The following is a 288,358-nucleotide window of genomic DNA, read 5'->3' as shown; positions in this document are numbered from 1 at the left end:
AGGGGAAAAAAAAAGAAAGGGGAGGGGTTGGAGCAATAGCACAGCGGGGTAGGGAGTTTGCCTTGCACTTGGCCAACCCGGGGTTCAATTCCCAGCATTCCACATGGTCCCCTGAGCACCATTAAGAGTAGTTCCCGAGTGCAGAACCAGGTGTAACCTCTGAGCATTGCTGGGTGTGACCCAAAAAGCCAAAAAAAAAAAAAAAGCAGGGGGGGGGGACTGTGAGTGGGAAAGATAGACTCCTAACAGATGAGTGGGAAGGGAGAATTCCATCCAAACTACACGGTATGTTTGCTCGGGAACGTCAGGAAGACCCCACCAAAGCCAGATGCAGTACGAAAGGAACAGGCCCTGAACCATGGCAACCTATAGAAGGTTTCAAAGATAAGGTTCAGGAAATTTATCAGAACAGGCCAGGAAAAAGAACAGAGTCTAATGAAACTGGTTGTTCCGTCCTATCAGTTAAATGTCCAAATAAGGGGTCAAAGGAATAACTCAGTGACTGGAACACATGCTTTGCACCCAGGAGACCCAAGTTCAAGTTCCAGTACTAGATGGTCTCGTAGAACTGACCCCAGCACCAAGCCAGAAATAGTCCTTGAGTACCTCTGGGCATGACCAAAACAAAGAACAATGGACAAAAGAACTCAGTTCATTCCAATAATGAAAGAGTTGCAACAAAAGACCCGAAAAAAAAAAAAATGTTTGATGATTCTTGTGCACAGAGCCTGGAATAGTCCCTAAGTACCACCACATGAGAACCCTCATCTCCTCAAAAAGTACATAGGGGTTTAAAGAGACAGTACAGCTTGTAGTACTTGCCTCCCACTTGGCTCAACAAGGTTTGACCCCCAGCACCCCATATTCCCTGTCCCCCATCGGGAGTGATCCTTGAGCAGAGAACCAGGAGCAAGCCCTAAGCGCGGACCAGCATGGCCCAAAAACCAAAAGGCGGGGGGGAGACAAATAGGTAGCCAAAAAATGAATTAATTAATTTAAATAAATAAATAAAATGGGCTGGAGCGATGATAGCACAGTGGGTAGGTTGTTTGCCTTGCACTTGCCGACCTGGGTTCGATTCCTCCGCCCCTCTCGGAGAGCCCAGCAAGCTACCGAGAGTATCCCGCCAGCACAGCAGAGCCTGGCAAGCTCCCCTTGGTGTATTGGATATGCCAAAAACAGTAACAACAAGTCTCACAATGGAGACGTTACTGGTGCCTGCTCGAGCAAGTTGATGACCAACTGGAGGACAGTGCTACAGTGCTAAATAAATAAAATAGATGTTTGAGGGAGCTAGTGGTGATGAGTCAAACCCTTTCCTGTCACCATCTCTGAGCCGCAGCCCACCCTGTCCCCAACCCCAGTGACCCAAGGGAAGAGGCGGGTGGGGTTGCAGGGAAAGCCAAGTGAAGGATGTGTCTGCAGGCCCTTTTCTGAACGGGAGGGGGAGGAAGATAGAGGACTCCCTGGTGTCGCCTGTGCCCCACCCCACACACCAGCAGCTGTGACTGATGCCTGTGGCCACGGGGGCGAGACAGCTGCACGGGTGCCTGGACACCTGCAGGGCCTTTCCTCCCGCAAGCCTCCTAGGCCTGGTGCAAGGCGCTGTGCAAGGGAGAGCTGATCATCGGGCGCTCCGGGTGTGCAGGGGGACCATTGTGTGTACGTGTGTACGTGAGGGGAACAGTGTGGATGTGGGGGTGACTGTGTGGATGTGGGGGTGACTATGTGGTTGTGGGGGTGACTGTGTGGATGTGGGGGTGACTATGTGGTTGTGGATATGACTATGTGGGTATGTGAGGGTGACTGTATATGTGGGGGTGACTGTGTATGTATGCGGAGGTGACTGTATGTGCATATGTGGGGGTGACTGTGTATATGGAGGTGACCCTGTGGGATGACTCTATGTGGAGGTGAAAGTGACTGTGTGTATGTAGGAGTACTCTGTATGTGAGGGTGACTGTGTGTGTGGAAGTGGCTGTATATGTGTATGTGGGGGTGACTATATATGCATATGTGGGGGCCTATATGTGCATGTGGGGGTGACTGTATGTATGTGGGAGTGATTCTTTATGTGGGGTGACTGTGTAAGTGGGGGTTACTATATATGCATATGAGGGAGCGACTGTATGTGGGGTGACTGTATATACATATGTGGGGTGATTCTATGTTGGGGTGATTCTGTGGGGGGTGACTGTGTATGGGGGTGACTGTGTATGGGGGTGACTGTGTATGTGAGGTGACTGTGTATGTGGGGGTAAATGTGTATATATGGGGATAACTATGTGGACGGCCACTGTGTGTGTATGTGTGGGAGTAACTGGGTCCAGGTGTGTGACGGGGTGTGACTATGTGCGCATGTATACAAGTACATGCTACATGTGAGCGTGTGGTTCTGTGAGTGGAGTCGCGGGTGATAACTGTATGCACATGGGGGCCACTCTCACTGGGATGCAGGTAGGGGGGCACCTATAAGTGTGTATATATCGGGGCTGTCATTGTGTGTGTATGCATGTGTGGTGCCTGTGAGTGTGTATGGAAGTGCCCAGATGTGTGTTACCCATGATGGGGGGAGGCTGTCACTGTGTGTGTATGTGTGTTGTGTGTGTGTGATACCTGGAAGGGGTGGGCACTCACTGTGTGTGTGTGTGTGTGTGTGTGATACCTAGAAGGGGCGGACAGTCACTGTGTGTGTGTGTGTGTATGTATGTGTGATACCTGAAATGGGTGAGCAGTCACTGTGTGTGTGTGTCTGTAAGAGAGAGAGAGAGAGAGAGAGAGAGAGAGAGAGATAAGTGGAAGGGATGGGCAATCACTCTGTATGTGTATATGGTGATACCTGAAAGGGGTAGGCAGTTGTGTGGGGGGGGGGGGTACCTGTGGTGGGTGTATTGTCACTGTGGGGGAGGGGCTGTGAGTGTGTGTGGTACATGTCTACACGTTATCTGTGTGGGCACAGTATGTATATGTGAATAGCAGTGGGAGCGAGAGGGGTGTGGTGTTTTGTGTCTGCATGTCTGTACACACCAGGCATCTCCGAAGCAGGTGGCTCTTTGTGTGGGGGGGTTGAGCACAGATGGGGTTCACACTGGGTCTAAAATGGAAAAGGCAGTGCAGGAAGAACTGAATTTAGGGTGGGGCTCCCCCTCCATGTACATTCAAATTCAGAGAACAGTGGATGGCGGGGGGGGGGGGGGGGGGCGCTGGGAAGTCCACGCTGACCCCTGCCCTGTGAGGCAGCAACACCTTGTACTTGTCAGGCCAAGGACAAATGTCTCCTGTGTCAGAATCTACCAGAGTTTTTATGATACAATCCCATAGACTGTTTGCATCATTCACACCATTCTATAAAGGTTTCTGTGGCTTGGCCGGGCCTGTGGGCTCAGTGGTGGAGCCCAGGCCTTGCATGCGCAAGTCCCTGTGATTCATCCCTGGGCCCACAAGACAGAGGGGGTGAAAGAGGAAATACAGGGGTTATTAAGACTCTTGCCTTGTCTGCAGATGGTTCCCCAAAGCCATCCTGAGCACAGAGACAGGAGTACTGCAGGGTGTGGGCCCCTCTTCAAAATAATTGGGGCGGGGGAGCGAGCTATAGTCCCTTATGTTTCAGGTCTATGGTGGTACATATTTAATTGTATAAAACTACATGAATGGGACTTGAGGCAATGATGCTAAGTGAAGTATGTCAGAAAGTGAAAAACAATTACAGGTTGACTTCACATATACAGAGAATATGATTAACAAAAGTGAATGAACTGAAAAAACAAGAAAAAGTAAAACTAGCTCTAAGACTTGATGAAATCTTGGGGTTACTGACTGACAGGAAAGTTTGGGGTGGGGAATGGGCAGAGGGAGCTCTGGGTGTGGAGTGCCATGAGAATTTTGGCGCTGGGGCAGACAACCATGACAAACACACACAGAGACATGAAGCTAAAACCCCGAAATTCCCTTCATGCTGTAAATGGGTGAGATTTTAAAAAGAAAAACAGTCTCATCACATGCATTTCCTCATAAATACAAGGGCTTGGTTGGTGTCATTTTTTTTTTAATGCAGTATTCCAGATTGCAGATGTCGTGAGATTGGCCTGATCATCCTTGTGAGGCATTTTTCAGTGACACCGAGATTTTTCAAGTTAGAAGTGATGTGAAGAACTTTGGGCATATACATCTCTGTCCTCCTTTCAGATTATTTCTTCAGAAGAATTCCCAGAACCGAAGCTGCTTGGTCAAGTGGTATAAACATTTTTAAGATGAAATGAATCTTGTTTTAGACAGATTGTGAAATAGTTTGATAATGAATCATGAGAGTGTTCGGGATGTATAAACCAACAAGTGTATCCCCATGGTCCATGAACTACTCCCAGCTCTGTTCTCTGAGGTCACTCCTGACAGTGCCAGGGATTGATCCCGGGCCTCCCACATGCAAAGCATGTGCTCAGCCAACAGTAAGGAAGGAAGGGAGGGAGGAAGGAAGGAAGGAAGGAAGGAAGGAAGGAAGGAAGGAAGGAAGGAAGGAAGAGGACCCAGCCTTGACCACAGTCACAGGAATACTTAGCGATCAAAGGAGAAATTTGACCCAAGGGCCCCTTCAGCTTGTGTGCCGCTCTGCCCACTCTCTCTGGACCAGTGTGCGGGTGCGAGAGCCTGTGGGACACAGCAGAGGGTCAGACCGCTGGGACAACCTGAGAGCAGATTCTCTTCTGACCTCGCGATGTTCTGATGTCGAAGGCCATTCGACAGCTCTGAAGCTCTGGAGCTCACACCTTCCTCACGACAACCCCTGGAGAGCAGGGTTCCCACGAGGCTGCTCCTGATGGCGTCCTGGAGGTTGGTGGCAGGGAGCCCCCATGATCCAGTACAGTCCTTCCTTGGTTCCTTGGCACCAAGGTCCACAACATGGTCTCAGTCAGTTCCTAAAGCCTGGAATATTAGGGAGGAGGAGTCTGGTGTCCACTCTCACCATCCACTACCTAACCTTTACCCTGGTATCTTCCACATCTTCTCTAAGACTCTTTGGGGTTTGGGAACAGAAAGAAAGGGAAAATTGAGCCACCCCTGACAGTACTTGGGGAGTGTTCCTGGCTCTGTGTTCAGGGATCATTCCCAGCGATGCTTTAAAGACCATGTGGTACTGGGTATCAAACCAGGGTCCAGTATGTACAAGCAACCTAGTCCCCTGTCCTGTCTCTCTGGTCCCTCCTTTTTCAGTTGTCCTTGGGGGTGTGCCTGCTCTCTGTCACTCTGTGTCATAGCAGACAGTCTCCCTCCTCCCCCGTAGTGCTCCATGGCTCCCGTCAGAGGCAGCAACTTGCTCTTCTCCCCGTATTCAGCTTCCTTCTGATCCCCACCAGGGCTCACGCTTTCTTGGAAGGATTTTATCTGGGATTTGTATTCTGAGCAGAATGTTGCTTTTCCCCTGCTTTGTGTGCATGTGTGCCTGTAATTAGCGTGTGTGTTTATTCCTCTGTTGTTTGCAACACCTCCCAGTTGGGGATCATTTGTAAATTCAGCTAATGAGCATTTAGCACGTTCCCTTTGATGAAGCTGTTCAATCTGGCCCCGCTAGCAGACGTCTCCCACACTGTCGTCTTTCCCGGCTCTGAACCACCCATTAGGGTTTCTTGCGTGTGTGTTGGCACACTGGCAGCTCCTCTTTATTCCCCTCTGAAACAGAAGTGGCGTTTCCTGAGAGATAATACAGCAAGTAAGGCATTGTGTGCGGCCAAGCCTGGTTTGATCCCTGGTAACACAGATGGTTTCTTGTCAGGAGTGCTCCCTGAGCACAGAGGCAAAAGTAAGCCCTGAGCACTGCCAGATATGCAGATATGCGTCTCCCACACACACAAATAAGTTAATAAATAAATGAAAGAAAGTAGGTTTTCCATTTTGTAAGAAAAGGTATAAATCTGCACTGCAGCTTTCACTCTATGGGTAGGCCTTCCGCTTTTCTGAGCCGGAAAGAAGAGTCCATTTGAGGGGCTGGAGCAATAGTAGGGCATTTGTCTTGAACATGGCCAACCCGGGTTCGATTCCCAGCATCCCAGATGGTCCCCTGAGCACCGCCCCCCAGAAGTAATTCCTGAGTGCAGAGCCAGGAGTAACCCCTGTGCATCCTCGCAAGCTCTTGCCTTAGGCTTATGCATGAACAAACACCCAGCTCAAAACCTGGGGACTCCAGTTACTGGTGCGTTTTCCCTGATTTCATTAGAACTTGATCTCTGAAGAGGACTTGGTGTGTCAACGTGCTTTTCAATCACTTAGAAAAGGCACCAGAAGAGGCAGAGCAGGCCTGGGATTGTCTGGGATCGCAGCCCTCAGCTCTGTCCCCATAAGAGGGGGAGCTTGCTCTCATCTGACACCATGGCAGAAGCACGGGCTCCAAAGGACTTCAACAGCTTTAGCACAGGGAAATTGCAAAGCCTATGTGTTAGACATACACATACATATATGTACATAATACGTACATATATATGTATATAATATATACATATTAAATATGGGCTGGAGTGTTAGCACAGCGTGTAGGGCATTTGCCTTGCATGTGGCCGACCTAGGTTCAATTCCTCCATCCCTCTCAGAGAGCATGGGCAGCTACTGAAAGTATCCCGCCTGCACGGCAGAGCCTGGCAAGCTCCCCATAGCATATTCAATATACCAAAAATAGTAACAACAAATCTCACAATGGAGACGTTACTGGCACACCCTCGAGCAAATCAATGAACTACGGGATCACAGTGCTACATATAAAAGATATAGTATGTAGGCATGCATGTACACACACATATATGTATATATACATATATATTATGTATACACACACACACACTATGCCCCTGCCTTTTACGGCCAGAAAGATGGATAAGACACTTGCCTAGCAGGTGGCAGACCTCAGTTTGATCCCTGGCTCACATATGGTCCCCAGAGCACTGGCAGAAGGTCACCCCTAAGCACAGAGTAGAGCAACAGGACAGCAGATAAGATGCTTGACTTGTGCACCCAACTAACACAGCAGTAGGGCGTTTGCCTTGTGCACAGCCAGCCCGGCCAAGCTGGGTTCAATTCCTCTGCCCCTCTTGGAGAGCCCGGCAAGCTACTGAGAGTATCTCGCCCACGCAGCAAAGCCTGGCAAGCTATTCATGATGCATTCAATGTGCCAAACACAGTAACAACAAGTCTCAAAATGGAGACGTTACTGGGCCCACTCGAGCAAATCGATGAACAACGGGAGGACAGTGACAGTGATATATACATATATATATATATATATATTTGTGAAAGTCATTCATTGACAAGTGAAATCATGGGAATATTTATATATATATTTTACTATATATATATATTTTACTATATATATATTAGGAGAAAAGAACTGGAGACATAGTGTGGGTGTAAGATATGTGCCTTGCACATGTGTGCCTTGCACATGGCCCAACACTTTTTGATCCCTGGCATCATGTATAGTTCCCAAACATAGCTAGGAGTGATCCCTGAGCACAAAGCCAGGAGTCAGTCCTGAGCACTGCCTGGTATGGCCCCAAAATAAAAACAAACAAACAAACAAAAAACTATGGGGAGGAATCAAACTATCCTTTCAACTTTTCATGATGAAGGAAGAGAATTGGGTCAGCTGGGAGGGTGTTTGCCTTGCACCCAACCTGCCCAAGTTAGATCCCCCTGCATTGCATATAGTTCAAACCTGCCAGGAGTCCCAGAGCACAGAGCCAGGAGTGAGCTCTGAGCACCACCAGCTGTGGTCCCTAAAACAAACAAAACCCCAAGATTCACCTACCTGATTCATCCAAAATAACTGAATATAGGAAAAGTGCTTTCTACTGGGATAGATTTAAAAGGGACGAAGGAGGGAACTGCATTGTTGACCCAGGGAGGGAGAAACACGCCTCTAGACGCCTCTAGCGCAAACATGGCATTGGGTCCCTTCACGTGACCCTGCCTGATCCTTCCTCAATTCACAGCCTCTGAGCCCCAGCCCTGAGCCTCCATCCTCCTTCTTGTAGTCGTGTTCCTTTCTTGCCAGCTGCAGGGTGAAGGGTAAAGAAATGTTGCGTGCATCAGCAAGTGTCTCCAGATCTTTGTCTGCTCGGGGGCATCCTGAAGTTTATCACTGTCAAGAATAGAGAAGTAGAGGCCAGCAGATAAGATGCTTGTCTTGCACCCACTCAGGTTCACTCCTGGGCCCCATATAGGGTCTCCCAAACCCCATCAGATAGTCAGAAGCAAACCCTGAGCACAGCTGGGAGTCACAAAACCAAAACAAAATAAGCACAAAGACCATTATTGTGACCTTCAGGTTACTGTTTTTGTTTTTTTGTTTTGTTTTGTTTTTTTGGTTTGTTTTTTTTTTTAAGAAAAAGCAAACCCTGGCTGGAGCCATAACACAGCTGATCGGGTGTTTCCCTTGCACACTGCCGACCTAGGTTCAATTCCCAGCATCCCATATGGTCCCCTGAGCACTGCCTGGAGTGATTCCTGAGTGCAGAGCCAGGAGCAACCCCTGTGCATCACCAGGTGTGACCCAAAAAACAAACAAAAAAAAAGTTATTTACAAAGTTGTTTATTATACAGTTATTTCAAGCTTTTAGTGTTCCAGTGCCACCAGTGGGACTCTCCCTCACCAATATTCCAGTTTCCTTCCCAATCCCAGTCTACCACCTTTGGCACAGAATAAATTTACTTTATATTGCTTATTCCATTCATGTTACTGTTTTTGTTTTGGGGTGGGTTTTGTTGTTGTTGTTGCTATTGTTTTTGGTGGAGAGGGGTTGTTTGTTTTGTTTTGTTTTGCATGGAACAGGGAAACAAACACCTTCTGGGGAGTATTGTTGCTTTTTCTTGGTGTTTCAGGCTTCCATTTCATCCATGCCCATGGTCTTCCCATGATTTCACTTGTCAATGAATGACTTTCACAAAATACCTGTGACTGAGGCCACTTTCCTGGCTGTCACATACTGGCTGGTGTGGGGAAATCTTCAGGCTATCTTTAAGGGGAGCTGTTAGTTTGTGTGGGCAAGCCCAGGGGCCAAATCACCAAAAGGAACAGACTCCTAAACTCTCCTTTGTTCACTGCAAATGCAAGGAGTACTCGGAAAGGAGACTGCCTGGGAGCTGCAGGTGGCTTTTTTCAGTGTGGTTGGCCTGGGGGATTTTTCATTTGTCTTCCAGCTATTGGGCCCCACCCAGCTGTGCTCAGGGCTTACTCTTAGCTCTGTGCTCAAGGGTCACTCCGGTAGGACTTGGGAGACCCTTTGTGGCGCCAGGGATGCACCAGCAGGCACCTTAGTGCCTGTGCTATCTCTCTCTAGCCCTTCATGCCTTTTTCAAACATGGAATGAACCTGAATTTCTGCCACGAAAGAGCCCCCAAAGGCAACCAAACCTTGAGCTATTCAGTTTCTGGAATAAAGTTCAGGATAGTTTAAGTCATATTTAGCAAAACACAGATTACATCAGAAAAGGGGGAAGGGGGGAATGTTTAACTTTCTTGAGAAAGGCCAAGGCTCTTGATATGGCCGTGAGCCAGTGAATTTCTCCTGTGGAATGTTCTATCACACATTTTTCTCACTCCCTTGCTTGACTTACGAACTAACTGCAGTCTGGAACTACTGAGACTTCTCCAGAAACTTGAGACTCCGGACAGGTAGCTCAATAGGTTGACACATATGCTTTACATGCAAGAGGCTGAGTGGGGTTCAGTCCCCAACTCTGGATAACTCCCTGAACACTGAGTCAGGAGTCGCCCCTGAGTACCACAACCAGGTGTGTCCGCAAAACTAGGAAGAAGAACGAGTAAAAAAATACAGGAAGCAATATAGAAAATTCTCATTCAAAAAACTAAGACTTTAAAAAGCAGAGATCACATGCTTCACTTATAAGAGGCCCTGAATTTAATGCCTGGAATCAAAAAAAAATTAAACCCAAAAACTCAGGACTGGAGAAATAGCTCAGTAGGCTGAGCAAATGCTTCGCATGCAACTCAGTTCAATCCCCAGTACTGCATGGTGCCCTCAGTACCGCCGGAAGAGATCCCCAAGCACAGAGCCAAGAACAGCCCTGGAGCACAAGTGGGTGAGGCCCCAAAACGTTGATAAATAAAGAGATCATAGTAAAGGCACGTTATGTGGCCAATTGCATTCAACCAACTGGGCAGACATTGAAATGTTTGGCCTTGGCCTTGGCTGTTCTGTAGCTCTCAGTCTCCTAGATGTCTTCTTTTCTTCCTCTTCTCTGACATCCTCTGTTCCTGCTTGTTTTACTTCCCTTTTTATGTCAAGATCAAATATGATATATTTTCACCTTTTGGCTGGAGCTATAGCACAGCAGGTAGGGCGTTTGCCTTGCACGCAGCCAACCCGGGTTCAATTCCTCTGCCCCTCTCGGAGAGCCGGGCGAGATACTCTCAGTAGCTACTGAGAGTATCTCGCCCGCATGGCAAAGCCTGGCAAGCTACCCGTGATGTATTGGATATGCCAAAAACAGTAACAGCAAGTCTCACAATTTGTTGTGAAACGTTACTGGTGCCCGCTCAAGCAAATAGATGGACAACGGGAGGACTGTGCTACTACTGTGATGAAACCCATCCATACCTCAGTATTGTCTTTACCGGGGCTTTTGCACTTAAGTCTCTTCTCACTATTTCTAGGAAAATGGGTTGTCAATGATTCAAGAAAAATTTCGAATAGCCAGGCTGGAGAGTTAGTTCAACAAGCTAAGTGCACAAGCATGCACTTAAGAGACCTGGTCTTCATCCCTTGACCTGTGTGGTTCCCAGAGTTCTGCCAGCAGTAAATAACTCCCAAGCTGGGAGTAATTCCCCAGCATCACCCAGCATCACCAGGTGGGGACCCCAAAACAAAACCAAGCAAACTTATAGAACAATGAAAATTTTGCTCCATTTAAGCTATTTTGTTTGTTTGTTTTCTTTGGGGGACACACCGAGTGTTGCTGGAGTTCAGTACAGGGGGTTGAACTTGGACCCTCCAGCATGCCAAGAATGTATACCCCAATCCTGTGAGCTACCCCAGCCTCATTCTAACGTCTCAATAGACCTGCTCCAGCAGTAAAGTGGGTCCTCTGGACCGTGTCCACATTCATTTCTCCTGCTTACCTTCACCCTAAGACTTCATCTCTGAACCAGCTTGGCAGGGTATGAGATAGACCTCAGAGACCAGTTTATTCAGATGCTCTCTGCTCTCTGATCAGCTAGAGGGGACATCTGTCATTGCCAGTGCTCAGCTCAATTATTCCTCTTCTGCTAACAGTGTTTAGTTTGGCTCTAGCACCAGAATTGTCCACTATCAAGCAGCCTAGTATGGGGGTACCAGACCCCCTCCTCCAGCTCTCCTCTAAGATCTGGCCATTCACTGGAACCTTCCATTGCCATGGCCTGTCTGCTGAGTCCAGCAAAGGGTCTGGGAAACCAGAGCTGATTTCTGGAATTCTGCAAGGCCTCTTGCCAATGAGGTTCTTTCTTCTGCAATTTCCAACAAGGCTGATTGAAGCCTCAAGCAGCTGATGGCTGTCACCCTGCCATGCACAGAGGCCCGCCTCCCACAAAATGAGTGCAAGAAAAGACTGTGCTTGGGTAAAGACAGACCTTGGGCAAGAGAGTGAGCACAGGAGGGAAGGCCTTGTGTGGGGCTGTGGCAGCCGTGACCCTAGTTCAGTTCCCTGTCACTACCTGTGATCCCCTGAGCACTGTGGAGTTCACTCCTGAGCACAGAGCCAGGAACTTACCTTGAGCAGTGCCAGGTGTGGTGGCCCAAACCCTTCCCCTCCCCAAAGAGATCCTCAGAGATTTCCCAAGACTTATGACAGTTCCCCACTATTTTAGTTATGAGGCCCCCATATATTCTCAGTACATTTACGAGGCCCATACAACCTGTCAGAGAGGGTTGCAGAAAGAGAGCTCTTACGCCCCACCTCCCTCCTCCAACAGCTGGGTTCCCTCGCCAACCAGACCACACCCATCCTCTTCCAGCCCAGCCATGAGTCACCTGCAGCCTCCAGCATATGGAACATCCCAGGATGGAGAAAAGCAGTCTGGTCTTGGCAGCAGCAGAAGGAGCTCTCCGGGGTGGGTCTGGGAGGAAACCAGCAGGCTGGGAGGTGCAAGGGACACACACACCACCCAAGAAGCAGCTGTCCCAGGCCAGATTTTTGAGATGAGGGAAGACAAAAACACTGCCTGTAAAGGAGAAGGGCCCAAGACCTACACCTGTGCAGGTCTGTATATGAGACAATGCTCGTGGCAATGATAGTGGTGCTGATGGCGGTGATCATGGTGATGATGGTGATGGTGGAGATAAGGACCAACCATGGTGTTGGAGATGATGATGGGGATGATGGTGGAGATAAGGACCATAGTGTTGGAGATGCTGAAGGGGATAATGATGGTGGAGATAAGGACCATGGTGTTGGAGATGCTGATGGGAGTGATGAAGGTGGAGATGATGACCATGGTATTGGAGATGCTGATAGGGGTGATCATGATGGAGATGAAGACCATGGTTTTGGAGATGATGATAGAGATGATGGTGACAGTGACCATAGCAGACAGAACCAGGCCTGCAGAGTTCTCTGAGTCCTTTCTAGATCTAACGACACAAAATGTGATCTGAGAAAACCTAAAAATTTGACTTGTCTGTTTGCAGTCAAACCAATTACAGTCATTTATGTGGAATGCTGCCTATTTAGGCCTAATTACCTTGAGACATAATAATGATTTTGTACTTCATTATGGATGTGTCGGATTAATTTAATTTCTTAGATCTTATTTGATGGCATCTATAAACACTCTCCATTTGGGCTCTGGTTTCCCTGTTAGTTTATAACACATACAAATTGGTCATCTGCCTCCAACTTAGAAAACAAAGAGCGCTGGTGCCCAGGAATAGCTCAGTGGTAACCAGCATCAGCCCTGCGAGAGAGAGTGTGGCTGCGCTCTGATGCCCAGCACCTCCTGCCACTCCCTACACATGCTGAGCAAGATCCCACTGCCAGTGGAGATCCCGGGATCCCGGGTGTCACAGCAACATGTGGGATTCCTGTGACCCCTCCAGCCATTAAAATGAAAAAAAAAACCATAAAATGGGGGGAGGAAGGAGAAATAAGTGAAAAAGAAAAGAGCAAAGAGGGCAGAGAGATAGGAGAGCGGGTAAGACACTAGCCTTAGAAACAACCAGATACAGGTCAATCCCTGGCACCATGTATGGTCCCCCAAGGCATGACACCCCCCCAAAAATAAACATAGAGGGGGGAAGTAAATATACAACAGGAAGGAACTACCTTTGTAGCATGTTCTTGTTTGTTTTACACCAGGCAGTGCTCAGGAGTTACTCCTCGTTCTACACTCAGAAATTACTCCTGGCCGTGCTCAGGGGACCATAAAGGATTCCAGGGATCTAACCTGGGTCATCCACATGCAAGGCAAGTGCCCTAGATACAGGACTATTGCTCTGATCCATGTAGCATGTTCTTTTTGGTGTTTTTTTTTTGGGGGGGGGGGGGTCACACCCAGCGATGCACAGGGGCTACTCCTGGATCTGAACTCATAAATCATTCCTGGCAGTGTTCAGGGGATCATATGGGATTCTGGGAATCGAACCTGGGTCGGCCGTGTGCAAAGTAAATGCCCTACCCGCTGTGGTGTCGCTCCAACCCCCCTGTAGCATGTTCTTAATGAAGAGTTACTTAAGTGTTACTTGAGATAAAATGGCAGACAGAGCAACCAGGCAACTGAGAGAGCAAGTCTGGCTTCCCGCCTCCTCCAGAAGCTGCCTAACTGTGCTACCTCATTTGGGTGGTTCCCCATTTCATCCTTTTCACAGGTTTGAAACCATAATCTACCCTGAGCTCTGGGGTGGTTGCCCATCACTCACCCTGGCAGAGGGTGACCCTGTCAGGCTCCCAGACTCTACCCAGCTTCATCCTGGATATTGAATTCCAAAACCACTCTGGGTACTCTTGGGGCTGTAGATATGATGACTGCTCTGAACCACACTCCGTCCTCCATAACTGACTGCACTGTAACATACAAGCTCTCTGAGTCAGCGGTAGCCTCTAGAAGTCTCAGCCCCTAGAAAAGCCTAGAGAGAGGGCTATAAAGACACCAGGCACAATTGTTGGGTCTTGTGGGAACATAGTCACTCAGGATATAGCTAGAAAAGCTCAGCTTTGGCAGCTCCTTCCTTGGTCCAGCAAATTAGCATGGGGCAGAACAACAGAGAAAATGAGAGGGTGGTCCATCAGAGCAAAAGATAGGGGATCCACCTGTTCACTCAGCTATGATAGGTTCTGTGCCATAGTTCAAAGAGTCTGCTCCAATCTCTACATCCCTAAGAGGTCAGTTCAATTTGCTAGGAACTATCAGAATCAGGACCTGGCCCCCACAGACTGGCCACAGAGCACCAACTAGGCAACCCTATCTGATCTGACAGGAGGTCAGCGGCACACGTTACCTTTGCTGTGCTCAGAATCAGACAGCCCTGGGATTTGGGACACAGAGGTTGCCCTTTGTCCTTTGTCTGGCCCCCACACCCCATCACACACACACACACATGTGCACAACACACGCACACATACACATGCACACACACATATACATGCACATACATGTACATATGCACACACATACACGCACATGCACACACGCATGCATACACAAGGCACACATGTACATGCACACATGTATGCGTGTGTGCACACATACACACGCGCACACACAATCACATGCACACACATATACACACGCACACGCATGCACACATACACACACATGCACACACGCACTGGGCATGGGTTTTCGTGTAATAAAAGATCTATAACCAATGAGAGGTCCCAGGTGAGTTTATGATTCTGTCTGCTCAATGTCTAGTTGGAACAACTGGCCTTGAACTGTGTTTTCCTTCCCTTTAGAGTAGAAGCAAGGGTTTGTCTGGTACGGGTGTCAGAGAAGACTTGGTACTCTGTCTGCTGAGACACTGGGTGGCACTGTGACTAGGGGCTTTTGGCACCCCTGCCCATCTGGCAGCTGCTCCATCCTCGACAGACAGAACCCTGCATCCCAGTCTGAGAGCTAGTCCTGGAGAGGGAGGCGGGGAGCTGGAGCACTCTGAGTCAATCCATTGATACTTGGACCTCAGTTTCCTCCCATCTGCCTCTTAGTACCCTGCTGCCTGCCTGTTCCCAAAGCACAGTGAGTTGGGACCCTGAAGAAAACCCTAAAACCCTGTGCCCTGCCCTATTCTATCCTCTGCCAGATATGCTCTCAATTAGTTCTTCTGGTTTGGTTTTGTTTTTTGAACTTTTTGGTCCCGCATCCAGTGTTCCAACCCCACCAGAGTTTCTGTTTCAGTCCCCAGTATCCTAATGACCCCTCCCTTCTATCAGCTCCTTTAGGGAACCTCGATTCTGTAGACCAAGTCTCCAGGTCTCCTGCCTTGGGTCATGTATTGTTTCCTTCCTTTGCTTTTTTTTTCTTTTTGGGTCACACCCAGTGATACTCAGGGGTTACTGCTGGCTCTGCATTCAGAAATTAGTCCTGGCGGTGCTTAGGGAACCATATGAGTTGCCAGAGATTGAACTCTGCTCAGTCACCTGCAAGGCAAACACCCTACCTGTTGTACTATCGCTCCAAACCACCCCCCCCCCCCCGTTGCTTTTTTATATCCTACATATGAGAGAGGTCATTATGTATCTGTCCCTTTCCTTCTGACCTTACTCAGCATGATGCTCTCCAATTCCATCCTTGTCATAGCAAATTCCATGATTTTTCTTTTCTCATAGTTGAGTAGTATTCCATTGTGTTTAGGTACCATAGTTTCTTTGGCCTTTCATGTGTTCCTGGATACTTGGGTTGTTTCCAGACCTTGGCTATTGTGAATAGTGCTGCAATGAACACAGGAGCTCAGATGGCTTTTCTGAATATTTTGAACCCTTGGGGTAGATGCCGAGTTATGGAATTACTAGGTCATATGGAAGCTTGGTTTTTAGTTTTTAAAGAAGAGTCGATATTTTTTTCAAATCAATTGAACTAGTCAACATTTCCACAAGCAGTCAGGGATAACTTTCCTCTCATATCTACACCAATACAGGTTGTATTTGTCTTTATTATGTGTGTCAGTCTCACTGGTGTGAGGTGAGATCTCCTTTTAACTCTGATTCACACTTCCCTAATACTAAATGATGGAGAACATTGTTTCATGTACCGAATGATCTTCTGTATAACACTCTGGTGGGGAGTGTGATGTTGGAATGTTGCGTTGCACAAAACCCTATCATTAAGAGTACTATGAACCGTGGTATCACTGTATCACTGTCTTCCCATTGTTCATCAATTTACTCGAGCGGGCACCAGTAACATCTCCATTAGTCCCAGCCCTGATATTTTAGCAGCCTCTCCTTACTCATCTTTCCCAATGATTGGAGGCTCTTTCAGGGTCAGGATAATGAGACCTGTTATTGTTACTGTTTTCGGCATATCGAATATGCCACAGGTAGCTTGCCGTCAGCCGTGCGGGCAGGACACTCTTGGTAGCTTTCTGGGCTCTCCTAGAGGGATATATATATATATATATATATATATGGTAATTATGGAAAATGAGTAGGGAGTGTCTTATGATCTATCCAGGAATATGTTCACTCATGTGTGAGACTCGGTCTGAACGTCCAGAAAGCGGCCTGGAGCTTGGTTGGGTAGCGGCCTGGAGCATGGTTAGGTAGTGGAGGTCAGCTGCCAGGGTTGGGTCCCCTGGGGAGGGAAGGGCTCTCACCTGCCCCCCTCTGGGGCACCCGGAGTGAAAACAGCCTGGCAGGGAGTCCGGTGGCATGGTTATGAGGGCCTCATTTTATACTTCCTTCCCGAAGCAGCAGCCATGAGTTTTGGAGGGTGGCCAATGAGATTATCTGGTGCCAGCAGCACGGTACCTGGAACATTTAAATTTTTTTTAATTTAAAAATGTCTAGGGGGTGGACAGATATTGTAGCAGGTAGGTTACTTGCTTTGCATGTGGCTCCCCAGGTTCTGTCCCCTTATGCCACATATGATCCCCTGGAATACCACCAGCACTGATCCCTGAAGACCGAGCCAGGAATTAGCCCCGAAACCAAAATAAATTAATATAGGAAATTAAAAAGAAGACATAGAGATGACCAATAGGTGTATAAAAAATGTTCTCACATAATCCCTACCTTATGCAACCATGCCAGTTTGCCAGCGGGGAGGAAGAAGATCTGTTTTATTTTCTTATCAGAACTTAGGAAATATTTGCCATGCTTTTAATTGTTTTATTTTGTTTGCAGTGCCAGGGATCAAACCCAGGTCTCATGCATGCTCCACTGTTGAACCACGTCCCCAACCCAATATTTGCTATTCTTAAACACTCAGAGAACATTAAGATTTATCTGGGAACAAAAGAAAGCCAAGAAATAGCCGTTGGCCTAATTAGAATGGTTTGGTTGTTTCATGGGAAGCCCTGTGAATTGTGATTGAGCCCTTGGTAAGATTCAGGGCAGGCCAAGGCGAGTCCATTTCTCGAAAAAACAATGCTGGACTGCCTGTGTTACAGGCACCTGCTCTTCTGCAGACTGATGCAGTTAGATTTTGCACAGAGCAATTCTGTTCCATGGCCATGAATCCCTTTGCAGATGTGTGACTGGCTGTACATGCAGGAAGACAAGATTACAAATGAGGTAGCCCAGCCAGAAGATTGTCAAAGAACTAGTGATCAGATGGGGACAGAGTTCAGGAGTGATGGAAAAGCTGGAAATTCAGGAGTAGTATTGTAACCGATCATGGATACTTCCCAGAGACCCTGGACAGATGATCCAATCTTTCTGGAAGCCCAGGTAATGGAGTGGAATCGCATTTGCAATTGGAATGGTTGTATCAGGTCTCTTCTCACCAGAGTGTAGGAAAATTTCACAACAATTGGCAAAGACTTTCTTTGAGCCTTTGCTAAAACATCCCATATAATTGATTATATGGTTGCAACTGTTATTTTGATATTATTCTTCTCACACAGAAAGGATTGCTTTCTCTGTTTTGGGAGCTCAGGGCTTATTCCTGGCTCTGTACTTCAGCATTCAATCCTGGCAGTGCCCTGGGGACCTTACCCATGTGGGAAAAGAATGTAATGGAAAAAAAATAAACTTAAAAATGCTGAAGGTCCATCTACCAACCTTAGTAGGTGGGCCTGGGAAAAGTTCTTTTTGTTTCGTTTTGTTTCATTTTGTTTTGTAAAATGGTTCCAGATTCAGTAGACTAGCTTCTAGCTAGCTTCCACTGTCAGTTTTCTATCCAACATATTCCAGTGGGAATTTCATGAACCTGCTTAGCTTACGGTGAATTCTGGGCCATTCTTCCTGTTTCAGTAGCATAAAGAGAGCCTTCTAGATGTGGAAAGAACTGAGGTGGGTCTAACCCAATGACTGAAGCAGAAAGAAGAGCAAAGGCAGGTCCAGGACAATAAAATCAATGAGTGTTGGCACCCCTGAATGCCCTCTGCAAAGACAGCTGGCATGCAGGTTTGGGGCAAAGGAGCTACTTTTGATGGACAGTCGGTGGGCAGGCCCATTTCTGAGCATTTCAAACCTCAGGAAAAAAGCTTTCCATGCTCTTCTCCTTTTCTCCCTCTAGCCCTCCCTCCCACCCACCCCCTCTCCTCTCTCTCTGTCTCCCGCTCACTCTCTCTCTCACTCTCACTCACTCTCTCTCTCTCCCAATTTTGCTTTGTCTCCAAAATTCTGATACTCTCCTCCACAGAAGGAACTGAAGTAAACAAATCAACAGTCAGGCATTTGGGGGAGCAGAATAGATCCATTATTCTTAGGGTGGGCGGATTCCAGATTTCAGATTCTGATTTCTGGTCTTAACTCAGTTTCTTCTCTCTTGGAGAGAGGGAAATGGAGAGAAAACGTAAACAATATTAGGAATAAGGACTCCTTCAACTTGAGCTTGAGTGATGATGAATCCCCAAAGCCCGAGCACATTTTCTCTCCAGGACTTGAGGAACATTTAGGTCAAGTTCATGGTCAAGTAGAAGTACAGCTGCCCGACTTGAAGATCTGCTGTAGAGAGGAGCTTGGGGTTCGAGAGATAAGTAGGGTAGATAGGGCACTTGCCTTTCACGTGGCTGACCCGGGTTCAATCCCTGTCATCCCATATGGTCCCCTGAGGACCACCACGAGTAATTCCTGAATACAGAACCAGAAATTAAGTACCAGGAATTATGTAAGCCCCAAGCATCACTAAGTGTGGTCCAGACTCCCCTGTCTCCATCCCCAAAATTGTTCCCAGTATGTCTTGCTCTCTCTACACCCAGTCTTGGCCACAGAGGCTCTACCAGATGGGTGCAGGTGAGTGCTATGTCACCCAGACCTGCAGCCTTGTGAGGCTGCTGGGTACTGTCATTCTCTGTTCCATGTCTACACTACTCCAAGGCTGTCGACAAGAGCTCTGAGGCAGAGAAGAGTTCTTGGAATCTCCTAAAAGTGTTGAGAAGCCAACCACCTAGAGTTCTTTGAAAATTTTCCAAAATAAAATACAAAGGTCATGACTATTCCAATACAGCTAAGATAGTGGCTGCTTCTAGTCACTATTAAAACCCGTTGAGGAAGCTGGTATAGAGAAGGGATCACTAAGTCAATGATGGTTGGAGGAATAGCTCGGGATGGGAGATGTGTGCTGAAAGTAGATAAAGGATCAAACATGATAGCCTCTCAGTTATCTGTATTGCAAACCATAATGCCCAAAAGTAGAGAGACAGTATGGGGGAAATTGTCTGCCATGGAGGCAGAGGGAGGGGTGGGGTATGGAGGGGGATACTGGGGACATTGGTGGTAGAAAATGTGCACTGGTTGAGGGATGGGTGTGTGATCATTGTATGTATGACTGAAACTCAAACATGAAAGCTTTGTAACTGTATCTGACGGTGATTGAAAAGAAAGAAAAGAAAAACACTGGGGATATAAGTACTTAGAAGAACATGTGTTTTGAATGTGCGGATGCCCTAGGTTCTAAAACTGAAGCATCAAAAATTCTTGGGTTTTGAGTTTTTATGTTTGTTTGTTTGGGCCACACTTGTTGATGCTCAGAGCTTACTTCTTGACTCTTTGCTCAGGAATAACTCCTGGCAGTGCTTGTGAGACGATACACAGTGTCAGAGATGAGTCTGGGTCACTGAATGCAATGCAAGTGCCTTAACCTCTGCACTATCCCTCCAAATGCACTCTCCCTCCCTAAATGAGAGTACTTGTTGGAAAGCAAATGGGGCGCTCCATTCTTCAGGGGGTTTCATCTGCATTATGGGATTCTCTTTCTTCTCTCATCTCTTATATGTCCTACATAAAGTTCCTTTACTTCGAAAATGCAAACTGCGAAGTTGGGGGGAGAGAGGTAAATGGGACAAAGAAGACAACTGAGGGTTGTTTTTTGAAGAGCCATACCCAGAGTAGCTAGAGGCTGTTGCTCGCTCTGTGCTAAGAGGTCACTCCCAGTGGAACTGGGGGATCGTGCAGATTGAACGGGGATCAGCCACAGACAGGCAAGAGAGGAACACTGACCCCTGTCTCTCTCCAGCCTTACAAAGAAGACAATTGTGTGATGATGGATAAAACTGGACTCTTGGATGTGACCTTAAATGCAGTCTGCATGTGTACATGCTGATTTTCAGTGGTGCACAGCTGAAACTCATGTTCTACTGCATGGAATATTATACTTCAGGGCCAGAGTGATAGTACAGTGAGTAGGCTATTTCTCTTGCCCATGGGCGACCCAGTTCAATCCCCAGCATCCCATAAGGTCCTTCAAGTGAGCTAGGAGCAAGCTCTGAGCACAGCTGGGTGTGGCCCCCCCAAAATGATTTTTACTAAAAAAGACATTCAGTAAAAATACAAAAGAGTGGACTGGAAAGATAGTACAGATCACAAGATGTTTGCTAAATGCCATGCTCCTGGTTCAACTCTACAACAAAACACATGATTGCCCCAAGCACTGCCAGGCATGGACTCTGAGCAAAGAGGTAGGAATGAGCCCTGAGAAATTCCAGGTGGTTCTCCCCACAATCCCCCAAAAAGCAAGAGGGCTGTAAGTCATGTGCTCAGTGATAGAGCACATGACTTACGTGTATGAGACCATGGGTTCATTCCATTCAGTGCAAAAACAAGTAAATAAAACTTGGAAACTCTAAAAATATAAGCAGTGTGGAAGCAGCCCCCTCTATAATATTGATTCTGAATAAGGATATTTCAAATGAACAACATTGCTTTCCTAGGATAAGATTTAAAGACACCCCCCTTCCAGAAGGAGCCAATCTTCACAGATATTTCCAGTTTCCTGAATATAGTTTTATGTCAGTACTATTAACGTTTACCATGTTCCAGATTGTTTCCCACCAACATCTCTTGGCATCTATGGCATTCCTTTTCTAAAGGAGAAAATCCAGGTTCAGGGACGGGAGTGATAGTACAGTGGGCAGGGCGTTTGCCTTGCACACGGCTGTCCCAGGTTTGATCCCTGGCATCCCATATGGTCCCCCAAGCCCTTCTAGGAATAACTCCTGAGTGCAGAGCCAGGAGCAACCCCTGGGCATCGCTGGGTGTGGCAAGAAAAGAAAAGAAAAGAAAAGAAAAGAAAAGAAAAAGAAAAGAAAAGAAAAGAAAAGAAAAGAAAAGAAAAGAAAAGAAAAGAAAAGAAAAAGAAGAGAAAAGAAAACCCATGCTCCAAAATTTGAGCATGGACTCTTCGCCTGGGCCTTTCCCCACCACACACACACTATTCAGGGCCTTTCCTGGGCAGCTGGAAGGGAGAGAAGAGAGTAGGAGAGCACAGACTGTTAGGAAGAGGAGATTTGCAGGGGGTCAGATTCCTAAACAGTTCCCTGCTTTGCCCCTGGAGTCAAGGATTGTAGGAATCCAGCAACACAGGGAAGGGAAGCGGTTCCCTACACAGGAGGGCAAAAGGTCCAAGGGCAAAGGTCAGCAGCTGCTGTGAGGCGCTTTACCTCTATGTGGGGTTAACCTGAGGGAAGCAAGTCTTTGGGGAAGAAAATGTCTTTGTTGCTTGCATTCCTCGAATTTCTAGCATTTCCACATGGTCACGGCGGCGGCTGCCCTGGCAGAGGTGGGAAGAAAGTTCTGGAAGAATATACACAGATCAGGAGCTGCAGTGGGCTTCACAGACCCGTCAGCGGAGAGTGGAAGCAGCGGGTGGGGGAGCCCTAGCTGGGGGAGCCCCTGACCTTGCAAGGCTACAAAGGAGGAGGTCACAGCTGTGGGGCAGGAAGCCCCTTTCTTCCTCAGCTTGTTTATTTTCCTGAGGAAAGACAATGGTAAACAGCATAGTCGAAAGACTTTGTGTTTGAAGACAGTCAGTCAGGGGTTTGTGTATTGAGCGAACTGGATTTGATCGGGAAGACACTTTTAGATGAGAACAATGATACTTACTTTGAAACTTGGATTGTCAAATTTAGAAGGGGAAGATGTGCAGGATGTCCGGTGAGATGTGCATTCCAGATAGAGGATGAGGACATTTTTAGTATTCCTCTGTCCCGTGCAAGGTGTGTGTGAGCCTAGACGCTAAAGCTCCAACTTTGTGGTTTATCCAGCAGCCACAGTGCAGAGTCGAAATAACAGCAGCATGTTCTCGCGTAAAGATCAGTATGCAGGGCATGGTGAGATAGTACGAGCGGGGTGCTTGCCTGGTTCGTGCCCACCAGGGTTCGATCCTCAGCATTCCATATGGTTCCCAAAAGGCTGCCTGGAGTGATCCCTGAATGCAGAGCCAGGGGAAAGCCCTGAGCCCTTCCAAGTGTGGCTCAAAAAATAAATATATCAGTGCATGGATTGCTATACTTAACTATACCATATTGCATGTTTGAAAGTTGTCAAGAATGAAAATCCCGGGGCTGGAGCAATACCACAGCGGGTAGGGTGTTTGCCTTGCACGCAGCCAACATAGCCGACACAGGTTCGATTCCCAGCATCCCATATGGTCCCCCGAGCACCGCCAGGAGTGATTCCTGAGTGCATGAGCCAGGAGTAACCCCTGAGCATCGCCGGGTGTGACCCAAAAAGAAAAAAAAAGAAAAGAAAATCCCATATTGCATGTTTGAAAGTTGTCAAGAATGAAAATCCTCATCACAAGATGTAGCACTGTACCACTGTCCTCCTGTTGTTCATCGAGTTGCTTGAGCAGGCACAGTAACGTCTCTGAGACTTGTTACTGTGTCTGGCATATCGAATATGCCACAGGTAGCTTGCCAGGCTTTGCCATGCAGGCAAGATACTCTAAGTAGCTCACCAGGCTCTCCGAGAGGAGCAGAGGAACCAAACTTGGGTCGTCTGAGCCGGCCATGCAAGGCAAACGCCCTATCCACTGGGCTATCGCTTCTCAGCCTTTTGGCTAAGATCAAGTATAGTATCACAAGATAAAAGGAAAAAAAATCATTCCCAGGACTGGAGAAAGCTCAATGGACCGTGTGCATAGTTGGCATAAAGGGGTCTCAGCTTCAATTCCTGGTACCACAGGATCCCCTGAGCACCACCAGGAATGATCCCTGACCAGAGAGCCAGGACTAAGCCCTGGACACCACCAGGCACAGCCCCAAACCAAAATGAATTAAGAAGACCCAGCAAGGTGACATCAATTCACCATGTTCTCTTCAGTTATACTATTAACCTAAAAATGAGAGTAAATTTCCAAGGGGTCCTGTTTCTCCTGTCCCCCACATTTTTGGTGGAGGCTTCTAAATGCAGAAAACCTCATCCAGATGTTGGGGGAAGAAATGAAACTTGAAGCTCCTAAGTAAGTCCCAGTTCCATTGATGCAGGGCTATCAGCATAGCAACACATTGTCATTCTTATGCTACACTTGAGAGGTAGTAAATTGCTTTTGGGTAGAAACGAATTAACTCTTTCCTATGACTACATTACCATAACATGCTATCAGCAATGATGTAGTAAACTGAATATGGAAAGCTAAAAGTCCTGAGAGACAAGGACTCAATTCATTCATGTGTCCTCTTTCCATTAGTCTGATGTGTTTCACAAGGTGGTTTTATGCTAATACTTTTTTTTTAAGAGCCTCAATTGTCTAACAGCAAAATCAAGGAGAGACTTTCAAAAGTCAGCTAATGTGACCTTCCTGCATCCCAAGGGTGCTTGTTGTCCTCTAAACAAGCCTCAGCAACTGATCGAACACGTTTAGGTGCCCTCCAATAACTTTTAGGAGGTCTGATTAAAAAAAAAAAGTTTGGGGGCTGGAGCAATAGCACAGCGGGCAAGGCGTTTGCCTTGAACATGACCGAGCAGAGTTCAATTCCCAGCATCCCATCTGGTCCCCCAAGCACCGCCAGGAGGAATTCCTGAGCACAGAGCCAGGAGTAAACCCTGAGCATCACCAGGTGTGACCCAAAAAGAAATAAAAAAGTTTGTTCCCTAGAAATAAAACATATTGGGGGCAAAAGTTACTACAGCTCTCACTTTCACATACCAACCTAAGTTTAATCCTCAGCACCATTTATGGTTCCCCAAGTCGCTTCAGAAGTGATCCCTGAGTGCTAAAACTAACCCCTGAGCACATCTGGACGTGACCCCAAAAATCAATCAAGAATTAATATCTAATTGAGTAATAGCCAATACATCAAAGAAGAAATCACTAAGAAAATTATAGGGAATGGGGAGATGACTCGGTTCTGAAGTGCCTATCCTACATGCAAGAGACTCGGTGGGTTTGATCTCCAGCACTGCAAAATAAATAAATGAAAAAATGTGTAAAATATTATGATAAGAAAACAAAAGGAGTCAGAGCAATTATACAGTGGGGAAGGTGTTTCCCTTCCTTACCTGCAGCCAACCAGGGTTAAATCCCCAACATAAAATGTGGTCCCCCCAGGGGCTGGAGAGATAGCATAGTGGGTAGGGCGTTTGCCTTGCACGTGGCTGACCCGGGTTCGATTCCCAGCATCCCATATTGTCCCCTGAGCACCACCAGGAGTAACTCCTGAGTGCAGAGCCAGGAGTAACCCCTGTGCATCGCCAGGTGTGACCCAAAAAGCAAAAAAAAAAAAAAATATATATATATATATAGTCCCCCCAGGTACCACCAGGAATAATTCCTGAACCAAGGGTAACCCCTGAGCATTGCCAGATTTGGTCCAGAAAGCAAATTAATAAATGAATAAAGAAATAAAACAAGTGTGAGGCATGCCAAAATATATGGAATGCAGGCAAAACGGTGCTTTCACTGCATCACTCTCATCCTGTCGTTCATCAATTTGCTCAGGCAGGTGCCAGTAATGTCTCCATCCATCCCAGTCCTGAGATTTTAGCAGCCTCTCCTTACTCGTCCTTCCCAATGGTGCCTTATTGGAGGCAATTTCAGGGTCAGGGGAATGACACCCAAAATTGTCACTGTTTTAGGCATATCGAATACACCACAGGGAGCTTGCCAGGCTCTGCCTTACTGGCGGGATACCCTCGGTAGCTTGCCAGGCTCTCCAAGAGGGATGGAGAATGTATATAAGAGAATACAAGCAAGTATGTTAAAACCAAACACACGTGTGCTGTTTTAGGTACATCAGTGGGCTAGACTGACTATAAGAGATATTGGCGGCCGTGTGCTTCTAGGAGCTTTGTTTTATAGTCTCTGGATCTTGGCTGTTGATGGGATTACATGGCGCTGGGGGCAATTTGTGGGTGTCATTGCCAAGCTACTGGAAAATGGGGGATCTTGGTGGAGAAGGCCCAGTCCTGATCCAAGCAGGCTTGGAGATCTCAGCCCTGGGTCCCACATACCTAGGTTCCTCTGCTGGTTCTTTCATGCATGAGGCTTATCTGAGCATGTGGAGAGTGACCCCGAGCATGGCTGTTCCTGGGTTCTGGAGGTTTTTGGCTGCTGGGGTTCCACTTGGGGCAGGGAGGGAAATTCAACCTGCCCCCGTCCGCGGGGCCACAGTGAAGACAGCCTGGGGTGGTGGCAGAAAATTCTGCATCCTTTAAGGGTAATTAATAGCTGTAAACAACTATATTACTAAAAGAAAATCTTAAGCCTATGACCAAATCTTCACCTTAAGAACTAGAGGAAGGACTGGAGAGATAGTACAGGGGGCAAGACTCATGTCTTGCATTCACCCAAACCTGGTTCAATCCCTGACACCTCATATGGTCCCCCCAAACACCTCTGAGCAGAGCCAGGGACAGCCCTTGACTACTGTGAAGTGTAGCACTGTAGCACTGTAATCCTGTTGTTCATCAATTTGCTCGAGCGGGCCCACTGTGAAGTGTGACCCTCAAAAAAATAAATGAATAAAATAAAATGAATACTTGAACAAAGTAGAGAGGCCAGAAGAGATGCTTTCACTGGGAGCTGGGCATGGTGTGGGTGCCCAGAAACTGCTCTGGTTCTGGGCTTGAAGTTTGTTCTCAGTCGGGATCTAGGATGTTGAGGGACCAGGGATCAAACAGGACTCGGCTGCAGGTAAATTAAGCACCATAACTCTTGTACTATCTCTCTGACTATCTACAAAGTATTTAGGGGCTGGAGTGATAGTACAGTGGGGAGGGCATTTGCCTTACACGCGATCAACCCGGGTTCGATACCCAACATCCCATATGGCCCCCTGAGCACCACCAGAAATGATTCCTGAGTGCAGAGCCAGGAGAAATCCCCGACCACCACCAGATGTGACCCAAAAGTAAAAAAAAAAAAAAAGTATTTATTTAATTTGGGCTTGGGGGTGGCCACTCCAGGTGACGCCGATGGGATATTCCTAGCTCATGCTCAGAACTGACCCCTCTTGGGGCCGGAGCGATAGTACAGCGAGTAAGGCGTTTGCCTTGCACACAGCTGACCTGAATTCGATCCCAGGAATCTCATATGGTCCCCCAAGCACTGCCAGGAGTAATTTCTGAGCTCAGAGCCAGGAGTAACCGCTGAGCATCACTGGGTGTGACCCAAAAAGAAAAAAAAACTGACCCCTCAGTGCTCCAGAGACAATATTGGTATTGGTACTGAGGATCGACAATATGCCAACTTAGTGTCCTAATCCCTATATTACCTCTCTGGCTCCCTCTCTAAAGAATTTTTAGGGGCTGGAGCAATAGCACAGCAGGTAGGGCGTTTGCCTTGCACACAGCCGACCCGGGTTCAATTCCCAGCATCCCATATGGTCCCCTGAGCACTGCCAGGGATGATTCCTGAGTGCAGAACCAGGAGTAACCCCTGTGCATCGCCTCTGTGCAAAGCAAATAAATAAATAAATAAATAAGAACTGTGTGATAGCACAGCGGCTAGGGCGTTCGCCTTACAAGCGGCCAACATGGCCAACCCGAGTTTGATTCCTCCGCCCCTCTCGGAGAGCCCGGCAAGCTACCGAGAGTATTCGATATGCCAGACACAGTAAAGTCTCCAATGGAGACATTACTGGGCCCGCTCGAGCAAATCGACGATCAATGGGAGGGCCTTTTAAAGAAAAATTAATATTAACCCTTCACAAACTCTTTAAGACAGGGTCTGGAGAGATAGTACAATACATCTTGCATGCAGCTCACCTGTCTTTGAACCCAGCATCCCATATGGTCCCCCAAGCTCCTCCAGGAGTGATCCCTGAGCATAGGGTCAGGAATAAGCCCTGACCACCATCAGGTATGGCTTCCAATCCCCCAAAAAGGAAAACAAAGAACAGTTTCCAACTCACACAAGACTCATTTCATAAGGGTAGTATTACTCTGATTATTAAAACCAGGATAAAAATGGCAAGAAATGAAACTGACAGACCCAAACACCTTATAATCTTATTTGACAGTGTATACACATCATATTCACAGCTTCTATGGAAACAGACATTAAAATACTCAGCAAAATACCAGCAAAGGGAATGCAGAAACATATTAAAATGTTTCTAATGCCATGAGCAAGTGGGAGTGATCTCAGGAATGCAATAGAGAAATAAAGTGTCGATGCAGGTTAGGGCATGTATCAAAGGCCAATCCTTGAAAACATTTAGCTAAGTGAAAGAAGTCGATCAGTGCGCTGCAGAGTGGAAGGTTTGTTTCTATGGAATATCCTCAAGAGACCTAATTCGAGAGATTTAAAGTTGTTTGGTGATGCTTAAGAATTAAGGTGAGGCATGAAAGAGGAGAAATGGATTCTCTGCTCAGTGGTGCACAGGCTCCTTTCAGAATCATGAAAATGTTCCAAAATTAGGCTTTGGTGAAGTTTTATAGGCTCATGAATGTGCTCAAATACATTACATTTACATTTACAGTGAATGAAGTACATCTTTAATGTATTTCTTGTGAGCTGTATCTCTTCAAAAAAAAAAACAGCTCTTTTAAAAGAACTTTTACTTTACTTAAAAGAACATGATGGGGTCAGAGTGATAGTATAGCCTTGCACATGGCCAACCCGGGTTCTATCTCTGGCATCCCATATGGTCCCATATGGTCCCCCGAGCATAGCCAGGAATAATTCCTACATGCAGAGCCAGGAGTAAGCCCTGTGCATCGCCAGATGTTACCAAAAAAGCAAAAAAAAAAGAAAAAAGAAAAAAAGAACATGATTGGGGATGGAGAAATTGTACAGGGGTTAAGCACTTACGTTCTGTGTGGAAGGTCAAGGTTCAGTCCCCAGGAGCCCATATGGGTTCCCCCCCTTCCCATCAGCACTGTGGGTCACTCTGGCACAGAGCCAGCAGTAAACCGTAAGCACTACTGGGTGTGGCCCCTAAAACAAAACATAAAAAGAATAAAAAGAATATAGCCTCATGTTCTCTTGGTTCTTTCCTAAGCCAATCATACACAAACTAGGCTTCATATCTTTTCTATGACTTTTTCTATCACTCTTCAATTTAGTTGGAAAATTTCGCAATTCCTAGAAATTTTTTTTCTTTTGAAAGGTCACACCCTGTGCTGCTTACTCCTGGGTCTCTGCTCATGGATCATTCTCAGCAGTGCTCAGGCCCCCATATGTTATGGCAGGGATCGAATCCAGATAAACCACATGCAAGGCAAGTGCCTTCTCCATTGTACTATCTCCAGTCCTAGAAAATTTTCTTAAAATCATTTATCTGGAGCTGGAGCAATAGCACAGTGAGTAGATCATTGGCCTTGCACACAGCTGACCCGGGTTTGATTCCCAGCATCCCATATGGTCCCCTGAGCACCTCCAGGAGTATTTCCTGGGTCCAGAGCCAGGAGTAACCCCTGTGCATTGCCAGGTGTGCCCCTAAAAGAAAAAGAAATCATTTATCTGGGTGAGGTAGAGTTAGTACAGTGAGTAGGGCCCTTGCCTTATATGCAGCTATCCAGGTTTGATCTCGGGCACCCCAGATGGCCTCCTGAGCCCTCCAGGGGTGCACTCTCTGAGTGCAGAGAGCCAGGAGTAAACTCTCAGCACCTCTGGGGGTGGCCCTGAAATCGAAGAGAACGAAAGAAAAAGAAGGAAATGGATGAAAGTCCCTGCCGCTGGGGCTGAGTTACCTTTCTCTGAGCCTAGGGCTTGGAGGAGTATGGGACGGCTGGCCCATAGCATGAGGGAAGCAGGGAGGATATTCTGCCCTTCCTCTATCTCTCCCCAAGCCCTCCTCGGCCCCTGCATTCTTCCAGCCAGCAGGAAGCCAGACAAACCGCAAGTCAGGCCACTGTCATTAGACACCAGCCTCCAGGCCCATGAGTCGGACATGGGGCCATTGGAGCGAGACCAGCACACGCCCCTCCTGCAAGGGTCACTGACCTCAGTCAGTGCCCCAGTTCCAGCCTCCAGATGGGTACCAGGAAGCCTCGCCCAGATGGCCAAGGCTTGTCACCACAGCCACTTCTCTGTCGCTGCTCTTAAGATCGGAATGTCTTGTGACCTTTCCCAAAAGCAGCTGCTGTGGCCTCCAGGGAGTCTTGGATCCTGCTGACGTAGGAACGCTGTCCCTTCCTATGTGTTTGAAGTCCTTCATTTAGTTGACCAATGTGGCTTTTTCGAGGGTTGGAGAGATAGTACAACGGGTAGGGCTCTAGTCTGGCATGCAGTCAAGCCAAGTTCACTTCCTGGTACCCCGTAGGGTCCCCTGAGCCAGCCAGGAGTGACCCCTGAATGTAGAGCCAGGAGTAAGCAGGAGTACAACCAGGTGTGGTCAAAAGAAAAGAAAAGGTAGGAGAATTCTTTAGAAGGGGCAGCCCTATTGAACAGAGCCTTTGTCTGACACTAACCACGGCCCTGCCCTCTTGTTTTTATTTTAATGACCAAAAAGAGGGTCACATGGGCTGGGCTGAGTTCACTCGGTGGCAACAAGAGGCATCAGCATTCAACTCAGTCACCAGCTGTACCCTGCCATGGACCGAGCACTTGGTTAGGACCTCAGGGCACTCTCTGCAGCGTGCTCAGGCAGGCACAGGCCAAATGAGCAGACCTGGGTATTTCTAAACAAAGGTGCTCTCGGTGTCTCTGGGCCGTCCTTGGGTGCCCCCGAGAACTGGCCACCAGCCATATCCTCAGTGCAAACCTCCTAGCAACTGGGGAGGAAACTGGGAACCCCACCCTGAAAGAGCTTATAGTATAATGAGCTGCCAAACCCATTAAATAATGGCATCTTCCCGGAAGAAGGTATTTATAAACCAGCTTCTAAGGCTGCCCCAAAGCTTCGTGCATTTTGTTGTCTTTGTCGCACTGTTACCGCCTCTGCCTGGTCCCTGGCTGGTCACAGGCTTCAAAGGAGGGTGGGGGTTTGCCTCTGTGGATCCAGCCCTACCAGAAGGACCTGCCATCTCACCCCCCCGCTGCCAAATGGGCAGCTGGCTTTTGAATAAGTTTGTTAATTTTTTTTTTCCTCAGCTGGTTGGTAAACTTGATTTTCTTTTGGTGGAATCCAAATCACTTCCCTGGCAGAATTGTGTTTGCTTGGTCAGTGAGCCCTGGGTTTGGTCATGTTCTCCTTTAATGTTTACTTAACAAATGTACTTTATTCTCCCAAAATAACCTAGCTTAATTGAAATGCTTAAAAAGTGTAGAGATGGGGTCGGGGCGATAGTACCCTGAGGAGGGTGCTTGTTTTGCATGGGGCCGACCTGGGTTTGATTCCTGGAATCCCATAGGTCCCCCTCAGCTGGCCAGGAGTGATTCCTGAGCACAGAGCCAGGAGTAAGCCCTGAGCATCGCCAAGTGTGACCCAAGACCTAAAAAAAAAAAAAATTTAGAAAAAAATTAAAATAGGGGCTGGAGAAATAGCACAGCAGGGAGGGCGTTTGCCTTGCATGCAGCCCACCCGGCTTCAATTTCCAATATCCCATATGGTTCCCTGAGCACCGCCAGGGGTAATTCCTGTATGCAGAGCCAGGAGTAACCCCTTGCATCTCCGGGTGTGACCCAAAAAGCAAAGAAAAAAATTAAAAATAAAAAGCATAAACTGTTCAATGAGATTGCAGGGGATTGGAACCCAGTCTTTGCATGCAGGAGCCCAGGGTTGAGTTCCAAATACCTCATAATTCCCCAAGCACTGCTGGGAGCAACATAGGCACAGAGCCACTGAGCACCACTGGATATGGCCCCTAAACCAAGTAAATCATCATCATAACAATAGTCATGGGGCCAGGAACCACATGGTCTGCTGGTTCCGAGCATACAGAAGTCTTGGGTTTGAGACCCAGAATCACGTGGTCCCCAGAGCACATAGGGCACAGACCTGGTAGCCCCCAGCTGGGCGTAAGTAAAACAGAGGCAAGTATTTCCAGGGGTAGCCCCAAAGTTCCTGAGTTTGGCGTATTCCCCATCCTCAAAAAAAATAAAAAATAAAAACAAAGATACAATTCAATGGTAGAGCACATTCAGTGGTCTTGTGTGTGAGGCCCTGGGCTCAATCCACAGCACTGCACTAATAATAATAATTGTAATTATAATGTTATTTTACCCCTATAAAAATATGGGGGAAAGAAAGTGTATAGCTGCGAACAGTATGGTATTTCTTGTCATAACTAGAAAATAGAATTCATTGTCTTTTTTTTTTCCCGGACTATGAGGTTTTCTTTCTCCAAGTAGCCCCATCAAAAATAGACTGGTAGGCTGGAGCACTAGTACAGCAGGTAAGCCTTGACCCAGGTTTGATTACCGCCTCACCCCCACCCCCACATCCCATACCATCCCCCCCCCCAAGCAGTCAAGAGTGATTCCTCAGCATCACTGGATGTGACCCAAGAAACCAAAACAAACAAAAAGAAATAGACTGGTGCTTTTAGTTATGATTACTTAGAAGAGAAACCAAATGGAATATTGGATGGGAACCCAAGGTCATTACACTCAGACACATAGGACAGTGCAAAAGAGCTATATTCTCTAAGATGTGCACATTGCAAAACCCTTTTTGGTGGCCAAGGCTACGCAACAGTTTCCTGGACTTGCCTACTTGTGATGCAGAGAGGCCTTCCCTTACAAATCCAGAGAACTGAAGGTCAAAGCACTTGCCCACACTTGCTTCATCTCCCAGACCTCAGGAAATCAGTTATGCTATAGTCTTCCATATTTCATGCTTCCACCCCTAGTTCTGGGCCCAAATTACTCCTGATCATATCCTACTAGCATGAGCAGATTAGCAAAGGATTATTCCTCTGGAGAGCCACAGCTGGTACTTCCAGTCAGAATAAATGCCATATCCTCATGCCATTGGTAGATTAAGACTGTGTTGGTATAAAGAAAAGGCCAACTCCTCTACCCTTGGATTAAATGGCTTAGTGTATGGAGCCAATTGTAACTAATGGATAGATGACCTTTGCCTACCTCCTGGAGTCATCAGTGCTCTAGCACTCAGGTCCCTTCTACAAGGATCTATTTCTTTCTTGGGCAAGGGACAAAAAGGATGGGTCAGTTTTGAGTGATTGATTTTCCACTCTCCATTTAAACAGCAAGTTCGGACATATTTTGGTTTGTGTTTTGGGTCACATCCTGTGATGCTCAGGGGTTACTCCTGACTCTGAGCTCAAAAATTTACTTCTAGTAGTGCTTTTAGGGCTGGAGCGATAGCACAGCAGTAGGGCATTTGCCTTGCATGTGGCCAGCCTGGCTGACCTGGGTTCGATTCCTCTGCCCCTCTTGGAGAGCCCGGCAAGCTACTGAGAGTATCTCACCCGCACGGCAAAGCCTGGCAAGCTACCTGTAATATATTCATTATGCCAAACACAGTAACGACAAGTCTTACAATGGAGCCGTTACTGGGCCTGCTGGAGCAAATCGATGAACAACGGGGGGTCAGTGCTACAGTGCTTTTGGGGACCAGTGGAGTGCAGTGTATTGAACCCAGGTCAGTCGTGTACTAGGCAAGCTCCCTCCCCACTGTACTGAATCTCTGGCTCAAGTCCAGACATATTTTTAGTGAGCATGTGCTACCCCACCCCCTAAATAAAACATCTTTCTTATTTTGAATTTTCCTTCAATATGGTTCTAACTCAGAGGGCATCGTGTTACAATGAAGTAAGTCAGAAGGGATGACCTTTCTTATGTGTGAAACACAAAGAAACCATATAAGAGGGCAGATAACTTGTGATGAAAACAAAACTCTTAGACTCCAACAGCAGAACCAAGGTTACCAAGAGGGGACAGAAGGGAAGCGAGGAAGGGACATGAACAGGGACCTAGGGATACTGGTGATGGGAATTTGGCACTTCGGTGGTGGGTGTGGTGCAGTAAACTTATTTGCCTAAAGCACCAGCAAGAACCCTATTGTAAACTGTGTATCACAGTAATAATATACGGTAATGATAGTTAAAACTCCAGAGGCCGGAGCTTTAGTACAGCAGGTAGGGCATTTGCCTTGCATGCAGCTGACCCATGTTCAATCCCCGGCATCCTATATAGTCCCTGAGCACTGCCAGGAGTGATTCCTGAGTGCAGAGCCACATGTAACCCCTGAGCATCACTGGGTGTGACCCAAAAAGCAAAAAAAATAATAATAATTTATAAGTAAATAAAAATTAAAACTCCAGGGGCTAGAGACAGCACAGCAGGTTAACTGTTTGTCTTGCATGCACTTGACCCTGGTTCAATCCTCAGCACCCCATATGATCCCCCAAGTTCACCAAGAGTGATCCTTGAAAGGAGTAGACCCTGAGCATAGCCAGGGGTGGCCAAAAAAAAAAAAAAAAAAGAGAGAGAGAAAAAAAATAGAAAGAAAGAAAGAAAAAAAATTTAAGGGGGCTGGAGTGAGTGATAGCAGAGCGGGTAGGGCATTTGCCCTTGCACACAGCTGACCCAGGTTCAATTCCCAGCATCCCATATGGTCCCCTGAGCACTGCCTGGAGTAATTCCTGAGTACAAAGCCAAGAGTAACCCCTGTGCATCGTCAGGTGTGACCCAAAAAGCAAAATAATAATAATAATAATTTTAAAAGAAAAAAATAAATAAAAACTGGTCTGGAGCAATAACACAATGAGTAGGCATTTGCCTTGCATGCGGCCGACCCCCGTACGATTCCTAGCATCCCATATGGCCCCCTGAGCACCGCCAGGAGTAATTTCTCAGTGCAGAGCCAGGAGTAACCCCTGTGCATTGTCAGGTGTGACTCCCCCCTCCCAAAAAAAAAAAAAAAAAACCTTTATCCAGGTCATAAAAAATACCCACAAAACTATGCCCTGAGTCCCAGGGAGGCCTTGGTAAGAAATAAACATGTTTGGCTAAAACCTTTTAGCGTATCTTTCTTCCCATATACATTTCAGTCCCTTAGAATCCTTTCTGAGAAAATCCATCTTTCACTCAAACTTAAAATCTCTTAGCTGAAGTTTCTCCTTAGGCCCTTGCGAACACCTTTGAGGAAGGTTCCAAAGGACTTCAAGTTGCTTTCTTTACTATTTGAGGTGCATATTTTCCAATGCCCTGTGCTTCCAGGGGCAGGGGATTAAAATAGAGCAAAGATGCCTCTGGGTGTGAAATACCTCTGTGGAAGGGAAGGAGGTGGGGGAGGGAGTTCTGGAATCCAAGGGCTCCTTGTTTGCATGCACATACAAAGCTGTGTGGAGACTCCTACAGCCAGCCCTGACGCAGGTAGCACAGGTCCAGGGATGTTTGTAGAGCAGATGGGGCATCCCTGGAAGATGTCAAATTGACAGGGTCTGGGTGGCTGTACCCTGGTACCGGTACACACCCCCACCCCCCTTCCAGGGCATCAGAGACAGCTACCTGCTCCGTCTGGCAGAGCCAGGGGCCGGTAATTATGTCAACTGGCTCAAGCCCGTTGACTCAGAATCAAAGACCTTATTTTGCCATTTTATTTCCCTTCACTTGCCAATTCTTCCCGCCCCCTGGCGTTGCTCTGAATTTTGGGCAGTTTGAACAAGGAAACTCTGTTCCTCTGGAAATTACCTTTCGCATAAGTTCAGTGTTTTCCTGTCCAGATATTTCATAAGAAATTCAGGCAGCATTAACCGGACACCAAGAAACACACTTGGGATTCTCAGAAACGTTTCTTGGAGGAAGGAGAGAAGACACTGTCCAGTATTCTAGTCAGAACCAAACAATACAGAGCAGGAAGTCCAGGCCCTGAACAGACAGAAGTTTTGCCCTTCTCGTTTTTTAAGCCATTTGGTGACTCAAGGTACCCCACTTCCTCTTGTGCTCTCAGTCCCCCCACCCCTAGAATGCCAGTTACAGGCCCTGTTCAGGGCCTAGAATACTTTCTGTTTAGGCAGAACAATGCCCTCCACACGACTGACTCCATCCATTGAGAAATGCTCTTTTAAATGGTATTGGGTCCCCTTCAATCAACTTCTTGGGAGAAAACAAACCCCAATTATTCATCATATCCTATTAGGTCAGACTTGAAAGCAATTTATATGGTAATGAGGAATTTACTGGGTTTGCTGACTGTATTCTTTGTGGCTGAGTCTAGCCTAGGGGTTATTTGTTTGGTTAGTTTAGGGACCACACCCAGCAGTGCTCAAGGGCTACTCCAGGCTCTGTGCTCAAAGGCTGCTCTCAGCGATGCTGGCTGACCATGCAGGGCCAGGAATCGAACCAAGGACTCTTGCATGCAAAGTTTGCACTCAGCCCCTTGAGTTGTCTCTTGGGCACAAATGGAAGGATTATTTCTCTTTTTTTTTTTTCCACTTTATTCAAACGCCATGGTTTACAAAGTTGTTCATGATGACATGCAGTCAGTATACCAATACCAATCCCACCATCATTGTCACCTTCCCTCCTGTATTGTCTCCATCTTTCCAACCATCCTTGAAGTCTGCCCCCAGAGCAGGTCCACATTCATTTATTTTATACTATTTGTTACCACTAAATGATCAAAATCTACTTTCATAGAAAAAAATTTGTGAAAGTCGTTGTATCCCACCGAGGGGACATTAAGTCTTTGTCTGAGGCTTTGTTGTTGCAAATTAAGCCTTCTGTGTTCATGTTTTAGTTGAGATTGGTTGGTTTCTACATGACATCCCATCCAACCTGGTGTGCTTCTAGTGGGATGTCAGCATTGTGGAGTTTAGAGATGTCACACAGCCACTCGCTCCAGAAAATCCAGAATATTTAACTAGACAGTCCAGCCGGAGGCATGGTGGTGACTTTGGGGAGTGGGCGTGGCTTCTGGGACTTTGTCCGGGTGAGAGTTGGCCAGCCCTCTCCAAAATCTCCCCAGAGGTCTCAGCTGCAACAGTGTCTGAGATATTTTGCAGCTATTTGATCTCTTTCGAGATTTAACTATGAGTCTCTGGAACAAGGATGGTAGATGAGCTTACATGGCAGTGGGATGTGGGCGTGGCTTCCAGGGCTTCCAGAGTATGGGGAGTTGGGGAAAAGGTCACCTTTTCCGACTCCCAGAGGCCTGGAGTTTTCAGCTAAAAAAAATACCAGGTATTGTGGCTGGAGCGATAGCACAGCATGTAGGGCGTTTGCCTAGCACGTGGCTGACCCGGGTTTGATTCCCAGCATCTCACATGGTCCCCTGAGCACTGCCAGGAGTAATTCCTGAGTGCATGAGCCAGGAGTAACCCCTGTGCATTGTCAGATGTGACCCAAAAACTCAAAAAAAAATAATACCAGGTATCTAAAATTTTTGGCAGATTGGGTTCTCTGTGGAGCTCAGTCCTGAGGCAGGGGAGTTCCACAGGAGGCGTGGCAAAGGCTTTGGGATGTGGGAGTGGCTGCAGAGGTTTTGTTAGGCTTTGTGGCAACACCCAGGGAGCCAGTCGCCTCCTCCAAATGGAGGGATTATTTCTAAGACTGTCGTGGTCATGTTCCTCTAATCAAGGGCAAACAAGGGGAGCCCTCAGAGTTTGGAAATTGACGTCCTCCCATTGACTCCTTTTTTCTCCCTGACATAGTTTCACAGTGTCCTTAGCTTAATCAAAGGAGCAGCAGAGAGAGGACAGATGTAGAACTTCCTGTACTCCTGTGAGCCTCAAGAATACTAATGAAAGGGTTGGGTTGGGTTTTGATCAGAGCCACACCCACCAGGGCTCAGACTTGGCCTTGGTCACCAAGGCCACATCTGTTGTCCCTAGGTGTGGGCTGCGCCACATCAGGAGGTGCGACACCACTTTGGGCCTTGTGCACCGTTGGTATATGCCCCTCCCCCAGAAGCCATCTCCCTGCCTTACTGAAAAATCAAAGATTATCTTTTAAGACAGTTATGTGAATATTTCTTTGCGATGGAGCAATAGCACAGCGGGTAGAGCGTTTGCTTTGCATGTGGCCAACCCGGGCTCGATTCCTCTGTCCCTCTCGAAGAGCCTGGCATGCTATTGAGAGTATCCTGCCCACATGGCAGAGCCTGGCAAGCTACCTGTGGCGTATTCGATATGCCAAACACAGTAACAACAAGTCTCACTTTGTGCTCCTGGAGCGAGCAGATGCCACTGGGCTACACTAGCATGTGACAGGGATGAATGGAGACGTTACTGGTGCTCGCCTGAGCAAATCAATGAACAATGGGACAACAGTGCTACAGTGCTATATGAATATTTCTTTATTTTTCTTTTTTTGTTTTTGGACCACACCCAGCAGTGCTCAGGGCTGACTCCTGGCTCTCTGCTTAGGGATCACTTCCGGTGGGGCTCAGGGGACCTTATGTGGTGCCAGGAATCAAACAAGAATCAACTGTGTGCAAAGTATCACTGTATCACTGTCATCCTGTTCATCGATTTACTTGAGCAGTAATGTCTCCACTCGTCCCAGCCCTGCGATATTACCAGCCTCTACTTACTCATCTTTCCCAATACAGTACGGCAGCGTTGGGAAGGACAAGTTGTGTGCAGAGTAAGTGCTTTAATCCCTGTACTATCTTGCTAGCCCCAGTTAAAAGAATTTTTTAGATATTTTTATGGTAATCAATAATTGGGAAAAGCAGAGAGATAGTACAGCAGATAGGGCCCTTGTCTTTCATGGGACCTACTCAGGTTCAATCCCAAACACCCATCTGGGCCCCTAAGCCCCACCAAGAGTGATCCCTGAGCACAAAGCCAGGAATAAAACCTGAGAATCACCAGTGTGGTAAAAAAAAAAAAGTAATTAATAATAATATCTGTAAATTTTTTTAATGGCTTTTGGGCAACACACAGCAGTGTTGAAGTGGGTCTACTACAGCTCTGTGATTGGAGGTTCCTTTTGGCAGTGCTCAAAGAACCTTGTGATACTGGGAATAAAACCTGGTTCTCCTGTATGCAGGCATGGACTCAAATCCTTCAGCCATCTCTCTCCAGCCTTATAATAATCTTCTGAATCTTAAGGTGAAGACATTAAGTGAATTAGCCTACTTTCCATCCACATTAAATAAAATTGAAATGAAAATCATGATAATCACTATAATCCTCTATTCTGTGATTTTTGGGGGGGGGGGGTAGGCATCACACTTGGCCATGCTCAGGGCTTACTCCTGGCTCTGCACTCAAGGATTACTCCTGGTGGGCTCAGGCAACCATACGGGATGCCGGGAATGGAACCTAGGTTGTCTACATGAAAGGCAAATGCACTACCCTCTATATTATCTCTCCAGCCCTCTGTGTTCCCTTTCGTTGGATAGATATCAGGATTGACTTTCCACATTGTCATGATAAAAATGACCAACATATTTTTCCCGACTCTGTATTGTGTCCTATTCGTAGTGTTAAGTTCTCTGCAAGCTCTCCAATTTGCTCTTCTCACCAAGAGTACTATGTCATGGGTTGGGAGTAGAACTCAGTGGTAAATCACTTGCCTTGCAAGTGTAAGGTTCAGAGTTTGACTCCAACACTACAAATAAAATAAAAGTAAATACAATAATAATAGTACATGCTTTGGAAACTATTAAATTCATTTTTTAAATTTTTTTAAAAAAAGCTAAGGCTTGCACACTCTAGAGGTAAAGGCAGCTCAGATAGAGAAGGGAGCACCAAATAAAGGGTGCTGGGAAGATCCGCCCAGGATGGGAGATGCATGCTGAAAGTAGTCTATAGACCGAACATGATTGCCACCCAATGTCTTTTCTGCAGACCACAGCACCCAAAAAGGAGAGATAGAACAAAAGGGAGTGCCCTGGTTCAGAGGCACGGTGGGATGGGGGATGGGGAGGTGGGAGGGGCACTGGGATTGTTGGGGGTGGAGAATGGGCACTGGTGGTGGGATGGGTACTCGATCATTATATAACTGAAACCCAAGCACAACAACTTGTAAGTCTACAACTGTACCTCATAGTGTTTCACTAATAAAACAAAACAAAACAAAAAAAGAGCTAAAAATAAAAAATAAACTTAAAAAAAACTAAGGTTTAAAGAAAACTTATTGAGAATTCAACTTATTATGTCAGAAGCCAAAGTTCACATGTTCAGCCATTATTTGGACCATTAAACAAAGCCTAAAATGATCACTACAGTCTCATGTGATGTCAGTCAACATGGGGCTACATTCTGAGAGAAGCATCCTTAGGCAAGTTCACTGTTCACTGTCACCTAGATGGTATTACCTGCTGCATTCACAGGCCCTGGACAGGGAGACTGTCCCATATATGGTAGAAAGGCATTACACAGCATGTGACTGCTGCTTTTTTTTTTCTTTTTGGGTCACACCTGGTGATGCTCAGGGTTTACTCCTGGCTTTGCACTCAGGAATTACTCCTGGCGGTGCTCAGGGGACCACATGAGATGCTGGGAATCGAACCCGGGTTGGCCGCGTGCAAGGCAAATGCCCTATCCACTGTGCTATCACTCCAGCCCCTTTCAGGGACCAGTCTTGACTGTCTTTAGGAGTCGGTCCAGGAGGTGCTTGGGGCCCATGCAGTACCAGATACGGAACCAGGCTCTGCAGCATGCAAGGCCCTGTATGTTAAGCTCTGTACTCTCTCCCCATCCCCCGAAAAGATTTTCTGACCTTGGTTTTAGGAGATTTCTTGGTCTATCAAAATGTCAGGCCCAGGAAGAGCCTGCCCCCCTCGGTATAGAATATGTCTGCTTTCACAAAATCGAATCCTGGTGCTATGAGCAGTGAAGTCTAACCCTCACGGCCCTGAGGACACAGACATCCTTCTGTTCATTGCTTCTCTGACACACCCGTGTTTTCAAAGTAGAATCAATACGGTGGCCGAACAAGACTTCCGCCTAGCTTGCCTTTGAAACTCACTTTCTTTCTTTCTTTCTTTCTTTCTTTCTTTCTTTCTTTCTTTCTTTCTTTCCTTTCCTTTCCTTTCCTTTCCTTTCCTTTCTTTTCTTTTCTTTCCCTCTATCTATTTTTCTTTCATTTTTTTTTTGTTTTAGTGTTGTTTTGGGGGCCACACCTGGCAATGCTCTGAGTCTACTCCTTGCTCTGTACTCAGGAATTACTTCTGCTGGGCTCTGGGACCATTTGAGATGCTAGAGATTCTAACCTGGATCAGTTGCGTGCAAGGCAGCCCTCTACTAACTCTCTGGCCCCTGAAGCTCTTTTCCCCCAGTTACTTAAGCCATGTTACTGGAGTCAGATCTCTGTGCCTATTATGGAATGTCAACTGTGACTCTTATCTAGCTTTTTCCAGTGGGAAACAGCTGCCAGTTTTCCTTCTGTTTCCTCCTTTTTGAGATGGGAGAATGAAAACCCACCAGAACCCCTGGCGAAGGCCGTGTGGGGCTTGACCAGCCTCTTTATTTTGAATCCACTGAAGATGAAGGGAACCGCTCAGTAGCTGTTTTCAGTCTAGACAGGATATGATGATAATAGCACAAATAAAAGTTCATGTACTCTAGCCAGGGACAAATTAAGTGGGTACCAGGCACAGATATATGTCATGCTGCTATTAACATCGAACAGCGCACAGCCCACTCCAGGGCATGGTGCCCAGATTAATTGGCGTGTCCAGAATGCATCTATGCTTAGAAGAAAGTTCTCTGGAAATTCTGGGCAGTGTTTATTTGGACTCTCAATTTTTCTTCTGGTGGGCATTGAAAACTCAGACATTTTATTTTATAGACCACAAGAGTGAGTGCTGTTTGGCGCCGTGGGTTTATGAAATGTTTGCCCAGTTGTCTTTCGTAGTCCTAGAAGATACCAACCACCCAATGCTGAGATGAGTACGGTTGTATTTAGTGCTTTTCAGAGGTTCTTGTGGTGAGGGATTATAAAATTATGGGAAAAGGCGGATGCATACAGGTATGCTTGAAAGATTCAAGCATTCAAGCTCTTCACATCACACGAGCAAAGAGCTAGACCCCCTGAGATTGCTTCGCTTAAAATATTGTCATTTTTTGCCTCCGGGGGCCTAATGGTGATCAGACACCACACCTGGCTTACTTTGAACTTTATTCTGAGTCAGCAGGAGAGGGAGGGAATTGGGAGAAATAGCCAACGGCATGGAACCACTTCAAAAATAGTTTCTCTCGCTGGAAAAGCTCAAGATGAATAGTCAGGAAGGTAAACTCTGTATCCAAGAAAAATCAAGGGTGAAATTGCTTGTGCTATTGACCAAAGGGCTAAATACTTCTCTTGGATTCAGACAAGCAATCCCAGTGACTGGCCCAGAACCGGGGCATGAATGAGCCTTTGGTGAAATCAGACCCAATGAAGTGTCTTGTCCATCTGTGACTCTATGTTTGCCTTCAAATCCCCAAAGTCAGGGGAGTTCAACACGACAGGGTGAACCAAAATACATGGTTGCTGAGCATTTGTTACTATTAATGAAGTTTGAGGAAATATTTGAGAAAATCATTTTTTTCTATTCTTTGTGGGGAGGAGAAAGATGGTTTTATTTATTTGTTTGTTTGTTTGTTTATTCATTTAATGAAACTCCCAATACCCCAGCTTGCCTTTATTGGCTGCTAAACCCCTTCTATTCCTTAAAAACTCACCACAGTACATTCCTGTTCATTTCTGGGAAGGCTATAATATGTAAACAGTTTGTGGCACATTCCATCATTCAAGAGCAAGACATTCAAGAATTACCTGAAGTCATGTCAAAGGGTATGCTTTCTGGAACCAGGTTTTGAGAAGAACTCTTCTTTTGTCTCAGCTTCTGGAACTCAATCCTGGCACTTCTTAAAACTGTTCACGTAGGGGCTGGAGCGATAGCACAGCGGCCAGGGCATTTGTCTTGCACGCAGCCGACCCGGGTTCTATTCCCAGCATCCTATATGGTCCCTGAGCACCACCAGGAAAAATTCCTGAGTGCAGAGTCAGGAGTAACCCCTGTGCATTGCTGGGTGTCACCCAAAAAGAAAAAAAAAACTGTTCACGTACAGAATCCAGAAGTCTAGGACCATGAGTGAGTACTGAAAATTTCTACTCATGCATCCATCAAATTCTGTGGCTTCAGGCACAAATATGAGCTTCAGCCTCTGCAGTCCTCAGCCATTGAGCTATTCATTCATTCATTCATTCATTCACTCACTCATTCATTTCCCAGACTGACTCTTAGAACATATTTGTGTCTAACTGGCATTGAATTTGGTTCCATGAAGCAGAAACATAGAAGCATGTTTTAGAAGATGATGAAGAGGGAGCATTATAACATAGAATAGATGGGGTAGTGTCTACATGTAGTTAATCATGTTAGCCAGTTTATTAAATTAAACTGTGCTTATTAAACAGTGTCATTAAACAATGTATTCTCAATATAGAACAAGCTTCTCAAAGATGATTAAAGTAAAATTTCTACCATGGTGGGTGAGACAATATATTTGCTTTGCACGTGACCAACCCAGGTTTAATCCCCAGAATCATATGTGGTCCCTTAAACCCCACCAAGAGTGATCTAAAAGTGCAAAGACAGGTATAAGTCCTAAACATTGTCTGGTGTGACACCCTCAACCCCAAACAAAACAAAAAAAGATAGCAATGTGAAGCCCTGGGTTTGATTGTGGGTAACACACACACAAACACACACACACAGAAATGGAAGAAAGGTTTAATATAGAAAGCATCTTCCTTCCTATCATCTTATTCTTTATAGTAGTTACAATTCAGCAATTTATTCAGTAAATTCATCCTTTCAATAAAAAGGTAAAGGTAAAGACCCTCCCATTGATCATCGATTTGCTCGAGCAGGCCCAGTAACATCTCCATTGGAGACTTTGTTGTTACTGTTTGGCATATCGAATACATCACAGGGAGCTTGCCAGGCTCTGCCGTGCAGGCGAGATATCATTACTTATTTGCCTATTCTCTTGTGATATATGAAGTCTTTTTACATCTTTGTAATATTGATTTTTAAGGTGTGGAGGGGAAGAGAGTGAGAGAGAAAGAGAGAGAGAGAGTAATGCACTCAAGAGAGAGCACGGGCTTCTCCAAGGGCAGAGAGAGCCCCTACACACATCCTAGCATGAAAGTACACAGCTCAGGAGAGGAGATGCAGGAGCCACATGTGCTCAGGCACCACATGTGCTCGGCCACGTGGGCACAAGCAGCACATGGGCTCAGGCAGTATATGTTTTGTAATATTATTGAAAAAATTCTTTATAAGATGGGACTGGAGCAACAGTACAACCATTAGGTCATTGCATGTGGTCTTGATCCTCGGCACCACATATGGTCCTCCAAGCCATGCCGAGAATGATCCCTGAGCACAGAGCCAGAAGTAAGTTCTGAGCACTGCCAGGTGTAACCCCTGCGGGTGGAAGTGCAGTATAGGAGTGGAAATGTAGTTCAGTGGGAGAGAGCTGGACTTGCATGCATGTATGAGGCTTGATCTTTGTATCACTAGAGACATCTCTGAACATAGATTTTTCTGGTTTCTTTTTTATTTTTTTTTTGTTTTGTTTGTTTTTATAAGAAAAGCTGCTTCTTATATGGATTTTGGGTTTTGTTTCTGTTTGAGGGGGTAACCACACCCGGCTGTGCTTACACCTGGCTCTGTGCTCAGGGATCACTCCTGGCAGTGTTCAGGGAACCGTATGCAGTGTCAGGGATGATAACCTCCTGCAAGGCCAGTGTGCTAGCTCTCCAACCCCTTTGGGTTTTCATCCAGATGGTTTAACATGTCCATGTAGAACAGACTTCCACTGGTAGGAAAAGCATTTTCCTGCTCCCCAGTCTTTCAGTATCCCCTCTTCCTTGTTCCCTGTTCCCTAAGTCAGTTGTTCTATGAAAACACCCACTTGACAGAAAGTTATAAATGAAAGAAACCTCATATATACTGCACCTAGATTGGAGAGATAGGACAGCAAGTGAAGAGCTTGCCTGCACTCAGGTGACCTGGGTTCAATCCCCGACATCACGTATGATCCCCAAAGCACTGCCAGGACTCATCCCTGAATGCAGAGCCAGGAGTAAACTCTGAACACCAGCAAGTGTAGCCCCCACCATAAAACAAAGGTAAAAGGTAAGGTAAAGGCCCTCCCGTTGATCGTCGATTTGCTCGAGCGGGCCCAGTAACGTCTCCATTGGAGACTTTGTTGTTACTGTGTCTGGCATATCCAATACTCTCGGTAGCTTGCCAGGCTCTCCGAGAGGGGCGGAGGAATCGAACTCGGGTCGGCCATGTTGGCCGCTTGTAAGGCAAACGCCCTACCCGCTATGCCCTGCCTATTCAAAAAAAAAATTAAACCAAAAATCTCCTACCAGCTTCCTCGGATAGGGGAGGGAGAGTCAGGGAGATCTGAATCAGCCCAGTTCAGATCAGGGTTGGAAGGGAGTTGGGATAAGATCCTCTTCCGGTAACTGATTGGCACTACAATAGAAAACTGTCAAGAGGGGTGGCACATATACTAAGATTGGAAAAGGAAATAAAAAACTCAGCATGGCCTTTGGGCAGGTTGGACCCACATGCTCAGCCTTTGTGAAGGTTTTGGGTGTGAGAGCCGCCCTCCCTTTTTTGCCCATGGCTTCTCCGTGAACTCTGTGATCATGGCCGTGGGGCTCCTTGCCCAGCCCAGGGATGGTTAACTGTGCAGAGCCACTTGGAAAGCAAATGAAGGTAACCCTCCCAGAAAGGAAATGAGGGAGCAGGGAAATACTAAGGCTGAGGTTGACTCTTCCCAAGCATTAAGACTGATCTCTGCTCCAGGGATGTAGCTTGACATGTGTGAGGTCCCAGGTTCCTTCTCTGAGTCTACAGGGAAAAAAGAAAAAATCAATGTCCTTGAGGTCATGTAAGGCAAGTGCCTTAACCCACACACTTTCTCTGTTCTACTAATAACACTCTTCTACGAGTTTCCCCTGGACACTGCTTGTTTTGTTTAATGGCCACACCTGGTGGTGCTCAGGGTTTACTCCTGGCTCTACTGTCAGGGATCACTCCTGGTGGTGCTCAGGGTCCCATAGGGGGTGCTGGGGATCGAACCTATATTGGCCTATATGTATCATGCCTGCTGTATTATCTCTCTGGCCCTCCCTTTGAGACTTCTGCTGACTTTCCTTACTGGTGGAGCATGTCCTCCTCCTGGAATTCTTGCATTCCCTGGCATTGGGCTATGGAAGCTCACCTACCTCAGGGAATGTTCTTGTTCCACTGTGTCAGTTCTCATGGCGCTCCTTTCCTTCCAACCCAGCCTAATCACTGCGGCTCCTTCCAACATTAGTTAGTGGAGAAAAAGTAATCCTGTGTGCTATTGGTGGGTCGAGGAATTGATGCAAACACTATGGAAAACAGTTGGGTAGTTCCTTGAAAACTGAAAAATAGAGTTCCCGTAGGAGCCTTTCACCCCTCCTTTGGGGGTACATAGCCGAAGGGGATAAAAGCAGCACAGCCGAGTGACAGCTCACCCCTATGGTGGTATCACACACAGTCCCAAGATTGGAAACCACCAAGGTCCCTGCCAGCAGGCAGCTGGGTGATGAAAATGGCATAACTGCACTGCACATCGCATAAGGTTACTGTGCCATGAGGAAGGAGAAATCCTGCCATCTGTGACCACATGACGAGCCTTGAGTTGTTCTGTTCAGTGAGATCAGTCGAGCTGAGGAAGTGAGTATCGGTGCACCCCTTCTTGAAGCAGTCTGTCCCCTCTACTGCAGGGGTGCTCCCTCTTCCCTTCTGTTACACTCACTATAGGATGGCCAGTGTGTCAACAACTTGGAGTGTGCAATTCCTTTCTTTGTTGTTTGTTTGTTTGGGAACCACACCAGGGTGTGCTTAAAGTTTGATCCTGGCTCTGTGCTCAGGGATCTCTCCTGGGGTGTGGGGGCCGGATGTGGTGTTAAAGATTCAACCTGAATAGGTTGCATGCAAGGCAAATGCCCTATCTGCTACTGTCTCTCCAACCTATATGATTCCTTTCTTTGACTTTTATTTGTGGGTGAAGTGGCATCCCTCTCCACCTGCTTGGGACTATTTGGGGACAGATTCAGACCAGGGTCTCTTGTAGGCAATGTATGTACTCCAAGCTATTGAGCTGTCTCTCCAACCCTCTATAGTTTAGGGGGTTCTCTCTTCACTCTTTCTGCTCTTTAGATTTTTCTAAATAAAGCCTGTTTATGCAGAAAAAAAAGAAAGATAAGCATTATTATATATAATAGCGGGCTGGAGCGATAGCACAGCGGGTAGGGCGTCTGCCTTGCACGCAGCCAACATGGCCTACCCTAGTTCGATTCCTCCGCCCCTCTCGGAGAGCCCGGCAAGCTACCGAGAGTATTCGATATGCCAGACACAGTAACACCAAAGTCTCCAATGGAGATGTTACTGGGCCCGCTCGAGCAAATCAATGATCAACGGGAGGGCCTTTACTTTACTTTTATATATAATAGCACTTACAGTAGAATCCAATTCTTTCACCCCTCTTGGAGAGCCTGGCAAGCTACCAGAGTATCTCACCCACACGGCAAAGGCTGGCAAGCTACCCATGATGTATTTGATATGCCAAAAACAATAACAACAAGTCTCACAATTTGTTGTGAGATGTTACTGGCTCCCGCTTGACAAAATCGATGAACAACAGGACAGTGCTACGGTGCTACAGTGGAATCCAAAAACATTTCATAGAAACCAAGTAGAATTGGGGGCTGGAGAGATAGGATAGTAAGTAGGGTGCTTGCCTTGCATGTGGCTGACCTGGATTCTATCCCCAGTATCCCATATGAGCTCCAGAACATTGCCAGGAGAAAATTTGAGTAATTCTTTCTTTCTTTTCATTTCCGGGTCTCATCTGGTGATGTTTAGAGCCAGTAGTAAGCCCTGACATCATCAGGTGTGACCCAAAAATGGAAAGAAAGGAAGGAAGGAAGGAAGGAAGGAAGGAAGGAAGGAAGGAGGAAAGAAAGAAAGAAAGAAAGAAAGAAAGAAAGAAAGAAAGAAAGAAAGAAAGAAGGGGCTGGAGTGATAGCAGTGGGTAGGGCGTTTGACTTGCATGCGGGCCACCCAGGTTCGATTCCCAGCATCCCACATGGTCCCCTGAGCACTGCCAGGAGACATTCCTGAGTGCAGAGCCAGGAGTAACCCCTGTGCATTGCCGGGTGTGACCCAAAAAGCAAAGAAAGAAAGAAAGAAAGAAAGAAAGAAAGAAAGAAAGAAAGAAAGAAAGAAAGAGGAAGGAAGGAAGGAAGGAAGGAAGGAAGGAAGGAAGGAAGGAAGGAAAGCAGGCAGGCTAGTAGTAGCCAAGGATTGAGGATGGGAGTGGGGGAAATGGGGAGAGGTTTGTTAAAGGGTACAAACTCTAAGTTAGGAGATGAATAAGGCCCGGGGAACTAAAGGACAGGGGGCAATTATAGTTAATAACATTGTATTATACAGTTGAACATTACTAACAGAGTAGGTCTTTTGTGGTTTTTACCACAAAAAAGAAAAGGCAATTATATGACATGTTGGAGGTGTTAGCAAGTGCTAGGGTGGGAGTCATTTTGTAATATAAAAATGTGTGTCATATCAACAAGCTATATACCTTAAAATCATACAACGTTGCATATCTGGATTTAAAAATATATATGTATGGAGCATTTCCAGCAGTGCTCAGGTGCTAATCCTGAGTGACCATGTCCAGAAGCTACTCCTGGCAGTGCTCAGGGCACCATTCTGTGCCTGGGATTACAACCCAGCTTCCTGAGCACAAAGCATATGCACTGGCCCATTTATTTATTTATTTATTTATTTTTAATTTTTTATTAGTGAGACACCATGAGGTACAGTTGTAGACTTACAAATTTTTGTGCTTGGGTTTCAATTATACAATGATCAAATATCCATCCCTCCACCAGTGCCCATTTCCTACCACCACAAATCCCAGTATCCCTCCCACCCCCTATCCCCCCCATCCCATCCTACCTCTGTGGCAGGGCATTCCCTTTTGTTCTCTCTCTCCTTTTGGGTGCTGTGGTTTTCAAAAGAGGCATTGAGTGGCAATCATGTTTGGTCTATAGTCTCCTTTCAGCATGCTTCTCCCATCCTGGGAGGATCCTCCCAACATCCTTTATTTGGTGCTCCCTTCTCTAGCTGAGCTGCCTTTTCCCCTAGCATGTGTGGTTGGCCTCCACTGGTCCTTTTAGTTATGTCCCTGGCCCCATGATATTATTTGTCAGTTAGAGTTCAATAGAGCCAAGCCAGATAGAACGGGTATTTCAGAGTAAATAAGGAGAAAGAACAAAGCAGAAAATAGGAAGCATGGAGAAGGTAGGGAGAAGCAGACGAGAGCTTCCCAGAGAAACTCTATACTGGATGAGAGAAAACCAGGCTGGATGAGCCTGGGATCAGGCAGGATCCAACATGCAGGTGCTAAAGGGCCCCATTATTCACTCATCTCTGTAACCTCTGTGCCAAGTGTAGGAGGAAGAATAATCATCGTAAGAGCTAATGTGCAGGGAACCGTTTTATATATGTGGTCATTGTGTAAGTGCTTATACGAATTAGCCGATTTGCTCTTCACAGCAGCCCTATGAAGGGGTGCTATTAGCACCCACATTTTGTAGTTAAAGAGAAGGCGGCAAAGCGCCAATCTTAAACGAGCCCAAATTGACAGATCCAGGGCCGGAGAGAGAACTCAAAGGACTGAGCACTGGTACTGGATGCAGGAGGCCCCTGTCCGAAGCCCCAGCACCACCAGATCCCCAAGCACAGAGCCAAGAGTACACGTGAGTCCCATCAGGGATGGTCCCAAGGCAAACAAACACAGTGGCAGGTCTAGCCAGGAGCAGAATGGTATTAAGGATGCTTAAGCCCAGTCTGCACACTTTATCAAGACTATGCAAGTAGGCCAAAGAGACAGGACAGCAGGTAGGACACTTACCCTTCATTTTGCCCACATGTGATCCGTCCCTGGCACCCCATATATGGCCCCCAAAGTCCTGCCAGGTCTGATCCCTGAGTGCAGAGCTAAGCGTTAGTCCCAACTACTACCAGGTGTGGTCCAAAAAAACGAAACAAACAACAGCAAACAAAAAGACCGCATACAGGTAACTAACTGGAAGAGGGACCCAGTAAGAAATGTAAAAAGAATCGCAGTATGCAATATAATCAGCAAAACAGAGAAGTGGATTTGAGTGAAAGTGTTTTTATTCATTGCGTGGATGTGGTATCTCAACTTTCTGTTGAGGCTGCTGCCCTTGTGTCTTGTTTTGGGGTTCCTCCATTTCAGAATCTCAGTCTAGGTAGTTCTCATGCATTAGAGTCAAATTTCCAGGCTGCTGAGATGACAAGGCAGGTGATTTTAGCCACCCCTTCTTCCCTCACCAAAACCAGAAAAAATCGCATCATATATTATTTGATGGACTCATACACAGTAATTTTTCCCCCTCTTTGGGTCACACCTGGTGGTGCTTAGGGATCACTCCTGGTGGGGCTCAGGGACCATAGGAGTTGTTGGAGATCAAACCTGGGTCAGCATGTGCAACACAAGTGTCTGACCCGCTGCTTCTCTCCAGCTCAGAGTGACTTAGAGCTCTAGGCGGGGCCTGGGTGCCTGTGTTTGGGAGAAGCGCTACAGTGGGGGCCGCGAGATAATGTTACAGTGCACTCAGGTGCTTCAAGCAGTCATGATTGGAAGCAGGAGACGATGGTTGAGTTCAGAAAGTTTTAAGAGACTAGAAAGAAGAGGTAAGATGCAGGAAGCTTCCCATGGTATGGGAGGATTCTCCTAAGTGGAATTCGAGAGAAAGGTAGAAACCCTTCTCTATTTATAGCTTCTTAACTAGGGGCGTAGCTAAGCACTTTTCTTTTTCTTTTTTCTTTTTACAATTCCTTTTTTTTTTTCTGCTTTTTGCGTCACACCTGGAGATGCTCAAGGGTTACTCCTGGCTCAGCACTCAGGAATTACTCCTGGCAGTGCTTGGGGCACCATATAGGATGCTGGGAATCGAACCCAGGTTGGCCGCATGCAAGGCAAACACCCTACCCACTTGTACTATTGCTCCAGCCCTGGCTGAGCACTTTTCACTGGGTTTAATGTCGATAATAGAGCGCAGAGAGACACAGCGGGTTAAGGTGCTTGCCGTACATGAGGCAACCCCAGTTCGAATCCCCAATACCATGTATGTTTCCCTAAGCATCACCAAGGCTCACTCCCAAACACTGAAACAGAAATAGCCTCTGAGCACCAGATGTGGCCCAATACACCCACCCCCAAATTATCATCAAGATGGGGGTGGGGATAAGCAGGATTAAGGATCTGCTGCTGGGATTCACGCGGAAGTTGCTTGATGGTCTTTTCATGTTCTTATCAAGACCTTTAGTTTCCCTTGAAACTTCTTCTTTTCTGAGGGGATCCGCCCTTCTCTGGGTGGTGTCTCAGTTTCTCCAAAGATCTCAGGATTTGCATCTCAAGAGAAGTAGATTCATGTCCTTGGACTCCTTGGGTGGGGGTGGACTTGACTAGGCATCTTCTGGGAAAAGATCATTATCAGGGCCTCCTCCACTACCTGCCTCCTCTTACCCCAACTCAGTCCCCAGCACCATATGGTCCTCACCCCCCAGCACCACCAGGACTGACCCATGAGCACAAAGCCAGAAATAATATTCCCTGAATATTGCTGAGTGGGCCCAAATACACTGCCCAACTCGCCCAACTTCTTTTTAAAAAAATCTTTTTATTAAGGCACTGTGATTTGCAAAGCTATTCATCATTGAGTTTCAGGCATATAGTTCCAGTCCTAACCAGTGTGAACTTCCCTATGCCAGTATCTCCTGGTTCCTTCCCACCCCCACCCCCACCCCCCACTCCCCCAGCCTGCCTCCTCCACAGGCATGTTCTTAAATTTGATTACTGTAGTTTGAATCTCATGCTTTCAGTATTGTTGACTCCCAACAATTTTTTAAAGAAAACTTCTGCATCAGGTTGAGTAGCAATTAAGGGAGTCTTCAAAGTGAGGAAGGCATCCTTTTGGTTCTTCCCTCCACAGAACTTGCAGTTAAACTGGAACACAAGCCAGTGAGCAATTACAGTGAGGGAAGGAGAACCGTTGCGGTTGGACTGGATGAAAATCAGGCGAGGTGATGGCAGTTGAAAGGAATGGGTATCCAGATCTTTGTGACTCATAGTATGAGGGTAACTTTGCAAGAGAGAGCTTCACCAGTCAGAAAATGAGTCAGTTCTGAGAGAGACCATTCAAAGAGCGGAGCACAGGCTGGGTTTGCAAGAGGCCAGGTTCCATCTCTGGCACTGCATGGTGCCCTGAGCACTGCTGAGTGACCCCTGAGCGCAGAGCCAGGAATAGCTCTGAATGCACACCCAGGTATGATTCAAAAGCCAACAAATAAGTGAAAAAAAAGACTAGAAAGATGAATAAGCATCCAGAAAATGAGTAAGGACCCAGCTCTATGAACGAAGTCCATGCTTTGCAGACTGGAGGGCTGGGTTGGGTCCCTTTCACCACATGGTCCCCTGAGCACTGCCAGGAGCAATCCCCAAGCACAGAGAGGGAACAGTCCTGAGCATCACTGGGTGTGACTCAAAAGCACAAAAGGAAAAGAGCACATCCTGTGTCTGGGGAGAGTGGGAAATGAACTGGGGGAAACAGGAAATAAAGAATGGGTTGGAAATCATTTCATGATTCTGCTATAGACATGATATGTCCGGCCCAAATTGCTCTCCTGAGTTCTAAATCATCCATAAACCCTGAAGGAGGTTATTCTGCAAGCAATTAAATTCTACACAAATCAAACTGAACTGGAAATGTGCCCTCTTCCTCCCCTTTCCCTACCTCCCTGCACTGCAATGCTATCCACCAGCACAGTCAGAAATCTGGAATACAGGGCTGAGTGATAGGGGTAAGGCGCTTGTCTTGCACATGGCTGACCAGGATTTGATCCTCAGCATCACATATGGTCTTCCAAGCACTGCCAGGAGGGATTCCTGAGCATAGAGCATTGAGCACTGCCAGGGGTGGTCCTAAAACCAAAAAAAAAAAAAAAGGGAAATCTGGAGTAAAGGTGGAAGCGATAGTACAGTGGGTAGGCCTTTGCCTTGCAAGTGGCCAACTCAGGGTCAATCCCCAGAGCCCCATATGATCCCCTGAACAGTGCCGGCAATGATCTCATACCAACACCAAGTATGCCCCCCAAACAAAAACAAACAAAAGTCTGAAATAGGAGGTAGAGAGTCCCTGAGCGCTGCAAATGGGGACGTCACTTGCTTTGCATGTGACTGACCTTGGTTCCATCTCTGGCAGCACATATGATCCCCTGAGTACTATCAGGGGTTACTTCAGATCACAGAGGCAGAAATAGCGCTTTGTTGAGCACCACCAGGTGTGATGCAAAAATCCTGCCCCCACAAAAAAGAAAGGAGGAAAGGAAGGAGGGAAGGAAGGAAGGAAGGAAGGAAGGAAGGAAGGAAGGAAGGAAGGAAGGAAGGAAGGAGGAAAGGAAGGAGGAAAGGAAGGAAGGACGGAAGGAAGGAAGGAAGGAAGGAAGGAAGGAAGGAAGGAAGGAAGGAAGGAAGGAAAAGAAATCTAGATCTGGAAATATATTTTAATTTTTCCCCCATCTCCTGAGCAAATCAGTTCCCCAAATGTCCTCAAATTCTCCCCTATTCTATTCCACATAGCTATACCTTCATCATGGCAGTCTTCACCCCAAGCTCATATTCTGAGCGAGGCCATTCATTGAGACGTACAGATTCCTCAGAATGTTTTGGAGACTGAAGAAACAGACTCTGGGCTGACCTTACAGACAGCAAATTTATTGTGTTCCTAATCGTCCCTTTTTGCCTGAGTATAAAAGGGTGGGCAGGATGTGGGTTTTTAGTGCCAAAACCACGATAGCCCTGGGAAAACCAAGCTGGCAAATCCTCCTAAATCTGCAAACCACACCCAGAAGGACTGAGTTGCTTTTACCATCATCAGGCAGCCCTGAGAATCAGGGGACTGTGGGAATATGCACAGCCCTGGCAGAATAGGGTGCATGGTCTCTTTGAGGTCAGCCCTGATTTGATCCCTGGCACCACATCGTCCCCCAAACACCTCCCCACAGCAAGCTTCAAGAGCAGCCACTTGTTCTTAAACCTTACTGGTGAGAATTACTGGGAAGCGTCTCAAGCCTCCTGAGCACTGCTTGGAACACACACACACACATACCCACACACACACACACACACACACACACACACACACACACACATCCATGCAAACACAAAAACGAAACTATTTGGATGCAAAGGAGAACATTCAGGATCTCTGGATTTTTCAGAGACTGGACAAGTTAACAAGCATGAGATTATAAGAGAAAATAAAGAGGTTTATTAATAACATGTATACACATGAGAGAAACCCAGCAATGCTGGAAATCACTCATGCAGAGGCAGGATTCAGAAGTCAGTCTTTTTTTTTTTTTTTTTTTTTTGTGGGGAAACAAGGGCAGGACTTCCAGGAACCCAGGGCCTTGCATGAGCTCAGCAAGTGCTGTACAGCTCAGCTCCATTCCGGGTCCTCAGAAGCCATCTTAAAGCAGTGTAGCTAAGCAGAGGGCATTGGGAAGGAGAAAGGTGAGGTCATTTGGGGCATTTATCAGGGACCCTCCAGGAAACAGAAGTATGCAGATTTAGGTTCTGCTTCTCCTCTAACAGATAAGGAGATTAGGTCTTCCTGGCTATAGTGCAAAACAACAGTCACAGAGAAAAACAGTATTGGGAAGAAGATAGTACATCAAGGAGGGTGTTTGCCTTTTACATGGGCGACCCAATTTTGATCCCTGGTTCGCATCTATATGGCCCCCCAAGCCCACCAGGGGTGACTTCTGAGTGCAGAGCCAGGTGTAACCCCTGAGCATCGCTGGATGTGGTCCTAAGAACAAAACAGAAAAACAAGTACATACAAATAGAGTTTCAGGTAGGCCAGCCATACTATACTGCCTTTGGATTCAGGATTCCTTCCCTGAAATCAACATTTTACCGAAGATAGGCAGATTTGGGGGCACAGGGACATCCACACACACAGGTATTCAGGGGCTACTCCCAGCTCAGTGCTCAAGGGTCCCATACATTGCCTAGGATGGAACCAGGGCCTCCTGCTACCAAAGCACACACTCCCCCTATTGACTGCTCTTTCAACTGGGGGGGAAGGTATTTTTGCTCTTACTGCCAAACCATAGGGCTGGAGCGATAGCACAGCGGTAGGGTGTTTGCCTTGCACGCAGCCAACATGGCCGACCCGAGTTCGATTCCTCCGCCCCTCTCGCAGAGCCTGGCAAGCTCCCCGTGACGTATTCAATATGCCAAACACAGCAACAACAAAGTCTCCAATGGAGATGTTACTGGGCCTGCTCAAGCAAATCGACGAACAACGGGAGGGCCTTTATTTTTATTATTTTACTACCAAACCATGCTGCATAGTCCTACTCTCACCTACATACTGAGCAGTGCATTGAGGCCCAAACCGCCTCTACTTAAAGCCACATGCATGGCCTGAGAGAATACAGTGGGGGGTAGGGCGCTTGCATTACAATGCAACCAACCTGGGTTTGATTCCTGGCATCCCATATGCTCCCTTCAAGCACCACCAGGAGTGATCCCTGAGAAGAAAGCTAGGATAAGCCCTGAGCACTCCTGGTGATGCCCCCCCCCCCCCCCAACAACAAGGCCTTATGCAAAATGTATTAAATGGGTAGAGTCTGAATTACATCCTTCACCAGAGTGGCAAAGGACTCCTGAGAAATGTCCCTTTCCGCTTCCCAGCTCCTGCAAGATAGGAAGGAAGAGGACTGGGAATCTGGGTAGAGCAAATCCAAGATAATTGCCACAATGCGCTAGAACCTCTTGCCTGGGCCAGTAGCTCCAGGTTTTTTTTTTTTTTAATTTTTTTATTAGTGAAACACCATGAGGTACAGTTATAGACTTACAAATGTTGTGCTTGGGTTTCAGTTATACAATGATCAAGTACCCATCCCTCCACCAGTGCCCATCCTCCACCACCACGGGTCCCAGCATCCCCCCCACCCCCCAACCCCCTCGTCCCACCCTGCCTCTGTGGCAGGGTATTCCCCCTTGTTCTCTCTCTCTTCTTTTGGGTACTGTGTTTTGCAAGAGAGGCATTGAGTGGCAATCATGTTTGGTCTATAGACTACTTTTAGCATGTTTCTCCCACCCTGGGAGGGTCCTCACAACACCCTTTATTTGGTGCTCTCTTCTCTATCTGAGCTTCCTTTTCACCTAGCACGTGTGGCTGGCCTTCAAGTCATGGATAGCTCCAGGTTTAACTAAAAGTGGCCTTGTCACAAATTTCACCCTCTTCTATGATTATTGCTATTGATCATTAAATGAGCACTGGACGGGAAACATTTTCCTGCTTAAAATTTCTAGTAGGGGGCTGGAGAGATAGTACAACTGGTAGGGCGTTTGCCTTGCACGTACCCAACCCGGGTTCGATTTCCAGCATCCCATATGGTCCCCTGAGCACCCACCAGGGGTGACTCCTGAGTGTAGAGCCAGGAGTAACCCCTGTGTGTCACTGGGTGTGACCCAAAAAGCAAAAAAAAAAAAAAAAAAAATCTAGTGGGGCTAGAGTGATAGTACAGCGGGTACAGTGTTTGTCTTGCATGTGGCTGACCTGGGTTCGATTCCCAGCATCCCATATGGTGCCTGAGCACTGCCAGGAGTAATTTCTAAGTGCAAAGCCAGGAGTACCCTCTGTGCGTTGCCGAGTGTGACCCAAAGAAACAAAACAAAACAAAAAAACCTTCTAGTCGCTCCACGTGGCTTATATCACAGGTGAGACATAATCAAAACAGATCACAAACCTGCATTTTGACTCTGCTTGGATTGAAGAGCAAGCAAAGTTCGTCACCAGAAGAGGCTGCATAATAATACAAGCCCTGCTCTTCGCCTGGCATTTAAGGCCTTCGATCTCTTCTTATTGCTGTCTGCCTCCAACATCCATGGGAGGACTTGACACTGTTTAAATTCTTCAGGCTTTTTCTTCAACAAGGAAAGGAATAGCTTTCCTTTCACTTTCTTGACTGACTGCTGAATTGTATAGTCTTGTATAGTCTTCAACCGTCAATAGGATTCACCTCCTTTGTGAATTCTCGCTCTCCACCAGATTGCCTGTTCTCTCCTCTGAGCACTGTCTTTGTTGTGAATCTATAACGACTAATTACTTTTCGATCTCTTACTAGATTAGATGGTCCTGAAAACCAGTACTGTCTCTTGTTGCTACCTACCAAACACAAATGTCAAACATAATGGAAATTCAATATTTGCTATACGCTGAAAGAATGAATGAATCATGAGCACAATAAAATCTTTCTCCTTTCAATCAGAAGAAGAAAATGAGTGAAATTTATGTAATATTCTCACAGAGTACCAAGAAAGTATAAATTGTGTGGCTTAGTACATTTTTAAACAAACTGTTTTATGGCACCTTCGACCAACTTTTAAAAGATGACAGAACGTTTGAGTAACATTTAAGTTTTGTCGTTTTTATTTTTGGAGGGGGGATCCACCCTTGGAAGATCATATGTGCAGGCAATCATACGTGGGTTGGCTTTCTGTAAGGCAAAAAGCACCTTACCTGCTGTACTATCTCTCTGGCCTGTAGCCAGTTTCAAAAAAATTCTCTTCCTTTTTTTTTTTTTTTTTAAATTTTTATTAGTGAAACACCATGGGGTACAGTTGTAGATTTACAAATTTTTGCTTGGGTTTCAATTATACAATGATCAAACACCCATCCCTCCACCAGTGCCCATTTTCCACCACCACAGGTACCAGTATCCCTCCCACCCCCATCCCCCCATCCCACCCTGCCTCTTTTTTTTTAAGGAGTGGGAGGAGATCACACCTTGACAGTGCTCTGAGGACCATGCAGTGCTGGGGATCGAACCTGGGACTTAGAATGTAAAGAATGTGCTCTAGCCCTCTGAGCCCCCTTCAGTGCTCTAAAACATTAAAGACTCTGTCTGTCTGTCTCTCCCCCCTCCCCACCCCACTTGGTTCCTTCTTTCCTTCCTTCCTTCCTTCCTTCCTTCCTTCCTTCCTTCCTTCCTTCCTTCCTTTTCTTTCTCATGCCTCTATGTTCAAGGATCACTCCTGGAGGTGCTGGGGGGACCAAATGGGCTGCCAGGGATTGAACTCAGCTTGCATGTTACCCACTATAAAATCTAGCAGGCCCCTAAAGTAGATAAATTTTTGGTTTGACTTGTGAATCATGAAGTTATCTCTTGGCTAACATTTAGTGTTGACTTTTTAATATTTGGGGGCTGAGTTGGGTCACACCTGGTGATACTCAGGGATTCGTCCTGGCTCTGCACTCAGGAATACTCCTGGCTGTGCTCAGGATCTGGGATGCTGGGGATCAAACCCGGGTCAGTCACATGCAAGGCAAGCGCCCTACCCACTATACTACTGTTCCAGCCCAGCCCAACAACAAAATTGTAAACAAGGAAGGAAAATAAGAAAAGCAGAAACATTCAGTGCTGGTCTAGGGTTGGAGAGATAGTGGAGGGGTGAAGGTGCTTGCTTGGCTTGTGCTTTCTTAGGTCCCTAGGACTGCCCCCCTAGCCCAGGGTGTAGTGCAAACAAACAAATAAAAACACACATTTTGCTTTTCAGGCATTTCCTCTTACCGACTTGGTTTGATCACGAATGAGTACTTCCGTCTAAAGAATTTTTACCATGTAGGCTACTCTTGAAGAAGTCTTCCACGAATGCAGCTTCGAATTCTCCATATTCTTTTTCTTTCGTGTGTATTCTGTTGAGACCAGGAAATTGACATTTTCACTCAGAAGACTCAGGCCAGATGTTAGTCCACTGGCTGAAAGATGGATTTCCTGCCCCAATAGGTGACCCCTGAAAGCAAAATAGGCTTGTTCTTAATGGATAGACTATCCAAATGACCTCATTTCTAGAACAAGGACCCTTTGTTCAGTGTCTCTTTACTATTGGAATCAACACCATCTGATTTTTGAAAACATTCATTAAATAAAGAGTAGCTAGCACCTAGCTGTTTCATTTATAAGGCATGGGGGGGAAACTATGCTTTGATAATTCATTTTTTTTCTGTCTTTGAAGAATGCTTGTGCTCATTTGAGAGGGAAATGGTGCAGAAAATCTGATGTCTGCTTACCCGTATTAATAATTCTTTTAGACTTCAAACTACATTCAGGCCAGCACTAACTACAGAAACAGAGCGGGTTATGTGCATCTCTAAACAGGGAATTGTTTCAGCAAGCTTGACCAAGACATTAGTTAAAGAAGCAACATTGACCCCCAACGTCCTACCACTCAAAGCTTCTATCTTCCTATGTAAGAAGCTCATTGAGACATTCCCATGGCCCCCCCTCTTTAGAGGAGCTCTTCACTGGGTGAGTTTATTTATATCTTTAATTGTATAAGGCAGCTCAGAAAAGCGAAGATAACCAATTCTTTGTGTCGTGTGTGCGCACGCGTGCACGTTTGAGCGCACCTGTGTCTCTATGTATGTCACAGGAAATGCAATTTGAAAGAAAAGTACCCAAGAGAGGAAAATGGCCTTGAAAGGCTGGAGGAGATTGTCAGACTTACTATACAGGAAAAGGAGGAGGTAGATTGCATGCAAAGGAAGATGGATGTTTCTAAGATTCTAAAGAGATAGAATCTTATAGCTGAAAGGAAAGCTTCCTTCCCTTCCTTCCTTCCTTCCTTCCTTCCTTCCTTCCTTCCTTCCTTCCTTCCTTCCTTCCTTTGTTCCCTTTTCTTCCCTGGTTTTGCGCCACATCCGGCTGTGCTCAGGGGACCATATGGGATGCTGTGGATCAAACCTGGGTCAGCCATGTGCAAGACAAGCAACCTACCCACTGTCCCATCTCTCGGGCCCCAGGAATATCTCTTCTCAATAGCTGGCAGACAAATCTAACTATAAAAAAATGTTCTTTCTTGGGGACAGGAGAGATAGTACAGCGGGCAAGGTACTTGCCTTGCACACAGATGACCAAGGTTCATTTCCCAGCATCCCATTGAGTATAACGCAATATCCCCTCTTTTTTATTTTCGAGTGTTAGGCAAATATCATTCATTATGAGTTAAAATCAAAACATTATTTGTTATTGTTCCACCAAAGTATTCTGTATCATTTTCTGAATAAGTTTGCAATCATCTTCCATGGTTACTGGGATTTGTTGAGTGCTACTCTTGTGTCCTAGGTTCATAATAGAATGGCAAACCAACAGTTCTCATTGGAGCTTTTCAACTTAATGGGGGAGGGGGGAATTCACAAGTATCATTAAACCATAGACAGAGCCAAGGAGGCACTCTGGTGGGGTCAAGTTTACAAAATCACCAAGATGGATGGAGGCTTGGGATCAGTGGATACTTTCCAGCTGTGCTTTTTAAACCTCTCCTTGCATAATTTGGAAACAGCTAACATCATCTCTGGCCTCTGATTAACACACCCCCTTATGATTATTGTTATTATTCCTGACACCCTTCTACACTAAAGGTAAAGGTAAAGGCCCTCCCGTTGATCGTCGATTTGCTCGAGCGGGCCCAGTAACGTCTCCATTGGAGACTTTGTTGTTACTGTGTCTGGCATATCGAATACTCTCGGTAGCTTGCCGGGCTCTCCGAGAGGGGCGGAGGAATCGAACTCGGGTCGGCCATGTTGGCCGCTTGTAAGGCGAACGCCCTACCCGCTGTGCTATCGCTCCAGTCCTGAAGAGATAAATAGCTGGGGATTGGGTTCCAAGGACTATGCGATCTCCCTTCTGCCTTGTCCTCCTCTTGAATGCCACTTTGCTTTCACAGACTCTCCCAGCTGTCCAGGGCAAAGACGATGTTCCTCTTAAGCCTCTTAAGCCAGAAGGAACTTCATGGTGTGTCTTTGGGCCCTTTCCTTTAAGTACTGTGAATTCTATGTTGGCAGCTCATCCAGAAGTTTCTGCTTCTTGTCTATACTGTGTTATCACCGAATAGTTCTGAATCCTTCCACTTCAGAACTACCCATGGCTTTAGAAATGATGCAGTTTGACCTTCCGATATATAAAATGTTGCATGGGTCGAAGTGCTATTCTGGATGATGGAACCGTTCCCAGACCTAGCCTCGGTGTTTATACAGCATCCACACAGATGACCTTCTTATCAGAATGGTAGAGAGATATCAGAGAAAACTATTTCTAGCCCTGCACCTCCACTTTGCCTGTTTACCTTCTCTCCATAGCCTGTTCCGGCTGTCTTCGCTGTCATTTCTCTTTAGTTTGCTCTTCACTCTGCTCATCTCTTACCCAATCCTCCAGAATGAAGAGGTTTTTAAAACAGGGAATGTTTGGAGTTGGCTCACATTAAAGAATCAGGGCCTGTCCAGTGGGAAGTGCTGTTAGCATTTCAGCCTGTCTTTGAAGTGAGTTTCCTGAAGCGCTGTGGGGTGGCCCCACACTGATTGCCAGGGAGCGGGCCAAAGGCAAATGAACTTATCAATTTTCATTGCTCAAGTGCAGAAGTCAGTGGGGTAAAAAAAAGAAATGGGATTATTTATAATCTCTGCTTAATCTCACTTCTTTTTTTTTGGTAGGGAAAACGTGTTTGGGAAGCCCAAACAGAGCACTTTGTGCTGGAGTGCACGTGGACGCTTGGGTTCAAACCTCAGCACTACCTGGTTCCCCAATCAGATGGCCAAGAATACAAAGTGTGATCTAAAGGCCAAAAAAAAAAAATGCTGTCACTTAAGAAATAGCTAATGGGGGTGCAGTGCGGGGGGGCTGGAGCAATAGCACAGCAGGTAGGGCGTTTTCCTTGCACGCAGCCAACTCCGGTTCGATTCCCAGCATCCCATATGGTTCCCTGAGCACTGCCAGGGGTGATTCCTGAGTGCAGAGTCAGGAGTAACCCCTGTGCATTGCCGGGTGTGACCCAAAAACCAAAAAAAAAAAAAAGCCCAAAAAACTAATGGGGGCTGGAGCAATAGCACAGTGATAGGGCGTTTGCCTTGCATGTGGCTGACCCGGGTTCAATTCCCAGCATTCCATATGGTCCCCTGAGAACTGCTAGGAGTAATTTCTGAGTGCATGAGCCAGGAGTAACCCTTGTGCATCATCGGGTGTGACCCCAAAAAAGCAGAATAAAAAAACAAACAAACAAACAAAAACAAACCTAATGGGGTGGAAAGATAGTACTTGCATATGGTAGGGCATTTGCTGTATATGGTCTCCCTGAGCACAGAGCCAGGAGGAAGTCCTGAGAACAACCAGGTGTGCCCCCCCCCAACAAAACAAAAACCAAAATTTTTTTGTTGTTTGGTTTGGTTTTTAGGACACACCCAGCCATGCTCAGGGCCTCCTTCTGGCTCCGTGCTCAGGCATCACTCTCAGCAGGGCTTGGACACCATATGGAAGACTGGGGATCAAACCCAAGTTCCACACTTGCAAGGCAAGTGCCCTACCCACTGTACCATTACTCCAGCCACCCCCACCCCCGCCCATCAAGTATTTAAATGAAGCTGTTTCTACCACCTGTGCTACTCTTAAACACATATTTTAATTTCCTTATTTAATTGCTCGAGCTCAAGCGGGCCCAGTAACGTCTCCATTGGAGACTTGGTTGTTACTGTGTCTGGCATATCGAATACTCTCGGTAGCTTGCCGGGCTCTCCGAGAGGGGCGGAGGAATCGAACTCGGGTCGGCCATGTTGGCCGCTTGTAAGGCGAATGCCCTACCCGCTGTGCTATCGCTCCAGCCCATTTACCTGTCCTTTGTTTTGGGTTTGTGTTCTATTTTATATTTTGGGCTATGCCCCTTTGTACCCAGGGCTGACTCCTGGCTCTGTGCTCAGGTATGACTCATGGTGGTGCTCAGAGGATCATATACAGTGCCAGGAATTGATCCCAGGCTGGTCACCTGCAATGCAATTGCCTTATCTGCTATATTATCTCTCTGTCTCAGCAGTGAATTTGTTTTGTTTTGTTTTTTGGGCTACACCTGGTGGTGCTTAGGAGGTCACATGAAGTATAAAAAAATTGAACCTGGGTTGTTCGCATGCAAGGCAAGGGCCCAAGGCAAGTCAACTATCTCTCTGGCCCTCGGCAATGAATTATTTTAAAATAGTGTAATGATATATTTTTTCACCATTTTTTCCTTTTTTTTTTTTTATAATTTTATTTATTGAATCACCGTGAGAGCAGATACAAAGCTTTCGGGTTTAAGTCTCGGTCATACAATGAAACACACGTACCTTCACCAATGCCCATTTTCACCATATTTTAAATTTCCCATTTTCTTTGCTTTTTGTTTCCTTTTTTTTCTTTGTGTGTGTGTGTGTGTGTGTATGTGTGTATGTGTGTGTGTGTGTGTGTGTGTGTGTGTGTGTGTGTGTGTGCACATACCTGGCTGTACTTAAGGCTTCCTCCTGGCTCTGCACCCAGGGATCATTCCTTGTGATGCTAGGAGACTATGTGTAACTCTGGGAATTGAACTGGAGTTAGTAACATACAAGGCAAGTGCCTTAACCACTGCACTATCTCTCTGGCCCTCATTTTATTTGGGGGGAGGGTTGGTAATACCTAACAGTGCTCAGGGACGACTCCTCGCTCTATGCTTCAGAATTACTCCTTTTGGTGGTAGAGGATCATATGGTGTCAGGGATGGAACCAGGTTCCCCCATGTGAAGCATGAGTTCCACCCACTGAGCCACCTCTCTGGTTCTTTTCTAGGTAATGTTTTCCCTACAGTATGGGACCCACACATAGTTCACAGAGGTTCTGTGTGAGAGCAGATATACTCACTTGGCAGGTTGCTTACAAAACTGCTGGTCCCACCTTCAGAGTATTAGTCTATGTGGGACAGGGCTTCAACATTTGCCTTTCTAGCAAGTTCCAAGTCATGATGAAGCATGCGTCCTTGGGTCCACACTGTCCACACTTAAAAGTTCTGATCTAGAGGCAACACGCACTATGGACAAAGGCAATGACAGTGGGAATGGCAAGAAGGGAGTGATTTTGACATCTTCTTAGAAACTAGAATCAATGATTGTATGTTTGAGATGGGAATGAAGGCAAGGGAGGGAAAGGACTCAAGCCTGTTCCAGAGCTGGGTGGCTGGACAAAGGGACTCAGAGAAAAGAGTTACTGTCACTGTCACTGTCCTCCCATTGTTCATCGATTTGCTCGAGCGGGCCCAGTAACGTCTCCATTTTTTCAGACTTGTTGTTACCGTGTTTGGCATATCGAATACATCATGGGGAGCTTGCCAAGCTTTGCTGTGCAGGCGAGATACTCTTGGTAGCTTGCTGTACTCTCCGAGAGGGGCGGAGGAATTGAACCCGGCTCGGCCAGGCTAACTGTGCACAAGGCAAATGCCCTATTACTGTGCTATCGCTCCAGTCCATATTATTATTACTGTTAAAGAAATGAGTATATAAACATTATTAGCCTTGTCAGGCTGGGGAGAAGGCTCAAACTACACGAGTGTAATAACATTGTATAAGCTGATACTCCCCCCAAACAACCCAAGAAGCCATCTTTCCACAAGCTTTCAGCCTGTCTGCCACTGTCCACTGGAAAGATGCATCCAGGCACTATAGCTAAGAAAATTAGTTCATCCTCCTCTAGCTCCGTCCTGAATGGCATACTGCCAGGAGTCCCTTCATATCCACTCTCTTTTTACAGTGGGGCATGTTGATTGGGTTGAAGCCTCGCTTGCAGCTGGGTCTGGTCTGCTGTAGCTGCTGATTCACTGGAAATCAGATTTCCCAGTGAAATGACTGCAGAGATGGCTCAATGGGCCGAGCACAGGCTTTACAAAAAACAAACAAAAGTCCAGGGCTAGGGCACTTGCCTCGCATGCAGTAGACCTGGGTTTGATCCCGAGCCCCACCAGGAGTAATTCTGCAGTGCAGAGCCAGGAATGATCCCCAAGCATCTCTTGGGTGTGGTGCAAAAAAAACAAAAACCAAAGCAAAACCCAAAAACAAACAAAAGAAGTTCCAGTCTGGGGCAGAGCATGCACCCACCCCGACCCCAGTGAAAGTTTAAGAGTACATGTTCAAGAAAGGAACGATGTTATTATTACTGTAGTTACTACCTTTATTATCCAAACAGAAGAGTTTTCGTTGCCCCACCCTGCCAGAAGAAACCTACCTTGTCTGTGACTCAACAGCCACATTCCAGGCTAGGAGTGACTTCATTGTGTAACAGGAACTTAACCTCCTTCTAGAGCTCAGAGTCAGGCATGAGTGGGGAGGAGGGAGGACGAGCCTAGGGACAGGAGAGGGGAAAGGTCACAGTAACCTTCCAACAACCGCAGGAAATCTGTGGAAAGATTCTATTTTACAGAACAGATAAGTAACTTGCTCAATGTCTTAAAGAAACTTGAGTGAAAGTTCAACCCTTAGGGTTGTTCTGATCCCATTCTTGTGCTTTCCTCCTTCTCCTGCCAAGGATTGAAGTGGTAACTGTTTTTTTGTTTTGTTTTGTTTTTGTTTTGGGGGGGGCATACCCAGCAGTGCTCAGGACCTATTCTTGAATCTGTGCCCAGGGGTCACTCCAGGTGGGGCTTGAGGGACCATATTGGTGTTATGGATCGAATCTGGGTTGACCGTGTGCAAGGCAGGCACCCTACCCACTGCACTATCCCTCCATCCCCAGTTACCTTTCTTCCATCATAATGATAACCCAAATAGATCTTAAGCAGCATCCTGCAACGTCTAGACTAGTGGCTTTTAAAAAAAATTTTTTTTGGGTCACACCCAGCGATGCTCAGGGGTTACTCCTGGCTCATGCACTCAGGAATTACTCCTGGCAGTGCTCAGGGGACCATATGGGATGCTGGGAACAAACCCAGGTCAGCCACATGCAAGGCAAACGCCCTACCCGCTGTGCTATCACTCAAGCCCCCTAGACTAGTGGCTTTTACAACTTAATCATAGGGCTGGAGAGACCCCAATTCCATCCCAGCCATCACATGGTTTCCTGAGCACCCCCAGGGGTGACTGCTGAGCACAATGCCGCAAGTAGCCCCTGAGCATGGCTGCATATGATATGACCCCTAAACAAAAAGCAACAGAAAAAGAAGTTGTACTTCTAACAGTTTGAATGCACTAGAGGGGAGCCCAGTGGAAAGGAAGAAGGGAAGAGAAGGGTCTGTGAGGGGCAGCTCCAGCTGCCTACAGTTAACTACCTGTTAGAGCCTCACCAAAAGATGTGAAAAAACTCTCAAAGTAATCAAATCATCTGACTTTGTTCCTGTCCCAAGGAGGGGAGCTCCCTAAGACTGATCATTCAAGTTCTTGGGAATGATTTCCTCGCCTGTAAAATAAAGGCAATCCCAAATTACTTCCCAGGCCCTTTCCTATTCTCAGGATAAATTTCTGTTATAAAAAAGTTCTTTGTAGAGGCTGGAGTGATAGCTCAGCGGGCAGGGCGTTTGCCTTGCACGCGGCCGACCCGGGTTCAATTCCCAGAATCCCATATGGTCCCCTGAGCACCGCCAGGAGTAATTTCTGAGTGCAAGGTCAGGACTAACACCTGTGCATCGCCAGGTGTGACCCAAAAAGAATAAAAAAACATTAAAAATGTTCTTTGTAGAAGGTAGGAGATATAGTACAGCGGTTGAGGGGTCTTGTTCACACACACAGCTGACCTGGCATCAATCTCTGGCACCTTCTATGGCCCACCAAGGTCACCAGGAGTGTCTCCTGAGCACAGAGATCCCAGGAACCAGCCCTGAGTACTGCCAGGTCTGGTCCCAAACCCAAAACATAATAAAACTAAATAAAGTTCTTAGTTTGGGGGCTGGAGAGATAGTAGAGTGGGTAGGGTGTTTGTTTTGTAGTTGGCTGACCTGGGTTTGATCCCCGGCACCACATACGGTCCCCCAGACCCCCCAGGAGTGATCCCAGAGTGCAGAGCCAGGAGTGAACCACTGGGTAAAGCCCCCCAAAGAAAAAGCTTTTTGCTATTGGGCCTCTGAAATATGATGAGGGCGACGATGGTGATGATTATTATTCATTTGTATTTTGTTTAAAATCTGAGGAAGAGTTTAAAAGAGATGACTTAGCAGGCTGAGAACGTGCTTTGCATGCAAAAGTTCTGGTTCCCATCTTAGCACCAAACACACTGCCCGGATCGACCCCTGAGCACAGAGCCCGGAGCGTCACTGGCTATGGTCCCCAAACCGGGCAAAACAAAAAGCCCCTGAGAAAAGTTTGGAAATAGGTGGCTGGAGCAATACACAGTGAGTAGGGCATTGGCCTTGCATGCGGCAGACCCGGGTTCAATCCCCGGCATCCCATATGGTCCTCTGAGCACTGGCAGGAATAATTCCTGAGTGCAGAGCCAGGAGTAACCTCTGTGCATTGCCGGGTGGGACCCAAAAAGCAAAAAAAAAGAAAAAAAAGTTTGGAAATAACAATGGATATTAATGATTGGAGAAATGACTTACATTTAGGAGAGGTCATCAGCGCACTTTGAGTAAATGCATCCATTATGAAGTTGACAGTAAAGATGTTCAGTTTTAGGGCTGGAGTGACAGTCCAGCGGGTAGGGTGTTTTCCTTGCATATGACTGACCCAGGTTTGATCCCCAGCACCCCACATGTCCCCTGAGCACTGCCAGGAGTGCAGGTACATGAGGAAGTGCTGAGCACTGCAGTGTAACCTAAAAACTAAACAAATACTCCCCTCCCCCAACAAGATGTTCAATTTCATTTATAAACCAGTCCACAAGATTATTTAAATTCTACAAGTAGTATGCTTAAATATTTTCTACTTCCATAAAGAAAACACAACCAAAAGCATCTGCGTGTCTGGAATAAGTATATTTTTCATCTCATTTCTCTGTTCCCGTATAAGGAGCACCAAGAAAAGGGAGTTTGAATGTCTAGGGAAGACCAATTTTTATAAATGCCAAAATGCTGGCAAGGTTTAATGACAGTGATATATGTGTATGTATCCTTACCTCTCTTCTGCTGACCTGAAAACCTTAGAGGAGGTGGGTGGCAATTAGTGTGGCTTTGCCTCCTCCTGGCTAGGGAAACTGCCATCAGGGCCAATGCTTTGTCTCTAGCTTCTCTGGTGAGTCAATCATAAAAATTATGATCGGCATCAGGAGTTGGGGCCCCTCACCTAGACCTCACTGTCCTATTTCTAGACTTAGCATTCACTCACTTACTAGAAAGTATTTATGCAGGGCCAGAGAAATGATGCAGTGGGTAAGGTGACTTTTGCCTTGCTAAAGTCAATCTGGGTTTGATCCCTGGCATCATATACCACACCCCAAGTACCACTAGGGGTGATCTTTGAGCACAGAGCCAGGAGTAAGCTCTGAGCACTGCTGGGTGAGGTCAGAAGAAAGAAAGAAAGAAAGAAAGAAAGAAAGAAAGAAAGAAAGAAAGAAAGATGTTTATGTAGAGAACAAGTTGCCCCATAGAATCAGCATCACTATTACTATCACTATCACGCCATTGTTCATCGATTTGCTCGAGTGGGTGCCAGTAACGCCTCCATTCGTCCCTGTTACGTGCTAGTGTAGCCCTATGGCATATTGGGGGCTCTTTCAGGGTCAGGGGAATGAGGACCATCATTGCTACTATTTTTGGCTTATTGAGTACGCCACGTGTAGCTTGCCAGACTCTGCTGTGCGGGCGGGATACTCTCATATAAGAATCAGCATAGTTCTTTTTATTGTTAGTTTCGGGTCTACCCCGTGTTGCCAGGGGGTCACTACTAACAGAGCTGGGACCATGTGCTGCCAGAGAAGGTGGAGGGGGGTCTCCCATGTGCAAAGCATGTGCTCTAGCCCTTTGAGTCAGTTCCCAGACCCATATTTTTTTTGTTTTGCTGTTTCTGAGCCACATCCTGCAGCGCTCAGTGTTTATATCCAAAGCTAATATTATAGTTATAGTCATAACTAATAATAATAACAATGATGATAAACAACCTACCATTGATTGGCCTGAGTTGCTGTGGGATTCCCTGTATCTTAGAACAGCCTCTGGCCTAATCCAGCAGCACCAGCTAAGTACCAGGCTTGCCCACATGAATTCACTTTCTAATACGCTTCCCAGGCAACATAATGCCACTTTACTAGTGAGGAAAATTTGTGCATTTTCTCTTTCTTTCTTTCTTTCTTTCTTTCTTTCTTTCTTTCCTTTTTTTCTTTCTTGTTTGCTTGCTTGCCTTCTTTCTCTTAATTGTGCATTTTCTCTACTTCTAGAAATACTGTCATCAGGAATCATGCTTCTACCTTTAATTTCTTTTGAAAAGGTGTTTTTCGGTTTTGGGGTCACACCCAGCTGTGCTGAGTTTGCTCCTAGCTCTGAACTCAGGGGTCATACCTGGTGGGCTTTAGGGGACTATATGGGCTTCTGGGATCAACCCAGGTCAGTTGCATGCCAAGGCTGGAGTTCTATCTACTGTTACTATCCTGGCCCAGGAAAGATGTCTTTTTTGTTTGTTTGTGTTTAAGTTTGAACTTTTCCTCTGGAGTCTATTTCCCTTGGTAGGTGCTCCCAGAAATGAATTAGGGAGATTACATCTATCGCTCCTATTCTTTTTTCATGTGGGTTCCAAAGGCAAAAAACAACAAAAGAGGCCGCTAAAACAGAGCAGTTTCTCCGGGGGACAGCTCACCTGATTTCCCTCAGCCCTGGAACACCAGCGCAAATTCTCTGAGGTCTCCTTACCCTGTGACCAATCACTGCATCCCAGGGCACACTCTGAGTGGTTTTCTTAAAGACTCACAAAAAAGAGAAAACCTCTTCAGGACTATTTCCCTCCCCAAACAAGATCCGTCAAGGTTCTTGCCCTTGAAAAATACACATCACGGGCTTGGAGAGATGACACAGCTGGTCAGCCACTTGCTCTGCACGCGGCCGACCCAGGTTCAATCTCAGGCATCCCATTAGGGTCTCTCCGAGCACCGAGCACCGTCAGGAGTGATCTCTGAAGGCAGCCAGAAGTAACCCCTGAGCTTCACCAGGTATAGCCTAAAAAAACCAAATAAACAAAAACAAAAAAAGAAAAAAAGAAAAATAAAACCCTCCCTGCCCCAAACCCCCCAGCCGTGCGCCTGGGAGAGATGGCTACCACCCCATCCTGAGTTCTGAAAATGAAATTGCCCACCGTCCTTCATGCAAAATAAAAACAAAATAAAACACAAGCAGAAAATCCCAGAGCACATTTTCCCAATTAGCTGAAACTTCTAAGCAATGCCCAGCGCTGCGGGCACCCAGAAACCCAGATGTCCGGCCTCCCGGACACACAAAAGCGGGAGTACAGCCCTGGTCACTTGGTCACCCACCCTCAGGTCTCCCCCGCCCCGCCCCCGCGTCCAGGCCGACGGGAGACCAAGCAAGATTTCCTGCGATCGCCCGGCTCCCCGGGGGCCGAGGTGAGCGCGCCCTGCAGGACCGACCGACCTCGGCCCTCCCCGGGGGCAGGAGTCGCTTAAAGATTAACTTTCTGGGGCTGGCGGTGCCCAAGTGCGTCTCGAAGATTGGAAACTTGCGCGGGCGGGAGGCTACGGCGCGGCTGCTCTTTCAACAGGCGATTTGTTCTCCTGTCTGGGGCTCATTTCCATGCAAAGCGCCTGACATCAGAGCACCTTTTGTTGCTAAACGCTTTCTGTAGCATCGAGGGGAGGGAGTCCGGGGCAGCTGGAAGAGCTCATTTTGCAAGAAAGGGGGTCCGGGGAGGGCCTTGGCGGTTTCCGAGGCACCGCGGTCACGCCCGCTTGGCCCTGCCCAGACTTGCCAGGAGCAAAAAGAAAAAAAAAAGAGTCGCGTGCCTGCGTGAGTTGGTTCCCGTCCCGGGGAGGAACGCCTTGGCAGTGTGTTTGTCGGAGACTCGGCGGCCAGCGTTCCCCGCCGTCAAGCCGGGTGGTGCGAACTCTGCCTTCTCCCCCCACTCCAGAAAGGCCCGGACGCAGCCGTGCCGGGCCGGGCCGGACCGGGCAAAAGTTTCTGGAGTTGTCAGTTCGCACAGTCACCTAAGAGCCTCGGAGCCGCGAGCGCCGGCAGCGGCAGGGGTGGGGGATGCGGCGCGGGGGCGCGGCTCGCTGACGCGGCGGGCGGGGACCGGGGCCGGGGGGCCGGGCGCGCGCGCTCCTGCGGGCACCGGGGCGCCGCGGGGAGCCGGACGCACGGCCCGCGCCGGGATCGGCCATGGAAGAGGACGCGGGAGCGGCTGGCCCGGGGCCCGAAGCGGAGCCCGAGCCCCAGCCCGTGGCCGAGGAGCCCGAGACGGCCACTGGCATGTCCGAGGGCTTTTCCCGGCTCTGGACCGACGTGATGGGCATCCTGGTGAGTTACCTGCACGCTGCGGGCGCGCGGGGCGCACGCCGACTCGTTCTGCCGCTCGGCCCTGGGGGTCGCCGGGTTCTTGGGGTGGGGTGTGTGTGTGTGTGTGTGTGTGTGTGTGTGTGTGTGTGTGTGTGTTCAGGACACGTGTTGTAGGATTTCTAACTCTGATTAATAAGTAGTAAGCCACAGGTCTGGTCCAAGATATAGTATATACATTGTATTACATTGTTTTACATTGTATTAGATTCAAACAATCAGGTGTGAAATCTGGACTTGTTTTAGCCGGGACACCTGCTGAGAAATCGGCGTGGGGGGGGGGGCGGGGGCAAGGCTAACGAAGTCCCTTCCAAGCGTCGATGTAAATAAACAGGGGTTGGCCGAGGTCCCTGTCGCCGCTGTTGGATTTGAGAAGACGTTGGTGGCTTCTCCGTTTGGTGCTCGGGCGGGGAGAGGGAAAAACGCGCAGGTTCCCCGTAACCGGAAATACCCCCAAGTTGGTTGTCTGGACTCAGTTGGCCGGTTTTGCATTTGTAGGTTTACAGGCTGTTTGTTGTCCTATGTTTGGGACGGGGAACAATAGGGCCGATTCTGTGAAATCTGTGCTGTCATGTGTTTGGAAAGGGCCACTCACGTTTTCAACCCGCCCCGTGGAGTTGGCACCGTTTCTGAACCAAGTTCTTGAGCGAGGAGGATGGAGCGCAGTGGGTTCCAGTGCCTTGGGGGCAGGATTCGGTTTGATTTGGTGGAGCCGAAGGTTTGGCAGGTAGACGGGAATCAGATGGCCGGGGGGTTTATTCTAGGCAGGCATCTTAATCCACCCATAAAATGTCCATTTTTGCTTAAAGGTCTGGGATTGGCACTTGTTGGGAACTCCTTGGAGAGAGGACTCCAGAATTCCAGCAAGGGACATTTGACTTTCCTAATAGGACATGCATTATTTCAAAAGAAACTTCTTTTTGGGAAGTGTTGAAGAATGCAATTCCCTCCCCTACTCCCGCCCCCCCCCCCTTTTTTTTTCCTAACGCAAAATAAATCAGCTTATTGGGCTTTGGACTGAGTTCTGGTCACTTCCCAGCTCTCACTGACCGTGACTCGGGAGATGACACTGATTCTCAGAGGTCCAGCTAAAATGATGTATATGTAACTGGCTTGTAATAGGTGCTCAATAAATGGAGAGTCTGCTCTTTGTTTTTTTCTACAAGCAGCCTTGACTCATCTTTCCAAACTTCCAAGTGGAAGTTGGAAAGTTTTTCAGTTTTCAGGTGTCATTTATTTTTGGTCACTCCCATGGGTGTCAGAAGATTTCTATTTGTTCTGCGCACTCTCCGATTTTTTGTTGTTGTTGTTGTTGCTGTTGTTTTTGGGCCACATCTGGCAGTGCTCAGGGCTTAGTTCTGGCTTTGCACTCAGATCACTCCTGGCTGGGGTCCGAGACTGTATGGGGTGGAACTCGGATGGGTCATGGACAATGCAAATGCCCTACCTGCTGTACAGTCCTTCCTCTTTAATCTTAAGGGGCTGGAGCGATAGCACAGCGGGTAGGGCGTTTGCCTTGCACGCGGCCGACCCGGGTTCAATTCCCAGCATCCCATATGGTCCCCTGAGCACTTCCAGGAGTAATTCCTGAGTGCAGAGCCAGGAGTAACCCCTATGCATTCGCTGGGTGTGACTCAAAAAGCAAAAAAAAAAAAAAGTAGTATTATAACAGCATATAGATTTATTTACACAGTCGTGAAGTCACAGATATTTCATTAACCCCACTGCCCCTCCCCCACGTGTTTGCCTTTCATGAGCTGTACTCAGACGATGAGTCCCTTTCAGTGAAATTCCAGAACATTTGGAAGTTGTGCCTGCAGACTGTTTAACTTTGCCCGAGCAGGAAGTTGATGGTGTTATTTCTTGCTTAGATCTCACTCTGTGATTTTTCAGTCACTGAGAAAATGGGGTTGACAACATCACATGGCATCCTTCCCCGGGGCATGGGCTGGAGACGGAGGGGCACCGGGCTTGTTTTGGAGGCGAGTGTTGGCAGGTGGCATGACCGGAGACTTTGCTTTTCCCTTCCTTAGCAGATTCCAGTATGGCTGGGTCAGTTGCTGCAGAGTGCTTTGGCGGAGTTGCACGAAGGGGTGAGGCTCCAGACATGCAAACCTGTTATTCAAAGGGCAGATGCAGGAGTAAAGAAAATAGGTATTTTTCTTACAAAGCTAATATTTCCATGCGAGACTGGAAAGACTTGAAGGATTGCCTTGCACAAGTTCTATCCACTCTTAGTTCCCCATCTTTTAATTTTTCTTGGAATTAAGAGTAGGATATCAGGAACGATCCTTGGTGAAATCCGGAGGAAGACAGGGCTTACCTCGCCTTTGTTCTGTGTGCATTGGAAAATCACCAGATTAGGAGCCAGGCTCCTTGCTTTCTGCTGCTGTTAGAAAGCTCTCACCCAGTGCTTGTCAGAAATGGTATCTTTGGGGGCTGGAGCGATAGCACAACGGGTAGGGCGTTTGCCTTGCACACTACCCACCTGGGTTTGATTCCCAGCATCTCATATGGTTCCCTGAGCACCGCCAGGAGTAATTCCTGAGTGCCTGAGCCAGGAGTAACCCTTGTGCATCGCCGGGTGTGACCTAAAAAAAGCTGAAAAAAAAAAAAGTATCTTTGAGGAAACATCAAGACTGAGGGGCCAGAAGAAAGAGTATAGAGGTTAGATAGCACAGAGGTAAAAACGCTGCTGGTCTTGTAATGTAGCTGTTCCGGCTAGGGTGGTTCAAATCCCTGCACTACCAGCTATGAACCCTGAGCCTTGCCGGGTCGGGTGGCCCACCAAGGGAAGATGGTCATGTTTCTCTGCTCTGACCGAAATGAAACACACATTTCCCTTATTTTGTATTTAAAATATTTTGCAATCAGCCTAGACCTGTGAAATGATTTGACCAGTGCCATATGCATTTGTTAGTGACGACTGTTCCTCTCACCTTCATGCCCTGTACTTGATGCTTAACTAGCCCAGATCCACTTAATAAAAATGTTCTTACGTCAGAATGCTTCACAGGCCAGGAATCAAACCCTGGGCCTCACGCAAGGCCTGCACGCTGCTCTGTACCACTGAGCTACGTGTGTGTGTGTGTGTGTGTGTGTGTGTGTGTGTAAGCGAGTGTGCAGGATTTTAGGGACATGCGATGTAACAGATTCTTCCACTACTGAAACTTAGGAGAGGAATAGAAGTTCGGAGGGGAATTTCTCATCCAGTCATAACTGTAAACAAACTTCAAAGTCTGTTAGTTTCAAACATTTCTTTTAGGAGAATGAATACACTTTCTGTGTTTTGAATGATGCTGGGCATTTGCCACAGGGCATTTTGCTATTTCTAACCCAGGAAGGGGTGTTGCTTAAGAAACAGATTTTTTTTCAGGGGCTGGAGCCATAGTACATAGAGCAGGTAGGGTGCTGGCCTTGCATGTATCCAACCTGTGTCCAATCCCCAGCATCCCACATATATGGTCCCCTGGAGTACCACCAGGAGTAATACCTAAGTGCAGAGCCAGGAGTAATCCCCGAGCAGTGCCAGGTGTTGCCTAAAAATCCAAAAAGCAAAAAGAAAAAAGAAAGAAAGAAAAAAAAAAAAACAACCCTAGAAACCTCAGTCTCAGTCAGTCCAGGATGGTTCTTCGATTTCTTTGGGACACTGTAAATTAATTCACTCCTTGAAATCTTGAAAGGAGTCAGGAGAGGGATGGACGTAGGATGATTGGACTCATTTGTGGCATATGAAAAATATATATATATGAGACCAATATCCAAGGATTTTAGAAACAAGGACCAGGAAGGAGGACTGTTCCATGGTTGGAAGCCTATATTAGATGCTGGGGGGAGAAGGCAGAAGGGACCACTGTGGCATTCTGGATAAGAATTGCATGCTGAAATTAGGTAAAAGGACAAACATGATAACCTGTCAGTACCTGTATTGCAAATCATAATACCCTGAAGGAGGCAGGGAGAGAAGGAGGGGGGATAACAGGTAGTTTGCCGGGCTCTCTAGGGCCAGAGGAACTGAACCTGGGTCGACCACGTGCAAGACAAACGCCCTACCCGCTGTGCTATCATTCCAGCCCAGTACAATGGGTAAAGGGGTAAAAGGGGTAAAGGCCCTCCCGTTGATCGTCGATTTGCTCGAGCGGGCCCAGTAACGTCTCCATTGGAGACTTTGTTGTTACTGTGTCTGGCATATCGAATACTCTCGGTAGCTTGCCGGGCTCTCCGAGAGGGGCGGGGAATCGAACTCGGGTCGGCCTTGTTGGCCGCGTGTAAGGCGAACGCCCTACCCGCTGTGCTATCACTCCAGCCCAGTGCAATGGGTAAGATGCAAAAATAAAAACAAATTGATTCACTGCCACACTGTTCAGTATCATTCCATAGCTGCTTTTCTGTAACTGGTAACAGCATGTTTATTTACAGAAATATATTCTAATGTTTGGCATGAAAATGTTTGAGGTTGACAAGAGTGATGCATACTAATAACTGTATGTAAATAGGTGTAGGATTAAGAGAAAATGAGTTTACAAATATTCTACGACTTGTGAGTGCCTGTGGGACAGGGTTAGTGTTTTTCTTGTTATTTTTAATCATCAGTGCCTGGGACTTACTGGGTCCTGAGAACATGGTTTGACTAAATTAAAAACAAACAAACAAAAACCCAACAATGCTGCCTCTCAAGTGCAGGAACCACATCAAAATACAGCTCTGTAAAAACTCATGTCCTGCTTTAGTGGGGTGCACTTATGAAGACAAGAATAAGTTAAGTCCATGCACCAGCTCCCATTTCGCTGGTTATATCATCATGCAAAGGAAATTCCTGGCACTTCCAAGTGGTTATGATAATGGCAAATTGCAACATGTTTGTAAACCCCGAGCAATTAAACCATAGCCTTCTTGTGAAATCCCCGGCCTTCTGTTTGAAAACTGCTGCAGCGAGCCTGGGCTGTGGGTAAGGCTGGGTTTTCAAAGCACATCACCTTTCACAAGGACATGCTTACTTTTGGCCCCAAAGTGCAAATGAGTTAGAATCCTGTGCGATCACTTTCCTCTTGAGGCCATACTGTAGACACATACTCCTTTTCCATTCTGTTTTCCTTATTTAATCTTTTGGTGTGTGTGGGGAGGGCAGTTGTTTTTCAGAACAGAAATTGCTCAGGTTATTAGATAAGGTAGATCATTTTCTCCCCTGCTCATTGATTACCCATTTGGTGTAATACTTTATGATCATTCTTAAAGTTTTCCCTTAAGTCCCTCTTGAGACCTAAGCCGGGTCTTTTTAAAAACTGAATTGGGAAAGGAGAGGATGGGAGTTGTTAAGTGCCCATTGTTTGCAAGATCCTGAAAGATGCACCTCCCCCAACCCTTAAATTTCCTCTGTTGGCGCTCTGTTCCTCCTGTCTACACCCATTTCCTAGCTCTGCTTAGAAAATGCAGTTTGTATGGCTGGAGGGTGACTCCAAACCTTCTGCTTTTCTAGCTCCTAAGAAAGCAACAAAAAAGCATCTTAGTGGTAGCCTTCAACCCACGGAACTATTGGCCATTGGCTGTGATGGTTTCTTCCCTTTCTTTTAAAAGACCCTCCTTTGCTTTGTATTTTTAGGGAAAGTGTGGGGGAGGGGAGAGCCTTTCAAAGGGAGAGTGCTTTGAGCCTCTACTTCTGTCCATTCCTGGATGCCTGAGGCAGCTCAAGACTAAATCATCAGTCTTGGAGTTGGAGAGTCAAATTTTGCATCTTTTTTTTTTCTTTTGCTTTTTTCGGTTACAACCGTGATGCTCAGGGGTTAAGTCCTGGCTCTGCAGTCAGGAATTACTCCTAGCATTGCTCATGGGACCATATGGGATGCCGGGGATCGAACTTGGGTTGGCTGCATGCAAGGCAAATGCCCTACTCGATGTACTATCACTCTGGCCCAATTTTTGCATCTTGGAATGTGAGAATCAGCCCCAGTTTGACATTTTTCTGACTTCGTACCTACTATACTGACTTCGTACCTACTATACTACTATATTGCTCTGGTTCCTCATTTATAAGTTTTATTTTCAATGTACTTACTTTTGGTTTGGGGACTGCATCCTGTATCACTCAGGGGCTGTTTGTGGCTCCATGCTCAGAAGGGACCCTGGCAGTGCTCTGGGGACCATATGTGTTCAAGTACACCTTAGCTCATGTTCTGTCGCTCTGACTCTTGCCATTGAGACTCAGTAAGGAAAATTAGAGGGGAGAGAGTGCAGATAGTAGAGCAGGTAGGGCAATTGCCTTGCATGCAGCTGGCCTGATTTCAGTCCCTGGCACTGATATGGTACCCCAAGCTCTACCAGGACTGATTCCTGGGTGCAGAACCAGGAGTAACCCCAGGGCATTGCCAGGTACAGCTCAAAAAGAAAGAAAGAAAGAAAGAAAGAAAGAAAGAAAGAGGAAGGAAGGAGAGAGAGAGAGAGAGAGAGGGAAGAAGGGAGGGAGGGAGGGAAGGAAGGAAGGAAAAGGAAAGGAGGAAAAGAAGGGAGGGAAGAAGGGAAGATGGGAGGGAGAAGAAGGGAAAGATAGGAGGAAGGGAGATGAACCTTTTGGACAGAGCAGAGAAGGAATAAAGGGAGAGCCGAGATCTTTGGGTCAGTGCCTGGGTCTCCAGGCGAAGGCTGCGGAATCATTCTGTAGAACTAGCAAAGGGTTTTCAGCTTACACGTGACCTACTCGCGGTTCTGTTTTAGGGGGAGGCCCTAGCGACCAGACCCAGCCAACGCACAGCGCATGCTCTACCACCGAGCTGCACCCCTGGGCCTAGAAAGTCACTTTTGCGGGCTATGAGTTTGGAAGGAGACAAGAGAAGAGTGCTGGAACTGTTGATGAAACATCAGTTGTCTGTTGTCTTCCGCTTTCTGTTAGGCCTAGTACTTTTTCTTTCTTTATTCATTTATTAAGCAGCGTACGGCAGCTCTCAGGAGCCATCCTGGATGCCTGTTTAGCGATCACTCCCAGAGATGCTGGGAATTGAACCTGGCTTGCTTACAGCAAACCATGTCTTCATCTCTTTGAACTATCTTCATCCAATCTCTAAGCTCAGTATATTTTTTGAGGGGGAGCATCCCCAACAGTGCTCAGGGCTTACCCCTGACTCAGTGTCCAGGGATCGCTCCTGGCTGAGCTCCGGGGACCCTCAAGGGATGCTGGGGATGGAATCATAGTTGCCATGTGCCAAGCAAATGCCCAACCCACTCTACTATGACTCTGGCCCTACATCACGCTTAATTTTGAGGTCAGGTGTAAGTTTCTGGCCATATGCATTTGGCCTTTTTCAGATGGCATTCGCGTTTATTTATTAATTTACTTCTGGTAATAAGACCCGAAAATGGGGGGGGGGGCATTCCTCCTGACGTGTGCTCCAAGCCAGTTGTTTGGTGTCCCCATTTCTTTGGTTCCATAATGCTTCAGCATTCATTCTTTATGAGGCGAGGCGTCTCCCAGTGATAACCCCGTGGCTGGTACCTTTTCTTGTTTGTCAACCCAGGGAACCCAGATGACTGCTCCTAGACGCGGCCTCCTCAGGCATATGGTGTCTGAGACTCAGGACAAAAGCTTACTAATGGGATCATTTTTCCCCTCTGTAATCTGTAGTTTTTTCTTTGCTCAGGGGTCTCTCCCGCTGTCTTTTTCCTTTTCTACAATGATTGCTGAAAACAGGAGCAAGTTGATATTTAGGATGAGCGCCCTGGACCAGGCTGTGATTCCTCTCCTGATGGGGAAGCCCTGTCGTTTTTTTTCCTGGGGAGGCGCTGACTCATTTCCCTCGGCCAATTTGGGTGTTTGATTTCATTGGCTGTTACTTCGACCTCGAGAGCCAGTAGCAAGTGGTCAGTCTCTGAGATTGTGGCTTTCTTCTCCCACCTCACAGGCAGAGTGGGTTTAGAAGTGACTTACCATCGTAAGTTTTCCTAAATGTGCCACTGAGAAGGAAAATTAAAAAGTGGCAGTGTTTACTGAGTCTTAGTGACTTTAATGATTTATCCTAGTTGATTTTTGTTGCCTTTAGTTTATTTTGCCTAAGACTTACTTTTGGCCACGTTCTCCCCCAAGTTAAAAATATTACTTTGGGTTCTTTTTAAAAATAGTATTTTATCTAAGGATAGTAGAGATAAGGGCCAGGAGGATCGCTCCACGGCTTGGAAGCTGATCTCTTGTGCTGGGGGAAAAGGCAGCTGGGAGAGAGAAAGTACCACTAAGTAAATGATGGTTGGAGGGATTGCTCGGAATGGGAGATGCGTGCTGAAAGTAGACTATGGACCAACATGATGGCCGCTTAGTACCTGTATTGCAAACCATAACATCCAAAAGGAGAGAGAGAGAGAGAGAGAGAGAGAGAGAGAGAGAGAGAGAGAGAGAGAAAGAGAGAGAGAGAGAGAGAGAGAGAGAGAATGTGCTTACCACGGAGGTAATATTGGAAATATTGGTGGTGGGGTATGGGCAGGGGTGGAGGAATGGGTATTATGGTATACGTACCCGAACATTGTATGACTGAAACGTCATCATGCAAGTTTGTAAATCTGTAATTGTATCTCACAACGATTTATTAAAGTAAAAAAAAATAGTGTTTCAGGCTGGGAAGAAAGCTCAATAGATTTGAGTGTGTACTTGAATGCAGGAAGCTGGGGTTTGATTCCTTGCCCTGAATGTGCCCCATCTCCACTCCCCAACTTTGCCAGGGGCCACCTCAGAGCCAGGAGTGACCCCTGAGCACTGCTGGTGTGGCCTTTAGAAACCAAAACAACAACAAAATACTAGTAAAAATAAAAATACTAGTAAAAATCAGTGTCTCAAAAATGCCAAGCTTGAGTCTAGGAGGTAGTTAGTATAATGGTAGGTGCATGTCTTGCATGCGACAGAACTACTTTTGAGTTCCCAAAGGGTTGTCCAGGTCCCTCCAGGAGTGATATCTGAGCAGCAGTTTAATTCCCAAACATTTTTTTTTAAGACCTTGAGGTTATAAAAGAGTTGACTTATTTGAAGAAGGAGTATCCTAACTTAAATAAGTATTTTTGCTATCAATCTATGTTTTCAGAGGACTTTAAAGATTTTGCTTAACTATCAAAAAAACTTGGCGTAGGACCTGCCAGCATGAAGGGACCTGGGGCCTGGGTTTGAACCTGGGCTCCACGTGGTCGCCTGAGCACCATCAAGAGCTAATTTTCTTTCAGTTTCCAGGCCACACCTGACAATGTTCAGGTTTACTCCTGGCTTTGTACTCAGGAATTAGTCCATATTGGACCATGTGGAATGCCAGGCATCGAACCCAGATCAACCCATGTGTAGGGCAGATGCCCTTCCGGCTGTACTGTCGCTCCAGAGTAAGAGATAATTCTGAGTACATAGCTGGCTGTGGCCCTCAAGCAAACACTGCACCTCCCTTCCCCCTACCCCGCCACAGAACACACACACAATACCCCCCCCCCACACACACACTCACATGTATACACACACACACATACAGTCAACAACTTGATAATTTCCTTGTTTGAAAATGCATATATTTGGGCTGGAGCGATAGCACAGTGGAGAGGACGTTGGCTTTGCACACAGACAACCAAGTTTTGATCCCCAGCATCCCATATGGTCCCCTGAGCACCACAAGGAGTCATTCCTGGGTGCAGAGCCAGGAGTAATCCCTGAGCATGGTTGGATGTGACCCTATAAGCCAAAAAAAAAAAAAAAGGAAAAAGGAAAAAGAAAATGCCTATATTTGAAAAAATTTTTGATGTTTGTTGTTTGGACCATACCTGGTAGTGCTTAGGGCCTACCTTCCATCACCTTGGTATTTGGTATTTGGAGGGCACTTCCAGTGATGCTCGGGGACCACACGATGCCAGGGATGGAAGCCAGACTGCATGCAAATCATGTGCTCTGGCTCTTTGTGATGTTCTCTGTCTAGCCCCCAGTTTTTTTTTTTTTCCCCAGTGAAAATATCAATTCAGATTTGCTTCTACATCTAAAAAAGTGACCAGACTTATGGGATATGGAGGATAGCTCCATGATTTAGAGCTAGGGTGTTAGAAGCATTTGGCTGTGAATTTGATCCCCATTACAACGTCAGTGGTACGGTCTCAGTGGCTCTGTCCCAGAGCCACAAGCAACTGGAGCACATCAGGGTGTGTGTGTGTGTGTGTGTGTGTGTGTGTGTGTGTGTGTGTGTGTGTGACTCCTAGGTATCACAGCAATAATAAAAGGAAGGAAGGGGGAAAACGTGACTAGTAGACAAGACTTAGATGCCGGAGAGATAGAACAGTGGGTACCACACCCTGCCCATTCCGATTCCATCCCTGGTACCACGTATGGTCCCCTGAGCACTACCAGGGATCTCTCCTGAGCTCAGAGCTGGAAATAGCCCCTGAGCACAGCCAAGTGTGGCCTAAACATGCCTCCTCCCAGTTGTATAAGGACCATAGTTAGGTGTTTGTGCAACCCCATTAAAAATGGCGAGAGTGGGACTGAAGTGATATTCCTCTGGATCGGTCACTTACCTCGTACCAGCAGACCTGAGTTCAATCCCTGGAACCCTAGATGGTTCCCCAAGCCCACCAGGTGTGATGACTTATTAGGAACATATGACATGTTGGAAGTAGTAACAAATTATTTACTTTTATTTGATTTATTTAGGTATTGTGCTTACACCCAACAGTGCTCAGGGCTCATACCTGGCTCAGTGCTCAGGAGTGATCCTTGGCAGTGCTCAGGGAACCAAGTGTGGTGCCAAGGGATTGGAATCAGGGTCAGTCACATGCAAGACCAGTGCCTTAACACTCCCGTACTCTCAGCCTGATTCTATTTTTTGGATTCATACAAAGCATTAAATTTGTTTTCATTATATTAATTTTGCTGCAACCTTTTCCAGGGTTTTATTGAATTAACTACTGTTTCAGGATCACCAGTAATTCCTTTTGGCTCTTGATGTCTGTCTGTAGCCTCCAGACAAGATCTTATTAGAGCATCTCATGGTCGTTAGACAAGATTTTATAAAAGCATACTATGGTCATGGTGGTCCCCCACCAGAATACCCCCCACCTACTACCTGCAAACACCTTTTCAGTATGATTCTGGCAAAAAATGGGATATCTTTGAGGCTAACTTTACGATGCTCCTACAGAAAATCTGAAGAAATTTAATATCTTTGAGACAGTGAAGATCCATGCACCATCTGGGGCTGGAGAGACAGTAGAGACGGGAAAGTGCTCGCTTTGCACATGTCTGACCCCCTTTCAGTCCCCGACACCACATGACTCCTGAGCCCAGAGCCAGGAGTAAACCCTGAGCCCTCCCGGATGTGGCCTCTAAACATTGTCCTCCCATTGTGCATCGATTTGCTCGAGCTGGCCCAGTAACGTCTCCATTGTAAGACTTATTGTTACTGTGTTTGGCATATTGAATACTCTCAGTAGCTTGCCAGGCTCTCCAAGAGGGGCGGAGGAATCGAACCAGGCTTGGCGGGGCTGGCTGTGTGCAAGGAAAGCGCCCTACCACTGTGCTATCGCTCCAGCCCCTAAACATAGATAAGAAAAGCTCATGCTCTGTTGGAAGGATCAGAATGTTTCATCTGAAAACCAGATTTAATGGTGAATTTGTTTTGTGGGCGATTTCCCAGGAAAGCTTGGGCCGGCCAGGTTATAGCTGCTGTCCAGGGCTGGCCTCGCTGACCTTCCCCACATGTGGCGCCCAGGTGTGACTTCCGGAAAGCCCGGAAAGCCCATGGTAACTCTGGTGCAGTGGTTGGCCTTGATTAGGATGTTATGAAATGGAAGCTCTATGCTGAGCATTATTAGAGTAAATAGGTGTCAAATGATTCATAGATGACGGGCCATGAAAGATACAGTAAAATCCGGGTGATGTAACGCAGTGTTGGCCAAGAATTATGTGTGTTTCGACAGAACCCTGGGTCGGGGAGCGGCCCCCGCGTCCTCTATCAAAGAACTCATCAGCCTGTCCCTTCGCTGTAGGGCTCGGCATTCCTGGGCCCAGGCAGGGTTACCCTAGAAACCAGGAGCCCAGAGCCCAGCGGAGCTGAGAGTGTAAGCTGCTCCGTGGCTGGGCTGCAAGGAGTCTTGTGCAGAAATTACGTGCATGTTACCAAAAACTTTTACACTTGCCCCATGCCTTGTTCTCTCTGCCCTGCCTAGTGTCTTTACCTGCGTGGATGCACTGATGACTGTCCTTGCTGGGATCCACCGTGCTTTGCCCTAACTAAGTCACTTAGGCCTTTTCCATCATGTTCACTTTTCCATCATACCTGCGTGCGTTTCATTGACCCCCCCTTCCTCTTTCTCTCCTCCCCTTTCTTTCTTTCTTTCTTTCTTTCTTTCTTTCTTTCTTTCTTTCTTTCTTTCTTTCTTTCCTTCTTTGCTTTTTGGGTCACACCCAGCAATGCACAGGGGTTACTCCTGGCTCTGCATTCAGGAATGACTCCTGGCGGTGCTCGGGGGGACCATATGGGATGCTGGGAATCGAACCCAGGTCAGCCGCATTCTAGGCAAATGCCCTACCAGTTGTGCTATTGCTCCAGCCTCTCTCCTCCCCTTTCTGCCCTTACCTCCTCCCGTCCCCTCCCCTCCCCTCCCTTCCCTTCCCCTCCCCTCCCCTCCCCTCTCCTCTCTTCTCTTCCTCCAGTTCCCTCTCTTCCTTTTTCCCCCTCTTCCCCTCCCTTCCTCCTTGTGCTTTAGGCTCATATTTGGCAGTCCGTGGGGGCTGCTTCCAGCTTTGTGCATGTGGGTCTCTCCTAGCCATGCTTAGGAACCATGTGGTACCAGGGATGGGACCCGGGCCTCCATGCACTTAGCCTGCAGACCTATCTCCATTGCCTATCTTCTAGCACTTCTAATCGTCAGCTATTTCTTTTGTTTTCCTGTGGAATAGGTAAAGATCCTCATGAGGTTCTCTCTCTGCCAACTTTTGCAAATAAGCCTCCAAGATAGACCAGACCCAAGTGGTTATGGGTTCTGTTAGTCTTTAGGCAACTCTCAGGGGTTACTCTGGCTCTGCCTGCACTCAAGAATCACTCCTGGCGTCGCTTGTGGGACCATATGAGATGCAGGGGCTCGAACCCGGGTTGGCCACGTTTAAGGCAAATGCCCTGCCCACTGTACTATCACTGCGCCCCCCCCCCCCCCCATTTTGCTAGTCTCGGAACAGGATTTGGGGTAAAACCTGAAAGTGGCAGACGGTGTTGTTGCATCTGTTCCTCTGGCTGCCTGGACCATGGGGTCTTGGATGCTGTGTGGGTTTGGGGGTCACCCAGCTAAACACTCGTCCTTGAAGGCCCACTGATTCCAGAAGACAGAGCGAAGCCAGGCCTCCGGGTCTCTGACTGGCACGCTGTGAGCTTGTCTAGAACAGCATAATTGCAGGTCCCATGATCTCTAGTTTGTTCTCCTATTATAGAGAACAGGAAGGGCCCCACTTCCACAAGACTGGGAAAGGCGAACTCTATCCCATTTTCGCCTAAGGGTTTTCAAGTGACCAGGCAGTTCTTTTTTTTTTTTTTTTTTTGAAAAATAATATTAGCTTTTGTTTTATTTATTTATTTTGGCATGGGGGCCACACCTGGCAGTGCTCAGAGGTTTGTTCCCGACTGTGCTCAGGAGTGTCAGGGATTGGGAAATCAAGAGTACAGTCACATGCAAGGAATATGCACTTACCTCCCAAGCCATCTCTTCAACCTAGGTTTTTTTGTTTTATTTTGTTTTTAGGCCACATCCATCGATGCTCAGGGCTTATGCCCAGGACAACAGAATCTGCACTTTGGAATTACTCCTAGTGGTGCTCTGGGGACCATATGGGGTACCAGGGATCAGACCCAGCTCAGCTGCATGCAGGGTAAACACTTAACTCATCTGGCCCTTAGCCTAATTTTGATATAAAGAAAAAAAGTCAAAGTTGGATGTAAAGCAACAAAGTCAAGGTCGGGATATGGCATGCTGCCTTACCATGCATGAAGCTCCTGGGTTTGAGCTCCAGCACCACAGGGAAAACAATAATAAAAAAAAAAGAGATTTTTTTTAAGGTACAGAAACCTATTGTTTGCGTACCTACAGATTCACTTGCAGACAAGTTCAAGAATGTTTGGTTTCAAGTCCTTACATATAAAAAAGAAAATCCAGGGCAAGAGTTCCTTAAGGGCACCAGGTTACAGATGGTTCCAGAAGATCAGCCAAAGACCAAGCGAACAAGCCAAAGCAAGATTGGTTTGAGTGATTTGCTAGTCGGGTCAAGATCAGTAAGCACGGAATTATGCAATGCAGTCTGGCAGTCCCCAGAGATGAGGTTCTGAAAGTTGTTTTGGTTGAGAAATGACTTAGCGGAATGACTGGGGTGGGAGTAGGGGGTACTGTCTTCTGTTGTCCCAGGAAGCTCCCAATCAAAACAGGCTTTATTCATGCTGAGAATCGTGTCCTGAGGTTGCAGCCGCATCTCGGCTGAGACTGAGGCTGTGACTGACGCTCAGTGTTGTATAACTGGGGAGATGGCCAAGCTCGGAAATGGTTTTTACAGCTGAGGGCGCTCACATTTTTTGTCTTTGAATTTCAGTCAGTCCTCCTTCAACCATGAGCAGCTTATTGGCTCTCTGGCTTCCGATTTTCTTTTGTCCTTTTTTAGAACAGACACAAAAAAGGACGCGAGAATATGAAAGAGTATCAGCACATATCATGGTCATAGAGAAGGGTGCAGGGGTATGGAGGTAGGATCACTCTTCTTTGCTGTATAGCCAAGGGGACTGAGAAACTGATTCCTTCCCAGTTCTGTGTTCTGCCCTCCTGATGCTCAGAACTCACTGGATAAAGCAGAACATTCTGGAATATACCCCCTAGTCAACCACTGTAATCATTTCATTCCCCAAAGAGATTTGAGTGGAGGTTATTTGTGTGTGTGTGTGTGTGTGTGTGTGTGTGTGTGGTAGTTGGTGCCTTCTTTGAAATTGCCGAAAGGCTTGGTGGAGAGTCCTTTGTGATGACCATGTTATGGGACAGGAAGAGTGGAGGACCCAATAACAGAAATTTATTTTTTTAAAGTAATGTGATTTACAAGTTGTTATCAGTGTGGTTTCACACATAGAAATTCCAGCACCACAAACCCTACATGCCCCAGCACTGTCCCTCCCCCCACCCCCCACCCCATCCCCTGTCCTCTCCTAGAGTGGATTCCTTCTGGAAACCAGTTCTCACTTTCTGTTTGCTTTTTTTTTTTTTTTTTTTTTTTTTTTGCTTTTTGGGTCACACCCGGCGATGCTCAGGGGTTACTCCTGGCTCATGCCCTCAGGAATTCCTCCTGGTGGTACTCAGGGGACCATATGGCATGCTGGGAATCGAACCTGTGTCGGCCATGTTGGCTGCGTGCAAGGCAAACACCCTACCCGCTGTGCTATCGCTCCAGCCCATGTTTGCTTTTTTTTTTTTTTTTTGGCTTTTTGCATCACACCCAGCATCAGTTCCCCCGTGTGCAAGACAAACGCCCTACCTACTGTACTATTGCTCTAACCCACTTTCTGTTTTCTTTGGGCATTTTTATTTCTCTATCTTGGTCCTTTTTTTTGGGGGGGGTCACACCCGGCGATGCGCAGGGGTTACTCCTGGTGTTGCACTCAGGACTTACTCTTGGAAGTGCTGGGGGGACCATATGGGATGCTGGGGATCAAACCCGGGTCAGCCACATGCAAAACAAATGCCCTACCTGCTGCGCTATCGCTCCAGCCCCAGCTACCTTGGTTCTTTATATCCCACACAGGAGAGAGTTCATTTTATGTGTCTGTCCCTCTCCTTGGACTAATTTCATCCAGCACTAACTACAGATACATCCCTGTAGGGGCAAATTGCACAATTTCATCTTTTTTTTTTCTTTTGGATGAGGGCTCACAGCCAACAATGCATAGGGGTGATTCCTGACTCTGCACTCGGGATTTACTCCTGGTCAGGGCTCAGGGGACCCTATGGTATGCTGGGGATTGAACCTGGGTCTGCCACATGCAAGGCAAATGCCCTACCTGCTGTACTATTGCTCCAGCCCCTGCACTCAGGAATTACTCTCAGCGGGGATATTGTATGCTGGGGATCGGACTTGGGTATGGTGCTTGTAACACCAGTGACTTACCCACTGTATTATTTCTCCAGCCCTAGTTCATCATTCATCTTTTCTCATAGCTGAGTCCTATTCCATTGTGTAGATGTGCCATAGTTTCTTTATCCAGTCATCCATTCTTGGACACTAGGGTTGTTTCCAGATTTGGGCTATTGTGAATAGTGCTGCAAGGAGCATAGGGGTGCAGGTGTTTTTTTCTGAATAGAGTTTTTGAGCTCTTCAGGTAGATGCCAAGAAGTGAAATTGCTGGTTCATATGGAAGGAAGTTCAGTTTCTTGGTTTTCACTTGTTTGGTTTTAGTTTTGGTTTTTGGGCCACATCTAGTGATGCTGAGGGGTTATTCCTTACTCAGTGCTTAGGAATTATTCCTGTGCTCAGGAGGTCATTTGGGATGCCGGGGATTGATCCCAAGTCTGCTGCATGCAAGGCAAGTGCCCTACCCACTGTTTTATTGCTCAGTTCCTTGCTTTTTAAAGAAATGTCCATATTGTTTCCCCAAAAGGTTGGACAATTAAACATTTGCACCAGCAGCAGTGAATCAGAGTGACCAACACTGGTTATTTTTGTTCTTTTTGATGTGTGCCAGTTTCTCTGTATGAGGTGATACTCATTGTTTTTAATTTGCATTTCCCTGATGGCAAGTGATTCAGAGCACTTTTTCATCTTACAGCCATCTGTATGCCTTCCCGGAGGACATTTCTGTTCTTCTCTCCCATATATATATATATATATATATATATTTTTTTTTTTTTCTTATTGTGTCAAATCCCGCAGTGCTCAGGGCTCTGACTCTGCACTCAGGAGTTACTCCTGGCGGTGCTTGGGGGCACCATATGGGATGCTGGGAATCGAACCTGGGTCAACCGCATGCAAATCAAATGCCCTACCTGCTGTACTGTCGCTCCAGCCCTCCTCCCCATATTTTGATTTTTTTTTAAAGTTCTGCCAGTGCTTTATATATCTTGGATATTAACACCACCCCCCCACCACCACCCCAATGTGTGAGGTGTTTGCTCTGTGTGCAGCTGCTTCTGTTGTAACTGAGGTTCGATTTCTGGCACTGTATGTAGTTTCCTGAGCACTGCTAGGGGTTGCTCCTGAGCACAAAGCCAGGAGTAGTCCCTGAGCACTGCCGAGGGTGTGAAAAAGTACCATTCACCCCAAAAATTAGTACTAAGAAGGGTAGAGTCTCTGGATCTTGGAGGTAATCTCAACTTGAGACTACCTGATATGACAGCCCTCCCCCAGCCCCACACACACAATTCTCAGAGACTGTGGGGGATGTGGAGAAGGGAATTGATTCTTTACTGGGTCGCTGAGCATGAGAGGATAGGGACGAGAATGGAAATAGGTTTAAGTGCTTTGCATTTTATTCTCTAGATCTTTTTATCGGACATCTCAATGACTCTCTTATGGGACATTTAATCTCTTATGGGACATTCAGGTTCAGTTCCCCCGAATATACTTTAATTCTCACCAGTGGTTCAGAATACACACATTCAGAGGAATGCCAGTATCGTGGCCTCTAAAGGTATTCCAGAATAGTGAGGGAAAAAATGAAACTTTCTAGGTCACACGTTGCTCTTCCTTTTGGAAAAGCCCCCCGCAGTGGGTTACTGGTGATTGCTTCTTCCAACTCTGAGTCAATGATTTAAGCCTAAACCCTTGTCACTTCCCTTAGGAGACTGTTACACAGCCCAGTACACGTCCTATTAAGAAACTTCTGGTTTGCAGAGGAAAAGGAAAGTTGTCAAGTTGAAAAGGAGGAGGAAGGAAATTGATGAAAAAGGCCCGGGAGTTTCCTGTGATGACCTGAACCCTCCACTCTTCTTTGGGTACAGACTACCACAGTGAGCCCTGGGCATCCAGGCATCCAGAGCACAGCCACTCGAGGCTGTCCCTTCAGAACCACACTGAGTCTGTCACTTGGCATCTAGCAGGGCAGTGGGCAGAGAACGGGTGGAGACCCATAATGATTGGGGTGTGGGAGGCAGAAATGCAGAAGTTTGAAGGTCCTGAGCACTTAGCGCTTATGATTCAGTTTCCCAGGAGGATGTAAGGTTAGAAATGGCTCTAGCAAAGGCAGGAAGTGACTCGAGTCCGAAGGGAAGCTCATGTGAGGTCTGGGTGAGGGAATGTTCTGGCTGGTGGTGCTGCCTCAGCTCAGCCACTGTCCTGGGGGAGCCCTGCAGGAGACCCCACGAGAGAGGGAGCATCCTTGCCCAGTGTTCTCCCTGCCAGAACCAGCCTGCAGCCACAGTGAGACAGGAAGCAAGAAGTGAGGAAAACAACAAGTTTTGATGTTGCAAAATGAAGGATAATTCCCCCCATGAGCAGAAACCTTTTCTCAGGGTTATTTTACTCTTTTCCGTAGTGACCAGGTCAGTTCCTGGCTGTCACACTTCACTGGCTACAACTCACAGTTCTGCTGGGCCCACTCGGCATGGTACCACACTTCTCTTCTCTTGCTCTTGGTCACCTCTGCTTGTGGCGTCCATCCCACATTGCTGTGCTGTAGAAGGCACCATTGCTTTCCAGTCTTCTTTTAGGTTTTGGGGTGACACCTGGCACTGCTGAAGGCTTCCTCCTGACTCTGCTCAGGGATCATTCTTGGCAGAATTCAAACCCAGGTCAGCTGCGTGCAAGTCAAGCGTCCTACCTGTTGGTCTTAACCTGATGGGTGTCTGAGACCTACTCCTGGCCCTGTGCTCAGGGATCACTTCTGTTTTTGTTTTGTTTTGTTTTGTTTTGGGGCCATACCCAGCTATGCTCAGGGATTACTCCTGACTCTGAACTCAGGAATCACTCATGGTGTGCTCGGGGGACCATATGAAGCGCTGGGAATCGAACTAGGGTCAGCTGCGTGCTACTAGGGTCAGCTGCGTGCTAGGCAAGTGCCATACCCACTGTCCTACCTCTGCAGCTCAGGGGTCACTTAAGGAGGTGCTCATTTGTAGTGCAGGAGATGCAACTGAGGTGGGCTGCATGCAAGACAATACTCTCTCTCTCTCTCTGGCCCCAAGACTGCAATTTCTCCCGGGGAATCCAAATGCTGTGATATCTTTCCTAAAGTCCATTTTCCGATGCATAGTTCTTGACTGCAGGTTTAGTGAGAGGGGTCATGACTCTGGGAAGATGAGATATATGTTGAGAGGAGGTGCAGGCCAGGCAGAGGCTATGCCAAGGGAGTGGACAGCAGAGGGTGGACCCGAGAAAGTGTGGGCTCCAAAAGCGATGAAGCTTCATTTGAAAGTCAAAGAATTTGGTTTACAGGAAGGTTTGTCTGGACTTGGTGCGATGCCACCCAGTTTCTGGGTGTCTGGCGTGAAATGATGGGCTGCTGTGTGTGGGGCTTGATCAGCACTTCATCTGGGGCCTTAAGATGGTTATTTGAGAAAAGAGAAAAGACGAGGGCTTATACTCCTCCCGGAAGTTCTCATCTTCCCTTTTCATCTTGATCATGGGTGTGGATGGATTTAGGAGTTGGTAGGCAATTCATCATAATTTCAGGTGCGGATTTCATACTTCTTTATCATTGCCTGCGATTCCTCTTTTTCGTTTTTTTGGGCCACACCTGGCGGTGCTCAGGACTTGCTCCTGGCTCTGCACTTGGGAACCAATACCCCAGGCTGATCCTGGAGGGCGTGGAGGAGCCTCCCTCTGGTGCGAAGAGTTCTCTCGGACAGAGCAGTGACCCCCTGGATCTGGCATTGGGAAGGAGGAATCCAGCTCATCTCTGAAACTTTGCCTTCCCAAACGCTCCCTGAGGGGCTAATTGTGTCAGACTTAATTAAGTGCCTCCCCAATCTCTACTACCTCCCTGTGACTGTTGCTAAAAATAAAATACTTGATAGAAAGAGTATTTTATCTCACATCTCAGGGAAATGTGCAGACAGTGAATTCTCACGTGTGCTACTTAGGAGAGTTGGCGAAGATTTATGGAGCATCAGGACTGGAATAATATAGTGCGGCAGGTAGGGTTCTGTTTTTTTTCTGTTTCCTTTTTTTTTTTGGCTTTTTGGGTCACACTCAGTGGTGTTCAGGGGTTACTCCTGGCTCTGCATTCAGGAATCCTCCTGGCGATGCTCGGGGGACCATATGGAATGCCAGGGATAGAACCCGGGTCAGCCACGTGCAAGGCAAACAAAGGCTCTGGGTAGGGGTTTTATTGCTCGGGCCCTGGGGTTCTTAACTTGTATGCAGCTGACCTGGTTCAATTTTTGGCGCCACATGATCCCCAAACAGACCGGGAGTGGGGGCTGGAGAGATAGCACAGCGGGTAGGGCGTTTGCCTTGCACGCGGCCGACCCGGGTTCGATTCCCAGCATCCCATATGGTCCCCTGAGCACCGCCAGGAGTAACTCCTGAGTGCAGAGCCAGGAGGAACCCCTGTGCAACGCCAGGTGTGACCCAAAAAGCAAAACAAACAAACAAACAAACAAACAAAAAACCCAAACAGACCGGGAGTGATTCCTGACGAAAGAGCAGGAGTGAGCCCTGAGCACCGCTCTGTGAGACCCACAAACAAACAACAACAACAAGATTCGCAGACCTTCTGCTCCATGCAGTGCTGGCCTATGTGTGTGACAGGCTCACAGAGGGGAGGAATTCCAGCAGGATCAAGCAGGTGCTGCCTCCAAACCCATGTCGGTTTTCACTGGGTGTGAGAATCCATGTCCTTGATGCGGTCATTTTCTCCCCAGAGCTGGGGCCGAGGGCGCACTGGGGATGGGTCAAGTCTGGGAAGGCCAGACACAGGCCAGGCAGCTAGTCTGACCACCTCCTTGCTTCCAGGGACTGGCTGGTAAGAGGGTGGACCAGGACATTGGGGCCGAGCAGAGAAAGGAAAGACAGAGTGTCGGACCCTGGACTGCCATGAACAGCATTGCAGGCATGGCTGTAGGGCGAGAGCCCACCTTTGGAGCAGGGGGCTGTGAGTTTGATGCCTGCAGCCGCCCATACGTGCTCAGTGCACTCCGTGTGGGAACCTCAGCTCTGGGGGAGAGTTGAGGAGCCAGGTGTGAGAGCCTCACAGCGGAGCGTGCCTGGAGCAAGATGCTCTGTTGAACTCAGGGTGCCAGCAGCCGGGAGCACGCTCCCCTTACCCATCGTGTTGTGTTTTCCTGAGCTGAAAGGGTTTTTGTTGTTTGGCCGGCACACCCCACGCTGCTCAGGGCTTCCTCCTGGCTCTGCGCTCAGGGGACCCTGTGGGATGCTGGGGATCAAAGCTTGGCTGGCCATTCTCTCTCCAGCTGCTGAGCTTTAAGAGTTAAAGCACCCCAGTCCTTACAGGCATCCTTGGTTGAGCCAGATCCCATCCACACCCCCATTCTTCATTTATTTGTTTATTTATTTGCTTTTTGGGTCACACCTGGCGATGCACAGGGGTTACTCCTGGCTCTGCACTCAGGAGTTACTCCTGGTGGTGCTCAAGGGACCATATGGGATGCTGGGAATCAAACCTGGGTCGGTCACGTGCAAGGCAAATGCGCTACCCACTGTGCTATCTCTCCAGCCCCCATTTATTTATTTATTTATTTATTTTTGTGGTTGAGGCGTCCATACCTGATGGCTCTTGGAAACCACACAGTGCCAAGGATAGAGCCTGGGGCTTCTGCATGCAAAGCATGTACTCAGTTTGCTGCACTTTCTCCTGGGCCTTCGTACCCACTCTTATTTGGGGGTTGCAATGCCTGGTGGTGCTCAGGAGCTACTCCGGGCTCAGTGCGCAGGGACCTCTCCCAGTAGTGCTCCAGGGACCATGCAGTACTGGGAATCAAATTTGATGTCCATGTGTGAAACATGCTGTGCATTCATAGCCTGTTGAACCATCGCCCTATGGCCCACCTCTCCCCTCCCTCAACACCATCCTTGTATCTTTTTTTGGTTTCTTATTTTTGGGTCACACCCAGCAAACCTCTGGGGTTACTCCTGGCTCTGCACTCAGGAGTTACTCCTGGCGGTGCTTGGGAGACCATCTGGGTGCTGGGGATCGAATGCGGGTTCACTGTGTGCAAGGCAAATGCATTCCCCGCTGTACTATCTCTCCGGCCCTCCGTCCTGTTTTGCATCTTGACTATGAAATCCCGGTCCTCCCAGCCTGGCCTTTACGCTGTGTTGCTACTGTAGAAAAAAACCCACAAATGTTCTGAGATCCTGGCTCAGGGTCCAGCTGCCCGCCTTGTAGGTGGGGGTTAGGGGGTTGGGTTCCTGGCACCTCCCACAATACTGAGTATCGTACAATGGCACTGCCTTGGAGATCCCCAGTGCCACAAGTCAGTACCAGACACTGCTAGCCAGTGTGCGACTTCCGGCCTCGCAGCCATCACCACCAGTCAGCACCACAGAGCGAGGGGAAGGGACGGAGAAAAACTGGTTCCGCAGAGACTGCCTTGCTGACTTGGGTGGCAGGAACGCCGGATGAGGTGCTCTGCTCCTGTTTACATCCTCCCCGGGCCGTCTATTTTCTCTGCAGCGCTCAGGATTTCCTCAGGAAGCTTTCCTGGTGTAGGGTGGGTCAGGGCGGACCAGGATGTGGTGACACATAGAACAACCCCCCCCCCCCCCCCCCCCCACACACACACACACACACTCTTCAGGCAGCTCTCTGAGATGCTGATGAGGGCCAAGCTGCTAGCTCTGCTCCCTCGACCCCCTGCAGGTGGGGAGCTAGTGGGAGAGACCTGTGACTCTACTGGCACACAGTTACAAGCCAGAGAGGAAGCACATCTAGGGTCCCTAAAGCGAAGGGCCAAGCCTTGCCCACAGGTCCACAGCTGTGCATGCACTCAGCTGCCGTCACTGGCAGGGCCAGGAGGGAGAGGATGAGGGTCTGATTCATCCAGGGGGCCAAGCGCTCAGCTGGTGATGGGTTAAGGGATCTCTTTCATTGGGGCTGGAGCAATAGCACAGCAGGTAGGGCGTTTGTCTTGCACATGGCCGACCCAGGTTTGATTCCCAGCATCCTATATGGTCCCCCGAGCACCGCCAGGAGTGATTCCTGAGTGTATGAACCAGGAGTAACTCCTGTGCATTGCTGGGTGTGACCCAAAAATGCAAAAAAAAAATTAAATAAATAAATAAATAAAATAAGATAAAAAGGGGATCTCCTGGGGCTGGAGCAATATAGCACAGTGGGTAGGGCGTTTGCCTTGCATGCGGCCAACCCGGGTTCGATTCCCAGCATTCCATATGGTCCCCTGAGCACTGCCAGGGGTAATTCCTGAGCACAGAGCCAGGAGGAACCCCTGTGCATCGCCAGGTGTGACCCAAAAAGAAAAAAAAAGGGGGATCTCTTTCATTTTATTTAATTTGAGGGGAGGTGGTGCTCAGGGCTTACTCCTGTGGCTCCGTGCTCAAGAATCCAACCTGGTGCTTCTGGGATCATACTCAGTACAGGGATTGAGCTGGGATGTGAGCCAGGCAAGGCAAATGCTCTACCTACTGTGCTATCTCTCTGGCCCTCCTTTTTTTTTTTTCAATATTTGAATGCTAACAGGAGGGGTACTTTCCTTGAAGGCTTCTGCTGTGGCTTAGTAGCAGTGACATTAGCTAAGGTTTGCTGTTTGTTCTGGAGGCAAAGTCAAGTCTTGAAGACACAGGCATGGATTTGGGGTTTGTGTGTGTGTGTAGGATTGGGGATCCATTCTCCAGGGCCTCCCACTGGCAAGCTCTTCTGCTGAGCCATCTTCCCCAGGAATGACCTATATTGGGTGTTATCCTGTATTGGGGTATTGGGTCTTGTCCATGTGGCAGTGCCACGTGTCTACTCCTGGACTGTCTGTGACCTCTGGGTTTTGTATAGTTAGTGAAACAGTCTATGGTATTCATTCATTTAGTTTATCTATTTATTTGGTTTTTGAGCCACACTCCATGCTGCTCAGGACTTACTCCCACCCTTGCGCTCAGGGATCGCTCCTGGCAGGGTTCAGGGAACCTTATGGGTATCAGAGATTGAACTGGGTTTGACTGTGTGCAATGCAAGTGCCTTAATCCTTATACTAGCCCTCCAGCCCCCTCCCCAAACAGTTTATTTTAAATCAAAGAGCCAACAAGAACAGTTGATATATACTCTAGATCTCCAGATTAAGTTCCTAGTTTCTTCCTTAACTCTCATCCCTTCAGTTTCCTGAATATATATGCATGTCGAGCATGGATCTCCTTATCTTAACTTTCAGCCTGGTGGTGGGGCAAGGGAAAAGGACATCTTGGCAGCTGTGTTACTCATTGAGTCTCTTGGTTTCTATACATTGTCTCATTTGTTTAATGTCTTCTTTGAAGCTTTCTTCCTGACAAAGGTAAATTCATTAAGATGCAGTAACATTTTTGAAGCCAAGCTATTCAGGATCGGTCGCAGCATCCCATTACTTTATAAGCCACAATGGCCTTATATATATATATATATATATATATATATATATATTTTTTTTTTTTTTTTTTTTTGAATGAGGAGGTGCATTTGGGTCACAGTGATAGATGCACTGGAACCAAGCAGTGCTATGTTATAGAACCAGTGATGGCCTCTTTCAAGGCAGCTGCCTTAACTCCTGAATTATTTCTCAGGCCTCCCCATGTCCTCTGTTAATGAGAAGAGCCATCCTCTGTCCAGCTCCGGGTGGTAGATGCTGATGTGAGCACTCTACACAGATCATCTTGTTCATTCGGCACATGGACTTTGCAGACATCTGGTCAACCTCTAGACTGTGGGCAGGTGTCTCTGCAGAGCAGCAGCAACAAAAAGAGTAACTTGCTGTTTGGGGGTCAGAACTAGTTCTCAACCATTGCAACATCAGAATTTTTCTTTTCCATCCAGTGCAGTTCTAAGATTCAAGGGTTGGGGTTGGGGTGGGGGTGGGGGTAATGACTCGTCAGTGGAGATTTACAGATACTTGCCCTAGATTTGGAATCATAAGGAAAAGCACACAGGGCAGCCTGAAAAGCTTTGCAATGTTTCATTCAGCTGTTTTATTCATATAACTCCTTGAGTTATCTGAATTTGAACACAATGTGTGGGAATGTTTTTATTTCAGACTTTTTCAGTTCACTTTTGGTGGTGGTGGTGGCGGTGGTGGTGGTGGTGGTGGTGGTGGTGGTGGGAGCGTCGTGGTGTTTGAGTCACACCTGGTAGCACTCGGGAGTTGTTTCTAACCCTGTGCCTGTGCTCAGGGTGTTGAGGATTCGAACGTAAAGTCTTAGCTTAGTGTGTTAAAGTCTTAGTGTGTAAAGTCTTAGCTCCTATACTCTCTCTCCAGCCCCACACTTCTCTAGTCTTGTAACAGCAGTGTCTTAGTTTTCTCTGATTTAAACCCATCAGGGGTTCCCAAATGTGTCTGATCTACTTCCTCCTTGTCAGAATAAAAGTTTGTCAGTTTTCCCACATCCCACTTCTCTGTATCTCAGGTTACTGCCTCGCTCTCCTGTCCCTGTACCCTAATACTTCCAGTCCTATTGCCTGTTTTGGGAAAGACTGTATTAAATTGCCTTAGTGTTTTGGACTAACTTAGGATCTCCAAAAATAGGCTTCTTGTTGGAGGCATAGTACAGGACACTTGCTTTGCATGTGGCAGACCCAGATTTAAATCCCTAGCACTGCTTATGGTCTGGCCAGCATGGCCATGGGTCACTCTTGAGTGCACAGCTGGAAGCAGTCTCTTGACCACTGCAGGGTGTGGCACGAAATCCAAAATAATAAACCCCCCCTCCCGCCCCAAACTCTAACAGTCCCAAAGTATACTCCGACCCAGTAGGGTGTTGGCAGATGAGAATTAAACTTTGGGTTTATATAATAAATGAGAATTCCCCCCACCTTGTTTGTTTTTCTTTGCTTCTCTCCTGGGATATTCCCACCAGAGTACCAAATGCAGGCAACTGTAGGTTTCTTTTTGTTTTTGTTTTTGGGTCACAACCAGCTTTGCTCTGGACTTACTCCTGGCTGAGGAATTAATTACTCCTGTCAGTGCTGGGTGTGTGTGTGTGGGGACCATATGGGATGCCGGGGATTGAACTCGGGTTGGCCGTGTGCAAGGAAAATGCCCTACCCACTCCAGCCCACAGCTGTAGTTTTTAGGAACATTGAATTCTTCTTTCCCCATATTTTACTTTTTCTTGATTTTGTTGCCAGAGGGTGATGAGAAGCGTTTAATATTCCTGCATTTGGGTTTAGGAAAACAGGAAGGGAGGTTGAAATTAATTGGGTGTTTAAAAAAAGAGACATTCTCCACATGACTTGTTTGGAAAATCAAGTGGGCTTTTCTGCAGTTATGCCCGTGAGTCATGTCAGGCTCCCAGAACCACACATGTCTGTCGAGAAGTGGGTACGGGCCCAGCTGTATTCAGGCCTAAAGCAAGGAGAGGCTGAGAGCAGGTAGGAGCCTCAGGAAGTTCTGGCTCGCTTCCCCTCACACTGTGATGGGGTGGTGAAATCCTGCAGTTTGCGGATCAGTGATCTATGAGGGTTTTTTTTTTTTTTCCAAATCTTGCTTCTCGGCACTTACGGCCTCTCACTTTTACAGGCCAACCAGCAGTCCTTCTTTGGGGATTCTTATGAACAGAACCAGTTCTCCCTCTGGGAAATTTCTCTGCACTTGTAAGACAAAAGTTATTGGTCATTGAGACCAGAGCGATAATATAGCAGGTATGGTGTTTGCCTTGTACTTGGCCAGCCTGGATTCAAACCCTGGCACCTCATATGGTCCCCTGAGCCTTGCCACTTTGCCAGGAGTGATCCCTGAGCTCAGAGAAAGGAGTAATAAGCCCTGAGCTCCACCAGGTATGCCCCTCCCCCGCCCAAACAAAACCAAAACCCAGTGTTTATGGCGCTTGCCTGGCATGTGGGTGACCCTGGTTGGATCATCACCGGATATGGTCCCTTCAAAAGTGATCCCTGATGGTGAGAAATGGGCACTGGTGGAGAGATGGGTATTTGATCATTGTATAATTGAAACCCAAGCACAAAAATTTGTAAGTCTACAACTGTACCTCATGATGTCTCACTAATTAAAAAAAAAAAAAAGCAATCCCTGAGTGCAGAATACTGTGAGCACTTATGCATGTAGCACAGCAGGTAGGGTGTTTGCCTTGCACATGGCCGATGGGCCAACCTGGCCAAACCCGAGTTTGATTCCTCCGCCCCTCTTGGAGAGCTACCAAGAGTATCTTGCCCGCACGACAAAGCCTGGCAAGCTCCCCGTGACGTATTCAATATGCCAAACACAGTAACAAGAAGTTTCACAATGGAGACGTTACTGGGCCCGCTCGAGCAAATTGATGAACAACGGGAGGACAGTGCTACAGTGCAGTGCTACTTCTGCATGTGGTGCCCAAACAGTTCCCTTCCCCTCCTCCTCCCCCGCCATAAGAAAAAAAAAATTATTGGGCATTTTCAGTCTAGATCACAAAGGACCAGGCTAATCCACAGAGTGTCTGGAAATAGTCCTCACCCAATTTTACAGAATGGGAGTCTGCAGAGACGTCTGTGGGGATGATGTGAAATTGTTTAAATCTCAGTCTCATCAGAGAGCGCATCTTCCGGCCTCGGATACAGAGACCCTGTCATGTAAAAACCTGTTTCCGCTGCCACCTTCTTTCGCTTTCAAAGTTGGAGACCATATAAACTGTCAGGCCAGTTCTTTGAAAGGTTTGTCTGTGTAGTGAAATTATTTTCCTTTGGTAGTGGCTGTTTTGCAATATTATGCTTATTGCGTTTGACTTTCTCACACTTATAAAACTAATAAACGACATAAACATAAAAGTGCTAAGTGTTAGAGCTGACACCTCTCAGGAGTTTGTTTTTAATGAGCTCGTGTAATTAACACCTTGAGAGAAATATATTCCATTTGTTTCTTTTGAAACCACACAAGAAAACAGGATGATACACATACAAAAGGCTCTGGCAGAGTTAATACCGGCTTTTTAAATTATGCTGAAGTCATGGGTGTGCTAGGAGTAAAAACTTCCCAGTTACTTTAAAGTTTTAGGACCCAAAGGAGTCAATAGGTTACTTAGAGAAAAAGAAAGCATAAAGCAACACATAAATTGTTAACATTCATATCCCCAAGGCTGGGAGCTTCCTGCTGGCTTGCTGCTTTTGAGATTGAAATTCTGTTTCATCCGTTCCTTCAGCAAATTTATATTGAGAGTGTTAGATCCCGTTCTAAGTGCTGAACACGATATTAAGAAAAGTCTCTGCTACTATGGAACTTTAGGTCATAGTTTTTGGGGGCCAGGAGATAACTCAAAGCTATCTGGAGCAAATGCTTGGGACCAGGAACCCTGGGTTGTTCCTCATCACCAATCCTCGGGTGTAGGGTGCCCCCACAAACAAATTCTGAGGGATACTTAAGAAACTGATTAATATGCTAGCTGTTTAAATGATGAAGGGTAGTAAGAGAAAAGGCAAGGCAGAAAGTGGATTAGAGATTGTGTGCAGAGGAAACTGCTCAGACCGTCAAGGCTGCTGCTAGAGTAGAGGGTGTTCTTTTGGTTTTGCTTTTTTGGGTTACTCCTGGCTCTATACATAGGAATTACTCCTGGTGATGCTTGGGGCACCATATGGGATGCCAGAGATTGGATGCGGGTCAGTCGTTGGCAAGTCAGACACCCTCCCCACTGTCCTATCACTCAGGCCTGAGGGTGTATTTTGGGGGTTGAAGGAGTGCTTCCCAAAGTGTTCAGGGTAGACTGTTTGCCCTACCTATTGCCTAGGCCATTATATTGATAAATGGCCCTAGGCCATTTCTATTGATTCTTGTGGAGCTGATGGTTCAGGTCTCTTGGCAGTGGCTAGGTGACTCCAGGGCCAGGCCTGGTGCTGGGGATTGCGTCTAGGGTCTAGGGCTTGGCTCATGCTAGTCAGGCATGTGTAAATCCCCCCCCCCCTTTCTTTTTTTCTTTCTTGGGTCACACCCACTGATGCTCAGGGATTTCTCCTGGCTCTGCACTCAGGAATTACTCCTGGTGATGCTCAGGGCACCATATGGGATGCTGGGGATCGAACCCGAGTCAGCCACGTCCAAGGCTAACACCTACTCCAGCCCCGCATGCAGACCTTTAAGCACTCCCTGAGTTATCAGATGCTCAGACGGAATAAATTCCTTGGTGGGCAGGGGCTGGAATTGAACCGGGACCTCACATCTGCAAGGCAGCCCGTCTACCACTGAGCAGCCACAAATCACTGAGGGTGTTTGGGAAACCTGGAGGTGATGATAGGGCGCTGGGGAAGAGCAGACAGGCTGTGTTGTAGAATAGGCTCCAAGGCCTGAGCAATGCTGATGGATTCAGAGTCTTTGAGAAATGATGGGGTGTTGCCAGTGTGGTCAAGGGCATTGAATCAGCGAGGCCCTGGATGGGTCTGGGTAGAGAGGGGAGGTGTGCCTGAGACCACTCAGGTGTGGATAGAGTTGGAGGCTTGGGGCATCTTGCCCTGTAGGAGAGGAAGTCCCCGGGGCACAGGCTACTTGAGTTCCTGCAGTTCAAAGGGTACACAGGCTGAAAGGAGGTGGCTCTGTGAACTAGAAGTACCGAGCAGCTGTGCTTTGTAAGTGGAAAGCTCATCCTGCTTCTCAGTATATCTTCACACACACACACACACACACACACACACACACACACACACGTGCGCACACACGTACACACACACATACACACGTGCGCACACACGTACACACACACACACACACACACACACCTCAGTGATTGTGGAAGACGCTTGATGGCACACTGAAATTTCTTTGTAGACTTTTCTCCTACCACGTGGCCAACAATAAAATTGAAAATATCTGGCCTTTCCACATCACAGAGGAAAAAGTGAAATTGCCCTTCTTTATAGGGCAATTGAGAAGCATAAAAAAGTTTGGACAGGTGTTAGGCACAGTTTAAAGGGGGTCATTTCCCTTCGTAAAATTGTCTCATTGTAAATGCTGAAGCGCAGAAGGGGATGAGGAGACTGTGTCTGACAAGACGTGGGCCTGGGAAAAACTGTTCAGAGGTTCGGGATTTGCCTGGTGAACAGATGAAAACATCAGTTCTCCAATGACATGGGCAGGTTGTTCTTTCCTAAGAGTGTACATTTGATACTCAAGTTTTGGATGTTAGGAAAAAGCTTGTGATGGGTAGTAAATTTCCAGCATGTGAGAAAATTTAAGCACATGACTCTTTGGCTGGAGATAGAGTACCACAGCCCTTGCTCAAATTCCAGGCACCGTCAGGGGTCAGTCATAACTCCTGAGCACAACTGGGTTTGGCCCCCAAACCAGCACCACACCAAACAAATGAAAAATCAACCTTTGGGGATCAGAGAGAGAGAGAATATAGGGGCTGAATAAGGCATCTTCGTTGCGTGCAGTTGATCCTGGTTCAATTTCCGGAACTGCATGGACATTGAGCACCACCAGATACCGCCCTGGAGACCCCACTCACCTCAACAACCCAGCATCACAGACCCCCACATTGAAGTGCTGGCTTGGTTGGCCGAGGAGGGGCCCCTGAACTACCTGAACACCTTGATAATCCCCCATTATGCCACACACTATCCCCATTGAGTTAATTTTATTTTGTAATAATGGACTTGGTAGAGTGGGTTTATTTCCTTGTTGTCCTCTTGTTTGTCAGGGTCAGGTGACCCTGTATAGAATGAGCCCCCGCCCTTGTTTCCAAGCTGTTTTTCATCTGCAGTCAGAATGGGGTCATGTGCTTCAGACAGATTTTGAGAATGCATTCATATTCTTGGCAAACATAGGGGCCTTTTATGATGAAAATGGAGATCTGGAGAGGAAATGATGTAGTGAGGAAAGAACTGTGTGCCCCAAAGAAACGGACTTGAAAGTCTGGCCATCCTGCCCTGTGTACTGTCTTCAAGGAGTATCCATGGCTGAGTGTCCACAGCTAGTGAAATGGATGATGGAACAGCAAGAAGTGGTTTTGGTGAGGGGGGCACACCCGGAGCTCAGGGGATTCTCCTGGCTCTGTGCTCAAGAGTTGTATTCGGTGGTGCTCAGAAGACTGTAGTGGATGCTGGGCATCAAACCCAGGTCAGCTGCCTTCAGGGCAAATATTTTAATCATTAACTACCTAGTTGCTTTTCCTGTTGAAAGAGGCTAGACTGACTCCTCAGAAATTACAGTGGCTTCTTCTGGAATTGTTTCCCCACCCTCTGCCCCAGATCTTTGTTGTTTTTTTTTTCCCTCCCTCCCTCTTTCCCTCCATCTCTCCCTTCCTCTTCCTGTGTCCTTCCTTCCTTCCTTCCTTCCTTCCTTCCTTCCTTCCTTCCTTCCTTCCTTCCTTCCTTCCTTGCATTTTGGGCCACACCTGGTTTACTCCTGGTTTGCTCAGGAATCACTTGGTTGGCTCAGGAGACCATGTGGGATGCCAGGGATTGAACCGAGGTTGACCATGTGTGCAAGGCAAGTGCCCTCCCCACTCTCCTATTGCTCCAGCCCTGTTGTTTCTGATGAGAGATAGTGTGTGTGAAGTCTCTAACTGCAACACTGGAAGGTTGTGGAGACTGTGACTGTAAGAGCTCACCATTGTGGACAAAATTGCTGCCGAGTGGAGTGTATGGCATTGCGTAGTTACCCAGTGACTCTTACAGCGTCTTCAGGAAGGGGGAAATCAGTTCCGTTGACTTCCATTCATTCACTTACGTATTCACTCTTCCATCCATTCATTTTTGCTCTGTGTCACTCACTATCATGACATTAGGCGCTGAGGTTCTCAAAGTGGAGAACCCAGCTCCAGATCAGCCCCTGCATTTCTAAAGTCTCCTCTGACAAAGACCAAGCAAAAAAGCAATTGAGTAACTTCGGAAGAATCTCAAAATGAAAACAAAATATGTATAGAAGTAGAGCAGTGGCTTTTTTTCTCTTTTGCTTTTGTTTTGGGGGCACACCTGTTTGGTGGTGTTAAGGACCTACTCCTGGCTCTGTGCTCTGGGGTCTTGCACTTGGGAGACCTTATACAGAGGTGGAACCAAGATTGGCTGTTGTGCAGAGAAGCACCATACTCAAGGGTTTACTCCTGGCTCTGTGCTCAGGAATCACTTGGTGGGCTCAGGGGACCATGTGGGGTGCCAGGGGTTGAACCCAGGTTGGCTGCCACGGTTTGAAAGAACCTCCTTATTCCAGCTCTGCAGTTACCAGTTATCGTCAATCTGGCTTGCCCAGTACCTGCACCCCCCTCCTCCCTGCACTGCCACATGCCTGGGAGGCAGATTGCAGACAGCTGGTCATCCCCTTGGAATGGGGAATGTGAGGCTGTGGATGCGGGGCAGGTCATGTGCACAGTCCTTTGAGGGCAGGGTGTTGTGGTCAGGGCAGGGGCCATGGGGTGAAGGGAGGGTAGTGCAGACAGAAGGAAGGGGCAGGGGGGAGAGATGAGGTAGTGCTGCCGCGAGCAGTTTGATGTGCCCTCGACTGGCGCGGGTCTGGGGAGGAGGAGCCGCGCCAAAAGGCGGCCCAAGTGCCCATGAAAAGGCTCTTGTATAGGAGGCAACAGACCGACTTTGTCAAGTTTTCACTGAGAGACATTGACAGTTTTCAAGATTTACATTTTGCAAGTTACAGTGGTCATGGGTTAGGGAGCGAATTGCAAATGAGATGACATGGAGAGGGGGTAGATGGGATGACCATTTGCTAGTGATGGGATACACGGGCAGGTGGAAAGCTACTGGGGACTTGGGGGGAAGAGATGTCCTATTAGGACATGTGCTGTTAGACTTCATGAGTTCTTATCTTGGGGGGGGGGGTAGCTGAGTGGCTCCAAAGAGTTCGGCATTGGTGAATGGGATTGCTGCTCATCTCCGGAATCCTGAAATTTGGAACAAAACTTAAGTGGGATGGAGAGCTCAGGCCCAACATGGAAGAAGATTCATGCCTTTCAGTTCTGGGGCATGTGATCCATGACTCAATTTATAGCCATGTGAATTGTATTATCAGGTTCGTCCTTCCTTCCTTCCTTCCTTCCTTCCTTCCTTCCTTCCTTCCTTCCTTCCTTCCTTCCCCCCTTCTCCTTCCTTCCTTCCCCAAGTTCCATGCCCTTGGGTCAAACCCAGGCTTCCTGCTTGGAATGCTTGTTGTGTTCCAGCCCTTTGAACCATCCCCTCAGCCCCTATAGTCCTTACACAAAAATATAGATTTTTTGTCAGAATCAACAAAAAAGACTTGAGTCAACTCATTGATATTGCTGTTGGTTTTGGTCGCACAGAGCCTTCAAAGTCCCACTCTGGTCTAACTTGTCTTCAGAGCTGGCCTGAGGTCACGAATCATATGACTCCGAGCATTGTCATCCCTCCTGCCTCTCTCCCTGAGCTGTTAAAACGCTGCACACCTAAATATTGTACAAGGATCAGCAGCCTAGCAAGAAATTTCAGTGGTGTTCTGAGGGTAATATGCTCATTTCCAAAAGGCAGAGAGTATCATTGAGCACATAATTTCCCCAGTTAAGCCCGGAATGGCCAAATGCCTTCACCCTCTTGCTTCTATGTCAAAGGCAGCCAGAGAAAAGTGCCGGGTGTGATTCATACTCATCACGGGCTGTGGCTCTTGGCCTGGAACTGGGACTGCATTCACACCCAACTAGCTTGCTCTGCTGTTCTTTCCAAATCTGTGACTCGATTAAGCTCAGGGCAGTTTAGAAATGAGAAATGAGTTCAGTCTAAATTTGCCATCTGCTAAATCCACACGTCCACTTTGGGTGTGAATCCATACTTGAACTTTGCAGAGCAAACTGTCAACGTTCCAGTCTTTCCCTCGCATTTTTGAGTTGTGAGGGTTCCTGTGAAAGGTCCCTTTGAGATACTGTTAGCCTGGCCCAACAAGTTGGATCTTTCAGAGCCTTCCATGAGGAAAAAAGACCTTAAACTAAGCATAATTTAGTCCATCCTTCCACAGGTTTCCTTGACGTAACCTCATAACTGCATTAAAAATAAAGACCTTAGAGGCTGGAGCGATAGCACAGTAGGTAGGGCGTTTGCCTTGCAGGCAGCCAACCTGGGTTCGATTCGCAGCATCCCATATGGTCCCCTGAGCACCGCCAGGAGTAACTCCTGAGTGCAGAGCCAGGAGTAATCCCTGTGCATCGCTGGGTGTGACCCAAAAAGCAAAAACAAAAACAAAAACAAAACCTTGTTTCTCTAATTTAAATTTTATTTAATTAATATGTATTTTGGGCCATACCCATTGATGCTCAGGAGTTTTTCCAGGCTCTTTGCTCAGGAATGATCCCTGGTGGTGCTCAAGAACCATATGCAATGCCAGGACTTGAACCAGGTTGGGTCACTGCAAGGCAAAGACCTCACCTACTGTACTCTCTCTCCTTTCTTTCTTTCTCTCTCTCCCCCTCCCCCATGCTGTGCTTTTTCTGTCTAGTAATAATAAACAGTGCTGTTTCTTGATATCATTTTGTAGACTTGGCACCTACTACAGCACCTGGGATGTCATAGATGTTCAATAAATACTATTTGAGTTACTAAAGTATCCCGTTAAGTCTTGATGATTGAAGAGGAAACTCACTGCCTTGATCATTTCTTTCCTCATACTTGACGTGATGGGACAGACAGTGGAACATGAGGGATGAGGAGGCCCATGAGGGAGCAGAGAAGGCCCCTTTCCGTCCCGCCTTATTGTAGCTCCTCCTCTCCAGGGCCAGGAAACTGGGGTTTCCTGTTTAGGCCAAGTTTTTCAAATTCCTTCCCAGCAGATAATTAGGGAGTACTAGTTGGTGCACAAAAGTGTTTGCAAGTAACAGTTTTTATTATTAAAAATTGCAAGCTCTTTCTGTGTTAAGTAGGCTGCTTCGGGCCTGAGGATAGAAGATGAGAGGTAGAAAAAAATCCTGCAAACACAGAAGTCAGTCCCCTCAAGACTGTACTGAGCAGAAGAAAAAGAGGGAGAAGGAGAGGGAGAGAGAGAGAGAGAGCAAGGGAAGGAGGGAGGGAGAGAGAGAGAGAGACAGAGACAGAGACAGACAGAGACAGAGAGACAGAAACAGAGGCAGAGACAGAGACGAGACAGAGAGGGAGAGAGAGCGAGAGATGGAGAGAGGGAGCAAGGGTGGGAGAGAGAGAGAGACAGAGAGACAGAGAGACAGAGACAGAGACAGAAACAGAGGCAGAGACAGAGACAGAGAAGAGACAGAGAGAGAGGGAGAGAGACAGACAAGCGAGAGAGAGAGAGAGAGAGAGAGAAAGAGAGACAGACAGAGACACAGAGACAGCCAGAGACAGACAGAGACAGAGAAGAGACAGAGAGAGAGGGAGAGAGACAGACAAGCGAGAGAGAGAGAGAGAGAGAGGGAGAGAGACAGACAAAGACAGAGAGACAGAGAGACAGAGACAGGCAGAGACAGACAGAGACAGAGAAGAGACAGAGACAGAGAGGGAGGGAGAGAGAGAGAGAAGAGCGAGCTCATGAGCCTTAGGGAGCATCATCATTTAGGCGAGAGCTGTGAAGGGCGACCCACACAGGCAGGGAACTCTCTTTTTGACTCCTAGGGGTGGACTCCTGGGGTGCTGTTTGGAAGGAAAAACTCTGTGACTTCCCAACTTTTGGTCACAGATTTGCTAGAAGATATATTTGCGCAGTTGCACACATACCTAACGGAAGCAAATGTTGCTGAAACATTACCCATTCTTCATGGGCCTAAAGCCAACAGTTTCTATTCTCTTCTGTGCTTTGCCGTGCTGTGCCAGTTAAACAAATGCTGGTCTAAATATATCTTGGGATTCTTGGGGGCGGGGGCCGGGGTGTGTGGGGTGGGCTCAGCATTGACTCAGTCCGGAAGCCGGAAATGAGTCGGCAACAGCCATTTTTTGAGACCTAGAGGTTGGTGGCAGGCCATGTGGCAGCTCCAGGTCAGGTGGGCCATGTGGCAGCTCCCACAAAAGAGCCAGGGCTCTGTTGGCTTCTCTTATTTGCAGCGTGGGGGACTCCTGAGCCCTTGGGAAGTCCAGGTGCTGCCAGTTCTTTGTTTTGGGGGAAACTGAGTCACATGTGTGTGCAGGTTCATGGCCAAGCGCTCCAGGGCATGGGGATTGGGGTTGCGGAGAGACAGATGTGCTTCCAGTTGTCTTCTTGGCCTCAGTGGTCCCATGGGCTCCACTCCTCTGTGTCCAGCTCTCTAGATAACTGCCCACCTGGCCAATCTGGAGTGATTTCTGGCTCAGTTCTAGACTAGGGGCCACAGTGGGGAGGTTTCACCACTTCCTTGGCTATCCTGAATAGGCGGACTTCTCTGCTCCCATCTGTTTCTGAGTGTGTGTGTGTGTGGGGGCGGGGTATCAGTTCACTCCTTGGTGCTCAGGGTCTTAGCTGTGTGCTCAGGGCATTGGCTGGGGTGGCCACAGGCAGGGCAGGCACCTTACCCCCATGCTGTGCCTTTGGCCTGACCTGTCTTCACTCGAACAGCTGCCAACAGAGAACTCCAGTATGGCAGCTTCTCCATCTGGGAAGAGGAAAAACCTTAAAACATTGATTTATATTTTTTTCTTGATCGGGGTGGGGTGGGGGAGTGGGGGAGTTAGGCCACACCTGATGGTGCTCAGGGCTCAGTCCTGCTCCTGACTGTGCTTGGGGGAACCATATGTAGTACCCGGGCTAGGACCAGGGGAGGCTGCATTCAAGGCGGGTGTCTTAATGTCTGTGCTGTCTCTCTGGTTCCAGTTACACTTGTTTATTTTTTTAAATCTCATTTAAAAATGAGATTTAAATGGGCTGGAGCGATAGCACAGCGGGTAGGGCGTTCGCCTTACAAGCGGCCAACATGGCCGACCTGAGTTCGATTCCTCCACCCCTTTCGGAGAGCCCGGCAAGCTACCGAGAGTATCCGATATGCCAGACACAGTAACAACAAAGTCTCCAATGGAGATGTTACTGGGCCCGCTCGAGCAAATCGACGATCAACGGGAGGGCCTTTACCTTTACCTTTTAAAAATGCCTTTTTTTCCCCTTGGTTTTGGATCACACCCAGTGATGCTCATCTAACCCCTGAGCACTCTTGGCTCTGTGCTCAAGAATTACTCCTGGTGATGCTCGGGGGAGCCATATGGGATGCTAGGGGTCAAACCCGAGCCGGCTACATGTAAGGCAAATGCCCTAACCAGTGTGCTACAGTTCTGGTCCCATTTAAATGTCCGTTTTCGTGTGTGTGTGGTTTTGTCCTTTTTTTCTCTTTTCTGTTTTTTTTTGATTTTAGTTTTGGAGCCATACCTGGTGATGCCCAGGGATCACTCCTGGAGGTTCTCAGGGGCCCATATGGGAAGCCAGGGATTGAATCTGGCTTGGCCTCATGCAAGGCAAACACCTTACCACTGTACTATTGCCATGGCCCCTGTGTGTATATTTTTAAGAAGTGTATCTTTCATGTGCTTTCTTTATTTGGATGGAGGAGTTGGACTATACCCAACAATGCTTGGTAAATCCTCCAGGCTCTGTGCTCAGGGATCACTCCTGGCAATGCTCTAGGGACCATGTGTTGCTAGGGTTTAAAGTGGGTTGACTGCATGCATTTACTGGTAAGCACCTAAACCCTGTACTGGTAGTCATGGCCATTGGTGAATTATATCACAGAGAGAAACTGTCACTGTCACTGTCACTGTTACTGTCCTCCCGTTGTTCATCGATTTGCTCCAGTGGGCCCAGTAACATTGAGACTTGTTACTGTGTTTGGCATATTGAATACATCACGGGTAGCTTTCCAGGCTTTACCATGCGGGTGAGATGCTCTCGGTAGCTTGCCGGGCTCTCCAGGAAAGGCCGAGGAATTGAACTCACTCCGGTTGACTGGGTAGGCTGCATGCAAGACAAGTGCCCTATCCACTGTGCTATCGTTCCAGCCCACAGAGAGAAACAAAAACAGGAAACGCTGTACAATCCTGCAAGTTTTCAGACAGTCTTTATGTTCCAATTCCGAGGAAGCAAAGCTTATTGTCCAAATCTGTCTGTTCTCAAGGTGTAGTTATTCTGTTTTTTTTTTTTTTTTTTTTGAGCCACACTCAGCTGTGTAGCCAGGCTGACTCCAGGCTCTGAGCTCAGGGATCATTCCTGTCAGGACTTGGGCGACCCTGTGTGGTGCTGGGGATTGGAGCATGCATGGCTATCGCTTTACCCACTTTCCAGCCCCTCCAGAACAGGGTTTATGTTAACTGGAGTCCACAGATGCACAGTAGTGGGGGCCGGGGCTCAAGATGACATTTGCCATGGCAAGAATTAGACATAGGCTCTAGGGAGTTCTGGGTGTTTCTGGAGAGGCGGGGGTGAGATGTGAAATCAGCCTCCCAGCCACCTGGCACATGGGTGTGCCCCAGAAGCCCTCCCTCACATCACCATGACCTAATCAGTCCCTGGAGTGTGTGTTTCTGGTTTTTATGTGCAAAACTGTTTCCCTGAGACACTGAATTCCACTCAGACATCTGCAGAAACGCTCTGAGTGAGGCTGCGCCCGAGATGCCGGAGACCGTGTGCATAGATGGTGGGAAAGGGTGGTAGACTGGTGTGAATGGACACAGTTCACAGTCAGGGAGGCTGAACAAGGAAACCAGAATAAAACTCTTTTTTCAAAATTGAATCATGGTGGGGCTGGAGTGATAGTACAGCGGGTAGGGCGTTTGCCTTGCACACGGCTGACCCGGGTTCGATTTCCAGCATCCCATATGGTCCCCTGAGCACCGCCAGGAGTGATTCCTGAGTGCAGAGCCAGGAGTAACCCCTGAGCATTGCCTGGTGTGACCCCAAAATAAAAAATATAAAACAAACAAACAAAAAAAATTGAATCATGGTGAGATATGCAGTTACCAAGTTGTTCACAATTGAGTTTCAGTCAATGTTCCAATACCTGTCCCTTCACCAGTGTACCTTTCCCACCATCAACAATTGCCAGTTTTCCTTCCACTCCCCTCCCCACCCCACAAAGTTTTGTTTTCTTTCTCTCTCTTTCTCCTTTCCCCAGCCCCGCTACTTTTTCTGTGGTTTGTAATACTGTTGCTGAAGGGGTATCATGCGTATTCCTTCACTTCCTTTCAGCACTCAGTTCTCGTCCAGAGTGATGGTTTCCAAACTCTCATTGTCATAGTGGTCCCTTCTCTGTCCTAACTGCACTTCCCCTCTTCCCCTTTGTGACCCTCTTCCTCCACAGACCAGTCCTCCTGGCCCTCATTTCTATTGCCTTTGGGGTAATATCTCCTACCATACATTTTTATATCCTGCAATTGAGTGAGACATTCTATGCCTATCCCTTTCCCTCGGAGTCATTTCACTTAGCGTGATACTCTCCATTCACGTAGAAGCAAATTTCATGCTAAAGTCTTTTTAGGTGGTAGCAGTTTCACCTGGAAGGTTGCAGAAAGAGTTTATAACCTCAGAATCTTTACACAAGTATCAGAGAATGAAAAGACTTCATGATGTCACTCAAGAAATTATCCTGGCTTCATTGTGTGGTGCAGTGATATTTTTTTGAAGTGGATTCAGCCTGCAGGACCCTGTGTGTGTGTATATATATATATATATATATATATATATATATATATATATTCCATCCCACTCCACAAAACATCAGGGAGTAACAGAAATGGGAGCCTTTAAAGCATATGTAAATAGCCTATGATTTATAGCACATAAAACATTTCATATATGTGCTTATTGTTAGGGACAGAAAAGGCAAAGGTGCCCCATAAAGGAGTAGGGAATCTGTTCTTCCTCCCCTTCAACTTTGGGCATTCAGAACAGCACACTGAGTTTTCCCTTGGGGCTCTGTCTTTATAGTGACATAAAATAGCAGGACCACATGCTCATTTGCATTCATTTGCATGCAATCTGCATAGAACTCTAGGATTACATTGTGTCTCCTGGTGTTTCGAGAAAAGTATTTTTTACCCTTCTTTTTCTTTCTCTTTAAGCCCCTGAAGATATTCTATAGCATGAGATGACATCTGGGGGGAAGAGTAACAAAAGTGATGGTACAAATGCCTTCTGTTTTCATAGCACTTCTAGCTTTCACATTTTCCATAGACAAAGGTACCCGTGGGATGAATAGCAGAAATCCTGTTACATCAGTGGTTGAGACAGCACAAAACGTTTCTTCTTCTCTCCTTCATTGCATCAGCTGTCTACCTGATGGAGAATGCAAGATCCCTTATCTCTGTATTTTTATGCTGTTTAGGTAAAAGCTGGATACTTGGTCTGGGTGCGTTCTGTGGCTTCCTGGGCAGATCTCACATTTTTCCCAGGAAGGAATGGGGCTGCAGGTTGAAGTGTCAAGTGATAGAGTCATATGGATAGTTGCTCTGACATGCTTCTAAAACCAGGAAAGGAAAGTGAACTTCAATTTGCATGTATTTCTTCTTCTTTTTTTTTTTTTTGTTTTCAAATGACAGCGATGGAAAAGTTCTCGTGAAAAGATTGGGCATGATACAAACTTGCGCAACTGACTTCAAAAGATTCTTTTGAGGAAATAGTTCTTAAACTTGGCGTTCGTTGCTTAAGCATAATGTATGAGAACTGAAGAAGGAAGAGAAGAAACGAAACCTATTAGACAAGTAATAAATTCTAGGGTAGGAGAAATGGATGACACGTTAAAAAGAATCGGTTTCAGTATTTAATTTATTAATACAAGAAATCAGTTTCAGTATTTAATTATTTTTATTTATTTATTTATTATTTTTGGTGGTGGTGCCAGGGATCAAACTTGGGTTCTCCACTTGCAAGGCATTGTGTTTTGGGCCTCAGGATCAGTATTTTATCTTTTTGATTTTGGGGCAACACCCGGCAATGCTTAGGCTCATACTCTTGGCTGTGTGCTTAGAAATGACACCTAGTAATATGGTTCAGGGGGACCTTGCGGGACGCCAGGAATCAAACCCCGGCTAGCCCTGTGCAAAGCAAGCAACCTACCCGCTGTACCATCTCTCCAGCACCCCGTCAGTATTTTAATAATAGTATTTATTATGACAACGGTTGACAGGGTTTCAGGTCATACCGTGGGTAGAAGCTTACTTTGCCACATCAGTGGACCAGTTGACATTAACCTTGTGCATTGTTGAGTCAAGATATAAGCTGCTCATTTCAGAAGGAAAATATGCTAACTAGGTGTGGTATTGCTGAAATATCAGCTGTATTATTTTAATTTCCCACACCCTCATGTTGCAAATACTTCTTGTAGAAAGTAAATATTTTCATTGCATAGGGCCGTACTATCTCGAGTAAAAAATGAGTCAGATAGGGGCTAGGGAGAAAGTTTAACGGGCTGGAACTCATGCATTGAATACTGGAGGTATTGTACCTCCCTCCCCCCAATACTTGCACACACACACACACACACACACACACACACACACACACACACACACATCGCATGGTTCCCTGAGCACTATTGGGTGTGGCCCAAAAAAGCAAAGCAAAAACAAAAGGAGCAAATTGGATGGAAATGATGCAAAGTCTTCTAGATAGTTCTAGAGAATGTCCGGATTCTGAGTAGACTAAGAGAAAATCATACTGTGGTTCATTGAGTCCATTTGCTTGGGAAGAAAAGGGATTCTTTCTCTGGGATTGGCAGACAAAACCTACTTTGTCCTCTTTATTTATTTTGGATTATACCTGGTAGTACACAGAGGCTACTCCTGTCTCTGCGTTCAGAGGAGGCTAAAGATGGTATTTTCTTTTTTCTATTTTTTTGGTGGCAGAGGCAGGTGATGCTGGGAATCAAACCTGGTCCTCCAGCCTGCAAAGTATGCTCCCCAGCCCACTGAGCTGCCTCTCTGGTTCAAGAACTTTCTTTTGAAGGGAGGTGGGATGTGTATGGGGTTTAGGTGATGATCAGTGGTGCTCTCAGGATATTCCTAGCTCTGTGCTCGGTCAGAAATGATCCCTGCTAGTGTTCATAGGACCACATACAATGTCAGGGATAAAATGGGTCAGCTGCATGCCTTGCAAGCATTTTCTTTTTAAAAAAATTTTTTGTTTTTGTTTTGGGGGCTGGAGTGATAGTACAGTGGGTAGGGTGTTTGCCTTGCATGCAGCTGACGTGGGTTTGATTCTAAGCATCCCATATGGTTCCCTGAGAACTGCCAGATGTAATTCCTTAGTGTAGAACCAGGTGTAGCCCCTGTGCATCGCCAGGTGTGACCCAAAAAGTTAAAAAAAAGTTGTTTTGGTTTACCCCTGGCTCTGCACTCACAATTCATTCCTGATGGACTCAGGAGAACATGTGGAGCGGGGGCAGGGGGGTGGAGATGGGGGGTGAGGGGGCATACCTGGGTCAGCTGCATGCAAGGTAAGCCCCCTGCCCTTTGTACTATCGCTCTAGTCTCACGTTTTCCTTTCTGTACTATTTAGACCCTTCAAGACCTACTTTTTTTTTTTTTTTGGGAGGGGGTCACACCCAGCGATGCTCAGGGGTTACTCCTGGCTTTGCACTCAGGAATCACTCCTGGCGCTGCTCGGGGGACCATATGGGATGCCGGGAATCGAACCCGCTGTGTTATTGCTCCAGCCCCCAAGACCTACTTTTTAAAGAACACACATTTTTTTTTGTTGTTGCTTTGAGGCCATACCCAGTGATGCTCAGGGGACTAGGAGTGATGCTGGGGATGGAGGCCCGCTCAAACCCTGCTTCCCCATCACTGTCTCTCGGGCCAGTATACACATTTGTTCCTTCCTGTGCCTTTCCTGCCCTTTAAATCATCCAGGCTGATGAAAGAGGCAATAATGGGGGCTTAGGGCACATCTGGAAAGCGACGTGGGAAAATTTATGGGCAGCTGTGCCATGCTGCCCATAAATAGTAGAAGCGACTCTCGCTGCCTGTTGCTGGGTGTGAAAAGTTGCTGTTTTGGGCCTGAACTGAGTTGAACAGCTGTCTTCTGCCTCCCATGCCAGAGATACTCATTCATTCCAGGTCCCCCAGTTATTGGGGAGTCGTGAGTCAGTGGGCATGAGGAATACTCAGAGAACACTTTTTCTCTGGCAGAAAAAGTTTTGATGCTGCGTTTGGAAGCTTGAAAACTGAAGAATCCTTATGTTAGGGGTATGTGTGTGTGAGAGAGAGAGAGAGAGAGAGAGAGAGAGAGAGAGAGAGAGAGAAGAGAAAAAGGAAAACGTAATTTGAACACAGATATACCTCATTATTTCTGTGTGCAGTGAGCAGTGGTCTTGATTTTTCTAAGAAAACAGTTGTGATTAGTGGTGTAATTTATGGACAGGGAAATTGGTCACTTTTGAGCAGCTAGAAATCACGATTGACTTCAGATTGAGTGCTTTGGGCTTGTACTGTGCAATTGTGAATGAGGTGGGGAGATGGGAGGGTTTAGTTTCCATCAAGAACAGCAGCCAGGAGTTGGGGTGACAGCTCAGAGGACTGGACCCAGCCCAAGTTTCACATCCAGGCACCTGAGTTCTCTGGTACCACTTGGTCCTTGGAGCAGAAAAACAAACAGTAGCCCAGGGAAAGGTGAAAATGAAGATCGGCACTCACAGGTTCACTCAGGGGGTTTAGAGATGGAGATGTTGTATAAGGGCAAAGGGGCCGGGTATGTTTCATCTCCTGAAGGGGGGGATGAAGGCAGAAGTTTCTGGACGAAGATAGCATCACATTCTCCAGTGTACAACTGTAAGAAGTCCAAGGGCCCCGGTTGCTGTGGGGAATAGATCAGGGTGATAGCTTTGAAACTGGGTTCTCACGGGTTAGGCTCAAGTGGTAGTACACATGCCTTGCCTGAGTAAAGCCCTAGTACCAACCCCCTCCCTCCCCCCGGCACTGCTGGGCCCCCATGTGCCCCTGGGCACGGTAGCAACCAACCTACCTTCAAGTCACTTGGGGAAGTTGTTGGTCCTCATTGATTGGAGCTGGAGAAGGGACTAAGGACATAGCAGGTTCTTGGCAAGTGCCCAGGAGATGGGAGCATCTGTCCTAGGATGATCAAGGAAAGATGCTCGAGGTAACCCCACTTCCTGTGTCTTCAGAACTGTATGGGTGCTTCTGCCCAGTGCTTGGTGATCCTTTCGGGTTGCTGCTTTTTCACTTGGTTCTTTCCTACCATATTTTCTAGAGCTTTCCTACAGTTCCTGCAGTGCTGGGGAGAGAGGCTAGCAGGGTCAGGAGGGCTGCAAGTTGCTCCCTGGCTTCTCTGAGCCCCCAAGGCTGTGAGCTGCAGCCTCTCTCTCAGCGGGCTGCATTTGGGGTGCAGAGACAGAGGGATCCCAAGGGCCAGACTGGCAATTTTTTAGGATGTGTGGGTGGCCTGGGAAGACGCTCAGGGGAGGGGGGCTGATGGTGAGCCGCCATCACTTTGGTGGCTGGGTCCAGGCACTTTAGACTAAGTGAAAGAGGAGGCGCTCAGTTTACTTTTGTCTTGTCTTTGGGTCATACCAGATGGTGCTCAGGGGCCACTCCTTGCTGGGTTCTCAGGGATCCTGTTCAGTGCTAGGGATTGAACTGAGGTTAACCACATGCCGGGCTAGCGTCTTAACCCCCGGGCTGGGAGGCTGCTTTGAGTTTGTAGATTTTTCTTGTTGTGGCTGTCGTCCAGGCAAAGACTAGCCTCAGGAGTGCGGTCTTGGTGCTGTTTGGCTGCCGGGCACCCGAGTGTGGTTTTGCTGCCTGCAGTTTCCTCCTCCTCCAGATCCATAGGATTTCCTGCTGGGAAACTTGACAGTAGGTGTGTAGAGTATCATGCCCTCTGTCTGTCACCCCAGACGGACAGACAGAATGAAGGGAAGGAATCAATTTAGCTCAGGCATCTTCTCAGGTTCAGATCTTACTGGTTTTGTGTTGGTTTTATTGAGGTTTTGGGTCCGCCTGCCATGCTGCCATGCTCAGGGCTTACTCCTAGCTCTGTGATCACTCCTGGAAGCATCAGGGGATCATGTAGTGCCAGGGGTCAAGCCTGTGTCAGCCACATTCAAGGAAAGTGTCTTAATTCCTGGTCTTGTAAAATTTCTTCCTGAAACCGGTTCCAGGGACTCAGGCAGTGACCCAATAGAGAGACTGGGTTCCCATAAACGAAACTCACAATAAATGAAACATCTTTTTTTTTTAAAAATGTTGTTTTTCATTTGTTTTTCTGTGCTTATAGTTCTTTAAAATTAACAAAAGCAGAAGTGGGCCATGACCTTTTCACCACATTCCCTCCAACACAGATTGTTCCTACTACTTTTGGTTTTGATTCTGGTGGGGGTGGGGGGAAGGGGAGAAGGGAGTGGGACAGGGAGGCCGGGTTGGGACACACTCAGAGGTGCTCAGGGCTTACTCCTGGCTCTGTGCTCAGGGATCACTCCTAGTCGACTCAGGGGAACATAGGGGGCTGAGGACCAAACCTGGATCGGCTGTGTGCAAGGCAAACACCCTACCCGCTATATATTATTGCTCCGGCGTCTGTTCCTTCTATTTTGGTTAATGCCAATTCTTATTGTGAGATGCATCTCATTGTCATCTCGATTTGGATTTTTCTGATTATAGTTAATGGTGAGCATTTTCTCATGTTTCTACTGGGCTGGAGCGATAGCACAGCGGGTAGGGCGTTCACCTTACAAGCGGCCAACATGGCCGACCCGAGTTCGATTCCTCCGCCCCTCTCGGAGAGCCCGGCAAGCTACCGAGAGTATTCGATATGCCAGACACAGTAACAACAAAGTCTCCGATGGAGACGTTACTGGGCCCGCTCGAGCAAATCGACGATCAACGGGAGGGCCCACTGGCTATCCACTTGTCTCCCTCTGAGAAGTGTCTATCTCTTCTCCCCAGTTTTTAATAAATTTTTGAATTTTTTTGTTGTTGATCTGTGTGAGTACTTTATACATATTCCGGTATATATTTTATATGATATATACATATATATAGTGTTGAATGCAAATATTTTTTTCCATTCTGTTCTTTCAGATTTAGCCCATGTTTCTTTTGCTACCGAGAGTATCTCGCCCGCATGGCAAAGCCTGGCAAGCTACTCGTGATGTATTCAGTATGCCAAACACAGTAACAAAAAGTCTCAACATGGAGACGTTACTGGGCCCACTCGAGCAAATCGATGGACAATGGGAGGACAGTGTTTGTTCTTTTGCCATAAAGAAGCTCTTTAACTTTATGTAGTCCCATTTGTTTATTTTTCATTGTGTTGCCTTTGCCAGTGGTATCAGATCACTGCAGATGCCTTTGAGGCCCAGATCTTAGAGCGTCCTGCCTATATTTTTCTCAGTGGACTCGATAGTTTCTGGTCAGATCTCAAGGTCCACTTTGAATTGACTTTTGTGTGTGGTGTAAGATACAGATCCAGCTTTAATTTCTTATACAAAGTTATCCAGTTTTCCCAGTACCATTTGTTGAAGAGGCTGTCTTACCTCCATTTTGTGTTCTCAGCTCCCTTCTTGAAAATTAACTGGCCTTGCTCTGACCAGGCCCTTAAAGTGTGTGGCTTCGTGCCAAAAAGTTGAGTTTTCCTGATTGGAAAGAGTGTGAGAAGCTGAGCACAGTTAGAAGGTGAAGACCTGACTTCACTTCCTGGCACTGCATGTCCGTCGAGTAGCGCTCAGGGTGGCCCCTGAGCACGGCTGGGTGTACAAAGCCCCCCATATCCCACTGTGTTTTCTTGGTGTATCTGGGTAGAGTAATTTTCCTTGCCTGTCTGGAGAAGCGCATTCATTCACAGCCCTATTGAAGGCATGTTAGAGGGTGAAAGAGGCAGGGAGATACTTTTCTGAAAGATGAAAAGAATAAAAATTGGGGCCAGAGCAATAGTACCGTGGGTAGGGTGCTTACCTAGCATGCTGCAGACCTCGGTTTGATCCCCGGCATCTCATGTGGTCCCCCTAACCTACCATGAGTAATTCCTATGCATAGAGCCGGAAGAGTAAACCCTGAGCACCACCAGGTGTGGCCCCAAATCTTGCCCTTTACCATATTTCATGCATACTTTGCAGAATTTTGTTTTCAAGTTTTTGGGGGGGCCACACCTGGTGGTGCTTGGGGCTTACTCCTGGCTGTCCACTTTCTGAGGTGTCATGGGAGGGTATGGCACCCAGGCAAGCTTGACCACTCAGTACTGAATTTTCAGGCGCTCATCAGAATGCCAAGGAGTGGGGTGCTGGTATTTGGTTCTGGGGCTGCAGAGAGAGAGAGACAGAGACAGAGACAGAGACAGAGAAGGAATTAAGGCATTTGCCTGCCTGGTTTCGATAGCCCCCAGCACCTCATAGATTTTCCCTGAGTTCCATCAGGAGTGACCCCTGAGCACAGAGTTCAGAATCACTGCTCTTTTTTTTTGGGGGGGGGGGCGGGGGTTGGTTACCCCCTAGTCTCTCAAAAAAGGTTCTGTGACACAACCACAGCCCTGATTGCATTTGCAGCATAGTCCTGGCATCCTCCGTGCCCAGCTAGGAAGGACAGGATGGGGTTAGCAGAGTGTGATGGGGCATCACACACTACCCCTCCCCCAGCCTGGCCTCTGGCTTTGGTTCAGCCCCAGATCTCGCTGCTGAGCCCCTGTCTTTATGCAGGAGGACTGACCACCGTGTTCTTTGCCTGTTCCGTTCCCTCTAGGACGGCTCCCTGGGCACCATCGATGACCTGGCGCAGCAGTACGCAGACTATTACAATACCTGCTTCTCGGACGTGTGCGAGCGTATGGAGGAACTGCGCAAGCGTCGCGTCTCCCAGGACCTGGACGTGGTGAGTGGGCGGCGTCCGGGGGCTGGGGGCGGGGGCAGCAGGCATCAGATCTCTGAAGAAGGATGTGAACACTGGGCCTCCACGTGCAAGGCTGAGCTACGCCCCAGTTCAGCGCATCCGTGCCGCGCTCCCCAATGGTATGAGCTGCGATCAAGTCTTGCAGGGAGTGACAAACGGGCTTTTCACTGGGGGCTGGTTCGAGGCTCTCAAGTGGTGCCTGGGAACCTGAGGACCCCATCCCAGAGACACATGTCCCAAGTGGCCACTGGTTCAATATCAAGCCCAGGGTAGGAGTAATGTGACATAATGGCCATCAAATAGTGACTGATCCTCAGTCCCCGATACGCTTTGCAAGAGCACCTCCCTTCCAACTGTCTTTAGTGAATGGCAAGATTATATATTTCCTCCCTGGGTGGAGAGCAACCTCATGTGGCCAGCGACTCACCAGTTCCATTAAAATTAATTAGACTCGCCTGTTGGGGCAGAATTAATGAAAAAAAAAGTTTTTCCTTTTGGCAAGACTGCGGCAGGACAACAACTTGATCGCTGTTGTCATTAGAATTTCTTGAAAGTTGTACCATTGACCTTGAACGTGGCCTTCTGTGGTGGCCTCGGGGATGCTTCCCCCTTGCTCAGGCGTGATGGAGGCCGGGAATGAGGCCGCGTCTTCATCAGGTTCTCACTGGGGGAAAGCAGGAGGGGAACTGGTAGCCTTTCCTAGTTTTTCAGTACCTTGGAAGGCAGCTTCGAGGCAGGAACGGAAGGTGGTGGGCTTGGCGGTGGGCTGAATCACGCCTTCCCGTTTAGACAGATGGGCCTGATTTGGCAGCATTCTCTTTCGGAGCTGCAAAGGAGAGTCTGGGGACCTGGAACACCACAGGCGCTTAATTAGTTCTCATCAGAGGTGCAGGAATGGGGTGGTGGGTAAAATTGATGGGAGATGATTTAGGCCAGGCAGCTAGCTCGGTTCCATCCTTTATGCTGTAATGAGTGAGATCAGGGAGATCCCAAATCAGCACGGGCAAACCCTCCCCCAGTGAAATTCCAGGACGCACACAGGTGCGAAAGGAGACTGCTCTTGTTAGCACAAAAGTATGCTTATTCCTGAGCTCATGGGCTCCTGAGAACCCTACAAAAGATTTGCAGAGAAAATTCAGATGCTTAAGAAGTTAGCTTATTGGGGGCCAGAGGGATAGTTCAGTGGATAAGGCACTTGCCTTGCACACAGCTGACCCAGGTTCTATCCCCGGTAAATATATGGTCCCGCGAGTCCACCAGGGGTTATTCCTGAACACAGCTAGGAGAAAGCCCTGAGCACCACTAGGTGGGGCCCCCAAAGCACTGTAGCACTGTAGCACTGTCCTCCCGTTGTTCATCAGTTTGCTCGAGCGGGCCCAGTAACGTCTCCACAATGAGACTTGTTGTTACTGTGTTTGGCATATTGAATATGCCACAGGGAGCTTGCCAGGCTTTGCCGTGCAGATGAAATACTCTTGGTAGCTTGCTGGGCTCTCTGAGAGAGGCGGAGGAATTGAACCCAGGTTGGCCGGACTGGCCACGTGCAAGGCAAATGCCCTACCTCTGTGCTATCACTCTAGCCTTCAAAGCAAACAAAAAAAGAAGTTAAAGTTTTTATTATACAGTTCAAGTAGATGGGTCTGCGTGCCTCCCCAGTGTTCAACCCTCTCCTATCATCCTTGTCCTGATGTCACTTATCCTGTCCCTGGATACCTGTTCCTGATTATGATGTGTCGGTTCTGTCCTTCACCAACTGTGTAAGATGGCGTGGTTTTCTCCCTCTGCTGTTCTCTGTCCAGTGTATGCATTCCTGGTCTTGAATTTGCAGCTGGTATCCTGTCATCTGCATCCTCTATTTTTTGTTTACTTTGTTTTTTTTTGGGGGGGGGTCTCACCTGACAATGCTTCGGGGTTACTCTTGGCTCTGAACTCTGGAATTACCCCTGGTGGGCTCAGGGGACTATATGGGATGCAGGGGACTGAACCCGGGTTGGCTGTGTGTAAGGCATGCATCCTCCCCATTGTATTCTCACTCTGACCCCCATCTGTGACCTCTCATTGGTATTTGCCATAGCCATGTGGGTAAGAACCTTCACTGTCCTGCCGTCTCTCAGGGCGCAGGTGAGGGACCGAAGGGAGCATTTGCCTTCCTTTCATTTGCTGCTTTCTCTCGCTCCCAGTCCTCCTGTGATCTTTTGACTGGATCCCTCGTCTGTAGGTGAGATGTAAAAAATGATCAACTAAACGAGCTGGCACCCTGCCCGCCTGTTCCTACCTTAACACTCTAGCTGCACAGACCATAGATGTGCTATGCTTTGCACATGGCTGTCAGGGAATGGGACTCAGGGCGTCTGTTAGATGTGCTTTGCTATCATTGTGGTGCTGGGAATTGAACCCGGGATCTCTGGTCCACACTATACTTTGAGCCCCCTCCTGGAAGGGTTTGATGCCCTGGAAGGATTACCCTCCGTTCACTTCATGCTAAGGAAGTCATACTGGCGACTTCCTGAATGCTCCTGCTCATTGCAGATGGAATCCTGGTGGGAAATCATTTTCCAGAGCAGCTGTACCTCCATCCATCACATTGTCTCGATGCCTCCCCTTGCAGTGGCATTTCTAGACTTTGGACCAGTGGAGCCATTTCCTTTCCTGCCTCACGGTAGGAGCTCCTTGGGATCTGAAAGGCCTACCTGCAGCTTGCTAAGCTCTCTGCCGGCGGGGAGCCTCGTCAGAGTGGAATATGTGATGCATGACAGTTGAACATGAGAGGCATCAGAGTTGAATGTGGGATGCTTCGGGACACTTGATGAGGAGAGAGTAACAAATTAGAGTAAAAACCATTTGGACCGTGGCCCTAGATTTGCTGTACCTGCATTTAAAAATAAACAAACAAACAAAAAAACCACCTTATTTTTGGAGGTGAGAGATAGAACATCTTGCCTTGTACACAGCCTCCCGGCTTTGATCACGACTCTGCATAGGGTCCCCTGAACACTGCCAGGAGTGATTCCTGAGAGCAGAACCAGGAGTAAATCCTGAGCTTGTGTGGCCCCCAAACAAAAACAAAACAAAACAAAAACCAACTAACCTTATTTAGGGCCAGAGAGATCGTTAAGTGTCTTGATTTACATGTAGGTGACCCCAGTTTGATCCCTGGCACCACATAACCCCCCTGCACACCCCCTCTGTCTCCCAGCAACACCAGGAGTGAGCCTGTGCACAGAGCCAGGAGTAAGCTCGTAAGTGTCACAGCCAACCAACCCCAATTCAAAAAATGCCTTATCTAGAGCAGTCTCTCTCAACGGCGGACTATAGTCCAGGCTATTCCAAGGGGGTTAAAAAAATGACGTACATGGGGCCTGAGGCATGAGACTAAGGATCAGCCAGTAGGCTGGGGCACGGGAAGGAAACAAGATCTTGAAGGGGCTACAGTTGGAAAAAGATTGCGAACAGATTTGGAACATCATCGTATGTGGGAGTACCTGGGGTGATGGGTTCATCAAGCCTTGGCTCTCTTTGATCGAAAAACCTGTGGGGATGAAATTAGGGGAGCTGAGAGGTCGCCTTGAGATGGTGGGCAGCAGTTTGCATTCGGCTTTAAGAAGAGGGGGAAAACGAAGGTGCTGTTCTGCAGAGTTAGCCGTCAGCAGAGTATAGACACTAGAGAGACATTCTGCCCTGGGAGGCGCTTGGCGCAGTCAGCCCTGGGAAACTTAGCTTTGCATCCGTGCCTTAGTAATTTGCTTTCTGGATGGGACAGGAAGCCGCATCTCCAGGACTTCACCAACCAGCCCCCCCACTGCATGGTGGCACTTGGGCAAGCATTTTGGGGGCCCATCGGTTTCTGTGGCAGCCACGGAGTGTGCAGATGGGTGAATATTATCCCTGTCTAAACGTGCTGATGATGCAGATTTATCACGATGGCGAGCGTTTTTATTTAGCCTCCAAGGGGCCCCGGGGAACCTTTGTGTTTGGCAGGTAGCCTCGGCCTGCTGGGGACTTGGCACGTCAGATCTGGCGATGGATGCAGCAGGGAGCGGCCCGTAGTGCCACAGTTGGCACCTGTCCTGGCCCTGCGTGTCATTTTGGCTGGGAGCAGCTCCATTTGGAGAGGGCTGTCACTTTCCTGGCCCGGAATGGGCCCATCTCTGGTGATGCTAAGTCTGACAGCTGTCATCGCTTTGACACTGTCAAAAAGGGACACACAAGGTAGCCTCTCGTCCTCAACAATTCACTACCTCCTCGGCCTCTTCATGGTTGCATCTGCTTGGGGTTGGCAGGAGTCAAGTTTTTAGGGTGTTGGGGCAGTACAGCCTTGGAGACAGAGTCCCCATCTGTAGCAGGATCCTGTAGGATAAGGCCCTGGGACCTGGATTCACATACATGTGCAGTGAAAGGGGGAAGGTCAGAAATAACCACCTCTACCTTCCCCGGCCCCTTAGAAGCCAACAGTCTCAATCAAATCAGCATTTTTGTTGATGTTGTTCCGGAGCCAGCTACGGCCATGCTGGGACCACTCTCCACATGTCTGGACAGGCCTCATGCATGAAAAAACTGGCAGAGGAACCCAGGCATGCGGGTCCCGGGGCGGAGGTCTCCAAGCCTACTCGGATTGGGACTGGGCCTTCTCTGCCCAGACCCCCCATCTTCCAGTAGGTAGGCTGCCACCAGCGCCAGGTTGGTCCCATCAACAGCCAAGATGCAGAGACTATAAAACTCAGCTCCCGGAAGTGCGTGGCCACATTCGCAGCCTCACAACATCTTATTATCTTATTTTTCCTTTGGAGAACCTGGTAGGCTACCAAAAGTATCCTGCCCACACAGCAGAGTCTGGCAAACTCCCCGTGTCGTACTCGATATGCCAAATACCAGTAACAATGATGGATCTCATTCTCCTAATCCTGAAAGAGCATTGAAATGGCTCTTTTAAAATCTCAGGGCTAGGAAGAAGGAGACGTTACTGGTGCCTGCTCGAGGCAATCAACGAACAACAGGGTGATTGTGATCATTGTTTTTGGGTCATTCCCGGCAATGGTCAGGTCCTGGCTCTGTGCTCCAGGATCACTCCTGACGATGCTGAGGGTACAATATGAAATGCCAGGCATTGAACCGATGTGCAAGGCAGATGCCCCAGCCCTCGCAGCCCCTCCCCCACCCCCCAATCACCCTGTTTTGTAAATTGTTGGGACCGTTATCTGGTGGTTCTGTTTGAGGTAGTGGACTGGTTTGTTAAGCTCAGTTTACCTGTCTGTGCACCTGAAGGTGTTAGGAAGATGGACCTGGAGAGCTGTTTGCCAGACATTAGGTCAGGGAGGACAAATAAATGATGGAGGTGACAGCAGAACGATGCTTGGTGGTGGCCCTTGTGAACAGGAGCATAAGCACAGCACCCCAGATACTCATCCCAGCTTTTGTTTGCTAGACCAGGCTTCACCCCACACTACCAGAGAACTAAGCAGAAACTGCAGAAACCCCAGCAAAAGGCACAAATGGGGGGTTGGAGCAATAGCACCACAGGTAGGGCTTTTGCCTTGCACACGGCCGCCCGGGTTTGATTCCCAGCATCCCATATGGTCCCCTGAGCACTGCCAGGGGTAATTCCTGAGTGAAGAGCCAGGAGTAACCCCTGTCATCACCGGGTGTGACCTCCCCCCCCCAAAAAAGGAGAAAAAATAAAAAGGCACAAGTGGGAACCACACATGGCCCTGTGTCACACAGTGGGGGTGTCTGGCCTCCGCCACCCGCTGTCTGGATGCCGGCCGGACTGATCTGTTGGCCTGGAGAGGCCTGGAAAGTCCCTATCAGTCCCGATCAAGGCCAGAGACATTGACAGTTTGTTTCACTCCCTTTAGTATTCACCAAAGACAACAGCATCTGGCGGGTGGCAGGTTCTGGGTATAGATCTTGTTGAATTCACGGATGTGTGATTATTTACAAATATTTAAGAAGGAGCTGGGGACGTGGGTCAAGGGGGCAGGGGACAGCATGACACAGTCCAGGGTAGCCCTGGTGGGTCCAGAACATCTCTGAGTGGGATCCTTATCCCTACATTAAAAGTGATTTTTCCCTCGTTAGGGCTGGAGCGAGAGCAGAGCAGGTAAGGCATTTGCCTTGCATGCGGCCGACCCGGGTTCGATTCCTCTGCCCCACTTGGAGAGCCTGGCAAGCTACCGAGAGTATCTCGCCCGCACAGCAAAGCCTGGCAAGCTTCCCGTGACATATTGGAACGAGTCTCACAATTTGTTGTGAGACATTATTGGTGCCCACTCGAGCAAATCGATGAACAACGGGAGGGCAGTTCTACAGTGCTACAGGGCTGGAGAGCTAGTATGAGGGTTAAGGTGCTTGCCTTGCATCCTCCCAATCCTGGTTCAAATCCTTGCCACCGCATATGGTCCCGTGAACTCTGCTCCTGAGCATTGCCGTGTGGGGGCCAATCTCCTCTGCACCATCCAGTTAAAAAAAATTATATAGGGGCTGGAGCAATAGCACAGTGGGTAGGACGTTATTTGCCTTGCACATGAATGACCGGAGTTCGATTCCCAGCATCCCATATGGTCCCCCGAGCAGTGCCAGGAGTAATTCCTGAGTGCATGAGCTAGGAGTAACCCCTGAGCATCGCTGGGTGTGACCCAAAAAGAAAAAAAATTATATGTAGAGACCTGAGCCCCTATGTATGGCAGGTAGGGTGTTTGCCTTGCACACAACTGACTGGGTCCAATCCCTGGCATCCCATATAATCCCCCACACACCACCAGGAGTGAATCCTGAGCACAGAGCAAGCAGTAATGCCTGAGTATTGCTGGGTCTGGCCCAAACACTAAAACAATATATACATATACATATATGAATATATATGATATGTATGATATTTGTATATACTGAGTATCGAGCCTACAACTTTTAAAACAATAGAGAATTACTTCTCTTCCCTCAAAGAGGTCCCAACTCCCTTATTCATTTCATGTTTTCCTGTCACATCCACTGGTACTGAGGGATTACTCCATGATTCTGTGCTCAGAGATCACTCCTGCCTATTCTTTGGGGAACATGTGTCATGCTGCAGATTTGAATCACATACAAAGCAAGTAAGTACCTTAAGTCCTGCACCATCTCTCCAGGCAGTAGCCAAGTAAGCAGTAGAAAAGGAACAGGAGGCCAAGAGGTGAACTACTCAATGCTGCGCAGATATGCAAGAGCTCTTGACTCAGGTTAGGGAAGCCTTAGAGGCCTTCCTGGAGGAGATGGTTATAAATGCCCCAGCAGAAAGAAGACCTGACATAGCTGAGGGTGGGTGTGTCTGGATAGTGCAGAATATTTAGGACAGAGGACACATTTTGTGCAGAGGTACAAAATTCAGAGGGTGATGAGAAATAGACTTTTTTTTGGCAGGCGGTGGGACTTGGGCCAGGCCCAGCGATGCTTAGGGGTTACTCCTGGCTCTGCACTCAGGAATTACTCCTGGCATTGCTCAGGGGACCATATGAGATGCTGGGAATCGAACATGGGTCGGCTTCGTGCCAGGCAAATGCCCTCCCTACTGGACTATTGCTCCGCTCTGGGTGAAATGGACTTTTGACAGACCTTTGGGGGAAGTTCAGTGTGGCCAGAATCCAAGGTCCAAAGACCCATGCAGTTCCAGTTCTTGCACAAGTGGATTGTTCATGACATGAAACGGGATCCTGGAATATGGCTCTGGTCCCCTTTCACCAGACAAAACAAAAATAATTGCCATTTCACAATCATGGTACATCTGGGCCAAGCATGGCCTCTGCAGATTTTCTGCAGAGATGGGCTGCATCTTCCTTTGTTACTGGTGGGAGGTGTCACAGTGTGAGGAAAACAGGTTTCCTGTATACCTTTGATTGCCCTGAATCATGGAGACCGTGATGTGGAAAGTGAACTGTGTCCAGGTCAGGTTCCAGATGTTCCCAGGAGCCCGGGAAACCACCAGGCAGGCGAATTCGCATTTCCCTTTCCAGGGATAAGAATGTGCACTGGGTTGCAGATGATTTCCCAGCCAGAGCCCAGCTGTTGCTGGGAAGGGCGCTGGTCTCTGTTTTCCTGCCGGCTGTCTCACCTGACGCTTTTGCTTCTTTGGGCTGCTGCATCTTCTGCGGACTGCAGCCGGAAACTGGGCGTTCGCGGCTGAGCTGACTCTGCGCTCACACCCCCACATCGGATACACTGAGGCTTTATGTCTAAAGCCAGATGGTAGCACAGCTCTGTGCACTGACTCTTCTCAGACAAAGTCGCATTTGTCACCAACTGCTCAGGCCGCTAACATAGGCCACATTTGGGGGGTTGTACCAGATTCATGCAGCCCCTAAAGAGGTCTGATCTTGGTGTCTGTAGCTGTCATCATTAGGAGCTTTCTGAGAGGCACGTACAAGTGTCCTTCCATTCTCTTACACTTTTGGAGATCACATGCACGTTTATGAGAATGGTCACGTTAGACGTGTGCTATATCGTCACACTGTTGAATGCTTTCACCCACATTTTTTTCTCTTTTTGGGTCACACCTGGCGATGCTCAGAGGTTTCTTCTGGCTCTGCACTCAGGAATTGCTCCTGGCGGTGCTCAGGGGACCATATGGGAAACTGGGAATTGAACCCGGGTCAGCCACATGGAAGGCAAACGCCCTACCCGCTGTGCTATCGCTCCAACCCCTCTTCATCCACTTTTCAAAGGAGAATCAACAATGGCAGCTTCTTTGTTTTTGCTTCCAAGCATCACCTAGGGATGCTCAGGGATCACTCCTGGTGGTGCCCAGAGGACCATCGGTGGTGGTAAGCATTGAGCAGGGCTTGGCCATGTGGAAGACAAATGCATGGACCCTTGTACTATCTCTGCAGCCCCAGATACAGGCTGCTGGACCTTTAGACAGAAGGAAATCTGCCATCCCCCAATCTGAGAAGACCCCAGAGTTCTCAGTCCAGACCAGTCTACCTGGGAAGACGGGGTGGTATCATGTTTTTTTGTGGAGCCCTGGAATCTTAAAGCCAGGTCTCCCAAACTGTAGTGTGATCTAAATGTTTACATTGAACAGTGCAGTGCTTTTAAGTTGGAAGATTACCGTGTGATGTATTGATGCCGATCACAAGCTAGTGATGGGCTATTTGAATACATCACTGGGTAGCACACATTGTGGCGCTGAGACAGTATTTAAAGTTTTGGTTATACGCAGGGCCCAAGAGTGAGCATCTGTGGCCATACCTTTAATATTGTTGATAATAGTAGAAAGTCTAAATTTGGGGGCCTGGAGAAGATGGAGGGGCCCACTGAACCTTCCAAGTCCCTTTCTGGGGATTGAGAAGCCATACTCAGATGGGACGTGCCCTGAGCAGGCCTGGGAGGCTTCACGGTGATCTGCGGCAAGGGCTCCTTACTCACAGGCCTTAGTGGATACTGCATTCTCTCCAGAACAAGCAGAAAGAGAAGGCTGAGAACTGCAATGACTAGAACTTTCTCAGGCTACCTCCAGTTAGGTTATTACACCCTATTATTAGTAGTTTTTTGTTTGTGGTTTTGGTTTTGGTTTTTTTTTTTAATTTGGGGTGTTGGGCCACATCTGGAAGTGGTCAGGGACTGTTCCTGACTCTGTTGAAGAGAAAGCTCTGGCCATGCTGGGGGACCATATGTGGCTCCAGGGATTTGAACTGGGATCTGTTTCACTCAAGGCAAGTGCCTTAAACTCCTCTATTATCTCTCTGGCCCTTGGCTTTTGATTTTTAATAGCGATCTCTCCAGCAGCCTTGGGGGTTCGGGGGTTCCACAGACTGAGGCTTCGGTGTTCTGGCTCAGTGATTCAGTTTTGCTTAGGCCTGGTGGTGCCCTGGCACCGTGCAGAGCTGGGGCAAGCCTGCATGGTTCTCACACTGGGCTGGCGGTCACCCTCTTTGAGCCAGCTCACCCTTTTATTTGGACCTGCTGGGCTTTCTGTTTTGAGGTGTTAAGCATTTTACCATCTTAAAATTACTGTCTTATAAGGGGTTAGAGGAAAGCATGATGGTCAAATGTTGGGTTTGCAGGTTTGAGGAACTTTATTTGGCCACACCAGGCCGTGCTTGACCCAGGTGGTGACAGGGAATCAAACCCTGGCCTCCTGCAAGCACTGCATGTGCTCCAGTGTTTTGAGCCATGTCTCTGGCCCACTTTGACTCTGTGTGTGTGTGTATGTGTGTGTGTGTGTGTGTGTGTGTGTGTGTGTGTGTGTGTGTGTGTGTGGTTTTTGGGCAATGTTCAGGGGTTACTCCTGGCTCTGTGATGGAATCACTCCTGGTTCATGCACTCTGGAGTTACTTCTGGCTGTGCTCAGGGTACTATTGGGGAATCACAGGGAATGGCGGGATTTGACCACGTGTTAGCTGCATGCAAGGCGATTGCCCTACCCACTGTACTATCTCTCTGCATCCATATTCAGGCTTCTCAACCCTCATTGTCTGCAAAGACACTGCCATGTCATTTGGTGAGATTGGAAGATACATCTCAGTGCTCTGAAGAGCTCAGCTGTTCTCCTGTCTCCAGTCTCTCAGAAACAAAGTTGATCTAGCTTCTCCTCACCTGTCAACCTGTGTCAGAAGTGGGGCATCATTTATAGCTCTCTGGTGGTATAGGGTCTTCGGTTCATGCACAAGCCACTTTCTTCATCTCTGACTTCTGTGGCTCGTGCTTGTATCATTTATTTATAAGGGGTGGCATGAGAAATGTTCAGCATTTATTTAGAATATGAAGATGTTCTAAATTTCTGCCATTTATCTCACGGGCTCCAGTAGAATCTGATAGAACTTAATCAAGAGTAAATCAAGGGCAGGTCCAGAGCAGATTGGAAGCACATCATGAATATTCGTGAACATCTGGATGTGTGTCTGGGGGTGTCCATTATCTTTTTTTTTTTTTAAATTTGTGAAACAACAAAGGCATAGCTTCTTAACAAAGATGCCAAGAGGAAAACAGATCTCCATCTGGGATTTCAAAGGGCATTTTTGTTTGTGTGTTTATGGCTCTTCTCCTTGGGGTGTGGGTTTCACTTCTCCAGGATATTCCTTTGATCACTTGTATCTCTCAGAATCTGTCATGGTATTTCTTCGGAGTTCTTTGTTGGACTCTGGCATTTGACTGAATAAGAATTCTCCTTTTTTTTTCCTAATGGAGAATTTTAAGGGAAAAATTTACTATGTGTAGTAATGGCTTTAATGAATCCTTTATTTAATAATTTGGTCTGGTAGGGTGCTCAAATGCCTGGGGGCCTCTTCCATGAAAAACATGCCCTTCTACCATGAGCGACATCCCCCAGTCCCGATAAATGATTTAAAAGCCAGTGATTTTAGGATAATTATCAATTAAGCTAGTCTGCGTCATTGATCACCAGTATAACCCAACACGTGTAAAATTGGCCTCACTGTGCAAAGTACTGCCAGTAACTAGAAAGTAATGGTTAGGTATAAGGAGGTCATAATAATGATTATGTTGATAATTATCGCAATAATGACATTCTAAAAAGTACTTTGAAGTTTATGAGGCATGTGCATCTACTACCTTATCTAGTTCTTTTAGAAGCTCTGTGTGATGGATATTAATGACTTAGTGGCTTTGCTTGGGGAGAGGCAGAAACTAAATGCTCCCCAGGGACACAGCTCCTGGTGGGGAACCTGAGCACTGGCCCTGCCCCCACATTCCCTCTCTCCAGGCCATGTGTGGGTGTGGTCTGAGGGGGTGACCACGGCCCCTCATTCTACATCAATCACAGTTGTTGTAAAGATGAAATAAGCAGATTATGTGTGAGGGCACTTGGCCAAGATCCTGGGGATGATCTAGAGATCAATGAATATTTATGATCAACATTTTTCCATGTAATGGGATTTCTAATTGTTGATGAGTAATCACATACTGTAGGACTTTATTATTACTGTCACTTTAGTGGCGCTGCAGATCAAACCCAGGGGCCCACAGATGATCGATAAATACTTCTGGGTTGAATGAATGAGTGAAGATAACAGGTGCATATGATGACTTCTAGATTCCTAGCCTGAGAAAAGTAAGGCTTTCTTATTACCCTCATGGTTTTTTAAAATAAGCGTGAATAATAATCTCATTTCAAGAAGGAAATTTTGGAAAGTATAATTCCGGGGAAAAAGCTTTTATTACAGAACCCGCTGGCTAATACAAATGTAAAATATGTTAAGTGGTTCAAACTTCTAATTAGAAGAGAAAATGTTTCTAAGGAAACTGCATTTGATTAAGAAAAGATCTTATATTAAAATTCATGCTTTAGGACTGGAGAGATCGTACAGGGGCTGCCAAGCTTGTTTACCAGTGGCCCACCCTGTCTCAGCCTGCCACCACTTATGGTCCTCAGAGCACCACCAGGAGTGATTCCTAAGCACTGAGCCAGGGGTCAGCCCTGAGTGCTGCTGGGTATAGCCCACCTCCCAAATTAATGGTAAAATTCATACTTTATTTATTTTTCATTTTTTTAAATTTTGTTTTGTTTTTTTGCCCCTCTTGGAGAGCCCCAGCAAGCTACTGAGAATATCCTGCCCGCATGGCAAAGCCTAGCAAGCTACCCGTGAAGTATTCGATATGCCAAAAACAGTAACAATAAGTCTCACAAATGGAGATGTTACTGGTGCTCGCTCGAGCAAATCGATGAACAATGGGAGGACAGTGCTACAGTTTTGTTTTTGAGTCACACCTGGTGGTGCTCAGGGCTTACCCTGACTCTGTGCTCAGGGATCACTCCTGGTGAAACTTGGGGGGATCATCTGTGGTGCCAGGATTGAATTTGGGTTGACCCTCTGTGCTATCTTTCCAGCCCTCAAATCATGCTTTAAAACAGCATTTGTTGGGGCTGGAGTGATAGCACAGCGGGTAGGGCATTTGCCTTGCATGCGGCCGACCCAGGTTTGATTCCCAGCATCCCATATGGTCCCCCGAGCACTGTCAGGAGTAATTCCTGAGTGCAGAGCAAGGAGAAACCTCTGTGCATCACCGGGTGTGACCCCGAAAGCAATAAATAAATAAATAAATAAATAAAGCAAGCCGCATTTTTCAATCTTTCCCACTTTGTGTCTCTGTCCTGCAAACCAGTTCGTAGACTGGCGGTTAGAACCAAGACGATGGGCTGGTGAGTGGTTTTTGACTTTCCAGCTCTGCTCCCTAGCACTGGTTTCTGCTCCAGTGATTGAAGACCACGCTTTAAAGTTTGCGTCTATAAACCTATTTAAATATAGGGTTGCAAGGGATAGACTATCTTAAAACGGGCCTCCTCAAGTGTGGAGTGCAGAATCCCATGAAGAGAATGCATAAAAACTGAAACGTGGACCGGGGCCCCAGCCTAAAGGGCTGGGCTGTGGTGCCAGGGTGTGTCTCCCTGGCACTGCTAGGTCTAATCCCTACAAACGAACATGGGAACCAGAGGCAAAGAGCACACTCGCAAGTTCTCTTGGCTCTATTCGCCTTCAGACTGACTTTCACCTCCTTCTCATGCAGCTCCTTGGAGATTCATCTCCAAGACAGAAACTCTTCTCTCTTAACTCTCCCTTGCTCTGTTGCCTCCCTTCTGCCCACCCTCCTCTCTCCTTTCTCTCCCCCTCTGGCCTACCCTACAGTCAAGATGGAATTCCAGATACCAGACCAGGGCAGAGATAACACCAGCTGTCAAGTGTTTGTCTTATGTGCACCCACCTTGGTTGACTTCCCTGGTGCCATTTAAGGTCCCCTGAGCACCGCTGGGTATGGACTGCCCCCCTACCCCCAAATAACAAGCAAAGAGCAGAGAGGGGTGGGGAGAATGATAATATAGTGCATGTGTGACAGCTGTGGAAGCCAGGGACAAGTGTTCTGATTGCACTCAAGGGAAGTCTCCTTTACAGGGCTTCCTGCGGATGCATGCAGCCAACATGGCTGACCCGAGTTCGATTCCTCCGCCCCTCTCGGAGAGCCCAGCAAGCCCCCGAGAGTATCTCGCCCGCATGGCAGAGCCTGGCAAGCTACCCATGATGTATTCGATATGCCAAACACAGTAACAACGAAAGTCTCACAATGGAGGCGTTACTGGGCCCGCTCAAGCAAATCGATGAACAACGGGAGGACCGTGACCGATTTATTTTTTATTTTGTTGCATCACCATGAGCTAGAGCAGTGCAAAGCTGCTCACGATTGGGTTTCAGTCATATAGTGTCCCAACACCCATCCATCCATCAGTGTAATTTCCCAGCACCAGTGTCCCCAGGTCCCCTCCCACCCCACAAGGCACCCCCTACCTCAGCCTGCCTCTGTGGCAGGTCCTCCTCCTCCTCCTCCTCCTCCTCCTCCTCCTCCTCCTCCTCCACCTCCTCCTCCTCCTCCCCCCTCCCCGCCCTTTCCCTTTCTCTAATTTGGGCATTATGGTTTCCTCCTCCTCCTCCTCCTCCTCTTCCTCCTCCTCCTCCTCCTCTCCCTCCCCCGCCCTTTCCCTTTCTCTAATTTGGGCATTATGGTTTCCTCCTCCTCCTCCTCCTCCTCTTCCTCCTCCTCCTCCTCCTCTCCCTCCCCCGCCCTTTCCCTTTCTCTAATTTGGGCATTATGGTTTCCTCCTCCTCCTCCTCCTCCTCCTCTCCTCTCCCCCCCTCCTCTTTCCCTTTCTCTAATTTGGGCATTATGGTTTCCTCCTCCTCCTCCTCCTCCTCCTCCTCCTCCTCTCCCTCTCCCCCCCCCTTTCCCTTTCTCTAATTTGGGCATTATGGTTTCCTCCTCCTCCTCCTCCTCCTCCTCCTCCTCCTCCTCCTCCTCTCCTCTCCCCCCCCCTCCTCTTTCCCTTTCTCTAATTTGGGCATTATGGTTTCCTCCTCCTCCTCCTCCTCCTCCTCCCCCCCCCCCCCTTCCCCCTTCTCTTTCCCTTTCTCTCATTTGGGCATTATGGTTTGCAGTACAGATGCTGAAAGGTCATCATGTATATCCCTTTGCCTATTTTTCAACACTCAGTTCTTTTTTTTTTTTCTTTTTGGGTCACACCCGGCGATGCACAGGGGCTACTTCTGGCTCATGCACTCAGGAATCACTCCTGGCGGTGCTGAGGGGACCATATGGGATGCTGGGAATCGAACGTGCAAGGCAAATGCCCTACCTGCTGTGCTATCACTCCAGCCCCCAATACTCAGTTCTTGTCCAGAGCGATCATTTCCAACTAGCATTGCCATAACGGACGCTCCTCTATCTCAACTACCCTCCATCCCCCATCCCCTTGTTCCAAACAATGACCAGTCCTCCTGGCCCACTTTCCCTGGCCTGGAATATTAATTTCATACTTTTTTTTTAAGTCTATGGGGTCAGTTCTTGACTCTGAGGAAATCCTCCCAGGCCTTTGTCACTCAGAAACCTGATGTGCACGTGGTGAGGATGTACATGGGCATAGCTGGCAAAAACTGGAAAGTGTCACTTGAGCCGGGGATATGGCTGTTTTTCTGACAGTGATGCTCAGTTTATGAGCCTCAGAACACTTCAGTTCACCTCTCCCCTCCCCCCCGGCCTCCTGCAGCCTCCCCGGCTCCTCCCCAGCTCCTCCCCAGCTTCTCCCCGAGGGAGTTGGTGCTTGTCTGCCTCAGTCACCCGGCGTTTCCATCCAGTGGCTTGTGCTCTCCGCAGCTGCCCACCCGGCTGCAGCCCTGCCCCCCTGGCCCTGTCCTTCCTCCGCTGCAGTGGCTTCCCTGGAGCTTTCCAAGTGAAGCAGGCAGGTAGAGAGAGGAGCCTCGCTGGGCATGAGAAGTAATAAAAGCGAGATGGGATGAGAAGAATTGACTCTGTCATTCGTCCTAAAACAGCTCAAGGCGTTATTGCCAGACCCACTTGGTGGACACAGGAACTGAAGTCTGATAAGATGCGCAGCTGGCACCAGCGCAGGCCCAGAGAAGGCTGGACCCCCTCCCCCCGCCCCACCCCCACCCCATCATGGAAGAGAGAAGCTCCAGCAAGAACAAAGGACATGAAGGAGGACCATCCAAAGCTTCAGTCTCTGCTTTTTGAAAAACCATAGCAACAGAATTTTATTCATTTATTTAATCCACTTTATTTATGTATTTCGGAAAAACCGTAGCAATAGATTTTTATTTATTTATTTGCTTTTGGGTTGCCCCTGGTGATGCTCAGGGGTTACTCCTGGCTCTGCACTCATGAATTACTCCTGGTGGTGCTCAGGGGACCAGATGGGATGCTGGAAATTGAACCCTGGGTCGGCCACATGCAAGGAAAACCCCTGCCTGCTGTGCTATCGCTTCAGCCCCTATTTATTATTATTATTAATTACCATTTTGGGTGTAGCGGGGGACACCTGGCAGCCATCGGGGGCTCTTCCTGGTGCTGTGCTGAAGAGTTGACCATTGGTGGTGCTCGAGGGATCATGTGTGGTGCTGGGGATCCATCCTGAGTCGGATGTAAGACAAGCATCTCCTTCCCTGGACTATCCCTCCATCCCCTGCAGTCCTTCCCTACTTAAAGCCAGGTCACAAACAGATCAGCATCCTCTTGCACTGAACCAAGTTGAGCTGTTGGAGGCAGTCGTGACGCGTGGGTCCCAAGGCCAAGCCTGGTTACTTTGAGAGTCACTTTCACCACAGACCATAATAGCACACACCCTGAGCTTGACCCAGATACGCCTTCTTCATCCAACAAGGAGTTGCCTGTGGAAAAACCCAGAGGCTGTGAATACCCTTAGGTTGGAGTAGATGACTTTAGAGTGTTCCAGAAAGCCACCCCGATGAGCCACTCACCATGAGAAAATTGCTCAGATACCTCAGTGACCGTGTTTGGATGATAAGAAAAAGGCCAAGCCACAGACTCGGGTCTGTCACATGCAAGGCAAGCACCTTACCCACTGTGCTATCGCGCTGACCTCCCTCGGTGACATTTCTAAAGGACAGAGAGTCCTTTTTGCTTCCTTTTCCTCCCCTGCCTATGAATCGACAGTGTTGTTTGCCAAAAGGAATAGAAGAAACAAATGATGACTAATAAGAAAAAGAAATTTTTTTTACATAAATTTCCGCTTGTGGTTATGGTTTGAATGGTGGCACGTCCAGATCCCAGACGTTGCCTCGAAGATGCTTCCTTTCTCGGAGAGTTCTCCAAGTTCTCTCCACTGAGCCCCTAAGACGGGAGACAAACCTTCCTGTAAACCAGTGAATGATGTTACCAGCGTTCCAGTCTCCCAAGGCCTGCCTTAATGATAAGCTTCGCATAAAACCACATTCCCTAGTAAATGGAAACCTCATGTGGCTGTAAACAGCCACGTTGCTGTAGAGGTAATAAGTGTTCCGAGATGGGTTAGCTCGCCCGACGACCTCATTTAGACTCGTACAGCACACGACAGTGTCTCTGGCTGCCCGATGCTGAAGCAGAAAGGTTTTTCCACCTAGCTGTGACCCAGACAGCAATTGCTTCCCAGGTCTGCGTTTTCATTTAAGCAATTTCGTGCATTCCACTTAATATGTAATTGCGCGATTCAGTCACTGTTGATTGAGCACTTTAGTCGGTGTCCTGGGAACCAGGAGAAGTACAATATATGTGTGTCTATAAATATATGTGTTTATATAAATATATGTATTTTTTTTCTTTTTCCCCCCATTAAACAAACATGAAGTAGCCAAGAACACGCTTTTACATAATTCAGCTTGTGCGGGTACATTCATCCACATTCATTCAGTTCATGTTTATTGGGACTCATCGTGGACACGGGTGAGTCTAAACCTGTATGGGATGGAAAATATGCCTTATGACGTTTGAGTAATTTTCCATGGAAAATTGGGTGAAATTACCATGAAGCTCATGGCATCCTCTTCAGATTCCCAGTTTGAACATTTATTCTCTAGGATCACGATGGGAATTTGTAAGCTAACATTTTTTGTGCAGACTATCCTCTGGGTGATTTTTTTTTTTAACTAGGATCTCCATTTTGGTCTAATTCATGATGTTTTGTAACTTCTGGGGCTTGGAGCTAGACTAAACATTGATGCTTATGGCTTGTTGTAACTTGTAGTTGAAGTGTAAGAAATATTTATAGGGCTGACTTATTTCATTTGGAGTATTTAGGAGGGTTACAGTTTTGCATTAAGGGGCCACTATTTTGGATAGATTTGGGTAGATGAACACTTAGGGATTCAGTATGTTTTTTTTTTCACATAAATATCATTTGTACTGGACTCTAGCCTTGCAACAGCATCCTGGTAGTATCTGCTTAGATGCTGACAGCTGAGATAAAGCTTATTTTTTTTTATTCTATTAGTTAGCTTCCAAGACATCTGAATGGGGTGAAAAGTGCTTTAAAATGATGTTGCAATAGTGATACAATGAAGTATTTGTTAACTTGGTTTTTAAATCGAAAAATCTGTATGTATTGTATTTAATTTGCAATTAGTTTCCAAAGGTTCTAATACTGTTGCTTGAAGTCTGTAGGGAAGGAACACTGGGAAATTGTTTCTAGTGGGAAAGAAAGAAGACATTTCTTCTTTCAGGGTTTTTTCTTTTGTTATTTTGTTTTGTTTTGTTTTGTTTTGGGGTCCCTCCCAGTGGTGTTCAAGGCTTACTCCTGGCTTTGTACTTAGGGGTCACTTCTGGCAGTGCTTGCTGGGATCTGAAGTTGAGTGGGGGTTGAAAAGTGGTCAGCTACATTTAAGGCAAGTGCCTTAACGTTACCCTTTGTTATTTCACCAGCCCCAGATGGCATTTTTGTTTTTGGGCCCCACCTGGCGATGCTATTGGGTTACTCCTGACTCTGCACTCAAGTCTCACCCCTGCTTGTCTGGGGGTACCATGTGAGATGCTGGGGATGAAACTCAGGTTGGCCATGTGCAAGGCAAGTGTCTTACCCACTGTGCTCTCACTCTAACCCTTCTAGATGGCATTTCTTTAGGACAATATTCCATATTACTTGGTTCCTTTTATTTTCTTCCCATGCCTGCAAATTGACAGTGTTGTTAGAAAAGAATGAATAACCAAAAAAAAAAAAAAAAGAAAGAAATACCTGGTAGGGTATTTCTTCTTTTAATGTCTGTGCCCTTTGAGGAGGTCGGGAGCATTCAGGGTGGTATGGCCATAGACATGTCTGTGTGAAACCTTTGAGAAAGTAGGTTTTCCCGCTCCTGGAATGGAAAGCATTGGAATCTTGGGAGACCTTCTGAGCTTTTATTTGCCAGGGACACATCATTAATATTAACAGTCGGTGAAAGCTAACCAATTAGCTTTGCTCTTCTGCTTTTTTCAGTGCCATAGTTGCTAAAAAGAGAAGCAATTGTGTAACGAAATAGAAGAAACAGCCCAATAATTAGGGGTGAGACCCCAGACAAGCTACATCTTTAGTTCTTAAGGGACAGTTTGAAAAGGCTGGATCACATGCTTTGCACTCTGAAGCACCATCTCTCTCTCTCTCTCTCTCTCATAAAATGGGGGTTAGGGACACCCAGCAGTGCTCAAAGCTTACTGCTGATGAGACTCAGGGACCCTATAGGGTGCTGAGGATTGAACCCAGGGTGGCTGAGAGCATGGCAAGGCTTTACTCGCTGTTCTATGTCTCGAATCCACTTTCATATTTTTTTGATGAAAATTTGTGAGACTTCTGTTGCAAATGAATTAGAAACTGACATTAATTTTTTTTTTTGTTCTGGCAAGTACGTAGTCAATCTTGGGGACTACTCCTGGCCAATGTTTGGGGGCTAGGGTTTGCTGGCACAGTGGTGCTTGGGGACTGAGTAATGCCAGGGATTGTATCTGGAGCCTGTTCTTTTGAAGCTATTTCCCTTTGCTTGGTATCAAGTATGTTCGATTAGGGAGAGGAAAACGCATTTGGTGCTAATGTTTTGTGTGTGTATGTGTGTGTGTGTGTGTGTGTGTGTGTGTGTGTGTGTGTACTGAATAATCTGCATGTTGGTATTAGTAAGCGATGATGGTGTATATGCCTGAGGAGTTACGATTATCTCAAAGGGCCCAAGCATAGTTTTCAGATACTATGCTTCTTTTCTTCCTTCCTCTTAAACAGCAAGCCTCACAAAGAATGTGACTGTCTTGACATTTGGTAGCTCTGAAACACCTTTTCTCTCCAGAGTCCCCTATGTCACATATCTTAGGGAGAGAACAAGAGTGACACATGAAAGCTTGAAGAAAGGAATTCACCACGGGGAGGGAAGAGAAGGCAGAGCAGTTTTCTTTCAAAGTTAAGGATGATAGAAATCAAGGGTTTGCTCAGGTTGCCCTGAGTTATTTGGTCTGATCAGTGCTTTCAGTCTGGGAGCTTAGAGAACAGCTAAAGTAGGCAGGATTGGCCTGGAAACTACATCCACTCCTGCCTTTGGACACTTGGAGAACTTGAAACATCAATGGTTGGTCATCATTTTTGTTGTTGTTGTTGTTGTTTGTTTGGGTCCATACCCAGTGATGCTCAGGGATAACTCTTAGCTCTGAACCCGGGAATTACTCCTGGTTGTGCTCAGGGAACCATATGGAATGCCGAGGATTGAACCTAGGTTGACTGCATGCAAGACAAACACCCTACCCACCTTATTATCTCTCTGGCCTCTAATCTTTGGGGTGTCTGCTGGATACGGGGCACCTCTGAGCCATCCTAATGGTGTATGAGTCCTAGAAAGGAAGCCGGGACAGAAAGGAAGCTAAGTCTGGTGTCCGGGAGGAGCATAGCCATCTTGCCAGCAAACGGCTTAGCCAAAGGCAACCCATTAAACCTACCCACTCATCCATCGGCTTCTCTTTGGCCCCTTTAAAGTGGCAATGAGCAACTTGCCCTCATTCATTAAAAAGAAACCTTTTCTTTTTTTTACTGAAGCCAGAAAAGCTTTGTGTAATTATAGTCTGGAGAGGTAAGGGTGATTCCACACTTAAATCTACACCCACGGAAGGGCCGGCTTTAACTGGCCAAGCAAATGGGGCCCCGACTTGAGACACTCGTGTTTATTGGAGGCATCCCCAAGCCTCTGGAGTATGCTCCCAATGGCCCTTGTCCTGGAGAGCCTTCCCTGGGCTACCTGGAAAGGGCACCCGGATGACCAAGATGCAAAATATTCATTTGGTTTTCAATCAAAAGGAGCCTCGGAGCTAAGTGAGGACTTTGCAGCGAGCCTGAAAACTTGGCATTGATGGTGGCCGCTTTTGTGAAGGATCCTTTGTATCTGATTCTGTAATCCCCACCAGTTGTATGGGCCTAATTTTTTTTTTTTAATATATTCTTGATGCAGGAATCATAGCCACACAGCCATCCCGAAAACGGAAACCCTCGAGACTGTGCTCAGCTGGTAGCTCAGTATTTAAAAATAGCTCTTGGGTTTTGCAGTGTGGAATGCCGTTGTGCAAGCCACCGGAACCACATGTGTGCTCCGTGTAGCAGAACCCCCTTCGCAAGTGTCACCTCGCTAAACGGCGCGCACGTCGGACAGGTGGCCGGCTGCTCCTCGACCACGTGCCGGAGGAGGGAGCCAGTGCGCATGTGCCACCAGCTCCCAACGTGGGTCGGAGTTGTGGCGGCAGAGCAGCCCAAAGAGAAAAGGCATCCTCGCTCTGGATTGCCAGCGAGCTAGACAGCTGAGCATCTTCCACCAGGGACATGGGTTATTCTTCATTTAGCTTCATGAGCATCGTTAGCCTTCATCTTTTTTTTTTTTTTGCTTTTTGGGGTCACACCCAGTGATGCACAGGGGTTACTCCTGATTCTGTGCTCAGGAATTACCCCTGGCGGTGCTCAGGGGACCATATGGGATGCTGGGAATCGAACCCGGGTCGGCCACATGCAAGGCAAATGCCCTACCCACTGTGCTATTGCTCCAGCCCCAGCCCTGATCTTTTTATTAGACAAGGTCAATGAGGATCCCAGGGCCCCTGGGGAGACCAGTGTTTGGATCTGGAAGCATTGGATTTGCTGGAGAGATGCAGGACCCAGTGGGAGGCTGGAGTTTGGAAAGCAGCAGAGGACAAGGGTCCTCAGGGTGGGGAGAAGTGAGAGGGCAGGTGGCATGTGGATGTGGGTTTGGTGTTAAGTCAGAGCAGATGGCAGCCTGGACGGCTGTGTCAGTCACGCGGGTGCCTCTGGGTCTGTCTGGGGAGGTCAGGGATCCTTGTCCTTTGCAGTTCTCAGAGCGAAGCTGTTGATGGAAGATGATGCCTCAGTGACTCGCGTGGTTGCAGAGAGAGGAACAGGAGTGGAGGAAGCTAAACGGAGCCTGGTGCTCACTCTGGAGCATTGGCCACCATCTGTGGGGCCAGAGAGATAGCACTGGGATTTAGACCCTGGCTATCCCATTGGTTCAAATTACCTGGCACCATGTTTGATCCCGGGACATCACCAGGAATCACTCCTGAACACAGAACCAGGAGAAACCCTTGAGCACTGCTGGTGTGGTCCCTGAACTAAACTAAAGTAGGAGTTAAGAGCTTACCCCATGGGCTGGAGAGACACTGCAGGAGTTTAGGCTCCGACTTGGTATGTGACACACTCTGGTTCAATCCTCAGCACTGTGTGTTCCTGTGAGTATCGCCAGGTTAGCATCTCCTGAGCACTGCTGAAGTGATCTGGGGAATCGCCTGCTCTGCTGGGACAAGCAGCATTGCAAACTTGGATCCTTGCCTTAGATCTCTGACCCAGTGGGCTGAGAATCACTGCCTTGAGAGACACTCCCGCCCCCAAAATAGCAAAACTGCACCCCAGAATCAAGTAGATATGACACTTCTAGCATATGATCTTAGGCCAGGTATTTTTTCTTTCCGTCTCCATGGGCCCCTGTTGGAAAATGGAGAGTAAACTTGCCTACCTCGTAAGGTTCTGAAATGCCTAAATGGAGAAATTTATGTCAGGTACCTAAATGGGTATGTGGCACCAAAGAGATTCAATGGTGGCAACTAGGAGTTGAAGTGAAGATAATGATGCTCATCAAGTTACTAATGATTAGATTGTGCTGCTGCTGTTCAATCAGAAAGTACTGCAGTTGCTGCCTGCTCTGTGAGGCAGAAATCACCCCAGCGCAACACACAGCTACAGGCTCACGGTCCATGATAACCAGTAGGTGAGAGAGAGCGGGTGCAGCCTGAGACTATCCTGGTGGTCACAGTAGAAACGCCTGGTGCTTGGGAGGTGTGTTAACCAGATAGCCCCAACGATTTTGCTAATATCTTGTCGTAGTTTACCAGCTGGTCAGTTCATGCTTCAAAATACACATTCAAATTACACACACACACGCAAAGCAATGCACATTGTTTGAGAATAAGTTATTGGGGGAGGGGGCGGTTCAGAAGGCAGTTGCTTTTATGAGCCTAGGGCCCTCTGTTCAATTTGTCTCCTGTTGCCTACTCTGGACAAACAGGGACAAATGGTAGTATGTGTGTGATCCTGCACAAAACCCAGGACACTTGTTGTAGGGGATATATATAGAGCCGAGCCCGGCTTCTGTCCTTCCTCGATCATGTCTCTGTCATCGTTTGCACTCAGCAAACTCAGCAAGGCGTTTGTTTCATGCCCTGGGTCAAAGACATTTAAATTCAATTTGTGTTGGTGGATTAATAACACTGTGGAAGGCAGGGGGCTTTCTGTGCCATGGTCTCTGGACTGCTGGCCTCTTCCACTGCCTTTCATTCATCCCATTGAACCAACACATCTTCATTCATTGCTCCCAGATGCTTGCTTCTGTGTAGGATGCTAATGGTGAGTAACCCCGCCCAGTACAGTTTGACAGAGAGTCAGGCAGCTACAGGCAAGTGTGGTTCATGCCATGACGGGCTCCCTCTGACACTCTTCGCGGGGGTGGGGAGCCCATGAGAAGGCGACGACTGTAATTTTCCCTAAAATTTTGACCAGTAAGGACTAGAACGATAGTTTAGTGGATGCTCAAGCATGCTCAAGCTTGGATTCAGTCTCTGGATTTGGTTCTATCCCTGGCACCACAAGGACCCCCAGTTATGCCCAGGGCACCCCCCAAGCAATGAGAAAGGAGTGTCCGGCCCCCTCAGTGCTGCTCCCTGTGGCCCCAGACAAAACCAAAACGAACAAAAGTTTGCTCAGAAAAACTCATTACCTTCCAGCAGCCCTCTCACAACTTAATTTAAAAAAAAAAATTATCAGCTATTTTTTTGGGTGCACTTAGCTGTGCTCAGGGCTTACTCCTGGGGCTGTGCTCAGGATCACTCCTGTTGCTACTGCAGAGACCATACATTAGGGTGCCAGGGATAGAAGCAGGGTTGACCACATGCACGGCGAGCACTGTTTTCTCTGGCCCCTTACTTAATTTCAATTTTTTTTTCTTTGCTTTTTTGGGTCACACCTGGTGATACACAAGGGTTACTCCTCACTCTGCACTCAGGAGTTACTCCTGTCGGTGCTCAGGGGACCATATGGGATGCTGGGAATCGAACCCGGGTTGGCCGCGTGCAAGGCAAATGCCCTACCTGCTGTGCTATCTCTCCAACCCCTTAATTTCAATTTTTTACAAAAATTTGGTGCCGCATCTGACTGTGTGCAGGGCTTACTCCTAGTTCTGCCCTCAGGGTTCAGCCCCAGCAGGGTTCAGAGGACCCTGTGTGATGCCAGGGATCAAACCTGGGTCAACTGTGTACAAGGCAAGAGCCTCTGGACTAACTCTCAGTGATTTAATTTGTAAGTGGGTCATCAGTATTTGTATACCTTGCCTTATACCCGTTTTCATTCATTGTCGTTGTTGATATTGTTTCATGGCTGGTGATTGCACACACAGACCTGGGTCCACATGTCAGGTGCTCACACACTGAGGTGCAGTGCTCATCAAGCTTTGCGGTGCTGGAGACGCATGCTTAGGCCTGTGCTTCTGGAGCGTACTCCATCCCTCCCTCTCTCCCTCTCTCCCTCTCTCTCTCCCCACCTTCTCCCCTTCCATCCTTCCCCTTGCAATGCTCCACCCACCGCTCATCAGATCCACACTTTCTGGTCCTGGCCAACTCAGCTCACATAGTTGAGATGCTTCACATAGGGATCTGCATCACTCTGGGTTGCCTCCGGGTTCAAACCTCAGAACCATCAGGATCATGCTCGAACGCCGCATATGGGCCACTGGAGACTCGAACTCCATCTCTCAGCCCCTCTCAGGCCTGTGCACACTCAAAGTTTATGACTGGCTGCTGCTCCTCCTTCCAGCTTGCAGTTTTGTGTCGGTGTCCATTGTTTTGGGCCTTGATAGGGAGAAATATGGGTGGCTTAGAAGTGGTACCCTCTCACAACAGGGCTTGTCCGTGTAAAGCAGCGAACGCATCTGACAGTACCGAGACAAACTGTATTCTGTTGGTTCTAACAATAGTCCAATCTCTGCATTTACTTTAGCCTTCTGAAAGCGCTATGCGGTATTTGGGGACTCAGGCATCCCTTTTATCCAGTTCTCAGGCCCATGGGCTGTGGACTTTGGCCTTGTTGCTAACATCAGTGCTCCCGCTGGGCTCAGAACCGCAGTCCATCTGCTTCTGCCCTTGGAGACCAGGCCTAATGGGCTTCCTGTTTGGTTTCTGTTTGTTTGCTTTCACTGAAAGGGAAAAAATGCTCTCAGTGAGGGGAGGGGGGAAATCGTCTCACTGTTTGTATACATGCATATTTTTCTCTGCATATCATATGCATAATCTCACATGCAATAACCATTTTCGAATTAACACACTGGCGATATTCAGTTGATTGAGACTGGTTAAAAACGAGAACTATACTCTAGCTTTTTGTTCCAGACTGCAGCAGGAGAGCAGGGAGAATCAAAGCAAAAGGACTGTTGAGGAGAAATCTAAGCTATAGTTGTTACAAAATCTTCAATAATGTGCATCAGAAAAAGCAAGAGAAGCAAGGACTATAATGTGTGTTACTGAATAATCTGTCTTTAAATGACAAATGCTCCTTGAAGAGGAATTTCTAGAGAAGGAGTTGGTCATCATGTGAGATTTCAAGAAATTTAACACAATTTATCTATCACTTGGAGGTCACACCTGGTGATGCTCAGGGGTTACTCTTAGCTCTGAACTCAGGAATCACTCCTGGCGGTGCTCAGGACCATATGGGATGTGGGGGATTAAACCCAAGCTTGCTGTGTGCTAGGCAGACACCTATACTATCAGCCTTTTAACACAATTTCACACTGCCCTTCTCTCTTGGATATTTTGTCCCTGTTGTGGTTTAGAATCTTTGTTTTGTTTTTGGGCCACACCCGAAAGTGCTCAGAGGTAACTCCTGACTGCACTCAGGAATCACTGCTGGTGGGCTTGGGGGACCATGTGGGATACCAGAAATCGAACCCTGGTCAGCTGCATGCAAGGCAAGCACCTGACCTGCTGTGCTATCTGTCTGGCTGCATGGTCTAGAATTTTGATCTTGTACTGAATAAAAGGTAAAGGTAAAAAGGTAAAGGCCCTCCCGTTGATCGTCGATTTGCTCGAGCGGGCCCAGTAACGTCTCCATTGGAGACTTTGTTGTTACTGTGTCTGGCATATCGAATACTCTCGGTAGCTTGCCGAGCTCTCCGAGAGGGGCGGAGGAATCGAACTCGGGTCGGCCATGTTGGCCGCTTGGAAGGTGAACGCCCTATCCGCTGTGCTATTGCTCCAGCCCTTGTACTGAATAAGCTGTGAATAATTTAAGCCAAATCTGAATTCTGTAGGAGGAATATTATTAGGAAAATATTGTTTTAGATTTTTCTTTGATTCTCTGATTGTACAAGTAGTAGAAATATGTTGTAGAAAGAAATAAGGAAAAGCCTAAAATAAAAGAAAATTAAGACTTCTACCCCATTCCTGACTCAGTTGTAAGGACATGATGACTTTTTTCTTGTCTGGGCTTTTGTGTGTACAGATTCTCGTTCAACAGATATTTGTTACCTACCCAGTGTTACAAACTCTGTTGGATTCTAGGGGTACATCAATAACATTGAAAGTAATGTCACGTTGCCCAGCACAGCAGAAGTTTCATCTGTGTATGTACCATGGACCCAAATATGTTACAGTGTGCATGCTTACATTCCTGAACTTTCTATAAGGAACACATTTGCCTTATTAAGTACTGTTTAGGGTTGGAGCAATAGCACAGCGGGTAGGGCGTTTGCCTTGCATGCAGCCAACATCGTTGACCCAAGTTCGATTCCTCCGCCCCTCTCGGAGAGCCCGGCAAGCTACCGAGAGTATCTCGCACGCACGGCAAAGCCTGGCAAGCTACCTGTAACGTATTCCATATGCCAAACACAGTAACAACAAAGTCTCACAATAGAGATGTTACTGGGCCCTCTCGAGAAAATCAATGAACAACGGGAGGACAGTGACAGTGACAGTATTGTTTAATATTGTGAATTTTAGTGGTTATATGCCCTCCCATTCTCTGAATTACACTTTTTTCCAGTTTTAAGAAATAACTGACCACGGATACATCTTTCTACTTTCCAAATCATTCATGTAGTTTATTAGATAGCCTAGCAGGTTGAAAGTAGCAATTATATGTTTTAAAAATATTTTTTTAAATAAAATATTTTTTATTTTATTTTTTAAAAATATTTTTATTTATTTAATTGAATCACTGTGAGATCTCATAAACGAATGTTTATGAGAAATAGCCTTGTTCCTGACGCCCCATTCGCTCTCAATGGAACGACCATCTCCGAATGCAACAGCTATGTGTACCTAGGTCGAGAGGTCAACATGACAAATGACCTGGCACCCGAGCTGCGCAGGAGGAAGAGAGCGGCTTGGAACGCCTTCAAGAACGTCGAAGAAATAGCTAAGAGGACGAAGAACCTCCGGCTCCGGGCACATCTCTTTGATTCCACTGTTCTTCCTGCATTAACATATGCCTCAGAGACCTGGGCCCTACGCAAACAAGATGAGAACGCCATTCAGGTCTCCCAAAGAAGAATAGAAAGAGCTATGCTTGGAATATCACGTTTCACTCAAATGAGAGAACGAATCCGGAGTTCTGACATCCGTCGACGATCAAGGATCAGGGACGCTGTCTCATTTGCCAAGGTGTCGAAAATCAGATGGGCTGGTCACGTAATGAGATTTAAAGACGACCGTTGGACTAGAGCTGTTACTGATTGGATTCCACGGGATGTCAAGAGACCGCGTGGCCGCCCACCTACCAGATGGTCAGACTTCTTTGTCAAGGTCATGAACGATCGGTTTGAGGCCCTCCATGTTCCCGGAGCGAAGAGATGTCATTGGGCTACACTAGCACGCGACAGGGACAAATGGAGACGTTACTGGCGCCCGCTCGAGCAAATCGACGACTAACGGGAAGTTAAGTGATTAAGTGACTGTGAGATCACAGTTACAAGGTTGTTTATGATTGGGTTTTAGTCATACAATGCTTCAACACCCATCTCTTCACCAATGTGAATTTCCCACCACCAATGTCACCAGTTTCCCTCCCCCTCCATCCTGCCTCTATGCTCTCTCTTTCTCTCTCTCTCTCTCTCTCTCTCTCTCTCTCTCTTTCTCTCTCTCTCTCTCTCTCTCTCTCTCTCTCTCCTCTTTTGGGCATTATAATTTGCAGGGATGGAGCGATAGCACAGCGGTAGGGCGTTTGCCTTACAAGCGGCCAACATGGCCGACCCGAGTTCGATTCCTCCGCCCCTCTCGGAGAGCCCGGCAAGCTACCAAGAGTATTCGATATGCCAAACACAGTAACAACAAAGTCTCCAATGGAGATGTTACTGGGCCCGCTCGAGCAAATCGACGATCAACAGGAGGGCCTTTACCTTTACCTTATTTACCTTAATTTGCAGTCCAAATACTGAGAGGTTATCATGTATATCCCTTTACTTACTTTCAACACTAGTTCTTTTCCAAAGTAGCAATTCTTAAAGATTCTGGAAACTATGAAATTACTATCTTGAAATAGTGTATAACTTGCATTTTTACTAGTAACATTTCTGTGCTTCTTTTTTCGTAGTTCACACTCCCAGTGTTGAAAAGTATCAGGGTAAAGCAAACATTACTGTTTTGGTGAAAAGTAGTTGCATGGTGTTTAAAAAATGTATTGCCTTGAGTTTTTTTGTGGGGAGGGGGTGTTTGGGCCACATCCAGCTATGCTCATAGAATTCTCCTGACAGGCTTAAGGGTGCCAGGATCCAATCTGGACCAACCGCATGCAAGGCAAATGCCCTACCCACTGTACTTTCTCTCCACCCCACCTTGATTATTTCTAATCATGCACATTTTTATATTTTTCTCTAATGCATCTCCATATCATGCCATTTCTAATGGTGTCCATTTCTTATTTTAGTTTATATTATTTTATTTTTGATGTTTTTTGATACTATTTTATTTATTTTTTGATATTGTTTATTTTTAATTTTATTCTCTCTCTCTCCCTCTCTTTTCCTCTTTCTCTTTCTCTCCCCCTTTCTGACTATGCTCTGGGATCACTCCTGGCTTTGTATTCCAGGGTCACTCCTGGTGGGGCTTAGATATGGAGCATTGGGAGTGACTCTGAGTCAGTCTTGTGCAAGGCAAGCGCCCTCCCCACTGTTCTGTGTATGTATGTTCCGTGCATACTTACGTGGTATGGGTGAAAATTACATTTTATTATTTTTTTATTTTTGTTTGGGGGCCACACCCAGCAAGCAGGGCTCAGGGCTGTTCCCAGCAGGGCTCAGGGACCCTGCTTTTAACCCGTTGAGCCATCTCTTCATCCCACCGGAAGTTGGATTGTTTACCAAACTCCCTCTTCCCGGCCTCAGCAGCAATGGATATCAAGCTGTGTTGTCATAAGACCCAAGGAATCCGTGAAAATGATGATATGCAGGATAAACCACTGCCCCTGGGCCCTAAGTTTGGGGGAACCCTGTGGGATACACCTGAGTGACTGAGCACAGGGAGTGAACTGTGCTGGTTAAATGTTACTTTGCCTCCCACCCTGCCCACCATCATAATTACGGTATGTAGGAATTTTATTCGTTTTCAGAAAGTGAGTGCTATCCATTATGTACCTCAGATAAACCTTAGGGTTGTCTAGAGAAAAAAGTTTGGGTCTCGTAGTTGTGGATGAATGAATAAGATCCTGACAAATAGCTGCTGTTTTGAACAGGGGAATAGATTTATATTTAAACGAAAGTAAACTATGCAGCTAGGTAATAATTTTGAGTAATGAAGTACGTTTGCTACAGTAACCGTTAAAGGAACAGATAAATCACAGTAATTCCAACATGGCATTTTCGCCATTCAATAAATGGGTATTTTAACTTTCATTTGCTTTTGAACTAAGTTCAATAATTTATAGAGTAAGTCATTGAAAGATTAATGCTCAGGAGGGAGGAAAATACTGTACAAGAGCAGAAACATATCATTTATGTATATTACACTGAGACTTGGTCTGCTTGTGTTTCCATTATAAACCTCATGTTTTTTAACCATTTATAAAACTTCAGTACAGAGCTTTCCTTGGGCGAAAATTTGGCATTTGTCTTAATGTTGTGAGATTACAACTTTTATTTTAATTTTTTTATTGTGCTCAAATAGTTTGACATCTATCCATGTATTTCTAAATATTTTACTTCATTAGGGAACACTTCATTCAAATGCTTGTTCATGGTAGACATAAAAGTTGGTTTCAGAGTGTACTGATTTCTATTGATTTCATTGATATTTTTGTATGTTGTTGTTTTAAAGAAGGGTTACAAAACTTTTAGAGATGATTTGGTGTAAAGGGTGGGAAAGAATGATGATTAAATGTCAAGATGGCATCATTTGATTTTATGGCTACAAAGACAACAATAATTAAAAACTGCAGTAAATATTCACAAAATGTGAGCCAGTCTATTGAAGGACTCATTTAAATTTGGCATCTTCAGCTTGATCAGACCATATAATTTTGCAAAACCCTTATTCAGACACGCATTCTGCCTACTAATCAGTTCAGATGTGATTTATATGATAATAGGAAAGCTTTGGGGTTTTCATACTCTGCGATATCCATTTCTTTTTGTTTTTGACCCTGAGCTCCTGAAGGTCAGTGACTAGTCTTCATTCTCCCAGTACCCAGCTTGTCAAGCGTAGGGCTGGCACTTAGGAAATATGGGTTGAATAAATGATGAGTACATGAATGTTCGCTTCCAGAAGACCACAAACTTCTGAAGGTCATCCATTCCAGAACAGTGAGTCACTGGATTAGGACTTATAGTTCATCTTTCCATAAAGATAAAATGAAAAAGGTAAATCATCCCACAGTAAGCTTGTTTAATTTCCAGGGATTACATGTCAGCACAAGTTCTAGACTTCCTGGAGTCAGACAGGGGTCTGAACCCGTTTCGGAAAGAGTCCTTATCTCAGGTCTTATGATTCTAAGCCCCAGAGTTCCAGAGATAGGGACTCCATATGTTTTCAATAATTTACATGATTATTAGTTTGAGGGCCACACCAGACTGTGCTTGCTTCTGGCTCTCTCTCCTCAGGGGACTGTATATTAGGACCCGGGATTAGAATTCTTGGCTGCACTCAAGGTTTGCCCCGCTCTGCCCTCTTATTCTATCCTCTGTTCTTTTATTTAACACCTGGCTTCATTTGCTCTTATTTAATTTTGGTTTGTGACTAACCTAGCAGTGCTTAGGGGCCCTTTGGGCTGTGTCAGGGATGACTCCCCTGCCCCCTCCATGGTGCTCAGGGTATGTGGAGCTGCAGATAGGACAGGGTAGGCCACGTGCAAGGCAAGCTCCTCAACCCTGCTCTCATTCTCCAGTGCCTTTTCCCTGCTGTTCACCTGGGCTTCCTTGTAATATCCTGAGAGCCCAACCTAGAGCCATATATATGGCACCCAGTGAGAAATAATAGTCTAAGGTATAGTGGTCAGAAGTTTCCGGATTCGTACGGAGTCGGGAATGAGTGCCCTCCCCTCATCTCTCAGTGCTTTCGGGTAGCCTGGCAGTCAGGCTCATGTATTGCCTCTGACGCATTAACGGTCATGATCCAGAGACTCAGAAATAAACCTTGGGAGAGGAAGAGAACAGCACACTGCAGAGATGCCGCTGAACCACAGTCACCATCTAGTTAAAAGTTTAATTCTAGCTGTATCGTTTCTATTTAAAATCTTAGGATTCCTGGAGTGAGTTCTAAAAAAAAATTAGATTTCCTGTCAACATGTCATACTCTATAAAAGGGCTAAGTGGCTCCAGGGAGAGAAAACAATCTTCACACATTTTCCTCTAAGAAAACGGTTTTGGATTATCTTTAGTAGATCATTCATAACAAGCAATACAAAGTCAATTATATAGGTCCTGCTATTAGGCTTTGGGAATCAGAATGGAGTAATTCAAAATATGGTGGCAGGAAGGTGTAATGGTGATGTGATTGGTATTGGAAAATGGAATGTACTGGATTATTGTGAACAACTTTATAAAAATAAAATAAATTTACAAAAAGGTATAGTGGTTAGGGGGCTGGAGAGAAAGCACAGCGGATAAGGCGTTTGCCTTGCACGCGGCCAACCCAGGTTCGACTCCCAGCATCCCATATGGTCTCCTGAGCACCGCCAGGAGTAACTCCTGAGTGTAGAGCCAGGAGTAACCACTGTGCATCATCAGGTGTGACGCAAAAAGCAAAAAAAAAAAAGGTATACTGGTCAGATCCTGGTAGTGAATCCGCAATGATCGTTGATGTCAAGAGAGGGGTGCGGCAGGGTGATACCATTTCACCGAAACTCTTCAGTGCCACCCTCGAGAACATCATGCGACGACTGGAATGGGAAGGAATGGGAGTGAAGATAGATGGTCGGCAACTACACCACCTCCGCTTTGCTGATGACATTGTTTTAATAACACCAAACATCAGCCAAGCGGCACAAATGCTGGCCGACTTTGACCGTGAGTGTGGAAAGGTAGGACTACAGCTGAATCTTACGAAGACAATGTTTATGAGAAACAGCCTTGTTCCTGACGCCCCATTCGCTCTCAATGGAACGACCATCTCCGAATGCAACAGCTATGTGTACCTAGGTCGAGAGGTCAACATGAGAAATGACCTGGCACCCGAACTGCGCAGGAGGAAGAGAGCGGCTTGGAACGCCTTCAAGAACGTCGAAGAAATAGCTAAGAGGACGAAGAACCTCCAGCTCCATGCACATCTCTTTGATTCCACTGTTCTTCCTGCATTAACATATGCCTCAGAGACCTGGGCCTATGCAAAGAAGATGAGAGCGCTATTCAGGTCTCCCAAAGAAGAATAGAAAGAGCTATGCTTGGAATATCACGTTTCGCTCAAATGAGAGAAAGAATCAGGAGTTCTGACATCCGTCGACGATCAAGAATCAGGGACGCTGTCTCATTTGCCAAGGTGTCGAAAATCAGATGGGCTGGTCACGTAATGAGATTTAAAGACGACTGCTTGGACTAGAGCTGTTACCGACTGGATTCCACGGGATGTCAAAAGACCGCGTGGCCGCCCACCTACCAGATGGTCAGACTTCTTCATCAAGATCATGAACGATCGGTTTGAGGCTCTTCATGTTCCCGGAGCGAACAGATGCCACTGGGCTACACTAGCACACGACAGGGACAAATGGAGACGTTACTGGCACCCACTCGAGCAAATCGACGACTAACGGGAAATTAAGTGATTAAGTGACTGGTCAGATGGATTGGGGGTCACTACTCTGGTGGTTCCATTGCACCGAACTTCAGGGTGAGTGTTGGCTGCCTCAGTCTGCACTTTTTTTTTATGCTAACTTCAGCTATTTTTTACTTAAGATTGAATAGCCTACTATTTTTTTTATTAATTCATTTATTTTGGACACCCATTCCTCCACCAGTGACCATTTCCCACCACCACGGATCCCAGTATTCCTCCCCCCTCCCCCAATCCCACCCTGCCTCTGTGGCAGGGCATTCCCACCTGTTCTCTCTCTCCTATTGGGTATTACGGTTTGTATAATAGTTAAGCCTGATTTTCAGGGAGAAAATGTTGGATGATTTACTTTCCATTGATCACTTTGTATATAGGGAGATGTCGCGTGGCTGCATAAGCGACCGCGCGGTTTGGAGTAAAGGTCCTGGTTCCCGCATACTCGAGGTATGCTTGTAGAGGCTCATGGTCACCGGGGTTCCATCTGGAGGAGGTGGGATGAGGCACCTACCCCATCTGGAACTTCCTGGTGATCTCGGTTCTTTTTGGGACCTGGTGCATTCTCTGGGAGCTGTGGAGCCACCCAGCGGCCTTTCTTCTCTGCTGCTGCGTGCTGTAAAGATGGCCCTGGGGGACAGGTTGTGGGCATGACTTCCAGAATCAGAGGTTACCTGGGAGCCCGGGCGGTCCCGGCGGTTTGGAGTAAAAGTCCAAGTCCTCATTCCCGCATACTCGAGCTATGCTTGTAGAGGCTCATGGTCACTGGGGTTCCATCTGGAGGAGGCATCAGGCTGCACTTTCAAACGCTGCATCAGTATTTATTGATACCCACTGTGAAATTTCAACTGCAAATCTGTTATATTCTCATTAGAGATTTGACTGTGATGGTCATCAAAATAAAGTACTGTTTAGGTTCCTGAAATGTACATGGGTCTAAGTATTTCAGTGACTAAAATGACTAAGGCAATTTTTAATCATTAGTTGTGTGACAGCTACTCCTTGTAAGATCTGCGCTATTGGCCAATAGTGTTTCAAAAGCTCTCTATTAAAAGTCTTACTCTAGAATGGCTGGGGACATTTCGAAAGTTATTTTCAAGTAAGCTCAGGGCTTTGTTTTTCTTCTCCCCAGTGTCCAGTATTGAACCAGGGTTCCACATATGCAAAGCAAACACTCTTACACTGAACTACATTCAAAAGCATTTTTAAATTTCTTTTTGTTTAGGGTTGGTTGTGGTTTTTTTTTTTTGAGGTTTTATGTTTGTTTGTTTGTTTTGGGCCACACCTGACAACGTTATTAAGGCTTACTCCTGGGTCTGTGCTCATGGATCACTCCTGGAAAGCCTGGGAGACCATTTGAGGTGCCGAGGATTGAACCCCAGTTGGCCTTGTATAAGGCAAGTGCTCTCTCTACCCACTGTATTATTGCTTCAGCCTCTTAGTTTTCTTTTTGTTGTTGTTTGTTTGTTTTTTCTTTTTCATTTTTCCCCAGTTTGGAGGTAGAGCTAGGTTTGGGTAACATCTGGCAGGACTCAGGGCTGACTATTGGCTTTTGTTGGGGATTGAAATGCAGTTGGCCATATGCAAGGCAAGAGCCTTACCTGCTGTACTATGTCTCTGTCCTTTAATTCTTCTCCCCCCTCCCTTCTGCCATAAAAATTAAGTTGTGCTTTGAGACATCTTTACCAACTCACTGTTTAGTATTTTCACAGTGCTCTGATTGAAATTTTTTCCCCTGGTTTTTGGGCCACGCTCAACAATGTTCAGGAATTGCTCCTAACAGTATTCGGGACCAAACAGTGCCAGGAACCAGGGTTAGAACCTGGGGCTACCACATACAAGGCATGTACTCCAGTTTTGAGCCATTTCTCTCACCTAATATACTTTATCATACTTGTATTATTTCCAAATGTAAGGACTGTTTTCCCACCTGAAACCCACTTCCTGCTGTGCCCTCAAGGGCACCGTCCTTGTCTCTGTGCGACCCTGGGAAGCTGCATATGCAACTTTGCTCTCTGGAGAGATCTTTAGCTTCTTTCTATTTTCCTTCTCTTCTCTGAATAAACAGCCCCAGTTCCTCCAGTTGATCCTATTGACATGATTCCACTCCAGACACCCTTGTGTGAAGATTCCTTCTGGTTTTCACGCTGCCCCAGGAAATGTCACCTCAGAGCTGAGGCCAGCCCTCTGAATGTCCTCCGCCTGTGGCCAGGAAGAGGGACTGGGGGGCAGTGATCCTGGTACACATGATACAAGTGCCATGAGTGCTTGCAGAGCAGAGCTGACTATATTAGGAAAATTCAATTTTATTGCGCAACCTTAACTGGTTAAAGAGAAATTCATCACTTTTGGTGTTCTATCGTTGCTTCGGGAAATTGATGATCGGGTTAATGTTGGGTAGGATTTAAGGTTGCGGTTAGTGAGTTAATATAGTGATGATAGGATGTTTTTCATTCACTTTCACTCATTAGAAACATAGTTATAGGCCAGGCCCTTGAGCTTATGGAAGCTTGCAAGGTGACCTTTGCTCTTTCACTGTGAATGATTTGAGTGAAATAAGACATGAAAAGTGAATCCTGGAGTGAGGTCACAGGGTCCAGGCCGTGGCACAGCCGGCCCCAAATGTGATAAAACTACATTTCAAGTTCCTTTTTTTGCATTGTTTTGTATTGGTTCGGTTTCTGGGGGGTCACACCTTGTATTGCCCAGGGCCTGCTCTTGGCTTGGTGCGATCCCAAATCTAATGTTGCCCAGTCAGCATCATGGCACCCCAAGGTGTGAGGGAAATGGGCGCTGCCAGGGAGCTGTCTCTCCTGCCCACCTAACTGTGCTTGACTTGAGGTTGTAGATCTTCTTGAAAATGGTTACAGGATTGCTTTCAATTCCCAACGTGAAGCTGCAATCTCGGATCTCATGTTGCCCCATCAGCGAAATGGCAACCGATAATCCATGGTAGCAGCAGAATGAGGGAGAGTAAATCTAAACAAAAGAAACCCATCAAGCACTTCTCTTCTGCAGCGAGGCCTGGGCAAAGGCTTGAGAACGACGTTTTCTTGGAGGCTCAGGGAACCGCATGTGGTGCCGGGGATTGAACCAGGGTCAGATGTGGGGAGATGCCTTACTCGCTGTGTTATCACTCAAATCCTGGACTGTCACTTTAAATGGGGTCTGGTACGTACCACTAAATATTTTTGTTTGTTTGGGGGCCACACTTGGCACTGCTCAGGAATTACTCCTGGCCATGCCTAAGGGACCATATTGGATGCTGGGGATTGGACCTGGGTAGCCATGTGCAAGGGAAATTGCCCACTGTACTATCTCTCCAGCCCTCATTGTGCTAAATATTTTTGGCGAATTTTTTTGTTTATACTGCTTCATAACCCCCAGTGTTGGTCTAGGGCTATCAAGAAATGGAATGGGTTGACTGGACACTACAGATCTTGTGAACGACATTAGCCATAGGTCTGGGGAGAAAATCCTCAAGAAAAGCACTTGCTTTTCTTGAGGATTTTCTGGAGCTGGAACAATAGCACAGTGGGTGAGACATTTAAAAATGAGACTTTCAGTTTCATGCTTCATTGTAAACTACTAATTTCTCAGAGGTTACAGTACTGTATTGATTTGGAGGTACAGATGGCCCCACTATTTTTAATACTTCTTCGTCATTTCCTTTGTCTTTGTCTATAAATGACTCCACTCAGCGCCAAAAATAGTAACAAGAAGTCTCACAATGGAGATGTTACTGGTGCCCGCTTGAGTAAATCAATGAACAATGGAAGGACCGTGCTACTGCTCCATAACCCCTGGTGCTGTGTTGGTCCAGGGTCATCAAGAAATGGAATGAGTTGACTGGACAATACATATCTTGTGAAGGGCGTAGTCATCGGTCTAGGGAGAAAATTCTCAAGAAAACCTTTTGGCATCAGTTCTCCCTGATTGGGTGCCTGTTCACTGGTGGCTTGGCTGAGAGCAGGGGAGTGCCCTTCTTTTAGAGTCAGCTAGTCCTACCCGAAGGCCCTGTTGTTGCTACGCCTGGGGGCTGCTGGCTGCTTCCACTTCTTCCTGTGCCCAGTTTGGGGGAGAACTTGGACAACCTGAGCTGGTGGGTCCTTGCTGTTCTTCCTCTGCTTTGGGACCAAGAGAGGGGTGTAGCCCTCCTGTTCTTCCAGCTGCAAAGTTCATTTGGCTTCGACCACTGGCAGCATTAAGGGCAAGAAGGGTAGATTTCCATTCGAAGGTGGAACCAGAAGTTGGAGTGGGGATATCCGGCATATATTTGTTTTCCAGAAAACTCTACTTTGAGAGGGTTTAGGGGGAGATTTTCTTTGTGCAAAGAATTATAGCATGGTATGTGAGAATATAATTATTGAGGGTGTGTGTGTGTGTGTGTGTGTGTGTGTGTGTACCCCAGCAGGTGGAAGTACACGTGTTCACAAGTTTGGGTTTAGGCAGATGAATTTCATCTGGAAACATTTGTTCTGTTTTTTTTGCTTTTATAGTAGACATAACAAACATTTAGTGAAACATTGTTTCCAGAAATGGTCTCATTTGACAAGAAGGGGATTTGAGGTTTACCTCCAGGAATTATTTTTATCATATGATACCTTCTTAACTAAAACTATTCCATACCATATTTTTATTCTTTTGTTCCCCCCCCCCCCCAGGAATTATCATATAATTCCTTCTGAGCTAAAACTATACTATGCCATACTTCTATGCTCAGGGCTTTCTCCTGGCTCTGCACGCTGAGAGCATTCCTGGAAGTGATCAGGGGACCCTTTGGGAATGAATCCAGCTAACTGGACCCTACCCTCAACCAAGATATGAATGTGAGATAATTTCTAAAATTATCATGTACATCACTGTTAATCATAAGACTGCTGCATAGTTTTTGGCCGGGGAGTAAAGGGGGTTGGGCTCAGGACTTACTCGTGGCGGTGCTTGGTCCACCATATGTGGTGCTAGGAATTAAACTGTGACAGCTTGCAGGACAAGCGACTTAGCTCTTATATCTCTTTGGCCTTTTGCATTTTTTTTTAAATGACACATTACCTAGTTCTTCCTCCCTCCTTCCTGCCATCCTTCTTACCCTCCCTCCCTCCTTTCCTCCCTCCCTCTCTCCTTCCCTTTCTTCTTTCCTTCCTTCTTCACACCCACCTATGCTTAGGGCTTACTCCTGGTTCTGCCTCTGGAATTCTCCTGGCAGGGTTCAGAGGACTGAATGGGTTGCCGGGTCAGGTTCCCCTTTTAAAAGTACTTACTGCTAATCACAACACAGTGAGAAAATGTTACTTTACAGGACGCGATCTAATTTGAGAAATTCTGTTTCAGTGTTTTGATAATTTCTGGGTTTTTGTTTTTGTTTTGGTGTGTGTGTGTGTGTGTGTGTGTGTGTGTGTGTGTGTGTGTATGTGTGTGTGTGCTGACATAGACTGGAGAGCTGGCCCAGCCGGCTGGAGCACATGCTTTGAATGAGGGGGATCCAGAGTCCAATGAGGAGTTTTATCCATCCACCCAATTCCATGCATCCACTTTCTTTTTAAATATTTTAAAAAATAAGTTACAATAGTCTGAATTACAGGTTCTGATTAAATCACAGCGGTAGGGCGTTTGCCTTGCACGCAGCCAACATGGCCGACCTGAGTTCGGTTCCTCCGCCCCTCTCGGAGAGCCCGGCAAGCTACCGAGAGTATTCGATATGCCAGACACAGTAACAACAAAGTCTCCAGTGGAGACGTTACTGGGCCCGCTCGAGCAAATCAATGATCAACGGGAGGGCCTTTACTTAACTTTAAATCACTAGTATTGCGTGGCTCTCTCATATGGAGTCTAGGCCAAATCATGGGATTGTAGTTCACTGAACTGCTCAAAATACACGGTCAAGTACAAAATCAATGAACATGTCATACTCCATGTCATACTTCGAAAATACATTAGAATCATACCTAGGAAATTGAGTAATTTTCTAATGAGCTCTTAGTAATTTTCTAGTGGGTTCAATTTAAATATTTTATTTATTTATTTTTGCTTTTTGGGTCACACCCGATGATGCACAGGGGTTACTCCTGGCTCTGCACTCAGGAATTACCCCTGGTGGTGCTCAGGGGACCATATGGGATGCTGGGAATCGAACCTGGGTCGGCCTCGTGCAAGGCAAATGCCCTACTCACTGTGCTATTGCTCCAGCCCCTAAATATATTTTTTTTCATGGTCTTCTCCCCTGCCCATAACAAACCAAGACAGCTCTCCATTGTGAACAGAGGAAGTCAATTCCGTAGTGATTTAGCTTTTTGCTCTTTGGTTGAGCCTCATTTAGGCCATAAACCCTGAGAGCCAAACTGTAACATTCCCATGTAGATGCCAGTGCTGCAATTTGTGTAAATTAAACCACACCCAGGTATCAACCACAGTGGTACATGCCAGCATCCGCAGGTTAATGATCTCAGGGCTGGAGCGATAGCATTGTGGGTAGGGTACGCCCCTTTCGCGTTGCTCCTAGTCCCGCCAGGAGTGATCCCTGAACAGAGTCAGGAGTAAGCTCTCAGCACCACCTGGTGCAGTTCAAGAAATTAAAAAAAAAAAAGATTTTTATGAGGTAGTATCTGGAATTTTGCCTCAGAGAAAATGGGAATGGAGCTACGTTATTTTGAAGGTGTAACTAGAACACAGTTGACCGTGAGTAGAGACTGAAGCCAGGTACATGAGATTTGGGGGTTCATTTTGCTGTTCTTTTCATTTTTTTTTCATATTTGAAATTATTTGTACAACAAATTTAAAAGAGGAGACAGAGGAACAATGGTAGTCAATTATGACACCATGCTGTTTTAACCTTTCAGGATTTTAGCTTAATCTGAAATCTGTGGCCAAGATATGCAACTTAAGTAAATGCTGCAAAAATCACAAAGGGATCCTTATGCACGTTGCCATGAATGCATTGTCTTTTCTCATTCCTTGTTCAAAATTGATGTGGCCCTAGTGCCTCTACTATCCCGGGGTTACCACCTGACTTTGACTCTCCTCCCACGGAGAGACTGCAGGGAGGAATCCTCTTGCTCTGGGGAGAGTCTGTGGCATGATACCCTGTGAGACTGTGATCAAAGGGCAGCCAGCTTTTGGGCCAGAGCGATAGTACAGTAGGGAGAGCATTCGCCGACCCGTGTTCGATCCCCAGCATCCCATGTGGTCCCTGAGCACCGCCAGGAGTAATTCCTGAGTGCAGAGCCAAGAGTAACCCCTGAGCATTTCTGGGTATGACCCTAAAAGACAAAAACAAAAACAAAAAAGGCAGCCAGCTTCTGCCTCTTGGTTTGCTCACCATAGAAGCCCGTCATCTGTGTTGAGAATGACCAATGTGCTACCTCGGGTGCCCGTGTAGTGGGTCCCAGAAAATCGTGTGCAGGCTTTTTCAAGATTGGGACCCCAACCACCATGTCAATCTCCACGCCCCCTTCTGCACTATCCCTTCAGCCTTGAGAGCCCCCAGACATCCTGGACCAGAAATAAATGTTTTCATCTACTCACACACCCCCTTTGCATTTTTATCCAGAAGAATCCGTGAGCCTAACAAATGCTGGTTGATTTTATGTGATGAAGTCTGGGGTGATTTGTTCTATGGCACAAATCACATGGAACAGTCAGCATATAGTGTCAGGAGTAGAATCTGACATCGCTCTCATTGTCGCTTTACATAACAGGCCCCTGGAGAAACCTCCACATTCAGTGACAATGTGTTTGATGGTATTTACAGTTTTTACTATTTCCGTCAGTGCAAGGATTTTATCAACTCAAGAGTTCTAGGATTAGGTCAAGTCAGGAGTTGTAGGGTTTGATTAAGTCAGGAGTTGTAGGGTTTGATCGAGTCAGGAGTTCTTGGATTTGATCAAATCAGGAGTTCTCAGGCAGCACCCCAATAGCTTTGGACTAAAAGACTTTGATGAGATAATCAGGTGAATCTTTTTTATTATTCTTACTCCATCTTCCTCCTTTTTCAAGTCTTCCTTCACCCCCGATCATCCTTTGCAGATTTATGAAGGCATCCTCATTACTCTGGTTCTGTTGGGATCAGAGAAGTGAGTGGCCACACAGAGGGACAGGAGAGGTCAGCGTTCTGTGTCAATCTGACCAGTAAGCAGCATTCCTGATTGCTGTTTCCAAAACCGGTGCAACTGTCAAATGTTTTCTTTTTCATGCCATGTTGCACTGCCAACCTTTACACGCCATGTTGCACCAGGAAAAAAATATATATACACAGATTAAAAAGTTGCCCTGCACTTCTTCCTCATAGGAGTGCGTGTCTACCCACACTTGTCTGATATGCAGCATACACGCATTTGATTCAAGTGAGCAGTAGAATAGTTCTTAGCAGGTAGTAATCCATGTCTCAGTCTGGATTGTGGACTCACTCTAATTATTATTATTATTATTATTATTATTATTATTATTATTTTACCTTGCCACAAATACTTCCTAATTACACATCCATGATTGCATGTTTATCTTTGGTAAGGGATGAAGTTTTGCCAATAGTTCATTTTCTTTTCCTTCTAAGCATTGTTTAATGGTTCCTAATTTAGTAATCATTTCAGAAGATTCTCCTGGGCGTTATGTAACATTTTTTGTTTTGTTTTGCCTTTATTTGAAGGGGGTGTTTTTGAGGGGTCATTTTATCACACAGAGTAAGTGCTCAGGGCTTACTGCTGCCTCTGTGCTCGGTGGCCAGCTTGGGAGACAATGTTTGGTGCTGGGGAATCCAATCTCGGTTAATCCTGTGCAAGGCAAGTGATGTACTGACTGTACTATTTCTCCAACCTCTATGTAATAGGTTTTTGTTTCTTTGGTTGATTCGGCTAGCCTTGGCTTGGCGCTTGGCGCCTCTCCTGGGGAGACCTCGGGGATTCTGTGGTACTAAGGATTAAATCTGGGCTCTAACATTTTTACTTACGGGTACGTTTGCACTAAGAAATTTCTCTTTGATGATTATGCTCCTTTTCCCCCAAGAGTTGAAATTATTCAATTTGTTCTGGGAAAAAAAAAACATTCAAGAGATGTTTTGGCGGGAAAAACACCAGAAATATCACTGTGTCAGATCTCCTGGTTAGCTTCATCTCTTCCAAATAAAACAAGCACTTTTTTTTTTATTCCTGACACATTTTAATACACTACACATCAAACCTCACCCTCAACCAATTTCCTGAAAAGTCACCAACACACTGTCAAATGTCTTGTTATGAGCAGTGAGCTAACATGTGAAGGTTAATTGTTTAGAATGTTGCTTCCTGATCCTCAAATGTTTAATATGGTTGTTAGCAAGCGCCTGTTTTTGTATGCAGGAAGAGGTACATTTTACATAAATTACTGTAAATACCATGTTTATGACATGGGGAAACAGACGGCGCCCCATAAATAACATTTATTAGATGAAGCAGACCGTTTCCTATCATAGACTATCACCTTGTAAGGCAGACACACTTACCCTTCAGCTAGAAGAAAAGCTGAGGATGAAGAGGGAAGAGTTGAAAGTTTGGGGGTCATTTTTTTGACTGGTTTTAGATGGATGTGGGTGGAAATCATGCCTTCAAGGGGCGATTTTATGGGAATTTTCAGAAAGAATAATAAAGTTTGATTCTCCCTCCCAGACTTCCCTGCTGCCTCCCAAAGAGAAAGGTTCAAGAGAAAAAATGCAAGCTTTGCTAATATCCCTAAGTTTATGCATTTCTCTAGGTGAAGCTGAGAGGTTAGTTACTGGCACCATGATTATAATTCCTCTGCTTAGAGAGGAATTAGAAACCTCCACCAAAATATGTATCCTTCCTTGATTACTCTCCAGAGTCTTTCCAGCTGTTCTTGGAATATAACTCCAACATCTCTATGTATCATTTCCTAAATACGAAATGGTTGAGGGACTTGGAGAGATAGTACAACAGCTGATGTGGGTTTAATTCCCTGGCAACCCCATATGGTCCCCTGAGTCCTATCAGTAATAATCCTTGAGGAAGGAGCCAGGAGTAAGCCCTGAATATTGTTGGGTGTGGCCCTTAACAAACAAACAAACAAACAAACAAACAAAAAACAAGTCAAAAAACTACCATAAGAACATCTTGGATCAGTTCAATTCCTGACATCTCATGGTCCCAAAACATCCCCTGGTAAGGCTCCCATGGTTCCCAACACCACCTGGATGGTTCTGGTTGGTCCCTGAATCAAAGACCAGACCCAAGATGCATGGCATTCTTGAACTTTTGCACGGAACTTCCAGCCTGGGTCCATGAGAAGAGCTAGTGGGCTCCCCAAGCTTCCTGAGCACTATTTGGGAGCTCCCGTCCCTCCAAAAATTAAAAGAAGAGAGAGAGAGAGAGAGCAAGGAAAAAATACACCTTATCATGATATGAGAAGATAGAAATCGAAATTTGTTTTTGTTTTTACCAAAGGTGACCATAAAAGCCAGGAGGATGTTGGCAAGAGAGAAATTCTCTGGGTGCTCTGCTACCTACTTAATGTGTATAAATGTACTCTGAATTAGACTTACTTTCATGTTCCATGGCTGAGTTTAGTAAGTATTCGTCCCTGGGGGTGGGTGGAGAGTATTGGTAAGAGTAAGTACACTGGAGTACATGCTTTATAGGAGGTCCAGTTTCAGTCCTTGACCCTGCATGGTTCCCCAGTTACTACTAGAAGCCACCTCTGAGCACTGAGACAGGAGCAGCCCTCAAGCACCACCAGCTGTGTGCTGGGTCTACCACAGTTGGTTTCATGAGAAAAAGCCAGTGTAATAAATTGAGCAATGGATTGTGGCTCTTTATCACTGTTAGCTGAATTAGAGAGATAGTCCAGAGACTTGCTTTTCTTGAAGCCAACCCTGGTTAGATTCTTGGCACCACATATGGCCCCCAGAGTACAGAGGCAGAGGTAAACTAAGTACAGCAGGAAGTTGCCCCAAAACAACAAGCAACAAACAAACAAAATCATTGTTAGCTAAAACCAACAATGCTCCTCATAGTTGCAGGTATAATCCTGAAGAACATACCCATAATCATGACCACAAAAGGATTATTAAAAGCATTCATAATGAATCAGTTTAATGTTAGCGCTATTCCTCCTTTCTCTAAAAAGTACCCCTTCTCCTGTTAAGAATTTGATGACCTGCTTGGGATCACCCTCTCTAGTGGACCTCTTTAGTGGACATTTTATGTAGAATTATTTTCTACATATAGAAGTGCCAGTGTGACATTGTTTACTAGCAGTATGACTCTTCATTTTTCTATGGTCTAGCCTAAAATATTCCAGTACTTATTTAATTCTTTTTTTTTCAAAAGAGATGCTTTTTTTTTTTTTGATTTTTGGGTCACACCCGGCGATGCTCAGGGGTTACTCCTGGCTCATGCACCCAGGAATCACTCCTGGTGGTGCTCGGGGGACCATATGGGATGCTGGGAATCGAACCTGTGTTGGCCATGTTGTCTGCGTGCAAGGCAAACACCCTACCCGCTGTGCTATCACTCCAGCCCCAAGAGATGCTTTTTTTAAAAAAAAAAAACCCTATACAAGGAAAGTATTAGAATACATGGGTTTATCACCAAAACTTTTGATTCCTCTGCCTCTTATCTTGTTGGTTTGTTTTTAAGTTGAGACAGCATTGATTATAAGAGTATAATGTTTGCTTTAAGGATGCAATGCCTCTCCACCCTCCTTCCCCGGAGTACGAGTGACCCTCCCCCACAGTCTGTTGTCCCTTCCTGCCCTGTCCAGCCCCTGCCTCCAGCCTCACTACTATACCCCTCTGTGGGTTTGTTTTCCTTGGAAACTCTCTAGTCCCTTAGTTTTTATCCCACACATGAGTGAAGTCATCTGATACTTGTCTTCCTCCTTCTGACTTATTTTGCTTTCCATGACCCTTCCAGTTCCATGTGGCAAAAGATAAAATATCATGTATACTCTCACTGTCACTTTCATCCCGTTGTTCATTGATTTCCTCGAGCAGGCACCAGTAACGTCTCCATTCGTCCTAGTCCTGAGATTTCAGCAAGTACCACATTGGAGGCTCCTTCAGGGTCAGGGGAATGAGACCCATCATTGTTACTGGGTTTTGGCATAACGAATACACCACAGGGAGCTTGCCAGACTCTGCTGTGCAGGCAGGATACTCTCAGTAGCCTGCCGGGTTCTCCAAGAGTGAGAACTAGACAATAAGAGGGTGGCTGTGCACTTCCGGGAGCTTGGTTTTATAGTCTCTTGATCTTGGCCATTGAGGGGATTACACGACGCCAGGGCAGTTGGTGGGTGTAACTGTCTAGCTACTGGAAGATGGGGGGTCTGGGTGGAGGAGGCCCAGACCTGATCCGAGCAGCCTTGGAGATCTCAGCCCCAGTCCCTCACACCTGGGTTCCTCTGCCAGTTTCTTTATGCGTGAGGCTCGTCCAAGCATGTTGAGAGTGGTCTTGAGCATGGCTGTGGCTGGTTCCAGAGGTCTTCAGCCGCCGGGGCTCTGCTTGGTGTGGGAAGGGAAACTCAACCTGCCCCACTTCCAAGGGGCCCCGGACAGGACAGCCAGGCGCGTTGTCGTTCTTTCGGGATTCTGTGCTGTTCTCTTCTGGGAGCTTGGTTTTATAGCTCCCTGCGCTTCCTTTGTGCAAGGCAAGCACCTTACCCACCGTATACACTAAAATTATTATATGTGTGCATACACACACACACACACTCATTGAAAAATTGTGTACCTATAATGCCATGCCTTCCTTTCATCTGTTAACTGAATACTGAATGGTTTGGGTTTAAGAGGTGTTTTTAGTTTTTTTGGCTTGGTTTTGTTTTGGTTTTGGGCCCACATTTGGCTGTGCTTGTCCTGATGGGACTCAGGGGGACCATATCAGAAGTTGAATCTGGATCACCCCCATGCAAAGCAAGAACTTTACCTGTTGTACTATCTCTCCAACCTCTGGTTGTGGTTTTATTTTTTGTGGTTATTTATGGATTACCTAGCAACTTCCCCAAAGCACTTCTGGGCCTGATTTCACTCATGGGAATGCTCACTCAGCCCACTGGTGCTGTGCTTTGGGCCAGGTGAGGGAGTACCAGGGTCATGCTCAGCAGTTCTTAGGACCCTTATGGTGGCAGAGCAAGAACTAGGGGCCTAACATGTGCTCACCCACCTAATCTATGTCCCATGCCAAGCCAACAATGTTAACGGAGTAGGGTAACCTTTAGGGCTGCAAGAAGAAACTAAGTTAGTGTCCCAGCTTTGCAAAGTGGAGAACAACTACTTCCCTATTGCTAAGTACTTTTGTTTATCAAACTTGAAAATAGAATTCAGGGACCAGAGGAATAATACAGCTGGTAGGGTGTTTGCCTTGCACACAGCAAGTCTGGGTCAATCTCTGGCACCCCAGATGGTCCCCCTGTGCATAGCAGGAAGTAATCCCTGAGCATCACTGAGTGTGCCGCCCCCTCCACCCCAATAAATAAATAAAATCGGATTCAACACCTTTGTTATTGAACAATAACCCGAACTCAGAGGGCTAATGGTGGATCATGTGTCTCGGTGACGGTCTTCTCATGACACCCTGGGGCGTCTTTTACTATTAACTGTCAGTACTCTTTTCTCTTCTGCAGTGAAATTGTCAGCCACAACTTGTGGTGAGGTTGCAAAAGCAGTTTAATTATAAAAGAGACGAAGAGCGCTCAGTTTAAAAATACTTTTAGTTTTCCCAGAAAACCTGTTTATCTCTACCATCTCCTCCCCCTGTACCCTGGCGTTCCCCAAATCCCCCCCAGCTCCGCTTACACATCTATTTGTCTTTCTGGTGGTGCCACGTTTGGAAGTCTCATTAAAACCAGCATCTGTTCTGTTTTAGGAGAAACCCGATGCCAGCCCCACGTCACTTCAGCTGCGGTCCCAGATCGAAGTAAGCACAATGACTTTAATCATCTATTTTTGCTTCTGCCTCTTTTTTTTTTTAAGTTATATTTTGTACAAATGAGACAAAACTTCTGCTCAGCTTCACTGACGCTATGAATCTTCTCTCCTAGGAGTCCCTGGGCTTCTGCAGTGCCGTGTCGACCCCAGAAGTGGAAAGAAAGTAAGTTTCCCTCTCTGACTGTGCTCTGGATGAACGTGTCTAAGAAGGTGTCTTTCGGGTCCATTTTGGTAGAAGTTACTTGGTGACGGTGATGTGTGTGTGCTGTGGGGAACTTGATGTCAGTTTCCTCTGTGCTCCGTGTGTATGTGGTGTCTGTCTGTGTCTGTCTGTCTCTGTGTGTGTTTGTCTGTGTGTATGTGTCTGTGTGTGTCTGTCTGTTTCTCTGTGTGTGTGTGTGTGCCTGTGTGTCTGTGTGTGTCTTGTGTGTATAATGAATTGGTGGTTAAGTTTGGTAGATTCAGTTGGCTGTGCTGTTCAGCTATGACTTAATGTCCTTTTCTCTCTGCTTACTGTGAGTGATCCCAAACTTAACTCTCTAGACCTGGAGGATAGGAAAGGAGAGTGAAATCAAATGAAATGGACTTTCTCTTTAATATATAACACTTTTTAAAAAAAGAGGATGAGTCATAAAGAAGCCAGCTACAAAAATAAAACACATTCTGATATAAAATAATGATTTACCAAATAACCCATCCTCTGTACCTTGCGTTGGTAGGTGATAAGTAGTAAAACCAGAATCAAGGCTGGTGACAGAAAATGCCAAATGTGGACTCGCCTTTCCTGTGAAAGAATATTTGTGTTTCCCAGCTTTAACGTCAACCCTGTAATATTTGCTCGCACGGAAGATAATTCTATAGTGTGTGTTTCCGGCATGTCTTTGAGGCAACTTCAAAACAGAAACTTTTTAAAAAAAATTTTTTTTTCTAGAACCTTTCCCATTTTGACTTTATTTCCTGGTAATTATGCTACAAGGTTTTATTTTCGAACTTCTGAGGTAAAGAAAGTCATGCAGGTCTGGCACTCAACGCATACTTCCGTTGGCACAGTGCCACGGACCCTGCTCCATGCCAGGAAGAACAACAGAGAAGTGGCTTGGGCAAAGGTATTTGTGGAATGAGACGCGCTTGTTGGTCGAGTGTGTGTGTGCTTTAGAGCACAGACTCCTAATCCGTCCACGTGTGCATGCTGCTGGCACCCAGGCAGCAGTGGGGAGGCTGTTCTTACTAAGCTCCAGTGCCCTGTTTCAGAGGCTAAACAGATCTAGTTTCAGGGTAATGAGCAAAGGAAAGCCAAGGCCATTGGTCCTCCCCACCTCCCCCCATCCCCCGCCACCAACATCAAGGTTAAAGGATAAACAGCCAATGACTATGAACTGCCTGGTTTTAGGTGTGTGTTTCCATCCAGGGATTTTGTTGTAGAAAGAGGCTGAAACAGACAAGAGGTCGAACTTGTCTATTGACATTGGTGACATGGAAGGAAGCCAGCATGGGCATGAGCAGCGTTTGAGAGGAGCGTTGGGTTCTTTGGGTCTTGTTTGCTGCCCGTGGGATGTCAGACAGGCTGAGAACTCAGGTGCCCTCCCAGAATGGTTGAATCCTTCTGGATTCAGGAATAAGACATGTTTGCCTGGTCTTCTGAGAGGGGGTGACTCACCACGTTTGTACTAATCTTAGTAAGTTGGGTCTTTCTTCTTCCCCTCAATTGTGAGGACTCATTCTTTCCATGTTTATATCCTTCACCCCGTAAAATCCGACATGGAGCTTGTGGCCAGAGAGAGCGACTGACAGCTCCTTTGCACACGACCCTATCTATCTGAAGCTCGTCAGGTCCTTGTCTCTCTGAGAAGTTTGACTTTAGCCTGGGTTTATGTAAATAACTTTAGGACTGGGTCTTAATCCATTCCAGTCCCCAATTCTCTACTGATAGTTTTTGTAATCTGTATGACACTTTGTTTACTTAAAAAAAAAAAAACCCTTAGCATGGTGGTGGGAAATGTTTACTGGTAAAAGAACAGGTGTTGGAACATTATATTACTGAAATCCAATCTCACTGTGGTTCAAAAAATAAACAAATGTTAAGTGTACAGATAAGTGGCAAGAATTGGACAGTGAGATCCCATGTAGCTTTTTCTTAGTCATTGATTTGTATGCGTGCACGCACACACACACACACACACTCATGCAATGTCACCACTTCATTGCCGAGCAATTTGACAGAAAGTTGTAGATTTCATAACTCAAGCATGCATCTCTCAGGGGTAACGTTATTTCCTTATAATGATGCTAATGACCTAATTTAAGACATTAAATAGTATTCAGTATTGAATTCAAGTTTCTCTGGCTGAACAGTGTGTCTTTAGCCTGTTATTTTTTTCAAGCCACACTTAAAAATAAAATGACTCTTTTTATTTATCATATCCCTTGCCATGTTTAATCTGGAAGTGTCTCTAGCTCTGTTCTCAGGGATTATTCCTGGTGGTGCTTCTGGGATCTATATGTGGTAGCAGGATTGAATCAGGGTTGTCCACATACAAGGCAAGCCCCTTAACTCTGGATTCTCTCTCCAATCTCCCAAAGGTGTTTTTTTGTTTGTTTTGTTTTGGTTTGGTTTGGTTGTCGTTTGGTTTTAAAATACTCTGGATACCCAGGGTCAGATTGGAATCTGGGTAGGTATGATGAGTGTTTCCATTCAACTCTTTGTGTTTTTGTACTTGTGGATGCAAATTGTGCTTGAAAGCAAACAGGCCTGCCATTCTTCAGATCGGAACGCTTGCTGGGTAGCTTTGCACACCCCAGAGGATGACCTGGCAAACCGGCTGGTTGTGTCTGGTTAGTGTCTGCAAAGGATCTGCCAACCAAAATATCCCTCAGAGCCAGCAATGTTGTACGGGCAGAAGCTTTCTTCTGCTCTTTTATTCCAGAGGCAAGAGGAGACAGTAAACAAGAAGAAACCTTAGAGGGCTCAGGGCTTTGAAGCCAGCAGGACCCTGGCAAATTGATCCAGATGGTCTTTGGTAGACCCCTGCCTTCTAGGTCCATGCTCTGTTTTGGTCTCTGGGCTTCAACACCTCTTTATCGCTCCTTTTTCTCCTCCCCCCTCCCAGTTAATCCCCCTTCTCAGGAGGATAGCCGACCTTGATTATAACACCAGGGTTTGATTTCTCTAGGCACTTCACCTCTCCCAGCTGTATTTATTTCATTAATTTATTGGGTTTTTGAGCCACAGCCAGCAATGCTCAGGGTTTACTCCTGGCTCTGCACTCAAGAAGTACTCCTGATGGTGCTTGGAGGACCATGTGGGATGCTGGGGATTGAACCCACGTCAGTTACGTGCAAGGCAAACGTCCTACCCGCCGTACTCTATCCAGCCCCTCTCCCAGTTGCATTCATCATTTCAGTGCCTTGATAGTATCTGGTTATTAGACTCTCGCTCTGGCTGGAAGAGACTGCAGAGATGGGTCTTTTGTGGGGTAGATGGCTGAGAAACATCTGATCCATCCGTTTTCTCCTTCTCTGGCTACCTCTGTCAGATGGAGCTGGGAGGCCCGCAGATGAGCGTGACCTGCATACTAGACAGACAGACAGACATAGAATGGACTCACTTCTCCTCCCCTATCCACATGCCCCGGACCGACAAAGTTCCTATTCATTGTTATCTTCTCGGCTGTCTGGTTCTTGCATATGTGTTCACTGCACATACAGTAAAGCAGGCCCGGGGATGGCTTATTTGAGCCTCTTTTGTTTATGTCTGTTTGCGTTCCCCATTAAGGAGACTGTCTACTTGATTACAAGTCTTGGATCTGTGTCAAGTGTCTCTGAAGGTGAACGTTTGTAAAACTCTGTGTTACTCACCATTTAGTCATAAGAATATCTAGAGAGCAAGGCGTTTTGCTGTGAAGTGTCTGTGTAACTCCGTTAGGGACAAGGTTAGCTGTGTATGTGAGAAATGGGGACCAGCAGCGAAGAGTCTCTTTGAATTTAGGGTTCTACAGGCTTCCATGGTTAAAGAACACCTTAGGCACAGGTATTTTGCATAACGAGGCCATCTTTTATCCCTTTTGTTTGAGGGCTATATCTTGTAATGCTAAAGGGCTGTCACAGTTCTGCTTGGAGGAGTCATTCCTAGGGGTACTCAGGGGACCATGTGGTGCTGGGTTCGAATCTGGGCTCCCCCTTTGCAAGGCCTGTGCCCAGCCTGTTGAACTGAGTGCATTATCCTGGTCCTCTGAGTTGGTCTATCATTGTGTGAGCTTATGAATGGAACAATGTTTTCTGATAATGAGCTGGGTTTCTCACATGTGAGATATGTATCAGGATTGCTTACATTTATTCTTTTCTCAGAGGTTAGCTGTAAGGAGGGCTATTGGTTAATATAGGCAGGTATGAGAGCATTCAGTGTGAGTTTTCAGTACGGTAGTATTGAACAGGAGACTGAGTTTTCAGTATTCAGTAGCAGAGTATTCCCATTTACAAGTGGGGAGACTGAGGCACAGAGCTGTTCATCGTTTGCCCCAGGCCTCAAGGTTAATAATTTGGTTTTAGGAAAGAAGCCATGTTTCTAAACACTAAGGGACAATCTTAAAGTATTTATGATTGTGTTGCTTATGCAAACAGTTCTGAGGCGAAGTGTATTCATCAACATTGCATAAGTAGCAGCGGTCTGCTCGGGTGTATTCTGGGTCTTGGTTATTCAGCTGTAGAGGGAAGAAGGTCCAAAATAAATTTCACAACTTCACCTTACCTAGTGTTTTATAAGCTCTCTTTTCACTAAGTTTTTCCAATTCGCCAATTTAGTTTTGCTGGTTTTCATTACCTGTGATTACACTTCAACTATGTTATGATGAAAAAGTCCCCAAATACAGCATGATGGAAGGGGAAGATAAAAAAAAAAAGGAGGGAAAAATAATGGACCAGTATCCTATGGCTGAATAAAATAAATAGAGTTGATAAATGTGCTTCACAAGCAGTTTTACTCCACTTGGATGTTATTACATGCTCAGACTTTTTTTCCCTGTTTTTTTCCCCCCCAAGCCAAACTGTATCCAGCTTTATTAAAGCTACTTTTCATAAGCAATCAGGGCATTGCCCATGGCAGGATATCAGCAGAGAATTATTAACAGTAGACAATAACTTTCAAACCTCCTTCAGTCGGCTGTCTAAATCAGAAAACTATTTTAAAGTCCAAAGTCTAATTCATTTGTTGCTCTGAATGGGACAAGTTTAGAGGGAGGATTGACGTTTCAGATTTATTTATTTACCTGTTGTTCCTTTGGTTTTCGCTTTGGGTTTTCTTGTTGTTGTTTTGGTTTGGGGGTTACATTTGGCTGCGCTCAGAGCTTACTCCTGGCTCTGTGCTCCGGGATTATTCCTGGTGGTGCTCAAGACACTCCGTGTGGTGCTGGCATTGAAACTGGCTGTGTATAAGGCAAGCACACCCCGCTGTTGATAGTAGCTAGACACCTAGCTCATTATCAGAAAACACTGTTCCTGGGCTGGAGCAATAGCAGAGTGAGTAGGGTGTTTGCCTTGCACGCAGCTAACCCAGGTTCGATTCCCAGCATCCCATATGGTCCCCCGAGCACCGCCAGGAGTAATTCCTGAGTGCATGAGCCAGGAGTAACCCCTGTGCATCTCCAGGTGTGACCCCAAAAGCACTGTCCCTCCCCCCCCGAAAAAAAAGAATAGAAAACACTGTTTCATACATATGCCTACACAGTGACAGACCAACTCAGGGGACCAGAGCGATGCACTCAATCCAACAGGCTGAGCTTGTATAGGGGCTTGTATAGGGGGAGCCCAGACTCGCTTTCAGCACCACATGGTTCCCTGAATCCCCCTAGGAGTAACTGAGCATGTTATTTAACAGCTTCTCACCAGCAAATGCTGACTTTTATGAAAGGAGAGGAGAAAGGCAGGAAGATCCATCTAAAATCCACAAGACATCCAAAGGGACCGTTGGATGGATTGCTCTTTGGAGGGGCCATTGTCTTGGTGCCCCCACTCAGAGTCCAGAGTACTTAACATATCATATCCGGGGCAGCTGTTTAGGGGGACCCCAGGCTCAACCGGCTTGTGATGAAGACAAGTTAATGCTTGTGATGAAGGCAAGGGAGACAGAACAGGGAAATGAAATTTTGTTTTTCCACCCCACAGGTGTTAGTGCAGATGTGTCAACATCAGGGTGGTACCCCTTTCTCCTGGGAACCCTGGGAAAGACTCTTTAAAGTCGTGGAGGAAAGTGTTACACTCCGGATCTGGCCTGCCTGGGAGGCATTGGTTTAGTGACTCATGCCTTTCCCTACAAAGCAACAATGCAGTGTTCTGTGTGCTGATCACATAGCTTCAAAGAGAGCTCCAGAGGGCCAGGAGAGATAGTATAGGAGGCTAAGGTTGCCTTGCTTTGCACGCTGCTGGGTTCCTTCCCTGACCCTGCATAAGGTCCCTCAAACCCTACCAGGAGTGATCCCTGCAGAGCTAGGAGGAAGCCCTGGGTACTGCCAGGTGTATTCTCAACACATCAAAAAGGTACAACAAAATTCTGCTTTTTTTTTTTTTTTGGTTTTGTTTGTTTGTTTGGGGGCCATATCCAATGATGCTTAGGACTTTTGGAATTACGTTTGGCAGTGCTTAGGGGAACATACAGGGTGCTGAGAATCGAACCCGGGTCAGCCAAGTGCAAGGCAAACATCCTACCCATTATACTATTGCTCCCATTCCCCCCTCCCCCTAATTCCACAGTTTTAGAGGACTTGCTGAAAGATAGTATTTCAACCTGTTCAGGGTCACTAGAAGCACAGTTTGTGGCAATCCCTGTCCCTTGGCATCTCCCATGCCCCCAGTTCTCAGTGCCAGGTCTGTTTGGCACCTTCATTTTCTGCAGATTCTTGCCAGTACCCACTTCCTCTCTTTTCCCTGGGGGAGCCTTCTTTCCTCTCTTTGTAAAGGGACCGTTTTTAGGCTCGGGCCCAGGCTTTGGAGGGGCAGGGAACAGATACCCTTCAGGTCTCTGCATTCAAACTCTCCTTTGATTTTGCTTCTATCAGCTCCTGCTGTTCTCCTGGCCTTGGGGGCCAGTGGGCAGCTGTGGATCAGCACAAAAACATGGGCACACAATGGCAAACATGTGGGTTTGGGTCAGTCCAGGGATCATTCTCCTGCTCTGCAAACTGGGATTATTCTGTGTGTATATGTGGTTGTGTGTATGTTCTGGGGTTGGAGGGGGGCGGGGGGAGAGTGACTCTTGGACCACACTAGTCAGTGCTCAGGGCTTACTCCTGGTTCTTGGCATCCCAGTCAACACTCTTGGTTGTCCTTTTAGGAGACTAGAGAAGCACGTTTGAGAACTTTCTCCCAGATTCATCTTCACTAAATTCAGTTAGACTGCACCGATCCAAACGCATCTCACTGCATCTCCCCAGTGGGCCTCTGCCTTCCTCTTTGAGGCCATCCAGATCTGTCCCCACTTTGCACAGAGATCACTTGTGGAAGGGCTTGGGGGACCTGATGCAGTGCTGGGATCAAATTCAAGTCAGCCACACGCAGGACAAGTACCTTAACCCCTATACTATCTTTGTGATGTGAACCCTTTTTTTTTTTAATTGGTTGCTGTTTTCACATCCTGTTAGCCAAATGGATAAGTGTAGGTAAACATACTTCATGCTTCTCCACCACCTCGAGACCCTCTCAACATCTTCTCTTAATTCAGTTTCTGTTGTTGAACATTGTCATCCCCCCCCCCCCCCCCCCCAGGCTGACCTCTCTCTTCATTCCTGTTGAAATGCTCTCTCCAAGGTCCATGGTACCACATCTGACCTTGAGCTGGGCCCCCTGCGTAGACCCTGGGCCCCTGCATGCCCAGTTCCTTCCTGCCATGTCCAGACTTTGGGATTTCCATTTTTGCCTTCTCTCTCTCTCTCTCTCTCTCTCTCTCTCTCTCTCTCTCTCTCTCTCTCTCTCTCTCCTCTTTTATTGAATCACTGTGAGATAGTTACAAGCTTTCATGTTTGGGTTACAATCACACAATGATCAAACACCCATCCCTCCACCGGTGCACATATCCTTACCCAGCCTTCATGGCAGACAATATTCCCCATACTCTCTCTCTCTCTCTACTTTTGGATATGGTTTGCAATACAGACACTGAGAGGTTATCATATTTGGTCCTTTATGTACTTTCAGCACACATCTCCTATCCCAACCAATTCCTCTAGCCATCAATTTCTTAGTGATCCCTTCTCTATTTCAGCTGCCTTCTCCCCTCCGCTCATGAGGCTTGCCTTCTCTCTCTCTCTCTCTCTCTCTTTTTTTTCTTTTTGGGTCACACCCAGCAATGCTCAGGGGTTACTCCTGGCTCTGCACTCAGGAATTACTCCTGGCTTGGGGGACCATATGGGATGCCAGGGATGGAACTCGGGTCGGCCACGTGCAAGTCAAATGCCCTACCTGCTGTACCATCACTCCTGTCCCAAGGCTCGCCTTCTCTTAACACCTGTTCTCAGCAACCTCCTTTTTTCCTCCCTACCTCTTACTGTCAATGCCCCCCCACCCCCACTTTCCCAGGGCTTATCATTGATTTTCACAGTCTCTAAGTTTCCCCTTTTCTATCTTAGGGACCAATCTGCCTGTCACTCAGGCTTGTGGTCATCACCCCGTACCCCTGTGATTCCCAGACATCACTCAGCCAATCCGGTCACTTCGGTCACTTTCACTTCCCCACCTTTTCCTGTTTTCCCCCTTTATCCTCTTTCCACCTCCCGGCCAATGCTGTCTCAGTGCTCCTTTCTGGAAATTAGAGAATCACGTTTGGGAACTTTCTCCCAGATTAATTCCCCCCGAAGTTCAGTTAGACTGCACCACTCCGTATGGGTCTCGCAGCATCTCCCCAGTGGGCAGCTGCCTTCCCCTTTGAGGCCATCCAGATCTGTCCCCAAATAGCCCGGCTCCTCTTTATAGCTGCGTCTTCCGCTCCTATGACCCAGCTCCAGCCTAGCTTATTATGTCTGTTTCCCAAGTGGCGCGGGGGCCCCTGGGGCTGTGCCTTGGAAGCGTTTCCACCTTCGAGGGCTGCAGAAACGCTTACTCAGCCCCTTCTCTGGCTGTGGGCACCTCTGGCTGTGGGCACTTTCCCCGTTCAGAACGCAGACACACTTTGCAAGCATCTTGGGTCTTACCACACACACTGCTGTCATCATTGGCATCGTTTGAATGTGATTTTCTGGGGTTCTTTCAGTGTGCTGTACCCTCCTCATCTCCTTGATTGTGTCTTGTTATTTAGTTTCTCAGAAACTTACCAAGGTGTGTGGACTGTTTGTCAGAGTAGTTAGTTTGCCTAAAGGCTCCAAGCTAGAGACATAAAGATGCTAAGCCAGAGCCTGAGAGAGTTCAGAGGTTTCAGTGCTTGCCTGGCATGTGGCTGACCTGGGTTTGATCAACTATGGTTCCCTGAGCACCACCAGGAGTGACCCCTGAGCCCAGTGGGTGTAGCACAAAATCTTAAAAAAAGAATTATTGAGCAATAGCACAGTGGATACGGCATATGCCTTGCACGCGGCTGCTGCCGACCAGGGTTCAATTCCTCCGCCCTCTCTGAGAGCCCGGCAAGCTACTGAGAGTATCTCACCCGCACAGCAAAGGTTGGCAAGCTCCCCGTGACATATTCGATATGCTAAACACAGTAACAACAAGTCTCTCAATGGAGATGTTACTGGGCCCACTCGAGCAAATTGATGAACAACAGGAGGACAGTGCTACAGTTGAACAATGGAAGGACAGTGTGATATACATATATATAGGCTGACCTGAGTTCTATTTCTCTGCCCCTCTCGGAGAGCCTGGCAAGCTACCGAGAGTATCTCTCCTGCACGGCAAAGCCTGGCAAGCTACCCATGACGTATTTGATATGCCAGTAACAACAAGTCTCACAATGGAGACATTACTGGGCCCGCTTGAGCAAATTGATGAACAATGGGAGGACAGTGATATATATATACATATATATATGTATATATATATCACATGTATATCATATATCATATATATATGTGTGTATAGCAAAACTAGTCTGATTAACCCTTATGTCCTTGGGGTTGGTGTGTCCTGCCTAATGCCAGACTGTCTGAGTTCAAATCCAGACACTCTTTCCAGTTCTGCAACTCGTGACAAGTTTATGTTTAACCACTATGCCTGCAGTTTCCACAACTTTAGCATGAGGAGAATAATTAGAGTTCGTCAAAAGCCTTATGTAGTTAGCTCTCAAGCACCCACTCCTATGGGCTCACAGATCTTATCTGGTCTCACTGTCCATTCTGTCTGGCCCAAATTGATTCCCTCCTTGGCCCCTGGCCCCAGCCATAGTTTCTCTGTTTGCCCTTCCCAGCCCAGCCTGACCTGGAGCTTCTGAAGGCTATTGTGTGTTGTGTGTTGTCTCTATCTGCATTTTCTCCAGTGCTCTGGTTGGCACAGAGTAAGTGCTCATTAAAGACTTACATCAGATTCTCCAAACGGCCTGGGTGCTTTGCCAGAAGGTTGAAACCGGAGTAGAACATTAGAAAGAAGACTTGCTTGGGTTTCCCCTGATCCCTGATGGGAAATGGTATACTCCCAAGTCTACAGTAGCGGAATAAGAAATCAGTGCAAGCTGCTTGTGGTACTAACATGGAAAAGACCCCTGTTCAAACCTGCCTGAGGAACAGCAGTGATGAAGAGAAAAGACAAATTCATCCCACTCCCAAATCTGTTTCCCTGATGCCATCTTTCTGCAGTTGTTGTAAATATACCCAGGATTTTCTTCCCCTGTTAAATCGAAATAATCAACTACAAAATACCTCCCGATAAGGCACACTCTCAAGACATGGTTGACTTGTTTTAAACATCTTGAAATCTTTTATAACAAGTGTGTTGGGACAATGCATTTTTGGTAGCAGGATGAAATGCCTTAGTCACCTACCTCACAGTGTGCCTACTAAAAGTACATGGTATAGTGGTTCTCTGTTCATTAGTTTTGTGTCCATTTGATATATATTTTTTAATTATTATTACTCTCTTTTTTCATTCAGAAAGAACCCTCGCATCTCTGTCATTATTGCTTCCACATCCTTTCATTTCCCTCACCCCGAGTCACCATTGCTCAACTTTCTATCTTGGAATGGAAATGGGCTGGTTCTGAACTTTGTCTGTGTTTTCAGGACTGATTTCCTTCACTTAGCCTAATTTTTTAAGTTATTTTTCTGATCATTATTTTGGGGTGAGATGGGACACGCCAGCAATGCTCAAGATTTACTCCTGGCTCTGTGTTCAGAGATCACTCCTGGTGGTCTCAGAGGACCTGTTTAGGGTGCCTGGGTGTACCACCTCTACAGCCCATCATTTAAAAAAAATATTTTTTATTTTTAATGAATCACCATGACATACGGTCACAAAACTTTTATGTTTGAGTTTCAGTTATACAATGATCTAACACCCATTCCTCTACCAGTGCACATTCTCCACCACCAATGTCCCCAGTATTACTCCCTCCCTTTCTAACCTCTCCCCTGCCTCTATGGCAAACACTTTTGCCCATACTCTCTCTCAACTTTGGGGCATTATGGTTTGCAGTATAGTTATTGAGAGGCTATCACGGTTGGTCCTTTATCTACTTTCAGCACACATCTCCCATTCCAAACGATCCCTCCAACCATCATTGAGTTAGTGATCCCTTCTCTATCCCAGCTGCCTTCTCCCCCAGCTCATGAGGCAGGCTTCCAACCATGGAACAATATTCTTGGCTCTGTCTCTACTGTCCTTGGGTTTCAGTATCATATTATGTTATTTTATATTCCACAAATGAGTACAGTCCTTCTATGTCTGTCCCTCTTTTTCTGACTCATTTCACTTAGCTTGATACTTTCCATGATTATCCACTTATAAGCAAATTTTATAACTTTATCTTCTATAATAGCTGCATAGTATTCCATTGTGTAGATGTACCAAAGTTTCTGTAACCAGTTGTCTGTTCTTGGGTTGTTACCATATTGGGTATTGTGAACAGTGCTGCAATGAACATACAGGTGCAAATGTCATTTCTACTGGGTTTTCTTGCATCCTCGGGATATATTCCCAGAAGTGGTATTGCAGAGTAAGATAAAAAAAATTTCTAGTTTTTGAAGAAATGTCCATATTATTTTCCAAAATGGATGGACCGGCCAGCATTCCTACTAACAGTGAAAGAGCGTCCCTTTTTCCCCACATCCACACCAACACTGGTTGCTTTTGTTCTTTTGAATGTGTGCCAGTCTCTGTGGTATGAGATGATATCTCCTTGTTTTGATTTGCATTTCCCTGTTGATTAGTGATGTAGAGCATTTTTTTCATGTGCCTTTTGGCCATTTGTATCTTTTTTGAGGAAGCTTCTGTTCATTTCTTCTCCCCATTTTTTGATGGGGTTGGAGGTTTTTTTTTTTATCCAATTCTACTAGTGTCATATATAGCCTGGATATCAGATGGGTCACTGTCACTCTCCTCCCATTGTTCATAGATTTGCTTGAGCGGGCCCAGTAACATTGTGAGACTTGCTACTGTGTTTGACATATCGAATACGTCACAGGGAGTTTGCCAGGCTTTGCCGTATGGGTGAGATACTCTCGGTAGCTTGCTGAGTGCTCCAAGGGGGGCAAAGGAATCCAACTCCGGTCGGCCGCGTGCAAGTCAAACGCCCTACCTGCTATCGCTCCAGCCCATCAGATGGGTATTCTTTCCCAACTACAACCCATCCTAACATGTTCAAGCAGTACACATTAGAACTTGTTTCCTTTTAGTTGTGGGTTCATGCCACGAGTTGCTTAACTGCTGCTGGCTGCTGGCCAGTTAGGTTATTCGGACTTTATAGCTTTTAGAATAATGCTGCTATGAATATTCCCTGACAAAATTTGGGGGAGAGGCTCGGCTATTGTTAAACAGCTCTGTTGGGGTACATGCACGTGCAAGTTGCCCATTTCCAGTGTCCAACCCTGAGGTGTCCAATGACAGTCTTAGGATGTTTTCAGAAGTCCTGTACCCGTCCGCCATCCTTCCCGTATCTCTGGTGAGTGCCAACCCTCCACACTCACTCATCTCTGGAGATTTGCCTGTGTTGGCCTTTGCTTGTGGCGGGAAAGGGTGTGTTTGTGTTTGTGACATTTCTGTTGAGAACAGAACCTTCTGGGCCACAGAGATAGTCCAGGGGTTAAGGCACTTCCTTTGCAGGCGCCAACCCCAGATGTTCACTGACACCACATGGGCCCTGAACAGAGAGTCCCCAAAGCCCCAAGCAGGAAAGAAGGAGAGGGGGAGGGAGAAGGAGAGGGAAAAGGAGGTACGGATGGAAAGAACAAGGAAAGGAGTTAAAGGAGAGGAAAGAATTGATCCCTCTGCCTCCTTGATATGTAAGATATTCTTTTCCTCCATAAGGTCATTTCTGGGCTTCAGCTTTGAGAAGGACTCGGGCTGCCACCCTTTGGGGTACCCCATTTTAACTCTCCCCCTTCCCCCTAATAGACAAACCCCACATAGGGCTGCAGGGCCTTCTCCCAGGTGACAAGGCTGAGACTTCTGCCCCCTGGAAACTCACCTGGAGGGCGATCCCTTGAAAAGACCAGAGAGGCGGGGTCTTGCCAACTGCGAGTCTGTAGGAAATCTAGGTCAGGCCCTGAGCGGCGATGGATGCATCCTGTTTCCACATCCTGTTTGCAGCAGGACTGTGAGTGGGGAGGGAATCTGGGCTGCTGGTGGGGACCCTGTGTGTGTGCAGGCGGGCGCCGCAAGGCAAGGGGACTGACCTCTTTAGGGCATGTCCTGGGCCAGCAGGCACATCCGCACGGGCCCTCTTGGTGGATGTGCCTTCGTCCCAGAGTGGCGGAGGTGGGCACTCACAGCGCAAGCAGAAACAGAGACCAGAGACCACCGGGGTACCACCCGCTGTTCTCAAGTGCAGCAGAAGGGTAGAAACTGGCTCCAGAGGTGCTGGCCTCAGTCACTGGCCCTGCTCACTGTCCCAGAGGTTTGGCCTTGGGGTCCAGTGGGGAGGCTGGCAGTTAGTGTCTGTACCCCTCCCCTCGAGTGTGCCTCCCCCCAGTATCACAATGGGCTGGGTCTCCACACAGCACACTGAAAAAACCTCTTGGATTTTCTGACCCAAGCTTGGGTATGCCCTTGAGTGGCTGTCTACACTCGCTGCTGTCTACACTGGCTGCTGTCTATACTGGCTGCTGTCTGCACTGGCTGCCATGCTGTGGCTGTCTTGATCTCAGTGTGGGACAGAACCTGGAACCTGAATTTGCCGCATCTCACTGCATTGTCGTTGCAGATTCTATGCCATTTTGGAGCCAATATGTGGGTTATAAACAGATTTTATTTTTGAAAGAAAAAATAGAAGTCAGGGTGCACCAATAGTGCTCACGCTGCTGATTGTGGGCTTGAGCGTCCCTGAGCTTCCAATTTCTGCGGGATAAAATGTCCAATGGATCTGAGGAGCCCCGGGCAGTGCCAACCTTCCAGATGCTTCTGTTGCCTTTCTTCCTCCCGTCCCTTCTCAAACAGCTGCAAAGGCCATGCCGTTTCTCCCCTAGGTCTCATCGGAGGTGACACACCCAGAGTTAGTCCACACGGCCTGGTCGTTCCCCATGGACCTGTCCTTTTCACGCCTCCCAAGGCCCGGTCTAAGGCGTGCTGACGCATGTGTGCACCGTCTGCACACGACACAGCTGAGGGGCTCTGCATTCCAGCAGGCGGGGTCCCAGGGTGGGTGCAGCTGTGCAGGATTCTGCACCTCAGCTGTTCCCCGCGGTCACACGGTTGCCCTGAAGGGCCGCCCGCCTGCAGAGGGAGCCCCCAGCTGACCACAGTCCCATGTCTGTGTCTACCCTGTGTCCCAGCGGGTGGCCTTTGTGTGATGCCAGGCGGGCTCTGGTGAGCCCAGGGCTGCTGCTCCTTCTCTGGCCTGCAGGAGAGCTGGGTCGGCCCCTGGGCCTTGGAGCGTGTCCATAAAGAAGAGGGGAGGACTCCTACCTCAGCTCTGCGGTTGGGGGTGGAGGAAATCCTACGTGACAGCACTCAGGGCTTCTTCCTGGCTCTGTGCTCAGGGATCAAGCCTGCTGGATTGAAGCAGGGGGTGCCCCCGGTCAGGTCAGTGCCTCCCTGCTCTCCTATGGGTCAGCACTTCCGGGTTTCGTCACGTCAGTGGTGACTGGCGGCTGCGAGAGAGCAAGGCTGCAGGCACAGGAGAAGGTTTGCCAAGGCGACTAGGGCGGCAGAGGTGGGCACGGCCTATACCTGTGTACCTGCCCTCCTCCCACTCTCCCCCCAGGGCCCTGCCAGGCCCGAGGTGCTCAGGGAGGATGGGTGCAGGGGGCCGGCTGGGGTTTCAAGACTCACTTCCCATTTCTGTCTGGTGAGCAAATCTGCAGGGCGCCAGGAGGATGATGTGGATCCTGTTATTGATGAGATCGTCCCCCTGCCCCCAGAAGGGCCTGACCCAAGGAGGGCCCTCGTTGGTGGACAGTGCGGAGGTGGGGGGGGGAGGCAGGAAGGAAATGCAGCTGACACTCAGGGGTAGGAGGTGTTGGGGACTGTCCAGGTTACATTGGAGCGCCAACGCTGAGCTCATGTGATAATGACCTCGTGAGCGCCTGTGCTTTTTGAGGACCGGCTTCACTGATGGGGGGCTGACATTAAGATGGTGGGGGGGGGGATCATCCTGTGTGTTTAACAATGTGACTTGGAATCCGTTTGACTGGCCCTGGAGGGGAAAACAAACACTGGGGGTATGGGGAGAGGACAGAAGTCCCCTCTGTGGTCTCAGGGCGCTACTCCAAGCCTCTTGCTAGGCACCCAGCTTGTGGGTACCTGTAGGATCCAGGAGCACCTGCTGATTAGAGACAGCTAGGATGGGGCTGGGAGCAGGGATGGACATGGGGCAGGTGTGTGGAGAAGGGCTGAGCCACACACACTCTGCAGGGGACAGATGTGCTCAGTTCCCAGGGTATGAGCCCCAGAGTACACAGGAGTGTAGGAGCATTTAGTCCCCTCCCCCCATCCATGGGAATATGCTCTCTGGGGGTCTGAGTGGCCCAGAGGCAGCCTTGGTGTATAGGTCCTGGCTTGGGTACCCTGGGGAGGTGGGTAGACCTTGGTTGTTTTTATTATTGTTATTATTATCATTATTGTTATTATTATTGGGCTGGAGTGATAGCACAGTGGGTAGAGCGTTTGCCTTGCACTTGACCGACCAGGGCAACCTGGGTTCGATTCCTCTGCCCCTCTCAGAAAGCCCGGCAAGCTACTGAGAGTATCTCGCCCACATGGCAAAGCTTGGCAAGCTCCCCGTGACGTATTCGTTATGCCAAACACAGTAACAACAAGTCTCACGATGGAGATGTTACTGGGCTTGCTCGAGCAAATCGATGAACAACAGAAAGACAATGCTACAGAGTTATTATTATTATTAATTATTATTATTATTTTGGGGAGTGACTACACCTGGTGATGCTCAGGACTCACTCCTGGCTCTGCACTCAGGAATCCCTCCTGGCGGGTGCAGGTGGGACCATATGGGGTGGGAGGGATTAAACCTGGTCAGCCATGTGCAAGGCAAGCGCCCTCTCTGCTGTACTGTCACTCCAGCCCCACCTTTATTATTTTCAAAAAATTTATTTGGGGTGTGTGTGTGAGACCTCCAGATGGTGCTCAGTGCCCCACGAGCTGTTGCCAGTGCCATGTGGCCAGCTGGACTGTGGTCCCTGCAAGAGTCCCAGGATGTGGCGGCTCAGGGGATCCTGGACCAGCCTCGAGGGCCACATAGGGCAGTGCCGGGTGGCCAGGTGGTGTTGGGGGTCCCACCTGGGTCCTATGCACTCGCCACCCCTTGTGCTATCCTGCTTGAGCCTTAATTATGCTGCTGCCTTTTGAGTTCTTCTGCCGTCAGCTCCATAAGGAGAGTTTCCTGTGAGTCGGGAACGGCAGGGTGAAACCTTTGCCTCTTGTCCCAAAATTTTTGTCCCATCAAACCTCTGTTAGGTTTTCCCTCGCTAATGGCTGGCCACTGGGCGGCTCTCATGGATTCACACATATTGTAATGAACCAGAGAGCTTTTGGGATGGACAGGGACCACACACACACACACACACACACACACACACACTGATTTCTAACTGGGGAAATGGAAAGCTTTTTTTTTTTTTTAAATGAATCACAGTTACAAAACTTTCATGTTTGAGTTTCAGTCATACAATGATTGAACACCCATTCTTCCACCAGTGCACGTCCTCCATCACCCATGTCCCCAGTATACACCCCCCCTTCCCAACCCTCCCCCTGCCTCTACGGCAGTAGAGTGGGACGTGAAAGTAGGAAGGATGGAGTCAGCAAGTCCCAGTAACCTCTCACTGTGTCACTTCCTGGAGATAAAATGCCTAGGATGGGACCAAAGGAGGCGTGGACTTTCCAGATAAGCCCCAGGAGAATGCTGGATTTGGTTTTCTTTCAATTTCACTTATTTTAAAAATTTTAAATCTTGTTCTGATTTCACGGCAGAGCCTGGCAAGCTACCCGTGGCATATTCGATATGCCAAAACAGTAACAACAAGCCTCACTTCGTGTTCCTGGAGCAAGCAGGCGCCATTGGGCTACACTAGCATGCGACAGGGATGAATACAGATGTTACTGGTGCCCGCTTGAGCGAATCGATGAACAGCGGGATGACAGTGCTATACAGTGCCACAGTTTTGATTTGGGAGCCCACTTGGCGGTGTTCAGGGCTTACTCCTGCCTCTGTGCTCAGGTATCATTCCTGGTGGACTTGGGGGAACTTGTGGGACTTTGTGGGATGCTGGGGATTGAATCCGGGTCAGCTGCGTGCAACACAAGCATCCTACTCGTCTGTGCTATCACTCGAGCTCCCTCAATTTTCTTTTTACTATCTGTTGGTTTTGGAGTCACATAGTGGACCATCTGGGATGCCAAGGATCTAACCCAGGTTGGCTGTGTGAAACGCAAGTGCAGTCTGGTACCTCACCCCTTCAGTTTTCGTGGTCTTCACCCCACAAACATGCTCCACTTAGCTCCAGTAGCGAGGGTGATGGAGCATAGGTACCCACTGCATTTGAAGGAACCAGATGTGATTAAAAAAAAGGAAAGGCCTTAAAGTGGGTTGCCTTGGGACCAGAGCAATAGTACAGCAGGTAGGGTGTTTGCCTTGCGTGCAGCCAACGATTTCCAGAATCCCATATGGTCCCCTGAGCACCACCAGGGGTAATTCCTGAGTGCAGAGTCAGGAGTAACCCCTGTGCATGGCCGAGAGTGAGCAAAAAAGCATAAAAAAAAAAAAGTGAGGGGAGTGCCCCGTGGAAAGGTGGGAGAGCCCCCAGCTCTGACCTGAGTGGGGCTGGTGACCCCCTTCCCCCTCCTGCCACTCAGGCCTCCTGGGTTGCACTCACACCCCGCTCCCCCCAGCAACTGGCAGCAGAGACCCGTGTCCCCAGCGCCCGCCCGCCAGCCTGGCCCGGGCAGCTGTGAATGGGAGCCGCTGTTTGTCTCCACTGAGAAAGTTCTGACCCGCTTCCGGGAGCCGTGGCCATGGCAACCGACCGGGAGATAATTGAATGGAGCCTCTTTTCCTCTCATCCCCCTCCTCTCCTGTCCCTTGCCTGAGGGTCCCGTCCGGCCTGGTGTCCCCGCAGGGTCCATTTTGCGGGACCCAGGATGAGCACGTCTTGCATGCAGCTGACCCCGGGTTGATCCCCAGTACCCCAGATGATCCCCAGAGTACCGCCAGGAGTGATTCCTGGAGAACAGAGCTAGAATGTGCAGATGTGGTGTAAAGAAATCCCCCCCCCACACACACATGCACACATGTGCACACCCCCCCCCCCCCCCGCACACACACACACCAAGGGGAGAAAGAACACAACCCAAAATATCAACCCTGAGCCCGTAAATGCAGGGCCGTGAGATGGAGCGAGCAGGGCCCAAGATGTTCTGGAAACCCTGGAGCGGGTGACGGCTGCTGACCCAGATCGCCAGCCCCGTACCTCAGCGCTTATACAGATCCAGGCCGAGTGGAACTGTGCTCCCGACCCAACCGGCCAGGGCCTCCATTGTGTGTCCATGGCGTTTGGCTGCTGCTCAGGCCTGAAACTCTTACACTCCTGCCAGCGACCCACATCATTCCCTTTCCGTACCAGCAACCCACTGGCTAATGAAGGACAAGCCTCTGTTTCAATGCACCTTTGTGAAGGATTTTCCGATTCTGCAGAGGTGGAGCTGGGCCTTGGCCAGGAGAGTGGCTGGGGTGCCCCTGAGGTGCCAGGGAACCAACCCCTTCCACGCTGATACAACCATGGCTGTAGGGCCCAAGGGGCGAGGGTGTTGCAAGGAAGAGCCAGCCGTGGGCATTCCTTGCCTTCTGAGTGCTGCTTCATGGATGATGTTGGATGATGTTCTCTCCATGAGTCTATTGGGGACTAATATTCAGCATATCGGTGGATCTGGGGAGAGGACTCCAGTATGCTTTGGCATATTAGGGTCCTGGATTTGATCCCCACTACTTTTTGGTCCCCCCAGCACCACATTGCACCAATAGCCCCTGAATACAGCTGAGTATGACCCCCTCCCCCCAAAAAAACAAACAAAAAACTTTGGGGGAGGGGAGTGTGGACGACACCCAGGGCTTATTCCTGGCTCTGTGCTCAGGGGTCAACTCCTGGCAGGTTCCGGGGACCCTTTGGGATGCCGGGGATCAAACTCGGGTCGGCCACGTGCAAGAAAAGCACCCTACCCACTGTGCTGAAAGAGAGAAAATAAGTTTCTGGCTAGTAAAGGGTGGCACTGGTTTGGCACATACACCCAGAATCTGCCCAGGGAGCTCAGTGAGGGCAGATGTCTGGGGAGAGCCTGAGGAAGCCTCACTCATGTCTCTGGTGGCCACTCAGCTGCCCATCATCTACGCACAGGCGTCGGGTTCTGGTATTGGGATGTGTATGCATGGATATTCTAAAGGAAATGTCAGGCGCCTTTGTCAAGTGCCGCTGAGAAGAGGGAGAGGGATTGCAGTGTCCGTCCTTCCCTTTTGGGGAAGTCATTTCTTGTTGGTTTGCTTTTCGTGTTTGGGTCACACCCAGCAGTGCTCAGGGCCTACCCCGACACTCAGGGATCAAACCCGGTGATGCTGAGGGGACCATCTGGGATGCCAGGGATGGGATCTAGGTTAGCTGTGTGCAAGGAAAGCTCCCTTCCCATTTAGGTCTCGAGAGAAAGTTTTTTTTTTGTTTGTTTTGTTTTGTTTTTGTTTTTTCCTTTTTGGGTCTTCTCTGTAGCGATAGCACAGTGGTAGGGCATTTGCCTTGCACGCGACCGGCCGGGTGACCCGCGTTCGATTCCTCTGCTCCTCTCGGAGAGCCTGGCAAGCTACTGAGAATATTCCGCCCGCACAGCAAAGCCTGGCAAGCTACCCATGACATACTCAATATGCCAAACACAGTAACAGCAAGTCTCACAATGGAGACGTTACTGGGCCCGCTCGAGCAGATTGATGAACAATGGCGGAACAGTGCTACAGTGCTATAGTGCTTTTTGAGTCATGCCCGACAGCGATACTCAGGGGTTACTCCTGGCTCTGCACTCAGGAATTACTCCTGGAGGTGCTTGGGGGCCCATATGGGATGCTGGGAATCGAACCTGGGTCGGCTGTGTGCAAGGCAAATGCCCTACCCACCATGCTATCCCTCCAGCCCCAAGAGAGATCTGTTTATCATTCCGAGAAAACTGTGAATTATTTGAGGCAAGAAGGCAGAATGGCTCTGTGCCTTCTGGTTATTTGAAGGAGGTTAATGTTAATAAAGTTAAATTGGAGGAAGCTTGGGGATGGAGAAGCAGCTGGACTCTGGGCTGGGAGGGTGCTGTGGGCACTGCCAGCTAGAGCGAATGGCCAGGTGCCAGGCAGGGTGCTAAACCCGGGGTCCCCCTGGGTGCCTGTCACTCTCCACACAGCTGGTGAGCACCAGCACTTCACACAGAGAGGAGGGAGAGAGTGAGGCAGCGGCTTCACGAGTCCCAAGTGTGTTACATACTGACCCCTCTGGAGTTTAGGCCTCTAGCTGCCTCCGCCATGTGCTTTTTGGCGGGGAGGAGGTCTCCCAAACAGTGCTCAGGAAAACAGATGAGCCACGTGACTCAGTGCCAGGGAGCAAACTAGGGTCCTTTCACATGCCAGGCACATGCCCTGATCACCCATGATTTGTCAAGTTCCCTTGGAGGAAGAGCCACAAACGCCAGGCAGGGGCACTTGGGGACAGAGGAAAAGGTGCCGGTGTGGAGGCCTTTGCAAAGAGAGGCAGACGGCCACCTGCACTGTCACGGATGCTTGGTATTCCAGGAGCTCCAACAATATTCCACATGCCTGGCCATCTAATGCCCATCAGCCGCGGCTGGTGTCTAGGGCTGTGAAGCCCAGTAAGCACAGGGCGGTCCAAGGATAAAGTGGGAACTGGCACAGCGCTCAGTAGTGCTGCTTCCTGCACCCCTGCCCGAGAGTGTGGACCTGCCAGGCTCAGGGACCCGCGTCTCTCTGTTCTCACCCATGTCTCCCTCACCAGCCCCCTGTTGCCAGGGGGGATGGGTGACTCTTGAATTTCTCTGGCCCACGGTACACAAAGTGAACTAAATTTGATCCATATTTATTTCTCTGTAGTAGAGTGGCATTCCTAGGTTGTAAAATCAGCTAAGAGCCCAAGGATAATAAGAAATATTAACTTAAGAAATGACCTATTGGTGCTGGAGCGATAGCACAATGCGTAGGGCATTTGCCTTGCATGCAGCCAACCTGGGTTCGATTCCCAGCATCCCATATGGTCCCCTGAGAACCGCCAGGAGTAATTCCTGAGTGCAGAGCCAGGAGTAACCCCTGTGCATCGCCTGGTGTGACCTAAAAAGAAAAAAAAAGAAAGAAATGACCTATTTTACCAAAGCACCGTAGCACTGTCCTCCCATTGTTCATTGATGTACTCGAGAGGGCACCAGTAATGTCTCCATTGTGTGAGACTTGTTGTTACTGTTTTTTGCACCACGGGGAGCTTGCCAGGCTCTCTATTTTACCAAAAAGGAAAAAAAAAATTGCTGCTATCTAAACAAAGTATGACTGTTAATGCTCAGTGAAACGTGTGTAATGAAATTGATTTTGTTCTAAGCTTGTTGACATAAATAAAAGTGAAGGTCCTGTGGCTTATTTCCACCACAAAATATGACCAACCTTCGAAATAAAGACCCAGAAGGGTCTATTAGGAAACATTCACTCACTCGCTCGCTCACTCACTCACTCACTCATTCTACAATCTGCTTAGGGTCAGAGGTGGTTGAATGTGTCTCAGCTGCTCTGGGTGCATTGCAGGCACATGGCCTGGTAAGGACATCCCCTGTCGTCCATCCCCACCTCCCTCTACTACAACAATTGTGACCCACTATTAACCCTCATGCGCACATCTTTGCATGTGGGGTTGACCCCCCCCCCACCCAGGAAAACTACACAGGCTAGAAAAAGGTGGTAACCCTCCATAGAGAGTGACTATGGCTGGTAATCAGCCGCCATTCACCTCACCAATCACTATCACTATCACTCTCATCCCGTTGATCATCGATTTGCTAACATTGTTACTGTCATTGTGACTAACTAATGACAGTGACATCTCCATTCATCCCTGTCATGTGCTAGTGTAGCCCGATGGCATATTGGGGGCTCTTTCAGGATCAGGGGAATGAGGGCCATCATTGTTACTGTTTTTGGCACATAGGGTACGCCACGGGTACTCGGCTGCGCAGGGGCAGCCCTCACCGCGCCCGGAGTGACCACCCACCCGCCAACCCTGACTCGGTTCTTGATCATTATGAAAACCCTAGAAACGTTCGCTCCCTAGACAAGACATCAAAAAACATCGGGACTGGACTGTTGGGGGCCACGGCGTGTGGTGATGTGATGAAATTGCAAATTCAGGTGGATGACCTCACCAATAGGAGAGGAAATAATGTTATTCCAGAATGTGGGTTTAAGAAAATCACCTTCTGGGCCGGAGCCATAGCACAGTGGGGAGGGCGTTGGCTCTGCAAGTGGCAAACCCGGGTTCGATCCCCGGCATCCCTTAGGATCGGGAGTAATTCCTGATTGCAGAGCCAAGAGTAACCCCTGAGTAATAGTGGATATGGCCCCAAAACAAAAAAGAAAAGAAAAGAAAATCACCCTCAACACTTCTACCTCCTTCCGTCTTCCCTTGCCTGCAGGCAGTGGGGTGTACGGCGGAGAATGGGCACATCATGGTTGAGATTTTTCTTTTTTGCCTAATTGTCCTGGTGACTCTGGCTTCAAAACTTTGTGGGCAGGCCCTGATGATGCCGGAAAGATCCCTAGGGAAGGAGCCAGAGATGTAATAAAAGGTGTTGGCTTTGCTAGCTGTGGCCGGCCCCAGCACCATCCCAGGCACTGCGGCAGGTCCCCTTTACAGCACCAGGGATCACTGCTGAGCACAGAGCCAGCAGCAGCCCGCGAGCATCATCTAGTGTGACCCACCCTGAACCTCCAACTTCCAGCCGCTGCCAAACAGAAATAAAATAAAAATCCCAGATGGAGTCCCCTGACCCAATTCAGTAGGGGAGGGAAAAAAAAAAAAACCACCAAACCATCAAGAAATGCGTTCTTAGAATCTCAGGAAGCTCCCGCCTCCCAGACCGTAGGCGGAAACCCCCCCCCCCCCCCCCAATCCGCGTAACACATGCTCCTTTTTCAGAGATTAGTTCTAGCGGGTTGATTGTGCTTTCTTTGTTGCTTGGGTTCTATTGATGTTTCTGGACAGCCCTTCAAAGGGAGAAGCGGGCCTGCTTTAGGAATTCCTTTGTGCCTCCAGGTATTCATTACACGTTTCTCAAGTGCCAGGCTGAGTGTGTAACGAGGAGATAGAGTTGTCTTTGCCTGGGGGGACCTGAGTCTGTTTATGTATAAATAGACATAAGAAGAAAAATGAACCCAAGCTAAACTCTTTGGCCTCCTTTCTTCTGACAAGCGCCAGTAGGATCCGAGAGCAGCGCTGCCACCAAATCCTGCAAACTGTGTTTCAACACCCCGTTCCGAGGTGCCCAGCGATCAGGTTCCGATCTGGTGCTGGAGACCCGCTTTCCCTTCACACGCTCTGAGAATCTGTTCTGTCATGTACAGGGCCTGTAGCCCTGGCTGATTCCTGACATGGGTGCGAGAAATCACATGGGAAAGTGATCACATGGGGACCAGGCATTGTCTGATGTGTGGGATTTTGTAACTTGTCCCAGGCAAGGTGGCACTTTTTTTTTTTCTTTTTGGGTCACACCCGGTGTTACTCCTGCCTCATGCACTCAGGAATTACTCCCAGTGGTGCTCAGGGACCATATGAGATGCTGGGAATTAGAATCGAACCCGGGTTGGCCATGCGCGTGCAAGGCAAATGCCCTACCCGCTGTGCTATTGCTCCAGCCCAAGGTGGCACTTCTGGCCGGGCTTATCACCCTGTGTGTGACAGAAACCCGCCAAAGTGTATTCTTTAAGAGGTAGAAGGATTTCCCTTTTGATCCATGGAAGTTTCTCCTTCCCTTGATGCTCCCAAGGGTCTCTGCTACTGAGTAACACCCTCATAGCCCTGACAACAACCCAACCTTAAAGTGGATTCTATGGCTTTCCCCGCCTCCCTAACTTCCTCTGTCTGGGGTCCTTACTCGGGTCAGAGTGATCCCTGAGCGCAGGCTCAGGGGACTATACACAATTCTGTGACTCTAACTCGCTGCGTGTGACACTCTGGACTCTGTCTCCAACCCCTTGAGTGCCATTCCAGCCAGAGAAGGTCTAAGTGTGTTCTCTAATTTACCTCTTTTCTCCTCATCTCTGCTCCTTTATCTCTTGCCCATCCCCTCCTTTTCCAGCCCCTATAATTCACTTAACCAGAGCCTAGTCTTAATAAGCTTCATTGGGCTCAACTGGGCCCCCAGCTTTAACTGGCAGGTGACTTCTAAATCCAGCTATCACCAACTCCCTTGAACTTGTCATTCCTGCTCTGCCCTACCTGGTCTTTTAAAAAATGTTTATTTATTTATTTTACTGAATCACTGTGAGATAGACCCTTACAAAGCTGGTCATGATTAGGTTTCAGTTGTACAATGTTCCAATACCCTTCACCAGTGTACATTTCCCAGCATCAATGTCCTCAGTTTCCCTCCCATCAACTCGCCACCTCCAGCCTGCCTCTATGGCAAGTGATTTCTCTCTCTCTCTCTCTCTCTCTCTCTCTCTCTCTCTCTCTCTCTCTCCCTCCCTCTCTGTCTCTGTCTCTCTGTCTCTCTCACACATACACAGACACACACACACACACGCACACACACTTTTGGGCTTCGTGGTTTGCACTACCCAGTCTTACCTGCAGGGGGCATTCCTGTCATAACTCTTCCTCAGGTCTCTGCATACTGTACCCATCATCTGATTCTCCCCACTCTGTTCATTTGTTTTTGTGTTTGGGCCTCACCCAGCTGTGCTCGAGACTTAATCCTGGCTTTGTGCTCAGGGATCACTCTTGGTGGGGCTCTGTGGACCCTTTGTGGTGCCAGGGATTAAACCCAGGACCGCCTGTGTTACCTCTCCACCACTCCTTGATCTACGTCCCATCCTTAGTTCTTTATCCCCTGCCTTCCCAGAGGGAACAAGGCTTGGTCCCTGTCTTGTTTACCACTGTGTTCTGAGGGTCTCAGAGGAGACCTGGCTCATAGTGGCAGCTGAATACTGTGTGAGTGGAGGGAGTGGTTTGCCAAGGAATTTGCTGAAGACTGACATAAACAAGGGGAATTGGTTAAGTTTGGGGGATGCTGTTTCTTTCACATCGATGCCAGTGCATGCCACCTGTAGCTCACACTCGAATGTGGCTCAATTGATGCAATTGAGCATCAGTCTGTTCAATTCTTTTTCTGTTTTTTGGGGGGTCACACCTAGAAATGCTTAGGGGTTATTCCTGGCCCTGCACTCAAGAATCACTCCTGGCAGTGCTCCGGGGACCATATGGGATGCTGCCGATCAAACTGGGTCAGCTGCATGCAAGGCAAGGGGCTCTACCCACTGTACTATTTCTCTGGCCTCTCAATTTTTTTCCCCTCATTGTTTTTTTGGGACCATCCCCTGTAGGTGCTCAGAGCTTGTTCCTGGTGGTAAATTTGGTGTTCAGGGAAAACTAAAATCGTTTTGGAAACTTGAGGGAAAGTGTTTACAATGAAACAGCTGGAGGTGTAGCAATAGCAGAAGTGTTTGTGGGCGGGTGGGGAGGGGCACTCAAACCCGGGGGTCTCACAGCTCTACCCTTGACCCACATCCCCCCCCCCCCGCCCCAGTGGTGGTGCATTATGAATACAGTCCCTTACTACAGCAAGTTCAGAGACACATGCAATGTTTGATGATTATTAAATACTTACTTGCAGCATGTTTATTATGGCTTCCTGGTTGTCGAGCGCGGGGATGGACTTCCCATCCTTTCTCTTCTGCAGACAGGGAAAGTGGTGCCCAGAAAGGCCCGAGGAAGCTGCCTCCTTGCGCCTCCTTCTCTGGCCTCAGCGTGGTTCTTGGAGCTGACCCCTGAGCATTCATTTTCTTCACCAGGGCGCCAGTAAATGGATGATCCTTCCACCTGCTGCCACCCCACTTGGAATTTGGTTTCGTGACTGATTTTTGCTCCTGCTGGTTGCCTTTCATCATTAGTCTCAAGGAGAGCTAGGAGTTGGCACTTCTTCCCGCTGCCCAGCTAGTGCAGAGACAATTCAGAATTAAACTTCTTATTGTATCCCTCACACACCCCCGTTTGAAAAGTTGGGGAAACTTGTGCTTATGAAAAACATTGGGCTCCCTGCTGTTCTCTGACCAATGTGTAGCTTGTGAACTTGTGAATTTTTTTTCCCCCCGAAAAGAGTACCAGCAAGATGAATAAAGAGACTACAGTGCCATCTGCTGGCGGGCAGGGAGAATGCAGAAGAGGAGCGACCTGTTTTATGTAACCACAAAAAAGCCAAGGGCTAATTCTTCAAAATATTTCTATACTAAGAAAGTCACTGTCACTGTCCTCCCGTTGTTCATCGATTTGCTCGAGCGGGCCCAGTAATGTCACCATTGTGACACTTTTTACTGTGTTTGGCATATCGAATACGTCACGGGGAGCTTGCCAGGCTTTGAGAGTAGTTTTTAAAAAAATACAAAATTTGTAGGTTAGTGTTTTTTTTTTTTTAATAGGGGACATGAAATTCTAGCGAGATCTAGGAAGAATGCAATTATATCTTTCTGTGTTTAGGTTCTGGATTTTTTCTTTTTGTGGGGAAGGATTTGGTTTGGGGGCCACGCCCAGCGGTATTCAGGAGTTACTCCTGGCTCTGCACTCCGGGATCACTCCTGGCGGTGCTCAGGGAACCATATAGGGTGGTGGGGACCGAGCTCTGGTCGGCTGCGTGCAAGGCAAACACCCTCCCCAAGGTACTAGCATTCTGCCCCCTCTGCTCTTTCTTCCCATGTGTCAGGGAGTGTGAAAAATAGGCTGGAAAGGCAAAAATGAGCCTTTGAATTTGTCAAGCCTAGAGCTTCAGGAGTTTTACCTCCATTTTATCCTGATTGGGAGAGTGGGTATGTGTTGGAAGGCCAGGGTTCAGCCGTAGGTACTACTGGGGGTTGAGCTGGGGTCATGCATGCAAGGCAAGCATCTTAGCTCCTCTGCTTTCTCCCCAGACCTCTCTCTTAAAAAGATTACTTATGCCCCCCCCACCTTTTCTTTGGCTTTTGGGGTCACGCCCGGTGTTGCTAGAGGGTTCCTCCTGGCTCAGCACTCAGGAATCACTTCTGATGGTGATTCTGAGTCTGATTCCTGTGGGATGCCGGGGATTGAAACTGGGTCAGCTGCATGCAAGGCACACGCCCTTCCCACTGTGCTATTACTCCGGCCCTCTTAAGACCTTACTTTGTGTGTGTGTTGGGGGCGGGCGGGATGTGTCTCCCCAGCACCCTTAGAGATCCCAGGGGACCATTCCCAAAGCTCCTTGACTGAGCAGGCTGATGGTCAGCTCTTGGGCCGAGCCCTGTGGCACTGTCAGGCCAGGCAATACTGGGGCCACCGGGGCAAGGTCATCTGTGCTCACGCTTTGGGTGGTACCGGGGATTCAACTTGTGCCCAGTGGGAGCTAGCCATGCTCCCCTGACCACTGAGCCTGCTCCCTGGCGCCGGTACCATCACTCTGGAAATTCAGAGTGGACAGATGTAGCCAGGTGTGGAGAGCACTGCAGGGGAGCTGCCTCCACTGTGTGTGTGGGTATGTGTGTGCATGTATATATGTGTGTGTGTGTGTGTGTGCAAGCATGCGTATGTGCATCTGTGGGCTCCAGCACTGATAGTCGCTCCCTGCTGGCCTGAGCTCGTACAGTGCTAGGTCGATATTTTCTTTCTGGGGGGTAGTGGATGGGGGTGCTCTTTTCTGGTGATTAAGCCAGTCAGGCTGACCCTTCAGTACTGAGATGAAAGGTGTAGAGCTGTTTGGGCCATACCCAGCAGTGTTCAGGGAACCATGGGGTGCCAGGGATTGAACTGGGGTCGGCCACGTCATACAGACACAACCCCTCTGCCATCTCTGCAACCAATGCACCTCCTTTTCTGTTATCATTTGCCTTTTCCATTCTGGGTGACTTAATATGTATGACTTATGGTTGGCAGACACGGTGGGCTTTTTTTCCTGGGGGGCATCTGGGGTCTGTCTTCCTCTGGGGATGGGTGTCCTAAGTGTTGACAAATGACCCCTGAGCGGATGTCCTGAATGGCAGCAGGTGGCAGGAAATGGCCAGCAGTGTGGACCCTGCCCGGCCCGTGTTCAGTTGTGAGGCTTCTCAGATGGTAACAGCCTGTGTTTCTTTGTTTTCCAGGAACGCTCTTCACAAGTCCAACTCAGAGGACGGCTCTGTAGGTCAGTACCGGCTGGCTCTTGGCTTCATGTTTAAAATGTACTTCCTCCTCTTTATACTCACTGAACACAGACCCATCAGCACGGAGAATCCTTCCACCTAGAAATAAACTCGCTTACAGTTTTGGGTGTACATCTTTGATTTCTATATTTTGATCCAAATTATGGGTTTTTTAAAATGCCCTTAATTTGGATCAAACTGGGCATATTTTTATGCGTGTGTGTTTTTAAATTAAGGTCACACCCAGAGGTGCTGTCTAGTCTCTTGGGCTATACCTGGCAATGTCTGGAGACCAAGTGGGGCTGAAGATTGAACTTGGGACCTCACCTAAACTCTAGCTTCTATTTTAGCCACATCTGTGGAGTCAGGAGATATTTATTTATTTTCTTTATTCACAAATAATATGACACATTTCAGCCACATGATTTAATGTTGTTCACACTAAAAAATTTAAGTATCTCATAACATACCACATGCCTTTTTTGCATGTGGCCTGATGTAATCAGCTAATCTCTTGGCTGGACACTTATTTCCAGTTTTCTCTCTATATCATAGGGAAATGGTCACTGTCACTGTCCTCCTGTTGCTTATCGATTTGCTTGAGCAGGCACCAGTAACGTCTCACGACAAATTGTGAGACTTGTTACTGTTTTTTGGCATATTGAATACATCACGGGTAGCTTGCCAGGCTTTGCCGTGAGGGCAAGATACTCTCAGTAGCTTGCCGGGCTCTCCGAGAGGGGTGGAGGAATCGAACCCGGGTTGGCCGCATGCAAGGCAGGCGCCCTACCCACTGTGCTATCGCTCCAGCTCTCTTGTCCTATCATGCATAGTTGAAGTATGTAACCCAGATGTAATCAAAATGAATGCATAATAGAGAAATGGTGGCCTCTAAAAATCATTGAGGGGCTGGAGCAATAGTGCTTGCAAGGTAAGGCGCTAGCCTTGCATACAGCAGACCCAGGTTTGATCCCTGGTACCTCATATAGTCCCCCGAGCCTACCAGGAATGATGCCTGAGCACCTAGTCAGGAGTTCACCCTGAGCACAGCCCCCAAGAATCAAAACCAAAACCAAAATATCTTTGAGCATTAGGATAAATATTTTGGAGCTCTGGGATCAATGATTATGCATGATTAGGATTTTATGTCTTCTACAGTTCCTTGATAGAGCCTGTTCTTAGGTCACAAGGAGCCTGCGAGTGATGGGGGATTGATCTTGTCCCTTCCTTCTGAACAGGAATGACCTGGAACAGGTCATGGTCCCTGTGAGCCTTGGTTTACTCGTCCAGCAAATGGGCACAAGAGCCAGCCCATTCATTGCCGAGAGGTGCCTTTGTGTTTAATGTGCCTGCCTTGGGACTGAGCCTTTGTCATTATTACCTTCTCTCAGGTAGCACCTCCCTCTCAGGGAGGAGGAGGAACGCAGCTTAGACAGACAGACAGTCTCTTCCTAGATTGCCCTGGTGTAGGTGGGCTGGGCCAAATGGCTCCTGCTTTGGTGGCTTCTGCATCTCCCCCAGGCCCGTCCAGCTTGGCAGAGGCAGCCCTGGCCTGCTGGTGCTGGTTTCGTCCCCAGGGCTCAGCAAGGGCCTTCTGCTGGGGCACATGATGCCCTTTGTCACCCGGCTCCACCCCATACTGGGTGGCCACTGCCTGTGGCAGGGCCCCGTACTGCCATCTGGACAGTATGTTTTTATTTTGCTTTTTTGTTTGGGGACCACTTCAGCAGTGCTCAGGGCTGACTCCTGGCTCAGGAATCACTCCTGCTGAGCTCGGAGGGACCACACATACCCGGGATCCAACTCAGGCACAGGCAGGGTAAAAGCCACCGCCTGCTGGACTTGCCTGCTGGGCCCCAGTCTGGACTAGGAAGGAGCTTCCCCGCCCTCTGCTCTGCCTGGTTTCCAGCAGGCCTGGCACCAGCTGGGGATAAAGCACCCAGTGCCTCGGTGGGGATTGCCACGGCTCACCACTTTTTCTTTCTTTCTTTATTATTTTGTTTTATTGGCCCGGAGCGATAGCACAGCGGGTAGGGCATTCGCCTTACAAGCGGCCAACATGGCCGACCCGAGTTCGATTCCTCCGCCCCTCTCGGAGAGCCCGGCAAGCTACCGAGAGTATTCGATATGCCAGACACAGTAACAACAAAGTCTCCAATGGAGACGTTACTGGGCCCGCTCGAGCAAATCGACGATCAACGGGAGGGCCTTTACCTTACCTTTACCATTTATTATTATTTTTGGGGGGGTCACACCCAGCGATGCTCAGGGGTTACTCCTCGCTCATACACTCAGGAATTACTCCAGGCGGTGCTCAGGGGACCCTATGGGATGCCGGAGATCGAACCTAGGCTGGCTGCGTGCAAGGCAAACGCCCTCCCTGCTATACTATTGCTCCAGCCCCACCTTCCCCATTTCTTACAAAATTGGGAGGGAGGGGCATCAGAGATCGAACTCAGGGCCTCACTCTGCCACCCAGCTACAGTCCAGCCTACCCCTGGCGGGGAGATGTGATAGTGTTCGTGCTCTGGGCACCACACAGTTCCAAGGATCAGACAAAAGGCTCACACCGTGCAACACACATGCCCTGGCCGTTTGAGCCATCCACATGGGCTGTTTTGCACCCTTGGGCTTTCTGGGTTTTGTTTGTTTGGGGATCACACTAAAAAATTTAAGTATCTCATAACATGCCTTTTTTGCATGTGCCCTGATGTAATCAGCTAATCTCTTGGCTGGGCATTTACTTCCAATTTTCTCTCATAGGGAAATGGGTCACTGTCACTGTCCTCCCGTTGTTTATCGATTTGCTTGAGCGGGCCCCAGCGGGCCTCGGAGCTCTCTCCTGATGGTACTCAGGACACCAAATGTGGTGCCGGGGATCCAACCCGGGCTGGCCTTGTGTATGAGGTTAGCGCCCTACCCGAGGGACTGTCTCTCTGGCCCCTCCCCTGCTCCAGGTTGTTAATGGTGACAGTTGTCAGTCATGTCACAGCTCTTGGTTTTCACTTGGCAGTCACCCAGTGGAGTGTGAGGAGGGTGCCAGGAGGAGAGGGGCCCTGGGAATGTGGTTGGTGGCTCCTAGCTAGCTTGAACGTCCAACAGCTGGGAGTCCCACGCCCAACTACTTCTCCCTCCCCCCCCCCCTCCACAGGCCAGGAGTCCCCCCTCCCCGCTTAAACCCCCATGCACAGAAGCAGCCTGTGGCCTGGCAAGCTCAGACCATATTCCTATCTTCCCTCCCTTCCACCTGGGTTGACACAAAATCAGGGTTCGATTCTGAAGAATCACAGCGCAAGCATCTCTCCATCTCATTCCAAGGCCCATTGGTGGGTGCCTTGGAATAATTGTGGCCGAGACCAAAGGGGAAGGCAGACCACAGACAAGGCAAAATTAGACACACTCGTTAAACAAACATCAAAGCGAAAAGCAGCGTGTGTTGCTCTGGCCCTTTTTTGATGTTTACTTCCCATCTTAACCCCCTCGGCACCGACTCTGGCTCTGACTCCTCCTCGGGAATTGGCCTTTCTTTCAGACGACTTTATAGGCATTTCCTTGTCTTTCACAGAGTGAAAGAGGAAAAACCCGCCCCTTTGTGGAATCAAAGTATTCTCGCAGGCTTTGAATTATAAGGAAGAAGCTACTTTTGTTGCTAATGAATTTATGGTTTGTGCCCTCACCCCCTCTTTTTTTTTTTTTTTAAGGAAAAGGAGATTGGAAGAAGAAAAATAAGTATTTCTGGCAGAACTTCCGAAAGAACCAGAAAGGCATAATGAGACAGACTTCAAAAGGTACTAGAACACTCAGACGGGACAGTGGGGCTTTGAGCCAGCGGGTCCCCCCTCCTCCGTCCCCCACCCACTAGAATGGCCACTGCAAATCAGAATAGCTTCCCACATATGCCCGGGTCAGCCTGGGCTCTTGTGACGCTCCAGCGCCGCTCTCAGACTTGGTGCCAGGACGTGTGTGTGTAAATCAAAGCGAACAAAAGTCTGGGAGGGAGGCACCCTGGCAGCCTCTCCATAGGTCCTTAGGGTTCCCCATCACCCCATCCCCAGAAAAATCTTTGCCCTAAAATACTGGGCTCAGCATGTGTTCCTCAGGGATCTTCCACACGCCCGGCCTCTTGGGCCCTTTGCCATCCTGTGAACCGTCGCTGCCTTGGCTGGGGCTGGGGTCGTGGGCCCAGGATGCATCCTGAGACCGTGTGACATCATGGGAATGGCCTCGGCGGCTTTGTGCGGGCTGCCCGCCTCTCTGCTGGCCGTAGCTTTTGTTGTTATTTATATAGTAAGTAAATATGCCATCCCTTTGAGGCCCGGTTATATAATTTATGCTCTCCGCTCCCCCCTCCACTGAGACGGGATGGAAACAAAGCTCCCGCCAGATTCCAGCGTGGCTGAACGCTCTGAACTGCACAGAGGCGTGTGCAGTTGCCGGCCCCACTTGCTTTGTTTGACAAAAATCTTCCTGCCCTGCGCGTTTCAGAAAGTATCTCTGTTTCTCCCTGCATGCAGCAGGAAGAGGGTGGACGGATCCACAGCTTGGCCAGGGGCGCCCCTGACTTCCTTGGGGCCACAGTCAGAATTTTGACATTTTTTTTCTTTTTGGGTCGCACCTGGTCAGGGGTTACTCCTGGCTCTACACTCAGGAATTACTCCTGGCGGTGCTTGGGGAACCATATGGGATGCTGGGAATTGAACCCGGGTCAGCTGCATGCAAGGCAAACGCCCTACCAATTTTCAGTTGTTGAAAGAATCCCAGTCTCGGAAGTAAGACCTGAATATCCCTAGTGTTTGCTGTGGGTGACTTGGCACCCAGAACCAGCCGTGCTCCGGCGCAAACCTTGGATTCTTACTCAGTCATGTTTACTCTTGTCCAAGCGGGTGGGGGAGGGGGAGTACACCACAAGGTGCTCAGGGGCATCTAACTGGCTGCTGATACCCTCCAGGCCTGTGCTCTAACCCTTGAGCCACACAGCCTTGGCCTCATTAATTAATCGGAAACAATAGGAGAAACAGAAAGGAAGGGTTGGATGGGGTAATCAACTGTCTGGAAACTTGTGTGGAGTGATTTTGAACTAGCCAACTCCCCTTCACCCAGTGGTGCAGCTAGCCCAATGAATCACAGCAGTGGACTTTTTTTTAAATCCACACTCAGTGCACGGTTGTCCTTCCCCTGGGGGATGGGAATGTGCATAGTGGCTCCTTCTGATTGATTACGGGAGGGAAATGGTGTGGGAAAATGTAGGGGAGCACCCATTCCCGATCCCCTCCGCACGGGGTTCTTCTAAGTTTCTCTTTTGTTTCTTCTTCATTCTCTGCAAAAGACAAGCCCAGGCATCACTGCAGAATTTCTTAGTGACAGAGATGCCAGTAAGGCATGAATGGGGAAGGAGAGCCAGAAGATAGAGATGGGGGACACAGACTGAGGTGTTGAAGCTAGATTAGGGGCCATGCATTCTGTTGGCTGTGGTTTGGGGACCACATCTGGCTTCCTCCTGGCTCTGTGCTCAGGGATCACGCCTGGCAGTGCTCAGCAGGACTGTATGGAGTGATGGGGTTAAACCCAGGCTGGCGGCATGCAAGGCAAATGTCCTACTTTCCTGTACTATCTCTCTAGCCCCAGGAACACCCTTTGGTTTCCCTGGTGGGGGATACTTGTTCCCTCTGTAGCACTGCCTCCTTATAGTTTTGACTTGGATGTCGAGTCACGACCCTCCAGTTTGGGAGAATTACAGCACCACATGACCACGTGTTGTACCTTCCTTCCTATGCATGCTTAATGCTTCATGTCTGAGACCTACTTCGCTTGGATCCTGGCAGGAACATGTCAAGAGTGTGGCAGGAAGAGAGAGTTTCATAGGTTTTTTTTCTGCATCTGCAGCCCTGCTTCTGTTGGCACGGCAGAGGGTGCCCTCCATGCCTCTGTGCAAATGTTTCCTCATCTCCGTAGTCAGGACCCAAAGAACCCAGAGTGGAGAAAGTTCTTTATATCAGGGACTTTTTTTTATATGCTCTCTGCCCCTCTCCTCATTCCAAACTCCCTTTTGGTTTTCTGTCAGTACTACACCTTTCGGTACAAAAGCTCTGGTCACAATTCAGGATTTATTTTTACGATATGTTCCTGGGGTCTCTTCCCCCCCCCCCCCCAAAAATGGGCTCCATTGGCTTCCTGAAGGAGCAGCTTTTAACTGCCCTTGTTGTTCCATCAGTTAAGTATACACTGTTAGACAATACTCTGAGTTATAGTCCTCTTGAGCCCCAGAGGGTGAGCGTTCAAGGCTGGTGTTTTGGTATCCCTTGTTTTCAGATCTGCTATTCTTTGCCTCTCATCTCTAGGAGAAGATGTGGGCTATGTTGCAAGTGAGATCACAATGAGTGATGAGGAACGGATTCAGCTGATGATGATGGTCAAGGAAAAGATGATCACCATTGAGGAAGCTCTTGCGAGGGTAAGTGGGGATGGATATCTGGTCTGCGTTGGTGACAACTTCACCAGTTTAGTTTTTTAAAAAATTTCCAGTGAGTGGTCATTGGTTTGCAGTATTATGCTATTTCAAGGATTTAAGTTCCCACCTCTCTCTCTATGGGTGTCATTGTCACCACTCCCATTTCCCAAAGTTCTAATGCCATCCTACCCTTCTCCTGATTCATTGAAGCCCATCCCTCCACTTTCCCTCTTGTCACCATGCTCAATTTTCACTGATTGATCTCCTTTCTTTTAAAAAATGTTTGGGGTCTGGCATAGACCGAACGTGTGTCTCTGGCCAAGTTCCCTTGAGCAAGTCCAACGCCCATTGTGATGCCGTTTGAAGGGACCTTTGGGAAGGAGGTTCGTGTATAAGGGTGGAGCTCTCTTGAATGAGATGAGTGACCTTATAAAAGAGGCTCCAGAGAGCTCCCTCACCCCTCAGCCATGTGAGGACACCATGAAGAGATGGTTGCCTGTGAACCAGGAGGTGGGATCCCACTGTGGTCGAGAGCATCCCACTGAGCACTGAGCCTCCTGGACTTCCCAATCGTCACAACAGGGAGAAGCAGTTTCTGTTACAAGGAGCAGACATTCTATGTTGTTGTGTTATAGCAACTTTTAGACTAAGGTAGGGGTGTGAGAGAATAAAGGAATGAGCTATTTAATCTCCTGACAACTGGTTTCTGTTGTATGTGAAATGTAAAGAAACATAGTAAGGGAATTAAAACAACAGCAACAACAACAACATACTCGGCCCATGATAACAGCCCCTAAGAGTTGGCATTTGGAACCGAGTTTGCGAAGAGGTTGGAGTGGGATAATGGCAGAGGATTTGGGGACATTGGTGGAGAAGTACTGACACCATGGTGGTCAGTGCGGTCGGAGCATTGCAGAACTGAAACACAGCTATTAGCAGTACTGAAATCACAGTGTCTTCAAATAATAAGTAAAGTAGTATTTACTGAGGAAGTGTTGTTTTATTGGATATAAGCACTCCACATTTTAATGTGAGATTTGTGCATGTGATAACTATAAGAATAAGTGGATGGATGGATGGATGGCCAATATTTTTGAGCTGTGGACCACTTAATGAAGAAAAATTATCTTGTAGATGTCATTGCACAGTTCAAAAACCTTGTCCAAAGATAAGAATCAGTGATAAAGAATTCAATAAAAACCAAAGATATGTGACAAACATTATAAATATACGTTCCCTAAGATGTATCCAGAGACTAAACTTCTTTTTTTTTTTTTTTTTTTTTTTTTTTTAGGGAGAGGGTTACTGGGAGTTGGCGACAGGGAGAAGTAGAGTCAGTGTGGTTTTATTGTTTGTTTTGTGGTGCCAGGCACTGAATCCAGGGCCTCACACGTGCAAGGCCCACACATGACTATTGAGTCATATCCCCAGAAAATTAAACTTTAACCTGTGGACCAAGTTTAACATCTTGTTCACTTTCACTTCTAAGTGGATTCTAATTGCACTTTATTGTATCATGTTTTGTTTTGTTTTGTTTCTGATTGGGCATGTAAGGAAATCTCGTGAACATTTTTGAACACTGGAGGGGCAGTTATGGTCATGAGACAGACATCAGCAACTCATCTGCCATGACGTTACACAGTAACCCCACTGATTGTTGGATTTTCACTTAGAAGAGTTAGTTGAGTGCTATGCAGACAAGCCATAAATTTGTCAGGAGGTTTACAAACAAATGAAATTTGCTAATCACCAAGGAACTCTTGAAGTGAGTCAGGATTGACCATTGAGTAGACTCTTAGAGAGCTGAATCCTGAGCCACTGATGGGTTGAGTTGAGTATACCTGAACCAATACCAGCAGTCTGCAGTTGAGTATACCTGAACCCAAACCTCAGTAGCTGAGGGAAAAAGTTTGCTTTGTTTTACTGAGGTAATGGTGTCCAAAATATTAATAATAACAATAATTGCTGTCGATGAAGGTGGTAGGTAGGAGGACTGCTGGGGTTTGAGTCAGAGACCCTAGGGCCCCTTCTGGATGCTTGCTGACCGACTTTTGTTGCTCTGTTGATTGGGAAGACCCATGGGACCCTGAGTTCCGGTGTCTCCACTAGAGCAAAGTGGTGGCATGACCTGATTGCCTGGACATGATTCTTCTGCCCCTGTATGCTTTGGCGCAGCCAAGCCTAGCTGCCACGCATGGTGTCTGTGTGATCATGGGTGTTGGTAGGGACAAGGGCCTTGGCTTATAATTGGAGAAGCGATACTGCTGCTGCCGTATTTTCCTTGTTAAATATTAAATCTCAGTTTTTGTTTCTTTGATTTTTGGGGGGCCACACCCGCTCATAGGTTGTTCCTGGTGGGCTTCAGGACCTAAGCCAGGTCTCCTGCATACAAAGCCCACATTGAGCCCATTAAACTCCCTCCAGCTCCCCCAAATGTGGATGATGTCCTCGGACCCTCACCTGAGGGTCCCTTGCTTGATCCAGTTTGGTTGGAGAAGAAGATCAACAGTGCCTTTAGCTGGGGCTGGAGCAATAGTACAGTGGGGAGGGTGTTTGCCTTGCATGTGGCCGACCTGGGTTCGATCCCCGGCATCCCATATGGTCCCCTGAGCACCGCCAGGAGTAATTCCTGAGTGCAAAGTCAGGAGTGACCCCTGTGCATCACCGGGTGTGACCCAAAAAGAAAAAAAAAAAGAGTGCCTTTAACATGGCCAACTCTTGGTAGTATGTTTCTCTAATTGAAAAAGAAGCCCAGGCAGACTTTCCCAGTTGGGGGAGGGAGCCATGGTTTGAAGTGCTCCCTGAGCTCATCATTTCAACAGCTGGCCATCGAGTTCAGGGCCAGGGCATTCGAAGCCAACTTGGCGAGAGTGGCACAGCCACGCACACAGTTAGTTGCCTGGAGGTTTCAGCCACACGGCCTGGCTCTTGCCAGGTTGGCTGCCCATCCCTAGATTCAAAGACCGAGCTCCTGAAGAACTCGGAATATTTTGCACAAAGCCTTTTTTAAAAATACAGTGGAAAAAACAGATGACCTTCCCCAGGCATCCTAGGATGGGACACCATGTGACAGAGAGCAGAGGAGTGGAATCGTACACGGCCTGGAACTAGGGCCTTGTGGTGTGGGGCTTCTTTTTAGTTTGAATCCATCTCTCCCCGGGAAATGTCTTTGTGAGCAGGCTTGCTTTTCAAGTCCAAGGTCTCCTTTGAATACGTATCTCGCTCGCTTGTCTGGATGTTTCTCTGCTTGCCTGTTTCCACTCTGCAGAAGCCTGTGTTCTCTCTTGAGCACACACTCCCTATCTCTCCCCTCACATCTCTGTAAATAAGTCTTGATAAAAATTATCTTTCTTTCCTTGAAAATAAAACGTCACTGAGAGCAGAAAGCAGGCTGGGGAGAGACTCCACTTCCTTCAACTTATGGTCAGCATCGAGGAATCAGGGACGGGACTCTGTGATATAAAATAAATGCATTTGCATGCCTGACACTTGGGTTCCATTTCTGGCTCCACAAAAATAAACAAACGCATGAATTTCAAAAAAAATTTTGGGCACTCTGCTGGTGGACATGGTGCAGCATCATCGTATGCCTTGAAATAGTAAAGCCTTGAAATATTTATTGTATGCCTTGAAATATTACCATTGTAAATCATGATGACCGCAATAAAAATGGGGGATTCCAAGGTACTTTGATTGCTGAGGATGCAAAGGCCATCAATTCTCAGCTTGTAAGAAGGAGTGCGTTCTTCCAGACATCTGCTTTTTATTTTATTTTTGTTTGTTTGGGAACCACACCCAATGGTGCTCAGAGCTGACTCCTGGCTCTGCACTCAGGAATCACTCCTGGTGGTGCTAGGAGACCATATGGGGTGCCAGGGATCAAACCCTGGTTGGCTGCATGGAAGGCAAGCACCCAACAGACTGTATCATCCCTCCATCCCCTCTTCCTTTAGGCATCTGGTGCTGGCTGCCTCCTATCAGCAGAAACCCACACACTAACGAGCACACTCCTAGGCACTAATTCTGACAGAACAGCCCGGCATCATGGAAGACCTTATGCCATGTGCTGTTTGGAGTTAGGTGTATTCCCCCGAATGTCCTCTTATTGGGGAAAATTTTACTCATGTTCAAAGCAAGACAGTTTGGGGGCTCTGTGTGAATCTGGTCCCATTGATGGATATTTTTCTTCTGAAAGTATCCAGCCATGATTCACACTCCTGGAAACCCGGGCATTAATATAGAGGTTAGCATGAAAAAACACAGAAAGAAAAAACACAGATAGTCCATGGAAGCTGCAAAAGCATTGGAAGAGAATGAAGCTGATGAAACAGCTTGGTGTATTAAGTTCCTGTGTGACTTAATAAAGTTTCAGTTTAATATGTGTTTTTTGTTTTACTAACTGAATAGTTTCATTAAATCTAGTGGAATTTCAAATATTTTCTAATAGTCTGGTAAACTACTTACTGATTTGTTTTTTTTAAAAAAAAGTGTTTAGAGGATCTAATCTAGGTCGTTAGCATAGTCTAAACACAACTCAGGTGCTGTTTTAAGAGCATACACAGCTCTTGGCAAGTAATCTTAGGTATTTAAATTTGATGTTAGTTGTGTGATGCAGCAAAGAAGCCCCAAGTTATCCATTTATCTGAATCATTTTGGTGGTATGGCAGTAAGGATGGGAGGCAAGGAATAAATTCACATTTAAAGCTTTGGATGAGGCACTGTTGTTTCTGAATAGTGCTACTCAGCAGTAGTCGAGCTGTGTTGTAGAAACTATGCCCTTTGCCATTTGAACCGCCAGCAGCATCTTTAGGATATTGGGACGTGTATGATCATGATTTAATTTTCTTGTTTTCTTAAAAATTGGTACCATCGTTACTCCTAAAATTGCTCGTGATGGTTTAATTTGTAAATGTTACATATTTCTCAATCTCCGAAGTATATATCCAATTGCCCAAGTTCATAAATGTGTGAAAGTCTAAAATAAAGTTCTTGGGGATTTCAGGGGAAAGGTGCTTGATATTTGTCACCAGTTGACAGATGTTTTGGCATTGTAAATTTTCTATATGCCAGCTGTGTTACAATGTCAGGTTTCCTAGAAGCACAACCTGAGACAGGGATTCTCGTGAACATGATTTATTGCAGGAAAGTTTTCAGGAGGCACCTCTTAAGGGAGGGAGGCAAGCAAGCAGGAGAGACAGAGGAAGCGGCTGCACAGATTTCAGGAAAATTCTAGTCAGAGTCTGATCCCTCAGGGAGTGACAAGCTCTAGAAAGCAAATTGCCTTGTGGAGACAATCCTGCCAGAGAAAGAAGAAAGCTGATTGGAGAGGAGAAATCCGCCTCCTAGGCATCTCTGGGGAGACCGCTCCTGTCACCAGGGAAAAATTCTACAGAGCAGGGTGTGTATGTGAGCTCATGTTCACAGAAACTGGGAATATAGTAGTAACCAATTCTGCAACAGTGGTCTGGGCATCTGGTCTACCATAGCAACAGACTTAGAAACAGTACGCCTATATATTTTATTCAATTGTTTTGTTGTAGAAGTGTTTGTGCATCAATCACAGAGAGTTGGGCAACTAGAGAGGCTTGGGAAGAGATCCCAAAATAATTAAGGATCTTTCCTTTCTTTCTTTAAGTAGAGGTCCATATGGTGAAATTGGAAAGAATTTGTCTCCAAGAAGAAACAGGGGAAAAAAATGGAAAAGAACTTAATCACTTCTCACCTCTTCACCTATGAAGGGTTATTAAATAATACATTTTCAGAATGTGCGGAGGACTTTTATTTTGTTTCAGTCTCTATTGAGGACACAATAAAGGGAAATGAATTAAAATTGCAGCTGGAGGGGAGTTAGATTCAATATCATATAAATGTTCTGTACAGTAAGAACTCGTAGCAATGAGAACATTTTAAAATTGTCTCTCCCTAAAGACACAAAAAGCATTATACTACCAAAGGTGACTATCTCTCCAAGAGTCATGTCTTACGCTTTGAGAAAAACCATGAGGTTAAGGAAAAGAGGTCGCGAGGAAATAATTTCTTTCTGGGCCATACATGCACACACACTTAAAACTGTCAGGTCTTAAAAACTCTTTCAATTAAGCTAAAACAAAACACTATAAATTTGCTCCACAAGTTTAAATTCTCAAGTGAATTGGCAATCATCTTTCTTCTCTAAAACAACAAACATTGTCCTCTCATTGTTCATCGAGTTGCTCAAGCGGGCCCAGTAACGTCCCCATTTTGTGACTTGTTGTTACTGTGTTTGGCATATTGAATACATCATGAGTAGTTTGCCAGGCTTTGCTGTGCGGGCAAGATACTCTCAGTAGCTTTCCGGGCTCTCCAAGAGGGGTAGAGGAATTGAACCTGGCTTGACCAGGGTGGCTGCATGCAAGGCAAACACCCTACTGCTGTGCTGTTGCTCTCTTGGGGAGCAGAGTGGGATAAGACAGTATCAATTGTAACCAATCTGGGTTTTTTTCTTTATAAAACACACTCAATGGGTAGGGCGTCTGCCTTGCACGCAGCCAACATGGCCGACCCGAGTTCGATTCCTCCGCCCCTCTCGGAGAGCCCGGCAAGCTACCGAGAGTATCTCGCCCGCACAGCAGAGCCTGGCAAGCTCCCCGTGATGTATTCGATATGCCAGACACAGTAACAACAAAGTCTCCAATGGAGACGTTACTGGGCCCGCTCGAGCAAATCGATGATCAACGGGAGGGCCTTTACTTTACTTTTAAAACACACTCAAAAATATTTTTAGAGGTTCTATTTTTTAACTTTAAGGCACACGACACTTTGCACTTAGAAAACAAAAGGTAAATTTGGTTAGAGCATAAATTAAATCTGTATCAGATGATATACAAATAGGGGCCAGAGTGATAGTACATTAGGTAAGGTGCTAACCTTGCATGTAGCTGACCTGTGTTTTAATCTCTGGTAACATATATGGTTCCCAAGCCCACCAGGAGTGATCCCTGAGCACAGAATCATGAATAAGCCCTAGCATCCACCATATTGCCTCTCCCCCCCCCCCAAAAAAAAAGAGAAGAAAGCACAAATACTACCCTTCTCTCTAGTTTTATTGATACATGACTTTTTTTTTCTTGGGTCATACCCGGCGATGCACAGGGTTATTCCTTCCTCATGCACTCAGGAATTGCTCCTGGTGGTGCTCGGGGGACCATATGGGATGCTGAGAATCAAACCCGGGTTGGCTGCATGCAAGGCAAACACCCTACCCGCTGTGCTATTGCTCCAGCCCCAATACATGACTGTTTTATGTGTCTGGTTAATTGAAGATAGGCAGCACAGTGGTTTAACTTACACATATTGTGAAATTACTATGTACTCTTTGCTAGCATCTGCCACATCATATATGCAAGTAAGATAAAAATAGGAAAGTGAAGTTTAAAAGTTTATAGTTTAAGTATTGTGCTTACAGTAATGTTAAAGTTTAATGTAGTGACACTCATGGTTCCTGCATTTCACCATCACCCAATTATCCGTGACGTCCCACCACTATTCTTAGGTAATTGAAAAAAAGGAAATTTTTCATTGTCATAAGAACTCTTAGGATTTCGTCTGCTGCCAGCTTTCCTGCATGTCATGCAATGATCCTCACATATCCTTATCATCTCCATCCCACAACTTATCTTAAAACAGGAGGTCTGAGACTTGAGAGTTGCTCAATATGCCAGTGCTGATATCCAGGAGGCCTGAATTTCCATGGTTCCCAAGCACTGAATTGGGAGTTGCTCTAAGCACCAAAGGATATGCAGGGCGGTGGGGGGGGGATGGTTGGTGGGGAAACACCCTAAACAAACAAAAATCAAAATCTGGAACCCTATACCTTTTAACCCACATGCTCCAATTCCTGTCTCTCACTCTCACCTTCTCAAACACATCTGCATCTTCTATTACTATTTATTTGGTAATGGAGGAACTTGCCTTTTAGGAGACGGGGAGAATCCATATATAAATGACATCACAACATATTTGTCTTTCTTTGACTCATTTCACTTTATGTAATACCCTCAAAGACCATTCACATTGTTGCAAGTACAGTGTTTTCATCATCATTTTAAATGGGGAAAAAAAGATTGCGTGTGTGTGTGTGTGTGTGTGTGTGTGTGTGCGACCTCCTTTGTCCGTTCATTCCTTAGGCTGCCTCCCAGTCTTGGCTGCAGTGAAGATGGGAGCACATGGACTCTTTGTTCCCACTCTTTCTCCCCAACCCGAATGGAAACGGCAGCTATAAAATATGTTTATGGTTAATGCAGTTCAGAATTTTTTCTGTTTTCATTAAATGTGACGTTTTCTTAGTGAATCCTCAGTAGATTAAGGAGCTAGTTGGGGTTCAGACGGATGGGGTTCCACCTCACAGGAGAGAGGTCACTATCTCCCATATATCCCATATTAAAGAGCATTCTAACATACAGCTTCAGTGTGCCACAGAGATTATAATAATATTCACGCCCCTAACACACTGGAAAGATTAAAATAATCTTAGTATCTCTCATAGCAAAAGAACTTGCTATGAACTTGGAGCTCTCTGTTGTATGATGCCTTCCTGGTGGTTATTATCCAACCATCAGAAGAAACGTCCTTATTCAGGCACAGAGTATAAGAGCTTTGCAGCACTATCTTACTGAATTCTAGTCACACCCCTCTGAAATAGATTCAAGGTTTTCCTATTTTCCTGGTGGAGAAAATTAGATATAACACTTGGGCGCTGACCACTTACCTTTATCTCCTTCAACTGCCACTTTTGGGAGAAGTTAGCTAATGAACTCTGACAGCCTCTATTTGATTCTGTGGCCATGCTCTTAACCAATATCAATCTTGTCTACCTCTCCAGGTTCATTTCCTGTCACTTGAGTATACAGAAAAGAACCCTGTAGTAGAAAGAATGCTTCCTCCTTTGATGAGTTGTCAGGGACCCCATCCCCATAGCTTCATTTGTGGAAGGGCTCACCCCACAAATGAAGCTATGGGCAGTTGGCTCAGATTATTTCTGATTTTTGTGACTCTCTTGTGGAACACTGATTTGCTCAATATCTTAAATTCATATTCATAACCTGCTTTCTGGAATGAATTTAATGTACTCACATAACGTTTCTGAAATACCTGGACCATCTCACATTTGCCACTTGGTAAGATCCTCTAGCTAAAGTTAGCACATTTTCTGCAGTATGTCACCTGATTTTCTATACTTTTCAGAAAAGTTGAAACCAAGTTCTGAAATGCCAACTTGTAGTGACTCTGAACATACTCTAGCTTACCTGTTATTTTCCCTCATCCATCCAAGACCCCAATATATTTGAGTTCTGATAAATCTCAAAATATATGTTAGGGGATTGCATTGGATTGATAGCTTGAAGTAATCTCAAACCAGTCAATGAGTAATTAAAAGAAAAATGGTCCCACACTTCCCCTGGGTTTAAAGTCTGTGGTTTACCACATTGTGTCTGCTCCTTGGAAAAGCTTGGAAAGGTAGTTCAGAGGACAAACTACAGGCAATTCATGTTTTTAAACTTAAAAAGAAATTGAACTGAAAAAAATGAATTTGGATGTTGGAGGCAGTTGCAGGCGGAAATGAAGGGTTTTATTGAGCACAGAATACAAAGCGTCCCTTATGTCCTGGGTTTGAATCAGATGGAAACCCACAGGGAAGGGTGTGGATCTTCCTTTGGGTTTGGGGAACCTTGACTCTGGCTGGCCCTTGGGTCAGCAGCAGTGGCTGAAGGAAACCATTGCTTCTTGTTGCAGCTCAAGGAGTATGAGGCCCAGCACCGCCAATCAGCCGCCTTGGACCCTACTGACTGGCCAGATGGTTGTTACCCAACATTCGATGGCTCTTCAAATTGCAATGTAAGTCGCTGTCTCTTTGAGCATCTTCACCATCTCAGCTGAAAAAGGGCATCCTAGGGACCAGAGTGATGGGCTCAAAAGGCTGACATTCATGTTGTACACATAGGAGCCCTGGTTTGGAATCTGTTGGTCCCCCAAGCACTGTCAGGAGTAATTCCTGAGCATGACTGGATGTGATCCCTGCCTTGAGATATCTTTTGTTTTGTATCTCTGAACACCTGCCAAAGCGTCTCTTGCATGTTACTCAGATTTTGTTATCCGATAAGATTCCTGGCTGTCTATTTGTGCTATTTGTGTTGTCCGTTCCTACCCCCCAAGCCCCACTTTATGGTCAAGTGAATGCTGCTTAGTTTTTACCATGGAAAAGAGTTCATTGCTCAATTCAGTATGATCACATTGCTTCCCTTACCACAGTCCACTTCCAGAAATTCTTCATTACCCCACATGAAAATCTCATAACCGTGCGTTCTCCATTCTCATCCCTCCTTATTCCCTGTCAGCCATGTTCCACTTTCTGTCTATGCACTTGACTATTCTAGGTACCTTGTGTAATTGGCATCATACATGTGTTCTTCTGTTTCCAGTTTATTTCACTGAGGACAATGTTTTAAAGATTCATGATGTTGCTTTGTATGTTAGATGTTTCTTCCTTTTTATGGAGGAGTTACATTCCTCTGTCTCTGTGTACCATATTTTAGTTATCCATTGATAGATTATCTATTGATAGATGTTGATAGATACTTTGTTATTTATTCCTTTAACTGCTATGAACAATTTTTCTGTGAGCATTGGTATATTGGTCTCTGAATCCCTGCCACCAATTCCACATATGCAGGAACCACATTTTTGGATGTCATCCTAAGTTTCACTTATTGAATCATTTCCATAATGTTTTCTACAGTGGTCACACCAGTTTACATTCCCAGTGACATTGCACGCAGATTTCAGATTCTCTGTTTCCTTGACAATGTTTGCTGTTTTCTCTTTGATATTTCCCAACCAAAGGGATATGAGATGGTATTATCTTACCTTGAATTGAGTTCCTGACTCACTAGTTATTATGAGGAACTTTGTATGTTGTTGGTTCATTGTGTCACTTCTTTGGTTAATTATCTATTCTAGTTCTTTGCATATTCCTGGATTGGATTGTCAGTTTTGTTAATTGTTGTTGAAGTTTTTTTATATGTTTAGTTAATTCCTTATCAGATATATGATAAATGTTTTCTATTAGTTGCGTTTTCTTCACTCTTTTGTGTGTATGGAAGTGGTGGGGAGAGTAGTTGGTATGGCCCATTTAGCTGTGCTCCTGGCTTACCAAGGGACTATATGTGGTACCCAGCATCAAACTCAGTTTGGCCATGTACAAATCAAAGTACCCTGCCCACTGTACTATCTATTTGGCCTCTTCTCTCTCCTGATGGCATCCTTTGAGGAACATGTTTTTAATTTTATTTATTTATTTATTTATTTTGAAGTAAATAGATTTTATTTGGAGCATTTTTAGGTATGGAGGGAGAGAGAGTGAAAGAGTAACGTACTCAAGAGAGAACACAGGCTTCTCCAAGGGCAAAGAGAGCCCCTACACACATCCTAGCATTAGTCACGAAAGCATGAAAGTACACATCTCAAGAGGGGAGATGCGGGCGACACATGTGCTTGGGCACCACATGTGCTCGGCCATGTGGGTACAAGCAGCACACGGGCTCGGGCAGCATATGCGCCACATGTTTTTAATTTTAAAATCAAATTTACATTTTCTTTTGGTGCCTATACCTTTAAGGTTATATCCAAAAAGTGACTGCAAGTTCTGAAAGTTTTATTTTAATGGTTTAGAGCTTGAGTTTATTACTTTGTTAATTTTTGCTTGCTTTTCTTGGCCACACCTGGTGGTACTCAAGGGCTCCTTGCAGCCTTGCTCAGGTCACTATCAGCTCAATGTTCAGGAGACTATTTAGTGTTGGGGATGAGACTCCAGGGCCTCCTACCTGCAAAGCATGCACTCAGCACATCGACTTTTCTCCCCGTAACTAGATCTTAAGTTCAGATTTTTCACTCATTTGTAATTAATATTTCTACATTATATAATATGATTTCATCCAGCTTTCCCTGTAGCATTTGTTGAAAAGAGTGTCCTTTTCCTTCAGTGGAATGGTCTTAGTACCTTTTTTGGAAAGGAACTGACCATATATGCAGGAGAATATTCCTGGAATCTCTCCCCACCCCCCCTTGATTTCTATGTTTGTCCTTTTGTAGGAATCATACTGTGTTTGATGAATGCAGTTTATAGTCATTTTTGAAATCTGGCCGTGTGAGCCCTCCAACTTGGCCCTTGTTCAGATTGTTTTGGCTCATCAGGCCCCTTGAGAGTCTACATGAATTTTAAGATAAATTTGGCTAGTTCCGCAAGAAATACTTTGATATTTTGATAGTTATTGCATAGGATCGTTCAGGATAATGAACGTGACAGGGATGAATGGAGATGTTACTGGTGCCACTCGAGCAAATCAGTGAGTAAAGGGATGTCAAGTGATAAGTGATCATTGCACTGGATCAGTTTGGGTAATATTGTTATCTGACCTATATGAAGTCTTCTATGAAAATAGGCTACCTTTTCATGTGGTTATGTCTTCTTTATTTTCTCTCACAGTTTTTGGTTTTCAGCATATCTCTTTCCTCGTAGTTCAAATTTACTTCCAGGTCCTTTCTTTTTAAGGCCCATTTAAGATAACATTTTTTTCTTTGTCTCTTAATTTTAGTGTGAGGGATTAAACTGAGGATCTCATACATTGTAGTAATAGCACTATAGCACTGTCTTCCCGTTGTTCATCAATTTTCTCGAGCGGGCACCAGTAACGTTTTACAAATTAATTAAGTGTATAAAAATGTAATTGATTTTTTTTTTTTACAAAATGTTGGTTGTGTTTCTTCATCTTTGCTGAATTTGCTTGTTATCTGGACCGTGTATGCTTGCATGTGTATGTATGGGTATACCTGCATGTCCGTGGCATGGTTAGAATTTCTACATAGAAGATCACACCTGTGAACAGAGATAGTTTTTCTTCTCTTTCAATTTGGATGTATTTTATTAATCATGCTATTTTGTTTTATTATTTTCTCTCCAGCCCCTCATGAAATTATAATATTGCCAATGTGCTTCTTAAACTAGGAGTGCTACAAAGATGGCAAGAATGAGAATTTCAGAATTTCTGGTATTCCGTGGTGCCATTATCTAATTGAGTAGAATGAGAATAGATAAAATCAACGTTTCTCAGATTTTTTTTCCTTTTTGGGTCACATCCGGCATTGCACAGGGGTTACTCCTGGCTCATACACTCAGGAATTACTCTTAGTGGTGCTCTGGGGACCGTATGGTATGCTGGGAATTGAATCCAAGTCAGCCACATGCAAGGAAAACACCTTGCCTGCTGTGCTATCTCTCCAGCCCCATTTTCCAGATCTTATATCGATTTTTTTTTAAATTATGTCCTCTCATTCTGCCTCCACATTTTCAGTCTCCTGTCTCCTATTCATGCTGCACACATTTGGTCATCTTTTCAAAACCTCCCTCTCTTTTGGTGCTGGTGTCGCCTATCGACCCATATTGTTAGGACCCAGGGGCGACTTCCAACCATGTTCACCCAACCAGCCAGTCAATGTTCAGGCCTGGTAATGTAGTGCTCTGTGGGTTCACTGGTGCCTGAGGCCTCCAGGGCTATACCAGGCAGTGCTTGGGCGTCTATGCCAACAGTTGACACATGCAAGGCATGTGCTCCAATCCTTTCCACTACCTCCTCAAACTTACCTTTCCTTTTAGCTATTGTGAGTATGTAACATCTGATAGTTTTCTAGTTCCCAAGGTAAATCCCAAACTTTGGGGCACATTCAAGACCACACTACGTAATGTGACTTCAGCCAGTTTTCAACTCTCATCTCTCATCCCATTCAAGACCCTCCACTCCAGTCACATAGGGCAATGATTGTGTTATTAAATGCACCCTATAATTTTCAAACTTTTATTTGTGCTTTTATTTGTGTAGTGGCATTGTGTCAAGAGACTTTAATTCACGTAAAGATATCTTTGGAAGATGTCTTCATATAAATGTTTCTAGGTGAAAATCGATACCTAATTCAAAGTGAAGTCCACTTTTTTTCTGAGACTTTTGGATAGATCAGGGTTTTGGCCACACCTGGCAATGTTGAGGACCTGCTTCTAGTCCTTTGCTCAGGAGTAACTCCTGGTTGGCCATAGACATGGCAAGCCCCTTACCTCCTGTGATATTTCTCAAATCCTCTAAGACTTTCTTTAACATCCTAAATATGGTTTATTACCTCCAATCTTATGCTTTTGCTAAATCATAGCTTTATGTACTAAGTTTAAAAGTTATTGGAGATCAGAATTCATTGCTGCTCTGTCTGTCCCTTAGAAATTATGAGCTCCTTGAACAAGAAAGGCATGCTGCGTTTTCTTTGTGTCTTCAGTGGATGGACTAACTCAATGTCCACTCCCAAATGGTATTCAGGGGGGCCTGGGAACCACTCTTCATGATTTCTTTTTTAGTTTCATTTTTATAAGCCACACCTGGCAGTGCTCAGGGCACACTCCTGGCTCTGTGCTCAGGGGTCACTTCTGGTGGTACTCGGGGTATCAAAAGAGATGCTGGGGATCGAAACCATGTCAGCTACATGCAAGGCAAATGCTTTCTCTGCTTTATAGTCTCCACACCTCCACCCCTTTGGTGATTTTTTTTTTGTTTTATCAAAGAGACCATTGGTTGATGGTAATTCAAAGATGCGTGGCTGCTGCTCTGGTCCAAGGGTACTGGCCACAACCAAGGCCATTCCAGTGGTATTTGGGGGTCTTTATGGGCTATGCTCACTTTTTTTGGAGGGGTATTTGGTATCAGGATCAAGCTCAGGTCAATCACATGCCAGGCATGAGCCCTGACCCTTTTGCTATCTCTCTACTCTCCATTTTACCTTCCTTTTCATAAAAGCTGGAGCGATAGCACAGCGGGTAGGGCGTTCGCCTTACAAGCGGCCAACATAGCTGACCCGAGTTCGATTCCCCCGCCCCTCTCGGAGAGCCCGGCAAGCTACCGAGAGTATTCGATATGCCAGACACAGTAACAACAAAGTCTCCAATGGAGACGTTACTGGGCCCGCTCGAGCAAATCGCTGATCAACGGGAGGGCCTTTACCTTTACCTTTACCTTTTCATAAAAGCAGAAGTGAGGGGCTGGTGTGATAGCACGGTGGGTAGGGCATTTGCCTTGCATGCAGCAACCCGGGTTTGATTCCCAGCATCCCATATGGTTCTCTGAGCACCACCAGGAGTAATTCCTGAGTGCAGAGCCAGGATTTAGCCCTGTGCATCACCGGGTGTGACCCAGAAAGAAAAAAAAAGAAAACAAAACAAAAAAGCAGAAGTGATGGCTTTATAGAAGTGGCCTCCTCCTACCACTTTGTTGTTATAGTAAAACCAGCTTTCCATGGCAGCCTTCATTTGAATCCTGTTGGGTAAGCTTGTGTATAAGCATGCATGAACATAAATGTGTCCTATGCAATGAGTAGCAGTATGTATGTCCCAGGATGATGCAATAATTCAAAGGACCCAGGCCTTGATTTTCTTTGTCTCTTTCTGGGTCTCTTTTCCCCACGTCCTAAAGACTAACGTAGGTATAATTCATGAACCTAGCGCATCCTGGAGACTCAATATAGTAAATCAGGATTGATGTGGTTCAAGCCAGTTTGGGGGTAACACAAAGCCCCGATTGTTGGTGATGCCTCTCATTGGTATTGCTTGCTGCCTGCTGACCTGATGGATGACTCTGAGATGGGGGTTGGGGAGGGGGGTTGTGACTCGTCCAACCAGAGAGAAAAACTGGAAGATGGCAACAGCACCTCACAATTAGGCAGAGAGGAGAGAGTGTAGCTCACCTAGGAAAAGTTCACGTAATTGAGGCCTACAGGCTTTTTTGTACAAGCTGCTAAAAAACTGTTGTCATTTCTTACCATAATATGGGACCCTTTTGGGGGTCAAATCTGTGGTATGACTTGTCAGAAGGAAATGGGGTGCTTTTTTTTAAGAATTGCACTTTCAAAGCCCAGAGTCATAATACAGTAGTACAGTAGGGTGCTTGCCTTGCACATGGCCAGCCCAGGTTTGATCCCCAACCCCACATATGCTCCTCAGAGAACTCCAGATAAGACCCCTGAGCAGAATCAGGAATATTTCTTGACCATCACCAAATGGAGTTTACCTCCCAAATAATAATTTTTTAAGTAAAATCATTTGGGGGTGAAAGATGGAGCAATAGCACAATGGGTAGGATGTTTGCCTTGCACACAGCTGACCAGCAATCTCTCCCCGGCATCCCATGTGGTCCTCTGAGCCCCGCCAGGAGGTACTCCTGAGCATCGCTGGGTATGACCCAAAAAGCCAAAAAATAAAATGGGGGGTAGGGCAGAGCAATAACATAGCCAATTGGACACTTGTCTTTCACAGGGCTGACCCAGTTTTGATCCCCAGCATCCCGTATGGTTCCCTGAACCCACCTGGCAGAATCCCTGAGTGCAGATCCGGGAGTACCCCCTGAGTACCTCCAGGTGTGGCCCCAAAATAAAACCAAAAAAAATTTTTTTTATTTGTATTATTTCTTCTTTCGAGAATTTCTCTCTGTTCTGGAGGCCTTGGTATTGTGCTTGCTTCTGTCTGCACCAGGCTCTGGGCTGTATGCTCGGGTTACTGAGGAAAAGCCAGAACCTGCCCCAGCAGTTCATACGGCAGCATCGAGCTTCAAGTCACTTTCCTGCACTCTTGTACAGACGCTGCCTCATTCACGCTCTACAGGGACGCCTCAGCACACTCACACAGACACTTAGCTTCTGATTTTCTAAGGAGCCATTTCTTCATCGCTGGCTCAAAAGGGCCTGGAGTTTCCATTTGGTCCTTCCACTTCTTACAAGGTCTTCCACATGTTCTGGAGATCGGCATGTGTGTTTGCTGAGACACAGGTACAGAGGCTGGTCAGCAATGAAGGAGTTGCCAGAAGACCCCACCTCACCATTTGCACCACATGTACATTGCTTGTCACTTATCCTGCATTTTGTCAATTTCCCTGAATTTACCACGCATGAAAGTTGTGCACAGACTCTCTTAGCTCCTACCCATCATCCTACCATCAGAACCCAAATCTACATGTCCCTCATCCTACTTCCCCTGACTCTGGCCAGGCCTCTGTTGCTATGGAGATGCTCCAAGCAATGCCATCCCTAATATTCCTTCTCCATTACTAGTCTCGAGTTGCCTGTTAGCAGAGTGATTCATTTAAGAGAATTCCCCTTGTCTAACTTCAGTTGAGACGTTTTGATTATCTTTTGTGTAAAGGCCAGGCCTTTTCCGTCTTCTATCGATTCTCTTGGAGGCTGAGATGGAAATAGCCTCCCTGGCTGTCGGGAGGAATGCCCGGGCCTTGAAGAGCGTTGGTCTGTGAAGGCCTTTGTCGCCAGCCCTCAATGTGTATATTGATGTCTGTCATTCCACAGTGTCGCCTTTGCTGTGATTTCATAGCCTTCTCCACCCCTGTAACTGCCATTCGGTAATTGCATGTTGCTGCACAATAAATCTATATTCACATATGGATTCCAAGAGTTGAAAATACTAAAGATAGTTACCAGGGGAAGTGAAAAATAGCTTTCTCTTTGCCAGAGGGGAATCTATTGTCTGCTGGTTTTCATTAATAGCAAACTTCTGTTGTGTGCGCGCGCGAGATCTTTAAAGGAATTGCTGGATGACTACTTAACTCCATTTCGCGGTAACTCTCTGGACACTTATTTTCACAGAATTTTTTTACTCTGTTTTGGTGAAATCTGTTTTGCCTTCTCCAGAGCAAAATTGTGTAAGAGTTCTCATTTGAACTTTCAGCTGGTTGTCCTGAGGGTTAGTTTGCCTTCAGGTTCAGAAGATGCTTAAAGAAGTTAGACTTTAGGGGGCCGAAGTAATAGTACGGCAGGTATGGTGTTTGCCTTGCACTAGGCCAACCTAGGTTTGATATTATGGGCATCCCATATGATCCCCCAAACACTGCCAGGAGTAATTCCTGAGTGCAGAGCCAGGAGTAACCCCTGAGCATTGCTGGGTGTGACCCAGAAAGAAAAAAAGGGAGAAGTTAGACTTTAGGAGCCTGGAGCAATAGTACAGCGGTTAGGGCATTTAAATGCTTTGCATGTGACTGACCTGGGTTCAATCCCTGGCATCCCATATGTTCCTTTAAGCACTGCCAACCACCAGTAGTAATTCTGGAGTGCAGAAGTAATTCTGGAGAAACCCCTGAGCATCGCTGGGTATGACCCAAAAATTAAAAAAAAAAAGAAAAAAGAAAATGAAGTTAGACTTCATGTTTCACGGTTTTGTAGGGTTGGTTTTCCCAGTGATGCCCAGGAAGCGTAGGGCCCCTCTCGATGATTCTCAGCTGTCTGAACAAGCGGGTCAGTTCATTGGCCCGAAGATGCAATACTGCAGTGCCAGGAATTACCCAGTCCTCTGCGGCAGTGCGCATGCACCCTAACTGCTAAACTATCTCTTGGCCCCTTAATCATAGTTTTTCTGTTTCTATACAAATGCCGGGTAAGATGTGGTGATCTGTACCCAGAGTTTAAGTAATAATGAAAATGCTGCAATAAAACAATCTTTGAAAAATATATCAAATTAGTGATTTGATTTGGGAGGGGTTTTTTTTGTTTGTTTGTTTGTTTTTTGCTTTTTGCTTTTTGGGTCACACCCAGCAATGCACGGGGTGGTTCATGCACTCAGGAATCACTCCTGGTGGTGCTCAGGGAACCATATGGGATGCCAGGAACCCGGGTTGGCTGCGTGCAAGGCAAATGCCCTCCCCGCTGTGCTGTTGCTCCAGCCCCAATTTGGGAAGTAATTAACTTATTTTTTCAAGTGTAGAATGAATAGATTATACATATGAAAGCAAAAAGGGCGATCAAGCCACAGATCTCTAATAATCATTAGAAATGTCTGTCCCCCAGTTCACATGAACTGTTTCTCCCTCCTTCCCCCCCAAAGCACTGAAACTATTTTCTGTCTCTGGTGCTCCGGCTGGAGTGAGGTTCCAGCCATGGTGGAGTGTTTCATAAAGCTCAGCTCGTCCATTCCTACTGGACCCTACTCATTATTTCTCACTCAGGAGTCACTGAGACCTGTGCAGAGAGTGCTCTGGTGTTGTCATGGCATCTCACCTTTGTTGCACTTGTTTCCTTCTCTAGTGGTGGCATTGCTGCTAGCCTAGGTGATTGTGTGATGACGCCGAATCTCCAAGAGCTGAGGGAACAGAGAGACCATGTCATGTCCACTTTGCTTTTTTCAAAATACTATATTGTGCTTATTTGAATGTCCACAAAATCCTTATTGTGGACATTCAAGGTCCCCACTGAGCTCTTTCCATAGCATGAGATGTTCTGGGTAACTTGACCAGAGCCTATTCAATCTGGGGACAGGTTGGCAAGGGATGGTGATTCTCCCTCTGGAGCAGACAGACTCTGCCCAGGTCCTTTGCCCAGAAGCCATTTCACCTTCATCAGCCACAGCCAAGGTTGTCTCTAAGTCTGAGCTTGAGATGTTTCTGCTGAAAGCTTGGATAAAACTCGGAGAGAATGCCCTTAACTTCCTCTTGTTAGCGGTTCATGTGGTGAATAATTTGCTTTTTCTTGGCTGGAGTCAAAAGACTGGTGTCCAATACAGTGTGCTGGAGAGAGGGTCGGCTTTGTGCTCCCAAGTATCCTTTGGGAGCAGATCAGTTGTGTTCTTTTTTTATTTTTTTTCAGAGATGCCTCAATAGCCAGATTCTGGTCTTCGTGTTGAACCACTCTTGAAGGATGACAAGGTGCTGGCATTAAATTCAGGGTTTCTGCATCCTGAATTCATGCCCTTTGAGCCATTTGTCCAAACCCATCTGATTACTTATCATGTTTATTTTGAATATTCTTTTAGTTTTTTGATACAAATATCTATGTGATGTCTAAATTCTATCTCAGGAACTTGATTTTTTTTTAGTATTTCAGAGGTATCAAAATATAAATGAACATATTAGTGAACTCCAAACACATTTTGAAAAGCGCCAGATAGTACAGCAGGTACAGGGCTTGCCTTGCATAAGGCTGATCTGGATTTGATCTTCTGCACCACATTTGGTCCCCTGAGCATTCCAGGAGTGATCCCTGAGCACAGAGCCAGGAATAAGCCCGAAGCATCACTGGGTGTGGTCCAAAACCAACAATCTCTTAGACCCGCATTACCTTCTTTTATTTTTTTTTAATTTTTTTTAGAGTATAACACTGCCATTCATGATTAAATTTCAATCATACAGTATTCTAACATCCATCCCTCCACCAGAATACATTTCCCAGCATCAGTGTCCCTAGGATCCCTCCCATCAACCTCCACTCCCATCCCTTGGCTGCAGGCGCTTCTCTCTGTCTCTGTCTCTCCTTCTCTCTCTCCCCCCTCCCCCACCATTTTGGGCATTGTGCTTTGCAATATTGATACTGAAAGGTTATCAAGAATATCCCTTACCTATTTTTAACCCCCAGATTTTGTCCAGCATCATCATTCCCAGCTATTATTGTCATATGGGACTCATCTCTATCTTACCTACCCTCAGCCCTACATTACTTTCTTTTTTACTGTCTTTTTTTTTTGTCTATTATGTTTTGTAAAGAATTTCAGACAAGGACTATTTCAGCCATTCACAAAAAAACTTATAAAGCTAACTAAATTAATATTTACATTCTTCCCGTTTCTTCCTAGAGATTTTTTTAATTCATAACCCAGTATATATGTTTACTCTTAAAAGGGTTTGAATTGGTGTCATAAGTTTGATTTGTGACTGAAATATGGGTCTGCTTGTTGAAGCTTTCAGAGAGCAGTTGAATGTGTTTGTGCTTTGCTCTTCATTTCTGAGTGAAGTATTGATCATTTCACCTGGAATATGGCCTAGAGAAAGAGAAGTATGGCTCGACACTGATACTTTGCCAATACCATGTCTACCTTGTGTCCTTGGGACAGATATCAGCCAGTTCTTCATTTTAAGTTGTAGTACCTTGTGTCCAAATAATTGAAATTTTTCTCAATCTGCCTAAATGTAGCCAAGTTAAAAGAAAGTTATTGATTCTGGTGCTTACAGGCATCCTTGCAGATTTCAGGTGATTGTTCAGCTTTTTGTGGATGCTATCCAGAAATTTTATTTCATTTTTGGTGAGAAAAGACAGAAAGATAAAAGTTTACTATCGAAGAGATTTTGACACTGAGGCTGGTAAAATAGGGACATAGCTAACCTCTCTTTAAATGAGTATGAGAAAATATGCCATAGATCCATATTTTATGGTGAGAGTAAGATGCAAAGGGGGGAAAAATCAGTGTATTGAAATGACAGGAAGAGGAGATAGATTTGCTGGAACTGGATGGAAACAGACTGAGGTCCGTGTCTTAGGCAACTTCATGTCATTTATTCCACACCACCCTCTCATCCCAGCTTCTCCCAGAGAAAAGAGCCAAAGGGTGAGCTGTGTTATTTGTTGTGAGTCTCTTAAGAGCATCATTCTCAGATGAAGTTAGGACAAAGTCCTATCCAACTCTTCCTCTCATGGCAGGCAAAGGGCTGGGTCCACTCACAGACTTTCATCAGACACTGGGTTCCAATGCCAAGTCCGTTACTAACCAGTTCTGAACCATGTGAGCCAGTGACTTCTCTTGGTAGCATAGTTTTTCTCTTGTCAGACAGAGACAAACATCTTTCTCCCACAAATGTGGTGGAAGGATTACATGGCACAAAGGACAAACCCAAGGGATGCCAGAGTCTACGACTTGATGTAAAGATCTCTTGGGCCGGTCTTTGAGTTAACGGAAGTGGTTATTGGGCATGCTAAGGTTGGTAGCAGCGCTGCCATTGCCTTGCAGATTTATACACCAGAGGTGTCAGGACAAGCTTCATGTAAATAGTGCGTGTTTATTAGGTTGTGCTTTTAGCAAACATGTAATCCATCTGTTGTCTTTTCAGTAGGTGCTATTGTGTGAGTGGGTTTGTGGATGGGTCTGGTATGATTTCAGCTGGTAGGGCCAGAGGATCAGTGTTTGAGAAGAAGCAATTAATTGTGCTGTGGGTGTTGGAGAAAGCATTGGTGCCAATGAAGCAGTCTCACTGAGTGTGTGGGTGTGAATTATGTTCGAAGGGCTTTCTCAGGGCAGGTCCAGTAATAACTAGAGTAAATGACTCTGCCCCCTGGCACACTGACCAGGTGCATCTCTCTTTGCTGGTTTATACAGCTGTAGGGAGCTGAGGTACAGCCTTGGACGTCCTCAAGAGGAACACGTGGTCAAAATACCCACTCTTACATATTCCAAGGGATCCTATTTTTAACATGGAAAATATAATAGAGCTTTTGGATAATTTCTGGTTTGTGGTTTCTTTTCTTAGGCTGAAGCATGTGAAACTAGAAATCCTAGCTACAAAAATGGCAGTTTTATTTGTCTAGCCTAGGACATTAAGCAAAAACCGGATCGAGCACCCTTCCTTACTCGCTCCTTTTATCCAAGTGCAGGTGGTTGTACTATAATATGGGTTAAAGCTGGACATTTGATTTGCACTTTGCTTTTGAGAGTAACCTCAGGGAAGTTGGAGAATTCCCATCCTGTATTTTATGGCATTTAATTCATCACATGTTAATGTAAGTCATTTGCCGTAATGCCAAATCTTATTTAATGAATTGTTATATGTACTAATTGAAATCTAGGCTCAGGCTGTTTGTGGCTCAAGATTAGGATCCAGACGAAGGGCTACTTACAAGCAGCACTATCAAATTGAAGTCTTAGGAGTATTGATCACTTGTTCAGAGTTCATTTGAATTTTAAGTCACAATTTCTCATTATATCACAACTCTTAAGAGTCAGCCATAAGGCAATGGTGCTCATTGGGAGAGCAGTGTTTTATAATGTGATCAAATTTATTTTTGAATTGAATAATTAAATTCCAATTATTCACCTTTTGTTGGGAGGGGAGTAGAACTATCCCTTTGTTCCCTTCTCAGTCCCTTTTTTGTACCTTTCCACCCCCTGGTGACAGCCCTTGTTAATGGTATGCCTTACTAGTATGATGTGTGTAGCATTGCATAATTAATTCCTAAAAGGACACTTCTTGCCTTGCACTTTGTAAGTGAAAGAGTGCCATTTTGCACATTCTTTACTCATTAATTATGCAAACATTACTGAGTACTGAGTACACTCCAGTTCCCATAGAGAGGGAGCGTCTCAATGAGAGGAGACGGACAGGTGGATGACATGGTTGGCGACTTAATTGGGATAGTTCAACTTGGTGTGGTAAAGATATGTAACATCCATTAAGTCCCTGTGGAGAGAGTGTGGGAAGCTCTCTAAGAAGGCTGCTAGAACCTAGAAGAATTCAGGAAAGGACAAGAACCATGAGGCATATAGGAGTAGCAAAGTTAAAGGCCAAGATGAAAACATGGGTAAATTTCAAAATTTGGGTAATATGGGGATATACATTTAAGTAATCTAACCTGTCTCTAACCTATATCAGTTATTTTAACACGTAAGGATTATTCTTATTATTATCTATATATTGTGTTCTTTGCTTATTATTTTGTAGAAATTAATTATGTAATGGGTTGTTCTGGCCATGTTCTTTTTATATCTAAAGATTTAAAAATTTATATTATTCATGTTTTTCATCTAATGTTTGTAGTCATATGGAATTGAATTTCTATACTTATTAAATTGTTTTAGAATGTGATGCCAATTGTTAGAATTTCTTCCTGTTCCTTCCAGCTTCTTCTGATGGAGAGATCAGGACAAAAGATAGGACCTTTGTTGTCTGTCATATTTCCCCGATTCCTGGCTGTAACTTTTTGCGTAGTTGCTGTCCATTTCTTTTCACCTTGTTCATGCTTGACTGACTCAAGTAAGAGATTTGCTCTGTGTGCTGATATAGTAAGGCTTCTTTCTGATCTGTTTGCCATGCTGTTTGGTAATATAATGACATTTCTTAATGACAGGGTTATGTTGGGAATTTCATCATTGTGTGAAGGTCATAGGTTATACTTACTCCTCCATGGTATTTACTGTGCCATATACCTAGGCTAGGCATCAGGACCACCATCATCTGCAAACTGCCATTGGCTGAAATATGCCCATGTGACACATAACTGCCAATTTCCTCTTTCTTTCAAGCTACAGTAGAGAACTTTATTTATGGTCCAAGCAGTGTTTTGTTGCCATCACTTGAATACAAAATGCCAAGAAAGGGAGAAACCCAGTTAAGGTGGCATGTGGTTTTCATTGGGAGACATTGGACTCTGCCCCCTTTCTCCTACAATTTTATTAAATAGGACACATCATGGCTCACACAACTTGCTATATGGGTGGGGGAGTGGGTGGGGTGTAGACAGTCGTTCATTTCTTCAGACCCTAGTGGAATTCAGTCAGGTTTAGCCTTCTTATTGACTTACCATCTTTTTACTCATTGCTCTGTTGAAAGGTCATTCAGTTGTCTTCCTTCCAGATTTGAAGGTGGAGGGGACAATTCTCAAGATACCCACCAATTTGGCTTTTGGAGGAGTGCTTACCTTTTACATTGGTCATTATAGATTGTTTTTTGTTTATTTCCATTATGGACTTTAAAAGTTGTAATATGTTAAGCCATGTACATGTACATGTTTTCCTTGTTTGATTACCCTTAGTGGAATATTTTCACTAATTTTAGTGAAAATAAACAAACTCCCCGTGGCGTACCAAATATGCCAAATACCAGTAACAATGGTGGGTCTCATTCTCCTAAAGAACCTTGAATATAATCTCAGGGCTAGGATGAAGGAGACGTTACTGGGGCCTGCTCGAGGCAATCGACGAATAATTTTAGTAATGTATATATATATTTCTCAATCTATATAGATTTGGATGGATGGATATGGGGTGGTGCTTCTCTTGCTCTATTAGTTGTCATGGGAATAATACTCTGTGATGTACTTTTCAACAATCATCCTGACCTGATAGTTTTGCCAGTCAGATAATCACAAACCACTTTGCTAGTTCCACTTGACTCCCTTTCCAAGGATCCAGCCTGGATTTGTTTTGCTTTGTGTTGTTTTGGGGCCACACCCAGTGGTGCCTGGGGTTTACTTCTGGGCTCAAAGTGATCCTAGTGGTGCCCAGGGGACCTTATGTAGTACCTGAAATCAAGCCAGTGTCAGCTGCATACAAGGCAAGTACTTTAACCCTGTAACATCTCACTGGCTCACAGTCTAGATTTTTCAAAATCAGAAGTAAATCCATGTACTGAAATTTTTTGTTTGCGTATTATTTGGGCTGGAGCGGTAGCACAGTAGGTACGGCATTTGCCTTGTACTCGGCCAACATGTGTTCGATTCCTCCATCCCTCTCGGAGAGCCCGGCAAGCTACCAAGAGTGTCTCACCGCACAGCAGAGCTCCATTTGGTATATTTGATATGCCGAAAACAGTAACAAGTCTCACAATGGAGACGTTACTGGTCCCACTCAAGCAAATCGATGAACAATGGGAGGACAGTGCTACAGTACTTATTATTTACTTCAGACCTGTAGAGAGTTGTATCCGGGTTGTTGACAATGACCAGCTGTGGCCTAACTACTCTCTGCTCCGCAGATGACTTTGCTTACTTGGTGGAACAGGTTGGCTGTGTGAAGGAGCCTAGTGTCTCTCTCTTCCCCGGGTTGCCATGTTGGCTCCATTCAATTCTTATATTTCCACATCATCACGTGCCTGGACAAAGTTGCTTGGCTGCTCTGTCCTAGAGCTCATCATGCCTGCTCCATGAATCAGCCTGTCTAAGAAGCCATAAAAGTAATGTGACTTTGGACACACCACCCAGTCCCTTAGGAGACTTACCGCTTCTGGGATGAAAACTGCCCCCTCGGTTCCAGAAATTAGCCTCTCAAACACATATGTAATTGCCCTACTTGGCAGTCCTGTTTTGAATCATCCTTTTTTCCATGGCACCGGCTTTGTGGGAATCAAATGCACAGGGGAATGAGCGGGCTTGGTGTTTTGCCTTCGTCTGCAGTGTATCTTCCAGCAGACGGCTTGCGGTCACAACACCCACTCTCAGCAGAAGGGTCTGTAGAGCTGTGGACCCTTCCCGTTGTCTGTTACCTTAACTCTCCTGTTTGGTTTATTTTTCTTAATTATTTTTTATTAAACACTCAGGCACCATGACTTATGTGGCTATTCATAGTTGAGTTTCAGGAGTACAATGTTCCAACTCCAATCCACCAGTCTTGCCTTCCCTCCCTCACAGTGAACTCACCTGTCTAAGACAAATCCAAGTTAGCACCAGGTTCTCTGAGTTAAGGGCCATGAGACATAATCTTAAGCAGGAAAACTTCACATTTTTCTCAGCTAGGCTGAGAAAGTCAATTCTCTTTTTCTTCTGTCTTGTCTTCCTCTCCTACTCCCTGCCTCCCCTCCCTGCCTTACAGGAGAAGGAAGTTTGCATGAATTTATGGACTTTGCTATTTGGAGCTGACCTGGATTCACAGTTTCCCGGGTCTTGGCCTAAGAACTCCTAAATTCTTATAATTTCTCCCTCCTTCTGATGGAAAAACAGCAACATTATTTGCGAGGTGGTTTTTAAAGAAATTAAAAGTTTTCAAGGTTAAGTAAAAGAATCGAGTTTAGGTTCATGTGTTGAAGCCCTGGGTTCAGTCTTCAGCACCATGCTCCCACCAGGACAAAAAAGAAAGAAAGAAAAATAATCAAATTTATTGTGACACATTCCATCCCATTTGCTGCTCTTTTGGTTTTACAGTTATTTTTGAAAACAATTGCTTAAGTGAATAAAGTACAACAAATCTTTTCCCTTGGGGAAGGGTAGTATTACCTCAAATTCTTTTTACAAGTAAAAGTATCATGTAATCTTCATGTAATCTTTTCCTCCTCCTCCTCCTCATCCTCCTCCTCCTTCTTCAAATCTGGCATCAACTAGTTAATTTTGAAACTGCCAACAAGATTATTTCAGTGTTACACAGCACCTCTGGGAGAAGACTGGAATCTCATCTTTTTTTCCATATGCTGACAAAAACCTCCTAATTTCAGAGTGCATGATGTCACCAGCTAATGGGCAAAATATTTCTTACTAAACACATGAGTCCTTCTCAGACTCCTTTGTGAAATCAAGAGAAAAAGATTCTGCAATCTGTTTCAGATTTCATATGGTTACTCGAACAACTCATAAACACTTTTTCAAGTAATTTTGATTTCTTTAAAGAGTGAGGCTAATTTGTCTTATAAACACCAAGAACAACACATTACGCCAATGGCCATGACTGAAAGTCCATAGTGACAACCAGAATCCGATGACTGGTTGGCACCGGTGCCAATCTTGAACATGTCTTCCCAACTTCATGCTGCCTGCAAGGTAGGGAGTGACCATGAATGCATCACTTCTTGGGCCCGAGGACAGGCCCTGTTGGAGGGATTATGAAATCCAGTTCAGAGAAGAGGGGCCATAAAGCTGCTGTTGATTGGTGTCACATGCTGTTTATAAAGCATTAGTTGAAATTGCCTTTGACTTACCCGATCAATGGACAACTGAGGTGCTGGAGAGGAAGTGGGGCCTAAGAGCCATCTAAACACTGAACTTGTAGACTCATTAGGGTGATAGAAAGGTCCTAAAACTCAAGGCAAATTGCTTTTCCCTCCCTGAAGCCAATCTCCCCGGGCAAAGGCGACAGTGCCCAGTAGCTTTCTTCTCCCTTTCTACATCTGTAGCCTGACCACCTCTCCTGCATGCCAGTCTACAGAATGGCAGGATAAGGTGGTAAACCAGTGGTGTTCAACCTTTCTAGATCTGCAACTCTCCAATCCTTGGCCCATTGCCTTAGTTTCTCATAGTTGGTTAATAGTAATCTGAATGTCTTGTAGGATTTCTCTAACCCCTGTAGATTATAACCTTCATGAGTCTTAGCAAGCTATCTTATCATAGTCTTGTTTCTTGTTCTTCTTAAAGCATTGAATCAGTGATGCTTACTTTCATTTATTTATTCCAACCTGGAAAGAAATGTAGTATCTACTTAGTATCCAGTCATTTTTCCTCATCCAAGTGGAAGACTGTTTTAATCATGTTAGATATCAGCACTCATTTTATACAGTTTTTGAATCATAATGAAACAGTACAACTAAATAATTAATGATACAATGATGCTAATAATTATAAATTGCAGTGATACTACAATGGTAATAAATAAATAATACAATGTGTCTTCAGAGCAAGTTGTTAATATGCATTAAGGTTTAAAGATCCACCCATTCTTTTATTCATCAATTCTATAATGTACTGATCTACTGTTTTAAAAAGGACATGCTAAATCTGTTAGAAAATTTATAGTAAAGTGTTCATGAGAGAATTGTTCATGATATTAAAACAGCAGAAACGGGCACATGTGCAGTGCTGGAGTGTTTTAAATCAATAACGTGTGCAGTTCTGATGGAATATTATGGAATCACTAAAACGTGGTTGTATTTTCTTCGTAATATTTGTTGACATGGAAAACTCCAAACCAAATCATTTTGAACAGCAGGTTCTCTAATGGTTAGAACATTGCAATTTCTCTCTAAAGAGGACCAAGCCATAAACTCTCCATTTCACTCATTCTGTGTATTTCTGCAACAGACACTCTACGGACCCTGGTAAAGACCCTGGCACATAATAAGCATGGGGGAATTCTTTTTTTTTTAAAAAAAAAAATAGGCCCTCCCGTTGATCATCGATTTGCTCGAGCGGGCCCAGTAACGTCTCCATTGGAGACTTTATTGTTACTGTGTTTGGCATATCGAATACGTCACGGGGAGCTTGCCAGGCTCTGCCGTGTGGGTGAGATACTCTCAGTAGCTTGCCGGGCTCTCTGAGAGGGGCGGAGGAATCGAACTCGGGTTGGCCATGTTGGCTGCGTGCAAGGCAAATGCCCTACCACTGTGCTATCGCTCCAGCCCTTAAACAAAATAGACACATAAAAATGTGTCAGTCTAGAATGATGGTGTATTTGTGTGTATATATGTAAAAAAAAAAGTGAAAGAACACAAATCAGACCTTTACTTACTTATTATCCTAGTGGGGGACAGAGCTGTTTTATCTTTCTTCTGTATCTGCACTTTCCAAACATTCTCTGATTTTAATTACCTATTATATGAAATCAGAAATAAACATGGTCACTAAAAATGCAGATGCAGAAGTGAATACAAGGATGCCACTGTCGTCAGGAAGCTTAATTCAGTAACACAGCGGCTGCCGTCTCTGAGGCCAGGACCTCTGTGGAAGCTCATGGTACAACCTCGCAGCCTATGGAAAATGAGGAGGAATACCAGGAAGGCTTTCCAGAGGAGGAGGCTCATGGGCTGAATTCTGAAGCATGCAGAGGAGTCAGGGAAGTTGGTGGCATGGGCAGAGATGTTTCTATTAAGGAATCCAGGAGGACAAAGATGCAGGCTAGTGAAAGATGGGGTATTTGGGATGCTGTGAAGAGGGTGGAGGAGAAGAACCAGTTTCTCTGTGAGGCCCTTTCCATAATGTAGCAGAATAGACATGCAGAGCAACACAGAATAAGGATTTGGGGCCTGTGTGGAGCTGTCAGGTCCTAGAACTTTTGTCCCAAGGAGCAATGGTTCCTGAGAATCACAGATTTGCAGCCTTCTCTGGTGTAATGGGCAAGTTCAAGTGCACCAGCCAGTGCCCAGGTCTGAAAGTGCTCTTTTGTTTCTCCAGCTGCTCTCCTCCATAGAGCACCCAGGATGGGACCCCTTGGCCTTGTCTTAGATATATCCCACAATTTCTCCTGCCACTTGTTGAGGACAGGGTGCCCTGTGTCTGCAGAGTCTAAGCTGTGACCCCCACTGATCACACACATCTAATGGGGGGGGGGGGGGCCTGAACTGGGTACCATGAAAATCTATCAGTGGGATGAAGGATAGTCAACGTCTCTGGACCCATGGGTCTTCCTATCCAAGAGGAGCCTGTGTGGCCCATACAGTGCTCGTCACTGGACTTCACCATTTATACCTGACACTTCCGAAGTGAGGGGACACAAAGTGAGGTAAAAAGCTGGTATTCAGGGCTGGGTGGGAGGGGTTGTGCAGAGGATGAGGCCTTGCATGTGGCTGACCCTGGTTTGAATCCTGGCACCACATCAGTCTCCCAGAGCACTGACAGAAGTGATCAGTGAGTGCAGAGCCAGGCCTAATCTCTGAGCACCATGGGTGTGGCCGAAAAACAAACATATTTCTGTGTCTGTGTGTGTGTGTGTGTGTGTGTGTCTGTGTGTAAAGAGTGGCGGGTGACATCCCTGTATGCTTTGGCAGTGAACCCAAGGTTGAGCTAGCTCTTCATGAGACACCCCCCCAACACCCCTTCTTCAGGACGTACATGCCCTCATTTTCAAGTGACAGGTATAACGTGGGGTGATTCTGGAGCACCCTCCATCTAGTGGCATCTCTATCCTCTGTCACTCTCCATCCGTGCACTGCCCAGGAACTGAGGGCTTTGAAAGACAACAAGGCAGGACACCCCTGTCCTGAGTGTGGACTAGGAGGTGTCCGGGGGCGGGGGGCAGCGAGGCAGCGCCTGTGTGAAATCAGTACTGTATGTGTGGATTTATTTGAGTGAGGAGGGAAGGGTCGGAAAGGGTCTTGACACCCTGTAGGCAGAAGAAAAATAGAAAATTAGGAGTGGGAGGAAACACACCTGTTCAGGCATGGGGGCGAGGGGTCTTCCCTGGGATGTTCTGGTAGAAGGTGAGATGCCAAAGGCACCCAGGAAAGGGGCTCTGGCACCCAGATACCTTACAAGTGCACACGTATGTTTGTGCCTCTGCCGCGAGCAAGGTCTGCACACCCATGCCACGAAGCAAGGGACCTTCAGTAGCTGCTAATATGCCCCTGAAACAGCTGAATGCAGGTAGCATCCCCCTACCCCTCCACACACACACACACACACACACACACACACACACACACACACAGAGGGTCTCTCTGCGGGTGCTCAGTCCCATCTATTCTATCACAGCCTGTATCTGATGCCCCGCCCCCGCAGACTCCCCATTAAAAAAAATGGAACCTTCATCTGGGGACCCAGTCCCCACGCACCCACTGCTCAAATCCAAGAGATGGCAGCTCAGACAGGGACCCCTGGACTCCGGTGGGTTTGGGAAGCAACGAGATGGCGAGGGCATTGACTCTGGAGGGGGTAATAGGAAAACCAGTAGGGCGCAGAGAAAGTGACCCGCGCAGGGAAAGTGACCAGTCGGGAGAAAGCCCAGCTCGGGCTCAGTTTGAATTCAAAAATAGCTGTGGAAAGGTGTCTGTTTCCAGTGGCCTCGGCTGCCTTTGGGGGAGGGGGGCGTCCGAGAGAGCTTTTTTAAGTTCCATCACTCGAAGGGGTGCATCCTGATCCCGGCTCTGTTCAGAGTCTCGAGTTCTTTTTTTTTTTTTTTCTTCCTCTGGAATTCCATAGACAGTAATTAAGGAACTGCAGGCCAGCGGGAGGTCAGAGAGCCTTCGTCAGTGAAAACAGGGATTGTTTGCCACGTACAACACTCCCTTTTTTCCTTGTGGTGAATAGGAGATTTGCTTAGAGCGGATGACTTATGCCTTTCTTACAAGTTATGCAGTTCGCGAGGAACTGAGGATCCGTCAGCACGCAGAGAGCAGCTAATTGAATCCAGTGTCTTCACTTTCTTTTTTTCTTCTCTTTTTCTTTTTCGTGCTTTTTTTTTTCTTCTTCTTCTTTCTCCCTCGGATCCTAAACTGTGCCGGTGAAGCCTGTCTGTTCATGTAACATGTTCCAGGAGTGCCTAATCCTCACTTTGAGATTACAGAGCCGACCGAAGACGCTTGCAAAGAGGGGAGGGGTTGGGGTCCCAGACAGCCTCCCGTTTGCCCCGTAGGCCTGCTCAATGCCGAAGCCGGTAAGTTCACTGATGTGTGTGATGTGGATGGAGACAGAGTGTGTGCTCTCTGTCACTTTAGGAAAGGGAAAGTGTTGTAGGTCTTTTTTTTCCCCCTTCAATTGTTCCTAGCTAGAATGCCTCCGTCTTTTCTTTGCAAATTCCTTGCAAATTCCTCCCCGTTGGGGGGTTGGGGGGGGTGCTCCTTATCTGGTTGGTTCGCCTACCTCTTAACGTGGAGCTTTCTCCGCTAAAAAGTTTTCTCCCTCTTGCAAAGCTGTGATTGTTGCTTTCGAGCAGGCAGTGAGGAGTTCCAGCCTCTGGCTCCATGTTTGCTCGCGGCGGTTGTGAGTTGGTGGAGGCGCTCCGTGGGGGTGGATAGGACTTCAGAATGTGTGGCTCTTTGCTTATTCACAAATTCAGCTAGGGGTTGGCTTCTTTCTCTTTGACTTTGAAAGCCACCACGGAGTCGGAGTCGACCATGCAGGCTTGAGGAAGTTAAGCGTGGACGTCTGATTACACGCCGGGTTAAGCAGAGCCCGTTGTGTGAATGTCACAAATGCATTTCCAATTTCAGGATGCTTTTCAGAACGTCTTGAGTATCTTCTCTGGCTCTGTGCAGGGCTCTGGGGGTGGGAAACGGGTTGACTTAGTGAGGCGTTAATTGGGGACAGTGTGCAGGAGGTTTTGTTGGAATCGGAGAAACAAGTGGGGTGCATGTCAGCAAAGAGCATGGTTTATCGACCAACCCTGCTGAAGGATTCTAGCTGCCCAAGCTAATTCGGTTGGGCTTTGGGACAGCGCATTGCATCTGCGCCTGCCTTGCTGTGCCACGCGGCTGTTTGAAAGCGCTTTTTTTTTTCTAGCACATTGTGGTGTCTAAGAACATTTCTTGCACGGTCAGGGGAAGTGACCATCCTCCACCTGCAGTGTCTTGCTTCCGTTGAACTGGGGGGTGGGAGGGGGTCTCCGGGTTTGCTTAGTTAAGCACACACGGTTTAGTATGTGCAGATGTGCTGAACTGTGCCCCTTTCTTCCGGTCATCCAAATGGAGCCGTGTTAGAAAAAGTTCTCCACGCTGGCCCCATGTCTTTCCGATTAGAACATTGCAGATGTGTCAAGGAGGCACATGTTCCCCGAGGAACGAAGGAAGGAGGGTCCACCCTGTCTCGCATGCCAAGCGGGCCCCCTCGGTTTCTCTTTCAGCATCCTGGCAGGCGAAGGGGGCGCTATCTCTTTAAAGCAGCTATAGTTTTGTGCCTTGGCTTGGTCAATTTGTTCTGGTTTAAGACTGTGGAGCCAGCTGTCTGCAATCTGATGTCATGTTGCCATGGAAACCAGAAATGAAACACTTAAGCATTCACCACAGAATCACTACATATAGCATTAGCCAAAGTAATTAAAAGTTGAGCCATATGGGCTTCCTGGTGGAAAAAAAGCAGCAGCAGACATGCTGGAAATCAAATGTTTTCTGTTTACAATATTGCAAATCCTTTCCTCCACAGCCTTTGGTGGCAGGAATTAATTGCCTTTTTCTGTGAAAGGTTTAAGGGTGGGGAGCTTTACACAGATGATTGAATTTTCAGCTCCTTTAGCTGATGATGAAATTAAAGTTCATTTTAGTACTCTCACTTCCAAGGGTGAGGCCAGGAAAATGTATGTATGATTGCAAAATGACATATACTTTTTTTTTAAAACTTGATTTAAAGCCTTCTTTTATTCTTAACAACTGTGAACCTATTTCTTAGAACTATTATTTATATGTACACCGTAGATTTCATCAACAAAGTTCTTTCTTTTCAAATAATATTCTCATATACATATTTCTTTTTAATTTGTTCTAATTCTAATGCATCACTGAGAGTATTCGTCTCTTTTGGTGGGGGAAGATATGTTATTTTTAGCATTTGGGCAGTGGCTTATGTTTAAAAGGAAAAACAGGAAAATGAAGGAGTGAAGCTTTTCTTCTCAGTTTAAAGGAGACATGTGTCTTTTAGAGAATTTTTATGTTAAAATAGCTGGAGGGTTGTTTTGTTGTTGATGGTTTGTTTGTTTTGTTTTGTTTGTTTGTTTGTTTGTTTTTGCTTTTTGGGTCACACCCAGCGATGCACAGGGGTTACTCCTGGTTCTGCACTCAGGAATTACCCCTGGAGGTGCTCAGGGAACCATATAGGATGCTGGGAATCGAACCCTGGTTGGCCATGTGCAAGGTGAACACCATACCCGCTGTGCTATCGCCCCAGCCCCCTAGTGGGAGTTTTTAAAGGCAAATATTTCACATCCTTTGGACTCAGGAGCACAGGAGAAGTCAACACCTGTCCATAAAAGAAGGCATTTTGGGGGGATGAGCTCTGACTTCTAGACTGACTTAGAATATTTGTATGCACATACATATATTTCATGAATAATTGCTCTATTTTACATTTGTCTTCATATCAGTTGTGCTTACATCTACCTTTGTCTTCTTTCCAAAGCATGAGCATGCAATGGAAGTTCTTGAATGTTGTGATTTGTGATTTGTCAGTGGCAAGCACCTCCAGGCTTCATTTCTTTTATGATATTATTTCTAACTTCTAAGGAGCTCCTGTTTCTCAAAGATAGAGTCATACATGAAAGCAGTTTAGTGCCTGGAAAACATTGTCATCAGATAGCACCTGGGCAGAGGAAACAAGGAGGAGTTTTGCTTTAAATGTGATGTTTTGATTTTAAAAAATAATTATTTTTTATTCTGTTAAGTTTGTCCCTACGTGCCTTTTCTATAGGACTTGAGTCTTTGCAGACCTGCCTGAATTTATTCTGTATTACTGCTATTAATGTTTGTACTCTCTTTCTACTCTCCCCGCCCCCTGCAGTACACACACACACACACACACACGCACACACACACACACACACACACACACACACCTGTACCTGCTCAGGTGCAAACCCCCATGATCACCCACCCCACCCACCCACTTCCACTCCAGCCACCATGAAATGAGGGGCAAAACACTCTTATCAATGACTTTTGCCCTATCCTATCACCTGCTACATTTTTATTTAAACAACCTGTGCTTATTTCTTTTTGATCAAAATGAGGCTTTTCAACAAATTGGAAATTTGTCCAGTTGGTCAGTAGAGACTTTCTACAATCTCTGTTTGAACTGCTTAGATTTTTGTGCCACCCCAACATGGCAGTGCATTTCCCACCCCCACCCCCCTCCCGGGTTCATGCGTCATCTGGGGCACTGTGGTTCAGGTGCCAATTGCCCAGAACAATGTTTAACCACATTCTCCTTCCCCTGGTTGACCACTCTGACCATTTCACCGTGCAACAGTGAAGCAGATACTTTTGGATGGGGAGCTCATTCTTTTATGGTAATTTTAGCAATTAGAAGTTTCCAATCGAGTCAGCTTCATTCTCTGTATGCCCTCATAACCTCATCACCCCCTCGACCTCCAGGTTCCATTTCTAGTCTTTATTACAGGTAACCCACAGTTAGACCTTCTTTCTGAAACATAGATTTTATTGAGGATCATTAGAGACCTTGGACACAGCTACTGAGATGTTCCACTGCGAGAAGACAGATTCTCTTCTCCAGAGGCTGGTTGTATAGAGTTGTCATGATTATTCTCTAGTGGGCAAAAGGTTTGTTCACAGTAATGCAGGCGAGAGTACCATGTCTCTGTGCCCCAGTTTCCAGGGCGAGATCAGTGGCCAGGAAATGGGTCAGATCCATCCTTTCCAGAGAGCCAAGGCATCCGGAAATACTTGTAGACATGCATCCTGTACCATTTTTATGTCTGTAATCGCTCCCTTGTTTCCTGCAATCTGCTTATTTCTCACTGGCCTATTTGATAGTCTCTTATGTTAGGATAAATAAGAGCGTTTCTGGGGGTAGGATGGGAGGAGGTCTCTAGATTTACTCCCGTTCAGAGATGCGGTTTGTCTGCGTTTTTTTCCTTTGCCTTTGAGGCATCTCTCTGCCTCCTGTGTCAGCGAACTAGGTTTAAGGACACGGGAGAAAGTGGTTGCCAGAATATGCAGGATTAGCTCAACAGGCACTGGAGCTGTCCAGGGCATGTGAGGTGGCTGGACCCAGCCACCGCCCGGGCCCATGTTCCCGGGAACGCCTGAGCATCCGTCAGTCCACACAGCTGGCCGAGGTGACTGGACCCTGCTTTGGCTTCTGCACGTTTTGAGCAGATAAAGCAGAGGAAGCTGCCTTAACACATGTTGGAACAGACTTGGAAGTGAAACACTCATTTTTGTTCACAAGGAAAGAATTGTTTTTCCGCCTGGGTCACTGCCACAGAGATCCCCCCTCCCATCCCCCGCCCTCCCCCTTTGCACTGTAATGTTTGAGACTTGAGGGAAAACAGCTGGGCTGAGCATACTTGAATCACGGCAGGACCAAATGGGATGCTGGGGAATATGGACTCTCTGTGCCGTATGGTGGAAAAGGTCAACTTTTTCCCTTGTCCCTCTGCATGGAATGCGGGCTCTGTCCTCAAGCCTGGGAACAAGCTAGGTGAGGAGCAAGGGATGGAGTTGGGGCGATCTTTTTTGTTGTTTTCCCTCCCCTCTTCCTTTTTTCAATTCTGCTGGTTCTGATTTGGGGGAAGAACTGGAACAAGTCAACAGCGTTTGGGGTGGAGAAGTAGTTGATGGCCACATATAATTGCATGCCCTGATGGGACAGACATGTGAGCTTGACCCCAAACCACAGCAGCAGAACTGGAATAATCCTAGGGCCAGCCCCTGAGAGCTCTGCCGTAATTCTCCTAAAAGAGAGTCAGGAGCATTGGATTCTAAACAGCATGGTGTGCAAAGACAGGTGTGGGGGTTGCCTAGGATCCAAGTCTACCTAGATTTGGCTGGAAGATGGTATGTGCAGATTCCTCAACCCAGTGTGCCCATTGTTGGTGCCCTGAAGTGTCACTCAAACAGTAGAGCTGTACCTGGGTCCCTCATCAGCCAGGAGCTGACCCCCTTCCTGCTTTGCTTCTTCCTCCAGTCAAGAGAACAGTCGGATGATGAGACGGAGGAGTCGGTGAAGTTTAAGAGGTTACACAAGCTGGTCAACTCCACTCGCCGAGTGAGAAAGAAACTCATCCGGGTGGACGACATGAAAAAGCCCAGCATGGAAGGTAAGAGAGCCAAGTCCGCCATCCTTACGTCAGAGGCTGTCATTGGAAGTCAGTGTCTCAGCAGCGAAAGGAATAGGGTTTCTGAGACCCGAGGTCTGGGAGAGGCAAGCTGAAGTAGAGGGTGAAAAGGGTCTGCCTGGGAGCTGGGCAATGCCCAGGCAGCCTGTTCTGGAAAGAATTCTCCAGTCCTAGACACTGGAATGTTCCCAACACGGGAAGAGGCTAGTAAGAGACCACGGAATCTTCTGAACTAGGGGAACAGCATTGTGGGCTTTTTATCTATAAACGTTTTAGTTTTCATATAAACTAAACTTTCCTTTGCAACTTCCTTTTAGTAGAATCCTCTGACCCACACATCCCCCACTCCCCCACCCCCAGAGTCTGGTTCTTGCTCTGTCTATATAGTCTAGGTTTGATAGACATCCATCTCAAACAAAACATCTAACAATCTGGGTTCTTTTTCGTGCTTCTTTAGATCTGGGAGAGATGATTTATTTTTCCTGTCAACAGCCTCAAGTCTCAATTCAGATGGGGCTTTAAGGTTGCCCCAGCGTAAGTGGGTCTTTAAGGGCTATCTTCAGCCACTTTTCAGATGAGGCAGTAATGTCAGAGAGACACAAACTTGGATTTATCATAATGAAGAGCTCATCTTTGGAGTGTGTTCTAACTATGTGAATCTCTACAACATTTGTGTCCCTTACTGTAAAGCACATGGATTTGTAGCATATTGTTGGAGTACTTTCTCTCCCGCCCAAAGTAAAAAGTGCTTTTATTAAAAAAATTTTTTTTTCTTGAAAAATGGTAAGTGAACTAGATAAGCTTACTGGGAATGACTATGGCTTTTCCCCCTAGGAAAAAAGCACACTACTTATCACATATCATATCTACATGGTGAAGAATTTCAATTTGTTTAACATGTAGATTTTAAAGTGGTTATTTTGGGGCTAGAGAGACAATACAGGGATAGTACTTTGCAGCTGATCCTAGTTTCGTCCTTAGCTCCTCATATGGTCCTTTGAGGGTTCAGTCCTGAGTGCAAAGCCAGGAATAGGCTTTGTATACCCCCCTCCCCCTTAAAAAAAAAAAGAAGAAAAAAACCAGAGGAGAAAAAAGACCATTGTCGAGACTTTTTTTTTAACTGTCCAAAAACATTAAAACCAAACCATGGAACCAGATTGCCTGTTATTTATCCAGCTGTTTTATTGTTATTCTTCTTATTCAGTTGTTTCTGTTTGTTGTAATTTTTGACTGTTGACATCCCAAGAGGAGGATCGGAGGTGAAAGGGTTAGTGTGGGACAGCAGTGTTTAAAGGGTTAAAATATTAAAAGGACAGAGAAAGATCGCTTTGCTGTCAGAACCAAAATGGGTCTGATTTTGTGTTCTTTTTTTTTTTCTTGGTGGGGGGGGAGGAGTCGTTTCCTGTGGCTGTTTGGTTTTACTTTAGGGTGCAATGCCTAGTTTCCATTCCCATGTTTGAATACCTGCCTGCGTGTTGTGGTTCCCTCAATCCAGCCCATTCCCAGTGGCCTGTCACTGCGGCAGCTTTTACTGAAATCACACAGCCAGGATTCATTGGTGATATTAAGTAGAACCATATGGAATTACCACTTTTTCAGCCTAGGGGGGCCCCCCATTTAAAAACAGATCCCATGCATACTTGCAAACATCACATCTCAAATATCATGGATAGGTTGAGGGGGGCTGTTCTTGTTCAGGAATGAGATCAAATAGCTGTAGTACTGGGCCTCCCCTCGTCTGTCCCATCTATGAGATAGCTGTGCTTTGCCAGTTCAACTCTCTTGGAGAAACAAAGGGAAAACTAGCCCAGAAGATGTGGCTCGGGGCGGGGGGGGGGGGGGGGGGGCTGGAAGTATAGTGCAGTGGGTAGGGCATTTGCCTTGCACGCGGTCGATGCGGGTTCGATCCCTAGATCCCTAGCATCCCGTATGGTCCCCTGAGCTCCACCAGGAGTAATTCCTGAGTGCAGAGCCAGGAATAACCCCTGTACATGCATTGCCTGGTGTGACCCAAAAAGTGAAAGGGTAAAAAAAAAAGATGTGTCTCTAGGAAGAACCAGTTGTAACTTGGGCCCTCTGACTACAAGCTTGAATGCATCTAAGAAGGAATGAGGTTTCACTGGTGGAGTGGGGGTGGGGGTGGGTGTTCTAATGAGCTCCTTACACATGACGCCTCCAGTGTCTGATGTCTTGACTGGGCTGGTTGGCATCACCATAAAAGGCTCTAGGGTGTGTGTATGTGTGTGTGTGTGTATGTGGGTGTGGGTTGGGTGGCTGGAGAGAAACAGAGAGAGACAGAGACAGAGACAGAGACAGAGACAGAGACAGAGACTCAGGCAGCTGCTTTGCACTGCCCCCATACCCAGCTAGAATTGAAACTCTCTGAGGTGCCTCATTGGCTAGAGCTGCTACCAGTTCTGGAGAGGCAGCCCGGGCTGCTGTGTCTGCAAGTCTGAAAAGTCAGATTCCCATCACCCCTTCCCTGCCCCCAAGCTTCCAAATTGCTGATCCTTTGCCAAGACTCAGTGGTCTGAGTAATCATTAACATTTATAGAGAGCCTCCTGGGTGCCAGGCATTTGAGGGTCTTCGGGTTCTTTTTCATATGTCAGTCTCAGGATGGCCACTAGGGGCAGCATTCAAAGCAGCCTCACTCCATGAAGGTGCAAACTCCGGTACTATCAGGCTAAACCATTGACTCAAGGACTCCTCACCAGCCTAAAAGACCCTGAATGAAGTCCTGGCAGAGAGACAGATGTCCCTGTACCCTGGTTTTCCCCTCTGCCTGCGCTCCTTCCGGCCGCCTTCATCTCGGGAGTGCTGGTGATCAGGAGAGGGACAGTCAATCCTTCTTTCCTTGTCCCCGGCTTACACCTGAGGTCCTTATGTAGAGCGTTGATGAGCCTAGAAAATAGCCAGTTGTCCATAAAGGCTCATGGAAGGGACATGAGGTGACCCTCCCACCCCTCCTTCCATTTCATCGGCCTCTGTCTGTTGTCTCCCAGCAGATATTACTAGGAGTAGCAGGAGAACGGTGCATCTTGACCAGGCCTCTCCCAGTGGTTGTTTGTTCAGCAAAAGAGACAACACATTCAGTGCCAGGAAGCCAGTCTTGCGGGATCCAGGGTCACATGGGGCCTGTGCTGTGGGTCTCCCCGAGGGCCTTCCCAGATGCCGACTTTACCAGAACTGGGAAACAGAGCAGCACATGTCCTTCCTTGACATGTGGGCTCCAGCTGGTTCCGACTCACATGTGACACGGAAGTGTCGGAATCTCTGATGACAGCTCTGAGTGCAGTTCCAGAACATTCCCCGCCCTGTGCCAAGCGGCACGCCCTTCCAACACTCAGCAAAGCCTCCTGGTATCCCCTCGGCCCCTCAGATGGGGAGTTGACAGGCTTGTGCGTGCCTCCGGGGACCCAGGAGACAGCGACACGGGGCCCAGATATATTTGCGGAGAAGGGAGTCCAGAGTCTGCCTCTGTCCAGCCTGGGGATGCCCATCCCCATCAAGTGAAGGGGGACTGGATTTATTATTGTTTTTATTAGTAACACCCACTGGGAGACAGCAGACAGGGGCTGATGGAATGAAAGGAAGGGTGGGAGCGTTCCTGCTTCATGGAAGGGACAGCAGCAGGAAGCGTTTCTACTGTTGAGCTTTGCCTTGTCTAGGTCATTGCTTTCAAGTCCCTGTCCCTACTCTCATCTTTCCTCAAAGATCAGAGCCAGTTCTCCTGCTGTAGATCCAGGAGCCCTTGGCTGTGATCACTAGGAAGTTGTTGTGGGGGGGCAGGTGGCGGGCAGTAAAGGCTCATGGAAGGGACATGAGGTGACGGGCAACTGGCTCTTTTCTAGGCTCATCAATGTCCTATATAAGGACCCCACACATTTGGTCGGGACATGCCAGAGCTCATGTATTGACTGTGGCCGTGGCATGGGGGGCTCTCACTCCATGATGTGGGCTGATGCCGGGGTTCAAACTCAAAAGCTTTAATCTATAAGGCGGGAGCTCTAGACCCGGGCATGGAGTGCTCTGAGCTCCCCACTCCGCACTCTCTAGTCTCTCCATTACTGCAGAGCTAATCCCGGGGTGACCTACAGGACAACCGTTCTTCTTCCCATCTGTCACCCTAATTCCCACTGCTGGAAAAGCCAGCAACTTGGGGGCTGTTTGAGGACAGTGGTTACTCAGCTCCCTGAGGGACTTTCAGATGATTTTCTCTCCCCGTCCCACCCTTCGCTGGCTTTGCCCTGCACACACATGGGTGCTCAGGTCCCATGGGGAGAGCCATGCCCTTGTGCCAAGGCCCAGTGTGTTTCCGGTACAGACCTGCGGATGGAGCCTTCTGTGTCCCAAGAGGGGCCCAGTGAACTGGTCACTCTGCCCACGGTCTGACCTACTTTTTGCACACAGCTGTTTGCAGGCCCAGAAGCGCTGCCACCGCTATTGCCAGCAAGTGCAAAGGCACAGGAGGGGCTCCTGGCAATGTACCTGGCCCTGCCAGGGAGCCTTTCTGAGGAGCTGCCTTTGTCGGGCTCGTCAGTGCTCCTGCTCGCTGGCATCAGCCCACACCCTACCCCACTCTTGGCTTCTCATGTCTGCCTGGCCATCGGGGTCCCCATTGTCAGGGAGAGCAGCGGCCCCTCCAGATGCATCTGACCTGATGCCTTAGAAGCCACCGGGTCCCCATCATCAGCACCACTCTTGTCCACGTGGTACCGTCACAGCCCAGCTCTGAAAACCCAGTTAACAGAAGGACAAATTCCAACTCCTGCTCACTTTTATTTACCTCTTGGGTTCCTAGGGTGTGTGATTGATCTTTAAATGCGAAAACAGGGGCTAGAGTGATAGTACAAGTGGGTAAGGCACTTGCCTTGCACGCAGCCAACCCTGGCATCTCAGATGGTTCCCTGAACACTACTAGGAGTGATTCCAGAGTGCAGAGCCAGAAATAATTCCTGAGCACCGCCAGGTGAGGCTCCCGGAAAACAAGACACCACACACACACACACACACACACACACACACACACACACACACCCCACAACACCAATATCATGATAACGACAGTTGAGCTACTCCCAGTGACCTTTATGAGACATCAGGGACAGTGTCTGACCGACTAAGACACTTAAAGTGATACCTTTGGACCCTAAATCCCAACCTTTTCTTCTGTAGTGATTACTCTTTGATGATGGATTGGGGACCACACTCAGCAGTGCCCAGGGACTGTTCTTGATTGTGTGCTTAGGAGTGACCCCTGGCCACACTCAGGGCGCACTCAGGGGACCCCACGTGGTGCTAGGGATAGAACCAGGGCCGGGGCATGCAAGGTGAGGAAAGCTCCTTGCCCTCCAAAACCACCTCTCTGGTTTCTGTGTCTGCATTTATTGCAGTTGAAGCCGGTTTCTGGAGAAGGTGAGATCTACAGGCAGATGGAGGCCGAGGAGGCTGTGAGGTGATCGGCCACATTGAAACAAGGCCTTGACAATGCCTGTGTATCTCCCTGCAGGCGGGGAGGAGCACCTCTCTGAGAACGCCCCCGTCTTGGATGAGAGGGCCGCCCTCTACTCCGGGGTGCACAAGAAACCCTTCTTCTTCGACACCCCGCCCGAGAAACCTCTGGGAGATGATCCCGACTCGGCCGTCAGCACCTCGCCCTCCTCGGGCAGCCTGGACACCTGGGGCGCGGGGCGGAAGCTGGTCAAGACCTTCAGCAAAGGAGAGAACCGGGGCCTCATCAAGCCCCCCAAGAAGATGGGCACGCTGTTCTCCTACCCCGAGGAGGAGAAGGCGCAGAAGGTGTCCCGCTCCCTGACCGAGGGGGAAATGAAGAAGGGGCTGGGGTCCCTGAGCCACGGGGTAAGTACGGACGGGGTGTGCTTGTATGACCACCGCCGCAGGCATCACCTCCTGGTGTCCCTGGAGGAGATCCAGAGTGTCCGCAAACAGATCCGCCTGAAGAAGACCGACCCGGCCTACTCGTGTTCCAGAGCCTTCCTCTGCCACCGCCCCTCGCGCAAGGGGGGCAACAGCCTCCCCTGTGACCTGCAGCTGCTGCGGCCGAAAGCCAAAGGGGGCGGCGGCGGGGGCTGCGGCCCGCCCGGCAGGAGGGTGCGCGGGCGCCCCTCGGTCAGCGAGTTCAATATCACCTACGTGGTGGAGCGGAGCCTGTACAGCCACCTCAACTTGACCCAGCTCGTGCGGCCTGCCCCAGACAGGACCCTGAGCAAGGCCGAGAAGCAGGACCTGAGGCGGTGCCTGCTGGAGGAGGAGGAGGAGGCCAGGAGGAAGTGGGCCGCCACGGTGGACCGCTGTACTAAAAGGGTTCTCTTGAGAATCCACCAGAAGTCCGTGAGTCACCAGCTGGGTCACCAGGACGGGCCTTGTCATGTCCCTGAGGTGCTGTCAAACAGAATGGCCTTCCTTCCTTCCTTCTTTCCTTCCTTGGAGTCTGACCTTCCATCCATGGAGCCTGACCTTCCTTCCATGGGGTCTTTCTTCCTTTCTTGGCATCTGACCTTCCTTCCGTGGAGCTTTATCTTCCTCCCATGGAGCCTGACCTACCTTCCATGGAACCTGACCTTCCTTTCATGGAGCCTGACCTGCCTTCCATGGAACTTGACCTTCCTTTAATGGAGCCTGATTTGTCTTCCATGGAATCTGACCTTACTTCCATGGAGCCTCAACTTACCTTTCTTAGAGCCTGCTTCCTTCTTTAGAGCCTGATCTTCCTTCCTTGGAGCCTGGCCTGCCTTCTATGAACTCTGGTCTTCCTTCCATGCATCCTGACCTTCCTTCTATGGAACCTGACCATCCTTACATAGAGCCTGATCTTCCTTCCTTGGAGTATGAACTTCCTTCCAGGGAGCCTGACCATCCTTAGATAGAACCTGCTCTTCCTTCCTTTTATGGAGCTTGGCCTTCCTTCCATGGAGTCTAAACTTCCTTCCAGGGAGCCTGACCTTTCTTCTATGGAGCCTGAACTTCCTTCTGTGGAGTCTGATCTTCCTTCTATGGATCCTGGTCTTGCTTTCTTCTATGGATCCTGGCTCCCTTCTATCCATGGGTCCTTACCTTCCTTCCATTGGACCCTGGTCTCTGCTCTTCTCTTCCACTCAGGACTTTCTCCACCATACCTCATATATCTCCAACCCTCTTCTCTCCTTTTTCTGTTTGTCATTTTGCCCTGGGAAGCTGCTCAAGCTTTGATTAAAATAAAGCAAGATCCCCATCTGGGCTTTTCCAGAGCTCAGGGCTGGGGTGGAGCTTCCCTCTGGGCACAGGGAGGGGGCTCTCTAGCTTCCCAGCCATCTTGTCACTTGACTGCCAAGGAGCTGATTCAAAACAGGACATTTTGCCCTGAAGGAGACACTGATTCTTTCCCACTGATTAAAACAATAGGAACTAGCTCATAGAAAGATGCCTTCATCGTCCTCACCCTTTTGGGAACTCGAAAACATTGTCAAATACTTTTTATTAATAGCTGGGCAAGGAGAGCAAGCTGAAATGCAAAAGGAAATAGACTGGTTTAACTTTAGTTTATTTGATGGTTTGATCTTTATCAACCAAGAAATCAACATTATTTGCCCCCATCGATTTTTAGGTACAAGGAATAAAGTCCTTTCAAACATACATTATTTCCATTTTAAGATGGAATCAGCTGAGCCCTAATCACATGTATTTTTGGCTTATTTTGAAAGACTTTAGGCCTTTCTCCAAATTCCTACCCAACTTTCATTAGCTCAATATGATGGTACAAGCTAGATGGATCCAAGGTCTTCTTGACTCGACCTTGATCCTTCCATCCCTGACTCATCCATTTTTAGTTGCACATTGGACTCCTGTGAAAGGCTGGAGACGGTGCTGTCCCCTCCTGTGGGCTTTCCCCAAAGTGCCTTTGCATTTAAGAAGCTGTTCTTCTCTAGGTGATTCTGTAATTGGAATTCATTCAGTCAAACTCTGCTGTTGTGGATCAGGGACTATGACTGGCAGTGTTCTTATCTGCCTCTTCCCTGGGGCCAGAGAGTTAGTACAATGGGTATGGTGCTTACCTTGCACTTGGCCATTCCATATGGTCCCCCAAGCCTGAAAGACCAATCCATGATTGCAGAGGCAGGAGTAATCCCGAGAACCACTGACTGTACTGTGCTCCCTAAAAGACTCAGCACTCAAAGGTTATCTTGGGGGTCCATGCTAACTCAGGTTTCTGCGAGGGCTACTTTCTTGTTTAGTCTTTTCAACAAATTTTGGAACCACTCTAACACTGTAGGAACATCTTCCAGTCCTGGGTGAATCCCAGCCACCCTTTGGGCTTGCTGGTCATTCTCTTTTCTTCGGTTCCCACCCCCCAACATTTTTTCAAGATACTCAAACTCCATTCTTGGTCATTTATAATACCAAATCTTGATAATCATATGATTATCATGTCACCCTGACAAGTTTTCCAAATCCAGCACTTTAAAATGCTGCCCTTGTAACATGTGGGCATGTTAGTAATGTGACATCACAGGGTCTTTCTCTTTAGAACTTATATTCCTGAGATTTGTGCCAGTTAAAGTCCTAGGAATTATTCATTCATGTTGAATTCCTTAGGAATTCTTCCACTGAGCATGTACCTCCAGGCAGATTTGTTTTCAAACAACCTTTTTGCCTCTGAATAAGGTAGTACCTTATAATTTTTATCCAAAATTTCGGATGTTCACATTTTTTTTTTGTATGTGGATTTGTATAATTAAGAAACAAAATCTTTTTGTCTATGTATAGAATAAACTAAGTTAGGGGGAAATGTTTTTAATGAAAAAAGTGGTGTTTTTTAAGGGATCAAGATCTTTTTCTTTGCTTGGCTTTCTTACAAATATTTTTTTCTCTTCTTCTTTGTCCTAAATCTTCTTCAGTTTATCTAAACACATATGGTTTACTTTACTCTTTCACCTTGATTTCTCTCTGTCTTTCAAAAATGCCATATTTGCTTGATGAGACCTCGGGGAAATGATAATGCTTCGTATTCACTGGAAATGGTCACTTGTCTTGCTTTTTATTTGATCATTCAATTTTTGTTTGGGGAAACAAACATGCATGACATTTTGGAATTTTGTCCATTTTAAAAATTCAACTCCGCCCCAAAACATGTTTTCAACTGCATGACCATTCATTGATTGACTCTCCTCATCCACAAGCATCTAGAAAAATGTTTTTATATCATCTGTACAAGAAGATGTCTGAACATCATTTAGGCTCCATTTTTTAACAGACCACCAAAGTCCAAGATGGGCTGACTTCCAGTTTTTTCCCCCTCTATAATCTCTTCTCTGTTGAAAGAGTGTTGCTTCAGAACTACTTGGTTTAACAGCAAGAGTTAGAGATCAGTTGAAGGCATGTTTATTCCTATATTCTGTGTGCATCCTCCTTTGATAAAGAAGACTCAAGCCGAGCTATCTTCTCATTTCACTGGGAGAGGTTTATGCTGGGAGGTTCAGAAAACCAGTCCACTCTTATAAGCTGTTTCTTACAGGCGTACGTGCAGGCCTGTGAAGCCCTGTGTGGGTTGCTAATTTATCGCAGATAATAGTTTCCACATACATTCTTTGTCTGTTATTTCATGCACATCAGAAATAATGAGCGGGGCTCCCATTGTTGGCGTTGATGTTGGAATTTAAAGCAAGGGAGAACAAAAGACATAAAATGGTGTGGCATCTGGGGGCCATACTCTGTGTGTATGTGTTGCCCTGAGTCATAGAAATGGAACCAGAAGAAAACCACCGCCCTTGAGGGAGAGCGGGAGGAACCAACTTAAAAAAAAAAAAAGCAACCTCTACTTGGTTCTCTCAGGGAAGATTTGTGTCCAGACTAGTCCTGCTCCTCAGGTTAGGGAAGTTGGTGAGTATTTTTGCATATAGATGTGCTTAGTAGTCTAGAGCTAGGTGGGCTGACTGGACTTGAGATCTGGTATCAAATCATGGATGACTAATAGGGTCCTAGAAAAACAACCATTGGAAAACCATACCCAGGGGAGATTCTGTAAAAGAGCTACAAGTACTTTGGTGGAAGTGAAAAAAAGTTGTGTGGCACCGGATGTGGGTTCTCCCCAAATTCCTCCTGTAACCCCGCTCCCTCTCCTACCACACCCCTACTTCCTACCATTTTGCTCTTTCTGGGCCCTTCCGGGGCTGCTCTGGCTTTATAATGGGCTGTTAGAGCAGCTTATCTGGTCCCAAACTCAGCTCAAGTCCTTCTTTGCACATTTAGAAAGTCAACCGTGCCTCAACTCCACTCTAACAATCTGAGGACAAGCTACTGATTTCTCAGGAGGGTCCAATAAAAAGTTTTGGAAGAAGACAACTGTTGCAGTGTGCATGGTAGGGGGCTGGAAAGATCAAATAGAGGGAGAAATAGTAGGCAAGGTTCAGTTCATTACCTGAGACTGAGGGGAAGCGAGTGACAGAAGCAAGATATTAGAGTGATTTTCTCACCTGGGTTTTTCCTTTCTGGAATGTTTCTACATTCTCAGATCCTTTGCTTAGTTGCTTATATGTGCACGTGCGCGAATGTACACACTATTGTTGTTTGAAACAGGTACTGATTAGAGTATATGATAATAGAGTATATAATAATAGAGTATATTATTTCATCTGTCATTGATGATTGTTCAAGTTCTCTAAAAATAGGTGATCCCAGATATTGGAACCATTTCTGCCATCCTCTTCCATGACCACTTGCTTAAAATTAGATAATCCGTTGTCACAAAACATGAGTCTATGTTTTGAGCTTTTCTTGTTTATACTGGGGCTGGAGCTATAGGAGAGTGGTAAGGCGTTTGCCTTGTGCGCAGCCAGCCCGGCCGAGCTGGGTTCGATTCCTCTGCCCCTCTTGGAGAGCCCAGCAGGCTACTGAGAATATCTCACCCGCACAGCAAAGCCTGGCTAGCTACCTGTGACGTATTCAATATGCCAAACACAGTAACAACAAGTCTCATGATGGAGATGTTACTGGGCCCGCTCGAGCAAATCGATGAACAACGGGAGGACAGTGTCTTGTTTATCCTGAACAATGGGAAGGAGGAAGGTGGTCATGGAGAAGCATTTGCTAGGAAAACAAGTGGAAATTCAAACCCAATTCCAAAAATCTAAAATTGCTGAAGTATAAGCAGTGCTGTAAAGTTACAGATGAACCAAAAGGGGCAGCAAAGTGGTTTGCCCTCCCCTCCCCTCTGCCCCGCCCTGTCCTCCATTTGTCAAACTAGTTCCTTGCCCGTTGAAATGAAAAAGTGTGGTCGGAGACAGCCACTGGAAACAGATGGACCTTTTTTCTTTCCGGGCCAATGTGTTGCCTTTGCCTAGACCGGCCTGAGAAAATGGGCCATAGTTAATGCAGCTGGACAGCGGGAGGGGAAAGTTATCAGCGTTTTTGGCTAGGTCAGGCCAGCAGTGAGTGAGTAATGCTCTTGGCCTGATTTGACAACTGTAAACATAACCTTCTTTCCCCTTCTCAGCAATTTAAAACTAAACAAAAAGGCCTGGTTGGAAAAGTGTGCCGTCGGTGGCAGAACTATAGGATTTCAGGACGGGGTTTTTCTCCAAGCTCCTGGGCTCCAGAATCCAGAATCCGTCCTTATCACTATCCTTAGCAACTCATTAATTAGAGAGACTTGATTAGGGGGAAATTCTATTGCTAAGAAAGCTGCACTCTTGCAAGCACACAGATGGCTGGGGGAGGGTGTGGGGGGGGTGGTACGTATTAAGGAAGTGTCACGCCCCTCCAGGACAGAGCCCCTTCCAGCGACCCCTGGAAGGATGAAAGGAGCGAAGTAGTTGTGTGACATGAACCATGCCTTTTCCCCTCATCATCCCTCCTTCCATCCTGTGCCATGGTTGTGAATCAGTGATGTGCTGCTTGGGGAATGGGGTTGGGTTGGCACAGACCTGGGCATAACCCGCTTTCCCCTGCCTGCTTCCCACAGAGAACCTGCAGCTTCGGGGGCTTTGACCTGACAAACCGTTCTCTGCACATTGGCACGAGCAACTCGGACCCGTTGGTAAGTAGACATCAGAGGGAACGCCGGAGGTTGGCATTTGAGGGCTGTAGTTGACTTGGGCTACAGTCACCAGGAAAGAAACCCTTGGAAAGTGTCTCAAAGAATTCTGCACTTATGCACACGTGAAGAGCACCTGGGCTCTCTTCCTCTCCTGGTGTGGTTCCCTGAGCACCTTCCTTATCCAGGTGACAGGTCCAGAGCCATGTGGGTGCAGCGTGCAAGTTGATGATGTGTCGTGTGTGTGCAAGTGTCATTTGTGGACACGGGTTTCCAAAGGCATATAGGACCACAGCATGCAGGACAAGCCAAGAGTACGTGCACGCATTTCTGAAAAGCAGTCACATTCCAAAGCATATATGTAGACTATAGCTTTATCACTGTTGAGACATGTCTGCCCGGGTTTCTTCTCTCTGATCTGGGGTGTTCTAGAATGTACCGACTCTCCTTTTGGCCAAAGGGCAGCAAATTCTCATGACCACAGACATTGCCTCCTCCTCTTCAGGCCTTCTAGGTCAGAGTCTGGGGACAGATTCCCACTGTAACATATAGTTTTGGTCTCAATGGTTGGTTTACTGAGACACCCCCCCACCCCAAGGATGCAGGCAAGGTTGACATCCCATTTGGTGTTCGACTGATAGATTTAGTCACGTGGCTATAAAATTCAGATTCCGTTCTGTGTAGTCGAGCAGATTGTGTTAGCTGGAACATCCAACCCCAATTTTCAGAGTATTGCAGGAGTTTTCTGGTAAAAGCAAGAACGGTTTCATTTGGGGATCTGTTGCTTTTGCTTTGTAAACCAGTCATTCCATTTAATCAGTCTTAAAACACAAAAAGTATAGGGGCGCCTGAGAGTGAGAGAGTCCAAGGTGTAAGAGAGTCCAAGGTCCAAATGTGATCAACCCAGTTAGATACCCTACAGCACTGCATATGACCACCCCCTCCTCCCCCTGCAGCACTGCCAGGATTGATACCTGAGCATAGAGCAAGGAGTAAGGCCCCTGAGCACTGCAAAGTATAGCCTAAATCACCCTGTGCACTCACACCGACTGAAAAAAAAATAAGTATGGTTTCTGTTATACCTGAGGGGATGATGGTCTCTTTTTCCCAATACAAAATTGAATGAGAAGTGACCACAACTTACTTGGTCAGGAAAGGAAATTTATACTTTTAGTAGTTGAATACATGAAACCTCCATAGTCAGTGTGATCCAGTATTGGGCTTCTTATGACCGAGAGTTGCCCTTTGTTCTCTCTTACCAGGGGTGATTTGTAGTAATCTCTAACAATCTCTCTCTTTCTCTCTCACACGCTCTCTCTCTTTCCCTCCCTCTCTTGCTCTCTTGCTCTCTCGCTCTCTCTCTTACTCTTTGTTCTCACTGCCTCTCTCTATCTCTTGCTCTCTCACTTTTTTTTTAAAAAAAAATTTTTATTTGTGAATCACCATTAGGTACAGTTGTAGACTTACAAATTTTTGTGCTTGGGTTTTAGTTATACAATGATCGAGTACCCCTCCCTCCACCAGTGCCCATTCTCCACCTCCAATGCTCCCAGTATCCCTCACACCCACACCCACCACCCCCATCCCATCCCACCCTTGTGGTGGGGCATTCCCTTTTGTTTTCTCTCTTCTTTTGGATGCTGTGGTTTGCAAAAGAGGCATTGAGTGGCAATCATGTTTGGTCTATAGTCTACTTTCAGCATGCATCTCCCATCCTGGGAGGATCCTCCCAACACCCTTTATTTGGTGCTCCCTTCTCTATCTGAGCTGCCTTTTCCCCTAGCGTGTGTGATGGGTCTTCAAGCCATGGAGTAAACCTCCTGGTACTTATCTCGGCTACTTTCACTCCCTCTGTCTCTCGCTCTTGCACTCTCTCTCGCTCTCTCACTCTCTCTTGTTCTGTATCTCTCCTCTGTTGGGATATTAAGCATAAGTTCACAGTGACAGCAGAAAGAATCATGAGAGAAGAGTATACTCCGGTGACATGAAATAGAAACTCACCTCCGACTTCACCAAACTTAGGCACAAACACAAATCCCAGAGTGGCTTGACTTTACTTTTTCCTTAAGAAGATCAGCAACCTGGCACTGAATTTGCAGAGGAAACATGCAGAGACCCCGGGGAAGCCAGTCTTTCCCGGAAGCACGGCACAGAGGGTTGGGATGACAAAACTTGGTCGGGAGCTTCATTTGCACTAAACAACACTTTGTCTTGTAGGGTAAAGAAGGGGAGTTTGTGTACAAAGAAGTCATCAAGTCCCCCACAGCCTCCCGCATCTCTCTGGGGAAAAAGGTGAAATCTGTGAAGGAGACGATGAGGAAGAGAATGTCGAAAAAGTACAGCGGCTCTGTCTCTGGCCAGGTTTGTGGTGCCCCCGCAGAAGCCCACTGAGTTCTGCCTGACCTGGGAAGCTAGGGATGAACAGGCTGAGATTTCAGTCAAAGCTGGACCTGGTCACAGCAGGAATTGGGATGCAAGACCAAGCCTGGCTGAGCTGGGCAGGGACTTGCTCGAACAGATGCTTATTATGCACTGAGGGTCACCCTGACCCGGTCTCTCCTTTCTGCACAAGCAGAGAGAAAGGGTGATGATGCTTCATGCCACTCGTCTCTCAAATTCGAACACGAGGGTCAGGTTTTATTTCCCAAAACATCCTTGGCTACAAAATAGGCATCTCTGGCATCAAATCTCAAAGCAACACTCAGACTTTTTTTAAAAAAAAACTAACTTTTCCAATGGAGGCATCTGTTGTTCTAGAAGCATGTCTGAGAAGTAGGTTCAGAAAATGCATCGTGGGCTCAGGATATTGCTAGGTGCCATAGGGGGCATTTTCACTCATTCGTTGGATGGTTCCAACACTGGTAGCATGACTGTCTTCAGGGGAGGCAATAAAGACACTGGGAGAGCTGACCTTTGAATCGTTTGGGCCATTCAGTTGTTAGAACACTGTCCTTTGCCCTTTCATTGCTTTCATTGTAGTCATCTTGTCTGTGCTAGGCCCTGTGTGGGGCGCCCCTTCTGTGCATTTTGTTGGGGGGGTTCCTGTGCTAACAGCCAGAAATGTAGGCTTGTTTTGTTTTGTTTTTTCTGTTTTAATTTTGCATTTTTTTCTGATCTGCTACTGCCCTCTGGTGGGCATAGTGAGAAATGGGCATAGTGAGAAATGGGGCAGCTCCCTTATAGTGGTGCTCACGGGATTGAGGGATGACTGCACCCCCACCGGCTGCAGGACAGTGACTGCAGACAGCCTAGTCACCATCAGGCTGGGTGGAGGGGAGGTAAGCTCTTACAATGGCATCTGGTGGATAGTATCCAGGGCTGCTGCTCACCCTCTAAAATGCACAGTGTGGGCTGGAGCAATAGCACAGCAGGTCGGGCATTTGCCTTGCACATGACCGACCCATGTTCAATCCCCGGCATCCCATATGGTTCCCCGAGCACCGCCAGGAGTAATTGCTGAGTGCAGGGCCAGGAGTAACCCCTGAGCATTGCCAGGTGTGATCCAAAAGCCAAAATAAATAAATAAAATAACATTAGAAAAATAAAGTAAAATGCATAGTGTGACACCCATCCCTAAGCCCAGCGATGAATTTCTCCTCCAAAATTCTGTCAGAGCTTGGGTTGACAAACCCCCCTGCCTCTCAGACCTCATGGGAAATTTTGAGCCATCTCCCAAATGTCTTCTCCCTATTATTTTTTTATTTTGTTTCAAAAATAAAATCCAGCTCCCGGAACCCGCGCGACATCTTATCAGGACATCTTTTTATGACATCTTATTATCTCATTCCTACTTTGGACAAACTTGCAGGCTATCGAATGTAGCCTGCCCACAGGGCAGAGTCTGGCAAACTCCCCGTGGCGTACCAAATATGCCAAATACCAGTAACAATGATGGGTCTCATTCTCCTAAAGAGCCTTGAATATAATCTCAGGGCTAGGATGAAAGAGACATTACTGGGGCCTGATCGAGGCAATCGACGAATAACAGGATGATGAATGAATGAATGAATGAATGAATTCTTGTCCCTGTGAGCCTGGGGGTGACAATGAGCCCAGGAAACAAAGGGTGATATTTACCCTGTGACCAGCCAGCAGCCAAAGCGTCACCGCTGATGGGAGGCATTTTATTTTGTTGGTATTTCCTCCACATTGAAACAGCGACGGAAAAACTCCTGGGACCTTAAATGTCCAGGGGGTTCTGTGTTAAGGACCAAGTGCATTGCATACTGATGTCATTTTGAGCATGGTCTTATACCTCTTCTACGCGGCCGAACCCAAGCTCCGCCAAGAGGAATTCCTGAGTGCAGAACGTTGCAAATTTTGTTCTTGTTGTTTTGGTTTTGTTGCGATGTCTGGCGGTGCTCAGGGCTTACTCCTGGCTGTGCATTCAGAGATCACTCCTACTGGGGCTCTTGGGACCATTTGGGGTGGAGGGGGGTTAGGGGAGAATAAAACCCAGGTCATCTGCATGCAAGGCAAGAGCCCTACCCTCTGTACTATCTCCAGCCCTAGCATTGTGGTTTTACATTCTTAATAAGGGTGTTTTTTTTTAGGTTTAAGCATTCAATTCATAGAAGTTTAAATTAAGTCTTCATTATAATGCTTTCTGGGAAAAGGCAGTGTTGTACTTTTTTTTTTAAGTTTTTTGTATAGACGGGTAATCAAGTAAGAATTTCTTTCTGTTCTATAATTGCATTATGCCCATGTCTGAAACAGTCTCTCGTCTTGGAGGCAATCGATAAATACACAATGATGTGCTAATTTCTAGAGCATTGGAGAAGATAAAGTGTCAGGGATATTCATTTTTCAAAATGCACGCCTTTTCCCAGAAACATTTAAGAAGAATTTGGGTTTGTATTGTTTTGTTTTGTTTTAGGGGTTACACTTGGCTCTGCACTCAGGAATTAACTCCTGGCAGTGCGGGGGGTCTGTATGGGAATGCTAGGGATGGAATCCAGGTCGGCCACATGCAACCCTAATCACCGTGCTATCTCTCCAACCCCAAAGAGTTTAAGGTGGGGTGTAACTCAGGGGTAGAGCACTTGCTTTGCACACATCAGGCCCCAAGTTTAGTCCTTGGCACTGAAAAGGACTAGGAGGAGGAGGAGAACTTAACCTGGAAAGATGACTTATAGAGGCAGCGTGAAAAGTTCAAGACTTGAACTTTGCAGCTTCGGTAAATTCCCAGTAACGGTACTTCTGTTGATTGTTGCTTCTAGAGGTCCGTTGTTCACCTTCATTCATTGTGAAGCACAAACAATGCGTGTTAGGTCAGCGCTGCTGTTCCTGCTGTCCTTAAATGTTTGCAGGGCCGGGGAATTGTGTGCCTGCCTTTCTGATGACTCGGCTCCGTGCAAATAGCAGGTTTCATTTCGATGGTTTTGTGCTCAGAGTCTGCGTATTACACTAGGGAGATTTGTTTTGGAACATAAACCATGCTCTCTGCAAACTTCCTGACAAGAGAAGTTGTGTGCATAGCATCTCTTACGAAGTGAGCAAGCACTACCTCGGTGTGCCAGCGAGGGGCTCTGAGTGGATGGTACAGTCACCCCAAATGGGAATGTTCTGCATCACTCAAGCAGGCATTCAGATCTGAAAGCAACATTATAGCGTTTCACAGTGAATAAAGAAAAAGAAGCTAAAACCAGTAGGTGACCTGGATTTTTTATTTTAGGCTGAAAGATGTTTCTGTTGTATGTATCTGGTTCTTAGATGACATTTTGTTAGTTGATCTCAGTAATTTGGGTTGAAGCATCAGAATCTGGCCTTCTGAAGGTGGGGGCAGTTGACCCCCTCCTGACTGTGCTCCGGGCTTACTCCTGGCTCTGTGTTCAGGCATCACTTCTACTGGTGCTCAGAGGACCACTGGTAGTGTCAGTCTCCAGCTAGAGTCAGCTGCATGTGTATGCAAGTGCCTTATCCCTTCTACCTATCTCTTGTCCTTCTCAACCCTCTTCCCTTTTTTAAACAAAATTATTCTCTTCAAGTACCACATCAAAAATATTTCCTGGGACTACATTTACAGCTCGGCATTTTCAGCTCATTCTTTATTTGAGAACTGTTGCCTTTTCCTGCTTTCTAAGCCTTTAATCCAATATTTTATCTGAGATGTAGGTATGTTTTTCTTGGCGGTTTCAAGAGCGCCTTTTGGAACATAAGAATTCAGGGGTGCTTAATAAATACTTTTATGGGCCACAGCTTTGACATGAAACAAGAAGGGCCAGGCAGATACTCAAAGGGCTGGTGCTCATGTTTTGAGTATGGGAGCCCCGAGTTTGATCCCTCAACCCTATGAGCACTGCTGGGAGTAACTCAGGAGCCAGGAGTAGCTTCGGAACATCGCCCCCAAGCAAAACTAATATATAAAATGAAAGAAGAAGCTGATTTAAGAGTTAGGGCCTTGTTGGGTACAGACTCCAGTAAACGTGGATTTGAGGAACTTGGTTGAGGGTTCAGTCGCAGGGGTTTGTAGAAGCACCACACTCGTCTGATGATATATAACTTCATTCCAGGACTCTGGCCTCGAGGGAATGCCTGGCTCCCCTCCCGCCTCCCAGCCCGACACCGAGCACACGGACAAGCCCAAGCTCAAAGCCGGAGGGTCCGTGGAGAGTCTGCGCAGTTCCCTGAGCGGGCAGAGCTCCATGAGTATGTCTGGTTTGGGACTCTGGACAATCTCCCAGGGAGTTTGCATCGGGGTTGGGCAGAGCCTGGGCCCTCATCAGTTAGAGACACAGTTTCTGGCAGAGACACGTCAGCCACATACTGGGTTTCGTTGGCTGTGCAACTGTAGACCAGAGGGGGGATGGATTTGGTGGGTAAGCGGGGAAGGTAGCACAGGACCGGAGACGAGATCTGGCCAAAGGCAGGTGAGACCACCGACAAATAGGGGTGGGGGGGTGGGCAGGGAGGGGCACGATGAAGGCCACAGGTGAGATGCTGTCAGTGTCTCCCAGCCTGTGTGCTGTTGACTGTCTGGAATCCAGGACCCGGGACCCAGTTCAAACTTACCACTTGGCCTTGGGCCAGGTTCCGGATTTCTCTGAATTCCTTTTCCACTTTGTGAACCAGCACCTACCAGTGTGAACCCGTGAATACGGAGGGCTGGCGGTGTTTTATTTGGGGTCTCCGTGTCCCCCTACCATTCAGGGCCATAAAGATAACTTAATGCATGTCCAGTGGGGTCAGAGACCTCGGGGAGCACCTGGTCTCCTCAAGGCCCCCTCCCTACCCCCCAGGTGCCTGCTGTTCCCTGCCCCTGCCCCCTCCCCCGCCAGCTCCTTCCCTCCCCCCCCCCCCCGCCCCCAATGTGCCCTGCGCTCACCGCCACGTCTCTCCTCCCCACCTTCCCCACAGGCGGCCAGACGGTCAGTACCACCGACTCGTCCACCAGCAACAGGGAGAGCGTCAAGTCGGAGGATGGTGATGATGAGGAACCACCGTACCGGGGCCCCTTCTGCGGCCGCGCCAGGGTGCACACGGACTTCACACCCAGCCCCTACGACACCGACTCTCTCAAGCTCAAGGTGCGTCTGCCTGCCAGGCGCACATCCACGGTGACCTGGGGGCCCCCGCGGGCTCTGTATTTGAGGGGGTCTCTCCCAGTACGACCCCCCAGAGCCTGGCTGACACCCTGCGCTGCCGAGGGTTGGGGTGGTCCAGCAGAGACGCCCCCACAGTGCTGGGGGTAGAATTGAGTCTGGCCCCAAATACAGCCATGTAGCCCCCCACTGCCCCGAGAGACGGTGTCTCTCACCCCAAGATCTGTGTTCCTGCTGGGAGTTCTCCAGTGCTGGGCTCTGGGACACACACTGGCCGGTGTCTCGGTGCCCCTGAGTTCTGCCTAGCAAGTGGCCTGGAAGAGGCTGCAGCCTGTGTAGGGACAGGCCTGGGTCTCTGTGACCCCCATCCCTCCCTGACCCTGACCCCCCAGCCTCCACCTACTACTCTCCACTCACACTTCACTTCTGTACCTTGGGTCGCTGAAGAGACTCTGCCGCCCTCCTGTGTGATTGGGGATTTAGGCAGAAAAGGATTCTCCACTATAAGTATTGATATATAAAGTCACTATAGGAAATGAAGATGATACTTATTTATCTATAAGGCACCTGGGATTCCATGAGGAGAAAGCCATTGTAGGACCTGATTTTTTTTTTAATTGAATCACCATGAGATACAGTTACAAGTTTTCCTGTTTGAGTTACAATCATACAATAATCGAACACCCATCCCTCCACCAGTGCACAATCTCCACCAATATCTCCACTATTATCTCCCCCCACCCCTCCCAATCCTCCTCTGCCTCCATGGCAGACAATTTCCCCCGTACTCTCTCTCTCTCTCTCTCTCTCTCTCTCTCTCTCTCTCTCCTTTTGCGCATTATGGTTTGCAACACAGATACTGTGAGGCTATCACGTTTGGTTCTTTATCTACTTTCAGCAACCATCTCCCATCCCGAACGATCCCTCCAACCATCATTGACTTAGGGATCCCTTCTCTATCCCATCTGCCTTCTCCCCCAGCTCATGAGACAGGCTGCCAATCATGGAGCAATATCCCTGGGTAGGACCTGATATTCTTTTGGCCTTTGGCCAGTGGGAACTTGTCCACCGAAGGTGCTCTCTGGATACTGGCCAGGGGCTCTACTGCCCAGCTTAGTAATCCAGGGGGACCTCACAGGAGGTGCTGGCAAGGGCTTCACTTTGGGCCTTGGTGACCCACAGAAGGATCGGGAATCATCCCTGAGTCATGCTAATAGGAGGCTTGTGGCGCTGGCCTTGGCCCTGAGTGACCGTGACCATGGCTGATGGACTGACGCCTAAAGCGAAGCTCTCTGTTCCCCGGTTGCAGAAAGGAGACGTCATTGACATCATCAGCAAGCCGCCCATGGGCACCTGGATGGGCCTGTTGAACAATAAGGTTGGCACATTCAAGTTCATCTACGTGGACGTGCTCAATGAGGAGGAGGAGAAACCCAAGCGCCCAGCCCGGAGGCGGCGGAAAGGGAGGCCCCCCCAGCCCAAGTCTGTGGAGGATCTGCTGGACCGGATCAACCTGAGGGTCAGTCCCTTCCCGTCCCACTCGCACATCCCTCCTCCGTCCTGCCCCTCCGAAACCCGATAGGAAGGGTAGGGGGGCTGTGTTATCCAAGAAATGGGACCCCATTATCAGGATGAGTACCTTTCCTTCTACACAAATTATGTCCAGAACATTTTTTTTTTAGGGGTGTGTTGAGGCCAAATCTAGTGGTACTCAAGGCTTACTCCTGGCTCTGTGCTCAGGGATCACTCACTCCCAGCGGTGTTCAGCGGGCCATATGAGGTGCCAGGATAGAACCCAGGTTGGCCAAGTGCAAGGCTAGTGCGCTACCCACTCTACTATCTCTTTGGCCCTGCGACCTCAGCTCCACTGTGGCTGGTGACAGAAACCCAGGATCACAGTTTGAACCTAGCCTTGAGGGAAAATTCTCCGGCCCAAGCTCCAGGCTGACACAAGGCCATGAGGAACCTCTGAAGCTTCCCACATCACTCCCTGCACTGGGTGTGGTGGGGGTCTGGCTCAATTCTGTCTTGCACACAGTGCTCCTGAGCATGCCCAGTCTTTATGAGTGGAATTTTTTGGGGGGAGAGGGTGAGACGGTCACATCCAGCGATGCTCAGGGTTTACTCCTGGCTCTGAACTCAGGAATTATTCCTGGGAGTGCTGGGGAACCATATGGGATGCCAGGGATCAAACCGGGCTGGCCGTATGCAAGGCAAACGTCCTGCCCTCTGTGCTCCGGCCCCAAAAGGAAGGGTCCTGGTAGCGAATTTGTTTATTTATTTATTTATTGCTTTTGGGTCACACCCAGCAATGCACAGGGGTTATTCCTGGCTCTGCACTCAGGAATTATTCCTGGCGGTGCTTGGAGGACCATATGGGACGTTGGGAATCGAACCCGGGTCGGCCGCATGCAAGGCAAACCCCTCCCCCCTGAGTGGGGGGGCCTACAGCTGGAATGTTCTGCGCTGCCCCCTTTGGTGGGGGGAGATGTGGTCAGGGTGAGGGCAGAGTGGAGTGTAAGCCCCCGGGGGCCTGTCTCTGCCTGTGGTGCCCAGCACCATAACCTATATGTTAGTGGACACTGCCCCCCTCCTAGCCCCCCACCCATGGGAGCAGGACTTGGTGGCCAGTGATGCCTGTTAATCCGTCCTTGGCACAAACATGACCATTGAGGAAGTTGTGGGGTCACGGCTGGTGGCAGGTGTGGATCCCGTGGCAGGGCTGCTGACTTGGGGCTGGGTTCCTTCCCTCCAGGAGCACATGCCCACGTTCCTGTTCAATGGCTACGAAGACCTGGACACCTTTAAGCTCCTGGAGGAGGAAGACTTGGATGAGCTAAACATCAGGGACCCGGAACACAGAGCCGTGCTGCTGACGGCGGTGGAGCTCTTACAGGAGTATGACAGTAAGTGCCTCCCACATGCGGGTGTTCACTGCATGGCAGCCACCCTCCTCTTCTCTGGGGACAGGTGCCCTGACCTGTGCGATCAGCCACATGCGGCCTCTGGGAGCTGTGGCATCGGGGGTCTCACAGAGCAGCCTGCCTACACCAGGGAGCCAACCAATGACCTCTGTTTGACACAGGCACTTTAGTGCCCGAGTCATCTCCTGGCCTGCAGATTTCTTTCTTCTCTCTTTCTCTCTTCTCTCTCTCTCTCTCTCTCTCTCTCTCTCTCTCCCCCCCTTTCTCCCTCTCTTTTCCCTCCCTACTTTCCTCTCCCTTCCTTCCTTCCTTCCTTCCTTCCTTCCTTCCTTCCTTCCTTCTCTTTCCTTCCTTCTTTGTTTTCCTTCCTTCCTCCCTCTATCCTTCCTTTCTTTCTTCCTCCCTACCTCCTTTCTTTCTTCCCTCCCTCCTTTCTTCCCTGCCTACTTCCTTCTTTTCCTCCTTCCTTCTCTTCCTCCTTCCTTCCTTCTCCCTTCCTCCTTCCTTCCTTCCTTCCTTCCTTCCTTCCTTCCTTCCTTCCCACCCTCCTTCCTTCCTTCTTTCCCTCCTTCCTTCTTCTTTCCCTCCTTCCTTCTTCTTTCCCTCCTTCCTTCTTCCTTCCCTCCTTCCCTTCCTCCTTCCTTCCTTCTCCTTCCTTCCCTCCACCCCTCCCTCCCTCCTTCTTTCCTTCCTTCCTTCCTTCCTTCCTTCCTTCCTTCCTTCCTTCCTTCTTCCTTCCTTCCTTCCTTCCTTCTCTCCCTCTTTCCTTCCTTCTTTCCCTCCTTCCTTCCTTCCTTCCTTCTTCCTTCCCTCCTTCCCTTCCTCCTTCCTTCCTTCTCCTTCCTTCCCTCCACCCCTCCCTCCTTCCTTCCTTCCTTCCTTCCTTCCTTCCTTCCTTCCGTCCTTCCCCTCCCCCCTCCCTTTCACCCAGAGTTGCTCAGAGCTTACTCCTTGCTCTGTGCTCAGAGTTCATTCCTGGATATGTACAGGGGACTGTATGTGGTGCCAGGGATCAAACTCAGTCAACTACGTGCAAGGCAGGGGACCATTTGGGATGCCAGGAATTGAACCCAGGTCGGCCACGTGCAAAGCAAATGCCCTATACTCTGTACTATTGCTCCAAAGTCAGATTGCAGCTTTCTTTAAAAAATACAGCCAATGCCACTTTAGAAACTAAGTCAGGTCACTGGTGACAGAAATGATGAACAAATGAGAAGCTGTCCCTTCCCCCAGCCTTGGCTTAATTACTTCTCAAAACACACAAGGAGTTTTTCTTACAGATTGTATTGGTTACTAAATAAAAGAAACCCTTCAGGTTCCATTAAAGAAGGGCAGGTCCAGAGTGTGTATGTAGAGCAAAGTGTTCGTAGTGCAAAATCCCAGTCAAAATCTTGGCTTGTTTCGCCAGCCCTGGAACAGAATCTAGCTCACAGGATTCACTGAGCAATCTATTTAAATACACTCTAGTGTGTGTTCCCCAGCCCGAACTTGCTTTTTATTCTTTGCTCTGACATCAAAACTATTCCTGAAATGATTCATCGCTTCGCCATGAACCTTTCCAGTGGCTGAATTCAAATGCATTTTCTTCGCCTCTGCTCTGCTTCAAGGAATCTCGCTAACAAATGGCATTTCTATTGCTTAAAAGACACACCAAAACCATGTTTAATGGTGGGAAAATAATTGTATGTTGCCAAAATGGATCAGGCCCAAGAGATGTGGGAGCAAGTATATCGTTCCAGATAAATCCCCGTCCTCCTATTAGGTCCTCCCTCAAAATTAGCTGATAACATGGAGGACCGCTTATCCCCCAGTTGATGCCCAAGTTCTCCATAAACACACCACTTTGGGGGAGATGAGGAGCAAATTGTGTCCATAGTTCCTATGGCTTTCTCACCAGGGGTCCTCGGTATTCGGGGACACTGGGGAGTGTGGGGCCAGGCTGTGTGGAAAGATCCTGGCATAATGCCGGGTCTAGCTGGCCGGCTGTATTAGGAGCAATTAATATGAAATCATCTCATCTCCTGGACCACATCTGCTCGTAAAATAGCTCATTGGCTTCTCCTCAGCTGCCGAGAGCAGCTGGTCTTTCAGCCCCAGGCACTCCCTTGCCTCTTGCCTGCAAGGATCAAGGCTCAGTCTTGAGAAGGAGGCAGGATTCCAGCTGAATCAACTTCCCCATGCATTGGCCCAACCTCACTGTCCCCTGGGATCATTGGTTGGCACCTGGGGATTTTTCTTCAGGGGCCTTTTTGCCTCTGAGGATGCCACCTCGGAAGTCTCGAAGTGGGGTTGGCTCCCTGGGACATGCCCTTTCTCCTCTCTGCTGGACTGCACCTTGTCGTCTCCCTGTATGTCACCTGATGTACGATTGATTTTAGAGCAGAGACTTGAAGAGCTCAGGAAAGCTCAATAGTCTGACGGCAAGGTTATGTGAGATTAGAGTAATAGGTGTCAATATTCTGCATTTAATAAATGAATCAAGGGACTGGAGCCATAGCACAGCGGGTAGGGTGTTTGCCTTGCACACAACCGACCCGGGTTTTATTCCCAAAATCCCATATGGTTCCCCAAGGACCGACAGGAGTAATTCCTGAGTGCAGAGCCAGGAGTAAGCCCTGAGCATCTCCAGGTGTGACCCAAAAAGAAAAAAAAAACAAGCAAACAAAGAAATGACTCAAGTAGCTGCTATCTTAGAAGAACACAGTTGAGTCGCAGCAAAATAAATTTCTACCAGCAGACAAAGATCTGTGGGATCTTAGAGCTCTCTCTCAAGAGTTTCTTAGCGGATGCCCATGAGAGCTTGCTTTGAGGTTACCCAGTGCTTAGACCTGTGCATCCATGCCCAGGAGTGCCAGCCAGCAGCCAGTCTCTGTGCAAAGGGCTCTTGCGTACCCAGCCATAGTCCCTCACCTGGGTCCTGACACGACTGTCCTTGTTCTGCCAATTGAAAAGTTTGTCTTTTGTTATTTTTACAATTTTCCAGTTTTTATGGAACCTGGATAGTAGAGTGGCTAAGGCATTTGCCTTGCACGTGTCCAACCTATGTTCAATACTAAGCATTTCATATGGTTCTCCCGAGCACCACCAGGAGTAATCCCTGAGCATAGCTTAGTGTGACCCAAAAAGCAAATAATAATAATAAATAATAGTTTTTTTTATTTAATTTTCAGTTTTTGACTTTTGGGGGGCTATACCCTGAAGTACTCAGCGCTTCTGTCTCTGTGCTCAGGAACCATGTATTAAAGGGGATAGAACTTTGGTCAACCATGTGCAAGACAAATACTTAAATGCCTGTCCTACCTCTCCAGTATCTGAAAGTTCTTTAAGGAAACCATTTTTTAAGGCTTTTTCATCATCTGCTCCTGCTCGTATTTCACCAAGAAATCTTCTGGTTCAGATTCCCCTCCTTCATTGTCCTTTGCACTGAAGTAGTCATGTTAGTAACTGTGGAGCGAGGGTAGGCCTTGAACCTGCAGCACAGCGTATAGCTTACGCTGCCTCCTTTCCCCTAAGTGCTTACTTGGGAAGCTTCAGTTTTGCTTTTTAGTCTAAACTTTGTTGTGCCCGAGTTCCAGATCCCCAGTTGCAGAGAGACCAAGTCCACACACGATAATGCAAAAGCAAATGAACTTTATTACTATCCCAAGCCATCGCTAGCTCGAGCTCGGGTTCAAGTCTCATCCAACGCAGTGGAGTCTTGACAAGGACCCTGACTCCAAATCGCAAGCAGTTTATATAGGGTTCAGAGTTAAGAAGTAATTTATATACTGGTCTGTTTTTAGCATTGGCCCTATTACAATGGTGGTCAGCAATTAGGCAATAGTTCGTAACAGTTTCTAAGGTGGATACATGGCCAGCCAGACCCAACTGCCCAATTCCTTATCTCAGCACATTATTCAACTGGGAGTCTACCAGAAACTGCAAGTCCTGCTCCAGGGAAACAGAAATTGAGGCCAACTTGAGACTTAACATTAGCTGCGCTTGTCATGGCATAAGTTTCACTTTCACAACTTGAGAGTGAGCTTCTTGCTTCGGAAGTGACTGTCAGGGGCTGGAGTGATAGCACAGCAGGTCGGGCATTTACCTTGCACACTGCCAACCTGGGTTCGATTCCCAGCATCCCATATAGTCCCCTAAGTATGGCCTGGAGTAATTTCTGAGTGCATGAGCCAGGAGTAGCCCCTGTTCATTGCCAGGTGTGACCCAAAAAGCAAAAAAACAAAAGAAAAAAAATCAACAACAACAATAAAAAGTGCGTGTCAGCTTTGACAAATGTGTCCCGTGACTTGGCTGACTGAGGTTGTCTTCAGGCTTTGGGAGACACCTCTACTCCTCTAAATGCCCTGTTCCTGGTGGCATCATCCAGAGCCAGACACAGGCTGCCTTTCCATGCCATTTCTGGGACCCTCATTTCTGTCTGATTCCCATTGGTCAGCACTTTGGAGTCTGTTTTGGCCTCCGTGGTGTGCTGTGCTGTCTGGCCAAAGCCGGGCAACATGGTTTCCTCTTCCTGGCTTGTAACTGATAGCCCAAAGCCCTCATTTTAGAAGTCTCGCTTTCCTAAATAACAGGCTAGGGGAGCGCCCGAGGCCAAATCCACAGATTCTTCCACTCCATGAGCCATCACTCTAGAATGTTCCACTTCATGTGAGGGAGTGTGGGGAAGGGGAGGATTTGACCTCAGGTTTCCAGTTAGTTTATTGTTTCATTCATCCCTTTAAAACTTTGCCCTCCTTATTTTGGGGTGCTGCCATTGAGGACTCCTTCTACTACCTGGGCGTATGAGTGGATCCTAAGGAATGACCGATACACACCATTCTCTGTCATCCCGCAAAATGACTTGAGAAAAAGCATCATTTCTCTTTTTTTCTTTTTTTTTTTAATTCTATTTTATAGGGTGGTTCACAATATTTGATTACAGTTAATATTCAAACACCAATTCTACCACCATTACACCTCCCCACCACCCAATTTGGGATGTTTCCATTCTAAGCCCCAATCCCAGTCCCAAAGCACAACTGAAATAGTATATTTTGTATAGTCTGTTATGGAAAACCATCTTATAATGTGTCATGAGGCCGCAGATGTGGCCACGTGGTCCAGGAATACATTTACTCATACATGAGACTAGGCCTGAGTGTATGGAGACTAGGCCTTGAGCATGGCGGTGGTCGGGAAAGAAAAAGCAACATTTCTGTCTTACTGGTTTCCTTTTCCTTTGTGTGGAGGTGTGCCATCGAGGGAAGAGGAAGGCAATGAGACCTGGGTCCCCTTTGAATAGCGAAATAATAGAACAAAGCCTTTCCAGGTAACCTTGGTCCCCCGAGGCCAGGGCTCTCCTTCCAGAACCTGCTGAGTCACCTTGCAGAATGCCCAGGCCATGCCTGATGTCTTGGCTGACTTGCATGCAGCAGAAACGCCTGCTGCTTCTCTATGCAAAGGGCCTGAGAACACACATATTCAACTTCCACTTGTGCCTGGCCAAAATAGTTAGTATTTGGTGACCCACCCAGAGGGTGTCCTGAGCACTCTGGCTCCACTCTTGGAAGTCAAGGGCTAGAAGAGGGCGGGAAGGAAAGACCATCCTGTCAGACCGCTCAAAGCCAAACGTGAGGTTTGCAGGCTGGGGGTGTGGGCCCAGTTGCAGAGTAGCTGCCTACTTTGTGGGATCCCTGGGCTCCCTACCTGGTATCGCATGGCCCCCTGAGCTCTAGCACCCCTTCCCCTGTACACACACACACTCCACACTGGCTCAAATGCGGTGTGTCCTTTGGCCAGTCTAGTTCTGCTGAGAGAATAGGAGTGTCAGCAGTGTCGCCAAGGGCTCCCCTCTCGAGGGCTATGAAACTTGATGTTTCGTTTGCCACTTTTAGCTTTCTGCTGTAAAAGCTGAGGTGCTTAAAGCAGATCTTATTACAGTGTTCTAAGGCACATAGGACCTAATATACCCTCACGAAAGGGAATGTTTTGCCCCTCTGCTCCTCTGCTGTGTCATCCCTGAAAGGGACCTCACTGTTCTTACCCCATTGTTCACGACGCTCTGGCTGTCTCTTAGACCAGAGTCATCCTCTGTGTAACCCTAAAGGGTATTAAAAATCCTCTCTCTTTGTTGCCGTCTCTGTCTGTCTCTATCTATCTCTGTTCGTGTGTGTGTGTGTGTGTGTTTCTCCTCTTTCAAAACTTACATTTTGGGGGTTTTTGTTTGCTTGGGGGCCACATCCAGTGATGTGCTTGGCTTCACTCCCGACTCTGCACTGGGGACTCACTCCTGGCAAAGCTTGGGAAACCATCTGTGATGCTGGGAATTGAACCCAGCTTGGCCATGTGCCAGGCAAGCGCCCAGCCTGTTGTACTATGGCTCTGGTTCCTACCAAACTCATCCCGTTTAAGAAAAGGAAAATATCCTGATCTCATGTACTGTTTTTTTTTTTTCTTCCAATTTTTCCCCCAAATTTTATTTTATGAAAGTACCATGAATTACAGAGTTATTCATAGTTGGGTTTTTGACATGCAGTGTCCCATCACGGTCCCCCTACCAGTATTCCCTGGTTCCCTCACCTACTCCCTCCCCCACCCAGCCCCAGCCTGCCATCTTGACTTTGGCTGTTAAGTTTGGTCCCTTAACTTTGGCTGTTAAGTTTGGGTCTCATGAGTTCAGTGTTGTCGACTGTGGTTTGGATATTTAACTCTGTCATTCCTTAACACCACCGATGTACCTGAATCCCCTTGACCCCTGCTCCCGTTGCTTCTTATCTCTCTTCTCCCCTCCCCCTTCACTCTATTTCTTTCTTTCTCCTCTCTATACTCTGGGACCAAGAGTGATCTTACTTCTGAGTAATCAACTCATTTCCAGTAGTCCCAGGCTAACGATTGTATGCTGATGAATGGGAGTGCGTATCCCCTGGTTTGGGGGGACCTGAACCCTCAGCTGTTGTTCCCTTCCTGACTCTATGCTCGGTTTCTCCTGCCCGCTAGGTAACAGCGACCAGTCTGGGTCCCAGGAGAAGCTGCTTGTCGACAACCAGGGCCTTCGGGGCTGCTCGCCGAGGGACTCGGGATGCTACGAAAGCAGTGAGAACCTGGAGAACGGTAATGTCAGCCTGGCCCGGCTTGCTGCCAGCCATGGGGCCAGCCCGCAGCCCTGTGCTTTGACTAATGACCCTCGTTCTTCCTGAGTGAACCTGAATACTGGCCATAGGAGGGGGACTTTGCAGGATGTGGTGCTGAGTTAAGGACCTTTTGAGGGGTGAAATTCTCCAGGGGTCTTAGGCTGTAGGTGTTTGGGGGGAGTGAGTCCCCTGCGATCTCATCAGTTCTCACTCTATCCTACTTGAATGAATGAATCTGTGACTTGTTCAGAGCAAGGAGATTGTGAATAGGTTCAGCTGAAGACTTGGCTCAGTTTGCTTCATAGCTTTAAAATTCTTGGTTTTTTTTTTTTTTTTTTTTTTTTTTTGCCACACCTGGTGATGCTCAGGGATTACTCCTGGCTCTGCACTCAGGAATTACTCATGGCTGTGCTGGGGGACCATATGGGATGCCGAGATCGAACCTGGGTCAACTGCGTGCAAGGCAAATGCCTGACCAACTATACTATTGCTCCACCCGTGCTTCATGTCTTTAAATCCCTTTCTTCTGTAATGTAATATGGGCTTCTCTTTTATAGATTTTTAGAAAATTAGGGAAAGGGGTAAATATTAAATAATAAACACCCAACATTTATTAGACAAGGAAGACAGAAATAAATCGCTGGCATTTAGTAAACACTATGGCAATAGGGTTTGGTGTTTCTATCTGCAGTCCTTAAAGATCATTCAAACCCTACAATGCTTTTTCTTTTTTTCTTTCTGTTTGGGGCCACACCCAGCAGTCCTCAGGGGTAACTCCTGGTTCTGCACTCATTCCTGGTGGGCTCCAGGGACTGTATGGGATGTCAGCGATCGAACTGGGGTGGACTGCGTGCAAGGCAAGCAGCTTACCCGCTGTAGTATCTCTCCATCCCCATGCAATCCTTATTTTCTAGAAGACCTTAACACTTAAAACAGATGGAACAGTTGCTGCAGTCCTGGTTTGTTTCCTTTAGATCACTCATGGGGAACCTTTTACTGTCAAGGAATTTGACTTCTTGATTCATCGTTTGCAGGTCATACAATATAGGACAGTCTAAGAAGCATCCGTGTTTGTCCCCTTATCGCCCAGGGTCAGGCCACATGGTACAGGGCCTTATACAGCCCGGAGGCTAGCCAGTCCCCACTGTGATTCAGATCTTTTCCTCACCTGGCACCACCCGACTTTTCAGTAGACTCTGAGTTATAGTAGATGGTATTTTAGACTTTATTTTCCATAAGTATGTCCAAACCTGTATTCCAACCACTTAATGTCCTCATATAATAGCCATTGATATCTGGGCTTTATTGAGCTTTTCTGGTTTTGTTTTTGGCCCACACCCAGCAGTGCTCAGGGCTTACTCCTGGCTCTGCACTCAGGGAATCACTCCTGCCAGTGCTCGGGAGACCATATGGGACGCAGGGGATCAAACTGGGTGTACATGCAAGGCAAGTACCTTGCTCACTACTGTTGCTCCATCCCTTTATTGAACTTTAAGGGAGAAAAAAATTGCTTTGTATTTGTTGTAAGGAATTTCTTCAAATATCGTGATTAATACACATGCACACAGGCAGAAGAGCTAGTAAGAGTTAAAGCAGGTAAAACTGTATGTGGTTTTGCATGTGGCCAACTTGGGTTCAGTCCCTGTACTCTATGGTCCTCCAAGCCCTGAGTAAACTTGGGTATAAGTCAAAAACAAAATAACCAACCCCCCGCCCCCCACCCATACACACACACATACGCATACACGGTAAAATATGCAGATCTATTATTTAAATTTTGTTAAAAGCATGTCACAAACTTAAGACAAATGATTGATATTCATCTACATGTAACTCTCAGGCTATAAGACAGAGCATTCGATCTCCTTAATTCGTAGCAATGTCTTCTTCTAGAATGCCCTTTTCCTGGCAGTTCTATTGATTTTCAGCATCGCTCTCAGATTGCATGAATGGAGTTGAAATGAGGTGGTCATTGAGCTCATTCCAAGTAAGCTTACATAGCCAGCTATTATAATAATGAGGTGGTAACCCAGGCAGGGCCATTGCCCAGTGATTTTGAGGTCATTTGGCTACACCTAAGGAATTTAACCAAGATTCAGGAATAAAAAGCTCCTGAGAGACTGAACATGAAGCCAAATGGGGAGCTTGAGGAAAAGAATAAACCCACTGCGCAAGCCTTTGAGCCTTGGCAATGGTCAGTGTCCTGCCATATTTCCCCTGTGGCTTTAGACAGTCCCAGCACCACCTTTACAGTCCCCCAGAGAGGCAGCTGCTGGGGTGCTGCTAGAAAAATGGAGGGACAGGCGCACCAATGATTACAACCACATCCTGTGGAAATAACCACGGAAATAGTGGTCATTTCACCCCATCTCAATCCAAAAGGGAAGGAGATCGACATCACATTCTAGAGAAGTCCCTTGGTCCCTTTATCGTGAGACTCAAGAAGATTCCAGCGCCTGGGGTTTTGCTCATCCATCTTCCACTGCAGTTGGAACATTTTGAACATCTTCTCGGAGAACAGGATGCAAAACCAGCAGGGTCCTTATCAGCTTTGTCCCGCTCCCGTTCATCTCCCTTCCCTGGATAATGATCAGGCAGCCCGGCGTATTCAGACATGCTCAGAATCACAGGGGGGCCAGTAATAAAGCCACTTTTTTTTTCCTTTTTTGGGTCATACCGGCAATGCTCAGGGGTTACTCCTGACTCTGCACTCAGGAATTACTCCTGGTGGTGCTTGGGGGACCATATGGGATGCAGGGAATTGAACCCAGGTTGATCTCGTGTGAGGCAAATAGCCTACTTGCTATGCTATAGCTCCAGCCCCAAAGCCGCTTCTTCTTCACAAGATCTGTCCACTTAGAAGTCAAAGGCTGGGGCTGGAGCGATAGCACAGCAGGTAGGGCGTTTGCCTTGCACGCAGCCAACATGGTCGACACAGGTTCGATTCCCAGCATCCCATATGGTCCCCCGAGCACCGCCAGGAGCGATTCCTGAGTGCATGAGCCAGGAGTAACCCCTGAGCATCGCCGGGTGTGACCCAAAAAAAAAAAAAAGCAAAAAAAAAAAAAAAGAAGTCAAAGGCTGCAGTATGAAAAACAGCCAAATTCAATGTACATTGAGCTGACACAATCAACATGATCTGGACTGTCACAGCTTCGTTGTGGGTGGGGGGCTGTCGCTTTGAATCAAGGTATGTGATGAAGTTGTGAAAGTGCACGCTGGTGTTTGTCAAGCAAAATCTCAGGGTGACAGATGAGCTGTAGAGAGCCCCTGTATGTACAGATAGTGGGGTTCTCCCTTCTGCTTTAGTGAGCAGGAGTGGGGCTACAGAGCGGGTCCCCAAGCTCTCCCCTCTCTCATGGCTGAAAGTTGTTGCTTAGGCTACATTTTACTGTTGACTGGGACCAGCACCACATATTACAAAATCCCCTTCATCCAGGGATTTACTGAGACAGGTGCACATGGAAGGTGCGCAGTAAACAGATTTAAGATCATCAATTTTAGTAACTGATCAAACATCAATTTTAGGAAAGCAGCATAAAATATGTAATGAAAGTATGAAATGACCAGAAATCCACAGTTCAGAAAAACTGAAAGTGTTCTAAAATTCTTTATCATTTATTTTATTACTGTTATTATTTTGGAAGGAGCCACATCCAGTCATGCTGGGAGCTTACTCCTGGCTCTGGACTCAGGGATCCTGGAGGTTTGGGGGGACCATTTGGGGTACTTGGGATCAGACTTGGGTCGGCTTTGTGTCACACAAGTGCCCTCCCCACTGTACCATCTCTCCAGCCGCCAAACTGAAAGCTTTTTATTTGGGGGGGTCACACCCAGTGATGATCAGGGGTTAGTCCTGGCTCTGCACTCAGGAATTACTCCTGGCGGTGTTGGGGGACCATATGGGATGCTGGGGATCGAACCCAGGTCAGCCCTGTGCAAGGCAAACGCCCTACCCACTGTGCTATCTCGCTCTGGCCCCTAAAGCATTTTAAAAGCAAGATGATTTCAAAGTGAAGTTCATATGAAAAACATAAAGGGAAAACCATCTTTAGTGCTTTGTCTTCTCAATCATTGAAAAGGTGGTACCCACCCTCCCCCACTCCTCACCTTTGTTTATTGCAACATGAAATCAAAGCACACGATTTTGATGCTCCCCGGACACAGGCCTCCGCAGGGCAGAGATAAGACCTAGTGCTGCAGCTCAGAATATCTGACTCTGGAGCTCAGCTGCTTAAAGGTCTATAGTGGATTAGCTCAAACCCCAGAAATCCAGCACCTGTCAATCATGGGGGCCTTGTGGGCTAAGGAACAGCAGCCACAAGAGAGGCTGCAGTCCAGGGCGTAGCCATGAACCACCCCACACATTATTTCTGATACATTTTGTAGATTTGCTGGAGCACAGCGGGTAGGGCATTTGCCTTGCATGTGGCCGACCCGGGTTCAATTCCTCTGCCCCTCTCAGAGAAGCTGGCAAGCTACCGAGAGTATCCTGCCTGCATGGCAGAGCCTGGCAAGCTCCCCGTAGCATATTCAATATGCCAAAAAACAGTAACAAGTCTCACAATGGAGACGTTACTGGTGCCCACTTGAGCAAATCGATGAACAACGGGAGGACAGTGCTACAGTGCTACATTTTGTAGCTGCATCTTCACCCAAAGAACATGCTGGCTTTGGGAGATCACCAATTCAATTCAGAAGTCAGCTTCTGCTCGTCAGACTTTGTAAAACAGAGTCTCAGGACTACAGATGAGCTGGAGTCCAGGGGACATTCCTCTCTCTCTCTCACCTCTTCCCCATTCTGGTCTAGATTCATCTGTCTGATGTCCACCTCCTGAGGGCTCTGTGTAGTGAATGAATCCTTGGCTCAAGTACCTGTGGCTCTAAGACCTAAACTCTGTGTCTCCAACGACCTTTCCTTCTTGGCAATAAAGGCCAGCTTTTTTTATTTGGAGTGCTGGGGACTATTGGCTACCGCAGAGAAACATTTACCCTGGGTCATGGGAGCTAAAGGACCGTCAGTGCCCGGGCTGCATGGAGAAGTCACACAAGCAGAGGATGCTGTGATAGCTGTGCCTCTTGTGCCTTGTTCCTGCCTGAACGTTAAGAGCGGCGAATCGGAAATTGCACACTGCTCGCTTTCTGGAAAGTGAGCTTAAGGGAGTTTTACGTGAAATGGGGTCAGGCTTACTGGCACTGCAGGTGGCCGTGCAGTTCTGCAAAGCCCCCCTTTATGGCAAGACTAGAACTCATCCTTAAGGGTCCCTCTGAGTCTTTTGAATACTTGAAGACCACTCTGACATGCACCCAGGATGGGTCGTCTGAGCTGCCCTCAATAGTCAGTGGAGTAGCCCAGGTGTTCAAGTATTTACCAAGTACCTTTCAACTGCAGGTTGCGATTCCTTAGTGGGGTGTAAAATCAATTCAGGAAGAGCCATTTTATCAGATCTGACAAGATCAGGATGCATTCGTGATGATGACTGTTGTTTGTTGGCAATCATTGTTTCAGCCCCGGAGACTGCCTGCACATGTGCAGTGCTGGGCATAGCACTTTCAGCTTCACAGTTGTGAGGCAGATACCCTTTTTTGTAAATTTTCTTTTTTTTTTTCCTTTTTTTCCCCTTTTTGTTAGCCCTGCAAGCTACCAAGAGTATCTAGCCTGCACAGCAAAGCTTGGCAAGCTACCCATGACATATTCGATATGCCAAACACAGTAACAAGTCTCACAATGTTACTGGGCCCGCTCGAGCAAAATCGATGAACGACGGGAGGACAGTGATCAGTGATCGGTTTCTTTTTGTTGAATCATTGTGAGATAGACCCTTACAAAGCTGTTCATGATTGGGTTTCAGTCATACAGTTCCAACACCCATCCCAGCACCAGTGTCCCTAATTTCCCTCCCATCACCCCCCACCATACCCCCAGACTGTCTCTAGAACAGGTACCCCCCCCCCGCCCACCCTCTCTCCCTCCCTCTCTTTTGGGCATTGTGGTTTGTAATACAGATACTGAAAGGTTATCATGTATCCCTTTACCTATTTTTTATTACTCAGTTCTTGTCCAGGGTGATCATTTCCAACTATTATTGTCATTATGTTCCCTTCTCTATCTTACCTACCCTCCACCGCACACACCTGTGGTAGATTCCAGTCACTGGCTCATCTTTAGCATAATGCAAGCTCTACCATTGTTCCCAGGTCCCTGACTTGTATGTCTTATCAAAAGGGCAGGGCTGGAGCAATAGCACAGCGAGTAGGGCATTTGCCTTGTGCGCGGCCAACCTGCGTTTGATTCCCAGCATCCCATATGGTCCCTTGAGCACCGCCAGGGGTAATTTTCCTGAGTGCAGAGCCAGGGGTAGCCCCTGTGCATCACTGGGTGTGACTCAAAAAACAAAGCGAAACAAAAAACAAACAAAAAAAGGGCAGAGTCCATTGTTACCCATCTGCCTGTCCTTGTGTTTGGAATTGATGTGGTGAATTTAATATAGCCGGTTTGAAATGGGATGAACTGACAGGAAGCTAACCACACAGGAATCAGTTTTTCTCTGCTGCTAACAGCAACCCTCATCAGATGCCCTCATCCTGGCTTTTTCTTCGTGCTCCGTTTCCCTCATTTCTGCAGATTGCTCGCAGAGATTTTGCTAGAGGATGTCTTTCATCTGCCCCTAAAAATCATTTCCTTCCCATAGTGGATACTGCCCACAATCTTCCCCTCCCATCAAATCAGCCACTCACCCCACTTCCACCCTCTTCTACTCAAAAGATGAGCCTGCTGCTTGGGGAGATGTCAGAATTCTGCATGACGATCCTTAATACAGATGTTTGCCAAAGGGTGTCCAGGCTCGGTAGGAGAGCATCTTCCTAGGGAGACAGGAACTTGTGTCTCCAGACAGCTAGTGGCATTCCAAGGCCACAAACCAAGTGTGGGACCCTGGCATGCCTGACCACTAAGTGTGTTCAAGCCTCAAAACAAAGGTGAGCAATGAGACACTGCACCAGGAAGGGGACCGGAAGAGAATGTGTTTGCTGGAGCAAGAGACCAGGAATGTATTTGGATACAAGATTGTGGCTTTTGAGTCCTGAGAATCCCTTGTCTTTGCACTTTCCTTACGTGGTGTGGGTTTGGGGGGTTTTCTCTTTGCTGATAGTAAAGGAACAATGTTGTTCCTCTGTTGTATCATCTCAGGGTTCCCCTCAGATATGTCAGCCCCCTGTCAAAGCACTCACCAAATGTCTTAATACCCAAAACTGTAACAAAGGGGACAGTCCATTATCATGTGTTTGCTCGTGTCAGAGAACTGATCAGGCTTGGCATCACAGCCTCTGACCTATATATACATTCACACTGAGGCTTAGCAAGCCATGGTTCATCAATTAATATCCGGCAACAGTCATCCTCCATTTAATAAAAACTAAAAGTCATCAAATTCATCTAATAAACCGATCTTGGGTGGCATTCATTAAATAAGTAGCTGATGTCATGTTCAAAGATCAGTCTAATCATTTATTGCAAGCCAGGAAGTTGCTTCACTGGGACCCAGAACCATTGAGCAGGGGTCTAGATGGGGCCTGAAACCCTGGGAGCTAGAACCTATCATCCAGTGATGTGGTACATGTGATATTTCAGGAATGTTCACTGGACGGATGGTCTCTGGCCTTGCGCATCCCAGCCGGTTTGCTTGTTTGTTGCAAGGTTGGCTGGTTGCATTGCATTTCCTTCCCCCACCGAAGCAGACCTCTCCGAGGGGGAAGAGACTGCAGGATGTAGTGGGAGCTGCCTGTGAGTGTGAACGTTCAAGGGTCCTGTGTGTAGAGCAGTGCTCAGGACATTGACCAGCTGGCTGTGTGGATTCTAGAGGGGGCGTGGGTGACCCAGGCTGGGGCATGGGAGGCTGGATTCATCACACTGGCTGGCCCAGCACACAGTCTTCGAGTCCAGCCCAGTGAGGTTGTACTGGGCTTGCCTGGCATGCAGCTGACAGGCATGTAGCATGTTCTATTCCTGACACTGCATATTTTACCCCCACACCACCACGGGTTATTCTTGAACACAGACCTGGAGTAGACCTTGGCCATCACTAGTTGGACCCCCTTCCCCTAACAAAAAAGGACAAGAATTATTTCTAACATGACAGTGGGACCCTAAGGGGCTAGAGCGATAGTACAGCCGCCAGTAGGGCATTTGCCTTGCATGCGGCCGACCCGGGTTCGATTCCCAGCATCCCATATGGTCCCCTGAGCACTGCCAGGAGTAATTCCTGAGTGCAGGAGCCAGGAATGACCCCTGAGCATCGCTGGGTGTGACTCAAAAAGAGAGAGAGAGAGAGAGAGAGAGAGAATGAGGCTCTAATAACCCTGGCTCCTTCTCGCCCCTCTCCCTATTCTGAACTGTGGTTTTCTGTGTACTGGGGCATAGAGGAATGAGGGAAAGTTTCCTTAGTGCATGCAGTGGCCTTGAGGCATCTGACGTTCTCCCTGTGTGGCTGGTTTGGGGCTCACTCCCAGCTGTGCTCAGTGATCACTCCTGGAGGAGTTTGGAGGACCAGATGGGGTGCTCGGGTTGGAACCCAGGTCCACCTCGTGCAAGGCCAAGAGCCCCACCCTCTGTCCCAGCCTTCCAGCGCCTTCTAGGCTTTCATTTTCAGGCACGCGAGTGTGAACATCTCTCTCGTCCCGCAGGCAAAACTCGGAAGACTGGCCTCCCGTCCTCCAAGTCGAACGCCGAGGGCAGCCTTCTGAAGCCCTTCGGGAAAGGCCAGCTGGGCACCTACCCGACCCTGCCGCGGGCCAAGCCGGGGGCCGGCACACAGCCCGGAGAGGTGGGCGGCGTCCCCGCACCCCAGCCCTGCGTGCCCCAGCCCTGCACGCCGGCCTCGAACCCCAACCGGAGAAGCCTCCCGGTGTCCATCATCTGCCGCAGCTGCGAGAGCCTGGACGGCGCCCAGCCCGGGGGGCAGTGGCCGCGCTCGCACTCCCTGGACGCCCTTCAGGGCGAGTCGGAGGCCGGCCCGGCCCAGCCTCGCCAGGGCCCAGCGCCCCCCGCTCCCAGGGCCCCCGCAGTGCCCCCCAAGTCTAGCCCGTGCCCCCCGCGGGGTGACCCCACGGCTGACCACGCGCTACCACGGCTACTGACCCAAAGCAAGAGGTCGTCGGAGCCCCAGAAGGCCACGACGGTGGCGGCTAGGAAACTGGACAGCTCCCCTGCCGCGACCCCCAGCCCCGATGCCCCGCCACCCCCTGCGGCTAAGCCCGCTTTGACTAGGACCTCCCTGGACGCCTCCCGCAGAGGACACGGCTCCGAAGGACCTTGCCAGCCCCTCCCGGGTGGCAGCGACGTGCCCGAACCCGAGGGCAGGGCCCCTCCGGCCAGGAACCCTGCGCAGCCGCCCCCGGTGCCCGCCAAGAAGAGCCGCGAGCGCCCGGCGCTGGCCAACGGGCTCCCCGCGCCCGACGCGCCCGGCCTGCCCGCCAAGAGGACACCCGGCGACTGCGCGCGGCCCCCCGGCAGCCCCCCCAGCGCCCGGCCGCCCCCCTGGCTGGCCGAGCTGCCCGAGAGCACCAGCCTGCAGGAGCACGGCGTGAAGCTCGGTCCCGCCGCCGCCAGGAAGGGGCCGTGCGCGCGGCCCGTCCACCTGGAGACGCTCACCGAGGACAAGCTGCGCGCCGAGGGCATCGACCTCACCGAGGAGCCCTACTCCGACAAGGTGCCCATCCCGCCCGTACCCGGCCCTCCTCTCCCTCGCTAGGGCTGGTCTTCCCTCTTCCCTTCCTCCCCTCTTCCCTTCCTCCCCCCCACTCCCCTTCCTCCTTCTCACTTCTTTTCCTTCTCTTTCCTTCCTCCTTCCCACGTTCTTTCCTCCCTACTTGCCACTTCTCTTTTTCCCTCTTCCCTTCCTACTTCCCACTCCCCTTCCTCCTTCTCACTTCTTTTCCTCCTCTTTCCTTCCTCCTCCTCTCTTCCCTTCCTCCCCTCTTCCCTTCCTACTTCCCACATCCCTTCCTTATCTCCTTCCCCCTTCCTTCCCACTTCCCTTCCTCCTCTCTTCCCTTCCCACTTCCTACTCCCCTTCCTCCTTCTCACTTCTTTTCCTTCTTTTTCCTTCCTCCTTCCCTCATTCCTTCCTCCCCTCTTCCCTCCCTACTTACCACTTCTCTTTTTCCCTCTTCCCTTCCTACTTCCCACTTCCCTTTCTCCTCACTTCTTTTTCTTTTCGTTCATTCCTCCTCCTCTCTTCCCTTCCTCCCCTCTTCCCTTCCTACTTCCCACTTCCCTTCCTCTTCTTTCCTTCTTCCTTCCCACTTCCCTTCCTCCTCTCTTCCCTTCTTCCCCTCTTCCCTTTCTACTTCCCACTTTCCCTTCCTTCTCTCCTTTCTTCTTCCTTCCCACTTCCTTTCCTCCTCTCTTTCCTTCCTCCCCTCTTCCCTTCCACTTCTCTCCCCTTGTCTTCTTTCCCTTCCATCCTCTTCCCACTCCTCTCCTTTTCTTTCCCCTCCCCCATTCTCTTCTTTCTTACCCCCTTCCTTTTCCTGTTCCCTCTTCCTAACCCTCCTCCCCTCTCCCCTCCCCTCTCCTGCCTCCTCGCCTTTAATTGTCGCCAGCTGTGCTTAGCAGGGAACCATCCCCAGTGACAGAACTGGTTCCTTGCTGTTTTGCCACCCAGGAGGGGCTGGCAAGGCCCTTCGGAGCCGTGTCCTCTGCAGGAGGCGTCCAGGGAGGTCCTAGTCAAAGCGGACTGTTCTGCATTCCAGTTTCTATATCTTCCTCTGTGTGTGTGTGTGTGTGTGCGCGCGCGCGCGCGCATGTGTGTGTGTGTGTGTGTGTTTACATATTAACAGAACCTCTCTTTATATATCGCTGTATGTAAACTTGCCATTTTATGCACAGTAATAACCTGCATAACTCTCCCTTGGAGGCATTATTTGGATCAAATTAATTAAATGGGACCATCCCTTGAAAGTTGTGGAAACCTCTTCAGAGAATATATATTGTGCGGTTGGGTGAGCAGAGAGGGTAGGGATGGGGGAGATAATATAAAGTACCCTCCTGTACCCAAAACATTGGGATAATGAAAAGTAAAATTTGTTTCCTATTTGAAAAAAATACATATATGATTGACTTTGGAGACAGAGAAATGATAGCAACATCGCTTGGGTTCCACCTGGAAATGCCTGCTTGTTCCTAGGGTCAGGAGTGTGGGGGGTGCTTGAGAGTAAGACCCTCCGGCCACCCTCTTCCCTTCTCCATGACAGCCTCTTGGAGGAAAAGTCAAGCAAATTCTGGTCACTGCTGAGTGAAAATGGGGGAGTAACATAGGGATTGGACACCGCGGCCGCTGTGGGGGGACACAGCACAAGTGTCCCTCTCCCTGCTGCTTGAGGGTCTGCAAAAGTGAGGGCACCAGCAGGAGGTGGAGCAAGTTACTATGTTTCCAAACGTTTCCATGGAGATAGCCTCCTGGGCATCATCAGGAGGTGAAAGCCCTTCTCTGAGCAGACAGGGGTGTGACTCAGTGCCCAGCAGGTGCTTCCTGACGACCAGCCCAGGTTTGATCCCTCTTCCCGGAGACCAAGAGTGGACAATAGCTCAGGGGTAGACCAAGCGGGAGGATTTGGGTTCCGTCCCCAGCAAACAATACCACCCCAAGCCCATTCCCAACTGTCTAATGCACACTTTAGTCGTTTTTTGAGGGGTGTGCATGTGTGTCTTTTTTTGTTTGATTTGGGGGCCACACCCAGCTCTTCTCAGGGGCCATGCTCTTGGCTCTGCCCTCAGTGCTCATTCCTGGCCGGGCTTGGACGCTATGGGGTGCCAGGGATCGAACCCAGGTCAGTCTTGTAGAAGGCAAATACCCTATCTGCTGTAGTACTACCACTCACATCCTTCAAGGGCAAACTTTATTTATTTATTCATTTCTTTAATTGTTTTGAGGGGGTGGATAATACCCAGCAATTCTCAGGGGTTACTCCTGGCTCTGCACTCAGGAATTACTCCTGGAGGTGCCAGGGGGAGGGGGAGGAACCCTATGGGATGCCGCGGGTCGAACCCAGATTGACCATGTGCAAGGCAACTGCCCTCCCCACTGTACTATCTCTCCTGCCCCCTTGAAGGCAAACTTTAGAGGATGTTTTCCAGGAAGCCAATGTCTGAACCAACCTGTTTGCAGTTCTTGAGAAGGGAGCGAGTCTCCACCCCCGTGACGGCCCCTATTCTGTTCTCGCCCCCAGCATGGCCGCTGTGGCATCCCCGAAGCCCTAGTGCAGAGATACGCGGAGGATTTGGATCAGCCCGAGAGAGATGTGGCAGCCAACATGGACCAGATCCGGGTGAAGCAATTGCGCAAGCAGCACCGTATGGCGGTGAGCACGGGGTGCCCACTTAGTTAGGGCGCATGATGGGGACTCCCAGTAGTCACAAAGGGGGCGTCCCATGCTGGAAAGGAAGCCCTGCGCTGGGGAGGTAGGGGGAGGAAGGAACTCACAACACATACTCAACCAATTCTATTCAAAAAACAGTGTTAGGGTCCAGAGAGATAGTTCAGTGGGTAGGACACTTGCCCTGCTTGTGCCTTGCATTTGGCTAAGTCGAGTGTGATCCCCAGAACCCTATCTGGTCCCATAAGCACTGCCAGGAGTGACCCCCAAGCACCTCTGGGAGTGCCCACACCCCTCACCCCTGCCTGTATAGTTTTTGAAGTTTAGATAACAGTAGGAAAGTTCTGAAAAGTCCATCTAGTTATTTCCAAGAAGGTAGAAAATGGGTGTTTTTCCTGTTGTCAGAGCTATTTGTTACAAGACTTTTTGTACATGTCAGTATTTCACAGGGTTTTTATACACGTCAGTATTTCACAGGGTGTGTTGGTGGATCTGTCCTAAGTTAGTCCATCTCTATTTTTGGAAACATTTCCATTTTAGTTTTTTTGAGTCTCTCTCTCTCTCTCTCTCTCTCTCTCTCTCTCTCTCTCTCTCTCTCTCTCTCTCTCTCTCCTTTTCCTTTTTTCGGGGTAGGAGGGTTATACCTGGTGATACTCAGGGGCTGGAGTATACTCCTGGGGCTGGAGTGATAGCACAGTGGGTAGGGCGTTTGCCTTGCATGCAGCCAACCTGGGTTCAATTCTCAACATCCCATATGGTCACCCGAGCACCGTCAGGAGTAATTCCTGAGTGCAGAGCCAGGAGTAACTCCTGTGCATCACCGGGTGTGACCCACCCCCCCCAAAAAAAAGAATTACTCCTGGCGGTGCTTGGGACCATATGGATGTCTGGAATTAAAACCGGGCTGGCCACATGCGAGGCAAACACCCTGCCCACTGCTCTCTCTCTCTCCAGCCTCTCCAGTTTATTTTTTTTTTTTTTTGTTTTGGCTGTGTTTGGGGGCCACATCTGGCAATGCTCAGAGGTTATGCCTGGCTCTGAACTCAGGAAATGTTCCTGGCAGTACTCAGAGACCGAATGGCATGCCAGGGATGGAGCCCAATTTAGCTGTGTTCAGGGCAAGCTCCCTACCCACTGGACTATCTCACTGGTCCCAAAATGTTATCAAAAATTGATAACATTTGTGTCCTCTTTGAAAAATCAAGAGAGGACTTTTGGGGGGATGGGGAAGTTGAGGTCACATCTGGTGGTCTCAGGTCTTCTTATTCCTGGCTCTGCACTCTGGGATCACTTCTGGTTGTGCGTGGGAGACCCTACGGGATGCCAGGGATCGAACTGGGGTCAGCTACAGGCAAGGCCAGTGCCCTCCCCTCTGTGCTTCCGCTCCGGTCCAGAGAGGAGACCCTGGATTCGAGTCTTTGCCTTCTCGTTTATGTGAGGCAGGCCATGTCTTGCACAAAGGGGCCCTTTCAGAACCCATAGTGACCCTCCCAGTGTCACCCACCCAAGGGGCCCTCATGTGGCACACATCAAGGACTCTCTAAAAACCTCCTTTTCCTTCCTCCAGATCCCAAGCGGCGGCCTCACGGAGATCTGCAGGAAACCCCTGTCCCCAGGCTGCGTGTCCTCTGTGGCCGAGTGGCTGGTGTCCATCGGCCTGCCCATGTACGCGGGCGCGCTCACGCAGGCCGGCTGCTGCACGCTGGGCCAAGTGCCTTCTCTGTCCCACTCTTGCCTTCAGGAGGCCGGCATCACAGAGGAGAGACACATCAGCAAGCTCGTGTCCGCAGCCAGACTCTTCAAAATGCCTCCCGGACCCTAAGGGACCTCCCTGGACCAGAGGCCCCTCGTCACTGTGCTTTCAACACGGAGGCAAACCCACCCACGTGGGACCTTCGCAGATTCCCCAAGAACGGGCCCCGGGTGTGGCCAGAGGACGGGAGCCTGCCACGGGACAGATGAGCCTCTCTTCTCCACTACAGCCCCCCCAAGGACAGGGAGGATGTCCACCCCCCTTCACACATACACAGAGAAAAGACAAGCACTTATTTTTGTTTTAAGAACACAGGATGAACCAAGATGCCAAGTTGCCACAAATGTGGTACCCGGCCCCTGTGAGCCTTAGCTGGGCCAAAGTACCAGACTCGGGGTGATTCCACTCTCTTCACCATGCTCATTTGTTCAACAGTAAAACCTGGCTGCATTCGAAAACAAAACAAAAAAAGTCCTGTTCTCCTTTAGATACAAGACATTTTAATAATTGCTTTCTTGCAATCAGCTTTTATTTGCCTTAATATAAGCTTTTACGCAGTTAATCTAACTCATGTTCACTGCCCTGTAACCATAGTTCCAGATCTCCAGCTGAAATTGCCGTCTACCCCTGTCTGGGCTGTTTCTCTTTCTCACTCTAACCAGGCTGATTTTGTAAGTTGTTGTTGTTGTTGTTGTTGTTGTTGTTGTTTTTCCTTTTTTAACAGGCACAATTTTGCTGTTGACGTTTGGTTTTGAAACTACAAAGCCAGGAGAAGCTCTCAGAAATTCACAAAGAAATGTTTATTCATATGTGTGTGCCTGTGTGGGGTGTCGGGGGGAGTGGGGGGAGAGAGAGAGAGAGAGAGAAAGAGAGAGAGAGAGAGAGAGAGAACTATGTTGTCTCCTTTTAACCAGTTGAGTATTGATTTCATATGGGTCACAAGCTCTGTTAAATTGTCCAAGACCATGGTTAAATGCAGTCACTGCTAACAGATCACCTTTGCAATACAAAGTCCTTTGCAATACAAAGTCCTTATGACGATAAATATTTCAGAAAGATATTTTTTCAGAAGTGAGAGCCATTAATGGAAAGTCTGTCCCTTTTGGGGGTCTTGTTTTATGACCAAGACCATCATTACCCTTCACTTCATTTATTTGGGTAATTCTTTTAATTCAAATAGAGGGTCACTAAAGCCAAACCAATTACCGTAGCATTTCAGGAATGGCCTATTTTCTATTTACTTGTTTTACAGCTGACTTCAGCCTAGGCTGTTCTCTTTTTCGTTCATGTCTGACCCTTCTAGTATGTCAACATTGGGATCACTATGTCATGGAAAGTTCCCATTGTTTATGAACTGATTTTCTCATCACTTCCATATGTGAATCCCAGGCACTGAGAGCAATCTTTTCCAGTGGAAACTCTTGGACCCCAAAGCGATGAAAAAGTTCTAAAAGTATTCATCTCCTTAGGAAAACCAGTCATTTCCCTCAGGGAAGAGAAAGCGAGGTCACTCATGACAAAGCCATCTTGAGCCTTTGTTTCTGCAGAAAAGGACAATCTCAGGTGATGCGGGACTCACACATGGAACTGCATTTTCTAAAGGAGATGTTTCTTCCATGAGCTTTGCTTTCTTCAAGATGCTCTTTGGAGAGGGGGTGCATATGCCAGACACAAAAACTGCCAAATTCCTATTGAACCCTAACCCACACAGCTAACATGTTTTATCCAGGGCAGCGAACTTCCCAGGAGTGGGGACCCATTTGTAAAGTGTTGACCTGACTGCTGAGTAATTTCAGGACTGGGGGAGTCGGGTGCCGTAAACTGGTCTCATCCTGACTCACGTCTCCTCCTCCAGACTTGACCTTCAGAGGATCATGCCCCATGTGGCAGCCGAGCGCTCAGCCCCCCCACTCCCCTACCCCCCCACCCCCAAACACCCCCCCCCCCCCCCCCCGGGAAATATGCACTAGGTCAAAAGGGGTTGTGAAGAGCTTATGTGGATTCCCAAGGGTTAGTTCATTTTCTATGTAAGGTTTTCCTGGAGGGAGTAGAAGTGGCAAGAAAAAGGAGAACTTGGTGAATCTGCGGTTTTGAGAATGCCAGTGTGTCTGTGTCGCCCTTTGGAATTCATCGTCTCTTGCCTCAAAAAAGCAAATTCAGGAGTCCTTTTTCGTCGTGAGATCTCTAGACTCTGAGACGTTCAAAGTTGATTTTATTGTGCTCCTTGTTGTAATGTTTAAAATTTTTTTTTAGTAGTTGTTGGACTATCTTTGCTAGAAAACTGTGTGTGTGTGTGTGTGTGTGTGTGTGTGTGTGAGAGAGAGAGAGAGAGAGAGAGGTGACTGAGGCGGTTTGGGGACACCAGTGAATGTTACAGCGAGTCAGGTGGAAGCTTACGCAAGGTTCCATTTTCATCAGTCACCCTTTGTACAGAATGTTGAGGAACAGTGAAAATGGTCTTTGAAAAGCACAAAAAGAAATCTGGAAAAGCAGTTTGGCTCAGGTAGCTACACATGGATTTTGTGTGAGTTTGACTTTTGAAAGCCGTCTGGAAGGGATTGCCGCCCACCCCAGCACTGTTGATGTTCCCCAGAACCAAGAGGCAGATGGATTCTCACGGCCTTGCCTTAGGCGGAGACCCCTAGTTCTGCCCCAGACCCCCAGCGCTGGTGAAATAGGAAACGCCGAATCCGTCGGAGACTCGTTCCTGACATAGCAGAGTTTGCTTTCATAACTGCAGCCAAGGAAATCGGTGTGTCTAGGCAATGCTGCGTGTGTGTGCTGTTTGATTTTAAGAGGAAAATTTTAAAAAGTAGCCCAAGTTATCTTAATTTTTAAATTGATAGAGAAAAACAGTTGAGCAAGTTATATAACAACTAACAACATTGCACTTTCTGTATATGAAATCAATATTTAAATAACTTATTTTTCTCCATTGCTGTTCTTAAACATTGTAAGTAGCTGTAATATACCAGTACCGATGTTCTTGCAATTGCTTCGGCCCGAGAAAGCTGTGTATTGTTTTAAAAATTGTAAAAATTACTGTGATGATTCATTTAGCAAAAAAAGAAAGGTGGACAGAAGGGTTTTCCTATGTATCAAAACTTGTCTATAATTATGTCATCTATGTACCTAGGGGGGAAAAAAAGCAAATAAATTTCTCCAGTTGACTCTGCCTCCTTTATTGTTCCTTGGGTATTTCAAAGAGGAATAGAGAAGAAATTAAAGGGGATCTGTATAAAGTGATTTAAAACTGAAATAGCAAAAATCATAGTTATACACAGTTACGTCTACGACACCATTGAAACTAACTGACATGCTTTTAGATAGATTCTCAGCGTTTTTCCTGCAAATACCACATAATCAAGTCGTATAATCAGCACCTTCAGCTGGAAGATTTTGTTTGCGGGCCATACCTGGAAGAGCTCAGGAGATACTCCTGGCTCTGTGCTCAGGGATCACTCTTGGTCGGCTTGAGACTGAACCCAGGTTGGCCCTGTGCAAGGTCTTACTATCTCTCTGGTCCTCATTTAATTTTACTTCGATTCCTCCGCCCCTCTCAGAGAGCCCGGCAAGCTACTGAGAGTATCTCGCCTGCACAGCAAAGCCTGGCAAGCTTCCCGTGACGTATTCAATATGCCAAACACAGTAACAACAAGTCTCACAATGGAGACGTTACTGGGCCCGCTCGAGCAACTCGATGAACAACAGGAGGACAATGCTACAGTGCTACTCTCAAATTATTTTTAATCTGCGTTAAATTCCTCAAATGGGTTTTATTTAAAGAAACTCCACCATGACTTTTTGTTGTTGTTGTTTGGCAGCCATATCTGGTGGTGCTCAGGGCTTACTCCTGGCGGTGCTCAGGGGATCAGATAGGGCGCAGGGGAGCCAACCCAGGTCAGCCGCCAGGTCAGCTGTGTGCTAGTCAAGAGCCTGACCCACTGTCCTATTGCTCCGGCCCCTGTCCGCCGCACTCTCTTAATTTATTTTGTGGAATGAGTCATTTCACAGTGTGTGTGTGTGTGTGTGTGTGTGTAATAGGGGGAGCCAGTCTGAAATGTCTCATTATTTTAAAGGACTAACAAGTGTGTGTGTGTGTGTGTGTATAATAGGGGGATCCAGTCTGAAGTCTCTCATTTTAATGGACTAACCATAAATCTCAACTGTTCTTCTCTCCAGCTAACGCCTAAGAAATAGTGAATTCCGTAAAAGATTCCTAAGAACTGACAGATTCTCGAAGTTGATCCCCACCCATCCCCAGGGGTGTGGGTCTCACATGCAGATAAAAGTTGCTCAGAGAAAGAGCAGAGACAAGAGCTTATAGAACCACACAGTTCCTTTGGGGGGGGGGGGGGGTCTTAGATGGCTTCTGTTTGGGGGCCACGCCTGGGTCTGTGCTCAGGTGCAGTGCTCACTTGGCAGTGCTCAGGGAACCATATGTGGAACCAGATTCCAACCAGGGTCAAGACTGCAGCCACCTGCTAGATTAGTGCCTTAACCGTCGTACTATCTCTCTGGCCCAAGAGGATTGTGTGGCTTGCCTTCCTTCCATCCTCCTCCCTTCCTTCCTTCCATCCTTTCTTCTCTTTTTATTGAATTGCTGTGAATGACAGTTACAAAAGTATTCATGTTTGGGTTTCAGGCATACAATGTTTGGACACCAGCCCCTCCACCAGTATCCACGTCCCTCCACCAGTGTCCCCAGTTTCCCTCTTGTCTACCAGCCTCCCTTTCTTTTCCCCTTTTTAGGCCCTGTAGTTTACAATGCAGTTACTGAGAGAAAATGAGCACCATCCTTGTCTGTGCAGTGACCACTTCCCTCCAGGAGCGCTGGAGGACTTTCTTATCCATGAAAATGCACTCTCAAGAGGATGGCTCATCAAAGACTAAGGGCAGAATTGCAGTTCCTTACTCATTATGCCTCTGGCACTGCCTTGAGGACATCCTAAAAAGGAAATTTTGCTGGCGCCCCTCTCTTTTTTTAACAATATGAAAGAGCTCTGGGATTCATAGATGACCCTTGACTCCACTAGTGTTTAGGGAGGAGACAGACGGAAAGAAATCAAGGAGAAAAGAAGAATAAGTGGTAGGTGACCAGGCATTAAGACCACATACCCCGAACACAGACTCAACAGGACTAAAACATGAGACATAAGGAACAACCACTGAAACTCTGTAATGTGCCCGTCAATTTGACAGGCGGGGGGTTGGATGGGGAGGAAACCTGGGAACACTGGTTGGGGGAAGTGGACACTGGTGGTGGGATTGGTGTTGAACTTATTGTATGCCTGAAACGCAGCTCTCAGTAACTTTGTAAACCGTGGCTCTTTAATCACGGTCTGGTCCTCCCGTTGTTCATCGATTTGCTCGAGTGGGCCCAGTAATGTCTCCATCATGAGACTTGTTGTTACTGTGTTTGGCGTATCGAATACGTCACGGGTAGCTTGCCAGGCTCTGCCGTGTGGACGAGATACTCTCGGTAGCTTTCCGGGCTCTCCGAGAGGCGCAGAGGAATCGAACTTGGGTCGGCCATGTTGGCTGCATGCAAGGCAAACGCCCTACCACTGTGCTATCGCTCCAGCCCGGCACTTTAATAAAAAGTTAAAAATAAGGAAACAAAAAGAGCTTCTGGGGGTAGTTGGGGCCCAGTGAATGGCTGTCACTCTGTCAGTCCCCTGCCTTCTCCTGGGATACCTCCACCCCCCCCCCCCCATACCCCATCTGTACATTTCCCTTGAGTTTATTCCCAGCTGTGCTTGTGCTACTGATGTCGGTGGGCCCCACGGGTGACTTATGTGAAGCGGGGAGGAGAAAGACAGTCATTTTCTCCCCACCCGCCTCTGCCACCTGGGACCCAGGGTTGCTGGGTTCTTGTCTCGCCTCGCAGAAAGGAATTTCAGGAGTAGACAAGCAGTGAAGTAAATAGATTTTATTTGGAGGATTTTTAG

At 47.3% G+C, this 288,358-nt stretch overlaps 1 protein-coding gene across 4 annotated transcripts; it reads left to right on the top strand.

The window, feature by feature from the left end:
* Positions 1 to 70,716: 70,716 nt before the first annotated feature.
* On the top strand, positions 70,717 to 283,154 carry SASH1 (SAM and SH3 domain containing 1). 4 transcript variants are annotated; one of them, XM_056126077.1, is made up of 20 exons: positions 70,717 to 70,967; positions 118,619 to 118,747; positions 166,168 to 166,218; positions 166,343 to 166,392; positions 195,178 to 195,218; positions 198,918 to 199,004; positions 201,555 to 201,667; positions 211,436 to 211,537; positions 238,526 to 238,658; positions 244,187 to 245,028; positions 250,634 to 250,708; positions 252,923 to 253,066; positions 257,218 to 257,353; positions 258,062 to 258,231; positions 259,556 to 259,765; positions 261,002 to 261,152; positions 268,146 to 268,259; positions 276,962 to 277,986; positions 280,508 to 280,639; positions 282,222 to 283,154. In XM_056126077.1, the coding sequence occupies exons 1-20, from the start codon at positions 70,830 to 70,832 to the stop codon at positions 282,474 to 282,476; spliced, it is 4,098 nt and encodes a 1,365-aa protein (XP_055982052.1). In that variant the 5' UTR covers positions 70,717 to 70,829; the 3' UTR covers positions 282,477 to 283,154. The 4 variants fall into 4 exon arrangements, with proteins under 4 accessions (XP_055982052.1, XP_055982053.1, XP_055982054.1 ...); XM_056126079.1 differs by having other exon boundaries at positions 70,719 to 70,967; positions 244,187 to 244,536; positions 282,222 to 283,150; XM_056126078.1 differs by lacking the exon at positions 211,436 to 211,537.
* Positions 283,155 to 288,358: the final 5,204 nt, after the last annotated feature.

Source organism: Sorex fumeus, unplaced genomic scaffold (genome assembly GCF_029834395.1).
Source record: "Sorex fumeus unplaced genomic scaffold, SorFum_2.1 ptg000061l, whole genome shotgun sequence".
Classification (NCBI taxonomy): Eukaryota; Metazoa; Chordata; class Mammalia; order Eulipotyphla; family Soricidae; genus Sorex; species Sorex fumeus.
Note: the sequence above shows the minus strand (reverse complement) of the source record. Positions and strands in the feature narration are given on the sequence as shown.

What these genes read in the sequence shown, in the direction of transcription:
- SASH1 (XM_056126077.1), top strand. Translation starts at nt 70,830, where the DNA reads ATGGAAGAGGACGCGGGAGCGGCTGGCCCGGGGCCCGAAGCGGAGCCC. An exon ending in ATGGCTCTTCAAATTGCAAT is followed by an intron (nt 211,538 to 238,525) that starts GTAAGTCGCTGT and finishes TTCTTCCTCCAG; the next exon opens with TCAAGAGAACAGTCGGATGA. An exon ending in GCTCTTACAGGAGTATGACA is followed by an intron (nt 261,153 to 268,145) that starts GTAAGTGCCTCC and finishes CCTGCCCGCTAG; the next exon opens with GTAACAGCGACCAGTCTGGG.